At 48.9% G+C, this 243793-nt stretch overlaps 7 protein-coding genes and 1 non-coding gene across 13 annotated transcripts; 2 read left to right on the top strand and 6 right to left on the bottom strand.

Moving 5' to 3' along the window:
• Positions 1–47584: 47584 nt before the first annotated feature.
• Positions 47585–73885, bottom strand: UACA (uveal autoantigen with coiled-coil domains and ankyrin repeats). Of its 2 annotated transcripts, none has more exons than XM_065734119.1 (19): positions 73776–73885; positions 62253–62386; positions 61753–61841; positions 60945–61009; positions 60065–60122; positions 59676–59746; positions 59475–59581; positions 58357–58538; positions 57868–57905; positions 57246–57332; positions 56040–56147; positions 55216–55248; positions 54623–54721; positions 54411–54441; positions 53557–53606; positions 49743–52445; positions 49107–49259; positions 48264–48329; positions 47585–47746 (listed from the first exon to the last, which is right to left on the bottom strand). In XM_065734119.1, the coding sequence occupies exons 1-19, from the start codon at positions 73830–73832 to the stop codon at positions 47675–47677; spliced, it is 4203 nt and encodes a 1400-aa protein (XP_065590191.1). In that variant the 5' UTR covers positions 73833–73885; the 3' UTR covers positions 47585–47674. The 2 variants fall into 2 exon arrangements, with proteins under 2 accessions (XP_065590191.1, XP_065590190.1); XM_065734118.1 differs by having other exon boundaries at positions 57246–57335.
• Positions 73886–85018: 11133 nt separating this feature from the next.
• Positions 85019–106515, bottom strand: MORF4L1 (mortality factor 4 like 1). 3 transcript variants are annotated; one of them, XM_065734131.1, is made up of 13 exons: positions 106394–106515; positions 103516–103562; positions 100756–100823; positions 98469–98555; positions 97705–97785; positions 95242–95304; positions 90253–90278; positions 89565–89653; positions 89169–89270; positions 88104–88192; positions 86585–86757; positions 86222–86306; positions 85019–85376 (listed from the first exon to the last, which is right to left on the bottom strand). In XM_065734131.1, exons 1-13 carry the CDS (start codon positions 106431–106433, stop codon positions 85292–85294), a joined length of 1035 nt encoding a protein of 344 aa, XP_065590203.1. In that variant the 5' UTR covers positions 106434–106515; the 3' UTR covers positions 85019–85291. The 3 variants fall into 3 exon arrangements, with proteins under 3 accessions (XP_065590203.1, XP_065590205.1, XP_065590204.1); XM_065734133.1 differs by lacking the exon at positions 100756–100823; XM_065734132.1 differs by lacking the exon at positions 95242–95304.
• Positions 106516–106703: 188 nt separating this feature from the next.
• Positions 106704–106776, bottom strand: TRNAK-CUU (transfer RNA lysine (anticodon CUU)). The gene has a single exon. It is a non-coding gene; the product is annotated as a tRNA-Lys (tRNA).
• Positions 106777–109934: 3158 nt separating this feature from the next.
• On the top strand, positions 109935–155277 carry ADAMTS7 (ADAM metallopeptidase with thrombospondin type 1 motif 7). Its single transcript, XM_065734128.1, has 24 exons — positions 109935–110016; positions 110645–110997; positions 114710–114881; positions 118316–118512; positions 120188–120271; positions 120971–121095; positions 122191–122340; positions 123425–123568; positions 127644–127788; positions 127957–128049; positions 128528–128673; positions 131373–131542; positions 131866–131999; positions 133374–133494; positions 134168–134412; positions 136917–137058; positions 139500–139626; positions 139750–139963; positions 142703–144502; positions 145254–145406; positions 146012–146185; positions 146493–146639; positions 147096–147255; positions 154848–155277. The coding sequence occupies exons 1-24, from the start codon at positions 109935–109937 to the stop codon at positions 155018–155020; spliced, it is 5451 nt and encodes a 1816-aa protein (XP_065590200.1). The 3' UTR covers positions 155021–155277.
• A 7570-nt stretch (positions 155278–162847) lies between these two features.
• Positions 162848–167420, bottom strand: CIAO2A (cytosolic iron-sulfur assembly component 2A). The gene is made up of 5 exons (XM_065734120.1): positions 167223–167420; positions 166339–166503; positions 165197–165246; positions 164039–164084; positions 162848–163311 (listed from the first exon to the last, which is right to left on the bottom strand). Exons 1-5 carry the CDS (start codon positions 167347–167349, stop codon positions 163214–163216), a joined length of 486 nt encoding a protein of 161 aa, XP_065590192.1. The 5' UTR covers positions 167350–167420; the 3' UTR covers positions 162848–163213.
• Positions 167421–167914: 494 nt separating this feature from the next.
• Positions 167915–195231, top strand: SPG11 (SPG11 vesicle trafficking associated, spatacsin). The gene is given in 40 exon segments (XM_065734136.1): positions 167915–168117; positions 169365–169549; positions 170262–170489; positions 170801–170999; positions 171108–171245; positions 171888–172354; positions 172578–172723; positions 173450–173582; positions 173898–174053; positions 174656–174834; positions 175008–175184; positions 175626–175697; positions 176129–176256; positions 176591–176775; positions 176984–177191; positions 177687–177890; positions 178728–178834; positions 179607–179752; positions 180049–180210; positions 180941–181007; positions 181459–181624; positions 182474–182679; positions 183273–183381; positions 183965–184124; positions 184484–184729; positions 184961–185161; positions 185482–185589; positions 186672–186843; positions 187204–187418; positions 187764–188508; positions 189270–189412; positions 190676–190874; positions 191208–191345; positions 191564–191697; positions 192293–192400; positions 192882–193050; positions 193708–193796; positions 194237–194392; positions 194486–194637; positions 195051–195231. Coding segments are annotated over 40 exon segments (7287 nt in total).
• Positions 195232–196361: 1130 nt separating this feature from the next.
• Positions 196362–202663, bottom strand: EIF3J (eukaryotic translation initiation factor 3 subunit J). Of its 2 annotated transcripts, none has more exons than XM_065734135.1 (8): positions 202579–202663; positions 202393–202496; positions 199277–199334; positions 198994–199085; positions 198482–198596; positions 198135–198293; positions 197209–197282; positions 196362–196589 (listed from the first exon to the last, which is right to left on the bottom strand). In XM_065734135.1, the coding sequence occupies exons 1-8, from the start codon at positions 202601–202603 to the stop codon at positions 196461–196463; spliced, it is 756 nt and encodes a 251-aa protein (XP_065590207.1). In that variant the 5' UTR covers positions 202604–202663; the 3' UTR covers positions 196362–196460. The 2 variants fall into 2 exon arrangements, with proteins under 2 accessions (XP_065590207.1, XP_065590206.1); XM_065734134.1 differs by having other exon boundaries at positions 196362–196592.
• Positions 202664–208203: 5540 nt separating this feature from the next.
• Positions 208204–238883, bottom strand: CTDSPL2 (CTD small phosphatase like 2). Of its 2 annotated transcripts, none has more exons than XM_065734129.1 (13): positions 238696–238883; positions 226022–226230; positions 222801–222939; positions 220854–221003; positions 220206–220421; positions 219489–219567; positions 219105–219216; positions 218441–218527; positions 212482–212544; positions 212302–212381; positions 210312–210438; positions 209426–209521; positions 208204–208978 (listed from the first exon to the last, which is right to left on the bottom strand). In XM_065734129.1, the coding sequence occupies exons 2-13, from the start codon at positions 226211–226213 to the stop codon at positions 208913–208915; spliced, it is 1407 nt and encodes a 468-aa protein (XP_065590201.1). In that variant the 5' UTR covers positions 226214–226230; positions 238696–238883; the 3' UTR covers positions 208204–208912. The 2 variants fall into 2 exon arrangements, with proteins under 2 accessions (XP_065590201.1, XP_065590202.1); XM_065734130.1 differs by lacking the exon at positions 238696–238883 and adding an exon at positions 238149–238166.
• Positions 238884–243793: the final 4910 nt, after the last annotated feature.

A 243793-nucleotide genomic window follows, 5' to 3' on the forward strand; every position in this document is an offset into this window, starting at 1 on the left:
GCTGCTCTCCGTTTCTCCACCTGTGAGAAAGAAAAACCAATAAATTAGGGAAGGGCTTTCTGAAACCCTGCATGGGGAAGTGAGCCTGCTTTGCCCAGTGTGGGGGTTTGGGAGCCCCCACATACACAGGGCTCCACGCCTGTCCCCAGCCCTGTCCCCAGCCCTTTTCCTCTCCCCATCCTTTCCTTCATCCCCATTCTCATCCCCATCCCTATCCCTTTCCCCATCCCTTTTCCCATCCTCACCCTTTCCCCCATCCCCATTCTCATCCCCATCCTTTCTCTCATCCCCATCCCCATCCCCATCCCTATCCCACCCCCTTTGCCTTTGCCACGCTCCCCCAAGACCTAATGTATTTTAGAGCAAAAAATATTGCTGAAAACATTTTCAGCCTTTATTGGGACACCTCCAGGAACTGCTCAAGTCCCTTTAACATCATCCTTCTGTTTTCTCACAAGGCAGTATTTCAGCAGGAGTTTGGGATAGGGAAAATATAGGTGGTAGGTGCACCAGGTCAGACTGGATGATCTTCGAGGTCTTTTCCAACCTTGGCAACTCTTGGATTTTAGGATGGCTGAACCAGCACAGGAGCAGCTCCTTCCTATGGAAATGGAACAAACCAGAGAGAATCAGCTTTCTCTAAGAACCGCTGGTCGAAAAAAACCAACAAGGAATTATCCCTTGCCATTAAAGCCCTCCAGACACCCAGCGGGGCCCTGCATGCGTGGAGCTCAGCCCAGAGCCCGGGTGGATTTGCTCAGTGTAACATCCCCTCCACACGGCCCCAGCAGCACATGCCATCCTTCCCGGGCAGCCTTATCTGCTGCGAGATCGCATTTAGAAACATCTCCCTCCACAAATTATCACACTTCCAATCGATGCAGCACATTGTTTAAGATCCCGCAGTCGGGCAATTAATTGTCAAACATAATTGGAATTACGCGGAGAACAAGCCGGTGCCGCGAGGGTGCATCAGCAAAGCTCTGCATCCCCACATCCCCCTGACAGCGAGGAGAGGTGGGGTGTGCACGTGCATCTCCCACCCCTCGGTCCTGCCTGGTGCTGCTGGGCCCCGTGCTCAGGGTACACGGAGCAGCCCAGGGAGCGGCACAGCCCCGTCACGCGAGCAGACGTGCGTCTTGGTTCTCGTGGTTTAAAATAAATTTAATAGATGCTTCCACACTTCACTGCTGCTATTCTGGGCACGGCGGCTGGAGTCGATACGCGGGCTGCTAATTGACAGATCGGCTCGTGAGCCAAAAACAGAGCGGTGTCTGTGAGAAGACGTGGGTTTCAATTGCTGATCTGCCCCAGCATCATTCAGCAAGCCATGGCCCGGCGCCGTGTCACCTTCCATGTCACCTTCCACGTCACCTTGCCATGTCAAGATGCCATGTCATTGCGCCATGTAGCTTTCCATGTCTCTATGCTGTGACACAATGCCATGTCACCACGCCATGTCACCGTGCCATGCCACCGTGCCACCTTGTGCAGTGGCAGCATCCCCTATGGATGCCCTCTGTGGGTGTCTGAGCACCATGGTGCCGTGCCAGCACTGACTGAGGATATCTTCTGATGCTTTCTGATGGGACAATGCTTCCAGACTTCCCCGTGCTTCCCACCTGGAGAAGAAGGCGTTCAGACAAACGGGGAGAGCAGCTTTTATTTGCATAAGCTTTTGCAGTCAAAAGCAAAAGGCAGTCACATCAGCTTTGGAAAGGGGTTTCCTAAGAGCTGGTATGCTAAAAGAGCTCTGAAGAGCCTGGTTTGCATCCAGCCAGGAACTGCAGTCGTTACTGCTGCAACCAAAATAAATCAATTCCAGTTCTGCAGGATGAGTGCGGGAGGCACGGGCTGCTCCACTCCCGTCTGCAGCAAGGTAGAGCTGGGCTTCACATCGGCTTTGAAGCTCACAAGGCTGAGATAAAAGAGAAATGCTAAAACCTCATGCAAGCGAGGAGAGCTGGATGGTGGGAAAGCTTGGCTGCAGTGCATGTCTGAGAGCTGTCTGTCTGTCCGTCTGTCTGATGTCTTCCGTCGCATCATGAGCAAGTGTAAAGGCGGAAGCAGAACCTCCAGCACAGGGCACTTCAGCTGCACTGCACCCAGCAAAGCAAGGGTGCGTAGGCCACCTTGACTCGGCCAGGTTTGCACGTGCTTCAGAGCAGTGTGGGGCAAAAAGCTGAGAGCCTTTGAAAGAGCATTGCAGCTCTGTATCGGAGCGTGAAGCCAGGAGAGATTCACACGAGCCTGACGGGTTCGGCAGGGGAACGCTGGGAGAAAAGCGAATCCAGATTGACAGAAAGCTCCATTCATCTCAGAGGGGTCCAAGCCACAGAGAAATGGATCTAAATGTCAGACATTCCCAGGTTTTGTGGTATTCAGATCCAGAGGGCTGGGCGAGCCCACTGCACAGATGAAAACCAGGTGCAAAGAGCTGTCGTGAGGTGGGTTTGGATGACGGGCGCAAAGCCTGCGGGTCTCCGGATCGAGGGTTTCATTTCAGAGACATTTAATTCTAAGTAAATCCACATGATTCTAGCCTAAAATACTTCACCACATCCTACAGAGCCGGATTGGCTGCTCACCCCTATCTGGATGGCAGTGAAGTGCTGTGGCTGCCATTAACACGTTGACATTCACCGTACGACTTGCCCGTTCCCATGGCCGCGTTGTGCAGATGCCCTGGGCCGCCAGCTGCCTTCAGTCCAGCAGCAAATACCACTGCTGCCAAAAGTGCCACCCAAACCCAACGCTTCCAGGGGAGCTCCCAGACCCCATGTGGTCCTTTTGCCTATGGGGGTACTTCACAAGCCAGCACTGCACAGCACGCCGAATGCACACACAAGATATCCGTGTCCCTCCACAACCACAGCTTTCTGCAGAGGAAGCTCAGGAGCGGAGGGCCTCCATTCCCCAGCTTTCACCAACACCAAGAGCTGAAAAAGCCATTTTTCAGCCAGTGCTACAAAACAAAGCTGCTGCTTTCCACGGAGGCTCAGCACATGGGGCAGGAACTCTTTGTGAGGCGGTAACTGGAAATAGGAGGAAGGCAAATCCGAGCCTATTTTGGGGAGGAAATGTCCAAAGCAGAGAGGAGATAAGGTAGGATCAATTATTTCCTGACATCAGCTGATGGACGGCCCCTGGGATGCAGTGGCCCTGATCCTTCCCCTGCTCTGCAGGATGGGCTGGGAGAGGAGGATGGGGAAAAAGAGCCTAAAGATGGTGTCTGCTGATCATCACTGCGAGAGAAATGAACTGCTTCCCTGAACCTGAAAAATATCAAACTGCATAAATAAATCTATTTAAATTATTAATAAACGAATTTACATTTGGAGCCTGAGCACGAGAATTAATTTCATTTCTTATGCTAAACTGGCCGGAACGGCTGATGACTCAAGAATTAAAAGATGCAGAAAGGAAGGGAAAATGAAGGTAGGCCAGCTCCATCAGAAAAGCGATGCAAAGAGGGGATTCTGGGGCCAAATAAAGCCAAAAGCAAGAGGACCAAAGCCGATCGGTGAGCCTGAAGCTCCAGGGAAGCCTGAGCCCCCACTCTGCAATCCATGTCTCTGCCAACACCTTGAGGGACACTGGCCCGAGTGCAGAACCCCATTGGGTGGCTGCTCCCGGGGCAGTTAATAAGGAGGTGCTCCCAGCCCTTCGCACTCCTCCTCCTCCATCCCTTCCATTGCAAACTGGCGTTCATGACAGAGTGTGTATGAAAACCCACTGCTAAAACAATCCTCTCCTCATCTGCCCTCTCCCTGAAGCCGGTCTGCAGCCTTCTCCAGGATATATTGTTATTTCATGTGATGAGACATCCCAGAGAACAAAATGAAATAAAAATAGGCATTTGGAGGGGCTTTTGTATTCCTTCTTCGCAGCTCCCCCCACTCTGACTCCTGCGAACGCACTTGTCGGGCTGATCCGCTCGCGCTGCCGCCTCGGCTGTCCTTGTGCCGGAGACACTGCTCTTTTAAATTCGGCTTCTCAGAATTAGAAGAAAAACTTGGCAAAGCAACAATAGGGAAAAGAAATATGAATAATCTCAGAACAGAAATTGCATTATGTGATGTGGTTGCCGCGTGGTTAAGTGTGAGAGAGGATCATGCGAACGCATTGTGGGAAAAAAATGATAACAGGATGAAGAATACGGAGGGTTCGGGTCGGAGGGCTGCGGTGCCCACCCCAAGCTGGTGCGTGGGGCTCAGCACCGGGCAGTGGGGCAGGGATGGGAGCACTGTGCTGCGGCCCACAGCCCCAGGGGTGCTCAGCTCCAGGATGGATGGGCTCTCTCAACAAGCCCCAAAATCTCTCGGGATGTCACACAGCCCATCCCAGCTGCCAGCAGTGAGAGCTGTGCCCCCACCCCCAGCCGTGCTGTGCCCCCACCTGTGCTCTGCTCCATTGGTGACAGTGCCCGCAGCCACCAGCACTGTGGGTCTGTGGCCACGCTGACCCCAAAGCACCGCCCCCACGGTGCTGACTGGGGAGAAACCCTGATTTCGGATACACTGGGATTCAGATGGTTTGGGGGAAGTAATCATGAATGATAAGAGCGAATTTTGCTCCCCCAAACTGTGCGAGCTGCGATCCGTCCCCCGCCCGCTCGCTGTCGTGCTATGGTGGTTTGAGTGGGAGGAAAGTCAGCACTGTCAGCTGAGCGGCAGGAAGCTCAGAAAGCGTGGGGAAGTGCATGCACACACACTGAAAAAGGGGTAAATTCTGTGAAATCGTATCAGTAATGCAAATTCTGCTCTTTTCTTGCTCTGTGGCTCGCTGGCAGCGTGCACGGCTCTGTCAGCCTGGTGCAGCACAGCAGAGGGGATGCCCACGGTGTGTCCCAGTGGGTCCTGACTCCCATCAGCCCCACAAAAATCATGATATGAGAGAAGAGCAGGTGTCCCCGTGCCCTTCCCAGTGTTGTAGCTTTTGGAGGTCCCTAGGACAGGAAGGTTCTGGGGGCTGCACATTCATCCCTGCTGTATGGTGAATTGCTGACACCCTTCTGGGGTGCAGGAGGGGATGGAGTGACTGAGGAGGGGGCTGGAACAGAAGATGGTGTCTGCGCATTGCTGCTGCTGTGCCAGAAGTGCGGAGGGACAACTGGAGAGGAGACGGGGCAGAGGGGAAGGCAGCAGTGGGCCTGGGGCCTGTGGGGACAGGAGGGGACCCTGGACAATATCCAGCGTCAGAGCCCCAGGGACAGCCAAGGCTGAGTGCACGCAATTAGGGAGTGAGAAGGGCAGTGGGACTCCAAATCCAATTTGGCCCGATGAAAGCTTAATGATTGCAGCTTGATGACTGCAGGAATGCCCCAATTTCCTCATTCCAAAGAGCCCTCACTGCCAAGGTTCGGGCGGAGCGGACACGCATGGTGCTGCAGCTCCGAGGGGTGGCAGGAACAGAGCATGGATTTCAATGGCTGGGGCAGCAGATGAGGCAGTAATCTAAAGGAAGGGCGGAATTAGAGTGTTTTAATGAGGGTTTCGGGGCGAGTAGCAACCTGGTGGCATCTCCAGTGACGGAGTGCAGTGATTTGAAGGGAAGCAAAGCAAAAGCTGGGATTATTCAGCTCCAGGTCCCCACCCCCCAAGGTGCCCCTGCCCCGGGTGTGCACCCCCGCACTGCTGCTGTGCGGGGTTTGTGGATGGGAATCACTGAGCAGTGCAGACGTGGAGCAGCCATGCAGGAGGACACTCTGCTCCTCTCCCAGAGCCCACTGTGGTGGCTGCAGAGCCCCATCCCCAGAGGAGACAGGCAGGAATCCAGCTCCCATCTGCACGCAGCTCTGGGCCCCATGAAGCTGTCTGCGTGCGGGGGGAGCGGGGTGGCTGCAGTGTGCACGAGGTGCTCTCGTCATGAAAGCGTCTTTTGATTATGTTATTGCAGCTATCAAAATATTGCAGAGTTCAGAGCATTCCACAGGGATCCCCGCGCTCTTCAAAGACCGGAGGATCACGGCTGGGGAAAAAGAAGCCTTTAATTACGTCGGTTTCCACGCTTGTTTCTGCAGCGGAGCTCCTTTAAAAAATAAAATAAAATAGTTATAATGAGAAGAAACACACATGGCCCCATTGTTCAAACACAGACAGATACGGCTGATGTTTTTTTCAGTAGGCAAACAAGTTCCTTTGGGTCTCCTGGAGCTCACACTGAGGGGCTGTGCACTGAGCAGCCCCAACAGAAGGGCTCTCCGTGGAGCAGAGCAGCTCCATCCCAGCCCCATCCCACCCATCACCCCCTCTGTTCCCATCGTCCTCGTGCAATTCAGCAGTGGGATTTCAGCAAGGCAATCCTCCTCACTCATTTCTCTCAGATGTTCATTTGAATCCAAATGGAAGAGCTCATTTCTTTCCCACAATGTAAATAACAGCACTGCGTATGGCACCGCAGAAAGCACGGGACAGCCCCACATTTTAAAGAACATTTTGAGCATATTCTTCTAATAAATAATCCTATCCACCAAATTTAATTAACAGGCTGCAGTGCGTGGCGCAGCCCGCTGGATAGAGTATCTCCATCTGATCTGCAATGCTTTTAGAAGCTTTAAGTATTAATAAAGAGTGTTTTGTTCAAGAACTCACAGGGGACGATCACAAATCATTGCCACGAAGGGTGTGTGCCTCATTTAAGTGACTGCGTATTAGAAATGGTGAAGGGTTAAAAAGGAATTCATAGCGATGGAGCACAGCAGCAGTGGCTGCCCCTGTTCCCATTGCCATCCCTACAAAGGCTGCTCGGTGGGATTTGGGCTTCCCAGCCCAGGAGCAGAAGGAACTGAGTGGAGGAGTGAAATGGCACAGAGCGCTTTGCTGGGTCTCCTTCTGCTCCATGCTGACATCAGACCTCTGCCCAACATTTAATGGAAATGACAGCAAAGGCATCAGCAGCTGTGATTTACAGCACAGCTGCTGTCATTACATCACGAGAGTGTTCGTCCACCAGGAAGGTGTGAGCAGCAGACAGTGCTCCCATCACCTCTCCACGTGGGGCAGGACGGCCCGTCCCCATCCCCGCACCCACTCGGGCCCCGTGGGGCTCCACTCCTCCATCCTGAAGGCAGTCACAGGTCACCGAGCACAGCACACGCCACGGAAAAGAAAAAGCTGCAGGAAAAAACCCACAGAGCAATCCAAACCTTGAAAACCACATGAAAATTATGGCACCACAAAGAGTTTTCCTGGGAACGTTTCCCCATTTTTCCTGCCTCAGAGCTACAGAGCGGGGTTTCCCCCTCCCCGTCTCCTAGGAATCGGGATCTCCATGCAGGGTATGAGATTTAAAGTGCACGTTCCCTTCCACGATATCAAGTCAAGGAAAAGCCTCCTTTGAAATGACTTCTCGTGGCAGAAGCTCCGTGGATGCCATGTGCACAGCACTGCCATTGGAACGGACGATTTCTTTACACCGCTCGCTTTCCGTGACAATGGGAAAGAAAGGGAAAAGTCAGACTTCCAGCACGCCTTTCTCAGCCTGCAGTCAGCAGGACATGGGCACCGTAGTGCTCAGAGGAGTGCTCTGCCAGGACCCAGCAGCAGAGATCAGAGAGGGGCCTGCTGGTGCCAAAAAGAGGCACATTCAAAGCCGCCATAAAAACCTAATTTTGCTGCGCTGCTCGCAAGCAGATAACGAGTCAGGGGAGCAGCAGCTCTGGCATGGAGGGCAAAGCAGGGCTCAGGAGGGACTGTGCCAATGTCTGGGTTTGGACAGGAAATCCCAGAGCTACTCCTATAAGCCTCCATGCTTGGGGCTGGGGTCTGAGCTCACCACTTGTACCCTTGGGGATGGCACTGCAGGGTCCCTGCCCACACCACCTGCAGCACCCGGGATGGGGGCTGAGAGCACCCTGCCCTTGTGCTCCTGCACCACTGCCTTCAGCCAGCACTGGGGACAGCAGGGTTGGGTTGGGTTGTCCACCCTCGTTTGCTGATCACCAGCTTTGAGAGCTTTTTCCAGCTCTTTGAGAGCGGTGCCCCCTCTGGAGCTGGGAGCAGCTTGGGGCGGAGGCCTGTGATGTATTTGGGGCTGATGAAACCCAGAGCACGAGGCCAGCACAGACCCAGCTCCACTCCCAGGGACGGGCAACAGTGCTGCCAGTGGTGTTCCAGAGCTGGGGATGGGGCACCAGTGCTGGGGAACTGGTACCAGTGCCAGAGTTGGGGTAGCAGTGCCAGGATGGGGTAGCGGTGCTGGGGGCACAGCCCTGAGCAGCCAACTCACCCCAACCTCTCAATCTGGGGAGGGTCCATCGCAGCCCTCCGGAGCTCAGCGCTGTGTGCAGCAAGGAGCTCAGCAGCAGGAGGGAGCTCAGCTCAGCACCCACACGGATCCCCCACCCACAGCCCTCACTCCGTGGGACTGGCAGCAACGATCCCTGCCCGCCGCAGGCGTTGTCATGCCCCCTCATTTTCCATGAGATCCGCACGCAACGCTTCGGCTCCAAACATCTCCTTTTGATTTCATTGGGAAGGAATGCCGTGAACTTCAGTTTAGAGAACCAATTTATTTCACGCAATTTCTCCTCCTCATAGAAGCAGCTCTGTATTCCAAGACGTGGTTCTCCAAAATAAAAGCAGCAGTTAACCATCGGAGCGGAGCGATCCGCCTCCGCCTCGCTTTCCCCATCGCTGCCTTTCAGAGCTCCGCTTAAAAATGGAAAGGGGCACCTTTAAAACTTTAATACCACGTCAACGTTCCAGTCTCGCTGCTGCACCAGATCGTTCAGCAAAGCAGCTAATTAAAAAATGGCTGCTGTGATGACAGACTAGATTAATAGTTTTTGAAGAGCAGCCAGTGCACCAACTGCTCCTGTAGCCATGCTGAAAGCTAATAATGTAGAAAATTCTGCCAATTCTTTTAATTCATGAATATTTAAGCCTGTGAAAAATCTGTCAGATTATAGCACTTTTCTGGTGATTTTCTGCTTAAGTACATTTATGGGCAAATGCCAGTTGCTCGAGAAACTTCAGTGGAACGCGGAGACTTTTATTGTCTGCGTCGCCAGAGCCCTTTTCCTCCTCCTGTCGCCTTCCAGCAGTGCCAGGACCAGGGATGGCTGTGGGCACTGCACTCCCACTGGTGCCCACCGGGATCCCAGGCACGGATGCCCCATCTGCATAGCGAGAGGGATGGGAAGGAACCACAGGTGATTCCTATTAGATACTTCTTCTATATTTATACTTCTGTAGGAGCACAAATCCTGAGCTCTCCAGCTAGGATCACTCCCAGAGCTCCTCAGGGGAGCACCCAGGTCAGGCGGACCACAGCAGAGACTGCAGGCTGTTCCCCAGCCTGCCACAGCAGAGATGCTCTTTTCCATCAAACCAGGAGCACCACGGTGGGATTCGTCTCATGCTCCCAGCAGAATGGATGGGCTGGTTGGCAAGGGGCTGCAGAGCTGTGGCCTCCGCAGTATCCTGCATCCCTGCAGCCCAGCATCCCCACTGAACTGCTGCTCAGCTGCACCCATGCGCAGGAGAACCTCATTCCCAAACGCTTAGGAATGCACCAAGTGTTCTAGGGGCATTGAAACAAACAAAAAAGAGGAAACTCCAGCAGAACTCAGTGCGTACACAGAGCTGAGAAGAGCCTCTCATCCCAACACAGCTGTTAGGGTGGGAAACACAAAACCTGCCCTGGAGCCACGTGCTGGGAAGGTTCGGGTTTTAAACTTCAGCCCCAAACCTCCTTCGTGCTGCCAGGTCACGTCAGCCCCTTGAACCACTCTGAAACACCACCGTGTAATTAAGTGCTTACAGGATTTGTCTCACGGTTGGGAATGGCTCCTCTAAAGCTCTCGGGTTTGGCACATCAGCTCCTCGCACCCAGGGACAGCGCACACCTGGGCTGTGCCAGCACAGCACAGGGAATGATGCAGCAGGAGGCAGCACCCAGCCACGAGCAAAGGGTGGGGGCACAGGGCTGGGGGCCCAGCGGCTTTGGGGGCTGCCCCATTGCAAGCAGAGCAACAGCTCAACTTCCCCTTCTGCTCCCCACCACCTTCAGCCACTCACAACGTCACTCCGGCGGAGCAAGAAGCGATGGTGATTTAATTACCCCGATGCTCTTCAGCAGAACTTTTTGGAGTAACAAGAGCAGCTTTTGTAGCACCTCATTTATCCTTCTCCTCTTCATTGCCCGTATTTGATCCGTGCAGGGCTGCAGCCACGTGGTCCCCTCGTCCCCGTCCCCTCGCAGCACCCAACGGCGCAGGCAGGGCACGACGAGCACTGCTAATTCATAAATATTTAACACCCAGCTCTGCTGCCTCCTGATAGCTTTTTTCCAGAGTTTCTATTCTCATCCGTATTCCACCCCCTTCCCCTCCCTGACGGCCCTCCTCGTTTTTTTTCCCTTCCTTCTCGCCGGGCACTAATCCAAGTGCTGAGATGACTGTTTCACTTCCCCGCTGTCATCAGTTGTTTTTATCTTATCTGGGCCGTGGATGCCAGTCAGCAACCCGTTGCGGTCTTTCCAGTTGAGTCCTGACCTCCGCAATCAGCCTCAAGATGTCCTGTAACGAGCAGATACTGTTACTCAACTTGTCCATCAGCACTTCTGGAGGGGGGAGAAAAAAACAAAAGTACAAACCAGCAAATGCCAGCACCAGGCAGGGCTGCGGGCTGCAGCGGGGCTGGGCTGCTCCCTGCGTGCAGGTGTGCCCGCTCCGGGCCCTCACGTTGGCACTGCATGGCACCGAGAAGCCTCTGCAAGCTGGGAGAGATTTAGGGCTGCCTGTCCTTCCCCCTTGAGGAGCAGCAGGAGGATGTGATGTGGGGCTGGGGTCTGTGCTCCATGGGGGTCACACTCACCCCATTGCCCCCAGGCAGAGCCCAACACCTGGGGGCTGAGTGCTCCGAGCCCACGTGCTGTCCTGCACACACAGGAGTCTGCGTGCTTGGCTCTGTTGTTCAAGGGGAGGGAGGAAAACTCACCCCAGCAAACAGAAGGATGCAGTTCCCCCGTGGTGCCACGCAGCCCTGACCCAGGCAGTGAAGGAGCAGTATGGCAGTGTGCCCAGATGCCTTTTGTAAATCACCTGTCGGACATCCAACCTGAAAAGGGATGCTTTGTTTTTTTCCAGCGTGGGAACAGACGTGGGGACCGAAGATGGGTTTTCTGCAGCTGTCCTGGCCGGACAGCAGGGCACAATTAAAGCACGCTGCTCAGAGCAGAAGCAGCGCTGCATTGAGGTCAGGCTGTGTGCAAGACGAGCAGTGAGCGTGCCATTCACTCCTCCAGAGGACCACATCCCAATCCCAGCACTGCCCAAAGCATCTCCCACATCCCCGAGCACGGTGGTCCATCGGTCCATTTCTTGACACCATGGAGGGCAAAGTGATGCCAGCGCAGAACCAGACCCACTCCATCCCCTTATCACCCAGCATCAAAATGCCCGTTAGGATTTACCCGACACGCGTCCCATCAACGTGCTCGAGCTGTGAAGTAAAAGGGCTTTCAGTTACAGCAGATTGGAGGGGGTGTGGGGAAGGAGAAGGGATGGATTTGGGCTCTGCCAGCAGCTCTGGTTGCTTTTGCATCAACGTCTCTATTTTCTAAGGGAGGATTTAAGACCTCACTGTGTACGAGCAACCGAGACAGGAGAAACTCGAATGGGGAGAACCGTAAAAGGTTGTACTGAAAAATGCTATTAGTCTGCATGAAATAAGATTCTTCCTGGAAACATGACACTGAACATCGAAGGGAGGGGGAGGAAGGGCTGTAAAATGGCTGCAGAAAAAGGGTTACAAATTAAACACGATAAAAAGAATCCTTTTGAATGAGATCTTAATTTAACCTCAACATCATGACTGTATATTTCAGGAAATTAATCCCTCGGCCTACAATAAATCCAAAGGACGGTACGGCCACTTGCGGTTCAGCACTGAGCCATTACCACGGGTTGCAGATCCTGCAAAGCCATCAGGCCGTTAGTGAGGAATGCTCAGAACGACCAGGCTCTGTGCAGTGCACATTCAGCTTCAATCACGGTGGCATCTGGAGATGCGGAGTCACACCTGAGCAGTGATGGAGCACCAGGAGCTGCCCGCGGAGCTCTGCACCTCAACACAGCTCTCAGTGCAGACTGACCACGGACAGAAGCACGAGTGCAAACAGCAGCGCCTCGCAGAGCTCTCTCTGCTCCACCACGTGCTGCCAGCTTGGCACCCAGCTCTTCCACATATGCCCCAAAACGAGGAGAGGAACTTCTAATGAGTCGAGACTGTAACCTTGCTCTGAGAGCAAACATATGCCACCACCGCTCCCTTGGCAGCGGCACTTGGAGCCGGTTGCTGGCACTTCCATCCGGGCTGCAGCCACTTTGGGGCTCTTGATAAGGAGCAGACAGAGCAGGTGAGGAGTGCTGAAGCTTTGCGAGCACCAGAGAGCTGCTGGCAGAGCCTGCTGCAGCCCTGCTGCGTGGCAGAGGTGGCAGGATGCATGAGCAGCTCGACTCCCCCTTGGGGAACATCCCTGTGCACTGCTAGGGATATCGAGGAGTGCTCTGGAGGGTAAAGGGCCATGATCCGCTCTGACTCCACGCACAGCCCTTCTCCAGGCAGCATGAGGCAGCAGAAGTGAGAAGGTGTTGGGATGGGCAGCCCTGAGCAGTTCAAGCTGGGAAATGCCTTTTTGACGCGAGCAAAGTTCCCTACTGAAAAATTCTGTCAATAGTTTTCAAGTTAATAGCAAAAAAAAGAAGAAGAAAAAAAAAAGGAAGAAAAGAAAAGCCAACCCCGACAAGTCCAAGAACAGCCTGGGAAGCGTTGTCAGAGGGAAAAACAAAAAGCCAAAAGTGTGATTTCTGCTGGGGGATGGCGAACAGCAAGGCAGCATCCACAGCACCGTGCCCCACACCAGCCCAGCAGAGGGGACCCCCAGCAGCCAACCCCAGCAGCACGTTCCCTATGGCTGCGGTGGGACCGCAGCGCTGCGGGACGTCCCCACCTGCAACCATGGTGTGCAGAGGGAGGAGGAGTGGGCTGGGAACGAGGGGTGCTCTGCTTTCTCATCAGCCACCGAAGTTCTCGTTTGCTGCGCGGCCCCGTTCCCAGGCTGCTCGTGGGGTTCGTGCTGCAGCGGATGCTGTGGTTTGCTCATCTGAAATAAATTGCTCAACAAACCCAGCCCAGCGCTGAGCAGCATTAGCTACAGCAAAGCAGCTCTAATAGTGCTGGTCCCGTGCGTCCCGCTGGGGGACTTTCAATTGACAGAGTTACAGGAGATGAAATATTCAGTAGGATTAAGAATTTGGAGGAGGTGGAAATCAAAGTGAAAAAGAAAACAAGCAAAAACAGCTTAATCTAGCCTTCTAGCACTAATTGTCATTGGGATTCGGGCTAAAACAAACACAACAAAACGAGCTGCCAATTTGAAAGGGGAAGGAAGAGGGTGAACACGATTCCCACCGCATCGAAAGCAACCTTTTATCTCTCCTCCACCGCAGACGGCAGCACGTGGGGCGTGGGGGCCATGCCTGGGACAGCCCCAGACACACGAGGGGGATCCCAACCTCTCAGTGCTGCCCAGGGCTTCAGCTACAGTGCAAGCACCCACAGCACAGGGGCTCTGCTCTGATGCAACGTTGCCCCAACGTGACATTTCTTCCATGCAATGCTGACCCAATGCAACACTGACCCAATGTATTGCCCCAATGAAACACTGACCCAACAACATTGCCCCCATGCAATGTTGACCAAATGCCACATGACATTGCCCCCGTGCAGCACTGACCCAACCTATTTCTCCAATGCAACGTTACCCCAACATGATTTTGCCCCACTGCAACATTTCCCCAACATGATGTTTCTCCAATGATGTTTCTCCAACGCAAACTGACCCAACATGACATTGCTGCCATGCAATACTGACCCAACATGATATTTCCCCAGTGTATGCCACATTGCCCCCTGCCCGTGGGTGCCCGCAGCCCCACGCAGGAGGAGCTGTGCAGCTCACTACCCACACGCTGTGGGGAAGGCACCAGCGAGGCAGATTAGCTTACAGCCGAAGCGGAGTTATCCAACACTGCAATTTAAGTTGACAATTACATGGTAACCGACTTGCACACAAAGAGAGGCTCTGGAAGTATTCCCAGAACGCAGAAGTCTGACAGTATCCACCCAATTTGTTGCAACAACAAAGAATACTGGAATATGTCCTTTCATTTGGCAGAGTACTGTTTTATTTTATTTTTTTTAGGCTAGGTGGAGAAATTTAGCCTGCTATTTAAGGAGCTTGTTGTGCCTTGAGAGTGACAAGCCAAGAGTTTCACTAGAAAGCCAAACTCAAACACAAATTGCATCCTGCCACCCGTGAGACTCAATTGAATTGAGGGAAGGAATTCACAGGGCCTCATCTGCTGCTGGGGTCTGCTTCCCAGCCCTGCAGAGACATAACTGGGGGCTTTCATTGCTCCCTTATACGTTCCCCCCTCTTTGCACAAAGGAGAGGAACACATTTCAGCAGGCATTTGGACGGGCTTCATCTTTATTTTATGTTTTGAGCATTCTCCCCATGCCAAAGCCATATCGTTTGCAGGCGTTTGTGCCCACAAAAACTAAAAAGGGAGAACTTGTGTGTTACATTTTTACACTCACAGGCTACGAAGACAAAGCCCTTAGGGAAACGTATGGCCCCAATGGGGAAAAGCCAAGGGACCCCTGGAAGCAGGAGATGGAAGTGCATCCCTGCTGGAGCAGGAGGTGAGCAGTGGGCACGGTTGTCACTGAGCCCTCAGCCCCTTCCCAGTGCCCGTGTCAGAAGGTCAATGGCAGAGCCATCTCTTGGGATTTTTTTTTTCTTGTGGCCTCACTTCTGGTGGAAATTAGTCAGCTTTCCAGAGCAGAAACCTCAAGCCATAGCCACACTTCTGAACCAGCTCATCACTGTCACCCTTCCACAAACCACTTCCTTCCCAGTTACCGGCAGTCACCCCCGTGCAATGAAGGGATGGAGCCCTGCACGGGGCCATGGGGAGGGGCTCGGGGAGCTCCTGTGGCATGTGGGCACGGAGCAAGCTGGGAAGCAGAGATGTAAGGTGGTGACAGGGCACAGAGAGGGAGGGGAAGGAGGGGCAGCCAGGTTCATGATGGGGCACAGGGAGTTTGGTCACACCTGGGACAGGTGCAGACCTTCTGTGGCAGTCAGAGCCAGCTGGGCACAACCAGAGTGTCCCGTGCCCTGAGCATGTGGCGATGGCAGCTGAGGGCAGCCCTGTCCCCACCACCTGCTGCCAGCCTGGCTCCCAGCCCTGGTTTTTCCCCCGGCAGCTCAGCCCCTGCACAAACAGCAGTGGTGTTTCACAAACCCCCCCCTGGGCTGTGGGGCAGCACTGCTCCGTGGGGCTCCGCTGCGGTTTGTGAGCTGCCACCGCTGCCTCAATGCCTTCCCCTGCTGCCCCTGTGCTCCAGCTCTGCAAAACCCTTCTGCCTGCCACAGGCCAACAAAATGCAGCACAGCCTCCACAGGAAGACAGGAGGGAAAGCGAGCTGCTTTCCCCCCAGAATAACCACCTCTCACCCTCAGACCTGCGAGGACAGAGGCGGAGCCTGCAGCTCCAGCATGCGGACGCACAGGGCTGCAGGGCAGTGTTTGTTCATTTCTCGGGCAGGATTTATTCATTTCAGCACCAGGCAGCAGAGAGGCCCCAGGCACAATCCCCGGGGTGCAGGGCTGTGTTTGTACCGAGACGAGTTCTCAAATGACTCACCAGAAACCAGCCCTGCTCGGTGAGGCCTCGAGCAGCCGCAGACCCACGCTGCAGACCCCATGTCCTGGGGAAGTGGGACTGCCATCCCCACACCTCCATCCCCATCTCCATTCCAGTCCCGGTCCCTATCCCAACCCCCACCCCCATCAGATCTCCAAACCCATCTACAGCCCCAACTCCATGCCCTCAGCCCAGAGGACCCCCATCCACAGCCACGGTGGGGCAGGAGCAGCTCCAGCACAACCACTGCCACCCCTCGTGCAGAGCAGCGTGGCCCCCCCCAGGCCAGCACCAGGCCACAGAGATTTGTTTTCTTTAGAGAGGATCTCGGTTTGAAGGAAAAATTAAACGAAAAGTAATAATAAAAAAGCCCCCATCAAAAAGAAAAACAGAAAAGGAAAAGAAACCACGGCCACATCCTGCCTTAACTGCCTCTCGTGATGCACGATGTGCCGGCGGTGGCAGCTCTGCTCCCCAAATAACACTTCAGCTCTGACTCAATCGGCTGAAGCCACAAATCCATGTGCTTACGAGCACGAAACCACAGCGACCCACTGTGCTCCTCGGGGCCACACGTGCCAGCACCTGCCTGCACCGAGCTGGGACACGCGGGCAAAGCTGTGCCCCTTCCCAGCACCGCCGCTCCGCAGGGAGGGATGGGCTCCATCGTGGGCTGTGCCAGGGCAGGGGCTGCCACATCCCAGGCACTGCTTCCCCAAGGTGCAGGGTCGGGTGGGAGCAGCAGTGGGAAACCCTCCTGGCACTCGGGGTGCTGAAAGCCACTGCATTTCCCCCGTGGGTTACTGTGCACTCAGTGTGGGTGGCTTGTGACTCACCAGCTCTGCTGCCCAGCGTTACAGGTGATGCTGGCGTGGGGAAAGGCGGTGGCTGGGCACCAGGAGAGGGGGAGAAAACCTCAAATGATTGGAGACTCTGCAGGACGCTGAGCCTGGCTCCCCACAGCTCCCAGCTGCCCCCACACAGCCCCACGTTTGGGGCACAGTGCACTGCTTCGCTGCCAGCCGGGGCTGCACTCTGCGATGAGGGGGAGAAAAACAAGCACACGGGAGGTGAACGTGTGAGAGAAACAGCCCAGGTCTGGGGGGAGGTGTCACCTGCGCAGTGGAGATGCCCTCTGGGGACATCCGATGGGTCCTAAATTGTTTCGCTGTGGCACTGCACCACGAGGGGGGGAAACGCGCGCCAGCAGCAAAGCCACATCCCAGCGCTCAGCTGTGAGCAGGGATGCTCTGTGCTCCCCGGGACAACGCGGGCACCGGGAGCCAAAGACCTCCATCTGGAGACGGGGCCGGGTGACAAAACAGTGACAGTGAGCAGCTACGGCACAGCACGCAGCAACGCAGCAGCTCCAGGCTCCCCCTTGGGGCTGCCCTGCCCCACAGGAGCGCTGCCACCACTGCACAGCAGCGAGTGAACCTGGCTCTGCAGGCAGCCCCGGCAGCTCCTAACTCCGAGCTCCAGCAGCACCTCCCCCAGCCCCCTCCCCCCGCATTAACCTTTTTGGCTCCATCATTAAAGCAGCCCGACAGTTTACGCTCTTATCTTTTTTCCTCCCCTCCTTCCCCTGCGTGGTTCTCGCTGTAATCTGCCCTGAATATTTAACGTGGAATCCCTCGTGAGAGCGAGGAGAGTTTTTATGGGCATTAGAGGCAAACTCGCGCAAAAGAAGAAGTGGTAATGAGTACCCCTGAGTACCCTCTCCCTTTCACAACCGCCTGTGTTTAAAAACGAGCAGGAATTGGGCAAGTGCTGCTCACGGGGGAGCACAGCACACACTCACTCCCAGCAATGCTCTGCGCTCCCATCGCGGCCCAACACCACTCGTTTATTCCAATTGAAGCCGACGCCAGAAGCGCTCCGGACCATCCCGATGAGCTGGAGCATCCTGCTTTATTTCCAGCCCACATTAACGGCACCTCTTTAATGTCTGATGGCCGGTGCGGGGCTGGTTGTGGTGCTGCAGCAGCTCTGTGGCTGCGTGCCTTCCCCCCATGCCTGCTGTCACAGAGCAGCTCTCATCCCAATTACGCAGGACGAGTTGCAGGAAGCTTCTCATCACCCTCGCGCTTCTCTTCCACACCCTGCTCTCCGCTTTAACACAGCAGGCACGCTCCCTCTCCTTTTCAAAGAGAAAATATTCCTTTTCATTTCCAGAGCCCTCTCCATCATAACCCGGAGCAAACTCTGCGCAGGGCTGCGCGGGGATGGAGCGTGGCACCGAGCAGCGCCGGGAGCTCACGGGGCTCAGCCCTGCGTGGCTGCGATGGTTCAGCACCCGAGCTCATCCACAGCCACGACGTGGGGCTGCTCAGCTGCGCAGAGCCACACCGAGGTGCGATGAGCTCAGCGAGGCTTCGTGGGTTGGTTAGCACCGTCCAGAGGGGACAGAGAGCTGCCTGTGCCTGGATATCCCACGCAGCTTCTCCTTCCTTTGCCTCAGGAGGAGCTCACACACAATCCCTCAGCCATGCAACAGCCCCAGCAGCAGCCCCAGTACCTACACAGTCCCACACAGCCACTTTGCAGCCTGGTAGCTTGCATGGCCACTGGCAGGCTCTGGGGGTTTGGGGTGGGAAGGGCTGCAGGTGGGCTCTGAGAGCAGCCCCAGGAACCCAGGGAACAGCTCTGGGTCCCCTGAGCTCACTGCCATCCCCAGCCACTGTGCTGCAGCGGGATCAGAGCACGCTATTAAAATAATGTCATGTTACCTATCAATAATAAATGACCAGAATAAATTCGCTGCTCTGTGCTTAATAACCCGACTGGATTTCCATTTAAATATCTGCACGACGATGGCTTCTCGCTCTGAGATGAATGCAGTGCCACGGATGCAGAGAGCCTGGGAGGAACTGCTCATGTGTTACTGGGAAACAGCTGAGGGAGGAAGAGGAGCCTGAGGTGACGAAGTAAGCCCAATATCAGTGATGTACACCTGCGTGGGTACAACCTGAGCACCTCCACCCTCAGCTCCATGTACTGCTGCAGACCCCATCTGCCACGGCCAAAAGCACCACAGGTTTTCACGCCACGGATGGCTTTGGCCAACAGAAATGAATCAGAACAGCAGTGACACTCATCCTGGGATGCTCCCATGTCACAAGGAGCACCTCAGAGCCCCCAGAGCAAAGGATGGATCGAGCCACCTGCCCCCACCTGATTGCCTGTAGGGAACCTCACCATCTCTGAGCCCACACTGTCCTTGGGGATGCTCTCTTCTTTCCTGGGTGCGTTCCAGCCCAGAGGACTCTGGCCTCTGTGCTAAAGGTGCTGCAGGCCCAAGGGGCCATGGTTTGCAGGTTTGCTCCTGGAGGGAGATGGAGCAGAGTCCCCACAGAAAGGAACATCTCACAGCCACACCTGCATTTCCAGCAGCTTCTTATGGCAGCACTCATATAAAGACAATGCAAAAAGGGTCACCAATGCTGAGCGGGATGCAAAGCCATGAAAAACTCCTCTCCCCAGGAGCTAAAGAAATGGGGCAGGTGCTTTGAATCAGCATCACCCCAAGATTAACCCCTGGCAAGAAATGGGTTCACCCCTGGTGGTGCCTGCTTCTGGCTGATGGAGACCTGCTTTCGGGAGCAACTTTCTCTGCTTGCTATATGCATGAGTGCAGCACGCACCAGGGCAGCCAATGTCCCTGAGCACTCCCTGCACTGCACCCCATCTGTGTGCACTCCCTGCATTGCAGCCCAGCAGCCCGCTGCATGCGTTCTCTTCTGCTTTTCAAACATGTCAAAGCAGACTGCTTCCCATCCATGGCTGTCAGACGTGGTCGCCTTGTTTTAGCCCAAACTTCCCAAACACGGAGTTTCGACCTGAAGCAGACGTTGACCACAGAAAGCTTTCCCCCCTGAGCAACAACAACAACAACAAATGGATTTAATAAAGGGTAATATTCATTATTCTTGTGTTCAGAGCTCTGAAGCAAAACCACCTTGTTGGAACAGACGTCCTCCAGCAGAGCCTGTGCTGGTGTTCACTGACCGTGCACAAGGAGACCGTGCACATTTTCCCCTCGTGTGGGCACAGCCACTTTGCCAACCCCCCATCGTCACCTCCGCTGCGAGCAGAGTTTTAATTTGAAGTGGTCCTCAGCACCTTCGAGCTCTTTGTTCTCCAGGTCTAGAAAGTAATTAAAGGTGGCTGTGGAAAGTTTTCGGATTCCTTTCCTGCTTTTATTGGAAACCACGAGAGAAATACTACGGAGCACAGAAATACAACACAGTGCTGAGCAGTGTAACCATGAGGAAGGAGCCACGCAGGGTTAGACCCGTGCTAAACAACCAGCAACCATCCTGCTCCCCATGGCATGGCCCTAATGCTCACTGACCCAGGCAGTGTCGGGGTCCCATTGGAGGCACTGGGACAGGAGACAGCCCCAGCTCCCAACAGCACATCCCCCAATGGCAGAGCAAGAGGTGAGAAGCACTCAGCCCAGCAGAGGGACGGGCTTACCTGGTGCTTCTGCCCAGGAGACTCCTGTGTCCAGGAGATGCAGTGTGCCTGGGAGATACCCTGTGTCCGGGTGACACCATGTACCCAGGAGACATCACTATTCAGGAGCCATGGTGTGCCCAGGAGACACCATGTGTCCAAGAGGCACCAACTGCACAGCCAGCCCCAGGCTCTCAGCCCAGCAGCCCCAGGACAGTACATTTCCCCCTGTGTTACTCATCTGAAGGGCTGAGCAAACGCATGTCCAGAAAGACAATATTTCTATCACTCCAGAAATCCACTCTGTGAATAACATATCAATCAGCATCACTTCTTTTGGGCTCAACGAGGGCTGTGTGAAGTGCTTAGAAAAACATGATTCACCTCCAGTGTTATTGTCAAAAAACCACGTCGATTTGTTTTTAATAGATATCAAAGAGCTCTGGTGAAGAGCATCAGGAATAAAGTCTTAAAAACATTAATCTGTCTCTCTTTCTAAAGAGTAAGCTGATTTATTGTGCTTTAAGCCTAAAGAATAATTCAGAACGCTTTCCCCATCTCTTCCTTTGGGAGGGATGAGATGTCATCTCTCTGCAGCGCTGGATCTGCTGCCACTCAGCCCCGTGTGTCCCTGTGTGCAGAGCTGGGCATCGCCCCAGCAGCACCTGGTACAGAGCCCTTTAGGGACACAGCCTTTGCATGGCATCTCTCTGCTGCCACGAGGTGTGCTGCCACGGGGCAATGCAAACAGATGCACGCTGCTGCCTCCTGCAGGGAGGGGTGCAGGGAGCACGCTGTGCCCCTGCTGCTCGCTGCAGCAGACCAGCACTTCTACCCACGTGCATCCTGAGTGCCACGGGGTGGTCACACTGTGCACCAACCTGAGAGTCAGCTGAGGATGCACCCCTCAGCCACGTGCTCTCCCAGTTGGCTTGCTTCCCTCAGCTGAGGTTTCTGCAGGAGATTTGCATCAGGTACAGCACCATGGCACGAGGACGCACCCGTGGGCTGCAGCAGGGATGGACCAGGAGCAGCAGGAGGAGACCACCGGGGATTAAAATGACCTGCACGCACAATTAACAGCTGCCTTGTGAGCACCTGCTCAGCTTAATGAGATGGGACTGTCCCAGCAGCCGTGGAGCTGCAGGGGATGGAGTCAGCCACAGCCGTGGGGAGCGTGCAGGAGCTGGGGAGGTGTGGGTGTGGTGGAGGAGCAGCCACGGAGAACTCATTAACCACCCAGATGCACCCCGAGCGTCCAGTGCTGAAGTTTAATTTAATTGCAGGGAAAGCAATAAACCTTTCTGGCCTCGCAATGCAGGCACTCAGTTCTCATTACAGCCTCACGTTGTCCGTGTGAAAAGCAAGAAGGAAAAGCAGCAAGAAGCAGAGGTGGCTGTGGGCCATGGCTAATGGGAGCTTGCATTGCCCTGCCCTCACACCCTGACTGGGGGCTCGCAGGAGCCCCCATTGCTGGGTGCAGGGAGTGAGAGCAGCCCTGCTGTGTGCCACGTGCTGCAGGAAGCTGCTTTGTGACCCTGCTCTGCAGGCACCGGGATCCCCACGGTGCAAATTCAAGTGCAGGTTGAGGCTGTGTCTCAACATCACAGGGAGTTTGTAATTAAAGGCCAAATAATTTGGGAAGCACTCAGGTTAAGGTGGTGCTGAAGTGACTAAACAGCAAGTATGTCAACTTCTTATAGGGCCACTGGGTAACCAGAACAAACAGCCAGCTCCAGAGCAGGGCACGGCGATGCTGGCACCGAGCAGGAGCAGAGCAGCCAAACATGAGTGTCAGAGAGCAGCAAAGGGCCCCAAGCACTGCAAGAAACGTTGCTGCTCCTCTCTTCCCAGCACCCAGCGTGAGACTAAAGGCGAGAAGAGATGTTACTCACTCCTGAGCTCGTGGGTGTAGGCAGGGCTGAGCCTGCTGAGCAGTTCCCAGGTGCTGCTCCTGGAGAAACGAGGCCAGCATCCCTCTTACCTTCAGGTCACTGGAACAAACAACTGCAAGCACACTCCAGCACTGAGCCATGGGGAGAACCCCGGGTCCCCCTGCTCCTCTGCCATCCCCTGGGAGGCTCCCCAAGCATCCTCTGCTGCTGGGTTCTGTGCCCAGCTGGTGGGGAAGGAGCAGAGCTTCGCACCCCAAGGAGAAGCACGTGCCCGTGTGTGCACAGAGGGGCAGAGCTTCACGGCAGCAATGGGGATTCTTGCACTCTCCCTCCCACCCGAGCAGCACCCAGTGCCAAAGCAGATGCCAAACCTGTGTAAAACGCACGCTGAACTCTGGGGAATTAGGAAATTTCCATTTCAATTCAAATACAAATTAAACTCAAAGTTGTCATCAAAGAAAAGAAGAAGATGAGGATCAAAGTGATGCAACACTCTGGGAAAGGAAAAGATTAAAGAAAGTAAATTGAACAAGATTTTAAAGAGATATTAAAAGGTGTTAATGCAAGCTAATGCAGCTAATGAAGAGAAAGGGAGGCTATTCAATTAACATGTGCAGCAAGGAGAGGAGAGCTTTCCACACCTCCGCTAGAACATCAAAGGGTGGATGCTACCTCTTATTAAAAGGGAACATGGAATATTTAAAAGGAAGAATAGATGAAAATAGATTCCAGATAATTATGTCTACCTCCATAATAGCAACAGTTTATCATTATATTCCAAAAACAAATCTAATAATACGTGCCACATACCGCGGTTAGAAACAAGTCTTTGAAGTGCTGCAGAAAAGCAGCAATTAACCCGATACACAGACGGCTCTGCGGGCTGTCTGCGGGCTGCAGCTCCCTGCTGCTCTGCCCAGAGGGACCCGGGGGACCCCAGCAGAGCACGAGGATGAGCCAAGAGCCCTTGGATTGCCCCGCAGGGCTCGGGTGCAGCCGGGATGCTCGGTGCCCAGCCCGGTGCTTCGCACGGTTTGGGGTCTGTGTGCTCAGGAGGTGTCTGCTTGGGTTTAGGTGATAATTAAAGGTAATTCTGGTGTTTGCAAACACTTGCAACTAAATGACGAGGAGCGTGACAGAATCGCCCTGGATCTGGTGGATGTGGTGCAGGTGGATGTGCTCTAAAAGCAGGGACTGATGGTGCAGCAGTGTCCCAGCGAGGGGTTGTGCTGTCACGAAGCAAAAGCAGAAACAGAAGTGGAAAAGCCGTGTCCTGGGAAGTGCCTGAGCGTGGTGCATGGGTGCAGCCAGGGCAAGACTGGAAAACACGGTTGGGAAAAGCTGTTTTCCTGCAGGCACAGTGCTTGCTAGCTGGCTCCAAGCTGGAATCTCACTGAGAGGCCACACGTGCAGCAGATCACTGCTCACAGTGCCTGAAGCAATGCTGTGCCCAGGTCCCTGGTCCCCGTGCCGTCCCTCGGTGCTCCATGGCATTCCCTGCACCCTGCTGGGGTCACAGCTCTGCCTGCAGCCATTGGGGACATCTCCAGGGCTTTCCCAGCTCTGCAACGACCGCAGCCCATCCCTGCAGCATCTCACGAGGCAGAAGCAAACACCAAAGCTTTTTGAAAGTTGTTTTCTTTCTGGTTAAGGGGAAAAAAAGAAAACCAAAAAGCAAGCAGACACGGTGCTAACCCCCAGGCAAGATGTCTGAGGATTAGCATCAATGTATTTTTAATTTCCTCCCAGGGGCTGAGCACCATCCCCAGCTCCAGGAGCTGCCAGCTGCCGCCTGCAGGGCCCTGGGCATGGAGGAGCCCACGATCTGGGCACTGGGAGAGCTGGGCCAAGTGCTGCAGCTGGAGCAGCTGGAGCTGCCACTCGGTGCCCACAGAGCATCGTGGCACTTCTTCAGCTTTGCCCAGAGAGAAACGCTGCAGGAAAGACTCCGCTTTTGGTTTGGTTTGGGTATTTTGGCTCCATCTGATACGGGTGACAGAACACGGGTGGATGCGGAAGCGGAGATGGGGCAGCCAGCAGCAGTGGGTGCTGGAGGGATGCTCTGGTGTGCAGACCCTGCTCTCACAACAGATCTCTGCCAGTGCTCAGCAGCAGCTCGCTGCTCACACTGCAGTGCTGTGCTTTAGGTTTCCCTTCCCAGCTCCCTTGCAGTGCTCTGCGAGGGGCTTCTCCTCTGCCCAAGTGGGTGCTCCTGCAGGTCAGGGCTCTCCAGCAAAGCAAAACCTTCACTCTGCCGTAATTGAGCATCTCCTTGGAACAGAATTAGGTTTCGGAATGCACAAGGAGCAGAGGAAGGCAGCTCGCTGTCAAAGCGAGGGCACAAAAAACACACGGAATTAGCAGAGCTCATTATTTCAAGTGCCAGAGGATTTTGCTGAAGAGCTGCAGCAGCTCAATGGCACAGCGTTGGGCTGCCGACCCGCTCACCTCCACCCCAGCAGCAATCCTCCTGTCTGTGTGGCAGTGCCATGTGCTGTTAATGACACACTGGGGGTGTCCCCTCCTGCACAGCCCCCGCCAGCCCAGCACGGGACCCCCCCAATCTTACTGGAGGGAGCCCCGTGCTGCCGTGTTTTTGCAGGCAAATGTCAGCTCCGAGGAAACATTTTAATTTTCCCATGGGAGACGTCTAAACAAAACATTAACATTTTGACTTAAAATGTCATTTCACTCCGGTTCGGCAATTAAAAACAAAATGACATTTCAAGTCAAAACGTCGATTCAAAACTGAGGGGTTTTTTTTCTTTTCCTCATTCAAACCCTGGCAGCTCGCAGGGTGGCTCAGAGGGCTCGGTGCCTTGCCCACCTGCCCCAGGGCTGGGGCTGAGCCACGTGAACCAGACCCAGAGGAAAAGATGCCCAGCTCCTCCTCGAGGTGTTTGCTTGGCACTCTGCACCGGGATCGTGGTCAGAAGATTTCTGCTCCAGCAGAAACAGAGCCGAACAAAAACTCCCCGAGCAATTTACCGGAGGAATTCAACATCCTCGCCTCGCCTGTTTTGTTCTATATATATAAAATATTATTTTATACGCTACAAAAATACTTTGAAGCCGCTTCACCCGTTAGCAGGACGAGGCCGTTCTCTTCCAGCTGCACAAACATCTCAGCACAGGTTGAGCTTTCCCCGGGAGGGCTGCAGCATCACCGCACCTCGTGGCACACGTGGAGCCGAGGAAGATTGCAGGCTGCGTTACGGGGTCTGAGGGAGTATCCCGTGCTGTAATTTAAACACTGAATAAGCAGTTACCAGAACAAGCAACCGTATGTCAGAACCTGCTGAAGTGTTCACAGGGAACTTGAAACCGTACAGCAATCCCTGGGCTCTGGGCTCAACCCAGGCTCCAGGCCCAGGCTGTATCCACCATGGGATGTGCAGGACCAGCTGCCGAGCGAGCGCAGCGTGTTCCTCCCATCGCTGAACAGAGACTGTGAGAAACTCCACTTTGCAGTGTTTTCACATGAAATGCAGTCACTGTGGTTGAGCTGGCTGGCGGATCCCAGCTGTGCTCCTCTCCTTGCATCCACGTCCCATCTGCACCGCGAGGTTTGGCAGCAGTGCTAGGAAATGAGGGGACGGGACGGGCTCTGGGCGCAGCACCAGCTGCATTCTGGTGCATGGGGAGCTTTGAGATGAGCGAATGTGTCCATGTGGGATGACACAAGGACATGCCATGCAAGCTGAAAGTCCTCAGGGAGAGCAGATAGTGCACCCCTGAGGAATACAGAGGCTCTTGGCTTGGCTAAAGACACCAGGGTGCACAGTGGGATGGGGTTGCCACTGCCCAGCCTGGTTGGGACACCTTCTGTCCCTCCAGCATCGTTCACCCATAATTATCCCATGCACAGGAGCTTGGCAGCAGCTCCAGAGATCCCTTCAGCCTCTGGTCAGTGGGTAACTCACCTCCTGCTCTTCCAGGAGCTGACCCAGAAGGGCTACTGCAGCCCTCCTGGATCTCACTCACCCTGGAGATGACACCTGGGGACACCTCTGCACCCCTGCTCTTCAGCAGTGGGGCTCAGGTCTGCCAGGAAGGATGAGTAACGGGCACCACAGTGCCTGGGGACCACTGCTGCCAGAGACACACACACCTAACAGCTTCTGTGGTCCCACAGGGTTAGATCACACATGGAATAGGACCTCCGTTTCAGGTCTGGTTGCTCACAGAAATAGTAAGGCTGCATTTAGATGCCAAAGTCATTTTGAGGTTGAGCAAATGTGGTTCCACAGAAGCTCAGAGCTCGGCTGTGGATACACGCAGACATGGGTTCGCTCCAGAGAAATCACTTATAAGGCAAGGCTGGCAGCAGAGCAGAAAAAGCAGCCGGGAGCTGCGGAGAGCTTTGCTGGAGGCCGCAGGGAGCTGGTGCCAGGCAGAGAGAGCATCCTGGCCCCAGCTCCCAGCCCAGGCCCAGGCAACAGAACCACATCAGCAGGTGGCCAGCGAGGCAGCGTGGCCAAAGCACAGCCCCAAGCAGCACCCGAGAACAAAAAGATGGGGGAGATCAAACCTGTGCTCACCTCTGTCGTGCCCTATGCTGTCTGAGCAGGGCATGCAGCAGCACGGCTGAGCCCAGCACTCTGCTTCCAGCAACACCATTGGAGGCCAACAGCACCCAACACCCTGCATCCCTGCCAGGACCTCCTGCACTGACCTGCCACTGCCACATTCCCACAGCCCCAGCACCAGGCAGGGCTGGGCAGCACGGGCTGACAGCTTCACCCAGCATCACCTCCACCACGGGTGCTGGCATGGGGAGCTCTGCAGATTTCCTGCCATTACATTGTGTTCCTTCCCCGTGGAGCGAAGTAACTGTCACTTTGTTCTAATTAGCCAATTAGGTCCCTAATTAGCTGATGTAATTACTCAGAGGAAGTGATTTCATTGAAGACAAACCTTGCTCCTGCAGCAGACAGTGCTGTATGGGCTGCGGGGCCGGCGGAAGCGACGTGGGGAACAAACGTGGCGTCACCCCACAGCTCTGAGCTGCACCGCTCCCCATCAGCAGCGTGTTCCTTCAATAGAGATCAGCCCATCTAATCAGCACTGCTCCATCTGTCGAAAAGGACGAGGGGAAAAAATTAATACTGCTTATTTACATTTTTTCCCCTTTCTCAGCGTAACTTCTAGATCTAATCAGCGCCAAGCTGTGCTTTAATTGGAAATACATAGCAGACGCACATTTCCCTACAGCTCATTTGTTTCCTTATCAAAAAAAAAAAAAGAAACCAACGGTGTCAGTCGGGCAGACAGGGCAGCACACGGTGTCCCAGGACATCCCTCCTGCTGGGGGGACACACGGTCCCATGGGGTCTTCTGCCTCCATGGGGCAGCCGTGGGGTTGGGCACCGTGCTCTGCAGTGACAGCCCCACAGAGCATCACAGCACTGTGACTTTGAGTCTGACCCAGAGCCCACGCGCCCCACGGCTGTGGGAGGAGGCTGAGAGCACAGCACCATGCCCACACCGAGAGCTGCTCTCCGCCGAATGCGACTCGACAAGCACAGTATCTTCCCCAGCCCTCCAGCAGCTTTAGCTGTAAAAGTCTATGCAGATATTGTGACCTTTGAAGAAGGCACGGCTCTGCGAAGTTTAAATAGCATGCACAGAGGCTCCCAGGCAGACAACTCGCCCACAGAGCGCTCGCAGAACAGTTTCCAGGTCAGCAGACACTGAGGAAGGACAGTGACCGTCCTCGGGGACGCAGGGTGAGCTGTGACCTCGGACAGATGGCACCGGGGTGCTGCAGCCTGGAAGCAGCATCACTCAGAGGCACACACAGTGCAGTTTGTTACCGACCATCCCGAGCTGCACTTGGCAGCCAAAAGCTGTTAAGCGCTTGAATTCATCCACAGTCATGAGAAAGGGGGGGGATGAGGATGGGGATGAGACACCCAGTCCTCTCCCCAGAGCTCCTATTAGGGCTGTCAGTGCTGCACGAGCACAAGTCGGGTCAGCAGAGGACGGCAGTGTCTGTGCTCCTCCTTTCCCACAGCCCTGCTGCTGGCTGAGCCTCAAAAACCCCCCAGACGGGCAAATGCTAACACATTAAACTGCGGTTTATGTCACCTAGAGCGTTTTGCAAAGTCTCAGTGATCTGCAAATAATTAAAGGAGAAAGCAATCAATCTTGTTGTTCACAACAGTGATTAGGCCGGGAGAAGCCAGCCCGTAATTCCGCAGGCAGCGGGGGGAAGCTGCTGTGCATAATGAGAGCCGCCGGGAGACACAAGTTCAAGGAGCACGGGGGTGTTCTCCCCTTGTGATGGGAATTTCTCATCGCTCTCCGAGGCTGTGTCATCCTGGATTTCACAAGTGCTGTGCCAAAGGAACAGAAAAACAGCTTTGCTGCTTGGCAGGCACGGCCCCGAACGGCTCCTCCGGGAGAGCGGGATGCAGTACTGTATGGGAACTGTAGGATCACGGCCTGAACCACGGATGGATCACCTGAGGTGAGCACTGAGTCAGCCACAGAGCACAGGTGAGGGCAATGCACCTGTGTGAGCAGAAGGGGTGGAGCCTGAGTCCACCTCTCACAGACCCCACTTAAGGGCTGACCACCATGGGGGGAAGGAGCTCTTGTTGGAGACCCCTCCTTTGTGGAGTTTTTCCCTTTGAGCCTCAAGCCTTGAAGACAGGTGACCATTCCTCTTTATATCGTCTCTTTTCCATCCTGACAATCCTTCTGATTGCACCATCTATAAAACACATCAGCTAACGACACCCTTCGGTATTAATCATTTTGTTAACTTCACCCCTTGCAGGTACCCACAATACCACAGTGGGGTGCACACAGCCGCAGTGTACTGCGAGAGCACAGCTGTGCCCTGCCTCGGGCACCAGCCTGCAGAGCAGCACGGGGCAGGAAGCAGCCACCATCCTCCAGCCTCATCCCTCCTGCAGCACCTCAGACCCCGGAGCCAACTCAGCTCTGCTCCTCTTTGAGTGAGAAAGAAACCCCCCCCACACACACATTCAGGAGAGACCAGCATACACACGTACGTGGGTCTGTGTAGCACTTCCTACCCACCTTCTGTTGTGCATTTGGATGTCAGACTTTGCATCTGTGGCTAAAGCAGCCCACAGCGATTCAAAAGTGATTGCACAGCATTTCGTGCTGGGTTAGCTGGAGATTTCCATTTTGTGTATCATTACAGCAAGCAACGGCGGTTGCTCAGGCTCGGATCTAACCTTACCACAAGGCGAAGGGGAAATTGCAATTATTTGTTGATGGTTTTTCAAAGCCCTCATCCAAGCACAGCGTACACACAGCTCCCCTGACACCATCACCACGCAGCCCATAAACTTCCCAGGAGCTGCCAACAGGAGCTCGTTGTCTCCACTCCACCACTCACCCCACCACCTACCTGCTCCTCCCCAGCACAGGGAAGCACTGCTGCCAAGCCACGGCCCAGGAGCTGTGGGAAGACTTGGCTCGAAACAAGATAATATTTCCAAACCGACCTTAAAACCGAAAAATTGGAAAAAGGCAGAAAGCTTTTCCCTCTGTGCCCCCGCAGCTCAGGGAGGGCTTCCCAGGGCAGGTGGGGATTTCTGTGCCCAGAACCAAACTCCAAAGAAATCCTGCAGTATTCCCACCGGCTCCTGTAGGGCAGACACTCTGCCTTCCTCTGTTCCCAGCACACCACCACGCTGCCCCAGGAGCAGTGCCCCATGTGCTGGGGAATACACGGCACCCAGAAGCAGCTTCCCTTCCTACACAGCGAGGCGAGCAGCCTGGGTCAGAACAAGGGCTGTGGTGTGCTGGTGCCCTCCAGGAGGACCTGGCTGGGCAGGACAAGAAGAGACAAAGATTGACCAGAAACCACTGAACACAAGCAGACAAGAAGTGAAGTAGGTGAGTTTTCACTAGAGCACAGTGTCCAGGGCTGCAACCCTGATACGCAGCACACAGACACAGCAGCTCGCCCCGAGCCAACAAGCAATGCAGGAAACCTCTCTGGGGCCGTCGTGCCCTCCTGAGGAAGCTGTGGCACAGACCCAGCTCAGTGCAGAGGTTGGGCTGCAGAGATGACGTGATGGCACCAGTTCACCCATGGGTGCACCCCGTGACTTCCCCACTGGGTGAGCACTTTGCAAACACCCCCAGCCTTGCAGGAAATGCAAGGAGGGATTTGCATATGTGGCTGAAGCTGCTGGGAGCAGAGCTGCTATTTTGCACGGGGCAACGAGAGGGGCTGTCCAAGCAAGCAGGGCCCAGCTGCAGTTAGAAAGACAATTTTCCATCATGTTTTTGTTGGGAGCGTTTCACATGCCGACAGTCTCAAGAGGCAGCATTCATGCCTGTGAGGTTTTGCTTCTCAGCCCATCCCTTTGTGTGATACTTAGTTTAAGCAGTATCTGAAGGAATCAGTCTCTCTTATTATCAAAGCCACAAGCCATCTGGTTCCACTTTCCTAGGGAAAGGGAATAAGGGGAAATCTGGTTTCACTTGGGTTTTCCTTCCCTGGGTTATGGTTTGCTCTATGTTTAATGTTGTTACTGCAATATGATATTTGGGCAGTGGGTGGCCTGTTTCCCCCATTTGAAACTAATTTACAGCTTTGTCTGGCAAAATTGTTGCTTCCAATCAATTAGCACTGACACAGAAATTAAACCATCCTGAGGTCCCGACACATAAGGAAGCAGGTCCTCCTTTGCTGGAAGAAATTCCCTGTCTGGGGGGAGCTGGTGGTTCACCCTCCCTCTACACCAATAGGGATGTTTATTATTAAAGATCCAGAGTGCATTCTTAAAAGAGATTTCATAGGCAAGATTGAGCTCTACCGTGGATGCTATTTTTGTTTTACAGCCGTGACCTCATCAAGGAGATGGACAAACAAAGCCAAAAGTGGAACATTAACAAAGAGAGCCTGAATCCATCACAAACACCCACCAGCATCCCATCCGCTCCTTCTCCCAAAGCAGCTGAGGGCTCCCCAGCATCTCTCCCCTCTCCCATCCCTGCCCCAAACACAAATGCCCTGAGCACCACACACCCAGTTCACTTCCCACGGCTTTGGCTCAGTGCTGCCTGATCACAAGGGGATCCAGCACCAGGGGGCTCATGGTGCCAAAAGACCCTGGCACCAACAGTGAGCCAGAACAGGAGGCAGGTCACAAGAAGAAGAAGCAGTGCTATCATCCATCCAGGTGCGGAGCACACAGGACACTGCTACAAGAGGAGCAGCTCTCCACAGGGGAAAAGGGACAGGAGAAGTTAAATCAGGCCTTGGATGCTGATGGTCAGGTGATGGGCATCACAGGGCAAAGAGCCTGCCCCAAGAGCCCTCAGGATGCAACCACCTACGGGGTATACACCCCAGGACTGGAGAACAAGAGTGTCAAGAGTGCTGAGCCAGAGCCTAAGCTTGGCTAGAGCTTGCACTCAGAAAGCTTAGCTTGCTTCAAAGGCAGCAATCACAGCAAATGAGTGTTTTGGCTCTAGAGATGGAGGATGCAGATTTCCTAGAGAAAAAAGGCTGCCCTCTGATAGAGGGGAGGCTCCACCACATTCCCAGCGCTGGCGAGCTCTGGGCTCATAGTGGGGAAGCACACAGCAGCCCCAGGAGCCAAGCAGGCAGGGCAAGCACCAGGGGGTGCAACAGTTTGCAGGGAGACATCCTGAGCTCCTGGGTCACACACACTGAAGGCCACGGCTGGGGTCAGCCACAAATCCCTGCACTCCGTGCCCAGCAGCAGCAGCGTGCTGGTGACACTGGGCAGTCTCACATCGCTCACCTTCACCCTCTGCACGTGTTCAGACAGCTCCTTGCACAACGCCATGGCAGGGCATCTGGGCAGAACCTGGACTCTCCCCCCAGCAATCCCAGGGGCTCAATACACGGAGCTCACAGCCCAGCCAGGCTGCCTTCCTGCTGGCCCCTGGCACCCACCACCACCGTGCATCATCAGCTCAGCCCCGAGGGCTCTGCTGAACATCAGCCTGGACCTGAGCCCTTCCGACCTCTCAGCTTTCCCTGCGCACAGCCCAGCACATGAGCTATGCACCACTGCTTTGAGACGCTGCCATATGGCACCAGCCCTGCACAGACAACTCCTGCAGGAGCTCAGCAGCAGCATCTCTCTCCTCAGCCCCGGCAGCTGCTACAGAATGGGGTTTCTAAACCTTCCCTGAACACCCAGACCCTCAGCAGTGCTGCAGAAGTGCACATTGTTTAAAACGAAACAGAACAAAACAGCCTAACCTCTCTCCCAACAGGAAGAAAAATATTTTTTAAAGCACTGAAGTTTTTACAGCTGGTGAGAGACAGCAACGGGGAAGGCTGCAGGGCAGTCCCGTCAGCAGATTCCAGCCAAAGGAAAAGCACAGGAGAGTACCGAGCCAGATAGGAACAAAAGATGAAGATGAGATAAAAAGGAGAGAGCTGACAGTGCTGTGCCTATGGAGAAGGGCAGCAGAGCCTCATAGCTGGAGATGCACCAGCTAGAGCTGTGAAAATTCCCTGGCTTTGAAGACCAGGTCTTCCTGGAGACGCACAGCTCTAATCCACACTCCTGAGTAATTCTCTCTTTGGCAACACATCATACCCGCATTGATTCAAACCTCAGGGCAGCTGTACTGGCTTTAATCTAGGCTTTATTTTTGTAAACTACAGTTTCAAGGAGAATGCTCACCAAGTGGATCTGGGGATGGGTGGCAGGGAGCAGAGCCAGAATCGCTAATGTCTGCAGTGGAAACACTTGCGCTTCTTCAAGAACAGGGACCAAATGTGAAAAGCTTTGATCCTAAAAAGCTAACAGCCCTGTCAGGGAGAAAAGGGGTCAAGCTCTTCCACTTTTGCTGGGGCAGCTCCCTCTGCTGTCTTTGCTCACCAGCTGTTACTCAGAGACGCATGTCAGTTCCAGATGGGCCCGCAGCAGTATTTCATCAACATGTGGTCATTAGTCTCCTCCGTAAAGTTATCACCTAGGAAGAAACGAGTCTCCACAGAAACCAAACTTGAAAAGGAAAACGCCATCCCTGCTACCCCATTCGGCAACCAGCTGGGGAGCCCACGGGATGTAAATTACACCCACATCCTATAGCAAAGCCAGACTCAGTCCCAGTCCCCTGAACCGCTATCCCTTTCACATGCTGCCTGATGGGCAAGCAGTCAGCAGAGGAATGTGCATGGTGGGCACGCAGGGCACGGCAGGACAGCTGCCACTGAGCATGCTTTGATTAATAAGGACCAAGCCCACGTGGGCTGGTTGGGTACTGTCAGTGCCCAGCTCACCCAGCACAGCAGCCACCGGGGCCCAGGTTCCTCTGAGCAGCCCCAGACAGCATCGGGAAGGGCTTCTGGTCCTGGGGACACTGGAAGAGGTTTCATCTCTTTCAGAAGAGAAAAACATGCATCCTGACTGTGCAGGCAATGAGACAACACTCCGCTGAGCACATCACTGAAGAGATGAGAAAAAGGCTGAGCACTTCAGCTCTGTGACAGCCACAAACCAAGGCAGAGGAACTGCTGCTCTGGACATCCTTGTTTCCTCGAGAAAACAATTCAGTGAGCCTGCCTGGCTGTTCTCAGCTGTAAGCCAAAGCAGCTGATGCTAGGAACAGCGTAAAATGCTCTCAGAGAAAGAGATGAAAACATCATGGAGGATGTTCAGAGCCAGGGGACACGCTCATAGAGCAACAGAAACTCCAGCCAGGATGGGTAGGCAGCCAGCATTCAACACCTTGCACAAAAGACCCATGGCAGATGCACACCTCCTTCACACAGCTTTCTGCTTCCTTGGCACCCATCAGCTTTTTTCTCTCAGGAAGGGTTCGGGACCCAACTCCAGCAGCACTGCAGCAGACAACACACGAAGGCCATGAAGAACATGCACAACAATTGGAAGCCCTTTCCCCACCTAAGTCTCGTTTTGGACATTTCTCCTGCCTCGAGGTAACATTCTCAACCACCTGAAGCAATGGGTCACCGTAGCAATTTTCCCCAAACAATTTGGCACACGTCTCCCCTCGATTTTCACCAACTTCCCTGTATTATCTCTGCATTACTTCTGAGCTGCTGAGCACAGCACTCCCTCCATCAGTGCCTGCTCCAGCGTGCTCTTGGCCACGGCTCTGGCACCATCTGCAGGCAGCAGTGCCACCCACAGCACGGGGCAGCTGCTCTTGGGGTATGAGCAGAGCTGTGTAAGGACTAGAAGGACCCCGAGCCTCTTTTGTGTAAGCACAGAACAGCACGTGCCTGCTAACTCAGTGCCCAGCCTGTGCTGAAGGATGCTGCAAAACGCAGTGTAATTGCCTCTGCTATTAACATAGAATCACTCCATTGAGCTCATTCAGGGAAGCCAAATAAAACTAATAAAACCATATATATATGAAAAGTGCAGCGTGGTGCTCAGAGATGCCAGCAGAGAGCTATCTCCCGGCATTAGCCAGCCCCCACTCCTATTACATTCAGCATTTCTCAAGCCTCTAGGCTTGTCCATCCTCCCCAGCTCGTGGTACAGCACAGCGGTGTTCTTAGCATCAGCACACAGATGGCAAGCTGATCAAAGAGGGCTCTGGAGACCAAATTACCCCCCCCACTCTCAGTACATCTCAAAAGCTGAGTGTCTCTCCCAGCATCTCTGCTTCCTACAGAGAAAACCTTTGCCATGGGAGAACCAGGACTGATCCTTAAAGCTCCTTCAGCACGAGGCAGCAACCAGGAGCCCCTGACTGCATGGGTTCCAGGCACATGCCCACCTCACAACGGGGTTCAGAAGTGCTCACCAGCCAAAGCAAGCTCAGATGTCCGTGAGCTTCAGCCAGTCCCAGCAGGAGAGAACACATCAACTTCTCAAGCATGAAGTCCCCACATCAAGCTCCACACAAACTTGTTGGTCACAATATCATCTTAGCCTGATGTGTAAATTGCACACTGTCTATACCTGGGCCTGAAGATGACAACTGGGGGAACCATCTGTCCCCTCAGCACACAGCTGCACACCTTACAGCCAAGTCCCTGGGCAGCATCCAGACACAGCACGCTGCTGCTGAGCCCCAGGTCCACTGCTGCCATCCTGCCCCAGTGCAGCCGAGGCTGACCCCCCCCCAGACAAAGCAGGGACAGGCTCTGCAGGGCTGCTGGGAGCACGCAGCCCTCCCTCCGCCAGTGCCTGGCTCAGCCCCTGCTGACAAGACACTTATCAGCACTTATCAGGTCTTGGCTGGAGGTAAGGGAGTTTATTTCCCATTCTTTGGAGGAGTCAGCGGCGATAGTTACAGGGAATAAAGCGTGATGAAAAGGAAACGCTGGCATGGAGACAAAGAATTCAGGAGGTGGGGAGCACTAGAAGCCCCAGATCTGGGCAGCACGGTGGTCAGAGGCAGGGATGGGGTTGCACAGGCACAGCCCCACGCTCACACAGCTGATGGGAAGCCCAGCTCCCAGGCTCCAGGCCAAACCCACTGCGGAGGGCAGATCTTTATTACAGCAGCTCGAGCTCGCTGGGTGGGAGCAGGCAAGGGGAATTCTTCACCTCGCTCTGCGGCATGGCAGCAGCTGCCTTATCTGCCAGCTCAGTGCTGGTTAAACAGCACCTCCCACAAGGCAAAAACAAACAAGCTGACATGCTTCTGAAGAGCTGCTGGCTCCGGTTTTATCACGGAATGCACCGAAGGTTTAACCTTTCTACTTCTGCTTTTCTGAACACCTGTAAGCGTTCCCTCAAGAACCTACTCTGCATACCTTAGTGCTGAGGAAATTCCACATCTGAGACCCGCACCACGCCGTCCTGCTCAACTGGCCCACGTCTCCTCCAGCAAAATGAACATCAGCAGCATTTAAGTCATTTCTCTGATGCCATCTTACAAGAGGCAGAGTGCAAGCAAGGGATGGAAAAAGCCTTCATCGCTCACAGCGCTGCCCAGGAGGTTTTGAAAGCAACATCCATAGCATGATGAGCAGTACTGTGGGACTGGCATGTTTCCTTCCTGAAGATTGAGCAAAATGCACTTTTTCTGCTGTAAAAATCAAAGCCAGACTCGGCATCAAACGATTAAAGGTTAACGAAGACTTCAAACAAGCACCGTGCAACGGGTCGTTCTCCAACAGATTACAGAGCACAAACTAGCCCTCAGTATTAATACCTGCATTTAATTACGGCCGTGTCTGAAGGTGATGAGCAGAAAAACACAGGCTTTGTTACAGATGTGCATTTCACTCTGGAAATTCTCTGGAAAGAAAAATATTGCTGCACCTGTTAGGCACAAAATGCCAACAGTTTCTCAGCACCATGGGGCAAACAGCCACGGCTGGGGTGAAACGAAGCTGGAGTCGTTTTAAAATAAGCAAAAGCGTCTGCTGAAATACAGTGCCTTTTTATTCTATGAGAAACAAGGCCCGCTGGCTTCGGATGTGAGGAGGCAAACACAAACCAGGCTGGAAGAAACCTCGGGGAAGTGCTGCACTGCAGTCGGGTTTCTCCCACAGCTCCTCGAGAAACCTGGCTGCTCAGAAACGAGCGACTGACACAGCACAGGGAAGCAGCACTCCCCATGCTGGAAACCACCATCTGCTTCCAGACACATCCTCTTCACGCATCTCTTCATCCCTCACTAGAGCCTAATCACAGAAGCCTTTTTAATTAAAAGAGGTGGCTCAATGCATCTTTTTCCTATTGATCTGGAGTCAACAAGAAACCATAAACCAAGAAATTAAAATAATAATTTATAGCCTCTGGCCTGACTGCCTGTTAGCTCTGTTTGCCATATTGTACACAATGGTTTCCTGCCTCTGCCAGTATATAAACTCAATACAAGAGCTCCAAAAAGGGAGAGAGGAAAAAAAAAGCCAAACCCCCCACACACACAACCCTATAAGGCTTCCTCTAGAAACCAGCTCTGAGGATGGTTTTCAGCTCACCCTTTGTCTGATCTGGGGCCAACCCTCAGTTCCAATCATAACAGAAAACAGTGAAGATGAAAGGCCAAAACTCCATTTCTTTCCAACTTGAGCCAGGTGTACAGCTGGCACCAGCAGCCTCCGATGGTAACTTGTTCCAGTGAAGACATGTTAAAGCAATAAAAAGAAAATGAGTAACATGTGGCTAAAAACATCTATTCGTTTCACTTATTTTCTATAAATGAATTTTCCCAGGGCAGCGTTCGGGGGTTTCTTTAAACAGTGCTCAGTTCCATAGGCAGTACAGGGTTTCCAAGACAGTGTGATCCCTCTGAGAGGTTTGAAATGCCAGCAAGTATGTCTCTTATAAACTAATAGGCCATTATTTACAATTGTGAGTGGCTCAAATAGCTGATTTAAAACCTTCAAATGACAAAAATTCCTCTGAGGCAAGATGCCAAAGTCGAGCAAACAATTTGTACGGTATGTTAAGTGGAGGGGGAAGCCATAGAGCTTGTAATGAAGTCGTGTCTTGTGTTTCCAATCAGAGGCAGGCAGGACGAAATGCATTATGGCAAGCTACCGAGTGAAACAACAAACCACGGGGGGTGGGGGAGGACGAAGGGGGAAGCAAGGTTGGATTAAAATATAATTTCTGCGGCTTGTTGAACAACATGACGTAGCTAGTCCTTGGTATGCAGAGGATGGGTGCTTGCAAAGAGCACAGAGCCATCTGCTGCTCATCAGATTCCAAAGCAATTACAGAATCCGTGTGTTTTGATTGTTTCTTGTGGGATTTTTCCCCCCCCCCCCTCTATTTCTGTTGCCTGGTCTATATAGCAAAACCCACAAGTGACAGCACGAGACAGAGCACTGAAGTGAGGGCAACCCCCAGCTGACATTTCAGAGGAAGGTTCAAAGAACAGCTGACGTGATGGAGCTAAATGGGAAAGCAGAGGAAGACCTCAGAGACCATCGCCCCGTCAGACTGCAGGAGGCTGCCCACAAGGGCCGTGGGTTTGGGGTTTGGTTTTGGGGGAGGGAAAGGGAGTCATGGTAAGATTTTTGTTTTGAAGTAAGAACACTGATTCCTCCAAAGACAACAGCTGTGCCTCCAGAAGGCAGCTGATGCCTGGCCCTGGGAACAAGCTGTGATGAAGGCAGGCTAAGAGTGGAAGGTGCAGGGAGCGAGCACTGAAGGCACTGTACCAGTTTGCTTCCAGCACACATCGATCCTCCATGGATCAGCGTGGGACTGCTAAGAGATAACACAGGCTGTGAGGAGCACACCCCAAGGAGATGAAGCTGAGTCATTGCCAGAGCCTACGGAGAGCATCACCAGGAGCACAGAGGAATGCAGGCAGGAACAGTGCATCTGCACCGAAGGACAACAATGGTGTGAGACCACAGCAGCTCCGAAGCAGACACAAGCCAGGCCAGAAGCAACAAGCACCAACACCCAGCTCCCAGGAACCTGCCAAAGCAACAGGCACAGCAAGCAGGCCAGGAGCTGCTCTCACAAGCAGCTTCACGTGCTCTCCCCACGCTGGGGCATTTCCCACGAGGCATTCAAGAGAAAAAAAACTGTGCACAGAGCAGGGTCAGGGAGGCTTCCCCAGGGCTTTGAGGAGCTTAGAGAGCAGAGCTCGGGCCTTCAGCCTCCAGCTCCTCCCAGTGCTCTGCAGGGGCCATGGGAGCCCCAAGCCCAGGCTTGGGGAGCATGTCTGAGCATGTACAACTGGGCTGTCAGGGACATGCCAAACATCCACAGCCATCAGCAATCCCAAAGTTCCTTGTTGGCCTCAGCAGCTCTGCTTCTGCTACGTCAGTGCACGACTACCCTCTCTTTTTCCATGAAGTCCAATCATATCTTATCCAAGAATAAGACAAACTATCCTTGAATTAGGGGAAGATATTGCACATAATTCTAAGTATTCAGAAGTCCTTCCTTCTCCTAAATTACGTACAGAAATTCTCATTTCATGCCTATGCATATCTTTTGAAAGAATGCATCTCCCACATCCCCTCCACCTCTCCAAGCCACGCAACGTTTCCATAGCAAGCAGAGTGCTTGAAAGAAGTGCTCACACAAACGCACAGAGGAGAAGCACCTCTTCACAGTGCCTTCTGGCCAGCTGTACAGAACATGCCCTACAGCAGGCATCTTCCTTCCTGTTTAAATGCCTAATAGCATTCACTCATCCTGGACACCTTGCACAGTGTTATTTGTCACTGTTTCAGACACTAAACGGTTCCAGGAGCATGGATGAGTCAGTCTTGCAGACGAGCTGCAGCTGGGCTGGATCTTGGCTTGCATGGGGAGTGACAAAGGGAAGGGTGCTGAGCACACTCACCAGCTCCCCTCTATTGAGTCCCTGGGGATTGTACACTGAGCCCCATTAACTCGAGCACCAGCCTACCTGACAGCTGAAAGCCCTGCATCCCACTACCCAGCTTCAGAGCATTTGTGCGTTCCTATCTCCACACCTATCCCCCTAGAGCACGTTCCCAGAATTACATCTCTGATTCACATTATTCTGCCCTGATGAGGCAAGCCAGCTGGCAGAGACCACATACCTTCTGCAGCCCAAGGAAAACCCATCTGCAGCATTTCTAATCTCTCCCGGGCATCTCTATTTCAACAGAGATTCCAGAGCATCCCCAGTCAGAGACGGGAACGCGCCCGATAACGCTTACCAAGGAATGTGCTTTTGTATCACAGCAGAGCCAGAATCTTCTTGCCAGATTTCCCTCCCTGGGACACTTGCTGCAGTTTACAGCTTGCTGTGTCAGTGCAGAGTATATGCTATCAATTAAGAAAGTCGGCTGGCACAGAAGAACCCGGAGCCACGGGGCAGAGCATCTCTGCCAGAGCCTACAGGCAGAAACTCCTGAGTGCATTTCAATTAGATGTGTTCGAAACTAACAGGAAAGAACACACCTCACATAGATTAATGCCATAAGCAGCTTGACGTGGCACACGAGACGCCTTGCTTCTCCCCAGCAGCCCAGCGGTCACTGGCTGAAGTAGCAGGTTTGCCAGCCAGGATCTCAAGCCCTTCCTGATTCTTTAGCTTGCCTAAAAAACATGAGCCATCCTCGCCTCCTCCTGGGTCCCAGAAAGGATGCCAAGAGCTAGTTTCATTACCATAGGGAAGTCTCATCTGAGTAACCATGTGCCCAAGTGGGCTTTTCTCACATCCTCCAGAAACTGCTCAACTCAGCGGCACTTTTTCCATAAGCAGCAAAGGGGAAAAGCACAGCACCAGACCTCCATAGCAAAAATCATCTCTGAATCTCAGTCAGCCTTGGGAAGTGAGATTCTGCTCTTGAAAGAAGAGAAAAGGAATAAAACCTGCTGGCAACACGACAGTCACCGAAGGCCTTCTTTTAGCAGCACTTCAGTAGTTCAGAACAGATAGTTGAAAGGGACTTTCAAAGACCACCTGAGCCCAACTGCCTGGCCTAATCAAAAGTTCAAGTATGTCATCAACCAAATGTTTCTCAAACACTGGCAGGCACAGAGCACCTCCACCCTTGCCAGGGAGCCCATCCCAGTGCTTGGCACCCCTGTGGCAGAGCAGCCTCTCCCAGTGCCCAGTCTGACCTTCCTCAGCACAGCTGAGCCACTTCCACATGTTCTACCAGGGAGCAGAGCCCAGCATCTCCCTCTGCTCCCCTTGCTCAGGATCCTGCAGCCAGCAGTGAGGCCACCTCTTGGTTGGTTTTCCTTTCTGCAGACTAAAAACACAGGGTAAGTGTGCAGCCCAGATACACTGATCCAGTATGAACTCCCCAGGCCGGTTCAAACACATTCCAGAAGCACTGGCACATTAACTCCATCCTGACAGGCTCTGTGCCCAATCAGGTAACCTCTGTCCTCAGCCTCCCCTTATCCGATTGCAGAGAAGAGGTTATGGCAGAGCAGGCACCATCTGTTACCCACAGCTGGCACAGGAACCACAGCACCAGCCTGAGCTCAGGACTGCCAGTTCCAGCTCGTCTGACAAACACGATGACAGCATCATATTGAGGTAGGCAAATTCACAGTGCCAGGTGATCCGATGGAGCACACACAGGTTGTTAACGATCACTAACTCAGTCAGAAACGCTTGGAACATGGCCCACGGTGCCAGGCTATTGCTGCCAGTCCTGCCAACCCCAGGAGAACATCACCGGTGATCAACGAACGGAAGAGCTCTCTGCCAGCAGACAAGCAGGCTGAGAGCGTGGCTGGATGCAAAAGGTGGGAGATAAAAAGCAGGAGATAAGAGCCCTGACATGAACAACAGCCTCGTGGGCTTCTCCTTCCAGGCTAGCAAGAGCTGCTGCCAGAGCCCAGAACCTGGGGACAACCAACAGCCCAACACAGAGTAACCACAACACCCTCACCCTTGTGACTGTGAGCAGGCTGGCACGGATTAAGACAACTCCCTAAAACACCCTCCACATCACCGAGATCTTTTTTGTTTTCCTCCAAAGGTCAACTCAATTGGAATGAATACAAATATCCTTTTAAAAAGCAGGTAGCCAGCGCCAGTGTTTTCAAAGGCACGAGTACTTTAGAAGCAGATTGGTTTATTTGTTCCACGTAATTTACTTTAGAATGCGTCCCCAGATTCCCCATCAATTGCATCTGAGATATTGCAAAGGTGACCTGGGAAGTTTCTAAATCATATGCTCGATAGGCAGCCACAAGCAAGGCACCAGGCAGAGCTCACTGAGCAGAACGGGGGCACAAGGGCCGTGCTGGTGGGTGCAGAAGGGGCTGTTGTTTCAATAGTCCCACTTCAGCTGCCTAAGGTCACATTTCTGGCAAGGACAGCACCACATGCCTGCACACAGCCTTGTCAGTGTGAGCTTCAGAGAAGCATCTACAAAGCAGAGCAAGAAAGCCATGCAATCTGCAGCTGGTGATCTGCTGAAGCGACGATCATTTTAAAGCTATAAATCACTCTCCTCCTTTATCCCCAGCAGAGTTCTCTGCTCAAGAACAGCTCAAGAGAATAAGCAGATTAAACACTTGGAAATTAATATGCAGCTAAGAGCTCCCATGCAATGTGGCACCCTTGTCCTCTCCCTCAGCCCTAGCCTGCTGTACAGTGACATGCTGCAGCACTCCTCCACCCACACTGAGCTATGGCACAGGGTGACACCTGTCACCAACGTCCCAACACAGCTTTGGGATGCTCCCAGCATGGCAAAGCATTGCTCACCCCTCCAGGAGAGGTGAGCTCATCTTCCCACCTCTCATTCAGAGAGGAGCAGGGATTTCAAGAGCCCTCTTCGGTCCATGGGGCACTGTCCCCTCCTCTCAGCTCATTTTTTACCCTCATTCAGAACAGAGAAGGAGATCTCCTGCCAGGATTCTTCACAGCTGCCCAGACTCATGCAGTTTTGCACTTCTCCCCAAGCCAGCTTGAAAGGATAGGAACCCCATTACCCTTTAATCAGACTCTGCTCCTCCTACTTCGACCCCCTGCAGGTTTTTGCTTTTTACTAAAGAACTCCCTTTATCACAGCTTGCCATTAGTTAAATGCCCCATTGATTTTCTCTATATTTTAGCAGCAGTAGGACGTGACAGACTCTTTAACAACCCAGGGCTAAATGAAGCTGCTGGGATAGGGTTGCCACATTTCTGCCTGAGATTTCTTGTATGAAAATATGCACGAGTGCCAGAGGTCCCATATTTTCTGAGTGCATCACGCCCACTGCTTCCATGTGTGGATAACACAGCACCTCCAGAGAGAGTCCAACAGCTTGAGAGTGTCAGACTTCAGAGCTGAGATACGTACACATACTTGTCAAACTCCCATAAATCCTAATAAGTGACAACTGTGAGCTTCAGATCAGAGCAAGACACGAACAGCCCAAGATGCCTAAAAGATGACAAGGTCAATTTTTTTCCCAAGGCAGAAGAAAACAAATACATCATTTGAAAAACTCCGGCACTACTGCAGTCCTATAGCTCCTGCAGGATCAGCACTACCATCTGTACTTAAAGTCTGCATTCCTACAGCAAAACACTTCCCTGTTGAGAAAGCTTCAAGCCCCCCTTGCATCCAGCAGCAATCACTGCTCTTCCAGATCCCTGCCCCACAGGGGTACGTGAGACAAGCAGGACCCTCTCCCTCAGTATTGCTTTTGCAACACTGCTGCATCTAAAAAGTGCTGAATCTTCCCCATCAGACAAGCTGATGCTGCATCCAATTCTGAGAGATGTAGGATTCCAACTTAAACGCTACTCGACAGATCTCCATCCCCTCCAACCCAATCACCACCACCAGTCTGCACCTTCTGCACCTCCACACGTTCATCTCAGCTGAGGCTGCAGGAAGCAGACGAAGCAGGGAACGCCTGGAAGCTTTTAATTCATTCTTAGGCTAAAATCAGAACTTCTCCAAATGTGATAAAACTCACACGAGCCCACCCCCAGTCAGCTGCCTCCCTGCTGCACGTAGCTCAGACCTGGAGAACATTCTGATTTTAGGCCACAAAGTGCTTTGGTATCACCCCCCACCACTTCTCGTGCATTCCTGCAATAGCTCATCAGCAAGAGCACCCTGCAGTGTCACCACCTAAAGCCGGGCCTGTAATACTTCATGGGGATTTCTTAAATAGAAAAAAAGAGAAAGCAAACCTGTTGTCCATGCTTGCAGCAAGTGCACTACTTGTAATTCTTTGGCTCCCTATGGGGGGACACACAGAGCAGCTCTTGCTCTCTCCCTGAAGCTCCAGCTTTGTCCATAATTCTGAGAGGGTTTTCATATCACTATCCACAGCTAGATATCTTTTCCTAGGGAAATCCTCATTTTTGAGGAAAAGTAATCCATTTCACTTCTCTCAGATCAATCCTTCATCTCTTCTTTCAGAGGAAGAATACAGCAGCGTAGGTCAGAAGAACACCATTTCTCATAGTAATCTGTAATTTAATAATATTTAATTTTTTAATTAAAAAACCCTAAAAACAGACTTTTTGAAGCCCACTGCACAGGTGCTCCAACCACCAAGCCCTCGAGTTTCCTAAAGCTTAAGAGTTGCCTGTTCAAGCCTTCCATGGCCAGAATGCTCTGCAACTTCACAGCAGCTACCAAGTGTCCTCACACCCCCAGATAATTCCTACACAACACTTGACTCCCAGCACAAGGAAGCACTAGGAGCCCTTCTCACTTTGGCATATGCTCACTCAATTATAAATCAGAAATTCACTGCAGGACGTCAAGCTGCAGAAGTCATCGCTACCGCATTCTAAGAGCATAAGCAAAAAAGAGCCAGCACTTAATGAAGTGCAAAACTAATAATAAAGCTACTCAATAAAGGATAGAAATCATTTTCGTGCCCTGTTCTCCTTCACAATGTGTTCCTTTCCCATCATCTAAGATCTCTGTAAACACAGAAGTAAATATTCTTCACAGTGGAGTGCTGGCTCGAGAGCCAAGTCCAACAGTAAAGAGCTTCAATTTAATATGCTTTAAATGCTCAACATCTTTTTTACTTAATGTAAAATCCATCTGATCTAATAGCTGTGATTGAATTGTATGTTTTAAAAGTTAATTTTCTGAGTTGGCAGAGCAATGCAAGCATTAGATTAAGAACGCAGCAATCTCTACAAGCTTTCCAGGATTCAGACGTATTTCCAAGTCAGCTACTCAGAAGTCACTTACCCACTTAAAAAAGGGCTCTATGTAACAGCAACCTTCTGCCAACAATCAATTACAAGCTGCTCGTAACACTGCCTTCCTGTTTCATGCAACAGATCACTATCTCTCGTGAAGTATCCCTCAAACCTCTTTAATGCATTTCATTTACATCTGACATTTGTGACCTCCCATTTTCGCCCATTCATTTATCAACAATGTTTGTCCATGAACATACAAAAAACAGAAAGCTTCCTTCACTGCATCGGTGATACCTCATGCTTGATTATACCAACCACACGGATTCTCACTGCCATGGGAATTTTGCTGATGAGCAGATTGCAGATTTTGTGTTCACCTTCATGATTCAACTGAACCAAAAGCCTCATATACAAGAGACTCGTTCATCCAGTTTGAGCCTACACAGTTGTTCAGTATTTAGGTAATCCACATCTATAAAGCCCCAAACAAGGCTTAGTTTCTTCATTCCTAACATGCTATGATTTTACAGCATCACCAATGCCAAGGTAACCAAGTTTGAGCTAGCACGTACTCATATTACACAGTGCATTGACTTACACTGCCCCCCAAGGACACTGAGTTAACTTTCTCATTTCTAGGTCATTCTTCATCATCTTGCATTCTCTCCTCCCCTGAATCCCTCTCTCCTTCTGAGAGGGGAGGACTTATCCACAGGTAACCCGTGCATCCAAGTGCAGCTCTACATCTGCACACCACCACCAAGCCGGCACAAGCTCCGGGTACCACTCCTGCAGAGGAAGGCCCCTTGCTGATGTGCAACTGAGCTGCTCTACAGAAGGTGCCCCATTTTAATCTCAGCTCCACTAGCTCTTCAGATAGTGGAATAGCAGAAACACTGCTGGAGGAAGCAAGGCAAAGACCAACAGTGACACCACTACAGTTCAGTAAATAAGCACTGAACTCCAGCAGATCAGACGGGGTGCAAAAGGAACAGAGGGCTCTGAAACTCCTGGCACACAGTGAGCAATGGCACACAAGCACTCTGGTTTCTTAGATGCTTTGTTCAGGTGATGACCTGTCCCAAATAGAACAGTGACAAGAAGCTACTAAAGTCTGCACCAAGAACATCTGCTGTAGGGATGCCGTGGCAATTAACACTGAAGACCTTTGAAAATACATGGGGAAAAAAGAAATTGTAGCAGACATGTAAAAACAGATGTGTTAATTAGCATTCAAGAGCATTCAATTTAGTTCAATATCCTCCACTACCCAGACTACTTGGACAAATTATTTGCATTTCTTTGCCTTTTACAGAATTGATCACTACAATAAAAAGAAGAAAACATTTTATTAATAACATAATATAGGAGAAGTTTAGAAAAACCACACAGAACTCCCTCAATAAGGAAACATACAATATCAAAGGATGCCAGAGTTAGTATATCAAAACAATCTCTCACTAATAAGAGTTTCAAGTAATGCAATCATAAAATAATTTGGCTTAAAAGTAGTGTGAATATACTGAGATGTTTTCTGTAACAGCCCTCTAAGAAATTAAAGGAAAGCAGCAGTAGCTCTGTTGTACTACAGACATATTTGGTAAATATATTAAGTGTATTTATATAATAGAACTGTCCAGCACATTCATCACTTTATGTATCCTCCTCTGTGTGGCAGTTGTCTCTTCAACTCTATGTGACTCTGCCCAAAAAGGGACACAAAAAACAAACCTAACACCACTGAAAATGAAGACCTGAGCCAAGGAGATATAGATGATGGGAAGCTCAATTAATGTAAGGCAGAGAATTCAGCTCTCAAAACTTCAGTCTTTATTTTCTCAGAGAACATGGAAAAGGCAGCTTTGTCTTCTCTGCTTCAGGCTGCCAGGTTCTTATTTGCTAGTTATAAACAAGTGCTTTCAGCTGAGTAGCATGAAGTTAACAGAGCTACTGAGAGCACTCACAGTTCCCACCACTAAAACACCAAAAGTGAGCCCAATTATGTATGCTGAATTGCTTTGGGTAGACCCAAATTCTGTATTTTCTCTTGCGAAACTTACCTATGGAAATATCATCCTTCAGTTAAAAAAACAACTTTGTTTTAAAGGTAAATTCCAAGCAAATCAAAACTCCTACTTTATTCATCATACTATTTGCATCTTTCCCCATAAATAATCAGCTTATAGTACATAATTTACAGTTAAGAGGAAAATACCTTAAACTTTCTTGAAATAGGGTTTGAAGATTCAGTAACTGAATTATCTTGTGTACAGCTAACTGCTGCTTGGCCTATACCCATATTACACCTAACAAACAATGAAATTATATTCAAGTAGAATTATCAAATTTAGATCAAGACACTGCTCTACAAACCACGACATTCTAGGTCTACTACTTCAGCCTAGAAAATCAATAATTAGAAAGAATTCAATAAAAGTCTCTTGGGTAGGGGACAAAGGTTAGTGTTTTAATAGAAAACCCAATGTTTAAGTCTTATAAAAAAGCAAAAGACACTACATCTTGAAGTTTATTTAAACAAAGCCTATAACTTGGCCCGCCAAGTTATAGCACATATCTAAATATCTTCCATCTAGCTTTGCAGCTGACTTACCAGGCATGTTGTAATAGTCACAATCAGCTCAAGTTACAAACAAAATACCCACTCTTTCAATTAGGAGTTACACAGCTACAATACTTAGCCAAGCTCATTTGAACACCATTTATTTTCAATCATACTAGGAGAGTTCAAGTTATAGGATCAGCTAGAGTTTCTGGGAATAGGCCTTGTTTTAAGAAGTGGTCAATCAGACATCACAATTATTTAACTACTATGTCATCATTTCGACAGTCAGCTTGTACACCAACTCTGAAGTTCACTCTACATCTTTTATGAATCTACTGAAAGAAGTGTCAGATCTGAGACTTAGTAGCTCTACTTTGCTGTTTTGGAAGAAAATATTTTGGCTTTGTAAGCTATGTTATATAAGGAGTAACATTCAGGAGTTCCAATTATAATATCAAAACAATATAAGTCTCACAAAGGTTATCACTACCGTAATCACAGCACTCCTACAAGCTGCAGCAGCCTTCAAGAGCAATGGCACTAAGCATATCAGCAAACAAGTCCCTGTCTCATTTGAATGATCTGTAGTAAAGCAGCTTGGACATCTTCATCCATGTGACCCTAGAGCAAGCAAACACTTAGTTACAAAGAAAGATAAACAAGTCTCATAAAACATCAATCATACACAGACAACATTAGGAGTTTTGTGTTCTCTGGATGCCACAGATCACTCCTGTAGCAGTCCTAACTTGTGTTTGTATCTGAAACCACAACTGAAATCAGTTGCTCAGCTCTTTGTGCAGTGAGAAGCACTCAATAGGCCTGCATTCAGTTTTCCAGCTTTAATGTGACTTCTCTCCAGCATTTCCTGGGATAATGAAGAATTATACATTCACATCACCTACCACCATGACAGCTCAGAGCAGGTTACAGCTACATGTAGTCACACTGTAGACAGGGCAGCACCATAGGACTGCCATTTTTTTTGCTGGATTGTTCAACTCTAAATTAAGCCCTGAACATGAATGCAATTAAAGCTAACTTCAAGTTTAAGATCTTCCAATAGGACAGACAAATACCTTGAGAATCCATAAATTCAGATGGCACTGAAAACAATCTGAACTTGGGACTATCATACCTGTACAGCACTAAGAAGATGCGTCCGATAAACTGAGACTACCTCTTGATGCTGCCTTTTAGCATCCTGTAAAAAGGAAGACAAGAAAGACGTGAACCTGATGACTTCATATCTAATTCCAAGTTTGTGGATCTGGTTCTGTGCACTTATATACTAGTCAAAGCAAGATTTCAAGGTTATATCTAGCTAAATGCCCTCCATTAATCAAGAAAAGAGATTCCATCTTTCACCTTACATCCTAGTTCTGTACTGATTTACTGATACCTAGCTTTGCTCACATACACAGCTTTAGCTATCAGCTTTATTAAACCACCAAAGCCAGTAACGTGTGCGTGCACAAGATCACAGCACTTAATGTGAAGTGCTCCTCTACTCCTCTACTGCTAGTTCTTCATGATAAGCAACACACTTCTCAAAGTTTGCAGACAAGGGAACACAAAGTTTACCAAATCCATTAATAAGGACCAACTCACTTTCTTTTAGAGTAAGAAAATACATGGTTGGTGGTCTTTGTTCAAAATATTAATCTGGAACTTATATACAGAAATGGCCTTCACACAAACTACAGCAGTATATTTCCCAAGCACAAATTCTGACTGTTTGATCTGGAGGAGTTACTAATGCTGCAACCCTAGCGAAGAGAAGAAAGCAGACAGGTTTACACTCCGAAGCAATTGGTCATAGAAAGAAAAGCATGCTTATGAGCACTCCCATTCCTCCCCAAAGCCTGAGCTCACAACCAGCCCCAGTGCTCTACTGACCATATGCACATTTCCCTCTACACAGAATCACCAAAAGCCATAAGTTATTGTATTTCAGACAACACCTTGCAAAGTTACTTACAGCTAGCTGTTGTTGCAGTGTTTTGACTTGGTTCTGGAGCATTTCTACCTGCTGGTTCTGCCTCTTTGCAGGAATCCCACTGGTGTAAGTAAGCTGAGACAAGCCATTAAGAGCTTGTTTTAATCGTTCCACATCATTAAGCAGCTCTGTTATCTTTAAAAGAAGCACAACTCATTTAAGGAGGCCTCACTTCCTGAAAAAGTGGTACTCTAACATTATTAATTACAATGCATGAAACCAAGGCAAGAATGCTTTCTGTGTTTAAAAGATAGCTATAAAACCAATGGAAGAATGAGTTCATAGAATCACAGGGGTTGGAAGGGACCTCAAGAGATCGAGTCCAACCCCCCTGCCAAAGCAGGTTCCCTACACCAAGTAGGGTTCACACCCCAAAAGTATGCAGGATGGAAGTTACAGTGCTTACCACCTCATACGACACCCAAAACCAACTAGAAATTAGAACAACACAATATAATGCTACAGAAACCTATGGCTTCTGCTTCATGGGTTCGGGCCAGTCCTGGGTGCCTAGTGCCCAGTTCACAGAGTCAAACTTGAACAGCTTAGCAGCTGCATCTGACAGTTCAGTGCTCCTCTGCTGTAGGGGCTCGGCCCATTTAGTGCCTGACAGCCTACCTTGTTATCCTTGGCTTCCACCTGCTTTGCAGACTCCTGTATCCTCTTCTGCAAGTCCATAATTGTTGTCAGTGATTTATCACACCTCTCTTTCTGGTCTTTAATTTCTTGCTCAATGCTGCAGCTCCGTAACTGAAGCAATTCCTTCTCATCTTTTAAAGAGCGCTCGCTCTCTTTAGCTTGCAAAGCCTCCTCACGTGCTTCCTCATACTTTCTATTAACGCTGGACAAATTTTCAGCTATGGTTTTAATTTGGGCCTCCAGAGCACTTTTCATGGAGTTGTATTCTGATACATCAATCACTTCTTTGCTCTTCAGGTCTGTTAGAGATTGCTGACTGAGCTGAATCTCAGCCTGCAACTTCAAGATTTCCTCACTTTTACCTTGGCTTTCTCCTTCCTTCTCTTTCAAACTGTTTTTGGTTGCCAGGATTTCTCTTTCTAACATCTCTTTCATTTCTGTATATTCTACCAAAGGTACCATAGACTTCTTCAGATCCAACAACTCCTGCTGCAGCTCTCCTACTTTCAGAGTCTCATTATCGTAACATTCCTTCTTAGTTCTCAGGGCTTCCTTTAGATCCTCCATAGTGTGTCTAAGAGCATTCTTCAGTGCATCAATCTGCTCCACAGACAGATGCTGGCTGCCCACAGGAGCCTGCACAGCTACAGTCTGCTTGGTGCTCTCTTTCAGCTCATCTTTCTCATCTTTTTTGCCTGTATATTTCTGCAGCATTTCTCTCAACTGCTTATTCAGCTCCTCCATTTTGCCTGCAAACATCTTTTCCATTTCATGGCATTTCTCAGCAAGGACATAGTTCTGTTGCAAGTCATTCTGGATGGACAAAATGCCTTTTTTGAGCTTTTCATTCTCCTCCTTGCACTTCCTAGTTTCCTCCTCACTTTCTTTGCACTTCTGCATCTGTTCCTGCAACTGCGCTTTTAATTCCTTCACCGTGGCTTCAAAGCGTTGTTCTCTGTCTTCAAAAGAGGCAACGGGGGCATATTTTGATTTAATGCATTCCTGAATTGTGTCAAGTTCCTTCTTTTGGGCTTCAATTTCTCCATGTAACTGCAAAATCTCTTCCTGACTCCTCTTGTATTCAGCCGTAATTGCAGCGCTGTTTTCCTGAAGCTCTCGCATACTGTTATTCAAAGTAGTCACTTTAGCTTCGTGATCTTTTAAACTTATACATTCGGTTTCTAATTGGCCCTGTAAAAGTTTCACCTGATCTTTCAAAGCCCCATTTTCTTTATCTACCCTCATAAATTCTTGCTTCCTCTCTTCGTTCTCTTCCCTCAGATCTGACAACTCCTTATTAGTCTTTTCTAGTGCATTATTCAAAACGGTTTTAATCTCTTCATGCACCGTAGCCAAAACATACTGATCCTTCAGAGACTCTCTCATGGCTGTGTTTTCAGAGACTAGTTTGCACATTTTTTCTTGTTCATCACTGTATTTTTTCTGAAGCTCAGCAAGCTGCTTTTCAAGCTCAATACCATTAGATTTTAAAGCTTCCATTTCTTCTCTGTGCTGCTCTGGAGACAGGTACACAGCTTGCAAGTGGCTGATGTTCTCACTTAAGCTGTTCTTCTCTGCCAGCAAATGCTCAGCTTCTGCTTTGCTTTCATTATACTTCTTTGTTATTTCAAAAAGCTTTTTGGTCAGATCACCAACAGTCACATCACTTGTTTTTTTCAGTTCCTCATGAATTTTTAAAGGCACATTCTGGCTTTTAATTTCAGTTTTCAGTACTTGGATTTGTTGCTTAAGCATCTTGTTATCAGTCTGAAATCTTTCAAGTTCCCTCTGCACAGTCTGATTCTTCTGTGACAACTCAGAAATCCTCTTCTCCAGTTCCTCACTTTTTTGCTCAAAGCCACTCCTCATTTGTTCGTGATCTTCTGGCTTTATGTGCTGAGCAAGTTCAGCCTTCTGACTCTCAGATTCCCTTTTTAAAACCCAAATCTCTGCCTGCAGTTTTTCACACTCTCCCTCAATCTCTGCTAACCTCCGTGCTTTCTCATTCACTTCATTTGACAGCGAACTCTTCATGTTCTCAAATCTCTCTGAAGTTACAGAGTGGGCTAACTTTGCGGCTGTTTCTTTGAGCTGCCCTTCTAACTCCACGACACTTCTTTCCCTTTTATCTCGCTCCATCTCCAACTTAACAAGTTCCTTCTGCAACTTTTTATTTTCTTCCACCAGCCTTCCTTCATCTCTCTTAAATTCTGCCACTAGCAATTCATTCTGCTTAATCTGGTTCCTCAGCTTACCCACTTCAGCAGAGGCTCCTTCGTACTTTGCTTTCATTTCCTTCAACTGATCCTTCAGCTCCTCTGCTAGCTTACTGTTTCCCGAAGCAGCTTCATTAGTCAGGTGATCTTTCAGAGCAAGAAAGTGGGTCTGCATTTGCTTAACTTTCCCTTCTGAGTCAAACATTCTCTTCTGTACATCTTTTAAAGCATCTTCCAATTGTTTTATCTGTCCATCAGATTCTTCCTTGGTTCTTTCACACTCTGATGCCAAAGCTTTACATTCAGATACCTTGTGAGACAGTTCTCTCTGCAATTTGCTTATTTCTTCTTTTGCCACACCATAGCAAGTCCTCATGTTGTCAAGCTCTTTCTTTAAAGTTTCTCTCTCTGAACTGGGTGATTGGTGAGGCAGGGACAGCTCCAGGGGTCTCAGCATAGACCTAGACTGGAGATAAATTGGCATAAAAGTGGATGCATGCTTACAAGTGTGACAAGATTTATCCACATGCATTGTCATATTCATAACTACATTAAACCTATGCAGCTGTGAGCATAACATTTTCTCCCTGAAATCTTGTTTCTGTAAAAAAAAAACCAAAGATCCACACTTGCCCATATTACAGACACCAGCAAAAAAAGCTCTGGTTATACTTCCAGTTACTGTTTGCCAACCACCAAACCCCACTGATGTTAAAATGCATGTACAGCACATTCATTTTATTTTCCATTATTATTCACATTTCATCACATCTGCTCAAATACATTTAAATTTACTTTACAAGTCCCTGCCATCAAGAATATGAAAACAATGGTCAAAGGAATTGGAACAGACTGAGTACACCATGATTAACAGGGCCCTCCCCCTGCAATGAGGGAAGAAAACAGGCACTTCATATACAGCCCAGTAAAGAATACCTGAAAGTTATTATAAAGTAAGCAGCTTTGCCATTTTGCTACACGATCTTCAGTACCAACCTTCAACTCTGCTGCCAGCCATTATGGGCACTGCATAGCACTGACTGGCCCAGAAACAGCATCCAATTCCAAGCACTTCCTACTTTCAGGCCACTTCCAGACCTAACAGCTTAAAGCCATTTAATTCTGGCTTGAGATAAGGATAAGGTTCATGTTTCATTGTTTATTTGGTTGGTCGATTTGTAGAGGTAGCTAGCTACCAGCAAACAAAACTAGCAGGAAATTATTATTTAGTAGGCGTGAAAATAAAGTAGTCTAAACTCTAACTGAATTTAAAGCAGGAAAAATGTTAGGGAGATCTAAAAATTGCACTCTACCCTATGACTGCTGCCCCAGGCTTCTGATGGATTCGTTTTTAAGAATGCCCATTACAGACCATTCCACACTGATGCCTCCTCAGCATTTACAGATATGTCACATAAGCAACCCTAGAGGGCACCAGCAGTCAAAAACATGGCAAGGACAGTATTACAGAAACTCCTGTGTTCAGAAACAGTTTAATATGTGCACATTTATAAGCATATTTAGCTTTCCCAAGAATATGCATCTCTGAGTTCTCCCAGAGGTAAAATACTAATTACCTGTGATTCCACAGCAAAAACTTGACCTTGCTTAAGTAAATCTTCTTTTCCTAGAATTTCAAAGCAAACAGCATTTAGTCTGTTGAAAAACAAATCCCAACAACCACATTTTTCCTTCTGAATTTTATTCTTTTTTAATGGGACTGTGCTATGTTGCAGGCTGGTGTTTAATTATTAAAACAACTCCCCTTAAATTGAGTAAGGCAGGAAGCCTAGACAAACTCCTATGAAGGGAAACACACTCCTGCCACCCCAGGCTGGGTGCTGTTTTACAAGAGAGCCCCGAAGGCCACCTACAATTACCTGCATGGCTACAAAAGAATACAACAGAAGTACCCTTTTGCACTCCAGATAAACCCTTCAGGCAACCAAACAGCTCTTGCTGGGGTTCACAACAGATTTAGTAACATTTTAAACCAACTAAACCCAGGTCAGACCTATTAGCAAGTTGGATATGAAAGATTTCAGTTTGTGGAATGGGAATCCCTTCTAACAGGAGTGTAAGTTGAGGTACTGCGTTTAAAGTTGTGTTCAAATCTGCCTGTGCTGAAGCCCTTATGATGACCGTGGCTGCCTTGTCCAGCAGAAGAAATACACAGATGGCAAAAAAAATCTGTGGTGTTTGGGGTGTGAAGAACAGAAAGACTCTTTGAAGCAGAGATCTCACTTGGTTTGTTGTTCACATTGTCAGAAGACATTCCAGACTTCACAGAAACACAGTCCCACATGAGTCTTATCAACGTGTTCTAGCACAGGTACAAATATACTGGACTCAACATCTGTATTATGAGGAAGGAAGCATGGACAGACTGCATCATGCACAGCAAGTTTTATGAGTTAAATACAACACTTACTGAAGTTACTTCCAGATCCCACTGAGTCAACCTACAAGCAAACAATATAAAAAGCTTAAAGTTTACTCTGAGTCTTTATTATACTAAAGCTAGAGATTAAAAGGTAGAGAAAACTAAGTGAGCTAAATCTCAAGACTTTCAATAATTGAAAAATTAAGCGCTGACTGCAGTAAATATCAATTGTTGCATGGCATTTCATATCAGTTACATACTTCATAATACTTGAGCTTAGCTTTCAGAGCTTCAATGGTTCTTAAGCTTTCCTCTTGCTGTTTTTCCTTGGTAGTCAGGATTTTCTTCAATTCATCTTTCTGGAAGAGAATAGGAAGTGCCAAGTAGCAAAAGCCATAAGGACGGCCAGATTCAGAAGATAAGCAGCTTTTAAAAGTTGTTTGAGGAAAGACCTCAATCAAACATCAGTACCGAGAGCATACCTGAATTATTTAAACTAAAATATTCTACAAAACAGCACCTCTACAAGAACAGTCTCAAAGTAGTCAAGGAAATAAGTACTAAAATCACATGCAGTAGTTTCATTAACACAGTGCAAATAAATGAAAGTCACTACTTCAACAGACACTTACAACACTAAGACTGCTTTTAAGGTGAAATAGTGATTACAACATTTGTGTGTAGGAATACAAATACCATACAGCTCTGGGAACTGAACACATATCAGAAGATACTTCATTTAGCATCTATGCATACAGCTTTTCTTTCCTCCATAGCTTTAAATACCATCTCTTAAATCAGTAGTCATTTCCCCTATTTCACAGTTCTATGACACTTTAAAGCGGTATCATACCTCATTTTCAAGATCATCTGCAAACATTTGTTCCTGCAAAAATAACAAAAAATCCCCCCACAAATCATTTTCCAATAATGCTTTAAGGGATTTATACACAGTACATTAGCTCATGATTCTACCCCAGTTCCTAATGCTATGGGCTCCCAATACACTGCCCACCTTGCACTTGCCATCTACCTTCTAGCAAGAGAAAAACAAATAAGGATGTTGACAGAACACTGTCTCTTAAGATGTGGACTAGGAGAATGGAAGATCTTTTTGTATGCCACTGAAGCAGGATAATAGAGTTTCTCAGGAAAAAGAAAGTTGATTTTAGAACATTAACATGAGGTTTCTTTGGGGCTTTTTGAGGGGCAGAAGAGGAAAGTTGGGTATTCTTGTTTGTTTTGAGGGGGAAGAGGCAGGTTACTTCAGGTTTGGTTTTGTAAGAAACAACTTGTGCTTCAGATAATGATCTGAAACTGAAAGCCTTCCCTCCACTTATTTTCCAGCTGAGGAAAGAAAAACCAACAAACTCTTATTTCCACTTTAAGTAACTGCTGGAAAATAAGCAGCAGCTCCGATAAGTTCCAGTGCACATTTAGATAGCAAGTTTACTTTACTTTCTGAATTACAACTGACCAGAATGTCTCATGCTCCCCTATTACATTAGGAAATATAGCCATAAATGCTATTACTCAACTTTATAAGAAGCAGCAGATGAAGGTGTAGCATCTCACATTTTGATTATGACTACAGACTGAACATCTTCACAGCACAAGAAAATGAGAGCAACACCTACAGAAGTTATTTACAGTAACTCTGAAGACTAGTGGTTTTACCTCGTTTAACTGCAGTTGAAGCCCACTGATTCTATCCAGCAACATCCTTTGCTCCTCTTGCACTTCTCTCATTCGATCCTTCAAATCTTGATTTTCTATCTCCAATTCCTAAAAAGAAAAATAACACAGACAAGTAGAATAAACAGACTGCACTCACACAGGGAAACCTCATGAGTTTGTGCCAATTTTAACAGTCATTAAAAGACATCAAGCCTTGCTTAAAAAGCCCCAATGATTTTGTTGCCTTACTTTAGGTCTGCCTCATTCTGAAGTTTACATAAGCCCAAGTTTCAGAGGCTCCAAAGCTTTTTGTCTCTTGATAGCTCCTTCTCACTACATACAGGTTTTGAAAGTAGAAGCACAATAAGATTACATTCAATAGTGAAAGCACTCAAGAGGCTGCCTATTAACATGTAAAAATAGAGTTAAAGCAGTTCCTGAAACCCAGTCACTACAGACAAAGCTGTATTGAAAGGGCTTCACTGGCAAGAAGCATAGCAACTTTTTAAATAGACTTCTGTTCCAGCAACCAGAAGAATCACCCTGGCAATGCACAGTGCATGGAAAGGATAGGTCTTCAGGGCCCCAGTCAGCCCAGTGCTTACATCCAAACAAAGCCTTTTAAGCCATTGCTAGATAATCACCTCCTTAACAGTGGAAACTACTTTAGCTCCAACAGAAGTGCTGCATTCAGAGATTCTTATCCTTTGTAACAAAAAGGATTTTGAAACGAAAACCTCAACTTTTGAGTGGGTTGCTCCCCACAGCTGAAGCGTTACTTACCTTTTCATAAACTGTAATGACACAATAGGAAGATGAGAAAATTAATACCAGTTAATAGAGCAATTAGGATGTCTTTCTAAAAGTAACATGCAAGCATACATCTCTTGAGAACATTAAAACATCTTCATGTTTTGTGGCCCTATGATCTTACTGCAGGTGAAAGTAGTAGTCACCAAAAGTTAAGAGATGGGAAAGGGCAAGTCTCATGTCTTAAAAATATTTATTTTGCAAGAAATTTCTCATAAGCTTACAGCTTATCTACATAATCACTTTATATACTCATGCAATTAAGTTTTAAGTAAACAGCAATGTATGTATGAACCTTCTAAATGAAACTGCTAGCACCTGAAGTCACATCTTGTCTTTAACACCTGGTTCATTATGCATATGGGAATACACAAGTCAGAAGCCCTTCCCATTTACCTGAGCACTATGCTCTTTCTGATACAGCTTGACATTCACCTCTTCCTGTGCATGCAGCCAATTCCACTTCTGAGACATATTGTTCATCTGTTACAGCAACGTTAAAGCATTAGAATGCACCTGGAATAAACTGACAACATCTACCCAGGTCCCATTTCAACATCCAAAGGGGAGTCAGGGCAGGGAAGAAGCAATACTACTGAGCAAATATGCACATCAATTACTTTTTAAACAGAAATACACATGCCACGTAATTACAGAGTTATAAACAAGTTGATTTCATTCCACCCCCCACCACATCCCTTTTTAAAAATACAAGGTGTCCTCAAGCTACTTGAAGAAACCACAGGCTTTTCAAGATTACATCCTACTGAGAAAAAAGCCTCACTCCTTGTTCCACAATAGCTCACTTCCAGCCCAAGACAACATGAAATTTACTGAGAATTAACACACTGACCTCAAGCCAGGCTCAAACATCCCCAAATCATTCTGGACTTCACCCCACATAGCAGGAAAATAAAAGGGAATAAGTGCTACAGAAGAGGGAAGTTTCACCAAGCTATATGTATCCTCCCACACCTCCTTACAAGGCAGCCTTAGGAGATACCACAGGAAGCCTCACCTTTTGTTCAGGCTGCCCTCTCTTCATGCTATCTCTTGCTAGAAAAGCAACACAAAATAGGAATTTAAAGATAAAATCATCCCATTCAAAGTCACACAAAGCATACTTTGCCAATCCACTTCCCTTTCTTAGGGGGACACTTCAAGAAATAGTTCCCCTCCCTCCAAATTCATTGAAGAAGAATAAAGCATTTAACGAGTACAAGTAATGTTGTGCTATAAATAGCATTCAAAAACAACTATGACCAGTACTACAATACCAGTCCAGTAACACTAATACCCTGAACCTCATCCCATCACAGCCTGCTGTAGCTTTAAAAGCTTTAATATAGAGAAGCAAACAAGAAAACAAACCCCCCCCCTTCCCCCCATGCAGGCTGTTTATCAACTTTTTGTTTAAAGGACTGCATCTATCCTCCAAAGAGTGCATTCAGAGAGCACTCACAACCCAAATGACAGTTACAGCAAGCAGTAGCAGCCACGTTCATACCTTTGCTGGAATCCTCAATGGCAGCTTTTATTAAAGCCAAAATGTCAATATTGTCACCAATTCTGGCATAGTAAGCACAGTCATGACCAAGGCCATCAACCAAACTAACATCCGCACCATTTTTGAGCAAGACTTCTACCGCGTCCTTGCAGCCATATTCACAGCCTAACATTAGGGCAGTCCTGAGGGTGGGGAGAAAGACCACACTTAGAAACTCTGGGATCTTAATGCTTTCAGAGGAGCACTCAGAAATAACCTTCTACTTATGCCTAATTATGGAAAGTTGAGTGAAGGAATCTTCCACTTACCAAGAGAGGATACTAAATATTAAAAGGTCATTTAGTAGATAAATATTTGTAAGAAAGCAAAACACTAATAGCAGTACTTCCATAAAACCAGCATAAACCAACCGCCTTTGAGAGCACCACCCAACTGCTTTGAAAACCCTTGTGATTTTTGGCTTACTCTATTTACATACAAACATCAGTAGACACAACAAACACAAGAGGAAGTTTAGACAGAGTTCCAGCAAGTGCTTGGGAGCCCTGGCAATCCCTCCCAAACAAACATTTGCCAGCTTCAGAACACGCAGGGCAGGCACCCATGCTCTGTCTCCCATCAGACCCACAACCATTAACCACCAGGCAGCTGCCCTTCACAAAATAGCCAGCAAAGGTAGCAGGCAGTTAGATGCTCCATCCTACCTGTAGTCCACAGATAGGATAAGAAACATCTCAAGGCCTTCAAGTCCATCATTAGCCCAACGAGACTCAAGTACTTCTTGACAAAGTACCACCTTCGTCATGACATGCTTTACACAACAGTCTCTAAGAGTATAAGTTGTAGCCGTGGACAGACAAACTCTTAAAAGCATCCAACTGCCATTTCTCTGCCTATCTAGACAATTTAAGTACAAGAACAAGCAATAAAAAAGCCAAGTTTGTTTGCATTTCTGAAATGGCACATTATGCCTGGACTAAGCCCAAGGTCAGAGGGTTGGTGTTTTTGTTGGTTTTGTTTGCTTGATGTAACATTCATTCTGTGGCCTGAAAGCCAATGGAGAGCTTTCTACCCTTGAATGGTCAGCAGGCATTCTGAGATCACTCTGCAGGCATTACCTGTTTTGTTTGTCCCTGGCATTAACATCTGCTCCTCTGTCTATGAGCAGCTGACAAACTGTGGGGCGACACATTTGAGTGGCCAGCACCAGTGGTGTCCTCCCATCCTGATGAGGGAAAAAAGGAACAGAAAAGGATGCAGAGAATGCAAGAAGAATACAGTAGGGCTTGTATGGGAGAGAGGTATTAGCAACAACTTACTCCATCCCTTGCATTCACTGAGGCCCCATGGTCACACAGGAGTTGTATGCTTGAGGAGCAATCTGACATAGCTTGCAAGAGAAGAATGAAGAGAAGGTTATACAGCTGAAGTGTTCATGAAACCCCAAATACTTCTCCAGGTGCATCACTGCTCTACATCACTGCTTAATGGTACTTGCCTTAGATATTACTGGTCAATTTACAGGCATCAGAAAAGACTTTTAGATCCAGAACTTCTGCTAAGCCTTTTAACAAGTTTGCTATTAAGAAGCGTCACAGCAACATAAAGCAGGTAAGTTGAAAAAAAACATTAAGTATATCTGAGAATCATGCCATTATTAAATCTAGGATTTCATACTGCTGTTAGGAGAAAAAGCAAAGCCTTTTACCTGCATCATGAAGAGCAGTTCTTCCTTGAAGATCCACATTCTCTGTTGGACAGTTGTACTGTTCAAATAAATAACTTGGGTTATTAATTATCAATCAGATTGCATTTAGAACACTTAAGGTTTTGAGGTTTTAACTAAAGCAACTCAATGAAGATGAAGTGTACCTTTGTAGTTTCTAGGCACACTGACATACAGAAAAAGAGCACCTATGGGTACAAGCACTTCACTGCTTTAAACACACAACAATGAAAAGGTCTAGAAGCAAATTAAGACCATACAAAGCAATCATAATACATCACAGAATTTTCACAAGCTTCCAAATGTTTGTTCACTACAGCTAAGAACCTCACTGCTGTTTGTCATTGCTTCCTTGCTACCAGAATCACTAGAAGCTCTGTCACTCTACACAAAATGTACTGACATTTGTCAAGTAAACTGAAGATGCATCAAAAGCTCATTAAAATTTAAATTAAAATAGATGAAGGAAAAAGCCACACCCCAAAACAATCCCCATACAATACCACTTCATTAAGTAAAGTCTGCTGGACATAACTGCCTATCTTTGGGAGCAAACATTTCTCTTGGGCAGACCTTTCAGCATCATTCCTCCTAAAAGCATGTTGGTTCACAGAAGGAGTACTGGTCTTTAGAAGATGCTCAAGTTCACTTTCTTTAAAAGGTAAAATCTTTGCACTTTCCTGAAGAAGGAAAAGTTCCAGCCCCAAACTTATTTATGAAAAGGTATTTTCTCCACGACTGTCAGGTTTGTTTTTTTAAACCAGAAAGAGTAGATAGTCTTAAATTCAGAAAATGTATTTAAGAGCACCTTTCCACACAAGAATAAAAACCATCACAAAGAACAAGTTCTATTTTTCAGTACCTGCAACAGCTTCTGCAGACATAAAGCATGTCCATACTTAGCAGCTAAGTGCAATGCGTTTCTACCTAGAAAACACCAACATCAGTTCAGGATCTATCATGAACACATTTAGAAACACCTTACAAAAATTCAACATGCTTATGCTGTTTCTTAAAGTCTGTTACACATCATACAACGTTAATTCACAATAAATTAATAACTTGCTCTTCACTGAAGTCATTAGGAGAGTTCATTTCATCTAAACAAAAACCTCTGTCTTCTGCCTTCATAATTCCATGTGCATCATTACTGGCAATGTGCTAGACATATGGCAATATCAAGTTGTATGTATCCCATTAAACTGCTGGGCTTGTTTCATGTCAAGCAACAGCCTAGATCAATACCCAAATCATTTAATGGCTTTCTTTTTTTCAATTCTGACAGTGCTAAAAGTTATGTTTTGATGACACTTTATTTGCTAAACAGAGAATTTTTTACATTATTTTAGAGAAAGTACAACCAAGAATTCATAATGAAACTTATCAAAACACTGCAAATGAGTCCACATAAAATTAAAAAACAAACCTCTTACATGAGCCAGAGTCAAGTCCTGCTGCATGCCAGGAGCATTCACGACTTCTATGACAGGACATGACCAATTCTCCCTCAGTTCAGCCACAATTTTCTTTTCCTTAATTTTTTTTTTTTGCCAACCACATACTACATAAAGGAGGGAGACCTACACCATAAATTAGTTTAATCCCACTCCAAAGCAAAACCCAAGCTAAGAACTTTACCAAGTTGCACTTGAGCATTTGAGGAAGCATACCTGCAGCATCAGTGGCTGTGATATCAACTCCATGAATAAGGATGGTGTTCAAGCAATCCAGATTTCCCTTTGATGCTACAACATGGAATCTAAATAGAAAAAATATGCTTAAGAACAACTGCTCTATACACAGAATATTAACCAAGAAAGTCAAAGCAAATAATTGCACACTGATGCATGCTAAATTGCGTGTTTCAAGTCCATCCTTGCAGCTAGAAGTTTATACTCCCGTGACCAACCCTTAGTTCACATTTCTGTTCAAGGTTTCCTCTTCCCCATTCTCTGCTTCTTCCACTGCAGTGCAGAAGCTAAACAACTTTCTTTGTTCAAATCCTCATTAAAAGCTTGTGTAAGACTGGCTTACACAAGGCAAGAAACTAACATGCTTGTTGCATACATCTCTGTATTTACAAGATAGTTCCAGAGTAGCAGTAAGAACTGGGAATGCAGCGACCCTCCCTACCTTCCCCACCATTGCCAGAGTACTGGAAGTTACTTACGCAGACCTCCCTTCCACATCCAGCTTAGTGGGACTGACTCCTTTCTTGGCAAGGATTGATGAAACCTTTTCCACATCTCCCCTTTCAGCTGCTTTCATTAACCTGTCATCATACTTGTTCCAGTCTGTATTCAGCTGTACAAAAGAGAGAATTAGAAAAGCAAGTGAGCTTGTGGTACGATATTGATCACATAAAGCTGCATTAACAAAACACTGAATCTCATTATTGGGAGGCAGGATTAGAAAAAGATTTTTGTTTACAAATCAAAGTAATTTGTTAAATCATTTGGCTGTTTACATACAATACCATAGCATTACAATTAGGCTGATAGTACTGAACACACTACTCAGGGACAGCCTGGTTAATTCACCCTGATCCTCAAAAGAGGAATTTTGGGGGTATAAAACCACTCAGCTTTTCTTTATCCTGCTGGGTTCCATCTAAGAGGTCTAAAACTAAAATTACACACATTAGCTCCATATGCATTTAAGGAAAACTCAATTTTCAGACAGTTTCATTATCCGTAGATCTAACCCTAGCTCCCCTGAAGCAAAGGCCAGGCAGGACTCACAGTGCAGCCCTTAATTGTCTCCAAGAATGTTTCTCCCAATGCCCCATTATTACATTTTAACCTCTCCTCCCCTGCCTCCTTTCCTGGGGGGGCTTTACATCTCAAAAGCTGCCTCACACCCTTTGGGGAAGGGTCCCTCTCTCACAAGGCAGAGCTCCTCTGGCTAGAGAAAAACTGGGGGGGGGGGGGGGGTCTTGCTCATCTTCATTGTCAAACATTTACTTTGTGATAGCCTAAATAAAGCAGTCAACTGCCCCATTTCTCTGTTAAATATCTGTCCATGTCTCAAAGCTTACAAGACACAACAGGAACAGATAAGCCAGGAATGGCAAGCAACAGCCACTGACTTCACAGCTAACCGCTTCTGTTCTGAGCTGCCATCCTCAGTACAAGCTCTTCAGCATTCACAAAATATGATTTCATAAGGAAGTGGGCAGATAAAATACAGATGCTACAATTTTCCCCCTTTCTATCAGCCCTTATATAGACAAGGTAGAGTGGAGAACAATACAGAGGCATACGTTTTGGGGGACGTTTGAATACAACAATTACGAAGCACATGTAATCAACAGCAGACCTGAGTTTCTGTGAACTCAGCAGTCAGCAACATGAAAAATATGAGCTAAATTTAGCCCTTTCTAAACTAAGTTCACATTTATCAAAACCAGCTGAGCTCCACAGATTTACAAACACTCACACTGCTTCTGTGTCCACTCCATAACAAAAGGAATGACGAAAGAAAATCAGAAATGAAGGCAGGGACCCTGGCATCACCGAGCACTGCTCCAGCCTGTTTCAGGGTGCCTTGCCAGGAGGGAACCCCCAACACCAGCACATGTCACACGGGCAGAGATGTACTGATTCAACTCGCTGCATTTGCTCATTCTTAAAAATAGACCCAGCCAGCTCTGTGATGTCCCCAAGGGCTCTCCAGTTTTAACACCAAACAGATGTGCCAATGACATGCAAACAGAGCTTTTTCTGGCTGCGCAGGATTGTTCGCAGATTTGCAGTTTAGCTGAGGAGGAGATGAACATCTACGAGCTGCGTAAGAAGAAAATTCAAGGTTCAGAGCCTCAGATTACTTGCAAATACCAAAGCCGTGCAGAGAGCAAAGAAAGCACAAGTCAGTCATAAATAGATGGCTGCACCAACGCAGACAGCCGTCACCCCACACTTTATTCCTCATTTACTTTTAATTTAGAACTGGAGATGGCATCCTACCCAGAGCACTACACCTGCTCTGCCATGGCCAGCACGGCCCTCCTGAGATGCTCTGTGGCTCCCAGAAGGTTGTGACAAAGCTCACAGCCAAGCTGGGCACCGAGGCCTCCATAACCAAGAAGATTTTGACAGAAGATCGACATCAGATTATCATATTCAAAAGCTGTGTACCATCTTTCATGTTAAAAAGGAACAGCTGCCTTACTAAGGAAGGCCTGTGCTGCTCCAGGTGCCCAGAGGAGGCTGGAAGAGCCAAGGGGCACCAGCTCACCCCAGGCAGGCTGGGCTGGGAGGGATGAAGCAAGTGCAGAAATGAAAACCTACAGCCACCATCACACAAACTGCACAATGAGTCGTACGACGGTGTTACAACTGCAATTATCTTTATTTCCCATGCTAATTATATATGATTGCAGTGATCATGAGTCTCAGTGATGAATTGCTATAAGTGACACGCAGTAATAGAAACGGACAGCTATCAAAGTCACACCCACGGGTGTTTCCCCACTGAAGTGCAGTACCACTGTCAATCAATTAAGACATTAATTAGTTACAAGGCAATGTATAACCGAGCCCCCACAGAGGGGACACCACTGGTCACAGTAAGAGCTGCAGGCACCTCCAGGGGGGAGAGCAGGGCTCCTCCAAAGGTGACAGAGGCTCCCTGCTACAAGATCCTAGCTGTGCGTGTTGTATTTCAGTTTTAAATACCCCAGAAGCTGCACATCAAACTCTGCCCCCTCTGCATTCGTCCAACACGTTTCACATCCTTACAGGAAAGTGATCACACACTGCACACACGCATCCATGCTGCTGAGTTTCAGACCTGCAGTTTAGACTCAGCAGCACAAACTCAATCAAACACACAGACAACCCATTACTACGTGGCTTCCCATTTCAGTCTTCAGATTGAAAGACTGCATTAATAGAAGCACAGCTTCAGTTATAACATCTATAACCATGTTACATCAGCTTCCTATGAGGTGCTAACTATTACCACCTGAGCATTTCACACAGTGAAAACCCCCACAGGAACAGTCTCTAAAGACTAACATGACCCATTAATTAATAAGGAGTTGAGGATTCTAGCTTTTACATTTCTGCAGCTGTAAGCTGCTGCCATCGATAGGAAACTTAAGATACCTACTGTGTCTTTAGTTGCACAAGAAAACCAACAAGTCATCCTAGAAGGCACAGCTCCTCGCTGCCTGGCGTGCCTCGCATCAAGCCACGAGCAGCTGCAGCTCACCAAGCCGAGCGGGTTCGAAGGGGCTCTCACACGCAGATGCTCTCCCCCACCCCAAGCTCATTTTGCTCCATCCTTCGCTTAGCTGGGATCCCCAGGCACGTTTGCTGCATCCTCAGGATCCTCCTCAGCCTTCATCCCTCCGGGCTGAGCGCAGCTCTCCACCGCAACGCTGCCGTGCTGCAAAGCCCACAGCCAGCTGCCCAGGGACCACTCGTGTGTAAATACCGCCCGACCTGGAGCGTCTTGTCAACAGCATGCAGACAGTCAGCAGCCCAGATCTATTTTCTGATAGCAGAGCGATAGAGAGCAATAGCTATTAATACATTCCCCGCGTGCTCGTGCCGTGAGTAATGTCTTTGGGGTTTAATGTTCACCAACCAGACAAGCACGCACCCAACTCCACTGCCACGTCCTGCTCTGCAGACACACAAACACTCGCTTTAAAATAACAAACACATTAGTCAAATTAACTGCCGGCTGACATTAATGAAGGTCATGCTTCTCACCACGAATAACACAGAAGGACTGAAATACCAGCAGGAGTCATTTTTTCCCCATTCCTCCACAGCACGGAGCCAAAACCAGCCCCGCCATCAGACTTCAGACAACTCCGACTGCAGAGCAGATGGAATGCGTGATCCTATTTTGACAGAAATTTAACCGATTTTAAATTAGAAAACACACATGCCTCCGCTTCAAAAAACCCCCTCCTCCTGCGGCGATGGAAGCCATTCTGAATAGAAGTGGGTTTCAGCTTACTGCTGCTGCCAGTCTGTCTCCCAGGACGTTAAACGAGAGGAGTCACGGAGGCTGTCAAACCATTAAACCGACAGCATCGTGATTAACAGCGGGGAAGCTGGAAGTCTCCTTCCACAAGCTTTGCATTTAACCAGAGATCTCCTGAGCGCTGCATTTAGAGGGCTGGGTCAGCAGTACAAGCAGTGCACTGTTTAGTCTGCAGGGGAGACAAGCACGATGCAAAGCAAGGAAAACCACAAACACGCAACACAGCCCCTGCAGGGGGCTTGGAAGTAACTTCAAATGGCTTTTCTCAGAAGAGCCACCTATTAGAGACAAATCACCCTTCCCCAGTCCTTTCTCAGCTACCCTGTGGTATTTGCTGGGAGCAGCAGCTCTTTGCCTCACAGCACTGCCATGATCCAGAGAGCATTGCAAGGCGTCTCTGCAATTAGTGCTCATGGGACAAAACCGCTCCAAGAACATTCAGTGCCTGTGGGAATGACCACACCATCACAAGTTATCTTCTGAGCAGAACCGAGTCTGTCTCCTCAAGCTAAAAGTGGCATCCTGGAAAAAAATATGTATTTGTCACAAGTGACAGCAACAGCAAGACTACCTACACAACTAGAATCAGTTTGAGAAGCCACGCAGAGGACTGTGCTCCTCAGCTGAGCTCCTTTGTACAGATGAACCCAAATCAAAACACGGTTTGTCCGTGTCAGCCTTCCTGCCTGCTCCCTGTGCTGGTGATGCTCCCTGCAGCCACTGCGCTGCGGATCTTTCCCCAGCAGCTTTGCCCACAGGATCCAGGACTGTCAAACCAAGCCCACCGAGGGCAGCACGGCTGTCGTGGCTCTGGGAACAGCAGCCCAGCTTCAGGCTTGAACCAGTGGAGCTGCTCTCTCAGACAGCTCCATCTCAGAGGGGTCAAAGGGTGGGAAACGATGAAGACCTGACAGTGCCTGTGTGGGTTGTGCTGGACACTGTGAGGTGTACCCCAGGCCACATAAGAACTGAACCAGCGCAGGTGACTTCTCGTAGCCTTCAGTCAACAATTCAAGCTTCCTAGGCCAGAGAGATTCTAATTATTTACCTAATAATTCTCATTTAACTTCTCTATCTAGTTCTTCGTGACGTCCAAGCAAGCTTTTAGCATCCTCGATACCACCCAGGAAGGAACTGCACAACTGCCCTGCACACAGCATGAACCACCACCTACTGTTCTCCATGAACCCCTTTATCTTAAAGATAACAACAAGAAGCAAAGCTGTTTTCCCTTGTGAAGCTACAGCCCTGGTCCCACAGCTCTCAGCACTGCAGCCAGACCTCACTGCTCTGCACACAAACAGCACGGAGAAGTTCAGAGGCAAGATTTGTAGGACTCCATAAGGCTATGACCTTCAGAAATAAGCATGTTCATCACCCCTGTCATTACAATTAAGTATTTAAAGATGAGAAAGCAGTGAGAGCCCAGACAATACCACTAGAGGGATTTGCACTCAGGCACTTGGTACCCAGACAGACACACCACCACTTACAGAGGGGAAGGAAGGACACAGCTGCTGGCAAGGGAAACCCTGAGGTATTATCTGCAATAGCAATTGTGATCAGCTAAGAAAATATTTGTATGCTGCTGACAACCAACAAAGCAATTAGCAAAGTTAATATTTAAAATTTGCTGATTGATAGTGACCTAATCTAGGTGCTCCTGCTCCGGCAGTGGGATTGGACTAGATGATGTTTTGAGGTCCTTTCTAATCCCTGACATTCTCTGCTACTGTGATAGAGATTTTATTACCATTAATTTATCAATTTATTTTCACTCTCCAGAATGAATTCAGTAGTCAGCAGCACACTCACAGGAGTTCCCATGCCAGCAAAATGCCCACAGAAGATTCCTGATCAGCAGTGTGAACACAATGTCATACATCTCCACTTGAGATAACTGAAGCAGGACCTTCCCCCCTCCCTTCCTATACCAGCTGCCATTGACTGACATGGTAAAACAACCAAACAGATGTGATGTAACAGCACTACCCACTCATTCTGAAACGTCACTCTTTACCCCATTTTGAGCACAGGTATAGCTTTTGTCAGTCAGTGTGATGAATGAGAAGTCTCAACACTGAAGTCCAAAAGGATACCCTTAAACCCCACTGAAACGTTTGTCACAACAGACAGTGCAGCTCTTCGTCCCATTCGTGCACAGCAGCATATTACTGTCTTACAATAAAGCTGCACAGCAGCACAAGCTGCCAGCTGCTGGAGGAGATGCACAGCTCAGGCAGCTCCTCCTGGGCTGGGAAGGACTCAGCCCAGCTCTGCTCAGAGCTGCACAGCAGTGCCAGCAAACCGCTCCATTCCATGAAGCACACGCAGCCCTCACTTCAGGAATAACAGTCATAATTCAAAGCCGTCCTTAAACCTTCACCTTCCAGCCTGAAAGCTGCCATAAACCTATGAAAGTGAACACAGCTTCTCATCACCTCTGAGCTGGGAAATAAATCCTATTAATGAAAAAAATAAACGAGGCACATCCTCCCCTAATGCCATTAGGGCTCAACTCAAGCACATAATACACAGAGGAGCAAAGAGTTCCAGCAGCACACTGCCATCAGTGCCTCCAGCAAGCTGTCACCAACACAGGGGTGCTCCTCGATGTCCTCTGGAGGAAGGCACGAGACGATACTTCTATGTGAAGAGCTATAAAACCAAAACCACAGTTTTTTATGTCTGAGAAGGCCATCGTAAATAAGAACGCTTATCAAAGAAGGAAAAAGAAGCACTGATTTTAGGGCCGTCAGTCACAACGCAGTCACTCCTCCAGGGCAGGCTTTCCTGCAGGGAAAAGACAATGCTGGCTGATAGCAGAGCTACCTGAGACATGTGTGCGTCACAGAGCACAGCCAACAGCTCCTGCATTTCACTCTGCTCATGGCAAGGGTCAGAGTACAGCTGTGATTAAACCCAGCATGTGAACAGACACACCCCGGGATCCCACACAGCTCTGAATGGCGGCTGCTTTTGAAGTAGCCCAATTTATTTAAAAGCTGGGCAGGCTGTTTGCAGTCTCAGCAGTGCAGCCTATCCCATCAGCTCTGCCAGATCATTCACCAGGTGAACAGACTCCCTCCACCTAACACCACCCCCATCCCGCAGGCTTCACCCCGCCCATGCTGCCCAGAAGATGCCACAGATACAGGATGGGGAGAGGGGTGGCTCAAGGGGAAACCACAGCACTTTCTATTTTATAAGCACATCCCGCTTATCAGTGGCTCTATGTGCTCACTTACATTTGTTTCAGAGTCCAAAACTGAAGGAGCAAGATGTAGTGTCTGGTGTACACAAGGGAAAAACAGCTCTCGCTCGCCCCAGCAGGTTCCCCCACACAGCAGCACACTTATCACCTTGTTCACAATTCCTCCATCTACAGAAGAATTGCCATACACTACCAAGTGGGTGAGGCTTCATCTGAACAGCCAACAAACCCAAGGCCAGTCCTGAAGCTGCCCCATCTGTGCACTGCTCTCAAAGCGCTCCTGCTGAGAATTCTTACTGTTGTTTGCACGACTTGTTTAAATAACAGCATCCCAGGATTAACGTAAGCCTACCAGAAAATTACAACAAAACAAACAGGAACCACCTTAAAAACTTCACATAAACATTTCTAACCCTGTACCTGATGCTGGCACACCCCATCAAGACCAAACTATTAGGCACCAAACAAACACGTGAGCCTTCTCAATAGATACACAACTTGATCTCTCAGTAAGGGCTGAGTCTGTGTCAAATATCACACTCCTGACACAGTGAGATGTGTGCATGTGACAGCACTGCCAGCTTCCCTCCTCCATAAGATCCCTGGGGTAAGTCAGAGCCCAGCAGCAGCACACAAACTGCAGTGGAAGTGCTGAACTCTGTACACAACTTACAGGGATGATCAAGCTGCAAGAAAAACAGCAAAAAAGTGAATACTATTTGGATTTTATTTTTAAATACAATCTCCTTCACGTCTCATTGACGATGACATATAACCTAAGTGCATGTTATTGATGAGACATCCCCAGCCTCTCAGCCCCAAGGTACAGACCAGGCACTAATAGAAGTGACCTGACCTACCCATGCACTTTGGAAAAAGGCCAGAGCAGTTACAGCTGCATTTGACATCAGAGCCTGTTAGGTACCTCTACAGTGAGGCTGGGGCAAGGAGAGCATCACAGCTTCCACCACAAAACCAATGGAGATGGGAGCCAGGTCAGATGAACTCTGCATAGATTTGTCAGGTGACTGCACAGCCTTTCCTGCCTGCAAACCAGACAGGGACATGAGATGATCACATGCAGGAACTCCCCAAACTTCCAGTTTTTAAGATGTTCTCTAATTGCTATATTCCAAAACAAAGCCTTGATAAATACTCCTTTCTAAAGTTGCCTGAAAATTACAGTGCACCTGCACAGGGCTGCACCACAGAGCTTTGCTGAACCACAAATTGCTGCTCTCAACTCTCCTCATGTTTCTTCACAGGCACCACAAGCATCACACAAACCAGCACACGATTCCATTTAACTGGATGCAAATGAAGCACAAGTGTTTTTCCAAGGAATGCACACACTAGCACAAGCCTTAATAAAGCTCGGAACCCAAACATCCTCGAAGGAACAATGGCATTCAGGCTAGGATTTGACATGCAAATGGTACAGAGCTGATTCCTGGCAGCGGTGCCCGAGGACAGCACTGTGAAGCTGTGCTGGGATGCACACAGAGAAGGGCTGAGCAACTCAGCTGCAGCCAACAGCAGTGGCACGTGGGGTGCTCTGCTGAGCAGGCCTTGCCACCAGCACAGCCAGCAAGGGCTTTGTCTTTGCACAGGGCAGAGCTGTGACCCAGCACCATCAAGGTCTTGTCTGTCCTCACAGCGATGCGTGCCACCAGCAGCAGGGATCTTCTTTCATTAGGAAGCTGAACACAGAAGAGATCCTGACAGCAGTTAAAACTAAGTTCTATTTTTATGTTACGCCTCCAGCTGCTAACACACCTCCCAAGCACCTCAGCACTTGAAGCCCCTTGTTACAAGGCTGTTCTGCTGTACGTATCAAGGAACAGTGTTGCTGACCAGTTGGAAAACCTCAGGCAAGCAGCAGTTCCCCAGTGAAAGGCAGCAGGGGAGCTGGCAGCCCACCCTGCAGGAGGCAGGGCAGCTTGCAGGGACAGACCCAGAGCCCAGCAAAGGGCCCCTCCTCACACAGAGGAAGCCACCCATCCATCCGAAAGCATTATCACAGCCTCAAACAGCTGTCCCTAACTACAGAAGTTGGTCAGATAGTAATTAAATAATCAGAGATCGTCACACCCAGATGAGAGCTCAGATGTCCACCTCTGCTTTTTCCACAACGATTTCCACTAATTACATATGACATCCAGGGTTTATTAATATCATTTTAAATAAATCTAACATTACTTTCCCCCAGAGGAGAAAAAACTGGCAGAAGTTTCTGCGCAGCCTTCCACCCCACTCATCCTCATCACTCGAGGCGCTCCAGGCAGTGCTGCCCATAACTGAAGTGTGCACATTCCTCAGCAGTGAAAGCTGACCAGTAAAGGTCTGAAACAGAACAAGGAACAAACCCTTCTCCAAGCATCTTCTCCAGGAAACCTCAAGAGAAGCCCATTAGCAGGCATTTCTGGAGCTCCTCATGCACACACCTACAGAAGGAATTCCTAACTCTACTGGAAAAACACAGCTCCTAGATGGCAAGCACACACACCTACATCAGCACTCATTTCATCTCAGAACCATTAGCAGCACACGCTGCTGCAGTCACCCGCTATGACTGACTCCATTAATTGCCATTTATCTCATTAGAGCTGGTGAGTGAGCCACCATCTGCAAGGAGCAGCGAGGGCTGTGCAGGGCAGCCTTCATGGGCCACAGGATCTGCTACAAAGCTCCCAGCTCACAATAGCACAAAGGACAAGCATCGTTTGTCTCGCTATTCAGAGCGCTGCCCTTACCGAGCAGGCTGCTCAGATTATTTCCCAAGCACCACCAGCCAGCTGGAGCTGGCAGAACCAGGTTATTCGTTTTTCAGATGTAGCATTCAGGATAATGGTGGAATTGGTAATTACTTCCCATGTTTCATGGCTTTCCTCCTCCATGGGACAGGTAATGAAGCTGTTCCCAAAAGACGACTGTCAGAAAGCATTAAGGCACACGACTGCTGCCTTAACCTGAAGGAAAACGTTCAGAAGCATGATGAAGGGATTAAGTTTCTCTCCGCCCCTCAAGGAAATAGCATGGGTGGGAACAGGAGAAAGGGACGAAGTTTCCGAAACAGACAGCTCTTTTTGCACTACTTTCAAGCAGGATCCACAAAGCTCACCCTGGCAGGATTCCCACCCACTTCCCTCCTGCCCCAGCAGCCAGAAACAGAGTGGGCTTTATCCAAGCACCTCCCTTCAGCCTCACCCTTAACACACAGCCAGATGGAGGAATATTTCCCCCCCAAATAGAAGGGAATCAGTTTGAGAAGTTGATGGAGTGACTGCATAACCAAAAAATGGAATAAACAGATGAAGTGAGTACGTAGTGGGTACAACATCCAGCTTATGAATGACTTCTACTAAGGCAGATTTCCTCCAGGTATTCTAGACTGATTCCAGCTCTTAGCAGTATTGAGGCTGATTAAACCTACTTTGGAAGGAAGGCTTGTCAAGCCTGCTCCCACAGAAGTGAAAAACCCCCATATCTACCCCAAAATTGAACACATGCTGTATCACTTCTCAAGTGTTTGTTGACATTAATTACTGTAGGCATACTTTGAAATAACAAACAGTTCTAAAGTATAGGACCACTGATTATACTATATAATGAAGAGCACAAACCAGCGCCAGCCTACGTGCTACAGATCATCATAGCAGACATCTGAATCACTCCTTTGCACCGTGGAAGTGATGTGCTTACACACAGAGCTGTCATCTCATCCAGGGTGTTGTCAGCAGTTTACAAGCCTGAACACCTGCATAACTTCCAAATGAACTATTATTCTCAAGAAATGCCTTCAAATCTAAGACAAATGAGCCATAGCGTTGTAAAGGAATCTAGTGTCTTAAAAGATGACTGATAAAAGTCAGCGTAGCCTATTAACCCGGCCTTTCCCGCTACTCCAACGCGGCAGCAGCACGTCTAGCAGCCCAGCACGGGAAGGCAGCGATGAGCTGCGGAGCACAGCTCGCTCCCACGGAACCACGCACCGAACGGTCACAATTAAAGGCACTTTGCCACGCCGCTTCCAAATAAAAGCGGTCCTCACTCGCAAGCACTCCTCTCATCAAACTTCTTCTGCGCAGAAGAATAAAAAAGGAAAGCAACGAAGCTGCTCGAAGCCAGGTGACGCTCCGGGAGCCGTAAGGAACCACGGACAGCTGAGTGCCACGAGGGCGCCCAGGGGCCGCAGCATCCCCCGCCCCCACAGGGCGATCAGCAGCGACGGCAGCACGGCGGTGCCGGTACTCCCGAAGCCCTCGGGACGCTCGTTAAGCAAAGCCCGCTGCCGTGCGAGCGGCGGGGAGCAAAGCGGGGAGCGCCGGTTCTCCGGCGGCACAGATCAACACCGCACCCGAACGCGGAGGCAGCGCTCCCGTTTCCCGAGCTCTGCTCCACCGGGGCAGCCCCGAACCACGCCGGGCACAGCGGCCCCGGCTCAGGGCTCAGACCGCCCCCCGCCCCTTTAGGACGCACCGCGCTGCCCGCGATGATGGCTTCGTGCTTCCTGAGGCGGGACTTGAGGCTCTTCATGGCGCGGCCCCGGGCGGGCGCGCGGCACCGTCCGCCCGACGCGCACCCGCCGCCGCCACGGCCGGGACGGCCGTCACCCCGCCCGCCGCGGCGCCTTTAGCCCGCCGCCCCGCCCCCGAAAAGCGTCGCGGCCAATCGCCGCCGGACCGCGCGGGACTTGCGGCCAATAGCCACGCGGCGAGGGGGCGGGACTTCCTCGTGTTAAAGTCCTCCTGAGTGGGCGTGGTGTGGAGGTCCGCTGTACCGCCCGCCCTGCAGGGGGCGCTATGCGCGGGGCAAAAGGCGCGCGGCGGACGGTGACCGCTCGTGCCGCGCGTGGTACCTCAGGGGCACCATAGAGAGGCTGAGCTGGGGGTCCGGGCAGACCCACCCGCCCCGAGGTCTCCCTGCCCCGTGCAGTGTGTCTGCCCGCCTGGGCAAGCGAGCGTGAGGGCGCGGTGTCAGGGTGCTGCTGGCACAGAGCATGCTTACCACAATAGGAAGGCGCAAACCCACTGCTGTCCTTGCAAACATCCTGCGTCCTCCATCAAGGAGTCGCGGATGCGCAAGCTGAGTCGGGACGGCATTTAGAATCAACGTAATTAATTTCCTCCTTTTGCATGAGGAATGTCTGAGGGTGGTGGTTGGCGGCCGTGTGTCACCGGCCCCGGGTTGTTTGGTGTCTCCTTGCTGACACAAAGCGCTGCACCGGGAAGGCTGAGGTCAGGGACGTCGTTGGGACTGTTTAATTATAGCTTGTGGGTTCTGTAAACTCCAAAAACATGCTTATGACAGCAGGATTGGAAGTATTCAATCAATATACGCCTCTCTCGCTGAAATAAACAGAGTGCGAGGTAAACGTCAGTGCTCTTTAATCAGTTCACACAAGCTTTGTGTTCAAATGCTTTGGTTCCTTTCTAGGCAGCCTGTTCCTGGTGTCCCGAATGCACACTGGAGGGCTCAGAGAGGTCAGTCTGGGTTCCCACTGCCAAAAGCCCCACGCGGTCACATCGTGCACATCTGCAACACCAAAACAGCTCCTGAGAGAAAACCTTCCGCAGGCAAGTCACCCCTGGTCTCACCTGAAAGGGATCAGATCCAGGTTTAAATGCTTGGCAGAAAAGGTGCTCATGCTCTGAATGTTCCTGAATGCTTTGAGGGTTCTCTTCCTTCAAGAAATGACTTTTGTGGCAACTTCTGTCCGGTCAGGAGCCACCCCTCGTCTCCGTGTGTTCAAAGAGCAGCTCCTCCTCAGAGAAACCTCTGCCACTGCACACCGCAGCTAGCCAGCATCAGCCCTGCTCCCAAAGACCTTCAGCTACTCTTTGAACCCTGTTTCCAACCTGATATTGTCACTGCTGGCACAGGTAATCTGATCTTGCGTGGCACAACACAGAGTGGCACAGTTGGTAAAATGACAACAGCAGCTGGAAGCTGCAGAGATCAGGATTCCCATGTGATTTTCTAACTGTAGCAATACAAGTAGTGGTTTCCCAGAGCACACCAAGCCACAACACCTCACAGTGGTATCTGCACGGGGATTTTGAGCAAACATGAGCAAGTAGCATTTGTGTTCCCTGACAAACCCGAGCACAAAGCTAAGCCTCAGCATCAGTTTAACCTGTGGCAATCTTAAAAACTATTTGTTTTGCCATTTCATTGCTGAGACACCGCACATAGCATTTTCAAATGCCCAGCCACTTCCAAAGTGATTCCCATCTGCTGATAATCACACGAATGCGTTTGCACCACGCAGCTGGGTCTCTGCTCTTTCAGCATTCACATGTCAGCTGGCTTCCTCCTGCTGCAGTCAGCCATGGGTGAAGCCAGTTGCAGTCTCACCACGTTTCCCAGGTGCTGGCTGTGTGCAGGGTAAAGCAATGAGCCAGAGGAACAGCAGAGCCTACCTGTTGTTTTTTTGTTGTTGTTTTTAATTCCCATCAAAGCAGGAAGTTCCCAATCCGAGCACCATCTTTAAGCCCTAGCACGGCATGTGTCAGCACGAGAACAAGATGTTTCATGTTAAATTACAAGGGATTGACTTGTACATTTGACTGGCGTCCAGGTCGTAGTGCTCCAGGAGGGCACAGTGCATCTCCCAGTCTCAGCAGCACGAAGTGCAGCTCTGTTTGCCTCACACTGCCCCTGCACTGCAGCTGTCTGTGTTCTGGCCCTTCCCCTGACCACAGTGCCAGAACTATTCCTTGTTCTGGACATTCAGACTTCTCACTTTGTTCCCCAGATTAATTAAAGCTGCTGCTGCTAACATTCTTGGCATGTAGCTCTCTGTACATCACTCCCCTCCACAGCCCATCTCTCTGCCTATTAGTTAGATGCATCCTTGCCTGCTCTGCAGTACACTCTCACCGTCACTCTGTTCCTGGTTCTTGGCTTCTGTCACTCCATTCCCTGCTGATCTGGACCGGCTCTCTCCCAGTTCTCTGTTGTGAGATGAGCCAATACAAGCCAATCTGCTCTGCCTTGCATTTGCTTTGCTCAGGCACATCCTAAGAGCGGTGAGACAAGGTCACTTCACTGCTGACAAACAGAGCCCAAATGTAAATTTGCAGTTCCTGCTGAGTATTTGTTCCACTGTCTTCCCAATTCCACTTCATTTATTTCATTCTTTGACTTCACACCACAGGTTTCTTTGCAACAGTGACCGCTGCTGACTGCACGCCTCCTTGTGCGTCGACACACAGCCTGGTGGATGTCCATGACACGCTCACGCATCACTAACGCTGTGTGCCCTGCAGCCTTTGTCCACACTCCGTGCTGCCGTGGGTGCTCAGCTGTGGGGATTGTCAAAGCACGGCAGGGCAGCACACACTGATGCACACTTAGTGCCATTTCAGTAACCACAGCTAAAATCTGATCTCAGCAAACAGCGTATGGAGCTCAGAAGCTATCGTGCTCTGTATCTGTTCAAACATTTCATTTTTGTGGCAATCTCTGCCGACTGCAGCACAACAAAGGGTGTATTTATTCCAACAATGTTTGTGTGATAAGCACTGAGTTAATGGCACACAGGATTTGCTGGCTGGTCTTCCAACAGGCCTGGGATCTAATTAATCTCTGGCAGGTTCCTCTGAAATAGAAGCAGTGTTGGCCTGAGCATCTAGCAGTCAAGACAAACTATTTGGAGCCAAGTTGTACAGTGAGAGAGGAGGAAGGAATAGCTTCACCATGGTGGGGGCTTTTCTGAGGTTACAGTGCCAAAGTCTGCATTTGTGCTCCATTAGAAGAGCAGCATTTACACAATTCTCTCCACCCTCAACCAGAATTCAAAGAGAAATGTTTGAATCAGACACAAACAAGCACAAAGCTTGGTGGTCACACACTCCACAAATGTAGGAAATACCAAATTTATACTGAGTTTATGAGCAGGAGAGACAATAGAGGTGCAGTTTTCCACGTGACTGTTACTCCTGGCCCCAGCCTGCTCTCAGGAGCATCCCCTCCCTGCAGCTACACAGACAGCTCCCAGGGAGCAGCCTCTGAACAGACCACTGCTGGGCAGCGTGTCACCAAAAAGGGACCTCGACAAGCTTCACTTCTCAGCTCTTTTATAAGATAGAAACACAGATCAGTTGGAATACATTACACTTCTCCAGGCACTTGGCTTATCAATCGGTTTGCTTCTGGGACACAAAAATCAAAGCCCAACATGACTGGAGGGGTAATGCACTCCTTGCAGTTTCTGTTTGGGTCATTACATTACCCAGCCACTTCCTGCATCACTTGCTTCCTTAATCATGTGGATAAATTAACCTCCGTGCCAGGCACGCACCCGGAGGAGGATATCATTTTATCTGCCTTTGCTCTTGGACTCACGAAGAGCCACAGTTTTGCCAGAGGCTTTGTTCTGCTGGCCCTTCTTGCACCTTGCATCGTGCCCAGGCTTGCAGCCAGAACACGATGTTCCTAACAGAGGCTGCTGTACCCAAGCCCTCTGGGCTGGGTCTGGTGCCCCTGGCAGCCCCCTCCCCACAGCAGCCTGCAGCCACGGCCACGCAGATCCAGGGCACCCATGCTGGTCACTGCTGGGAAAGGACACACAGCCACAAATGAGCGTCAGCAAGCACTAGGGAATCTTCAACAACACACAGCCAAAGAGATCTAGTGCTGAATCTTTCACTCCTCTCACACTCTTTTCTTCTGGGCTGCAAGAGAAGGAGAAGGGAAGAATCACATCGAGATGGAAACCTCCACGCAGCCGCTATTTAGACGCTGTGCTCCTGAACCTGCCTGGCACAACGCCGTCCTTAGGTAAAAACAAGATCTGTGCCAGCCTCTGGGGAGCTGAATTTAACAAAAGCTCCGCTGCCAGCTTGGCAGCTCTCCCTTCTTCCCAGCAGCTATTTCAGAGCAATGCCTGGCTGTGTCTGGGGCAGGGAACCCAGCACGAGTGTGTGGTGGACGGCTCCGGGTGTGTACCCAGAAAGGAGCAACAGGAATGGAAAAGGCAGGGTATGAGTTTGCAGAGCTGATGTCAGAAGTGAGCGCAGAAAGCAGGTGCTGCCATCTATGACAGCCAACAGAACAGGATGTTGTAACTGTTCTTTACTGCTTAAAACAAATCCCAAAAGAAGATAACACCCAAAGGCAGGGAATCTGTTTTGGTAGTGGAAGCACATGACGTTCAGGCTGTGAGAGAAAGGTGAGGATTTAAGGCTGTTCAAACCTTGCTGAGCACCTCTACCTCTGGCTTACCTGTGTCTTCAGGTAAGTGAAATTGTTCAGATGAAGCAACCGTGCTTGGTTTCAGTGCTTGGCCCAGTGCTTGGCCCAGCTGTGACTGAACTCTGTATAACACACGCTGCTCAGACTCAAGGATGTGACTGCAGCACAGCCAGAATTAGAAACAGAAGTGGGTGTAAGAGAACACTGAAAACTTCTCACCTTCACACCTGCTTTGGAAGATTGTAACCATTAATTAATCTTGTTCCCCATGCTGCAAACAAAAGGCGTTTTCAGCTATAAGAGCAATCAGCAATAGGAGGCAGGAGCTTCAGTCTGATAGCACACCGCCTGCAGCTCAGGAGCTTGTCAGCAGCCTCACGGGCTGCCACAGTGCCCTGGGCCAACCTGCAGGGAGCAAAGCATCAAGCAGAAATGCAGCAATGTGGGAGTTATACGGGGGGCAAATCCATGTGAATGCTGGCAGGGCTGCAGACTTCAGGGAGACAGTGCTCTGTCTGTGGGGAATAGCAGCACGCAGATGCTGCTCTGCTCTAGAGGAAGCTGTTTGCTATTAGCACACCTCTCTCCATCCTCGTGGGATTGGTTTTGCTGGCTGGTGACACTGGAAATGAGCTCCTAGGCAACACAGATCACAGTTTCCAAAGCTGTAGTGGTGGAGTCAGTAGCAGAAGGAAAGTTCTCCCGGGGGAATGAGCATGATGTCCTTGTGGATAGGATGTCTGGGCTTGGACTGCCAACAGCTTGGAGCTTTGTTTAAGCTCAAATGGATGAACAGTGAAACCGGAGCCCCTTGTCTGCCAGTGGCTTCACACTGTGTCCCTTGGGAAGTCCTGGCAGCACCGGTTCATTTTTAGATCGATGGGGAGCAAAGCAAGCAAGGTGTCCGGTTAGCAACCACCCAGGCACGCATTTGCAGTGTAATAATAGCAACTACAAAGCTCCCCACAGCAATCCTAAACAGCAGTGCCTCCTGAAGCCAGAGAAAACAGCACGCAGCTCTCAGCCTCACAAAACAGCTTCATTATCCGTGCCTCTCCCGGCCTGCTCTCCATCTGCTCTGAGCAGCGGGAAACCGAGGAGCTTTGAAATCCTTCTGCTGAGAGAGCAGCGAAGCCTGCAGCAGCAAAACGTGGGCAGCCTGGCAGCAGGAGCCAGGCGTGGGGGGTGGGGTGGCTGCAGTTCCCACGTGCAGACCCCAGGGAGAGCAGGGGGGTTGGGGTGCGGCCAGCAGCTCGTGGGGCCAGGTCCCGTGGCACTTCTGCAAAATACATCCCCTGCTGCATCCGCTGCTCCTCTTGGATGCTGACCCAAGGTGGGCGGGTTCTGAATCTCCCGTGAATGGGATTTCGTTCTGGAGAGGAGTTTTGGCTCGTGCCACACAGCAGTCTGCACACAGACTCAGCCCCAGCCCTTGGAGCAGCCGAGCAGTGTCCCACTGCCACACCTTCCCACCTCGCTGGACAACGCGGCGGAGCGAGGGGCAGCCTGAAATTCCTGCCTGTTGGGTTCTGCAGCCACGAAACTCCAGCTCCCTGCACCGCAGAGCTGGAATGGTAGCTGGGAAGGCTTGGGAAGAAAGCACCAGTATAAACCGAGAATTTAAAAGCATTTAAATCAGGGACTGAGCACAGAATAGCAATCAGTATTAACGAGCTGGGGAGACTGTGCTCTGCTGCAAAACCTTTCCTGTTGCAAACTTTGCACGCCAAAGCAAGTGCCTCCAACTTTCTCAGTGCAATGGGCGGGTGTGTAAGATGTGCTCAGGCCGCACATGTGTGGAAAGAAACCGAGTGCTGCCCCGTTTTGCACACTCAGTTACTGTTCACATAGATCAGGGCTGGAGAAATCCTCACATACTGTCTGAGCTGTGTGAGCAATTCAGGCCGGGCGCTTCCAGTGCAGGGCTGTGCAGCCCCAGGTCTGCAGTGCACTGAGCTCGGTGGGATGCTCACACCCATGAGCTGCTGCTCCTGCCTGCTTGTCACCCAGCCTGGCTGATGAGAGAAAACTCGCCGTGTTTGAAATGAATGCTTAAATCCTGGAGCACAGCACCCCAACCTTGGGGAAGAGTCTGTTGCCCTAAGTACCTTCCTCTGTATTTAGCGTTCCCAATAATGGAATTTGAGCCACACTAATGTGGATTAACACGTACATGTCAGGCAGTCCACGTGAGCTGTTCTCCAGCTGCAGCAGAGAGCAGAAGCCCGTGGCTTGTGGTAGCTCCGTGTCTGATTGCACATGCTGGGCAGAGCCCTTGGTGGCCAGAGCCACTGAGAATGGCCACGTTTAACCCATCCCACTATGGGGCAGTTCCTGAGCACGAGAATGGTGTCTTTTCTCTAGAAACCTCTCCTGGATAACAAGATCTTGAGTGCACGCCGATCCAAGGGTGGGAGAGCCGTGGTGGGCGATTGGTGCAAAGCACGGGCAGCAGAAGTGCCAACACCAATGAACACTCGTGGGGATGGAGCACTGGTAACCGCCGTCCCATAAATAATGCATCTAATTTTACACCTGAACTCATTCTTCAATGCTAGGAATTCCACGCAGATATACCGCCGCCTAAAATTAGAGCAGGTCACAGACATGATCTCTAACATGTTAAAAGTAGAAACGTGTCAGAGGACGCCGTGCTCGCACCACGTGTCTCCAGCTGTGTCCACGTGGAGCTGGGAGGACCACAGCAGACACTGCTCTGTGCATCTCCTGCCCAGTGCAGCTTTTCCACCCTTTGGAGTTCTGTTACATCACTGCAGCACTGAGACAAATTTCCACCACGTGGGAGCCCCGGGAGGATGCGCAGAGGAAGGGCTCTCAAGGTCAGCCTCCTAAGCCTTCATCACCTCTGCCTGATGACACGCCAGCCCCCTTTGCAAAGCTCACATCAGCGGGGAAACGGAGGAGCTGGAGCTGCGTGGCAGTGTGGGGCAGCTGCAGACGTGTGTCCTGCAGTGGGACCGTCGCGTTACTCACCTCGGCACGCAGGTGGATGAGGTTACGGCCGCCACACAGGTCCGGCTGGGGCGAGGAGACACCTCAGACCAAATTATGGAGGAGAGCTCTGAAACTCCCACGAGAAAGAATGAACACGAGAAGCAATTCCCCGGCCGCTCCCGAGGGCTAATTGCTGAGAGTAATGAACTAAGAGACGCGTGGGGAAAGCCCAAACGAGTTATTACCTCTCGGTGGGAGGAGGATGGTGCCCTCCCTGCAGCTGGGTCCAGGCGGGGCCGTGGGGCAGGGGCTGCTGCGTGGCAGCACGGTGACACTCACCCGGGTGTGGTGGAAGTGCCTGCCCTGGGCTGGGCTGGCAGGGGACGCAGCTTCCAGCGGTGGAGCCGAGGTTGGAGCACGTCCTGCCGTGGCACCAGGATGGCCCTGGGGCTCCTGGCGTCCCCGAGGGCTGAAGACAGATTAGGGTACAGCTCCCGAGCAGCTTTGCACAAGGGCAGCAGCAGTACGTGAACCACACGGCACTGCGATGTGTCTGCGGGCAGCTGGGTGCCAAGGGGGTCCCTTAAGGAAAGAGAGGGAAGGAACAGAGGAGAAAGCAACCACCTGAAACAGTCCGTCCACTCAGCTCTGCGTCCCCGAGACACCCAGCAGCCCTGGGGCAGGACACTGTGCAGCCGTCAGGAACCCATCTGACCCCACCGTGCTGGGCTGCTCTGGGGCCCTGGGGCAGGTGGGAGCAGCACTGTGCCACCCAGCAGGGTCTGTGCTGCCGACACAGGGCACGGTGTTTGGGGCGGCTGCTGCTGCTCAGCCCGCTCCAATGGAGAGCACAGCAATAAAGATAAGGCAGACGAGAGGAAGCTTCATCAGTCCCAACTCAGAGAGCCAGGCCAGCCGGCCATAAATCCCTCCTGTTTATACAGAAAGGGGCCACAGGGTTTTCCACTCTCCACCCAATTAAAAAAAAAAAGCTGTGAGCGGAGCAGCTGATAACACAGCCTGGGGTGGTCCATCGCCCCGGGGCCGCTCTGCTGTCACCTCGGGGCCGTTGTATGGCCGTGCTTCAGGCTGTGCCACATCCACCTCAGCAGGGATGGGGTGAAGCCATCGTGGGGCTGGGGCAGGAGGTTTCTGGGGGCCCTGCTCCAGCTCTGCTCCCCGATGAGCTGCAGCACGGAGGTCACAGATCTGACAGCAAGGGGCAGTGGCGTCCAGCAATAACAAATGCGGCAACGGGAGAAATATTCCTGGAACAACAGCGAACTGCTTTGCCAGGAGCCGTCCTCGCTCAGAGAGCAGCTGATGTTTCTCGTGCAGGGTGTGTGGGCAGCACAGTCTGAGCCTCTGGGGCAAGCAGGAGCCACCGCGGGGCTGACAAACCAAGTCTGGCCCAGAGGCAGCACAGGGACCCAACTGAGGAACGGACGCCATTTTAGGGCACGACAGAAGCTTGCTATTCTTCCCTGCCCGCTTTTCATGGACGCCTCATTTGGCCGTAGGGGGACCGCAGGATTTCCTCAGCCGGGTCTGTGTTTGCAGACCATAGCTGTGAGGCTGCAGGGGGGGCAGTCCCCTCCCTGCTCTGTGCCCGGAGCTCTGGTTCCTCGAGCACCCACGGGTCTGGATTGCTGCCATCATCTCTGCGGGGACAGCAGGTGCCCGGCCCCATCCACAGCCCCCACAGCACCAGGAGGGGACAAAAGCCCGAGCGATGGACGCAGGTCGAGGCCCAGATCCCAGCACAAAGTGCTCCTGCCCGCCACAAAAGCTTTTAGCACCGTCACAGGGCAAACAGCCCTTAACAGAAAGGTGTGCACGGGCATGTCTGGGCATCCAGGTGCTTTTATAGCCTGACGAGGCAGATAAATGCCTTTGAGGAGGCCGTTGAGTGGCAGTGGAGGGCACCAGAGTTGAAGCAAGGACAAGCTTCCACCTCTCAGGGATCAGCTCAGCTTCAGTGCAGGTTCAGCACAGCCACAGCCCCATGAGCCACCACGCTGCCATCCCACAGCGGACCCCAGGAGATGAGGAGGAACAGCAGCCACAGCTGGAGACCCCTTCTGCTGACGCAGATCGCAGCCGTGGCTTTGGGGAGGGAAAAGGTTTTATTAAAATGATCTTTGTGCGCAGTGCTCTCGATACAGAGCTCCCTAAAACGCCGGTGCTCCCCACTCTGCCTCTGCTGGGGGGGCTCCCACCAGCATCCCACACCGCATTTACTGCCCGTCCTGAAACGAAAGCACCGCGGGGCCAGCGGGGCTGCTGTCCCCCTCCTGCCTTCACGAGGTGACGCTGTGCTGTCACTGCGGGCCCTGGGAGATGTGCAGGACGGAGGCAGCGCGTTCAGCCTTTCCAGCAGACCTGGCACAACAGTGACATCCTTCCACAACCCCGGCACAAGAAAGCACTTCCACGCTGATTGAGCAGCTCCCGAAAGACGGCTTTAAATAAACTAATTAGCAAGCTGCCTTCATTTCTGGATTTAGCAACCCCTTCGGTGGAAATTAAAGGTGACGAGCAGCATCTGAGCTAAGCCACGGTGAGCCCCCGCTCCTTCCCCGTCACACAGCAGCTGCGGAAATCGCGTTTCCTCGGGCAGGAGCTGCTGTTTGCTGGCAGCGCGGCCCGCAGTGCAGGCAGGGTGAGCAGGGCAGGCTGCAGGAGCACGGAGCAGCTCCTCGGGCTCCCGAAGGGCAGCGGCACTCGGACAACGCGCTCTGCAGACGCTCTCCGCATTTCCATTAGTAGCGATCAGCAAGATAATTAGCGGGAGTGACTGGGGCTACGAATAATCCCTGCGCCGTCATTAGGGCCGTGTAAATCCCAGCGAGGGCCCGCACGCAAAGCCCAGCCGGCCAAGGGCTGTGCACGGCGGCCGATTGACCCCGCGTGGCTGCTCCTGAAAGCCCGAGGAGCCGAGGGGGGCCGCAGGGACACGGAGGGGATCGGACATTCCTCATCCCTGGGGTCCCGTCCAGCCCAGGTCGCTCTGTGATGCACACACCCACCCCCACGAGCAACCAGCACAGCAGCACCACGCTCCCATCCATGCCGAGCACTGCAGCCTTTCCAGGGCAGCATCCACTCAGCGCTGCTCTTTTCCCTTCAGTGAGATTCACACTGCTCCTTTAACACATCACCACAATCGGTGCTCCAGAGCCCCTCCCCAGCAGGCAGACACTGACAGCAGCTCCAGCTGAGTACTGCACGACTCAGTACACAACACAGATCCGTGTGACACTGAGCCGAGGAGAGGGCAGGAACACTTGGAATTAAAAAGTTTATTTGAAGATCGATAAAACAGATCTGTGAAGGACACCACTATAGGATAACACATTCTCCTACTGTCAGGAAATTAAAAACATTACAGCTTGACGGATAAAGCAGACATTTACAGACCAAACGTTTTACTTCCAACACCAAGAAAGTAAATGGGTTTGAGAGTCAGTGAGAGCACCAGCAGGGGGTGGGCAGTCACAGCCCCCCGGGTCCGAGCACCCACATTCCTCAGTGCTGTGACCCACGAGACCCAGAGCACCGAGCAGTTCATCCAGCAGTACCACACCTGCATTCCTTCCACACTGCAGTGACGCCATCAGCAGCGAGCCACAAACACCACAGGGCTCCCAAGGGACTCCAAGCTCCTATTTCAGTACAAGAAAGACCTCAGAACGTACAAACGGCGGCTCCGTATTAAACACAACTTTATTCACTCGATGGTCACAGTCTGTGCAACAGGGACGTGCAATAGAAAGATGTGAAGAACAAGATGGAGTGGATGGGAGCTCAGGGTCCCGCAGTCCTCCCCACGCTGTGCAGTGTTACACTGCTTTCCGGTGGTACTCAGGAGGGGCCACTTCGTAGTCACTGGCACTGAACAGTGCAGAGGAATTCTTTGCTAAGTACCTGGGAAAGACATCGGAGAGGTTAAGCTTCCTGCCCCAAGATGGGATTTAGGACCACCAATGAACAATGAGATATTTACTGTGCGATTCCAGGAGTACAAGCTGACATTTGTTCACTGGGAGGAGTCAGCTGTCCAGAGACCAAGTGAGCACAGGGATGTAAGGATTAACAGGATGCAACAGCACACATCTGAGGCTCCGTCAGCAGCCACAGCAGCAATCAGTGCTGCCAGCAGTGCTGAGATGGGACAGGACAGCTCTGTGCACAGAGATGGTGACAGGAGCCATGGCCACCCACGTGCCACAGCAAGACAAGCACTGCACGTCATCTCTCGTGTGCACTCAGTACCTCTGCTCAGCACACCAACCTCACCCTTCCACCTCTGCAGCCGTCAGTACTGCAGCACTTGCCTTCACTCAGACATCCAAAGAATGAGTGCTAACTCCAGACTTGAGAATTACTCCAGGACGATTCCCCTGGAAGTCAGGCTGACCCATTCCCTGCCTTCCTGATGTGTGTCCTGGAAGTGCTCCCGACAGCGTACCCAGCCACAGAGAGCTGAGTCAACTGGGAATCAGCTCAGCGCCTCCTTACCTCACCAACTCCCAAACCACACTCCGCCAAAACACCATTAAAGCCCCATGAGAAAAGAACAGTTCCTCTCTCCACAACAAAATGGAAGCTTGAGGCTTTGCCAGCATCAGGAAATGCAGCACAGCAAAAGCAGTGTGCTGCACTGACACTGTGAGCTGACACTGTGCACGCAGCTCTTCGCGGAGAGCACGTCACGCTGCCGTACTCGTCTTATTTTGCTTTCTTGCTCAAAGAATTGAGGAAGTACTTACTTCAAGAAGTCATGCAAATAGTTTAACAGCAAAGCCAGACTCTTCTCATCAAGAGGTGTGTAAGCAAGCATAGCTCCAATTCGAACTGTTTCAAAACAAGGAGCACTTCAGTTAGAAAGAACACGTTCAAGTATTACAGTAAGCCTGAAGCTACACGAGCATATATCAAGAGCCCAGGAATCCACTCCCACATACACAAGCTAACCAGAAACAACGTCCATGGATGAATGAACATAAGGCATAAAAACATGTCACAGGGTTTGGAGGTCACCCCTCCAATTTCTGCAGTTCACACTGAGCGTCCAGACAGGAGGAAGCATTCAGATGCTCTCCACCACTCCCACATCCCCAGGTGATACTCACCAAACAGCCTCAGCAGATGTGGGGCACCGTACACTTGAGACATAGGAGCGTCAGGGTGATCTGCTAAGATCTCAGCATACTGGGGCCTCTCAAATTTGTACAGCAGTTGTGTTCCCAGCATGACATTGAAGTATTCTTTAATTCCAGCCACAACTTCGTTGACTGCATACTCCCTGATAAAGAGGAAATAATTCAAGCCTCGTTCTTATGTCTGCCTGGACACAAGGTTACATTGGACAGGTTCACCAAGCCCAAATTCTGAAGGTCACGTACAAACCTTCAGATCTTCCAGGAAATTTGCGTGCAGACCTTGAGATGCAGAATTCCTTGCAGCTCTACACTTCAAGGCCTCCTTTAGGAACTGCTTTTAAGATGGTAATAACTTATGCAAACCAAGCAGCACCTTGCTTTTAGTCACCTGCTCGAGTTAGCTGACTCAGCAGTCGTTCAAAGCAACACTGAACCTTAAGGATGCTTACCAGCTCCTCTGTTTTCAATTAAATTTAATCCCAACTCACATCAGCTTAAAGCTGTGTTGCTTTAAGTAACCAAACTGAACTACCACGTGGCGAAGGAGTCTCCCAGACCTCAGACAACCAGGTCCCTTCAGAATCTCAGTGCCACGCTGCAGTTGGCTGCCAACTTCACAACTGATTGTGATCTTCCACACAGCACTCACTACACGTTTGGTGACCACAGCCTCTGTAAGGGCAGGAGGCTGCAGATACAGCTGCTTTAGTGCAGTTTCACATCACCCAAGAAAGGCAGCAGTACAAACCAGGAATCGTGTGCCCTCCCGAGGAGCAGTGCTCACTGAACTCTCCACGTGGAGAACCCCCCCTCAGCAGCCAGCCCTCACACCAGGCTGGATGGAGTGGCTCCATCCTTCATGGCACAGTGAATTGCTTGCTGCTTCAGGCTGTGACCTCATGGTTCCCAGATACCCTCACTCCACACCCCAAACAAATCCAAAACTGCCACTGCAACAACCAGATAAAGGAATGCTGAAGCGCCCTCACATGTCAGAAACATTCCTCCTCTTGAATGCAAGAGGACAGTTTCACATTTCCAACTGCCCCCTGTGAAACTGGGAAGCTCCACTCAAGAATAATTCTGTTGTCACGGGTGAATGGCTGGAACAATTATTCACAAGGATTTCAGTACCACCTGAGAATAATTAGCTTTGCCCATGCAGTTCTTCCAAAAGCCATCGTCCACCCTCCTCCCTCACCCTGCTACCTCACTGAGGCCTTCCACCAACACAGGAAGACTTCTGCTAAGCTGCCAGGCAGCCTCTGTCATCGGTTCAGCTTACACATACCACACAGCACCTCACTTGCTCCTCCAGTGTAGGAGGAGCTGGAACAGAGCAGGTGGAGAACTACTGAGGTGGCTTCTACCAGCCTCCTTTAGGAGGAAGCCCAGGGCAGGGAGCATGAGAGAAAGCAGAGCCGTGTTCTTGAGTGATGTCCTTTAAGACCTGGATTGACACTCAAGGTCTGAAATGACCACCACTTACTTGTTATCAGTATTTCCTCTGGATTTCTTGTAGTTCGCATAATCCTCTAAAATAGAGTCAACATTCTTCTTGGCAGGAAGATAGAAAAGCTGTGGAAGAAACAAAAACAAAACACGAACAGTCTGCGTGAGCTCAACATCTCTATCTGCAAACTAATCTTAAACTAACACACACAAGGGTACGTCTAGAATAAAATTAACACGTTAAGGTGTCAAGTGTTACTGAAGGAACTCTGACTGGGTCAGTGCTGCATATCAAGCCCCCTAACAGCAGCCACATTTGTGTCCCTATTTCACATCTGTGCCTCTTAAAATCAACCTGAGGAAGAATTGCTGAAGCCAACCCAGGAACCCAAGTACACAGCAAAGCACACAGAGCAGCCTGCACCAGGCCACACACTGTGCCTGGACATCTTCTGCATCCCCAAGTCAGCACCCAGTACCAGTACTGGAAGCAAACAAGCCTGCTGGGAACAACAGCAACAAACAGCTTGCAACAGCACTCAGTAAACCTGCCGAGAACACAAAGTAGTTTCACTTACTAACAAGTTCCTGAGAAAGATTTACACCTCTTACAATGGAAGAGGGTTTGTTTTAGGTAAAATTACTGTATAAGGAGGCTTCACACAGATCCAGCCTGCAGCACAGCTAACCACTACTCTAAGAGGCTGCCTGCTGTCAGATGCTCTCACAGCCAGTGATGTGAAGACAGGGCAGGATGGAGCTGAGCTAAGACACCACCTGCAATGCTCACACAGACCAGTTCTGTCACCTAAGCAACCTTCTCAAGGCATTCCAAAGGCCAAACATGGCTTAGAAGAACATCTCATTTAAAATACCTTTTAGTTTATGCCAAATTATTATAATCTACAAGTTTACATACAGTTCTGCAGCACAGTCCAACCCACAGGAGACCTTCAGGGAAAATCCAATGGCAATGAGAACTGTAAACTGAGGCTTCTGTCAAACTCTGAGGGATTCTGCTGCACTGCACTCAGGTGAAATCTGAAATTCCCAATAACTGTCCTCACCCATACACTGATAGGTTGTTGTTCTGAGAAATTACCTGCTTTTGCCTGGTGATCAGGTCCCAGTCATCTACCAACCATGGTTTCAACTCTTCTGGGATTTTCACCTTCACTTCAACTCTGTTCATAAATGTTTCTTCCTGGAAAGAAAAAAAAAAAGTGGATGCACACCAATTACTTTCAGATAACCACCCAAGATAAGCCACTTACATCCCATCCTTTCTACAAAGGAAATACAGGAGTAAGGAACTGCTGAGTTGGTTCTAGAAGGAGTGGGGAAGTAGCTCAGGTTTTAAGGCCCCTTGGCAGCCCTAACATTTCAAGAAGTCCTAACAGCTCACACTGCTGTACTGCAGGACAAAGTACTGCTGTCTGAGCAAAGCAGCTCTTCTGTTCCCATCAAAAAAATCTATAAGGGAATCATAAGCACATACACTTTCCACTGTTGGATCTACTCGTGCCCTCTTCTTCCTGGGAGGCTGAGGAGTCTCACTGCTGCTGCTCCCTTCTCCAATTCCAGGAGCTGTTCAGAAGAGAGACAGGGTGCTGCATAAGAATGGTAAGGCAGTAAGAAATACCAATAAAAAATGTTTAAAAGGGTTTAAAAGTCATCAGATTTCTCTCAAGTCATCGTTTTACTTGGTTTTGTTCTCAGTGTTAACTGGACATCACACACTTGTAACTGTTCAGACTGCTGTGTTCACATTTATGTGAAGATGGAGATTTCTGCACTAAGAACAAAGCAGCGTGACAGTACCCAGTGTCCTTTGGAAGAAGTCTTTAGGAACCAGCAACTCATCTGTGCAGGCATGTCCCATCTCAGTAAGAACAGAGGTTTGACCTATTGAGAGCTGTTTGCACAGATTTAATGGGGATACCACTCTGCCTTCAATTTGCAAGGAGTTTAAATCCTGACAGACAAACAGTCCACACACAAAGCAGCAGGTTTCACACTCCTGCTCTATTAACTAGTAAATTACACAGAAGAGGCATCTGAAGTCCAGGAGGAGCACTGTGAGGTGACAGGAGCTAAACTCAGTGGGGGAACCTCTGAGGGCTCATTCCAGCTAAGAATCCTTCCCTCAGCGCATCCACGTACACACGAAATAGAGCTGTACTTACTTTTCTGCTTGTTCTTTTTTGTTTTCCTGCAAGAAGAACACAAATTATTGCAAACATAAAGATGAAAGTACTTAACGAATTGAAAGCCAGAAAAAAAGCACAGCAAGTTCAGATCCACACACACTCAGTGGCCTGCAAAGCATTCAGAAAGCAGCAAAGGGAGAGCTGCCAGGGATGGTTCCCACCACAGTGCTGATGCTCCGAGGTTTTCAAAGGGCAACATTCACTTTTTGGGGATTAAAGTCAAATCTACAGAATCTCAGAGGATAGGCCAAGAGTATTTTAAAACACAACCATCCTAAAACACTCCTGGCCATCACTAGCAAGGAACGTCCACAGATGTTTCCTATTCCCCATATGTCTGCAGATGGGCTTTTCCAGAGACCTCTCCAAGACAGAACACAGGAACCATCACACATCTCAGCCCACCATCCCTTTACCACTTCAGCAGCATGACAAAGTTTGAACAGCACCATCAGGATCAGTTGTGTGCATCAAGCTGTGTGAACTGCCTATGACAGCATCCAAGTTCTGGGGAGATCACAGCTAAACCTGCCACTCCTTATAACACTTGGAACAATACATGGTTCCTAATATTTATCTTCTTCTTAAAATTCACTGTACACACTCCAGACTTCCCTCAGTCCTCCACCCTTAGGCTCTATTTCTGACGAACCAACTTCCAAACATCTTAAAGACACCTGAAATATAACGCCCACTATATGCAAACATTCAGATTTGTCAAGACAGTAGGAATAAAAATTAAACTGTCCTAACAGGTTTTCATTATTTGAACTTTGTACATTCACCATTTTCATTCGTTTATTAAGAAAACTGGAGCTAAGAGCATTACTAGCCATGCTCCCATTTGCTCATTATTAATAGGAGTCCAATTAAATCCCTCAAAAAGTAATATATATATATATCTGTGTGCCAGATCCCAGATCATGAGGATCACACTTTTTACCAGTACATTATTATTGCTTTGGAAACTCATCACCATGGCAAGAGCCACTTGTCAGCCTCAGGGCTGGGTTATGTGGGCCAGCAAGCAGGCAGTTTCTACAAAGGGCTGAAGTCAGAGAGTAAAGCTCCAAGTCACAGGCAGTCAGTAGGCTTAAAAAGAACTGCAGGCAGAATAAAGATCCACTCTCTCCAGGAATAAGGAGCAATTGCCACGTCACTGACGATGGACTTGTGCACTGAGGAGAATCTCTCCTTCCAAACCTAGAGTGAGCAGGCAGCTTGAGAATTAGTGCCTGGATAAGAACAGCCTCAGAGCATCAGCCCAGCAGAGCCTCAGTGAACTGCTGGAGAGGGCCATACAAAATGATGTAAGAACTTCTAGTAATTAAGTCAGTGAAGCACAGCTCTGCTGCTGAGTCAGTCCAGCACAAACCCCCTCTGCAGCTGCTTGTACTCTCCCACCTCTTTCCTTATTTCCCATGTCTTTCTATGGGAAAGTATACACCTTTGCATCAAGGCAAAGCAGCCATCTGCCTGCAAAGTCTAAAAGACAGATCTCAGCTAGCAAAAAACCAAAAACCTCAGGTTAGAGACAAAACATCAGCACTTGGCAGACCATCAGCAGCCAGCCCAGATAACTCCCCACCAGGTTAGAGCAGCTGGGAGAGATGAAATGCTTCTGCTGTGCAGAGCAATTTAGGCATGCAGTGCACTCAGTATCCAGGAGAGAGGTGCAGCATTTGCACACAGAGTGCAGACTGGAACCTGCAGGAGCAGCACATCTTAGATAGGAAGACTATGTTAAGCAGACTCATTGAGACACAGCTGAAGAACAACACAGATGTTCCTGTGATGGCAGACAACTATTTCCTGCAAGGGAATTCAAGTCCTGAAGTGACACAAGAAGGAGGAATGCAGCTAGCACAGATTAACACACATTTTGTGCCACTCCACACATTATCAACGAACCCAAGGACAGTCACAGCAGCATCAGATCTCTGACTTCACATACAAAGTACAGCCTGGCTGCAAGTTTAAATAATCTCTTAATGGCATTTCCATACAGAATTAACCGACAAGCAGCAGCCAGAATCTGCCACGGAAGTTCCTGTGCAAAGTTTTAATTAAGACTGATCTGAGAGCTGCCGGGTACTAATGACCTCACAGCTCAAACCTAAAGGAGGCATCCTATGTATTCAGACATCACCCCAGAGCAGCAGGGTCAGCAATCAGAGCTCTGGTCAAGGTAACCCAGCCCTCACTGCAGGGCTTTGATTAAACCAAATGAGGACAGGAACCTGCACCCACAACACCCCAGTATTACTGCTCAAAAGTGACACTGAACCAGAAAGCCAAAAATTAAGTGAAGATGATGACGTTACAAGATCTGAAATTGAGTAGGAACAAAGTGATCAGAAGGAAATGAACACAACTACAGCTTACAGGGCAGCTCAATGCAATGAAGTACTGTAAATAAAGGTGACACTCAGAAGGAAAATTAGTAGTCCACGGCAAAAGAGCATAATGCTGAACTTTCAATTGCAATATCCAAAATGATGATGTTCACAATCAAGTAGTAAGTGAGACTACAGAGAATGCCAGAGAAGAACACATACTGAAAGCCTGGACCTCACCTTTCCAGACATGAGAACCAAGACACTCTAGGTACCTGTCAAACCACTTGGTTACCTCAAGGGGCAGAAGTTTTTGCACAGAAGAGCAGGGATTAGCACTCAGATCTCTAAAACAGTGCCTTCTGGGGTCACGTCAGTAGAAAACAAGAACAGCTTAGAGAATTCAGCACAGAGTAATGACATCAGGAAAAACCACAATGCTGGAAGGTTTGCACACTCCACAAGAGAAAGGACTCTGTGACCATCCAGTTTAAAGTTTTGTGGACAACAGCAAGTGCTTCACTTCCCCCAGATCCTCATGCATTTTCAAAGGCTGTGAAGCCTGTGAGAACCTCCCTACAATAGCTGCTGAGATCCAAGCAGCAGAATGAAGGAGGGTTGCCGTTTGTGTCTCAGGGACTTGAGCTTTAAGGCATTCGTGAATGTCAGGAAAGGACGAATGAGGCACCAGTGTGCCAATAATATTATAATAGCTGTCTAAAACCTTTAAGTCTCTCCTAACGTGAGCTGACCAGCAATAACAGCTTAGATGAAAATAATCTAGTATGAAAAAAAATCTGCTGAAAAGAGTCTGTCAGACTTCCACTGCTCAAAGAGCTCATTCACTGAATTAGCTTCTGAGGAGCAGCACTCCCATCCAAATTCAATTAAAGCATCCAACACTATCAGGAAAAGGACAGATACTGAAGTCAGAATCACGCACATCTTCTGTCACAGACACAAATCTAGAAGAGGTAACGAGAACGAGAGCAGCTGGTAGGTTGGTACTGTAGAACAGCTTTATGCTAGGATAACCACTGGGCAGGAAGAAGAGCAAAAGTATTGTAGAGGTAGTGTTGAAGGATGAAGCTGGAGGAACTAATCACTATTTCCTCAAGAAAGAAGAAATGGACTGCAGAACCCAAGCAGCAGGCACCAAGAAAGATGGAAGAGTCATCCTCCTTCCTCCCCTCCTCAGCACAGCACTGAATTAGGAGAAGCTATCTGCCATAGGATGCTGTGGATGCCAGAAGCCCAAACAGTTTTGAAGTCCTAAGTGTAGAAGAGTGCTAAATCCATCACATGGATACAGCCTCCAGCTCAGAAGCTCTCCAATTACACACTGATAGAAGCAGAAGTGGCACTTTTTGGTAGAAAAGCCTCACAGACTTGGCTCACTTGAGGACTGCCCCTAAGTACACATCACCAGTGACCACCAGGCAGCAGAACAGCGTAGGAAAATGTCCAGCTTGAGCTCACGTCCCATTACAGTGTTGCTACAGCTCCAGACAGCTGGCATGTAGGCAGTGGTAGCAGGCTACGTGGTGCCTAGAGGACTTGAAATTGCTTTTGCAAGAGCTACGAGCCATGCCAGCAATTGTAGAGGATGGCACAGAAGACATGCAGCCAGAGCACCTGCTTTTAAGTAACTCATTCAGCTTAAGAACAAGTCCTCTATTAGAAGAAACCACAATAGCTTCCACGTTTAAGTTGAGATACCATTTTGAAAGCACCTCTGATGAGACTGCATGTAACAGCTTCAGTAAAAAACCCAGAAGCTTTTCTCAGACTCGTTAGTGCCATACCTCCGTGCCTTCACTCCAATATTGAGGTTGCCCTTCTTACTTCCCAAGCACAGGATTACTTGTTTTTACATGATAATCATATTACACTCATCCCAAATAGCACGAACTCTTAGCAGTTGTTACTCAGCAGTGCCATATTTAGACAGAGGAAGCCAGCATCTGGAGTGTTGTACTTCACTTCTCATAACTCACTACAACCACACAAATGTTTACGATTGTTTTCTAGTTAATAGAAAAAAATATATAAGCAATTTCAAAACAACTGTGTACAGACAGCATTTCATGCATATTTCTATGGCATTAAATATTGCTTATTAATAGTCTTAAAAGCTGTTTTCAGCTAGTTGCTGTGGTTACTCTGGACAGACTCGAGCCAATGACAAAAACACAGGTTAAAAAGGCAAGATCAGTCCTCACGTTTTAACACCACTGGTCACCACAGCCCAGCTCTGCAGACTCAGAGAACAGCACAGTTCATATCCACTTCCATGGCTCCAGGCTCCAGTAAGCATGCAGAGCAACTGAAATCTTCTACAGCTATGCAGTTTTAAAACTGACATCAGTTATCTTCCAAATTTCAATTAGTGGATGCTGAATGCATTTGTCTACCCATAGCATGCCCTTCCCCAGCTGAAAAACCAGCAGCCTACGCTGGCTTTAAAAAACAACAACATACGGCAGTACTTAGAATTGTTAACTCAATTGCTACCAAAGCTTACATTATCACAACTGAAGACTTTAAGAGTCTAAAAGAAATCTATGAAAGCAAGGAGGTCTGGATTTCAGGACGAAAATCCTGGTTTGACAATCCATCCTTAACTCACCGCGTCGATATGGTAGGGGTCTCCAAACAGCAAACAGTATGCGCTCCATCTCGTCTGAAAAATCTAGGCACAATGGGGGTTGAGTTAAGGAAAGAATGTCAGACCTAGTGTTCAGCCTTTAAGAGAATCTATTTAAGATTCACAGACGTAGCTTTTTAGCAGTATGTTACAGATTTACTGAGCATTCCTGGAGGATAAGGTGTTCTTACACTATTATTTTCTCTTCACTACTGTTTGGCTGAGGAATAAATTACAGGATGCAGGTTCCCTCCCTCTGTTCAATCCTCCAAGAATGCTACAAAAGGTAACTTCTGAGGCCTAATAGTTTGACACCGTTACCCTTTTAGAATATTTGCTTTATTTGCTTCTCCCCCTCCCCATGAATGGTACTTCACGTATCTGCAAAGACCTTAGAATTACAACAGAATAATCCAGATGTTTTCAAACTGTTTCCAGTCGTTTTGGTTTCAGAAGCCATCTTGCCTTTAGTTGTAAGCAGAACGTGAGCAGCAGCAGTGTGTTCAATAACAGTATCACAGCTCCGCACCACTGCTAGGTTAGGGCAAAGCATTGCCTCTCCCTCAGCCTCCAGACAGGAAGAAAAATAGGAAGACTTTATTGGAAGAACCAGAGGTCTAATTTAGAAGGATGCTGGTAATAGCTAGAGACTAGGAGCAAGATCAGTGCAACAAGCATGAGACCCTGTTCTCTCCCACTGGAAGGCTGCTGTTCCAATGACCAGAGTTTTCCTTCCTCCTCTTTGCTGCATTAATAACCCACCATTCTGAAATTAATTTTTCCACCCACAACAAGTTTCAGAGTTACCTTCCTGCATGTTTGTCTTTCTGGTTTTTGTGGGTTTTTTTATACAAAAGAAACAATCACTCATGCTTAATATAGTGATGATAGCAAAAAGCAAAGCCACTCCCTTAGCCCAACTGGTTTAAACTGGAGAGTAAAGACAGACCTGGTAACATGCTTTTGAGCTTTGGAATTGAACAGAAGTTTAAGATGAAGTCCTTTTTGCTGTGCCAGTCTACCTCAGATATAACGTTATTACATGCTCTTGAGAGAATTAAGACAACTTTGAATTCTACTGCTTTTCAAGTGCGGGTTAGCATTTTCTCAGCTGGAAAGAGCAAGCCAACCCACTGCAATTAGCCTGCACCTCTAGGATGACCAAAGCTGATAGGACAGGGAACCTGGTCCTGAAGATACTGAGACATTCTCTATGAGGTAGAGTTGTGAAAAGCATTTACAATTGAGCCATCAGTACCTGTTTCAAAGTTACAGAATTAACTCTGCTTCCAGTGACATACGAGTGGACTCAAGCACAACAACCTCTCAGGTAGCCCCATTAGTAATTACCACCATTGAGATACTTTAATTAGTTTATAATAATATTCACTAGGAACTCTGTAGAGGCCCATCCCAAGCTGAGAAAGCACACAAAACCAGTGCAGCTAAAGCACCTCGATCTGTAGCAGTAGACCACAAGGGAGTTTGTACGTAGCACTATGACCAGATCCATCTGAAACTCCATTCCAAAGACCAAGAGACAGTTTACAGCCTCGGGCAGGCTCTGGCCAACCCAAAGCTAAATCTACATGCAGGACCTACAGCAACAAAGCCTTTATCCACTGCCGTTGCACTTCTCCAACCAACAAAACATTTCAAAACACAAAGTTGCCCATAAATGTGGCATGAAATGTGAGCCAAATTCTCTTGGGAAGCAATGTCACCTCAGCAGCCTCCTCACAAAGATCAGAATCAGAAATGAAGTTAAGAGTTCAAAACATCACGTTGGCAATGAGTTTCATGGCACACAAGCAAAGCAGAGCTGTACTGACTGAGATCCTACGGCCATACAAGCCTACTCTGAAAAAACAAAAAGGATGGAATGAAAGGAAACTGAAAGTTACATTCTGTACCTTTTCCCCCTAACAATCATCTGAGCTTGCTTCTGGTCTCTTAAGATGCAAAAACATTTTAACAGCATAGGTGTTTAGATTTGGCAAAAAACAGCAAAGCAAAGGCTTCCTAAGTGCAATTTTAGAATTGCACAGTAAGAGGGCAAGGCATTTTGAGGATTTCTTTCTGTATCAGTGCTCCTCAGAAGAACTAAGAAGTTCTGTTCAATTTCACCGAGATTAACAAGTCTTAAGAGAACTCACCACGCTTGAGCATCGGTTCACTAACTTAAGGGCAACAGTAAGCAAAAGAAGAACTATAAAGTGTTAACATCCAACCAATTCAGTGCCTTGATTCAGTATTAAACATCATTCCATCATACAAGATGTTTTTAAAACAGCACTTCAACAAAAGCCTTTCAGATACCACAAAAGTAAACATCTGTATAGGTTGTATCAGGCATAATGGAATGTTCTGGAGGCTAAACTGTAAGAAAAAGTGGAACTTGTAAGCAACAGTTTGATTTTTGTGTTTAAATAAAAAGCTTCTTACACTTCAACATTTTTCTGCTGCAGACCAGATGTCTTCTTGCCTGGAGCAGCACCTCTCATCTTCCCCTCTGCATATTGTTCCCTTTAAAAAGAATAAATTTGGCAATGAGACTAACAGGAAAAGAAGCCTGTTTTCCCTCAAAAGGTAAGCAGTTATACAAAACGTATTGAGAACTGCTAGCAGATGACTCAGGCAGTGTTTGACAAAGAAGGAACAAGTTCAAATAAATAGAAAGATGATTTTAGGCTTATACACATACAAACCCTTCCAGGTATGGACTCCCATCTACACCTGCTCTCACAGTCCTTATTTACTCAGCAACCTGGAAGCAATATGCTAACAACTGCTAAAAAAATAAGATATTCTTAAAAAAAGGCTGCTTAGGACCAAGTCCTGAGGGTCCTAAAGTGCCTCCTAGGAAGACTATCCTCACCACGGGTCATTTCTAGTCTCCTTACCTCCATGCTACAGATTATACCTCCAGTCAGTGTGTCTGGCCCTCTCATCACCCTATTCCTCATTAAAACCTCACAAGTTTCAAAGTGAAGGGGCAGTTACTCTTTAAGTTCTGGAGTACAAAGACCAGAACCCACCTCCCACATCAAAGTTCCTCAAGAATAAAAGGAAAAAAACATTTCTTGAAGGTGTTTGTTGTGAGTTTTTTGTTTTGAACTTACCAACCTCCTCTGATATAGAGCAGTTGGACTGAAACTGTACAGAACAAACGATTCTGCTACGAACAACCTCTCTGCAAAAACACTTACTGATTGGCTTTTTGAAGTTCTTTTTGTTTCTGCAGATTGGTATCCACGTATTTGAGCACTCTGCTTTCTGGAACCCATTCATCCCAGCTGGAAAAAAACAACAGAAATTAATCATTCAAAAACACTACGTAATCACATTCTAAACAACAGAATCAATTAAAAGCTTCACAGAATTTGAGACTGAAGTCTGCTTTTGTGACAAGTCATGGACTGACACAACGGAGCGTAAATTACCAAACACATTCCCCATTGGCTGAAGCTGTAACAGTTTTTCTAGGGAAGTGTAACCCTCAGTAAATTCAGAAGAGTTCCCCAAACTCATAGGATGGGCAATTTGGGAGGGTGGGGATCACCTTTAGTTTAAAAGGATCATTTCAGGAAAAAAGAAAAGCTACACTTACTAAGTTATGGGACATCTGTAGCCATAACTATATCATTCAGTGCGTTTCCTTTATCTATTCCAACATTTTATAGGTTAACAAATTCAGCAATAAGATCTTACTGTAAGAAGAAGTGCTCTGATTTCTGTCTGTGAAGGAAACCAAGATGGCATGAATATTTGAAGAATCTGAAGTGAACGATTTAAGAGAACAGGTGTTGGGGAAATTGCCATTATGAGCAATAATTCCACTTTGACAAAGAGTGGATAATCTGAGCAATCTGACAAATTATTTCAAATAAAAGCACATTAAAAGTGGCCACGTTATTCTGAAAAGCGTAAGTTAAAGCTCACTATAGAAATATTTCCACATCATTTCCATTTTATGGCAGTAGCTGCTACTCTAGGAACATCAGCACCATCAAAGCAATACTACTGCAGGAGTACGAGGCTTTCAGGACCAAAAGAAGCCAAGCCTAGCAACCAAATGTTAGAGAAACAGATCTGCACCTGCACATATTCTGAGGTGACGTTTTTAGGACAGTGCTCTGGTCAGATATGTGAGCCACTCATCTCCTGGCTGTGCAGCCACGAGACTTAGAAAATAAATGCTGTTTAACTGTGGCACACATATTGTATGAGGAAGCTTTCACATCCTGTTGATATTCACAAAACTAATTAAACTGAGCAATTAAATAACAAAGGACCAATATTACGTAAACCAGAACTAAACAATCAGTGCCCTTTTTGTCTAGATAGACCCTGCAGCAATGCCACTTTTAATGTAGTAACCTGGAAGCCTGAAGGCAGGAAAACCTTCAAGCAACGCAAGCATGAAAAGAAAAGCAGGAGTCATGACATCATTTACAGCACCCTTCACCACCAGAGATTAACAAGGACATGAAGTACCACATTTATGCTGCCCCACTGACACAGAGCAGCCAGCTGAAGCAGCAGTCACACTCCCTGTAAACGTTTCACAGTAAGCACTGACAGTTACCTGCCCACTGGCAAGGAGGGGGACAGGTGCATTTAAAGAAAACTGAAGGCATTAGGACATGAAGTTCAGCTTTTAGTGAAGTCAGTGAGATCAAGGTATTAGTGACAGTATTTGCTTGAGAGTCCATAGCATTAAAATGAAACAAAAATCAGAAAAGATCACTGGAGCCTGAAGAGCTGAAGCTTCTAATCACTAAGGAAAAAAATGTTTTTCCTTAAATTGAAAACCCAGTGACAGAACTTGTAGGGAAAAAACAACTACTCAACTGCAGTAACCTTGTGAAATACTCCTCAGTGGGCTGAACTTGATATCACGAAGCCACCTTCAGAAGTCTCTCACCTAGAATCCTGTTAGTTCCACAGAAGGGAAAGGTTTCTCCAATGCTACCTTTGCACGAGAGGCCAGAACTGGAACACAGGCTAACCCTGCTCCTGTGAAGGCCTCGGGCACACAGCCCTCCCTGTCCTCAAGGCTGCCTTCACAACAACACTGCTTTCCAAATGTCTGCTGCCAGAAGCAGTTTCAGAGTGAAATACACTGGTTTTGTGAGAGGAATACTTTGCTCCACTGCAGCAAAGCTTCTCTCTCCTACCAACACACAGCAAAGAAGTTTCCACACTGACTTTTCTGCTGGCAGGGGATTACAGTGACTGCTTTCCAAGCTGACAAACTGGCCTTCCTATTAACCCACAGACACCGTGAGCTGGTTCGTCTACACAGCCAAAGCCCTGCAGGAAGGAAACTGCTAGTCAGGCATCTTTTGTTACTACAAATCACAGGGCCTACATATGAAAAATATTTAGGTTAACTTTAGAAAGTCCTCGAATAACACACAGATGGTAGAGCTTGTTCATCAAGCTAATATTCCAAAAAACAAAGGACTGATTCCATTTTATGCAAATACTTACTTTTTATTCCAACCACTGTAATGAATAAAGTATTTCACTTGCTTGTCCTTTATGGCAACCTTTACACACTGGAACAGAGGAAAGAAGTTCTGTTAGTACCAACGGCAACAAAGATCTTTGAGTTTTGCTTTGTAAGATTTCAGACTGTAAACATGCAGAAACTTCCAGGCATGCAATCGAAATACCTGGCAGCAATTTCTCAGCAGGAACTAAGTTGTCTAACACAAGTTGCTGCCTATTTAAGATCTGGAAGGGCAAAGCCACACTGCTCAGCTATCCGAAGGGACATCTTCAGCCACGAGAAGGATCCAAACCTGCTGAGGAGCACCAGAAGTCGAACCACACGGTCACTTCTCTAGCCCAAGATTAGGCAGAAGCCATTCAGAGCTTGCTCACATGGCCCCTATCTCACTGGCAGGTAAGCTGGCTGAAGCAGAGGAGTCTTCAAAAGCAAAGTAAATAATATGGATCTCTGCAGTCACAGAGAGCACACTGTATGCAGTAGAGAGAACTGCAGGACAGGTGCTTTCTAGATTGAGAATTCACACATGGGGTAAGTAAAAACAGTTATTTCCATCAAAAGATTGGCCTTTGAAGACAGTAACTTCGTCATACACCAAGATTAAGGTGAGACCATTAAGAAAAGGGAACGTACAGGACAAGGTTGCTCCACTTAATCCTCAGTACCACTCCGAAGTTCCCCTCACAGGAACTTTTCTGTCTTAATTTTAAGAACAGCCCTCCCAAGAGCCTGTAAGACATCAGCTCAGCTCATCCAGAGGAAGGCTCTCAGACGACCTGGGACAGCTACACACACTTCTCAGTAGCAGAGTTTTCTCCTGCACCTGCAGTCTGACATCTAAGAGCTCAGCTACCACATCTGCATAGAATGAAAGCTCAGCCAGAGATATACCTCTTCCTGCAAGAACACAGCCCAGAAGACAGACTATACAACCCCTCACAGTTCATCTTCGCACCCATCTACATCTCTAACCTAGCTGTGCCCAATCAAATCCATCAGCTTAGGGCTGGGTAAGGCACTCCACCCAGGAAGGTATGCTCTGGAGATGCTGGGGTTCACATCACCATACTACTCCACAACATCCTCACTTTACTCCACTGTAGAGCCAAAGAGAGTGTTTGCCTTTATCTTTTGGTTCTGTTTTTAGGCTTTTTCTGTTGAAGTGGGAAATTGAGATACATTAAGTCAGAGTGGATATTTCTGTGCTATGCTGCATCACCTCTAAGCATGCCTGACAATCCCACCTTCTGCTGTACAGCATTTTGTCAACATCACTGTCAGGACTCCTCCCCATACCTTCTCAATTTAGAAAAATTATCAGTGCTTAATTATCAACAAAGCAGAACAACATATTCCACTACAGATCTCAACACCACCAGATACAGAACTCAGTCTCACCTAGACCTGCAACCAGGAGTTAAGGACATCCTGACCCTGCTTCACATACCACTGCACTGGTTGCTCATTTCAGCTTGCTAGTTTGCTGCAGACCTGGGGTTAAAGCTGAAGTCAGACTGTAGGCTTAAAAAGCCTCTACCTGTTTTGAGGAATCAAAGTGAGAATGAGTACTTGAATATCTTCCTACACCAAATACTTCCCTTCCTCAGTGAAGAAAGAGAATTACTGCACAACTGTAACAGTACTTCCAGGCAGTCTACAGCTGTTAAAAGCTACCAGTTTTCAGCTAAAAGCATCTTAAGTAAACCTCGTTTAATTTTGTACACTTACTGCATATGGATTGACTGTAGCTTTCCATACTATCCTAGTGCAAACACAAAGGTTTTTCTGATCATCTGCCCGTGGGAAGCCAAGAACACTGTTTGAACAATATTTTAGACAATCACGTACCCTGCCAACGCTCCACAGATTGTTTATAGCTTAAAAAGAGTCATTCTGATGCTATGAGGAAGTAGGTATAAAGGATTGCTAGCCACCTCTCTAACAGCTGCCAGACCAGTTAGCATTTACTGGCACTAAAACACAATGAATTTGAGTCTTAGCTTAATGTATCCCATGAATCCCACTGCACAGCTATAGGAGCCCATTTTTACAACTTCAGAGGAAGCAGAAGCAGGCGATGAAATGTGGAGCTGTACCTTCAGAACAGAGGACACAGCTGTGGCATATGCCTACAGCCCACAAGGAAAGAACGTAGCTGAAAGCATTGCACCACACACCCACAGCGGAAGCAGTAAGGACAGCTCTCCAAGTCATGGATCTGTGATGCGTTGTTTCTGAGGTTAAAAAGCTCAAACTGAGAATGCTGTTTCCTTTGGCAGTGTAATTCAGTATTACTCTCCACAGTACTGTCCCACTTGAAGACCACTGACTGTGCTCAGCCCCCACACTGCTGGGAAAGCTCCAAGTGCAGTTAATTCACCAGTTTGTTCTCTAGCTCCAGCACCAAGTTTGCTGCCCAGTGTTCTGGGAACACATGCACTAGAGATGTTCAAACAAAAGATGCAGCCTTAGTAATGCACTACAACTGCTGTATAGCACTGCTGTGGGTCTTCACTTGGTTTTTGTTGGGGTTTTTTTGAGTGATTTTTTTTTTTGTTTAAAGCTTCTCCATAATACAGAACCATGGGGGTTAAAACTAAAGGGTATATATGAGCACGCCTTCCTTCATCTTGCTTCAGCCACTAATCCCAGATAGGTAAGGCACAGCAAGTTAGCTACAATTCTTCATTTTCCTGAGCAAGTCAAAACCATCTGCAGCAATAAGCAACCACACTTACCTTTGCTTCATAAAGGAGAGGTCCATGAAAACAAAGCACTCGTTCACCTGAAAGACAGCCACAGAAAGCCACGTTAGAACAGAACCAACAGCATTTCCCTAAAGTCAGTTGCAAAGTACAGCACAGAACAAATCCAACATCAACCTAACAAGAAACACAAAGGGATAGTTGTTTGAGAACCATGCTGGTGACTGAAAACTTCATCATATAAGAGGATCAAAGACAATTATTAGAGCCTTGAAGGAAAGATTCCCCAAGGATTTCCCCAAAGAGCACTCATGTAAGGAAAGCTGCACACCAGCTGTACCTAAGCCCCCCACAGTTCTGCAGGACTGGTTTCTTCAGCAAACAGTTGACACCCAAACCTGTACTCCTGCCCACACTTCTTGCCACTGCCAGCTCAAATCCTCCTTCAGAGCCTTAAATGCAGACACATATGAAAACATGTTGGCTTGGTACAAACATGCACTTCAGCAAAAAAAAAAAAGCATTTGGCTGTAAGGGATTCCTAAGTCTCCAGGACATTGCATTTCGACTCAGAGCAGGGAATCAGCTCTCAGTATGAGATGCCACCCCTGTATCTTAAGCTGCTAACAAAAACTTTGCCTTTCCCCACCCCACACACATAACATTAAGTAAACTTTTAACCAGGTGGGTTGTAAAGAATCTCTCTGCAAACTGCTGCAGAAGTGGAATATCCCAATATCCCACACATCAATTTGTTTTGGTGAGGGGTTGAGCAGCTCTCCCATGCATACCAAAGCAGGGCTCTGGCAAGGCCGGGGAGGTTGATTTTGTTTGAACCAGATGAGGATTCACACACCACTTCAACAGAGAGCAGGAGGCAGACACACAGCAGTCCTGAAATGAGCAGAGCTACCAAACTTCACCTAGCACATCAGACAGACAAGAGCACACCCCTAGGTTTAGCATTTAACTCATATGCTGGCTAGGAACAGCACACCCATTTAAAGATGCACCATGTTGGCTGCATGCTCCTCACAGAGCTGAAGCAAGTATTCACAGGGAAGTTCAAGAACATAACTACACCAGAAATGTATTTCGACTTGTAAAAATGCTTCTGTATGTTGGAAAAAGAGCTAGAAAGCTGCTCACGAGTGATCACTGTGGTACTCACTCTCCTACACTGTCACCGCTGCAGCAACACCCACGTCTATTCCTTATCCCAAGACAGGCCTTGTAAGACTGCTGTTCTTCTGCTAAAGCAGCTGGTAGAAAATACCTGCACCTGCTCTGCTCACACTCAAGGACACCAAGGTACACGGAGCAATTGTGCCATGTACCAGCAGCTCCCAGGCCAGCACGCCCTGCTCAGACACAAAGCAGACTGGCATCACTGACTGCGAGGAACAGCTCTGGGAAGTCTCACTTCAGCTGCCCCCTCCTGCAACTGTTACACATGCTGAGTATTTATAGAAACAATAAGCTCTCAAGTTGTGCATGAAGGGCATGACACAGGTCTTCCCTTTGATGTCAGAGCAGAAGCCATCTTGAGAACAGATGCAGAAACAAAGATATCAGCATCATCAGGGAACAGCCCTCCTCTAAGCAAGCCAAAGGTTGAACGTGACATCTGAGAAAGAGTCAGTACTCTCCTTTTTTTTTTTTTTTACACCAGTGAGAAGATGCAAGAAGACCCAAGGAAGCATTAAGTCACATTTGACCAAATCTGATCTCATTTCTGAAGCCTACATAAAAAAATACAATAAAAAGGCAGTTCCTTCATTTAAGGGGTACCCATGCTTCCAGTTCGACATTTGGGTTTTCCAGGCTTTCACAGAAATCCAGCCTCCTCCTCACCCACTCCTTTGCAGGAAGGGCCAATACAGTTTCCGGATCCACCTAACGCTGCTGGCAGTATTTTAGTGACAGCTTTCCAAGCCACACAATTGTATTTGCCATGCTGCAAATGGCCATAATAAAACACTTCAGTTTCAGTGCTTCAGGAAGCTTCATTTGTGGGACATTTCACCAATTAAATGCTAGTGCCGAGCTCACGTTCATATTTAGGGAATAAAGTCCATATTTTAACCTCTGTTCTAGGTTTATATTGCTAGTACTCCTATAGCTATGAACATAATTTCAGCCTGTTATTCTACTCCACTTCCAGCTCAACATATTTTGCATTAACTTGCTTACAACAATGTGAAGCACACGTTGAAGTGCTGATCATCCCAGCGGGGCGGTAACACAGCCGAACACCACACACTGCCGTAGTCACAGCATCAGGACACCCAGAGCAGGCACTGCTCTGCAAAGCCCGCTGCTGAAGACAAAACCTACAGCAAGGACGAGGTACTGGAAAGGGGAATGAGCTTTCATTCACCTGTATTAGCACCAATCGCTAATTTAAACCGACAGCGTATACAAAATAAGCGTCCTAAGCCGCAGAACGCTGCCATTTACACTAAGATCTCTGCTGCTCTCATACAGTACAGCCTCCACCACGAGCAGCAGCCGCAGAGCCCCGCGGCTCCGTGCCCCAACACCACGCAAATCCTACATCGAGGACACGGGAACGGCTTTCAGCGCTCGCAGCTGCACGGAAACGAGCGTTGGCGGGATAACGGGCGGGAAGGGCGCGCCCACGTCCTGCGGGCAGGAGAGCTGCGGGGCGGGAGGACAGGAATCCATCTTCTCCCACTGCTGCAGCTGAGGGGCAAAACCGGAGGCCCTGAGCGGGACCCCCGCGGCAGCACCCCGCACCGCAGCACCGATCCCTTTGTTCCCCCGGGCCCGCCCACCGCCGCGGGGCTCCGTGCGGGAGGAAGGCCCCGCTCCGCTCCCGCCCCGCTCGGCGCTCACCCCCGAGCCCCCACCGCGGCGGCCCGGCCCGCAGACCCCCGCCCGCACTCACCCTCTTGGAATTTGGGCTTGGGGTCCTGCTTGGGCGCCATTTATAAGTGCGTCTCCCTCCTCCCGCCCCCTCCCCGCGGGGGCCTCACCACCTCCGCCGCATTCTGCGCGGCCGTCCCCGAGCCCCGCAGCACAGCGCATGCGCGCCGCTCTGCGCCGCCCCCCGCGGCATGCCGGGATCGGTAGTGCGGGGCGGGGCGGCCGTGGCCCGCGCGGTGTCTGCAGTACCGTCCGTTGGCGGTAAGGGCCGCAGTGCCGCTGAGGAGCGCGAGACGAAAATTAAAAAGGCGAGGAAAAAAACAAAACCGAAGCGCCCAACGTGGGGCTCGAACCCACGACCCTGGGATTAAGAGTCCCATGCTCTACCGACTGAGCTAGCCGGGCTCTTGGATGCTTGTCGCGTACAGTGCTCTCCTCCATAGCACCTGCCGATGTGACTCCCATCTACAAGAACGGCCGAAAGGAAGACCCGGGGAACTACAGGCCTGTCAGCCTGACCTCGGGAAAGTTATGGAGCAGATGATCTTGAGGGAGATCACACGACACGTGCATGGCAATAAAGGGATCAGACCCAGCCAGCACGAGTTCACCAGGGGCAGGTCGTGCTTGTCCAACCTCATCTCCTTCTATGACTGGGTGACCAGACAGGTAGATGAGGGAAAGGCTGTTGATGTAGTCTACCTGGACTTCAGCAAGGCCTTCGACACGGTCTCCCACAGTATTCTCCTGAGGAAACTGGCAGCCCGTGGTGTGGACAGGTTCACTCTTCTCTGGGTGGAGAACTGGCTGGAGGGCCGTGCCCAGAGGGTGGTGGTTAATGGAGTGAAGTCCAGCTGGCGTCCTGTAACGAGTGGTGTCCCCCAAGGGTCAGTTTTGGGGCCCATCTTTATTGATGACCTAGATGAGGGAATTGAGTGTACCCTCAGTAAGTTTGCAGATGACACAAAGCTGGGAGGATGTGTCAAACTGCCTGAGGGTAGGGAGGCCCTTCAGAGGGATCTGGATAGGCTGAACAGCTGGGCTGAGCTCAATGGGATGAGGTTCAATAAGACCAAGTGCCGGGTCCTGCACTTTATAACACAATAACCCCATGTAATGCTATAGGCTTGGGGCAGAATGGCTTGAAGAATGTAGAGAGGAAAAGGGCCTGGGGGTGTTGGTTGATGCTCGGCTTAACATGAGCCGGCAGTGTGCCCAGGTGGCCAAGAAGGCCAACAGCATCCTGGCCTGTATTAGAAATAGTGTAGCCAGCAGGAGCAGGGAGGTGATCATCCCCCTGTACTCAGCTCTGGTACAGCCGCACCTCGAGTACTGTGTTCAGTTTTGGGCCCCTCACTACAAGAAGGACATTGAGGCCCTGGAGCGTGTTCAGAGAAGGGCAACAAAACTGGTGAGGGGTCTGGAGCACAAGTCTTATGAGGAGCGGCTGAGGGAGCTGGGATTGTTTAGTCTGGAGAAGAGGAGGCTCAGAGGAGACCTTATAGCACTCTACCACTTCCTGAAGGGGGGTTGTGGTGAGGAGGGGGTGGGCCTCTTCTCCCTGATAAATAACGACAGGACGAGAGGGAATGGCCACAAGTTGCGCCGGGGAAGATTTAGATTAGACCTGAGGAAACATTTTTTTTCTGAAAGAGTGGTCAGGCACTGGAATGGCCTGCCCAGGGAGGTGGTTGAGGCACCATCCCTGGCGCTGTTCAAGAAGCGTTTAGATGAGGTGCTAAGGGATTTGATTTAGTAGTTGGGTAGGGATAGTGACAGGAGGATGGTTGGACTAGATGATCTTGTAGGTCCTTTCCAACCTTATGAACCTATGAACCTCTAGATTGCGCACTGCGCGCCGCCAGCGTGGGCCGTCCTGGGGGTCCTCCGCGCCGCCGGGGGGCGCTGTGGACGATGCGGCGCGAAGCGGAGCCCGTCCGGCCCTGAGGCGTCCGACTGCGCCTCAGCGGGCCCGCAGCGGCACCGGGGCGCGTTGGAGCGGGCGGGGGGACTGCAAGGTGCCCACCGTAGAGAGCGGCGAGGCCTGCGCTGTGAGGGGCACGCAGCGCTGCGCTCCCTCTGCGGGGCCGTCGTGCGGAGCAGTGCGGCCTCAGCGCGCGCAGAACCGCAGGTGCGCGCTCGTGGACAGCGCAGTAGCTGCCTCGGGGCCTTTCCGCGGCCTTTCCGCGGCCTTTCCGCCGTTAATGAGGCTTGCGGGCCCCGCGCGTTTGAGCAGCAGCGTGCTAGACGCGGCTGAACGTTTGTCAGTGTTTTTTTTCCTGTCAGAATGTTTCTTGTGGACGTTCTGCCCTATCTCTGTTTTCGTGTTTTAACATTATCACTTCAAAAACAAACAAAATATATATATATATATATATCCTGCCCAGACCGACAGCAGGTGTCAGCATCTGGGAAAGCAACAGGGTTTGTCAGTGTGGTCTGGAAATAGGAGCCAGCCTCTGAAATGCCGTGTTTTGGAAGAGAGAAGAAATCTGTATGCAGTTCAGAATGTTGAGGGTAGGGGAGCTTTAGAAATGCACTGCGTACCCGCTCTATGGATAACACAGCGTTTCGTTGTATTATAGGCTCTGACGTTCAGCCCAGACGGGCACAGCACCGAGGGCAGCGCTGCCCGCAGGATGCAGAGGAGCTGGGGAGACGCAGGAACCTTTCCAGCACAGCTGTGTAAGTGCTGTGGGTCAGTGCCCCGACTCTGGAGATACTTACCAAGAGGCAGAAGTGGCCAGGTTCTCTTGTTTCCCCTTGGCAGAGCTGCTGTCAACATCAGCAGTCACTGGGTGAGAGTACTGCCGTGCTGGAATGTGCCCAGGGCCGTTCAAGAGCAATTGTTTTTTAAATATTGGGATGCTTTAAAAAATAATTGCGTTCTTCTCTGTTGCTTGCAGAAGATGCAGAATGCCTGATTTTGGCAAGTCAGACGTGATCGTAGCGGTACATCCACTGAACTGTGTGTGTGTGCCCAGATTGCCACATGAAAGCACGGCAGTGAGGCAGCATCCAGCAAGCACAAAGTGTCAAACACAGACCTGGGTTTTGCCCTGCATAAAATATATCTTAGATAACATATTTCTGTGGTGTTTTACAGTTGAATTAGGCCTAGAAATGCAGACTTCTGACCGGAATTGCTTCATTTAAAAATATCAGCTCCATGTAACCAAAGCTGCAACAGCCTATCATTATAAACCCATTAAACCTCACTCGCAAGTAATCATTCCAATTCTGCTTATCTGAAACTAAACACTCGGGTTTGCCGTCCTTTAAACGTTTCAGCCTTCTGGCTTAAACAGATAGAGCTAGGTGGTGAGGTCCTGACAGGCACGGGGAACAGACGACGTATTGCTTTCCGCTCAGCGGAGGAGCGGGCTGCCCGCGTCGAGCACAGTGTCCCGCACACGGCGGCCGCGCGGGGTCAGTCCCGAGCTGTGCCGGCGGCCGCGGGGCAGCGGCGGGGCCGGGCCGGGAGAGCGGCGGCGGCGGGGCGGCCCCGCGGGCCGGGAGACACTCAGTGCCGTGCCCGGCCCGGTCCGGCCCTGCCCGCACCCATGCCGGCCCCGGGACGGCTCCTGCTCCTCGCCGCCGCGCTGGTCGCGGGCACGCAGCGGAGCGGCGGCACCGAGCAGCCAGGTGAGCGAGGGGATGTGCGCGGGGATGGCCGCGGGTGCGGAGCCGCCCGTAGGAGCTGGAGAGCTGGCCCCGGGGTCCCAAGGTTGCCCAGATCCCCGCAGGGTCTCTTGATGGCCTCGGGCCAGAGCGCAGCAGCAGCTGGCGGTGGGAGCGTTGGGATCCTCTGAGCCCGGGGAGCTGCTTTGCCAGCAGAGATCTCCTGCACGGTTTTCCAGACACCGTTTCAGAACTGCCTTGGTTTGTTTTGTTTTTAGTTTATTTACTCCAACAACTGTAATTAAACAGTGGGAATGTGTGCGTGGAAACTGGGGCTGGCCCCCAGTTGTGCTGTGGAGGTCCTTGGTCAGAGCAGAGCCCCATAACTAATACTTGTAAGATCAGCTACTAGCAGTAGCCCACGGGAGGAGGCGAGGATGCACTGTCAGAGGCAAGGAGAAGCAGCCCAGGCAGTGCAGGTACTTTGCAGATGCTGGGAACTGGCAGCTGCAGTAGGCACTGCCTGCCAGATCCAGCAGGCATCTGTGTAACTGACCCCAGTGAGCTGTCTTGGGAGTTTAGTATCCAGCTCAAGTGGTAGGAGGAAAGATGCTTAATCGTACAGCTAACCACAGAAGCCCTTTCTTTGCAGAGCCTGCACTGTGGTCCTCCAGCAGCGACATTGTTCATCCAGTCAAGGTTGACGAGAGCGGATCCTTCCTGTCCTACGACTTGTCACACCGAGCCCTTCACAGAAGGTCTCTTTCCTCCAAGAACAAGTTCCTTGCTTTCTATGAACTGCATTACAAAGGACAACCCCTGAAATTCAACCTGAGCCTTAACATCAACCTCCTCACCCCTGGGTTTGTCAGTGAGAGGCGCTATGGGGGAATCGCTGATGCCAAGATCCAGTCTCACACTTACAACTCCTGCCATATGATCGGGGAGGTTCAGAGCAGGACGCTGAAGGGAGGCCTGGCTGCACTCAGTACGTGTGATGGGCTGGTAAGTGCCACGGTTCTTAACCAACAGGGAAATAGCAGAAGCTGTGTGAAATCTTTCTTTCTCTGGAAAGCAGTGGCAAAATTCCTCCCGATAGCAGCAGAGTCAAAATCTCATTGTGTAGGTTTGATGCTGCTTCGGATGACCTGACTGTAAATTTCCCATGGATTCCAGTAGTTTGGGAACTCTTGGGACTGTGTTTACTTGTGTTTGTGTCCGAATTCCCAAAGAGCAATTCCCATATCGCTTCTATCTTCAAGTATACAAATATAGGATTATGAGAAACACATCTGAAAGTGTAGTTGTTCAGAGCCTGGAGATGATGAAATATCTCGTGATAATGGAAAACCATCTCATGATAGTGTGGTTCATGTGTAGTGAAATCTCTTTCCACAAAAAGTGAACGTCAGCTGTCTTATTCCATGGCCAGTATCTTCAAAGGCAGTAGTGACATTTAAGAAGGTAAGTTTAGCTGAAAGCCAAAGTCATTATCACTGGTAAGACTGTGGTATAGGCACGTAGGAAGGCGAATTCATGTCTTTAGCATAAATTTTTATGTCTGCAGTAGCTTGCATCTGGCTGGCACAGGTACTGGGTCCCCACAGCGTTTTAAATCTTAGAGATTTGCAGAATCATTATGGTATAGCTTCATAACTTTCATGATGAGCAGACGCTTCTGTTCGCAACAGGGGCAGGGAGATGCCAACAGCACTGTGATGTGAGAGGGTTCTGCTTCATGCAGTGACCCCTGCACAGAGCTGGCTTGCACACAGGGCACAGGGCTGCCGCAGCAGCAAGTAGGAATCAGCAGTAGTCCTCGTGCCCCACTTCTTTGCATTTGCAGGGTTGGTAAATCCTTGCCTCTGTTTCCCACGTGCTTCTGTCCGAGTCCCATCAGGTCCTCAGGCTGCTGACTGCTGCAGGTGGCTTCAGTTCAACTGGGGGCTGTGTTTGTATTTTAAGCTTCCTGTGTTTAAAGAAAAGCAGTGTGTGTCTGTGTGTTGAGTTACCCTGCTCGAGCATAGCAGTTTTTAAATTGGAGGTCCACACAGCCACACAAATCACTGTTCCTTGGACACAAAGCTGTGCCTCTTTACATCATCAGGAGCTCACACCTTCCTCACGATGGGCAGAAGTTGAGGACACATACCTGGGGCTGTTCCCCATGCTGGTTCTGAGACAGGGTTTCAACTTCAAAAGTAGTTGATGCAGTTGGAGCAGGCGTGGTGTGTCCAGAGACCCAGAAGGGTTGTCTCTGACAGCATAATGTGGTGAAGGTTGTGAAAAATACTGGGCACATCCTGGAAGGTGTTGACTTAACCTCGAGGGTGTTCAGCACCTTGTGCTTCATAGCTCACTGAGTTGGTGGGTCAGATCATTTCATTTGCACTTTCATTCTCAGTGCAGCAGCTGGGGTTCTCAGTGAAGCTTGAGATCTGAAGGGAGCCTGCTGAAGGGCTTGATAATAGCTCAGAGCTGGGTACCACAATCTGAGCTCTGATTCTGGTTTTGCATTAACTTCCTCCCTGGCTTTGGGCAGTTTTTCCTTCTGAGAAGCTGGAACTGTAATAACTCCTATCTTCAGGATAATGAATGCTACAGGAACTGGTTAACAGGATTAAACATCTCTTAGTGAATTAACTATGGATGGAAGAGAAAATAATACTCATTAAGTAATTCCTTTTCAGTGTAATGTGTCATCTGGAAACACCTTTTTTATGACAGTTTGGAGAATCACATAATTAAGGCCTGTAAAATGAGTTGGAAATGAACAGTATCATATAAATGCTGTAGGTATGTTTTGTGTTTGCTCACAAAAGGCATCAGCACGATGCTGCCTGCAGCCAGTAAACTGAGTGATGAGAAAACTTCAGCCTTAAGAAGCTTCAGAGCTTCTCTGCTCAGTCTTAAAATAACCAAGGCTTTTTGTCAGAAACTAAACCACAGGAAACTGCACTAACAGTGTGCTGTGTGTCTCACATAATCATTGAGGAAAGCGAAGTGTGTCACTGAGCTTTGTTACAGTGATTACTCACATGCACCTTGTAATTGTGTTAGGTGTTTCAGGGTGTAAATGGGGAACACATTGCTGGTGTGAGAAAATCTAGTTCTGTAGGCCACGGAATTGTATTGGATTTGTACCCAGTGGCAGTACCTTGCATTTCAAGCACAGCACTGCTCTGTTAGAAGCACTCTCCACTTAGGAGCTGTGAAGCACAGATGGGCTGTCCCAAAATTCCTGCTTATGGCAGCCTCAGGTGCTGAAATAAGTCATATTAGCGCCTCAGAGGGTCAAGTCCCTCTCTTGTTTCTCCTGGTGCAGCAGCTGGTCCAGCATTTGTTAGATGTTTAGCATGGGATAATTATTCCTTCTTTAACAACCTTACCTGCCTTTGAGATCCGTTTCTGTGAAAGGCTTCACCTTTCTTAGAAGGCTGTTAGAACATTTGAAACCTCCTGTCAAGGATTCTAAAATGAAGCACAGTGCTGAGAACTGGGCTGTGCTCTCTTGTGCATAACATTGTCAGTGTGGTTTCACCTTCTTCAGGTCTGCCTGCTCCTCTTGTTACAGCACGAGTGTCAGGGAAGCAGGAGCAGGGATGTCAGTGAGGTGCAGTGAGATTAGCAGGTGTGTTTTAAACAGAGCAAACCAGGCCTTCCTGCAGACAGCAAAGCCCTCAGCATTCCCACAGAACCTCCCTGGGGCAGAGTGCAGCCCTTGCAGAGCATCCTGGCCAGGCTTACACAGGGCAGCAATCTCTGCTCCAGCTGCAGACCCCAGCCCAGGAGCTCCCAGTTCCTGGGGATGAAGCTGCCCATTCAAAGAGCTTCCCATGCAGCAAATGGCAGTGCTTTCAGATATCTGTTTGTTCCTCAGATGCAGCTTGGGGCTTTGAGATCCCAGGTAAGTCCATAACAATGTGTTGTAGCTAGACCAGGGCCAGAAGGTTCATAATTAAACAAATGAAGTTTTAGGATCTCATTTCCTGCTGAAGGAGAGATACCAGTGACATATCCTCTTTGTTGCATAAAGCACAGATCTCCTTGGACTGACTTTCCTTGATTTGAGTTCCTGCTGTGATCAAGAGCCCCCATAGGTTCCTCCTCCTTTTCCCTCAAGGTTTTCTGGTATTTGACTGCAGGAAGTCTGTAACCTGGGGGTTCACAGCGGCAGGACTTAGTGCAAAGGTGACTGACTTCATCTTGTGAGGATATCCTTATGAAAACATCTCCACTGCTACTCAAAACACTGGTTCTGAACTGTGACCAAAGCCATGCTTCGGACTGAAATTCTCAGCTCTCCAGAGCTTCTCCATGAAGGTCAGGGAGAGGTGGTGTGAATGTGGAGGAGGAAGCACAGCCCAAGGTCAGGCATACACACATTCCTGGTGTGCTCTGGTTCTGTTTCTCTGGAGAAGGCATTTCTATGTCTCAGCATCCCTGTAGTCCCTGAATTCACTCCTTGGTGTCAGATACTTTTTCAGTTCATCACCTTCTGCACCTTGTGACTGGAATCTCTTTAACTTTTTGCTTTCCTACTCATCAACCCATGCTCACTTCCATTTGTCTGGGAAGTTAGAGCTCAAAATACCCATAAAAGCAATCTTTTTAGAGAAGGCATTTCTAGCTGGTACATTTTGCAAACCTCTCCCCTCCTCAGGTTCATACTAGGTGCGGGTGGCTTCATGATTACATCTCTGTCTCTCTCTTACAGAAAGGTGTGTTTCGGCTCATGAACGAGGACTATTTCATTGAACCAGTAGTCACCAGCTTTCCTGAGGATGCAACAGCACAGCCCCACAGGATATATAGACGCCATGCTCCTGAGCACCTGGGAGAACAAGACAAGAAGCAGCCAGCAGCATGGGCAGCCTGCGGCGTGCAAGGTGTTGTCTCCTTTCTCATACCTCTCACGATGAACTTACTGCAGCTAGATCCTAGAATTATTAATTTGGGTTCTGTAATTTGAAGTACACAGTGAAAAGATAAAGGAATCAGAGCCAATCATTAGTACCCTAAGGTTCCTCAGCAGACACGCTTATCTTAAAATCTAGGAGTGTGCAGCTCCTGTGATAAGATTTCAGCACCCAACTTTTACCTCAAAGGACACTGATGGCTCTAATTTGAGTTTTGGGAGTCATTGTGCTGAAGGTCCCTTTTGCCACTTATCTGGCTGGAAAGAAAATGCTCAGAGCACTGAGACACAACTGACCTGTGGTTTTGTGGTGGTTTCAGTGGGTGGTGGGCAGTGCTGGGCCTGCTTGGTAGGAGCCTGCCAGATGGCCTTGGGCTCCTTGCTGCATGATGGCCAAGTTTCTGAAGGCGTAGGCACTCAGTGGTTTCCACAAGCGTTTTTTACTGTGGGAAGGCTGCCCACTGGTTCAAATTGCAAGTCAAGAAAATTTGCTTGCTTAGCAGCAGGCAGAAGTTTTCTGACATTCATGAGTGGAGCCCACAAGTCACAAGAATCGTGGCAGTTTTTTTTTCTCCTGCCAGTTTTCCTGTGTTTGCTTATGTTTCTCACGTACATGCTGAACCTCAGACCTCTCACTCTCATCTTCTTTACCTAGGCCTGCTGCAAGTATACTGTGATGTGGAGGTGGAGTATTTGGTTTTGATTCCTTGCGAGCATCAGTTTGTGACTGTCCAGAGGATTGGTCTTCTGGAGTAAAACTTGGTTTCCATGAGCTAAAGACCAGAATTCCCATTTATGCCAGTGAATCCATGTTGTCACCATGGCCCTTCTGCCCAACGGAATTATTTTAATGCAAGTTTAATGCTATCTGTATCTGTAGCACTGTGCTTGTATTAGCATCAAGGAACTAATGGTCCATTTCTGCAAAGGCAGCTCTCCCTCCTTTTTGGAGAGGTAGAAAACCAGCAGTTTTTTGCAGCAGGCCACCCCCTCCCACAGGGCATTTGTGTGGGGTCTCTGTTGGTCAGTGGTCTCTTTGCTTTCCTTCTGAGCTCCAGGGAGAGGGCTGGCCCCCAGAAAATGAATGTCCTGGAAAAAGCAGGCAGTGGTGGCTCAGATGAACAGTGCTGAAAGCTGAGAGCAGGTCTGGGAGGTACTGCAGTCTGTGTTTCTTGCAGGGCTTTGACTTTGCTGGAGCAGAGCTCAAAGACTGCATTGCGCAAGCAGAGAATCATGGCCTGCAGTTCTGGCACTGGGAGGGAGAGTGTGTGAGGCTCAGAGAAGGAAGTTCAAAGTCTTTTCCATGATAAAATCCCACAGCTAGTCATAAACTGGTTGACGCTGTTCTCAGTGAAGAAGAACAATCATTGCTTTGGGCAGCCTGGCTGCTGGAGCTTGAACCCATGTCCTGAGGGCCGGTACAGCTGCACTGAGGTCTGTGTTGCCCTTGTTATTTTGGAGCTATTTTAACTGCCTAGTTGAAAACTGAATGTCTGCCTGCAGTCAAATCATGCAGTAAGGAGGTATTTGCCTTAGGAAGAAACCCTGGAGGCAAGAGAAACAGCAAAGGGACATTTCTACCCATTAGTCTGGAGCAGGTCTTGAACTTGAGATGACTCACTTCCCTCAGGAGCTGGGGCAGCATCCCCAGAGCTCAGCAGTACCTGGAGCTGGGAGCAGCCACCACCCATGCTGAGCCAGCAGCTCTGGCCTGGGGTCCCTGCAGCTCTCAGTGCAGAACTGTGTGCAGTGCTGACAGACACAAGACAGGGCTCGGGGAGGGAAGTTGGAAAGACTGGATGCTTTACTTTGCTAGTCTGGATATTTGAAGTTTCACCTTCCAGGCAATGTATCTTGTCTTACTAATTCCATAGAGCTCTCTGCTTCCCCAACCCCCTTTTTTTCTGTAATGTTATCTTTAGGCATTCTTCTTTTAATCTAAATGAATAAACTGATAATAGTAGTAATGCTTCCTTCCTTCTAGACCTTGAAGCCTGTTGACTGTAAATGAATTTCACTGGATATGGTATGGCTAGTGTGTATTGTAGCTGAATCTCTATTTGAATACAGACCAGCAATGTGGACATGATGTATGTGCCCTGGAAAGGAAACTGAAAGTCTACAGAATTTGTATTACCTCAAGTCTTTCATCTTCTACTGATGTATTGCTGGTTTTCTTTGCAAATCATCACATACAGCCAGATGGTGTTAGATCAGCGTGGTATTCACTTTCTGTCAATACCTTGTGATGAATTTTGTGAGCCTGTATGTACAGCTGGGCAAGTGTGTGACAGGGATCTTGAGGGGAAATGCCATTCAACCCCTGCCTGGTAGCCAGGGAGCTGTCTGCACCGCGCTCCACATCCCGCATGGAAGCTGAGCAGCAAAGAACACAATGAAAACAAACTCCAAGGAAGCCGTTGTGATTAAACTGTCACAGTGGTATTAGCAATTCATCAAATTATTCAGATACTTAGGATTTTTCAGGCTGGAGCATAAAATGCTCTTTCACAGCTAACGTACAGGATAGTCCATAAAATGTAAAAGTTCACTGTTAATAAAGTAAGGCAGAGCCCTTAGAAACTGGTCATAAAAGCATTTCCCACTGTGTGTGATGTGGTTTGTAAAGCCTTTACCCAACTTGGGGCTGACCCTGACCTTGATCTTGGAGCAGCGTCACAGGAGAAGTCTCAACATGAGAATTCCCAGTCTGGTGTGCATTAGGAACATCCAAGCCCTCTTTTGACATCGTGTGTCTTTTCAGCCCAGTGAACGTCCATCTTGTTTCTCTGGGGATGAGCAGCACAGAAACCTGGAGTTCAGTCTTCATGTGGCCAGGGAAATCACTGCAGCCCTGTGGGTGTTTCAGTCCTGTCCAGGGCAGCCATGATCTTTGGGATTTGGCTCAGGACATGCAGTTTTCAGGGCATGGAGTTTATTCTGTTGGGTAACTGTCTTTCCCAGCAAAATAGAAGTGTTTGATTATACTCAAAAGTGCTGAGCAAATGGTGTTGTTTCTCTGCAGTGCATAGTCAAGCATCTCTCCATGTTTGCCTGTAAATTAATGTGTTGATATAAAACGGAAGTGCTCTGCTCTGGGAGACTCACAAAATATTTCAGACCATGTTTCAGCTCAGTAACTTATTTCAGAGGAGTTTCTGCTTTCTCATGCATGCTGCTGTACAGCGTGAAGTCACAGTTTTCATCTCTCAGTGAATTTTTTGAGCATGTAGCACAGCAAATATGCAAGTAGGTTTTGGGTCTGATGGGTGTGAGTCCTCCTGATCAACACCAACAGATTCTTTAATTTTTTTTATTTAAAAAAAAGGTGTCTTGGTGGTATTTTGCTAATGCTGCAGACTTTTTACCAAAGAAGAGTCTTTTTTTCTCCCTTTAATCCCTCAGAATCTCAGGAAAGCCTAGAGAAGTCTGAGAAGCGGAGGGAAAGATGGGAACAGAAACAACACAGGAAGAGAAGAATAAAGCAGCGTTCCATCAGCAAGGAGAAGTGGGTGGAAACACTAGTGGTGGCAGACACCAAGATGATAGAATACCATGGGAGTGAGAACATCGAGAAGTACGTGCTGACTGTGATGAACATGGTGAGTCCTGATTTTCTCAGATGCAAAGCTGCCTGTTCCCTGGAGATGCAGCTATGAGACATAAGTGCCACTGGGCTTGCCAGAGCTCATTCCTGATGGGACCTCAGCAAATCTCTTACCAAACAGGCTGTTCCCACCCTCACATTTGCTTTCTGTGTTGTTCAGTCCTCCATCTGCTTCAGGAGGGTGAACTGCTGTGAGCAAGCCCTGGGACAAAGTCTTGGTGCAGATGGGAGCAGCCGTCTCTGCCTACAGCAGTTTCACCTTCCCCATGGGGATCAAGGGCTGTTCCCTTCCCTTTCTCACCGAGGGTGGTTAACATGGCCTGCCAGGTAGATACTGCAAGGGCAGGACTCCTCCTCCTGCACCTACTGCTTTAGGAATGAGAGGGGACAGGTGCTGCCATGGCCACAGCGTTACCACCACTGCTCTCCTCAGTTAGTCAAGCTGGCAGCTTGGGTGGGGAGGTGTAGCTGAAGCCTGTGCTGGGGCCACCCACAGCCCCTGCTTGATAAGGAAGCATTCTCACAGAAAAATACCTGCAGAGATGTGGGAGTTCTGGCTCAGACTCCCTTGAACTCAGTGCTGGCGGTGCCAATAAGAGACACCCACAAAGAGAGTGCTGCAGGGCAGCTGCCATCGTGTATTTCATCTCAGCCCCAAATGCTGCAGAGCCGGTGCCAGCCAGCCTGCCAGTGATGGCTGAGTGCACTAACCTGGATGACAGAAGTGAGAATGGCTTCCCTGGGAAGGTGCCACTGAGGGCAGCTGAGGGGAGGAATAGAGCACAGGTCCAGACTGCAGCTGAGCTGTTTTGCTGGTGCTAAACCATGGGAGTATTTAGTGGTAAGAGTTATAGGCGGTTTTGTAAGATAACTGTAATAATTGCATTGAAATTCCTCAGATTTTCATTCTGCTGCTTAAACTCTGGCTTTCCTGGAGGCATTGAGTCATAACTAGGTGGTACTAGATGTGTTAATGAACTAACCTTTACACATCCAGAGTGCCACTCTCAATTTAGCCTGTAGTCACAGAATCTGACTGGTTTAAGGTGGGAAGGGACCCCTGGAAGTGACCTTGCCCAACTTCTGCTCATGCCAGGCCACCTTGAGCAGGGCCACATCCAGGGTCATGTGTGGAGAGAACATGGTGGTCTTGGAAATCCAGGGAAGTTTTGCTAAAGCCATAAAACAAGCAGATAAGCCAGTGTGAGCTGATAAAGTCTGTTTGGTGTTCAGCTGTTGTGGTGGCATCTGTTTGCATTTCAGAGGAGGTGTGGTTGACGGCCAGAAGAGAGGGTGGGATTGGATAGAAGACCTCAAGGTAACATCCCTGGATTTCCTGGTGTTGGTGAAGGCACTGAGAGTGCTGGCTTTGAGGTGTTTAACACATCTGTTAGGGAGTGAAAGTGGAGGTGGTCCCCCCGGCATTTCTGGTTGAGTTTCAGTATGCTACGTTGATTATATCAGTTTCCATTGTATTATGAATGCTTTAATCTAGGTCTACATCTGGTCTTGTCTTTTACTTCTGGGAATTCCCCAAGATGTTGAGATGTTGTCAACAACCTTCAGTAGCTCCCCTTTAAGCTCATGTTGCCTTGCAAATGTACTCACCAGGAGAACTGTCATAGTGCCAGATGTTTCTTTTGGCCTTTATTGACTTCCGTGCTTTGCAGGTGGCAGGGCTGTTCCACCATGCCAGCATTGGGAACCCCATCAACATTGCCATAGTGCGACTCATCCTGCTGGAGAACGAAGAGGTAAAAAGAAGACAAAGTGACTCACACTTCCATCCTGGCAGCCCAAGTGGGATACACAAAGAGCTGGCCTTGAAAGCCTGTGAGCTCGTTCGTACACAGTTTTTATGGCTGAATTGTGTAAGATTAATACAGATTCCCATGCTTTACTTCCTTGTCTTCTGCATGGGCTGCAGGTCTGGTGAAGTTAGGAGGGTTGTATGTCAGAGGAGCTGTGAATCATGATTCTTATAATATGTAATTTAGCCGCATAGCTCCAAGTCAGTGCTGGGGAAGAAGGGTCCAGTGGTGGCTGTGTAGCTGAAGCTCAGTGCATCCCACAGGAGCATTCCCTGCCAGTAGCACTGGCGGGGGCTGTGAGTTGCTGGTTGTTTGTGTTTCCCAGCTGCAGCAGTCACTCTCAGGGAGCCTGACAGTGCTCAGTCTGGCTGCCCAGCTGCATCCTTCCCTAAAGCACATCAGCCAGGATGGAGTATTTTCCTGCAGCATTTCTTAACCACTGATGTCACGACTTAATGGTTTGGTTGAATCACTGATGGAAAAAAAGAACTGTATTCCCACCTAGCCTACAGCTTAGAAAATACAGAGCAGTAACTCCTACTCTTACTCTGATGGGTCAGAGATCAGATCCTCCCCACTGCATCCTGAAAAACAAACAGATCCAGTAACAAAGTGACAGCTGACTTTTAATTGTGTTGGCAGGAGGATCTGAAAATCTCCCACCATGCAGACAACACCTTGAAAAGCTTTTGCAAATGGCAGAAGAGCATCAATGTGAAAGGAGATTCCCATCCGTTGCATCATGATGTTGCAGTCCTGCTCACAAGGTATTGTGTCCTGATTTATGCTGTAGGTGTTACTCCACCAGCTAGAAACTCCTCCAGTGGCTGCAGGAAGGTGGGACACAGGCAGCTAGTTGCATATTTTAGTGGAAGCTGCTTAAATCTCACTCTCTGTACCTCAGCCCTGTCTGGAAGTCTGCATATACAATATGTAACATGAAATCTGAAAGTGGCCTGGCCCTAGTGGCTGGAACTGATGTCAGACCTCAGTTTTAAACCTGGAAGCTGCTCTCAATTTACCAGAAGTTGAGATTTCCAAACCAGATTTTCACTGTGGCCCTATTGGGAAACCCTAGAATGGGTGTGTCCTCGTGGCAGATGTACACAGGGATTAGCTCTCCATTTTCTCTTGTAGATGTATTCTGGGATTTGCAAAGGAGCCTCAGAGCAGGCTCCTCACCTCCCGTGTAGCTGGGTGGAATTCTTGACTCTGGCCAAGTTTATATACCTTGCAGTCAGAATGTGGTTTGATGGTTTCATGCTGCAGCAGCTTGGATGTTGGCAGTATTGTGGTTGTTTGCATAGTGATTCACAACCCACAACAGTTTCATCTTTAGAACATTTGCTTTGTAGTAGAAATAAGGCACTTAAGGCCATGTACTTCAGTGGCAGGGTTCTTCCTGGGTGGCTGGAGCTCCCCTGTCCTAGACCACAACACCACTGGGATGTACTTCCCCAAGAAATGTATTAATTTCTTAATTATTCCCAGCATCAACTTTATTTATACAATAGAACAAACATAGCCAGTCTGGTTTGCCATTCTCATTAATCAGACTTTCTAATAAGCTGGGGATATTGAGAGAGTAAAGGGGAAAGGACGAGTCATAAATCTTTCTGTGTGGAAAGACATTTAGACATTTGGATGTCTCCATTCTTGCTTCTGTTTGGCCAGTACTTGCTGTGCTTAAAGGCTTCCCATTAGACTGGGACGAGGACACAGTAGGGGCCTGCTCTGAGGCAGCTGTCCTGGGCTGGCCCTGTGGATATTGTGCTCTGCCCACACTCAGTTTCCCATCACTGTTTGGATCTTACTGTCTTCAACCTCCTTTTTGCTGTGTGTGTTGTTTTCAATCACCCAAGGAAGGACATCTGTGCAGCAATGAACAGACCCTGTGAGACCCTGGGTCTGTCCCATGTGGCGGGGATGTGCCAGCCCCACAGGAGCTGCAACATCAATGAGGACACAGGGCTGCCCCTGGCTTTCACCGTGGCCCACGAGCTTGGACACAGGTACCCCTGTTTTCCTTCTTCTCCTCTCTGACCTCTGTCCTCTGTATGGCTCAGCCAAGACTTGATGAGGGACAAATTAAAGTTGGAAGGACATTGCTGAGCAGTTCCCTGAATCTCAGAGAATGCACCCTGAGAAATTCATTTCAGGGTTAGGTTTTTGGTTGCCTAACCAAAGGAACCCTTCACATATTACATGTATATGTACACGTGTATGTTCCTGATACTAAAAGTTGTCAAGAGGATTGTTCATTGAGAGATTTTAAAATAGAGTCTATGTGTAGCATCAGTCACAGAATTCTTCTGATTCCAATTTCAAGTGGAAACTTGAAACTTGAGAAAATCATTTGAACATCATAGTCCATATCTTTGTATGGTAAAAGTCTGTCAGTAAGTTTAATTAAACTGACTTTGTTCAGTATTCTCATTACTTTATTCTTGGTTGAATTGCCAGTAAGAGAGCTAAAGTAAAACTCCTGCATGAAGTATGTATGTTAGGAAAAATTCCATCTAATAATTATACATTATATTTTAATTTCCTAGATCTAGTTGGTTAAATGCTAGCCTCACATGCTCTCTGTATGAGGCACAGTCCACTGGCTTTGTCACTTAAAAATAGTGACAAATAGTCATTTATTTACTCCAGTGCATGGGGACATAAGCTTCTGGGGCTGTTCCCATTGCCTGAGGTGTTGCAGTACAGGGTCTGGACGGAGTCCTGGGCACAGCTGTATTTCCCCAGCTTACCAAGTGGCCTCTTGTGTGCAACTGTTGGCCATGGTCGCTCATCAGGGGCATGGTATCCTCTTAATTGTGAAGCAACAGAATCCCACTTGAGCTCTTACAAGATGCAAACTGAGATGATGCCTGGCTCTCCTGTTCCATAACATATGTGGCAAAGCTTGTGACAGCATCTGTGGTCCCACTGGGATTTCCCAGATAGCTAAGTGCTCCCTGTTAAGTTGCATCTCCATGAAGTTGTAAATGTTTGCAGTGTCTGGTGTAGTGTGTCAGAAAGCAGAGAAGCTGCGTGGTTGTGGCAGGCATGTGTCTCACCTCTCCTTTGTGGGACTGTGCTCTTACACAGTTTTGGGATTCAGCATGATGGAAGCAGCAATGACTGTGAGCCAGTTGGGAAAAGACCTTTCATCATGTCTCCACAGCTCCTGTATGACACGTCCCCACTCACCTGGTCCCGCTGCAGCCGGGAGTACATCACACGATTCCTCGAGTAAGTCCTTGCTTCTTCTTCTCATTCATTTGCATCAGTGCTCACAGCTGAGCTGGCTGCCATGGGTAGGGGCTGGGTTTGAGCTGTGGGGTCTGCAGGATGCTTTCTGGTCCCAGAATTCAACCCTAGGGCACTTGATGGTATTTCTAACTTGCTCACTTGGCTTGGTCCTTGCTGAGAAGGATAAGTATTTGAATGCAAAAGCAACTCTGTGCTGTGGCACAGTGATTGTTGTTTGAGTAATTAAAGCCAGAGCAGTTGTCTTCATTGACTTAGTTGGTGGGATTTCTGAAGCAGAAGTTACCCCAGCAGCAGAATGCTGGAGCTGACTGTGCTCCTCTCTGCCCCAGTGTCAGCCGCACATTGTTTGCACCAGCCCAATGGATGGGTGTGCAGCTGGAAGCACGTTACTGTGTCCAGGCTGCTGAGCTGAAGGAGCAGTTTTCCATAGCACGTGGGATTTGTACCTCTCAGTGCACCCTAGAGAGCATGAGCTTGCTTTCCACTCATCCCAGCAGCAAGGCTGTGCTTGGGGCAAATGTGTGATGTTTGCCTAGGGATGGGAGGCACCATGTGAGGAGATGAGACCAAGCCAAATTCTTTCATGCTTTTGTTTATTTGTAGTGCCCCGTGGCTGATTTTCCAGTCTGTTGTTATTAAATTCTTAGGAACATGGCCCAAAACTTACATTTGTCAGCCAGTCTCTAGCACTGGAGGGATGTTTTTCTTCCTTGCCTGGAGAAGATTAGGAAACAGTGAGAGCATCTTTAAGAAGCAACAACAGAAAAGCTCTGGCTGCAGCCAGTGTGTTTGCAAGGGGCTAGGAGCTTCATGGCAGGAAGACTGGTTGGTGCTGAGCTCCCATTTCTGAATCCCAGCCAGCAGCCTGAAACGTGGGCTTGGCTCCAGATAGGGTGAATTATTGGTGACTTGTGGCTTCCAGTGGAATGAGTCTTTCTTGCATCCACAGAACTCTTGGGCTTTTGTTTTTAACCTTTGTTTTTAGATGTAGCATTTCCTGCTGGCAGTAACCTTGGGCTGCCATTAACTGCAGCAGGGAAGAAGCAGACCATCTGGCTGCCTGTCCAGTGGCGTTTTCATCTCTTTGCTCCACTCCCAGAAGGGGCAGCTCTTCCTTCAGGAGTGGAGCAGAGTTCAGCAGGCATCCCTCAGCATCTGTGACATCCCAGAGGCGAAGGAGCGGCCTGCTGCGAGCACAGACATGAGTGCATTTTAGTAGTGTTGGCAGGAGAATGGAAAGGAATGAGCCAAAAAATGAGACCCTGCTGACCTGGGATTGCTAGATGTGCTTGGAACGGACTTTGTGTTAAAAAAAAACAAAACACAACGCTCTCAGATTATGGTTATTGTTTTACAAGAGAGAGTGAACGCTGTTGAACCTTTAAGCATCAGAAAATGATTTGTGTCCCTGATGGTAGCACAGCTTCAGTGCTGTGGTCCTGCACAGGGCTCTGTGATCCTCAAGGCAGCAGCTTTGGGTGGGAAGAAGCTGTACAACTTCTTTTCTATGCACCCATCAACAGGATGTGAGCTCTTTTAAGCCTAGTTGGTGGAATAAATGTTTAAAAAGGGGTCTGGTATCTCATGATGCTCTGCAGGGACTGTGAATGTGCAGTGGCATGGAGAAGCCTGCCCTCATCTCACAGCTGCTGACTGTCATGTTTCCCTTCAGTCTTTCCTTCTCTAGACCAGACAAGTTGTTTTTCAGCCTATTTTTGCAGAGCTGAAGGTCTTCTTCCATCATCTTCCCATGGGCTCTTTCTAGCTGACCCTCAGCACCTGAAGCCTGGCTTGCCTGCCTGTGCAGCACCCACTGCTGCCCCTGCTCAGCCGCTAGCACCCAGCTCTTCCTACAGCACTGCTCTTCTCCAGTCATTCCAGCTCCTCTGTTTGTGCAGCTGATTCCTCCCAAGTTTAAATCCTCGCCTTTGTTTTTATTGAATTCAGTTCTGGCTTTTTGGACCCTTCTTCCAGTTCTGCAAGAGCTTTTGGAATTTTAATCCTACTTGCAAGCGCATTTGCAGATCCTCCCAGCCTACTCACATATGGGGATTTAATCACCATACCATCTATTCCATCATCCAGCTCTTTAATGAACAGGCTGAAATAGGAAAATGCAGAGCAGACCCCTGTGGATTTTTTACTGTCGTGTGGGTCACTGTATATCCCTTCAAAGCCAGATTAAACTCATGCCAATTCTTGCTGGCTTAGTTAAGTTTTTTGCCAAAATCTGGAAGCCAGTTGAAGATGCCTGTAGGACAGCTGTAAAATGGTTAATGAAGAAATAGATTTTGAACATAACTGTAGAAACCTGAACCATCCCCATACAAGGACTGCAGAGATCTCCTGTGAACTGAGGCAAGACAAAAAGTGTCTTCAGCAGAACAGGGGGCATGGAGGGCTTGGGGCATTTTTGGGGTGGTGTTAGTCCCCCATATGCTGTTGCCAGATTAGATGATTGTGGATTAATACAAAGAAGTAGCAGTTTCATTCATGCAGCTAGAGCAGGAGTCCAGTGCTTAAGCTTTGACTTTCCCAGTAAAGATGTAATCATTTCTAATTTTAGAGAACATATGCTTCTTAAGCATCTTCCTTCAGTGTGTAAAGAAAAACTTCTGGAGGTGCAGTGCAGTGACTTTGCTGTATGCCTGAAACAGGTTTATAGCTTGAGGCTGGACATGGTACTGCGTCCAGCTGCATAATTCACACCTAATTCAGTCCAGCTCAGGCCTGAATCACCCACAGCAATCCTTCTCTCCAGTGGGTTGGAGGGGAGGCAGGATGCTCTCACTGTTAGTGGTCTTGGAAAGAGAGACTTTCCAGCACATGGGCTGCTGAAAGCAGCATGTTTACTGATTTTTTTCAGTGGGGAAGTTGCTTATGAAAACGATGTATGTGGTATATAAAGGAGCTGTGTTCCCACTGGGCTGTTTCCAGCCAAGCTAGGGGCTGGCAGTTGCCCGAAGTGAAGCTCTGCAATGCAGGATGTGAGAGGGGCAGTGGGTGGCTGTTGTGGCAGACGTTGCCCTGCAGCCCTGCCAGCACCCCACAAAGCAGGTGCTCACTGTGACTCCCAGTCCTGTTCATTGCTGCTCCTGAGCTGGGCTGTGCTGCTAGCTTGCATTAGAAAGAAGTCCTGTTTCACATTAATTTAGACCTGTTCCCAACCACGACAAGCTGCAGTAATCTAATCTGTTCAGAAACCCACACTGGAGACTTTGCTTTGCTGGAAACACGTTAGTTTAAATCAACACTGTAAGCTAAGCTAGTGACAATTTCTTGTGTGTTTGGGAAGTATCATAGCAAAACCACTCACAGCAGAGCAAGCCAGCCAGGATCATCCATCTTGGCTTCCCAGCAGCCTGGCAGCAGGCCACGGGCCGTCTTGGCAGAGCTTCACGCTCAGTTTTAATATCTCTTTCTAAAAGCACACTGTCCAGCACAGTCTGAGCACTGTTTGTAGCAGCAGATATGAGAGTGAGTGAGTTTTGCTGCTGACAGTCCACTTTGTTTTTATTAGCAGGGCATTGACACTAGAGCTGGAGCGTCTGCAGGGATGTTTTGGGCTTGGCCTGGTATATGAACACAAGGACAACATCTGCTTCTCAGCAGTGCAATGTTCGTTCAGTGAAACCCTTCACCTTGAGTAGTGAAACTGAGGACTGGACCCTGGGCTGAAGACTTTGCTGATGACTTGGTTGCAACACTAAAATCCAGGGGATTAGTCCCAGGCAGAGCAACAATTCTGGTTTTTGTCATGGAGTGCCAGGACATGTTGGAGTGTCGGGGTGTGTTGGGGATAGGTGGGCTGCAGTTGCAGACACCAGATCACCTGACTCAGAAATTGGATAAGGGCGGGTAGAGACCCACGTGCTGGAGCAGATGCAGGGTTTATTGGAGAGCCATGGTCATTCCAGCTGTAGAATGAATGTCAGGATTTTGGGACGAGACACTGATGAGATGTTTGGTTCCTTTGCTAGCAGCTGCTGGAGTGGTGCATGAAACCTACCTGCACCAGCCAGGCAGTGACTCTGCCCTGACACCTCTCTTTCAGCCGGGGCTGGGGGCTGTGCCTGGATGACCCCCCTGCTCGGGAGGTGCTGGACTTCCCCCTGGTGCCCCCGGGGGTCCTCTATGATGTGAGCCACCAGTGCCGCCTGCAGTATGGTGCCTACTCCACCTTCTGTGACGACATGGATGTAAGCCAGGGTCCCCCTCCCAACATAGCATGGACTCATACAACTCTGAGGGGGTTTTTTGGGGGTGGGGGCTTTGCATGGGACGATCCTCTCCCTGTGAGTAAAACCTCTACCAGTGGGTTGGCTCCTGCAGCAACCACGTCCTGTGTAAATGTTTTTTTTCTGCAGAGTGTCTGCAACACGCTGTGGTGCACGGTGGGGACCACATGCCACTCCAAGCTGGATGCTGCTGTTGATGGGACAACATGTGGAGAGAACAAGGTGAGAGGGAACAGTCTCATTCGCACACGTAGGGATTTTTTGTCCTATATGCAAGAGATGTTTTTTTTGCCAGAAAAGTGCAAAACCTGGAATTTTGCAGACTCCAGCACATGAACACGGATCACCTTGATGCCCTTACTCCAGCCAAATGCTGCTGGCATGGTGTCCCTAGAAAGATGAAACCTGCAGTTTGAATGGAAGCACAAGGCTTGCAGGGTCACATCCAGGGGGCTGTTCCCTCACACAAATCCAAACAGCCCTATATCCCTGAATTTCTCATTGCACAGAGGTGAACTTAGCTCCATCGAAGCTCAGCTCATCGAGACCTCCAGGCTCCCCAGAGTGAGTGTAGCATGGCTTTGCACAAGACAGTATGAGTGCTGGACTTCAGTGCTCCCCCAGGGTCGAGCTCTCCAAGTACAGGTTTATTAGTGCATCATTATCTTGGCTTCTCTTCTTCTAACCTGTCCCTTTGCAGTGGTGCTTCAACGGCGAGTGCGTTCCCGTGGGTTACCGTCCTGATGCCATCGATGGCAGCTGGGGGCCCTGGAGCTCGTGGGCTGCCTGCTCACGGAGCTGCGGTGCAGGCGTGCAGAGCGCCGAGAGGCAGTGTAGCAGCCCCACGTAAGTGTGTGTGTGCTTTCCTGGGTTTGTTCAGCTCATCTGTGCAGGAGAGGAGCCCAAGGCTTCCTAACGGTCCCCTGAAGCAGGGGCCGTTGCCTGGCTGGTCTGGTCCTACCTGTGTCTGCACTGGACAGCAGAGGAGCAGTGCCATTATGCGGTTCTCTTTCTGAACAGCGTGCCTTTGAAACACCACAGACGATTCATTTCATGGGGTTATCCCACCATCTGGGTGATGGCAGGCCCTGGAGGGGCTCTGCTTTCACGCACAACTGCTCCTGCACCAGGCAGAGAGCACTGGAATGTGATTCCAACAAAGGGTAAAGGCTTGTAGCTGTTAAACATATCTGGTGTCTTTTAATGACCAAAAAGAAAAATAGGCTTTCTGTGGTCCTGAATCACTCTCATTTTGAAAACTTCCACTGCTTCTTATCAACTGTTTTCTCCCTGTGGGTGATTTTTGAGCAAACTGAATGAGCTGCAGTGGTGGGGGACGCTCACTGCTCCCCAGCCCAAGGGCCAACCAAGAAGCAGCGTTATCCATGCCATGACCACTGTGCTGACCCATCTGTTCCCAGATGCCTCCCTCCTTACCCAATCCCTATTGTATTGGATTCACACAAAGGCCACCAATAAGCCTGAGTGTCACAGTGTCTTGTAACAGGGAGAGAAAAGGGCTTTGTGAGCAATTTTCCAGTGGCAGTCATTTTTCAATGGCTTAAGAAGATCTGAAAGCTAGGAGGGAATTTCTCTAATGAGCCCAGATGTTCTTTCTGCCTAACTTCTTTGGGTGCATTGTTTTTAACATATACTATTGAACTGTTTAAAGAATAGCTGTGTAATCTCAGTCCTAGGTCAAGAGCTAGGTTTGTGTTTGACATGAGTTTTGTGACAGAAGTGCAATTGTAGTTTATGGAGTGTTCCAAACACAGCTGCAGGCATGTAGGAGAGCAAACATTGTAAAAGCAGCAGAATTTCCCTGGGCAGTTGTTTGCTTTGGCCACGGTAGGTAAATCTTCAGCTTTGCCTTTTGGATGAAGTGAACAAATGTGTGCAGTGGGTATTCCTTCCTCCCGCAGGCGTTTCCTAAGGGAAAGGTATGTAAACACAACTGTAAAATAATAATTAATTTTACTCCTTTCCAGAAGTTGTGCCACTCTTAACTAATCCAGGAGAAAGTAATTTTCATAAGGTCACAAAGATGTGGGATGCAGAAATTGCACGTGACCAAACCAACCTGGTGAAACAGCAAGTGTCAGGAACCAGTGGCAGTTATCTTGAGAGCCTGTAGGCATCTGAGAAAAGTCTGTTGTTGCATTTTAAGTCCCTCTCACTTTAAAAATGTTGGAAAGAATGATTTATTTTTAGAACTACTTTCCAAAATAAGTAAGTATTTATCACCTTGTGTATACAGTGTTTCTGGCTGTTTCTGACCTTTAAGAATCACCAGCATGAAAAATCTAACGCCTGAAGAAATGTGTTTCTTCTCAAGAGATGCCTCAGGAGACTTCTTCATTCTGGGCAAGAGTTCCTATCCACCAGACCCAGAGTTCTTGCCAGGTTGCATTATGCTGTAAAGTAGTTCTGAGGTCATCCAGCACAGAAAGCAAAACCAAGTGGGCCAGGGGAGGTTGTCCTGGATGGAGAAGTTTTCGATGGAGAAGTCCTGGAACCATGGCCACTCACCATTTGGGCCATTCAGCCTGGCTGTCCCTGCTCAGATCACTGAAAAAGTCAAAGTCTGAGTTGGACTTCTTCCAGAGTGAGGCTGAGGTTAGTTGGGAGGTAGTAGAGAAAGGGAGAGGACGTCTGGAAGGTCAATGGGAGGTGTGTTTGGGAAGCACCATCAGAGCATCCCCACAACAAAAGTCTCATAGGTGCTAGCACAGCTACATCTTGCTCAGGAGAAAAACCAAGTCTGATAGTAAAAAGCTGGTTCTTGTACGTAAGGGACACTTCCCAGTGGTGCTTTCGCAGAGATAAAAGCAGCTGAGGTAGCTAAGCACTGCCTTCCAAGTCATGTAACTTCTAGAGTTAAAAGTGATGTTTTAAGCTCATGGGGGAGGGTCCAGCCTGTTTCGTGTCCCATAGCAGTGGTTGCCTTCACACTGTGGGCAAGAGGAGTGGGAGCAGTGCTTGGTCCATTCCCCAACATGTAGGAGTGTCCAGCAGCAGAAGAACTTTGAACACGAACACTACTGGTCACGGCAGTTTTTATAGCTTCGTAAACCAGGCCTATGGAGTTGGCCATGTTTGCAGCATTAAGGAAGGACTGTCAGGAGGGAGAAGATGCTGAAAGGTAGCTGTGGACCTCCAGCATCTTCACAAGAGATGTACAAAAATGGCTGCTTCATGTGTCTCTAGGCACCTCTCCTTGTCCAGGAGAAGTGAAATGGAAAACAACATACAGCAGCTGGACCAAAGGCAGCTATACTTGGAATTCTGTCATCCTCCACCAGCTGGGGAGCTGCTGTCGCCGTATCTTTGTTGTGCATTGCAGCCATACCTTTGCTGCAGTGGCCAAGGCCTTTGTGCAGAGCATGTGTCCTCCATCCAGGAGGGAACTGAAGAGCAAGGCCATGAATAATGCTTTCTGTGCATTTCAGAAGCTTGCTCTGTAGGTTAGGGTTTATTATTATTATAAGGGAGTTTCCCCTCCTTTGCTCTTTGTGTTTATTTCCTCTTTTCCCTCCTTCAAACAGGCCAAAGTATGGGGGCAGGTACTGCCTGGGAGAACGGAAGCGATTCCGGATCTGCAATGTCAAGCCGTGTCCTCCCAACAAGCCATCGTTCCGCCAGGTCCAGTGCAGCCAGTTCAACCCCATGCTCTACAAGGGCAAGCTCTACAAGTGGACACCGGTGCCCAACAACAGTGAGTGTGCACAGCCTGCTGCCAGGCTCCTCCTGCAGCCCTAACGGAGAGCCTGAGACAGATTCTTGCAATGGCTTGATCTTGCTGGAGCTGCCTGTAGAAGTTTTGCCTTCCCTTTCTGCCACACTTGCAGTGTATTTATGCCGTATTTTAAATTATGGCTGGGTTTGCAGGATTAATTTATGTTGTCGGAGGTGGTTACATGGAAAGAAGGTGATCCCTGTCGGTGTGAGCCCAGGGCAACACTGCTGCAGAAAGCAGGAGAATGGAGGCCTGCACACCCCAGCTCCCTGGGTTCAGTTTCTGTCTCTTCGGCTTCCCAGTTAACCCCTGCGAGCTGCACTGCCGGCCCGAGGACGAATACTTCGCAGAGAAGCTGAGGGATGCTGTCATCGATGGGACCCCGTGCTATGAAATGAACTCCAGCCGGGACATGTGCATCAATGGCATCTGCAAGGTACGGCCCTCAGAGGGGGGGCAGCCCTAGGTACAGGAAGAGCAGTTTCACTTGAAAGTAAGGCTGTGGAGGTAGAAAGGGAAGGTGGAGAGGACACCCATCCCAGCCCTGCAGTGCTGGCAGATGCTGACCCACAGCCTGCTGCAGTGGACATGTCTCCCCAGCCCCAGCAGTCTCTCCCGTTCTTGGGGTTTGTTTTTTTCTCCTGGGATTTTCTTATTTCATGGAAGCTCTGTATAAAATAGCTGTGGGCCAGGGAGAGCATCTTTCCTGCAAGGAGCCAGAAGGACCAGGAAGCAGAATGCTTTGTCCAGGGGCTCCTGAGGGCAGCACAGAGATCAGCAGCAAGAAATAATCAGTAAGCAAGTTTCCTTGCATCCTCTTACATAAGAACCATTCATGGATGTTTCCTCCTCTACTTGGCTGTGCTGCTAGCAGCACCAGCCAGAGACCAGTGGCAATTGCTCTGCAGAGCAGGAGGCTCTGAGAAGGTCCTGTTTCCTCCTTTCATAGGCTATAAGTCACTTCAAAGGCTGCAGCACACAAATGCACAGGCACAGGGAGCTCAGGGGTCATGATTTTTACTTGGCACGGAGAAAAGAGTGAGATTCAGTAGTTCTCTGCAGTTGACAGCACATTCACTCAAAGCTAAATGCACGCATGAAATACTCACCGGCTGCAAGCCTGCTGCTGGCTCCATCACCAGAATTAAGCCTGGCTCACTACAAAACACTGCAGTAGCAAAAATTGTGCTCCTTTTCTAGCATGTATATGCAAATGGCTCCTTGGATACATCCTGCTGGAGTTCAGACTGAAGGCTCCTCATTGGCACAGGACCTGGTGGGACCTCTGGGGAGCTGGCTGCAGCTTTTATTGTACAGTGTCAGATGGAATCTCAGTTTGGTCAAGCGATTTGGCAGCAGCCTGGGCCTGAAGTGTGGAGAGCTCCAGCAGGATTTAGGAAAGGTTTTGGGGAAGTGTTTGCAACAGGACTGGCAGGGCCAGGAACCAAGCTTCATGCCTGGCTAGGCATAGGCTGCAGAGCAAGGCAGGGAAAGGTGGCAGCAAGATGTGGATCTGATATTTCATAGCGGTACAAACAGGATGGCAGGGCTGCAGGCAGACACTGTAGCAAGAAACCTGTATTAACAGCTGACCTGAGTGCATCACCATCCATCCTGCAAAAAGACTCCAGCTCACTCCACTCCCCATCCCGTGGTACTTATTGCCATTTAGGAGCAGCATCTGTCCACTGAGGCTGGTCCTCATCACTGTGGTTGTTTTCCACTTTTGACTCCTGGTGTCACAGTGAAACCCTGGGTGGGTTTAAGTGCATGCAGGTGCGGGGCCAAAGCTGATGGGGCTGTGTTGCAGAATGTGGGCTGTGACTATGAGATCGACTCCAACGCAGTGGAAGATCGGTGCGGTGTCTGCCACGGGGACGGCTCCACCTGCCACACTGTCAAGAAGACATTCGAGGACAGCGAGGGGCTGGGTAAGGACACGTGGCACTATCCTTAAAGAAAGACACACCTAAGGGAGAAAGATGAGCAGCATGCTTCTGGCTTTCAGTAGCTGCAGCCTCCCCAGGGACCAAACGTTTAGCTGCAAAGTGGTGGGGTGAGCAGAGCAGGCGTAGGGCCACTGTTCAGCTCCCAGCCTCTGGGGAGGAGAAAAATGGGATGTTGTTTTAAATGGCTTCCTTAAAACAACCTGCCCTAGTCTGCAGGGCTCATTTTTCCCTTGATCAGCAGAGCAGGGTGAAGGGCTGGTTTGCAGACAAGACCCCATAGCTGCAGGGACTTCATGGAAGGCAGCACTCAGAGAAGGGAGATGGCTCTGCAACTGCCATTGCTGCTCCAGTGGAAAGTGCTGTGCAGGAAACCAGGGGACAAGGGGCTTCATTTCTATGTTCAGGTAGAGTGTCACTAAGAGCCAGGCTCACTCATGCTGCTCATTTGCAGTCCTTCATTAATCCAGACTTGCTGATTTCTAGAAGGTCTGAGAAATAGCACGGGGCGATGAGGAGTTGTCTTTCCACTTCTTGCCTCTTCGAAGAAAAACATTCCCTTACTTTTATTTGTGTCTAATGATCTCAAAACAAATGTCTGTGGCACTGTCTCCATGTCCTTGACTCCCCTGGAGCAAATGCTTGTTTGCATTCTCAGGTTATGTTGATATTGGGATTATCCCCATTGGAGCCCGAGAGATCCGTATTGAAGAAGTTGCAGAAGCTGGAAATTTTCTGGCACTGAGGAGCGAGGACCCAGAGAAATATTTCCTGAATGGTGGCTGGACCATCCAGTGGAACGGGGATTACAGGGTGGCAGGAACCACTTTCACCTATGAGAGGACAGGAAACTGGGAGAACCTCACCTCTCCAGGGCCCACTGTGGAGCCTGTGTGGATCCAGGTATGCTCTGGGTTCTGGGCAGTCAGGGTTTGCAGCTGGAAAGGATGGGGGGAAGAGTCAGTAGCTCTGCAGCCTTCCCTTGTGGTGCTGATGTGATTTCATGGCTGTTCCACAGGATGAGGCTGGGTGTCTCCTCCCTGAGTGTGTTTCTCCATCTTAGTCAGCCAAATGTGTGCTGCTGGCCCAAGGAGCACATTTCTGAACTTGGGGTGAGCCTGCTGCTTCCAGCTGAGCCTCATCCAGCTTGCAGCATTCCTCAAAATATTTACAGAGGAAAGAGTATAAAAAGAAGTAGCTGGTTTCCGGAGCCTTTTCTATATCTTATCTAGAGCAAGAGAAGAGCCCATGGTGTTTCTGGCAGGGCTGGGGCAGCCCATGAGTCCGAGTGGGCTCTGGTGTTACTGGAAGGCACTGGGAGCTGTCACATTGCTGCCAGCACTGGGCCCCCATGGACCAGCTGGGATCTGGGTAAGGTCTCACACTCCTTGAGGGGTGCACAGGCAGGTCCAAAGCCTGAGTGATGCCTTCATGGTTGTTGCAGGTCAGGCTCTGCTTCCTCACAAAAGCACTGGAGGGAAAAGGTAAAATCCAAGAGGAACTTTTGAAACCTTCTGAAAAAAAAAACCAAGATTTTTCAAACTTTACACTTTTCATCTATGTGGGAATTTCTGTTCCCAGTTCACACAGGGTGTGTTCTGGGAACACTTGTAACAAAAGCCAGGTGCTGCCCCCCAACTTGGCTAAAGCAGCAGCAGCTCTGGTGCTTAGCTTAACATTGTCTATTTTGAAACAAATCCAATTCTTTTAATTTTTGCCTTATTTCCACTGAAGAGTTGCCTGGGGAGGGTTATACAGTGTACAGTGTGAAGAAAATGCCTTCTTGAAACCAGACTGAACAGGACAAAGGAATGAGTAATGCTTCAACCCTGGAGGTTTGCTTCGTGATCGTGGTTTAACCTTGTTTTTTCCCTTTTAACCACCTTCTGATAAATGAAGGAAGAGATCTCTCATGAGTGCGCTGCCTTAATTAGTGCAGCAGCAGGGGGAAATAAGGGGTTCCCACTGCGTGCTGCAGCCAGGGCTTGCAAAGCTGGGATGCTGGGATGCTGGGAGCCTGGGGCTCATGCTCTGCAGAGCCAGGTTCGTGGCTTATTCTCCTTGTCAGTGGCTTCCTTAGGCAGAGGCAGGGATGGCCCTGGAGGTGTGACCCTGCAGTCCCTGGCTCGCTGTGCAGCCAGGCATGGCTGGAAGACTTTGCCTTTTGCATTTGTGTTTCTGTTTCCAAGCGTTGCTTTACTCTGCTAGTATGAACACTGGCACGTTCAGCACCAGCAAATTGCCGGGACGCTTTCTGGGATTCGTAACCTAATTAAAACCTCTTGACAGAGATGTTTCAATATTCATGAAGAGGTTTTGGAAAGATGCCCTTGCTCCTGCCAAAGCTCCAAGAACAACAGAGCTTTGGCAATAATGGGAGCACTTAGGCTAAAAAAAACACATTTAAACTCACAGCCTTTTGTGAGTGCTGACTGCTGCTGGAGGCACTTTGGGCAGGGGTTGCATTAACTGTAGGAGCAGCCACGTTCGTTTGGAGAGCAGTGAGAGCCACATTTCAAGTGGGGAGAGATTAATGACATTCTTCCCAGTGCCTGTTACCAGCCAGCCATCGAGTGTTTGCTGCCTGTTGGGTTCTTCACTGTTGCCTCCAGCCCTTCCCACAGCACAGCACTTGGGGTGCTGCACCAAGAAGGGGGTGTGACCCCCAGCCACTCTGCATGCTGTGCTGTGCGTGGTGCATACCCGTCTGCAGCCCTGGCATGGTCAAATCACTGACCTGGCAGCAGACTGGAGATGTGAACAGGGGCTGGGCTGGGTACCCACCATCTCAAGCTGTGCTGAGGGCTGCTGCAGCATGGTGGCAGCAAGCAGTGGTGCAGTCCTCGCAGGGAAAAGGTGTTGGTGCACCATGTGCCACGGTGGGCTCAGTGGTGGCATGCAAATGTTCCTCGCTGAGCTCTGCTGGGGCAGACAACAGCAGGGCCGTTCACAGGGAAGGGCCGAGCTATGCTGAGCCTTGAGGAGGTCTTTGGATGCAGCTGCATTTGGCAGTGGGACCAGAGAGGATTAACAGGAGGATCCTTCCAGGCTCTTTGGCAGAGACATAAAACTGAAGCCGCGGTTCTCTTGCTGCTACTTTTTATGATTACCTAACGTTTCCACAAGCCCAGTACTCTCATTGGTGTCAACTGGGGCACTTCCTCTTCTCTTACACACTTTGACCACATGCTAAGTACATTTTCTGGAATGTTCATGTGCTGCTGTTAGCAGCAACCAGAACATCGCTGTCCCTGGCCAACAGAGAGGAGACCAACCCTGCACTGGTACAGAGCTGAACAGAGGGACACCTGCATGGCTGCGCTGAGGGTTCCTATCCTTGAAAACCCCTGCAGCAGCAGTCAGACACTGCACTGACCGTGTCTCTCTCTGCCTGTTGTCTCCCACAGCTGTTGTTCCAGGAAACCAACCCCGGCGTGCGCTACCAGTACACCATCCAGCGGCCAGCTGACAGCGAGAACGAGGTCGAGCAGGCCGAGTTCCTCTGGCGCTTCGGCTCCTGGACCACGTGCACTGCCACGTGTGGCACTGGTGAGTCTGGCACAGCACCCCTGTGCTGCAGGGCACGGCCCGCCGGTCACTGCTGCTTCTTCCATCATCCCTGATCTCCTCTTGGTAGGCAGCGGGATGTTGTGGTGCAGGGAGCCAAAGGGACCCCTGTCCTCATGCCGCACCACGCATCACAGCAGATGTTTGAGAAGGAGTTGGTGGCAAGAACTGCACGTGCTCTGGGCCGCATTCCCCATCACTGCAACATCTGAGCACACTGCTAGCATTTGCCTTAGAAATTCCTGGGTCTTTGGTTTCAGTAGTGCTTGGAGAGAAAAAGAGCCAGCAGCATCTGCTGAGGTTGTAACTCTCGGTGGCCCCCACCGAGCCCGCTCTTTATCAGCACTTTCCTCAGCTCGGTGTCCTATTACTGTGCCGGGTGTTCCTGGGCTGCCAGGTTGGTTGAGACAAAGGATCTTTAGAGAAATCGGAGTGTCAGATGGCTGGCCTGCAGCCTGGCCAGACCTCTGGAGGGGGGGTTATTTCAGGAGCGTTACAGAGAGCACCTCAGGGAGCACTTCAGAGGGTACTTGGTGGGGGCAGAGCATCGTAGCTGTGGCTGTAGCCACCAGCCCCAGGGTGAGCTGGACACTGCATTCTGATGTCCCCTGCTCCCCAGCTTGTCCCAAGCATCCCAGGCCCCATGAGACAGGAAGCTTTCGAGGGATGTGTGTGTGAGCATGTGTGGTCGTTTGGTCTCACGGCACTCCACAGAACTGACAGCGGAGAGTGTTTTCACATTACAATGTAAATAGACATCAGAAGGATCCGATCCCTCTCCCTCTCAGCTTTCTGGCTTTGTCCCCAGCTGAACGTTCCCCTGCAGCAGTGCAGGGCTGAGCACAGCACCCATGGGGTGGGATGGATCCTGCACGTGGTGCAGAGCAAGGCTACGAGCAGCAAGCGCTTCCTCGAGAGCAGCTGCACAGCGGGTCCGGATGAGAGTTAAAGGGCAAAAAAAAGGATCCCTTTGTGTGAAAAGCACAGAGACTTCACAAACACTCATCCATTTTAGGCAGTACTGAGACCCAGGAGATATTTCCTGCCTTCTGCAAGATAGGAGTTGATTCTTGCCTTGAAGCAGCAGAGATGTGGAGCTGCGTGAATTTGCTGGCCTTTGTATGTATTTTTGCTACAGGAGCTCTTTGCTGTGGATGTGTATGGGTGCCCATGACATGCTGCTGTGCAGTCAAAAGAGGGTAGCAGTCAAGGTCACTTTCTTTTATTTAAAACCAGCATTCATTTGCATAGCTTGGGATATGGTTGATAGCTTCCAAAACAGAATGAAAATACAGGAGTAAATGAGGCAGGAGTTGGCTGATGAGGATGCTCACTCCATTGGAGTCATTCCCAGAGCTGAGATATTTGAGATTTGGGAGGGCCCTGCAAGCCTCATGCACGTTCAGAAACCTCCAAGTGCTGGAGCCACAGCACTGGGAGCTTCCCCAGCAGAGCTCAGCAGCCCTGGTGGGCCATCACCACTCAGATGGTCATCGTTATTTACAGCTCTCCCGAGTCACAGGTCAAGTATGTGCTGCAAAAAGCAGGACAAAAGCCGATAGCAAAGCAGCATGGTGGAATGAGGCCATCCTGAAAAATGTCACCTGTGAGTGCTGCAGAACAGGAGCAGGAGGTGTCGGGGTGATTTGACCACGAGCAGCTCTGGGACAGGAGGCTGCCAAAAAGAGCCATGCTGCTGTGAGTTAGCTTCTCCTTGGAAAGCCCCCTGAGCAGCTGTATGTGTGCACATGCATGCACTTGCACACGCATGCAGTGACCAGCAGTCAGTGTGCTCTTGCACATGGTTTTGGCAGCCCCAAAGGTATTTCCTGACATCTTTGTGCCCTGAAAGAGCAGGTAGAATCTGACACCATTTTTTTTTTAAGTGAGCACAAGATTTGCCAAACCTTTCTGCAGCCCGTTTCTAGCGTTCTGCTTGAGCACCCCTGGCCTCAGTCCCAGGGCAGGATCAGTGGTTTGCCTCGTGCCAGACAAGCAGGTCACATCTTCTCAAGCCCTGGGAGGTGCTTTGTCTCGTGTCCTCTGCTCCTCATACCCAGGAGCCTCTGCCCTGGCCACACCAGTGGTGGTAATGTCCATCCAGGCTGCTGGTGCAGCTCCACATTCATTTTCCAGCACAGTTAAGTTTCCTAGCTCTAGTCACGTATGTGTTGTATCACGCATCTGGTGTCTGGCTCTCCTTTTCCCAGCTGGGTGCAATAGGAATGCTGGTGTGGTTGGCAGCACGTGGGGGCCATGAGAAGTGGGCTCTCAAGTGTCGGGTTCAGTTTCAGTGGAGGTTTCATGTTCTTCTGGTTTTGGTGTCTGAGGGCAATGCAGGGCCTCCTGCTGCTTGCTGTTAGAAGATGCTCAGTGCTCTGAATCGAGTTCTGTGCAGAGCCAAGCCTTGTCTGTGTCCCCAGGAGTGCAGAGGCAGATTGTGCACTGTGTGGAAAAGCTGGCTGGCATCGTGGAGGAGCGGTACTGTGACACACTGACACGGCCTGACGACCAGCAAAGGACGTGCAATGAGGAGCCCTGCCCCGCGAGGTCTGTTGTTCTTTGTGTCATTTCTCAACACGTTCTCATTGCTCAAGCAATCCCAGCAGGGCCAGGGGGCAGATCCTGCCTGGTGGGAGCTGGCCCTAGCGTTTCCCCCTTGTCTTCCCCCAGGTGGTGGGTTGGAGAGTGGCAAAAGTGCTCAGCCACGTGTGGAACGTCGGGGCTGATGAAGAGGACAGTGCTCTGCATCCAGAGCGTGGGATTGGATGAGCAGAGAGCCTTGCAGCAAGCGGATTGCCAGCACCTCTCCAAGCCAGAAGCCACTGCTCCCTGCCACCGAGATGTCCCCTGTCCCTCTCAGTGGGCTGTGGGGAACTGGTCAGAGGTGAGACAGATCACACGGGTGGTCGCAGATTCCTGCAGAGCTGGCAGGAGCACAGATGGGGTGCCACCAGGATGTCCTGGAGCGGGCAGGAGCCCTCCTGGCTACAGGGCAAAGTGATTCTGGAGTGTGCATTACAGTACCAGGTCTCAGAAAGGAATTTTGTGTGCACCAGGATGCCTGGCAGTTTCACTGAATTACACTGCTTTCTCCATCAAGAGCAAAGTCATGCACTATGCTTGATGCGAGGAGGGCAGAAGCAGGAGATACTGAAGCCCTGAGCGTGCAAATCTTTCCCCACAAATCTTTCTCCTTGGTTTTGACAGAAGCCTTTAAAAACATTTTGTGCTTGCAGAGGTGCTGCAGGCCAGCCAGGGGTCCAACTGTGCCACGCACGTGCCTGTTGGTGGGTGGACATCTGTTCTGCATTCACGCATGTTGGTGCTGTGGCTGCCTTACCTCTGCTGCCAGGCTGCCCTGGGGAGCTCGTCAGCAATATACTCAAAAAGAGAGAGAAGTATAAAAGCTGCGTTCACTGGACGCCCTGTGAAGCCTTATTTTTGTGGTTGAGCTTTTTAACCAAAGAGGCATAACTCCTAATTTGAGCAGTGGTTTCAGAAAGTGTTCAGTGTGAAGAAGAGTATCAGGAGACAAATCAGAGCCTGGGAACGGAGCCTGTTGCTAAGAAACAAACAGAATAAAAATGTGAACAGAAAATTTGAAGGCTAAATGAGAGCTATTTAGAAATATTTTTCTAGAGGCCCACAAAAGCCACAATAGCACAGTTGAGAAAGAAGGCTGCAATAGTTTAAAGGAGAAGTCTTGCATTCCAAGTTGCCCTGAGGTCTGTGCTATGTATGGAGCCAGCACAGGCTGTCACAGTGCTGCCCTTTGGGTTTGCCATCTTTGCATCTGTGAAACCATGAAAACGTGCTTGAGATTTTAATATGCCTGTAACTTTTCTGTTCTTCTTTCACTTGAAGTGTGAGTTCTCCTTCATTACGATCACCACCAATAAGTAGAGAAATGTGAGGGGCTGGGAAACTTTCCAGAAACGTGATTCATCTACTCATAAAAAGGGACAATAAGAGGGGGGTTCATTGGTTTGTGTATTTGCAGACCCTGGTGCATGCTTGCAGAAACACATCCCTCTAAGCAGCTTGGCACAGTGTTGCCTTCTGCAGTCCTGTGCTAGGGGCTGAACTTTCCTACCATCACTGCTTGTTCCCCCTGTGCTGCTACTAACAGCAGTGGTTTCTTATCTGTGCCTCAGGGGCTCTCTTGATAACTGAGGCTTGGCAAGTAACCCTCTTCCTTTCCCCTATGAGAGCTGTGATTCCTGGAGCTTATCTCCTGGATGGAACTGGAGCCATTTGCTAAGAAGGTTTAGCTCTGTGGTGACCTGTGCTTCCCCTGATTTGGCAGTGCTGTCCAGGTGGGGTGAGGCAGCCTGCTTGCACCCCGCTGCAGAGGCAGACAAGTGGAGATGCTGCATTTCAGCAATGCTGTGCAGTGGGTGGAAGTGCCCTGTGATGGACATGCAACTTTATGAACTCTGCCATGTGCCAGGCACATTCCTCAGGATCACTTCCACTCCTCAGCATTTCTGAGGAGACATATAAATAGGGGAATTTGGCCAGGGGCAGCACCTTGCAGGGCAGCTTAAGGACATGTCCCACAGGATGACACACATCCCACCTAGGAGGACACATCCTACTGTGGGGCTGGAGCCCACCAGCACCAGCACAGGGAGTGCTTTGGGTCCCATCTGGGCACTGGGGCCTTGCAAGGGCTGATCAAACATGAGAAAGGCTCAAAATAGACAAGTATATATTATTTGAGAACCACATCTCCAGGCCAGCCCAGGGCAGATGGTCTCTAGATACCCTGAGGGCTCTCTCTGCCCACCTTGCACTCTTAGCTTCCAGTGCTGGTGGCTGTGCATCAGAGCTCCACCTCAGCCCATCTGTTTTCATCCTGAGAACAGCAATTTTTGCAGAAATCCCCTCTGTTGGATTTGTTTGACTTGGAGATTTGTTCTTGCTGGCTGCGGTGTGCAAGGCACGCTGATGTATGTGACTAATGCTCTGTGCATCTGCTGTAGCAAACTGCTGCACCCATGGCTTGTGCAGCCCACATGTGGTGTTAGTAGTGCTACAGTTTACTTATCTTGCAGAAAATATTGCTGTCTTTCTTTGCAGATTGTGGGTTCTTTCTTATTGAGCAATCTCAAAGGGACTATTGTGGAGGAGGGGGCGTCCTCCACAGAGCTGCTTATTGACCCTTGCTTTTTTCTTTTGCTTAATGGGACAACACCCATGTTATTATTCCCTTCTTAAAAAATTCTCTTCCAGAAGAGATGTCATTCATGGTGATAGGTCACAGAGAAAAGACCTATTAGATCATCTAACACAAAGCTCTTCACAGCATCCAGCTCCAGGGAAGATCATTTCTATCTGGAGTGCAGGTTGAGGATCACCCTGTGCAAAATGCCCTGCCATGTGTGCCCCCCTGAGATGGTGGGGAGACGGTCCCAGTGCTCAACTCAGCCAGCAGCTGTGCTGATGACCCCACGCCGTGATGGGATGTGCAGAATACAGGGTCACAGCAGCAGTCAGGGTACCTGGGTGTGGGTGACAGAGGCAGAGCCCCTCACCCTCTGCGCAGACTTTACTTTTCTCTCACCATCCTACATCTCCCTTGCTCCCGCCTCTGAAATTTTTATTCCTCTTCCTTTCCTAGTGCTCAGCAACATGTGGGAATGGAACACAAAGACGCCCTGTTTACTGCAGCAATAATACTCAAGCAACTTGTGACCCTGCACAAAGACCCAGCTCGGAAACTATTTGCTCCTTGCCACAGTGCCAGAAGAAATTAGACAACGCCAACACTGACTGGTCTGGCAGTGGCTCTTCCAGCAGAGAGATTTTTAATGAAATACATTACATTCCAAATAACCATATCCCTCAATTTAACCCCTTATTTCCAAATATCCCAGAGTCCAATGATGTCAATGTCATCACTGAGGATGACTTCTCGACCAGAAAGGGCAATTTTTTTGTTGACGATTTTTACTATGATTACAATTTTATCAATTTCCATGAGGATCTGTCATATTACCCCTTCACTGAGAAAGAGACCAAAAGAGAAGGCCCAAAACCAGAGCTGAGCAGCAACAATGTGGAGGAGCCTCCTGAGATGCCCCAGAATGTTCTGCACCCCATGAAGCTGGGAGGAGGAGCACAGGAGGAGGATCTGGTGAAGCAAAGCAATGCAAGTGCTTCTGCTCCTGTGCATGGTGAAGAGGAGACAGAGTCAGGAGGTTTGGTCTTTAACAACCTATTTGATGTGTTCCCTGAGCGTGAAGAAACGGGGACAGCTGCTCCCAGTGCTGCTGCTCCTGCTCTCACAAGGGATGAGGGGGAAGAAGTGCCCGTGCCCTGCTCCAAGGATCCACTGCCCACCCAATCTGCAGTGAGTCCTGCCTCCACCAGCAGCCTGCTGCTCCCCAGTCTGTCCCAGGGCACTGCACCAGTGGGCACCAGTCCTGCGTGGCATGCTCCAGCTCACAGCCTTGATTCCTGGGCTCCAGACAGTTCCTCTGCACCACTGCCCATTGACAGGAGCAGTGCTGGTGCAGGCAGTACACCTGATGGTCTGCAGCACGTGGGAGAGCCTGCAAGCAGAATCCAGGACCGTGTGAGCACGGTGGGTCCCGGTAGTGCAGGCAGCACTAAGAACAGCCATGAAAACCCAAGGGAAATGGGAATTGTCATCACTGATGTTAATAATGGCGCTGCCTCCAAGAGTAAAGAGCAGGAAGAGTGGGCAGAAATACCAGAACTGCGGGGGGCTGCACACACACATGCAGCACCAGAGACCGAAGAGCAGCTGCATGTGACAGACACGGTGGCTCCAAACTTCCCCACCACACACAGCCTGCAGCAGGAGATGGGAAGGCATGAAGAAGGTCCCCCTGTGAGCCCCCATCCTGCAGATGCTACCATGGGCCCTGGAGGGGAGGCAGGGCAGCAGCCAGGGTACCACAGCCCCCTGTTTCTGACGTTAGCCCCCTTAGTGGCCACCACAACATTACTGCCACCATTGCCCGTGTCCCCCACCATGCCAGGACCGCACACCCAGCTCACTGCCAGCAGCCTCACCCCAGAAGGTGCCCTGGTGCCAGCGATGCCAGCATTCCCAGCTTACAGCCCTCCCACAGGAGCATCACCCTCCAAGCCCTCAGCAGTGCAGGGGGATGAATGGGGACCGTGGGAAACACAAGTACCACACCACGCAGTGCCAGCATCCCCCCGGACCCACCAGCACTCCGGCATGGCACCAGTCAGCCACGCTGCTCCTGAGGAGCCCTCACCACCTGCAGCCCCAGGGACACTTACTTATGGTGCTGGAGAGCATGAGGGGCCCCAGCCCACCCCCACACCCTCACCACTCTGGGAGGAAGAGGAGGCTTTGCCACTGCCTCCCACCACCAAAGCACCCACTGCAGTGCCCAGCTGGGAGGTCGGCAACTGGAGTGAGGTATGTGTGGGGTCCCACTAAGAGCATAGTGGGGCTGGCTTTAGAAATAGGAGACCCGTGCCTTTCCCAGGAGCACTCTCTATGGTGTTGCCAGCAGCCAGACACAGGAGCAAGCTGCTGCCATAGCAGAGTTATCTTAAAATATCCCACAAAACAGCAGAGGTTTAAATGTCAAAGTTAAGGCGCAGTAAGGTTGCAAATTACCAAAGGGAAGGGGCTGTGCTGAATGTAGTGAATGGGGAATTATAGGTAATTATCAGCTATCATTTTACTGCATAGCTGTATCGTCGCTGCTCTTTGCATAGCACTTGCAGTGACAGACAGATGGCTTCTGCAATTCATGGTAATGGGCTTTTATCAGAAAGCACACAAAAAAAAGAGGCCTTCAGTGGCACGAATCACTGGAGACAGCACTGGGGGACTCTTAAGGAGGCTGCACAAAGGACCCTGTAACTCTGAGGACAATACTTGCTGTCAGTAAGGTACAGTCACACATATGGGCTTTGTGAGAGAGCACCCACCATCCCTGAGCACTCCAGAAAGTGAGGGGTGAATCTGAAGGAGGGGGTGAGGGCAGCACCTTTCAAGTGGGTGAATGGAAGACAAAACTTCACCAGAGTTTGTAGCAGGAAAAAGCAGAGGACAAACAATGCTTGTGAAAGGCATGCAGGGCACGAAACATCTCTTAGAGAGCACTCAAACTGCTGAACAGGTCTTGCCCAGGTGTGTCAGGGCTGCCCGTGTCTTGCAGTGCTCGGCCACGTGTGGTGTGGGTGCAATCTGGCGCAGCGTGCGCTGCAGCAGCGGCACCGAGCAGCACTGCTCTGCTGCCAGCAAACCTGTCCCTGCCCGGAGGTGCTCCCTGAGACCCTGCTCATCCTGGCGTGTGGGGAACTGGAGCAAGGTAAGCAGGCATACACCCGGTCCCTCATTCTCCTTCCACAGCGTTTCCCTTGGTAATGCATGGAGAAGGGAAGTGGCTGGTACCTGCTGTATGGGTACAGAGTTGCCTGCTGCCAGCAGTTTGTGCTTCTTTACCTCTCAGTCACCTTTGTGTTTGCTTGTTCTGCTTTTGGGGTGGCTAAAAAGCCAGAACCACAAAAACTCGTCGAAGAAAGGTTTGAAAGTCTCTGGAAAATGCTGTTGAGAACCTGCAGTAGCGGGACATGTTTGCAGCTAGGCTGGAGGATTTCCCTAAATTAAACAGTAGAGAATGACCCCTGTTGTTCTGGGTGGCCTCAGTCTCTGAGATGCGTGGATGGGAGCTCACTGGTTGTCTAATGCCAGAGGACTTTTTGCTGTTACAACTGGAGGCCAATTGCTTTCACAGGGAAGGTAGTGATGGATTTGGAGCTCTGCAGACTGTTCTCCAGCTTCTGCTAGAGAAAGAGGTGAAAAGAAGTTGAGCATTAACTCAAGCCAGCCCAGGGTGGAGTATGTCTTTAGTCCCTTTTCCAGGAGGACTCCCCCAGCCCTTGCCCCCCCGTGACATTCCTCTTGTTCACCCAGTGCTCCAGGAACTGTGGCGGGGGCACAAAGGTTCGGGACGTGCACTGCGTCGACACCAGAGAGCAGCGGCTGCTGCGGCCCTTCCACTGCCACGCCGTCCTCTACAAACCACCAGCACAGTTGCCCTGCCACAACACACCGTGCCTGGACTGGTACACGTCCTCGTGGAGAGAGGTAGGGCTGCTGGTAGGGCTGAGCAGCAGCGTGGGCAGGGAGGCAGCGGGTCAGGATGACTATTAAAGGTCTTCAGTGCAGGAGTAGGTGCTTGCAGCAGAGCTCCTGCATCCTCCAGGCCCTGCTAGGAAGAAAACCACCTGCTGATACGAGCAGTAGTTGCAAAGTTGTTATTTGACACTGGAGGCAGGATTTGTGTTTGCTTATGTATTGGTAGGGGCATTCTGCAGTTATTTTCCTTAAGAAACCAGGGCACTGAGTGTGCGTGTGGTTGTGTTACTCCATTTGGTGCCTCGTGTCCCTGCAGTGCTCGGAGCCGTGTGGCGGAGGGGAGCAGGAGCGCCTGGTGACATGCCCAGAGCTGGGCCACTGTGATGAGACACTGCGGCCCAACAACACCCGGCCCTGCAACACCCACCCCTGCACCAAGTGGGTGGTGGGCTCCTGGGGACAGGTGAGCAGATTGGGTGGGGACAGACGGTTCTCCTGTGGGCTCTGAGATCAGCATCCTCCTGGCTATGCTGATGCAGCTCCTCAGCAGAGCCCTGGGCTGAGCTGATGCTTTGTGCCCTTGCATGGCATGGTTTCCTTACAAAAGCAATATACGAAAACATTCCTACCACTGAATCATAGAATGGTTGGATTGGAAAGGCCCTTAAAGCACTGCTAGCCCCACACCCTTCTGGTTGTCAGACAGCCCAGGGCCCCATCCATCCTGTCCTTGGGCATCTCCAGGGATGGGGCAGCACAGCTTTTCTGGACAGCAGTGCCAGACCTCGGGCAGAACCCCAGCTCTCCAAACTAAACCAGGGAACACTGCAATAAAGACCTAAAAGATCTCCCCACCCCGGGGACTGATGCAATATGAACACAGAAGCTGCCCGGGGCTGACAGCTGCCTGCTCCTGCAGTGCTCAGTGCCCTGTGGAGGGGGCATCCAGCGGCGCCAGGTGAAGTGCATCGACACGCAGACTGGGCAGGCACAGGAGGACAGCAGCCTCTGTGACCACGAGCCGTGGCCTGAGAGCACACAGAAGTGCAACCTGCAGAACTGCGAAGGCACCGAGGCAGGTGAGTGAGCGATGCCCCGCAGGGCTTTCTGTCCTTCCTGGTAACCAGATGTTTTCTCTTTGATGTGGTGGTGCTCCCCAAGAGCTCATTGAGCTGCCTGGTGCAGGTGCTTTGCTCTGGGAACCTGGCTGTGAGTGCTGTAAAACCTGTGCCAGCAGGTTAAGGTGATGTCTTGAGTCCTCCCATCACTGGTCCCTGCCTTTTTCAAGGTGAAACATCCCACCAGCTTCAACAGAATAAGAATCAAATCCTCCCTTTAATGAGTTTCTCTGGCTCCAGTGGTGTCTGCTAATTGATATTAATTACCTAACACTTACCAGACAGACACACAGACACTGCCAATCTGCCTTCCAGGCAGTCTTCACCAAATAGTCCCTTTTGAGTCAAAGAAAAGTGTAAATTGCCTTCATACCACACCTCAGTGTGTGTCTGGGTTGGGCTGCGGTGCCTCAGTGCTCCGGATTGAGGCTGGGGTTGATGTTTTACTGTACACAGGACTGGTAGAAATAGTAATGGAGAAAGACAAGAGAGTTACAGGAGATACCCGTGCACCGCAAGACTTGAGAGCTCTTAAAAGGAAAAGCAGTGCAATGAGGGGATTAGATGTCACTGATATTGGCACGTTAATCAGCCTTATCTTTTGAATTTGTCTGGAGAGAAGAGCTTTTGTCTGCCCAGCAAGAAACATTTGACATGCTGAGCTCTCTTGCATGCCTGGGCAGGGCAGGGCAGCGCGCTTGCAGCTCTGTCCAGCATCCAGGCAGCCCTTAGCCATTAGGTTTGGTCAAGAAATGATGTGTAGTTCCGGCTGTTTTTGTCAAGGGAAAATTCCCATCACTTGGGCTTGGTGATGAGAGCTGTGTAGATGCTCGGAGTAGTCAAGGTTGTACCAGAATAACCACTTAGATGTGTAGGAAGCACACAAATAAATGTTACAGTTCTGGATTAAAAATGACATACATGCTCTGGCCATGGCCCAGGGCAGGAAACGCCTCTTGGAAATACAAACATTTCCTGCCAAACTATGAGGAGGAACAAAACTTTCACATGGCAGGAAATCACAGATGTGTAAATCCACAGGCAGAGGCTCCCAGAAAAGGCATGAACGTACGCTCTGGCCCTTTCCTGTGCTTTAGAGGATCTTTGCTGCACAAGATTAATGAAGGCTGCAGTGATTCATGTGTACGTTAGAAGGATGAGGAGCCTCTGTCTCCTGTAACTCGGCGTGTGCTGGTACCAGCAGCATCATGCACTCAGCATTGGGAACAATTATGTTCTCGTTAGAAGATGGAATAACCCCAGCAGAGTTGAAATGTTAAAAACATGATCAGATGAATTTTTAAAGGAGGTGGAACAGACGTAAACAAACATCTCACCAGCAATCATCCCTCTTCAATTAAAGGAGGTCGGAATTAATTAAAACCAGAATCCCGTTTTGTCACTAGGTTATAAATTAATTGATGATAACACAGAAGTTATTTTTAAATGTTCTTGCAGTTTGACAGCTGCATCCAGCTGTGAGTGCAGAAGATAAGGTTGGCTGTGTCCTCGGATGGCTCCCAGGCTCATCTGAGCCCACCAGGCCCTCAGGTCTGGCCCCACAAAGTCCAGGCAAAGCTGGGGAAAGCCTTCTTACTCTGTTCAGAGACAAGGAACTCAAAAACCTGTTTGCAGGAGGAATGGGGCATCATGGAGCTTGAGGAGGAACCAAAACCACGGGCAATCACCCTGTGCCTGGGAGACAACCTGGGGAAGCAGGATGGGGGACCCTATGGGAGAGCCATCAGGGGGTGAGTGGGAATGGACATTGTCCCCCAGTGGGGTCCTGGCCCAGCACAGGGCCCGGAGCTGTGTGGGGTCTGCTGGTGCTTTCCTGGGCTTTGCTTCTGCATGTGGCAGCCAGGAGAGCCCTGCTGCTCCTTGTTCTGGAGCATAGCTCTCTGCTCCTGGCAGCACTTTCTAGAAGATAAGAGCAGGAGCAGATTTGCTGGACTGCAGACACGGCTGCCAGTGAGATAAGAGCAGTGCTTGTCTCAGGAAAGCTTGTTGCACTCTGATTTCCATCCGTGCCTACGCGCTGACCCCAAGCTTCTACACCCACATCAGCCACGCCTGTTACCAAAGCATTTGATCACTTCTTGCAGCTCAGAAAGCAGGGAAAAAAACACCACAGTGACTGCCTTTGCAAAGAACATCAGGAGAGAAGGGCAGCAGGCAGCAGGGCGGGGAGCCACAGCTGGGATGTGTGTGCTCCGCCATCCTGCTGGGGGACAAGGAACAGAGCACCTCGCTCGCTGTTAGCACGCCTTGTCCATCAGGACATCAGCAGACACAGGCCCCCATTAGGGGACCGTGAGCTGCTGGGACTGTTTCTCTTCCCCAGCAACCATTGCCTATTTGCTGGGAACGGATGATGCAGAGGCAGTGCTGCCGAGACATGTTAGCAGGGCAATTGTTCCCCAGAAGTATCTCAGATTGTAAATACCAGAGGGGAAAAGGGATTAAGGCAAGGAGTACAGCTGGCCGTGAGCAGGCTGCACAAGGCAGTCATGGCTGTGGATTCTACAGGAGCTGAGCAGAGGTTTCCTCCCAGCAGAAGGGGTGCACTCTGCCTGTGCTCCAGGAGCAGCCCACGGGACGGGCAGACCCGTGTCTGCTCTCACCCTGCTGCTGCCTGTGCTCCAGGCTCATTATCCGGTGCTTGGCTGTATTTCCAGTCACCTCAAGATTAATTGGCAATTAAACATCCTATTCCTTCTTGCTTTGGATAGGGAAATGAAATCATTCATGGTTCTGCATGCAGCTAAGTTTGTCCACAAGGGATACACGCTAGAATTAATGGCAGCAAATTCCAATTTTTTGTCATTTGAGCATGTAAGTCTGTATCCTGGGGGCAAGAGAGGGAGGTGCTGCTGACTGAGCCATTAAGTGCCCTTTATTTATTGCTAATTAACAGCAGCAGTCAATGGAGAATCGAGCTTGGGAAAGCGTTCTCACTCTTTATGAATAACCTTGAGCTGAGCAGCAGAGAGGACGAAGCTTCTCCTCCCTCCTCCTTGGCCATCTCCAAGTAGATTGAAGGTTTTGAAAGCATAAGTTCCAATGGACTTCAGTGTCCAGAGCAAGCAGGAGGGTAAAAGTACCTGCTCATCTCCAGCACCGGGAGCTGCACAGTGACAGCAAAAGGCTTTGGGCTGTGCTAAAACCAGGGAAATGAGGGCAGAAATGGAGGAGTGCTCCCCCACGGCCACAGGATCAGTGCACTCAGCCGTGCATTACCTCTCCCATTTGCCCCCTGTGCTTGCCCCCAGCTTCTGCTTCCTTCATCAGCCCAGCACCATTACTCTGCCTAATCCCCTTGCAAACAAAAAGGAAAGAGAAGCAATCGGTGAGTCCGTAGCTGTGAGATGGCTGTGTGTTCCTGCCTGCCTTGCCAATTGTGTGTTATAAGTGGCTTCAGCTTTTGGAGAGGAAGCTGGGGGTCATGTACAGAGATGTGTTTAAGTAGAGTTGGCTTTTTCTCCTCCTCCCCTTACTGCTGAGAATGAAGTGAAAGACAGCGCAGTTGTTTTCCATGAGTGTAGGGAAAATCCTCCAGTCTTGGCTCTTTATCAGCGCTTGGGAAATGAGAATTCCTCCCTGTCGGATCCAGGCTGACAAATGGCTCATTGCTCCTCGCCCCTCCGTGAGCACGGCTGTTGGCTCAGTCCTGCCCATGATCCCCAGGCCGGGTGCTGGTGATCCTTGCACGGTAATGCAGGCCTGAGCACCAGCACCTGAATAATGGGTGCTTTCTGCTTTCCCCTCCCCATTTTCCAAGCTTTTACAGTTCTATGGACTCTGGCATGAATGGCCAGAGCCAGGTGGGGCTGCAGGTGATGGCAGCGGTGCAGGTTTGCTTTGCAGGAGCAGAGGCTGAGCACATACTGTAGCAGCAGGGGTTTAGTGTTGTATCTCATGCATAAATGGGTGACTTGTTCTCCTGACACTGGTGCAGTTCCCAGCACTGCAGAAACACCGTGCTGCCCATTGAGGCTTTGAATGCGGGGACTGTGCCATTATGTGCAGGGAAATGAGGCTGCCAGCTGAGGGTCCGCAGCTCTGGGATCAGGAGCCAAGATGTGATAGAGCTTGTTAAATTGGGACCTGGCTCCAAGTGCATCCCATAGGCCAGAGGTCAGAGGCTCATCGCTTTCATCCTGCTGGCTCAGCGCTGAGCCCAACCTTGCCTTGTTTTTACAACATCTGTACCAGGAAGTTTGTTTTACCCCAGCATAAAAGTAAGTGCTTAGCTCTGTATGGCAGAAGCTTAAATGAAATGTAAAGTGACTTCCACACCAACTTAAAAAAGCAGCCAAAAATTTGTGGGTTTTCAGTTTCTAATGTGCTGACTTGGCCTGGATTTGAAAAGCTCTGCTTTAAGCTATTTCTTTAGAGTAAAATTTGGCATCAGCTTGAAGATTGGAGTGCGTTCTTAGATGAAGTGTTAGGATCATTAAAAAAAAAAGTTAATAGAAAAAAATAACAGTAAAAGGATTAAATGAAAATTGAGTCAAATCTATAGGGACCTTCTCTGAAGAGCTGAAAAATGAAGAGCTGGCTACAGCTTGCCTTGTCCAGGGAGGAATCATGGCTCAGCCAAGTTGTTCCACACTGAGTTTGACCCTCTGTGCTGGGACACTGTGCTGGGCCCGAGCAGTCAACACTCAGCAACGCCCCACAACTTCATTTTATAAAACTCTTTTGACAACTATAGCCCCTCCGACGTGAGGTCAAAGGAAGGAACAGCAGCTCATTCCCACTGCAAGCCCATCCTGGACTGTGTCCTGCCACAGGATCTGCTCTGCAGTTAACTCAGCTTACCCAGGGAATCCTCGCCTGGTGGGGCTGCTGGTCTTCTGCCTGTGCACAGATGCAGTGTTGGGAATTTCCATTCCCGTGCCAGGGCACTGACCTGTTGGAAAGCAATCAAATGACAGCCCTGGGAGGCTGCCCTGCAGCCAGAAGCTCCAGCAGCAAAACCTTCACAGCTCTTGCAAGGGCAGGCAGGAGGCAGCTTGGTTGCAATCCATAAATAACTTTCTAGGAAGGCTGTTTGGGTGAGCTTGTGAACAGCAACAAGCACAGCAAGGCATGCAGCTGCCTGCTGACATTCCCAGTGCTCCACAGGGCCATCCCAGCCCAGCAGCACTCCCACTGCAGGACTGAGCCTCAGGGTCACAGCAGAGCTAACTGAGTTCTTGTAAGCCCCTTGGAGTTTTAACTGGGGTAGCATTTGCTCTGATAGATGCAGCAAATAGCCAACCCCATGGAGCATGCCATCTTGTCCACACCTGCCTGAGCCATAGCTGATGTCTCCACCTCTCCTGCTCACCATTGCTTTCCAAGCCAGCAACCCAACACGCCAGGTTGGTGAATGCTGCAGGAAGCTCGTGCCATGCTGCCAGAGCCATGCTGCAGCTGATGGTCAGTGATCACCGAGTCCTAGTGCAGGGTTTTCACTCTGAGACGGCTGAGGCTGTGTGCTGCTCTGCAGCTCGGCTGGCAGCCATGTGCCCACACTATTTCCAGCACAAAGCTTTGGGGGCAGGAGGGGTTTCTGGAAGCAGAAACGCACTGAGGCTCCCGTCTCCCACCAGAAATGCTGAAAGTGTTTTTGGATCACCGCTCAGTGCGGCTGTGACCTGCAGCACATGCACACAGGGCTGTAGACCACTTCGTGTTTTCAACTGCCTCATAGTAAAAGGGATTCTGGGGTGCAGGGATGCTTGTGACTGACACCAAGGGGGCATCACTTGAGCAGGCCGTTCCCCTCTGCTGAATGTCTCCAGTGCTCTTGGTTTTGTTCTCGAGGTGGGGCTGGGGTTGTGCTCCGCCCTGTGCCACAGCCGCTCTGGGCTTTCCTGCAATTCCTCATCAGCTCTGCTCTGCCAGAAAACGTGCAGCATGCTCTGCAGGTGGGACCCAAACCCCAGGCAGGGAGCACAGCACGGCACCAGCTCTGGTGCTGGCTCTGGTTGGTGGCAGCCACTGGAGCTGGCAGCACCGGCAGGCAGCATCAGCACTGAGTGACTTCTTCAGGGCACAGGGACACTGCTGCCGTGCAGAAGTAGCTGTTGTTAGAGAGGAAGAGAGGAAATACCTCTACTGAAATAGAAAATTAATTTTAGAACAGGATAGTGACCTCCCTGCTGGCAGGCTGAAGGCTGTGATTGAAGTCCAAAATCAGGGGAGCACTATTCTGCATCTGCTGTGTGCCTTGCTCTCACCACCGAGGACCAGATTGTCCCTGGTGGGAATGGGAACATTGGCCTTTCCCTGAACAAAGCCCTTTGTTCAGCAAAGGGAGACAGCATAGGGCAGTGCTCGGGGAGCTGCCTGGCTCTGTCCCCAGCGCTGGCATTTCCCTGCCAAAGAGTTCCTGGGGAGGGAGAAAAGACCCTTTAGTGGGGCCATCCCATGGCTGTCCACATGTGCAGGGCAGGAGGTGCTCCGGGAGCTGTGTGCAGCCACTCTGCCCTTATCCACAGGAGGGCTGTCGTTGCATTTAATCCCTCCTACAGGAGGTGACATAAGAACAGATGTAATTTAAATGCTTCACGCAGCTGTGAGAGATGCTAGAGGCTCAGTGGTGTTCAGTGTTTGTTTTTATACAAACTGGAAAAGGTGGAAATTAAGAATAGAAGCAAACTCAGCGATTCATGCTTATAAACACGGCGTGCTTGGAGTTGGGTCTGTCCCAAGCTGCACCCACCAGAGCCCGGTCCAAGGCTGATTCCTGCCACTTCCACAGGGTGCTCAGCACTGGGACTTGCATGCAAAGTGTGAGGGTGTTTTTAGGGAGCAAAGTCTCTTTGGGGCCGAAGCCAAGGAGCTGGATGAAGCACCCGGCTGCGTCACTCCACCATCGGTGCTCCCTGGCTGCTGGCAGAGGAAGCCTGGCGTGATGCAGCTCCCACTGCAGCTGGCTGGGGAGCAGCCCATCCACAGAACAGCATGGGTGCCGTGGGGGGGGTGTGAGACACCTGCAGGAAGTGAAGGCCACATGAAACAACCTAAGCACAATGCAGAAATGAATTGTCGCCTTCCGCTGCCTGTTCTGAGGGAGGGGTTTGGGGCACTGGTGGGACACCAAGCCCTTCGTGGGGGGTTTTTGCCCAGGAAAGCTTGCAGAGCTGCATTCAGCCACTGCAGTCGGCAGCATCGGGCCCTGGCACGGCACCAAAAACGTTTGCAGTTTCACCGTTGCATCTGCTGGCCGCAAACGGAGTCTGAACCGGGGTACAGGATCAGATGGGATGTACGCCCAGCTCCAGGGCTGCTGCTGTGTGCAGCACAGTGGTGACGAGCCCCAGGCTCAGCCCACCTGCTGTATGGTTTCTCTGCTCTGGAAAGATGCCGCAGGCTGTAGATAGCAGTGCAGATTTCATTTCTGCTGGCAATTAGAAATGAGGACCAACAGCTGCTCGGTGCTAAGGTGACTGCGGTTTTTGAAGTCTCTACTAAGTGCATGCTGATTTTCTTATCAAACATCTGCCAACGTTAGCAGTGGGACTGCAGTAACGCTGTCCTTGTCCTCTCACATCCCCTAGGCTTCGTTTGTGAGCGTGACCGCTTGACCTTCAGCTTCTGCCAGACCCTGCGGGTGCTGGGAAGGTGCCACCTCCCAACAGTCCACATGCAGTGCTGCCAAAGCTGCCGCCAGCAGGGGCACCACGGGGCTCCAGACCAGGACCGTGGGGACGAGCGGGCCTCCAGGAGGTGACAGGACCATCCCGAGCCCACAGAGCACCCGGACCCGTGGCAGCTCTGGGAGCAGCCCTGCGGCACAGCATGAGCTGGGGACCAGCTGGCCGTGCTGCTCTGTCACTGCATGGGGCCGTGCAGCCCAAGATCCGCACGGTGCTCTTGCAAAACACAGGGAAGGCATGATTTCTTTCATTTGTGCTACACTGATGGTGCTCAAACAGTCCCTCTGAGAAATAGTGTGTGGTTGGGCCGGGCTGTGTGCTCACCGTGTGCAGCTCTGTTAGGGTCACAGCCATCACCGAGCGGTCACTGAAAGCATGTTAGGGAAGGGAAACTTCCAGCAGCAGTGATGTGGGGAGACTTCTCAGAAATGCTCATGGTGCTATCATTTGACATGTTCAGCCTCTTGGTCGTGTTGGCAGGCCAGCACAGAACTCTTGACTTTTGTTGTTATTTTTCTATATATAAATGGAGTATCATTCCACCAGTACAGCTGACCGTTTGGGTTTTTTTTCCCCCTTAAGGGACTGGAAGTTGGCAACCCATTTCTGTAATTTTCGTTGAATCGTTTATGCACTGAAGCTAAATAACCATAATTTAAGGAATGGAGAGAGATCAGAGGAAGAAAGCTTTCGGGTTTAGTTACCACCAGAAGCCCTGGGCTTGCAGTGCACACACGGGCTGTGCCCTCTTTGTCCCAGCAGCTCCATCTGCAAGAGCCCCCAGCCGTGTGCAGAGCAGAGGGGCTGGCTGGGGACACCAAGGCATGAGTGAAAGGAGAGAGTGCTTTGGAGTCATACAGTGTAGGCCCTTGTGTGGATCAGTGAAAGAGATGGAAAGCTGTTCTAGCCCCAGCTGTGAGCAGTGCACGTGCATGGCATACGTTGCTCTTATTTGGCCACATCCTTCCTTGTGAAAGCCCAGATGGCAAAGTGAGTTGTACTTACACAGCTGGATTTCAGCATGCAGTTATGGTGTAGAACTTTAATGGTTGGTTAAGGTGTTTTTCTGTGCTCTTACCAAGCTAAAATCCTTTCTGCTTATATAGATGTACTTCTGTTAAAGTTAGTTGGTTCTTTAACTATGGTATGTGCTATTGTCTGAGGGGCACCCTGGCAGCTGGTCCAGCAGTGCTCGTATTAATCCTCAGGGCCTTAGCTTGGATGTGCTGATGGCTCCTGGAGGCGGGCGGGTGCGTCCTGCTGGCACGTCCTCTCTGTATTACTCTGCAGGCTGAGAAACTGGGAGACCACAAACACAGCACTGCTTGTGCTGAGCTCAGTGGAAAAAGGACAGAGCCCAGCATCACTGCCCTGTGGTGAGCAGTGCGGCCGCGCAGTCCTGCGTGGATGGATGCTTTCCTTAAGCTGTGCTGTCTGGAACAAGGGGAATTCCTGTCTCTGACTTGTATGTAAAACACAAGCCATGACTTCACCATTTGTGTTGTATTCTGTTGTATTGTGTGGTGTAAATCTGCACATTTTAAGAGCCTGTGTTGGTTCCTGTTTTCTTTCGGGTTGGCACCATCCGTCCCTTGCTTCTGTCAGTGCTCCTAGGTTTTGCTAAGGAATAGCTCTAAGCGTGTTGGGTTTTAATGGCTGTCAGCCACAAGTGTGTTAAATTAAACAGTTATTGAAGGAAATTGAAGGGTTTCATATTTTCTCTTCCCCTTGGGGAATTCTAAAGGGCTTTTCACTGAAAACTCGGTGAAGCGGAGGCAGTTTAGGTACTGGCAGCAGCAGGGGTTTGATTGCTCTCATCTCAGCTGCAGCAATCAGTTTGCATCTGAAAATCATTTAAGGCTGCCCATAGAAACTGGGATTTGTGTGATTACGATCTGAGCTCTGTAGATCTGGGGTAAAGCACTGGCACTCACAGAGCTAAAGGCTTCAGGCCCTGCTTTGTGGTGCTGCTTACTCCAGATTTACAAATTCATTTCAATGCTAACCGTGACAATGGAGCAAAGCCAGTGGTGCTGTGTGTGTGACACTGCAGGCAGCCCGGGCAGCATACACTGAAATGCAGGTGTTCATTGAAAGAATTGTGTAAATTCTCCATGAATCACATGCATTTCAGCACACTGTAGGGGAAGCATTTACGTGTGAGGTAGCTGGTCCAGCTCTCCACTGTGATCACTGAGCTGCCCTCTCTCTCACCCAGCCCTGTGCTGTTCGGGGGCTGCGGCTGCACCGGGCATCATTTCTTCCCAGAGCTCACCCCAGTTCTCTGGAATCACAGCTCTCTTTTCTCCTTAGCACATCTGACAATGCTTACTCACTCTCCTGGCACTGTTTGTGCCCTGGTGCCACCAGGAAAGGTGCGGCCTCTTGGTTTCCATCGCTGTGCTTCCTGAGCTTGGTGGCTGACTGGGTTCTGCTCCATCACTGCAGCACAGAGCATGGCACTCACACCACCAGCATCGTGCCACTGACCGCATGTGGGCCTTGGTCCAGGCAGCATTTCCCTCCCAAAGAGCCCTTGTTATTAATAGCCTGTGCACAAGGGAAGCCCTAAGCAATGCTTTTTGTTGCAGATACAGGATATGTGGTTACCAGGATGCGTTCAATTTGTCATTCTAAGATACTTATGGTTCATTACTTCAGAAAGACCCCATTGAAGACCAGCTGTGCAAAACACGTATGCTTCATTTGCCACACAGTAAAGGAGGGTTTCCCACTAATTGTGAACCTTCCCAACGTGGGACTCTTAAGTCCTGCTGACCTTTGTCTGCTCAGTTTTACTTGCCCCATGTGAAAAACATTTGATTTCTCTGCTGAGCTGTCAGGGGCTGCAGGGGATCGTGTCCTTGCAGCCAGTTTGCCTCCCCACGCCGGGTTAATTTAATGGGTGCTGCAGGCTGGGTTTAGGGCAGGAATGCACATCTGTACAAATCCAGGCAAGCTTAATCACAGCAGCAACCAGTACAGGGGCAGTGCAGAGCTGGCAAATGTCCCCTGCTCCAAATGGATCGGTCTTAGTGGTTGGAGCTGTTGAGGACTTCAGTGTGTGTGGGGTAGACAATGCCATCCTGTGCCTGCAGCGTGGGCTGACTGCAGGCTGCTGCCAGCTCTGCTCGTGTGCACCCATTCCCATCTGTGTGCAGACACGCAGGGACTCACATACAGACACACATCGCTCTGCCCTGCACAGCTGCAGCCCTCCCCAGCAGCAGGATGAGCCCAACACCCGATGTGGGCTCAGGGCACACACTCCTAAGTAGTTTTTTCCTATATTTTCCACAGAGGAAATAGAACAAATGATATATATATTTTTAAAGAGGGTTTCGGCAAAGCTTCCTGACACGTATTGTAAACATCAGCTGCTAATTACTGAGCAGGGAAAGAATTGCTCATGGGTTTTACTTGCTGTTTTTTGGAATAATGCATCCTGAGCTCCCAGGAGGACCTGGAACAAAGGAAAAGCATCACATCACAAGCTTCGTTCTTGAGAATCTGTTGATGAAATGAACTTGAGAAGTGGTTCTGTCCTGCAGGCACTGCCCTGGAGCACAGCCTTGAAATAGTTTGCTCGGGACACATCTCATGTTCAGTGCAAAGCTCCTTGGCCAGGCCGCTCCTCCCACCGAGTAGTGGTTAAACCTTGCCTGGTGTTTTCATTATGATTACAGAAACACAGGCTTAAATGACATTTTTCCTCCCAGATTTCACTATTCCCCATCCATTCTGCAGTTGCAGTCCCTCTTTAAACAGCCCCGGTACCCACAGCACTGAATGTCCTTAATGCCAAAGGACTTTGCTTCCTTTTTTCAGGGCCAGTGGTAAATACAAAACCGGTTTCTCTGCAGACTTTCTGTTTGTGGCTATGAAGAACTTTACTTCTGAACAGCCAGTCTCACTGTGTGCAAAGTGCTGCCACCTGGGCACTGCCACAGCTGCAGGGAAAGATGGCCAGGCTGAAACCCTGCTCTGCTCGTGTTTTGCTGTTGCTTCTATTTATTCATTGGGATCTCCTGAAGCCTCTCTGAGAAAAGCCAGAGGTTCTTGGCTTCAGATTGGATGTCATTTCTTGTGTCCCCCCCTGGTAACCTCCAGACGTTTCCAGAGCTGGAGACAGGAAGGAACTGAAAGCTCGTTAATTGGGAAGCAGCAGGAATCTATGGAGCAAGTTCTTTGTCGTTTATTAACAATAACACTTAAACAGTTCCGCATCTCAGGGAGGCGTCACATTGTCCTGTCAGTGCACCTGTGTTCTGCAGGCTTTCAGTTCCCCCCCAGCTTCTTCTGTCCAGACCAGATGATCTCAGCTGCAGCATTTCAATCCCCAGATGGGCAGGAGGTCACCGGCCCGGCCCAGCACCAGCCAGCGAGGCCGTCCCGTGGGTGACTGAGCACAGGAGGAGGCCAAGCAGAAGGCAGCCAGGCCTGGATGGGGCAGGAGCAGCTCACTGCGTTGTTTTTTCTCACTCTCGTTCTGCTGCGATTTCACTACTTGAGCAGAGGTGTATTACTCCAGTTTTCTAAGGCCCTGTTTGTAAGAGCTTACTGCTTCCTTTCCTACAGTCCCAGCAGGCCTTGCCCATGTCCTTGTCCCCAGTCCCCAGGGCAGCACCCGACACACAGCAGCGTGGGTCTGTGCTGCTGTGTGGCCAAGTCCTGCAAAGCTGCTCAGAAAAATGGCACTACTGAATGGACATTTTGCCACAGATGTGCTTGCTACCCTCAGCCAGCACACGTTAACACCAATGAACTCCACTGCTAAGGCTTTGGAAACAGCTGGTGCTCAGCTCTGAAGAGCCCCCCCCCCCGGCAGGAGCTTTGTCCTCTGCTCAAGTGAAGGTGTTCAGAAAAAATCAGCTCCCAAACTGCATCAGTCCGTGTGGCTGTGCAGCCGAAGCAGCAGGAGGTTCCTGCTCCTGTGGGTCACTGAAACCAGGTCAGCTCCGCCAGGGAAGCTTTGCTGGACCCCCCCAGGGGCACACAGCAGCAGGGCAGGCGGGGTGTTACGCTCTGAACTGTTTTGTCCTTCTCTGGCTTGTTCCCATCCGCAGCTGCAGGCCGAGCTGGGTGCCAAGCTGTGTGCAGGGAGACGTGGTGCAGCAGCACTTCACCTGCTGCCCTCAGGCTCTCAGTGCCATTTATGTGCAAATCTCACACTTTCATCTGATTACGGTCCAGAAGCTGTTGGTTTAAATTAAAGGTTATTTGAAACAGGTTGGGACTCTGAAACCATGATCTGGAGCATTTTTGCATTGGACCAGGAAATGAAGTAAGATAACCCTCTTGGGGTTGAATTTCTGGAGAAATAAAGCAAATCATTGCCATGTTCCTCCCTGGGAAAAGCTTTTTCCTCTTCCCAGGGTGTTTCGGGGCTTTCTCATGGATACACTTACACTGTGAAGGATATGCTTACATTTAAATCAGCATGAAGCTGGTGAAATTGCAGCGGAAACGATTGAAGCCCATTGAGTGTTGGAGGCAGTTGACAGCCCCCAGTGTGCACACTGTAGCTGTGCAGTGCAAACTGCTCTGGGTGCGGGCAGAGCTCTCCTCCTCACCCACTGAAAATCTGTTTAGCAGAGGCTTCTCCTGGGACACATCATCCACATCAGCACCGACCTATCAAACAGCCACCTCTGGACGTCTGTCTTCAAGCTCACTGCTCTCAGGTGCCTCACTCAACATTTTAGAGATTATAGGTGTATTTTTTTTTCTTTATTCATTTTTATCTTGAGTGTCACACAAGGGAAGGTGTCCTCTTCCATCCAGCTCCCGGGAAGGAGCTGAGCTGGGGTTTTGGTGTGGCAGGAGACAGAGAAAACGCCATGTGTGCTATTCTGGGATGTTGGGTGGCAACAAGTGAGCATCCTCCAGGGACAGAGGTTTTCTGAGAAAGTTTCTACTTAAAGGCAAGAAACGTCAAACGTGCAATTAGAAGATAAAGAGCAGTTTCTGAGGGACAGCTCCCCTCTCTCTAACAGCTGCTTTAAACCAGCGTAACCTGGGAGTCCGATAAAGAAAATTATCTTTGGCCACACGTACTTCCATATGGGGCCGGGTAAAGCAGCCCACGGAAAGCAGAGACAAACAGCATCCTCCCAGCCCTGGCTCTTCTTACCAAGAAATACATGAAAGCAGAATCACAGGGGACACTGCAAACACTTTCCATCGTGGTTTAACAGTCCTGAAACTCCTGGAGGAAGCGCTCAGCTGCTGCTGCAGGCAATTAACTCAGCCGAATACATCCTTCATTGATTAAAGGCCGTTAACGGTTTTGCTTCACTTTCTGTCTGTGACACGTGGTATGGTTTACTGAGCCGTGGTGCTGCTCTCCCTTCCCAGGGCATCCTGACTGATGTAGGAGTTCTGAAATGGCAGATTGCCCCCTACTGTCCTTTCCTAGGAGCCTCAGTCTCAGCAGGAGCCTTCAGGCAGTCACACCAAACCCGGTAACAAACCTGCTTCCCTTCTCGTCAGCTCTTACTGCAGGTTCTCAAAGCAAGCTGTAGGAGCTGCAGTAACTCTTGCTGAGCTCACCATAGGCTATCAGCTGCTCTGTTTATAAGGCTGCTTTCGGAGTGGTACTGACTAAATCTAAAACTGTGATGTACCAGTTCTCAGTGAATAAACACCCTATTTCCAAAAAGGCTTCTGGAGGAAACAGAATCCATTCTCGTGGCACCCAGGTGCTGCAGAACAAAGTGCCTTTCCTTCACGGCCATTTGCTGAGACAGCATTTCATCATCTCACCACGTCAGAGGAAGCCTCAGACCTGAGAGAATCACAGCACACACTACAAATGCAATTCGTTCACAGGAAAACATCTCCCTCTGCTCTTCATCCCTGAGCTTAATTCACAGGAGCTGTTGGCATTTCATGAGCCTGCTGGAATAAAGACCTCGTGGATCACACCCTTTAGGACTCGCTGTGGCAGACTGTTCCAGCTGAAGGCTGAATGCACAGATGGTTGATTTTGACCGAAGTGGGACTCTGGTGCTGGAAGCAGGGGGGACTGCAGGCTCTTGTTGGCACAGCTGTGACATTGGTCAGAATGTAGCTCTACAAAGACAACGTTTTCCCCACCGTTTCTAACACGCAGCCTGGCTGGGACCCATCCCATCATTCACGCCTTCAGGAGAGCTTTATGGGGCTTATTATTAAAATGGTTACAAATCCCTGAGCTCCAGGGACTGCTCGCTCTTTAACCAAACACAAATCCGCTCCAGTAATCACAGTTCCACTTGGGAAAGGCTCCAAGCACTGCTGGGCACGGCTGCTTTGCACTGCTCAGCTCCAGGACCCAGCAATGCCCTGCAGGTGCCCACGGCTGCAGCCCCTTGCTGCACACACACTCAGCACTGGGGCACTCCTGAACGGCACTTCTCAGAGAGCACAGCTGAGTGAGGAAGTAAATTCAGCATCAAATCCACAGCTGCAGCAGGAAATGAACCCAAGGGAACTCCACCAGAGAGAAAACGTGACAGCTGATGACACTATGGATGGCCCAGGTCAGAGCAGCCAGGACACAACAGCAGGGACCACAGGGTGCAGGATGCTCTGACCTCCCGCGCTGCAGGTGAGCTGCAAGAACCAGCAGCACAAACTGCCACCACACTGCCCACAGCAACACTTCACCCTCGAGGTAAGTGTAAATCAGAGCCTCCAGAATCAGAAACATGGACTTATGGAAATAAAAAATACAGGTATTCAGCAGCAGTGGCACCTCAGTGAAGATGGATCTCGCTGCAGTCCAAGCACTTCACTCCCAATTCACTTTCTGAACTCACTGGACACAAAGAAGTCGAATAGATGTTAACTTCTCTAACAGAAATCTAAACCTGAGCTCAAGAAAAAAAAAGAAAGAAGTTGCTGAACTCGAAGCAGAATTTCAGTACAAGAATCTCTTTTATTTTTACAGCGCAGTGATTGAATCCATAGAAATGTAACCTGCAAAACTGTGTTTGTATCACAATGGCTATCAGAAGGCAATACATACGGTGCTGTTTCCTTTTCTAATGAGATAAAATACTTCTCTGGACACCAGATATTACAAACCCTTAACACTATACACTTCATTGTATTTTAGAGACCAATTTTTCATAATTTAAGTCTATCTTATAAACAATTTTTTTTAAAAAACATACGGAAGATAAAAAGAACTCAAGTATGAAACTGAAGGCCTTGATTCCTCTTTTTTAAACAAAGATATTTTAAGAAAGGTATCAAAATGATAACTGTGTGTATCACAGCTACTAGTCAGGCTCCGTAACGCACTGCTCCACGATCTCACGCAGGTTTGGATTCTCCATGGCAGCTGCCACTCTCTCTTTATCGTTGATTTGTTTGTTGACTGCAAAACACCAAATGAAAAGTAAAGTCAGCAGCAGTTTTCAGCGGTGCCCATGCATACCATGAGTGCAACAAATGCAGGGTGGGGTTTGTCCAAGCCTAGTGAACAGCCGCCTCCCAGAGGGAGAAGATGCTGCCTCACAGTAACAGTACATTCTGTCCATCTTCACTGCAAATTCCTCTTCAGGAAGAGGATTGAAATGTGCATAATAACCCAAAGTGAAGTGCGTGCACTAAGTACTGTGCAGGCAGACATCTGGGTCGTGCAGCCTGGGGCAAAAGCCAAGGAGCTGAAAGGAGAGGGTAATAGGAAACTGTAAGAAAGGGCAAGCGAGCACTCAGTCACAAAAACACATCCATCAAAAACCAATTTGCTTCTCTGATTCCATGTCTTAAACTGAAGTCTGAAGCCTGTGACAAATGAGCAACCCACGTTCTCCAGGTTCAGTGTCATTTAATGGAAAGAACTGGTGTTCCCCTGCACAAAGATTTCTGATGGTTATGAACCAGCGCAGGCTGGGGCACTGCCTCAGCAAAGGCTTTAGCAGCTGTCTGAGATGCTGATTAAATGCAGCTCTGGAAGAATGTCAGTGTCCTCCAAGTTTTGTTTTAAACATACACAGAGAAACGACGTTGTGATAGTGACATCAACCAGGCAGTTCTTCCTGCTCATAACTGAGCCACACAACAGCAGCTCCCCAAAGAACAGAGTGTAAAGCACTACTTACTGTCTTCTTCAGTGGAATGTGTACCTTCAGATATGTAGATTTCCAGCTAGAGGAAAGATCATTTATGTTAGATGCAAACATCGACTGTTACATATATTCAGTACTAAAAGAAAAAGCTCTCTCACATACAACACATGTAACCCAAACCTTTTAAAACATTCCTAGACAATGGAAGGGAACCTTTGACAGTAACAGATCTCAGTCCTGTGACTGTGTTGCAATAGATCTATCTCCATTCAAAGAGGCCCCAGTACTCCTTCAAAACTGTGGCAGCATTCATGTCTCACTGATATCAATGGCTCATGTGAGAAATCCACTGCAGCTGCACCACTTGAAACAGAGTGCAGAAGTGGCATTTCCTTCCTAGCAAGTTCTCAGCTGGTCACAGTTCAAGGACCATTTGTTTGAAAGCCACCACAACTGCAAGAGTCACTTTCTCAAGCTAAGAACTCTTGGAAAGACATCCTTAGGAACAGATCTGTAAAAAGATATTCCCTGTAAGTCTTTCTCAGTGATAAGAAACACATGTTCTGTTTGAAATGGTGGTGTAATACGGTGTCTGGTTTCTGCCTGGGGACACACTGTAAGACTAAATGCTAAACACCCAAATCGACTTCATGCATTTAGCTGAACAGGCCTGGGAAAAATGCAAACAAACCAACAGCTTCTCACACAAGGAACCACAAGGAAACCTCACAAAACTGCTGTACCAATGGAAAAGCAAGTAAACAAGTTCAGTGCATCTTATCTTATCTCACTGAAGCAAAACCTACTTGTTACCACAGGTCCGGTGTAACAGATCAGCAGCTGCTAATGATCTAGAAATACAAGCCTCACTTTACACTGCCTAGCTGGAAAGATGAAGCTAGCAGCTGCAAAAACTAAACAAAAGACTTCAAAAAGTGACTCTGTATGACAAGCTAGACTTGGTAAAGGAAAGGAATCACCACGTTTATTCAGAGAGCCCTTCTGGTAATCCCCTGTCCTGCAGCACTCCCTCCCTCCCTCTGCAGGCAGACTATGCTTTTTGAAAGACCCCATCCTTTATCGCAGTTTGCAAGTCACTAAATCCTGCAGCACATCCTTTCTTAAAGAGAACTCTGCCTTGGAACTACTTACTCTTGTAGTTTAAAGCAAGTTTCAGAACAGATAGCTTACCTTATGTCTAAAAGGCAAGCATCTCTGAAGTTTTATTCTTAAACAAAGGCCTGTTAAACAGAACAGATTCAGAGACATTGCCGTCAAATTCAGGGTTTGAGGTGCATTTTCAGAGAACACCTATTTAACAATCAGACCCACCACTACACTTGGTAACCTCCTCCTTCTGCATTCTGAGCAGCACAGCCACACAGGAGAGCAGATCACACTGCTGGCCCTTCTCAGCAGTCTCTCATTGAGCTCATAACTCCCTTACAAGCTCAGGAGGTTTTGCTTCTGAGAAACACTGATTACACACAAATTCCACCATTTGCAGCCTTCTGCATTTCTGCTAGAGCTTTCTGGCCATCGCTGGGGCTGCATCTGTGCTGAGAATGCTTGCTTTGTTTTTGTTAAAAATCCACAACAAAATGTTGGAGGAATACGGGCCTGAACCAATTTGGATCTCAAGTTCATAACTTCACTCTTTCAGATGTATAATGTGCAGAAGTGGAAACTAATTGAAATTAGCACAGAAAACATTTCACCCGTGGCCAAACAACTCTACCAAGATATAAGCTGCTGCAATAAGAGAAAAGCTGGGCATCAACAATCAGCATTCCAATTCTGCTCAAAAAGTATACAGGTATGGATTTGTACATAGCATGTAGCAGTGCTGGAAAAGCCTCCAAGTGACGGAGCAGAGGAGTACTGCAGTTTGTCCTGGAGGGGAAGACCCCAGCCAGGGGACAGCCCTACAGCTGCACGCTGCCCCACGGGAGAGCTCTCTGGCTCTGCAGAGCTGCACATGGACAGGCACAGCCATGCTGCTGTCCTGCTTCGTGCTCAGCTGAGCCAGTGCACTCCCATCAGCAGCAGCCAACGCACCCAAAGGACACTGCACTTCAGAGTACTCTGTGCAGGTGAGGATGTTTGGGAAGAAAGAACAAAACCAAGAAAACAACTGTTTACTGCCTCCATTCTTACAGTGCCCAACATTTCAAATAGTTACCATAACCCTTTCCTGTAACAGAATGGGGAACTGTGCCTCAGAGGTCACGCAGCGCTGGCAACGACTGCACGATCCCCCAGGAACATTACTCAGACAACCCATAATTAACTTTACACTCATCGCTAAAGAGTTAATGAAACAGAAACCTTACCAATGAGAGTAGCCAAAGAGCAATGAGGTACTGTTGGTGTAAACCTGATGACAACCAGATACTCTTCTTCACCGATCTCATTTACTTTGACACAGTTTTCCGTCACCACTTCCAGTTCTTCTAAAGTATTGGGTTTCTCCGGGTCCCGGATGGTTCGGATTATGTCTATGGCAGAAGACAAGCCAACAACAACAGTCACTTTCCGACACTCAATACTTCTAATTAAAGGCATCTTCCCAGCACTGTTTCCTTTGAACCTGTTCAGGGGAGGCACAGCTGTGATCAGTGATGTACGACGTGCGAGCTGCCCCAGAGCCGGGCAGGCTGAACACTGCACACACAGCTCCCACACTGCGCTTCCACGTTCAGTATTGCTTTCACAATCCCATTTTATTGAGTAGGAATGGAGGCACACGTATTAGAGGGTAGCTAACACTCAGAAGTGCAGGTGATTTAAGATGAGCCCATCCCGACGAGGAGCACTGCTGCAGCATTTCACAAGAATTGCCTTCCATGTTTTCCAAGACAGAACTGCCGAGCACGGCAGGACGATCGCCCTTCCCACCTCTGCCCTCCACTTCTCAGCTCAGGCTCTGGGGGAAACATGTGGAAAGCACCTGAAGCGAAGCCCACACAGAAGCAGTGCTCAGCTCCACTCGCACCCGTATCAGTGTCCTTAGGGAAACGCGGGGATCCGCGCGGCCTAACGCACCCGTACAGAAAGCAGCAGCACCGCGCCCAGCCACCAGGGGGCGCACTCACCCGTTTCCCTCCGCGCACCCTTTGCACCGCGGCCACGTGACCACGGCCACGCCCACCCCGCGGCCCCGCGCTCCCCCTCCCCCCCGCACGACCCTTGACCCGAGCGGCTGCGCGACAGTCACCGTAAACCTCGAGCGCCTTTTCCTGCTCCATGGCCCCGCGGCGCGGCGCATGGCAGCCCCTACGCAGCCCGGAGTACCGCAGCACCGTGCTCAGCGTGTGCGACAGCAGCCCCAGCACCAGCGACATCCTCCCGCTCCGCCATGGGAGAGCGCGAAACGACCCCGCGCGGACACCGTCCGCTGCCGGCGGGAACGGCCTCCCGGGGCGGGGCGATGGGTCCGGCGGGGGCGGGGCGGGGGCACGGGGCGGGGCTCCCGGCGCTGGGTGGGGCGGGGTCGTGACGTTGTCCGTAGAAACCGCGGAGCCGTGCGGTTTGCGGGCTGAAAAAGCCCTTGTTCCGCATAACGGCAGCGGCCGAGCTGCTCGGGGACGGAGTAGCGCTGACGCTGTCCCAGCTGCAGCTGAAAGGCGGCCGCGGTGGCTCCACCCAGTGACCAACGGCGGCCCAAGGGTCGACCGCCGCTCTCCGCTTCCCCCTCCTCCCGCCTCCGGCGCGGAGCGCTCCCGGCCCTCACGGAGACTACGAGTCCCGGCGCGCTCCGCGGTTCCCGGCGCGCTCGAGGTGCGGCGCGGAGCAGCGCTGCATGCCGGGAGTTGTAGTGCGGGCGCGGCGCTGTCAGCTGACCGGAAGTCGGGGCGTCCCCCTCCCTAAGATGGCGGCCTGAGGCGCGGGCGGCTGCTGCTGAGGGGCATGGCGGGGCCGAGGCGGGAGCTGCGCGTGCTGCTGGCGGCCGGCACGGCCCGGGAGCGGGGCTCTGTGCGGGATGTGGCGCGGGCCCGGCTGAGCGCGGGGCAGGACGCCCTGGGCTGCCTGCTGCCCCGGGACGGCATCTGCCTGCAGTCCCTGGGGCCGGGAGGAGTGCGGGGCAGCGTCCTGCAGGGAGCCTGGGACGAGTAAGTGGCGGGGAGCGAGCGGGGCCCGCAGCGCTGCTGTGCTGAAGCACCGGGTGGGCCTGTGCCAGGGAGGGGAGCGGGAGAAAAAGCCCGGAGCTGACCTTGGGGAGGTGGCATTCGCATAATTGTAGGGGCTGGGAGAGACCTCCAGAGATCACGGAGTCTAATCCTCTGCCAAAGCAGCTCCCAGCCCAGGTTGCGCAGCTCGGTGTCCAGGTGTGTCTGGAATGTTTCCAGAGAAGGAGATCCACCACCTCTGTGTGCAGCTCCAGTGCTCCGTCACTGCACTGGGAAGAAGTTCCCACACACGTTTGTGCAGAACTTCCTGTGCTTCAGTTTGTGGCCGTTTCCCCTCGCCCCATCACCACGCACCGTGAGCAGAGTCCAGCCTCATCCCTCTGCCTCCCACTCCTCAGATATTTGTAGATGTGGATCAGATCCCCTCTGAGTCTTCTTTTCTCAAGGCTGAACGGTCCCAGCCGCTCAGCCTTTCCCCAGCGAGATGCTCCAGGCCCTTTATCATCTTCATGGCTCTCCACCAAACTCCTTCCAGGAGATCCCTGTCTTTTGGTGCTGCTGTAGAACTGAGCACTGAGGTTTGCTGTCGGGTGATCGGAGCAGACTGACATGAGAAGTTCCACAGTCTCAGGGCATCTTTTCTGTGCTGTGGCAATTCTCAGTGTGGGGGTGAGAGCTGTGGCTGCGTTGCAGCACTGACCGAGCATGGTGCCAGGCAGTGCCTGTGCTGTGCTGCTCTTATTCCGTGTGCTGTGTGCACTGCTCTGTGTGTCTGTATAGAATCCTTACGGCTGGAAACAACCCCTAAGCTGTGTAGCCCAGCACCAGCATGCTGTCAGGCTGTGCCCTCCTGCCCTGTGCCCTCAGCATACGACAGCAGCATGGAGGCAAGCTGTAGGGAAGTGGGCTGCGTGCTCCCTTCTCCCTGACAGTGCTGCTCCTCCTGAAGGAAGTCCTGAAGCACTGTCTCAGTGTCACACACATCACATGCCATGGGTAACCACAGGGGAGAGGCAGACTAGAAGAGAAAAACACAGTGCTGTGGAAAAGAAAGTAGGGATTCCCCCAGGTACTGCCTTGCGTTATGGTTTTCACTGCAGATGGAACACGTTATAGTTTAGGAAAATAGAATTACACTGTTCACCATGAGCAGGCTTCCAGAACTTCTTAATGTATGACATGTGCAAAGAGAATCAGGTCAGTAAGCATACTGATCATTGCATCTTCAGCTTCGTGTGGGAGAACACAGAAGAGTATGATCTGCAAGCAAACAAGACAAAAATACTGGCTGTCAGTGAAAGTCATGAACTGTTTGTCTATGAATTCACTAGAGAAGATGGAAAATGCAGCCCTGTTTCCCTGCACAGTTGTAAAGAAGAAGCTCTGAAAAAGCTCCTTGAGGCTAACAATATCAGTGAGTAAATTTCCATGCCTGTTTCATATTCAGTTGTTACAGGTCCCGTTCTGCTTCACGTGGTAAAACAATTGCAGGTGGAGTGCCAGGGAGGGGTACATCCTTTGCACTCATTAAAGTGATCAGTGGCAATATTGATGGTCTTGAAAAATAATAGGGGTGTTTCTGTATTCAAATACCATATCTCTGGAGGGAGTTTCCCTGTGACAGGGTAAGATGTCTGGGTGACAGTCTGAGATAAAAGCAGCATTGCTGCCACACGTTTTCCTTTTAGCTTTAGAGCACATGGAAAGAAAACACAGATGGGACTCCTCACCAATCCTGCAAAAACTAACTGTGTGTGTAACCTTGTGCTTGGTGATTAGCAGTGGTAGTGTACGGTATCATTCTCTGCAGGCCCTGCAGCTTTGGTGTTACACGTGTTCTCAGGCTGTCTCCCTTGCTGGAGTACCTTTGTTTCCAAAGACAAGCTTTCAGCGCTGACTGAAATACAGTTCTGTGATGGGTCAGGTTTTTTTTGGCACTCTTTGCAGTAGTATTCATCTGAAAACTTTGTTTTTGGAAACTTGTAAAATTAATGCTTCCAGCAAAAGCATTTAAATGCAGTGAGCCCCACATCACTGCTTCAGTTAACGTGGTGGATGTGGTGTGCTTGAGATACCTTTACAAAGTACCAGGTCACTGTAATCGTAAGCTGTCTTTTAATTTACAGGTCTTTCTTCGATTTTGTCTTTGAGGATACTGTCTTTTAAAGACAACAAATGCATACTTCTGCTCAACAACTTTATTGTTATGCACCTTGCCTTTCCTGGAGAATGTTCACAGTTAGAGACGTGTGACTGCTTTACCCTTGATTTGCCTCCACCAGTTTTGGAAAGGGTAACAGATACAAACTTTTGCAGGGGGATTCTGTTTTTCTTAGACAGCTCTGGCTGGATTTGTATCCTTTGCAGGAGCCACGGGGTCTTGCTGTAAATGGTCTGGTAGAACAAGGCTTTCTTTTTTTGTCAGAATGAGACTTCTAAGTATAAATTAACCCTTTTGAGATGGCACGAGTTGTGTTTGTACAGCACCTGTAGCACTGTTCACTTCTGGGCTTAGAAGCTCTCATGAAACAAGCAGTTCTGAATGTTCTGCTGTGCGAAGGTCGGCTTGGGCCACAGAGTTAACAGGAATTCACCGTGTTCCTCTTCTGTCTCATTTCTTGTTGGGCAACCTGAAGCCTGGCATTTTCTTTGACACCTTTTAAAGATGTATTTGATTCCTTTGATGGTGCACATCTAGCAAATATTGACGTGGCACTCTGCTGGGGAGGTGTGCAGGATGGGGACAGGACTTCCACCGTCCCATCACCGCTCACTGCAGTAAAAGTGTCGTATGATCTCAGTGTTGCTGTGATCATCAGTTCTTCCAACAGTGCCTGTTCTGTGGATCTAAACACGTACTTCAGGTATGTTTGCTGCAGAATTCCTAAAGGAAGGTTTTGAGTACAACTGATATTAAAAGAAGTTTAAATGATCCATCTGGGAGGCAAAATGTAATACCAGTCTCCTTTCAGACAGTTCCCGGGGCATCTGATTTGTAAAACAGATCCCTCAAGTGTTCCACTGAAGCCACCTGAAGGAGTTGATGAGGATGACCTTGCCAGTTCTGACTACAGCATGGAGCTGCTGTCCTCACCTTTCCGCACTGACAGGTACGTGATGAGAACAGTCCTGGGTTTTGCCTCCTGTGGAACACTGGTCAGAAAGCTGCTGGCTTCACGTGTGTCACTGAGCAGCTTCCATGGTGATCCCTGCTTGTAGCATTGTGTTAGCTTTGAGTGGGTACTGACAGCTGCCCCGAGTGCCTTACGGTTTGTTTTCTGCTTAATGCAGGTGAGTACTTGAGGACTTCACAGTGCTTTGTGTTCAGAGAAGAAAATTAACTCTCTTGTGACCCTCAGGAGTGGGATAATTAACACTGATGTTGCATTAGTTATATTATGATATACTATACATAATATAATTATGTCTCGGTGTGCATAAGGTTTTATTATGATTCTGTGAATTCATTTCCTTCTCCTGATTTTTAATTAATGAGGGTATGCTTTGTGATATAAAGAAAAATTTTCCTGTAGGAATTGTCACCTTTGTGACTGTGGCCAAGCAATGCAGGTGTGGTTATGCAGCTTGGTGCAAGCAGTGTTTAGATGGAAGTGGTCAGGATGTGGTATGGCTAAAATGTAAAAAGATGGATCTGATCAGTAAATTGACTGAGGGAGTGTTAAAGGTTGGTTGGTCTGCATGGCACCTGCCATAGTACGTTATATTACTGATAAGTGCTTTCTTCACCCCAGGTCATGGAAGGCACACTTATCCTCACTGAGCAGCTCAATAAGGAAAAGGAGATCACGTTCCCCACATCTGATGTATGATGTGAACTTACCTTGGTATCAGTATTTCACCCATCTTGAAGATCACGATCCCTCCATCTATGAAACCTCTGAGAGGACGCTGGCCGTCGCTCCGAAGGCTTTTCCATGCGTCCTTTCCAAACCATTGCAGAGCACTGCTGCAAAGCCCAGTGACATGGGGCAGCAGTGGAAACAAATCCCCCCCGTGCAATTATCACACGAAGTGGTGAAACTGGAGTGTAAATGTGTGACTGGAGCTAAGGCCGTGTTCGTGCTGCTGACGGATGACGGAGCTCTGACCCTTGCCCTGTGGGATTTCGAGTCCCACGATGTGATGTATTACCAGTTTGGCAAGAGCAGCGTTTATGTGGATTGCAATGAAGAGGTGCCTCTGTGTCTGCTCCTGACAGGTGACATTGTTTTGTGTAATTGTTCTGCTGTAGTCTTCTGATAAGAGCATTGTTTTGTCTGTAGTGCTCTCCTTCCCTGTTGGCTGACTCATATGTTCTTGCTGAGCTCTAATCCAAGTGGAGCCTCTGCAGCTTTACCTTATTTTGGAGGAGAGGCAGTGGATGTAAATCTTGCTAAGTAGCATCTTGTTGACATGTTTTTAATTGTGATTCTTTTATTCAGAGCGTGGCCTCTCCTTAGTTCTGTTTGGTTTAACTCAAGAAGAGTTTTTGAATAGACTGATGATGTATGGCAGTGCTGGAGTCGTGGATTCTGTCTGTCACCTCAATGGATGGGGGCGGTGTTCGATTCCAGTGCATGCACTAGAGGTAAACAAGTCTGGTGTCCTGCAGATAACAGAAACACTGCTTTAAAGTAATGAATGGAAGGTAGCAGTGTTAGTGCTATTTGCAGGCTAAAAAACCCATGACTGAGCAGAGTTCAGAACCTCTCAGTTGAACCCTGAACCACAAACCAACTCTCCTTGCATTTCCAGGTTTCCTGTGCTCTAATTCTACTTTTGTAAGTGTCAGAGATCCTTGTTTAAAAAAAGCTGTTGATCCAGGAGTCTGGGACTCCACAACAGTCTGTGCACAGTGTGACTGAGTGCACTGTTGGTGGCTGCAGGCAGGGAGCTCAGGAGGAGACACGTGGTGGGGTTCTGGTTCTGTGTGAAGGGTGTGATAGAAGGGGAACTGATCCAGGAAGGGGGAAGGTTGGCAGCAATTCCCAGTTGCTGTAAGCTTATTTGAAGTCCTGATTCTCACAGTACTTTTTTATATCTACCATTAAACTTTAATAAATAGCCTAATTAGCATTTTGTCTCTAAGCATACAGGGTCAGGGTTCCTGCAAAACCTATTGAAAGGGCGTGGCAGGTACTCAGCAAGTCACCTTGCTATTTCAGACCACAATCATTGCACATGGTGTTTAAATTTCTTCTTTATTTTTCTGCATGCAGACTATGACACTGAATATGAAGTAAAAAATACTACTAATAAATGTGCAATAAATGTAATAATACCTGCATAACAGTGGTGCTGTCTGTCTGCCTAGGCTGGCCTGGAAAATCGTCAGCTAGACACGGTGGACTTATTTCTAAAAAGCAAAGAAAGTCTTTTCAATCTTTCTACGCTCTGCTCCGAACCAGAGCACTCTGCTGATGGTGCATCCCAGGCTTTTCTGAACAGTAAGTGGAAGCTTGAAGCTGAATCGCCTTGCAGTTGATGGCTGTGTGTGTGTAAAGTCACACTGTACTGTCTTTGTCTTGTATGCTGGGGTGATGTGATGTTGCAGACTCTCTTCTTCTGAGGAATGAAAGAAATGGATAAAATGGGGCTTTTGTGGGTGGTGTTCAGAGCTTTTGATGTGAAAGCAAAGCACCTTACATATATTGTTTGACATCCCTTAAAATAATATAGCACCATACCTTTATTCTCATTTAAGTTTTATGCGATCAGCCGTGTAACAGAATGCAGATTAACTTCCAATGTAATTTCTGCAGATCTGCAGGAGCTGAGACCAGCTTTAAACTTGCTTTCCTCAGCAATCAGGGAGAATGACATGGAGCCTCAGAGTAAACACTTTTCAGAGCAGCTGCTGAACCTCACCCTGACTTTCCTTAGCAAGCAGCTTGAGGAAATTTTTGTCCACACAGAGGGTAAGGTTGCTTGTTTTGAATCATACGCAGTGATATAATTTGCCATTGTTTAGGTGAGAACAATTTGGTTTTGGGGTTAAAACCTACAACTAACACCACAAAAAAAAGAAGCTTGCTCTAGTGTTAAGCAAATGAAAGAGGGGAAATTTGAGAAATTGGTGTGAATACAGCAGCTGTCACATCAGACAGGATGCTGCCACTGGGTCAGTTGAGCAGGAATGGCAGAGCCAGGTGTGAAGGTGATTTGGATGGCAGTGCAGTGAAGTGGGTTGACTTTAGCCCTCGGCTGCTCATTCTGTTCTCAGTGCTGCCTCTTGAGTTGTGCTGGCACAAATCTTCCCCTGGCTGTGGTATAGACTAGTCAAAGAAACAGAGCTGAGGAAATAGCCTACCAGGTTATGCTTTTGTGTGGAAAGCTTCTGTTTGTTTTACCGTGTGGCAGCACAGTCACGCATGCTGGTGTAAACACAAGGGCTGGTACAGAAGCAAGAGCAAGTGTGTTTTGCTTATTGAGCTCAGGAGGATGCATTCAGCATCCATAAGCACTAGAAGTCCTGTACTGTTGATTTCTATCCAGCTGATGTTTTGGTTGTTCTTGGCAGAGCCTGATGAGTACCTGCAGAAGGCTGCAGAAATTTTAACTGATTACATTATTGAACTTAGGACGTTTATGAAGAACTATCCTCGATCACAAGTAGATATCACAAATGTAGGAAGTGACTCTGATGAAGACCTACCAGCAATAGAAGAAAGCCAGATGTGGGAAAAACTGACACCTGAGGTAAAAGCACACACTAAAGTTTTGACTATCGTTACTCAGTATATTCAAGGGAATTACTGATAGGGAAAGATCTTCAAACTGTAAGGAAAAAAAGTGTACATAGGAATCACAAATTTAGTAACGCTGGAGATGAGTGGGATCAGTTTGCTCCAGGTGTTATTTTTCCCTTTTAGGAAGTCACTGCTGATGCCATCTTAAGCAACAAAATGCCAGAGGCACAGATCTTCTTCCGAGGGCGTCAGCATCCTGCTCAGAGCCTTCAGGAGCTTATTCAGACAGGTCTGGATCTGGTGTATGACCGTCTGCTGAAGGGCAATGCCACAGAGGCCTCAGCACTTCTGAGGAACATGGTGAGAGGTGTTCAGTAAGCCTGCTGATAACTTTAAACTCTTCTTTGTGACTAATGAAATAAATCGACGCTCAGAGTATGAGGAGGAGCTCACCTGTCACGTGGAGGCAGCCACTCCACCACATCCGTTTCTTAAGGTTAAACTAAACACGTTTAAAAGAGCTGCTTTGATCACTGGCATACCTTCAGAATGCTGAGGGAGCTCAGCGTCAAACACGTGTGGGCTGATGTCATGCTCAGTAAAGTGTACAGGGGGATCTGGAAAGAGTGAGGAGGTAGAAAAGGGGCCACTGAGTTACTGCAGTGTGTAGTGTAGCTGGTGAGGTGGGTACCCCATGCATTCCTGTACAGGACTGTGTGTGGGAGGAAAACCAGTGCATTCATTCTGTCAGTGTATGTCTGTGTTTGCACAGTTAGCATACAATGAGTATCTTTTTTTTAGGGTTTTGATGTGAAGCAGCAGTTGCATAAGATATGTTTCTACACGGTTGATAAACATGTCCGAGATGTGCTGGTAAGTGCAGGAAAGGATTCTGTGGGGGTCTAGCTGATGTTCTCAGCTCTAAAGACCGAGATGTGTTGATGCTGAGAGAAAGCATTGTACTATTGAACATGCTTTTGAAATGGGAAACGTTTTTGTCCCTGCACCCTTGCAGCCTGGTTACTGATGCACGGCTTTGACATGCCTGTGGGCTTTTGCATTTGCAACTAAAGTAAAAATTGGTTAAAATGTAATTTCTTTGTTCTGGTATTGGTCCACTTTTCATCTGTTTGCACACAGGATGAGCTCCTGGCTCTCTTGAAAAAGTCCATTTATCTCAGTGCAACCAGGGCTTTTTCCTACAGCTGGTTAACTCCTTGCACCTGCAGGATCAGTTACAACTTAGATATATAATAAGCAGAGAAAAATTATAATTGGAGGTAATACTTTAATTTGAATTAAAGGTGAAAGTTTTACAAGAAGAAAACTATCTTTCTGAAAAAGAGAAGAAAATGATAGACTTTGTGCATCAGGTTGAAAGCTTGTACTCTGAGTCCTTCCAAGAAAATGAAGAGATGCAGTCTCTTTCCAGGTAATGTGGGTTATCAGCTTTAATTAGTAATTAATACTGTTAAAGGGATTATATCCCTTTCATCTTAGAATGAAATAATTGCAAAATGTTTGAGTACTCGTTATTTGCTATGCTAGTTTTGAAAAAAAAAAATAGTTAAAATAGTGAATTCTTTGCCTGTTGCTCCTCAGACTTTCAGCTGTGTGTCCTGCTGCCATTGTACAGCTGTCTTCAGAAGTCAACTAGTAACATTTCTTGATGGTTTTTGATCCTCCCATCATCTCCTATTTGTCAGATTGTGTACTGTGTTTTAAGAGCGTTCCAGAAGATGTGCTGACACAAAACTTCATTGCAGTGTAAAGAAGTGGAGAAAGGAACAAGACTTTGCCCAACATTCAGCTGCTCTGGAGTCACTGTTGGGTGATGAGAGGTGTGGTGTTCCCAGCAGGGAGGTCAGAGTGATGTTTAACTGGGCTCAGTGGTGGGACGAGCTCGCTCGGGACATGATTCTTCTCCCCAGAAAAAAGTGCCAAGGCAAGTGTTCTGGAGCTGAGATTTGATGGAAATGCTGTCCTTTGCTGTGGTGTGCAAAGCTTATTACACTGCAACAGTTATCTCAGCACTGTGTTGCAAAAAGAGATACCTATTCATTAAACATACGTACACATATAAAGAAATGTCAGTACTTTGCTCAACAGTCTTTGAATTTGTTGGTGTCATTGCTCTGTTTCTTGGTTTTTAAATTCAGAACTTGCCACGTGTAATCCTGAGGCTCTTTGGATGCACCTGACAGCCCGGCACGATTGGCTTAATATCAGTTCATGGATTGAAGAATTTGAGCCCAGCCACACTCTGCGTGGGCAAACGAGGTGGCCGCCCCTGACTGCAAGCATTGCTGACCAGAGCATGTTGTGTAGTGGCTACATGAGGAATGATATACTGAACAAGCTGGCTAGGTGTGTGCCTTCAATGTGCTACACTAGCTTTCTGCCTTTCTGGAGCCAAAATCAGATAGACAGAGAAGTACAATCAAATCTGTGATGTGTATTCATGTTTATATTGTGCTTGGTGCTGTTGTTCAGAACAGCGTGCATCCGTTGGTGCATTTGGATCTAGTGTTGTTCTGGCACTGTCAGTGCTCTGAGAGCAGTAGGAACGTGGGAGGGCAGAGCTCATCTGCCAGCACTGAGGGTTCAGAACAGTTACACTTCTGCAAGGGAGAAAATTCCACTCCTCATTGTTTGCAATGGACTGCAGTCACCAAAACACTGTTGAAGCGCTATCAGCAGTATTCTGGTGCATTGTTTTGTGCTTTGTTAATGAAATGACTCCTTAGAAGGGAAGTTCTGTTCTGTAATGGTGGGAACTCCCCCGAGCTTCTTAAAGGCACAGCTGTCTAATCAGTGCATCGTTTTCTTTTTTCTCTCTTTTTTTTTAATTCGTTTTTAAAGAAAAGGGATTTTTGTCCTTTCTGAATTGGAAGATTTTGAACTTCTGCTCCAAAGATTGGTTCACCTGGGAGGAGTACTGCAGAGTCCTCACCCTGTTCCAAAGTACAGCACTGCCAGTGGCTTGGACTTCCATGCTCGTTTTGTCCTTCACTGCTTAGAACATAATTTGCAATATATGTTATACACATACCTCGATTACTACAGGTATGAGTGTGCTTTCATTCACTGGATTACATGCAGATTTAAGTAATGAAAGACAACTGCAGAGTTGGCAGTAAGAGTTTGGGTTCTGGCCATTTCCTGTGTCACAGCAGCATTTTTTGAAGGTAGAACTGTGAGGCAGTGTGTTAGGATTCATGCTGCATTTCAGAGCTCTGTTCAGGTTGTAATGTCATGATTGTCAGCTAATGAAGCAGTTATGGTTGTAATAATGGGAGCAGGGCAGTCTGAAATGAGCCAGAACAACTTGTTAATAACTATGAGAGCAGGTACAAGTTTGTTCTTTTTACATCGATTAATTAAAAAATTGTTTGTGTCTAATTTAGTGCTATTGGAATTCAAAAGAGAAATGCTGACTGCTGGAACTATGAGCACTTTCCTACATATGAATACATTGCAATCAGAATTTATTATCTGCAAGTCCAATGTAACAGTGTAATTAAGAGGGTAGAGGGGACTAGAAGGAAGTTAGGAAGCATTTTGTTCAGTTTGTATAATCCATGTTATTAATCACATGAAACACTTGGGCTGTGGAGAATGGTGTTTGTGAATCAGGTCCCTTCTTTGGGAAGTGTTTGGGGTTGTCACTCCTGCAAGCTGCTGTTTTGATTTGCAGAAGTAAGTAGATGGAATCTTAAAGGAACTGCCAGAGAAGTCCTGTCAGCTGCAGGGTACATCTTGGTGGCAGCAGTGCTGTGATGGTAACAGATGACAGATCACTGACACCAAATCATTTCTTAATTCTTACTCAGTTCTGTGTTGGGGCAGAGGACGGTTACAAATGGCATGTGTTCACTGTGCTGCTGCTGTTGTTGTTTCCAGTTTAACTCCTTCCAGCTGCCCTATTTTGGATGACAAGGAATTGCATGAAGCCCACCCCTGGTTTGAGTTTCTCGTGCAGTGTCGAGGGGCTGCCAGTAACCCACGAGGTAGGAGCCTGGCCTCACTCAGCAGGTGCTCTGAGGGTGAGGCTGATAGGCAAGTATTTGGGACAGCTGGGTTTCCTTCCCTGCTCTGCTGCTGGCTTTTCTTGGCCACAGCAAATCATTCACACGTGTGCATCAGTTCCACGTCTCTAAAACATGGATTGTAATTCCTATTTAAAATCCATATGAGGATCTGGAGGTCTGTCAGAATTGTCCTGTATGTGATCGTCGCTGCATCTAATTAGGTTGTGTTCCTAGAAGTTTGAGCAGAAGGGGAATAGGTAAGAAAGTGCACGTACCATCAAAATTAAAGCTTTGTGTAGTTCTTGTGATGCATTCTGACTTTGCTGTCCTTTGGTTTATGTGCTTCCCTGGGCCAAGACTTTTCTTAGTCATTGTCATTGGAAGTCGGTAGAGTTTGTGTCCTTAACTCCTTTCACTTTTTTAACCTTTAATCTTTTGTAGAGGCACATATTAAAAAACAATAAAAATAACACTCAGGTGAAGGTTGCATTTTTTTTCAGGGAAAAAAGATAAGGAATTGAACTAATATGATGTAAAGGTGTGTGACTTGATCCAAACAAATAGGTAAAAGTGAAGCGTAAAATCAGGGATGGTTTAGTGAAAATGAGGCCTTACACTCACAAGTGAGCTGTGTGAAAGTCACTATTACCCTTTTTCTTACTTGTAGAATTGTTACAATGCACAATTTAATTACTGTGTTTTTATACAAAACTGTTTATACATTAAATTATGTCTCTCGTTTTCTTCCTAGATCCAAAGATGATTTTTCAGGCTAGTCTAGCAAATGCTCAGATCTTGATTCCTAGTAATCAAGCCAGTGTGAGTAGCATGCTGCTGGAAGGACGTACGCTCTTAGCACTCGCTACCACCATGTATGCTCCTGGAGGTATTGATCAGGTACTGCTGCAACAGATGGTCAGTATGTTTTGGGAGGAATTCTCACGTGGTGCTGGAAACTCAGAGGAAAGAATTGATAAGAATAAACACACTAACACCATCGTGGGCCTTGCCATATGAAAGCCTGGTTTTGGTGTTGATTGTTCTTCAACAGGAAGAAGTGGTGCTTTCTGTGATGTTGTTGTATGTCAAATCCCCATGACTTAGATTGTTGGGTGCATTCAAAGACTGTTTTATTACAGTTTTAATACAATTTCTTCTTCCTATTTAAATAATTCTGCTTCCTTTCAATGCAGGTTCTTCAGAATGAAGATACGGAGAAACCACTAAAGAAAGTTGATCCACAGCTCTTAAAAATGGCATTGACTCCTTACCCCAAACTCAGAGCTGCTCTCTTTCCCCCGTGTACCTCTCATGGAACTTTGCCACCTGACATCTCTCTGTATCATCTTGTTCAGGTATGCAGAATGATTCTTGTTAGAGCTGTTTGGTAAAACAGAAGTAAACTCAGTTGGGTCCATTTTCATTGAGAGCCTGGAGGATAGAGACCACGTGTTGTTGGGTTGTCTCTTTTTTTTTTTCTGTTTAATCCTTAATTTAGAGCTTCATTTCAAAACTTTTTAAAATGGTATTGAACGTACTGAATCTGCCTCAGTTTTAGCCTCTTTTTGTGTGAAGTATTTGTATTCAGAAGAGGCTGTTGTGGCAGTGCTGGAATGTCAGAAAAGTACTTTTCTTGCTGCATTCAGTAGATTGGTTGTTCAGTACTACAAAGAAGAATTACAGCTGAGTGTCTCATGGAGTGCCATGACATAGTTCTGGGCAGATACCTTTTATTTTGCATCTATAACATGAAATAAACTGCAGCTGGAAGAAATGCCACAGAATATTCATTATTAGGAAAGTGGTAGCTTTGCTAAGATCACACTTGAGCAAAATACTTAAATGTGTGTATACCCTATTTCCTTAGGACAGGATCAGAGCATTTCCATGCACTTGTTTGCACCTTCATCTACAGAGTACCTAAAATGTACCTTTGAGGGAGAGCTGCACAGGATCCATCGCTGCTTGATTGCAGCACAGGCAATTCCTGAGCATCTGCTGCTGCTGGTCCCTAAAATATTCTCTGATCTGAGCAGATGAGGAAGTCTTAAACTGTCTTAATATATCCTGTGTCTCATCTTTTAGTCCTTAGTGCCCTTTGATCCCAGTAAATTATTTGGCTGGCAGTCAACAAACACCCTTGCTGTATCAGGTAAGTTAATCCCAGATTTTTTATGGCCTTTTAGACCATGATTATAGGATCTCCTTCCTGTGGAATGACTGGGCAGGAAAATATAATAAAAAGACCACTCCTTTTACCAAAAAATGACATATTTCACTAAAACCTTGTTTGAAGTGAAACAATCTTTGGCTGGGTGGCTTCTTTTTTCCACTATGCTCTTCATAGGCTTTTTTAATTATTATTGTGAAATAGAAAAGCAGTGTTTTGTTTTAAAAAGAAGTTGAAATCCTATGAAGAAGTGATCTGTCAGAGCTGTTACAAAATGCTACTGCTGTGGTTCTGATGTGACAGTAAGAATGGGAATTTCAGTGGGATCTGGGTGTGCTGTGTTGGGTTGTCACCACGTTCAGTTGTGGAAAGCCATTGTCCCAGTTGATTTGAACTGCTTATCAGCTCGTAAAGGAGATAATATTCTTTCCAGATGCATCAAGTGACTTTCCTCACTTTTCATCCCCTGAACTGGTGAACAAATATGCTGTAATGGAACGACTGGATTTTTTGTACTATCTGCGCCACGGACGTCCATCGTTTGCCTTTGGAACCTTTCTGGTCCAGCAGTTAGTAAAGAGCAAAAGCCCCAAACAGCTGTAAGTTTTCTTAGAAGTGCTGGTAGCCTTTCCTGCTGGGGGACTGAGCCTGCGTGCCCCTTTGTTGGAAAAAAAGGTGCCCCTTTACATCAGTGTTTCCAAAGGATTACATTTCTGCAGCTCAGTAAGAAGAGGAATAAACCAGAAGGAGTTAAAGTCTCTTTCTGAAGAGTCAGTCATGCGTTCAAAAGAATACAGTCAGATTTCACATGCTCCAGAATTACTGTAGGAGTGACATCAGAAGTTGCCATTCGTTTCTTGAATGTCTTGTTTATATCTTAGTCACTGTATGCTGCTTGTCTTCACTTCTGTACAAACCAGTATAGCACATGAGCAGCTGAGTTTGGGCAGAAGGGAGCAGAGCTTGGTGTGGGCTGAGGGACTGAGTGTCTTAGTTTAAGATTGGAGCACACGTGAGCCTTTCAGTTGCTCTGATGGAAGTTTTCCAGTGTCCACTGAGCCACTGCTGCTGACCTTTGCAGATCATTTCCATGTTCTGGAGGCTGCAGTGCCTGTGTTGTAAACTACAGTGGGACATTCTGTAGTTTAAAAACTGCTGACAGACAATTTTTTATTAAATTTAATGTGAATTGCACTGGTCTTACTTTTTTTAAAAAAAGTTTCTTAGGTTATAAACTCTGTTTATTTTTTGACCCTTTATCATACATGGGACTTCATTCTCATACCTTGATATTTTTCTGAATGCTGAACTTGGTTTATAAACGTTTCTCATGCTGATGAAGTTGTGTGTGTGGCAGTCCACGTTGGGTACATGATTACATGGGGAATATTTGTGTTTGAAGATCAGTTCCAAGTCATGTTTATTGAATGGTGCTCTTTTTGTTTCAGGATTCAGCAAGCAGGAAATGAAGCTTATCTTTTAGGCCTTTCCTTCTTCAGTGTCCCTTCAGTAGCAGCTGCCTGTGTGTGTTTCCTGGAGCTGCTTGGGCTCAGCAGCCTCAAACTGAGAGTTGATATTAAGGTTGCAAACATGATATTCAATTACAAAACCAGAAAGGAAGAATCTCAGCACAGTCAAATAAGAGACTCTTTGGGTACGTGTGTTTGTTACTCGCTTTAGCCTAGCATGCTTTGTCTTCATTGGAAAGAGAAGCAGTGATCAGCTGAAAGGTGGTGCTGCCATCTCAGGAGCACATTGAGTGTTTGAATAGTTTAACTTTGAGGAGTTAAAGCTTTTGCTGTTCGTATGCTCCTGCTTCTCAGCAATCTGGAGGTGCTTTTTGAAACCCAGCATACCAAATGAGGCAGCAGGCTGCAAGGTGACGTGCTGTCCCAATAGCAGTTGCTATCAAACAGCAGCCTAAGGCTTACTAACTCCTTAGTAAGGTTCCACCTCGTGTAGTACAGCTAGAGGACTAAACAAAGGTTTTCTCCTTTGTGCTTGGAAAGTTGTCTTGCAGCCACAATGCAGGCAGATGTTCGAGGCTGTAAAGAAATCAAACTTATTGTAGGAATAACTGGAAAGTTGGATTACTGAGTGGACATCTGCAGCTGGCTGTTGTCCTAACTGCTCTCTGTTACTGAAGTGTTTGCTTTAATAGGATTTTTACTTCTTGTCAGTCCTGATACTTTTGAAAATACCACGTTGCTCTGGTCTCAGCAGTAGTAATGTGTTCTTTTTAAACAGTTGAGCAGTTAATGAGGTTGGCTGATGGTGAAAAAGCAGCGACAGAAGAAGTTCTTATCTCCTTAGAAGAAGCCTTTTGGGATTCAATTGAGCATCAAGGAATAAAGAAGTAAGGAAAATGACCCTGAAGGATTATGATGCCAAATTGAAACGGAGTGTTGAATTTTATCATTTGTATATTCAGACACTGTTGAAGAGATCTGAGTGTGTTTTATTGTAGTAAACTAAATAACAGTATTTGAATTTAGCATGCAGTTTCGAGTTCAAGTAGCAGAGGCAATAAAGGCACACTGGCAGGAATAACAAAGTCCTGGCAGCACATTTGACTTACTGCCCCAACCTGGGAGCGTTGGCTGCTGGGTTATTCTCAGAGCCTCTGCTGGCAGGGTGGGGGCTTTGGTGGGAATGTGGGCAGACTGTGGAAGTGTGGAAGCTCCCACAGCTGAGATGTGGCTGTGTGAGGTCAGTGGCACGTGCTGGTGTTGCCATTTGCAGGCAGTGGATCTCGGGCTGTACGCTGAGCTTATACATGGGTAACATCAGATAGGAACATTGACTTGTAAGCAGAAGCTTAAAGGTTTCCTCTTGTGCATTTTTCCTTTTTTAATTTCTTTTTCATTTCTGCCTCTAGATGCAGTACATGAAGGCAAAACCAGAAATGGTGATTTAAAGCTATTTTAAATTCTGTGCAGGACATCTAGTGACTCCAGACAGCAGTGGTCTTTGGTGATGCAGTTCTGCAAACTCCACAGCACCAAACTGAGCACCTCGTACCTGAAGGAGTGTGCTGAATGCAGTGACTGGCTGCAGTTCATCATCCAAACCCAGCTGTACAGCTACAGGCCAGATGAGGTGAGCTGTCTGTATGGTTTTAAATGAAGACAGAGGTTTTCATGAACGCTCACTCTGATGTTCTCCAAAAAAAAAACAAAGAAGGAAGAGAGAAGAGTTTTTGTAGTGTTCTTTTTTTACTGAAGAGATGGTTACCATATGTTCCACAGAAGTTAAACCAAAAGAAGTTAGAGTCTTAAGTGTCATTTAAAATTAATAAAATATTGCCAGTAGGTAAAAAAAAAATGCAATTTAGAAAAGATAATGAGAAGGAGCTCACTGGAAGCACACTTAGTGCACACTTAGTGCTTCAGGCAGCCTTCCCTGTCCTTCTCCATGGGCCTTGCTCTGCATGGGTGCCTGTGATTGTGTTTTCCTAGGTCACTGCAGTGCTTGAAGGTTTCTCTCCCATTTTACAAGATCACTTGATGCTGGCACTGGAGAGGTCCCCGTTTGTGCATGCTGCTGAGGGCAGTGCTGCCCACGTGCTCAGGAGCAGATATGCAGACAGTCTCTTCCAGATCCTTTTCCAGAGTCAGGAGAGCTCCAGTGCTTCGTGCCACCTTTTGGCTGAAGGTCTGAGAAAGCATGCTCCTGTTCTGAGTGTTCTAGCAGCGTGTTTCCCAGTGAGTATTGGTCAAGTTATTTATCTCTTAGAGGAATAAATAATCAGCAGTTGGGACACTTTTATTGTGCAGTCACTTCAAACAGCAGATATGTGGGTTGCACTCATCAATTGTTTTCTCAATTTTTGTGGTAATTGTTGTCATTGTGTAACACGTTTGGCCAACTTGTATGGCATGAAGTGATGTTTTTCTTCTGGTCATTATAAACCCATCGTGGTTTGTATTCGACAGGACGCCGACATGATTCACTGTCTTTGTGTCTGGATCATTACAAGTGTGGATAACGTTACCAGATCTGAAGTGACAGAACATATTCAGAGCTCAGTAGAAAATCACAGGTGGGATCTTCATGACCTGTCGCTCATCTGGAAAGCATTTCTAAGGAAGCAGAAATGTAAAACACTCATCAGGGGATTCCAGCTCTTTTTAAAGGTGAGGTCGTGTCATTTAGTGAGCGTAAGTACTTGGGCACATCTCGGATCTTCTTGGAGAGAAAAATGCCTCAGGATTCCCCTCTGTCTCGCTCCTTGTGCTCTAGATAGCCTGGATGTGATAGATTGAAGAGCACAGCCAAGGAAGAAAATCTTTGATTGGAAGTTCTTCCAACTACCACAGACTTGAAGATCACATACCAAGCTTGTGTACAATTGTAATAAATGAGAATGTTATTGTTCTGGTACTGAGGAATACAAATGCTTCCTTTACTGATGTACTTTTAGGAAAGAGTTAAAATCTGTTTTTGTGTCTTAAAGGATTCCCCTTTACTGCTTATCCTGGAGATGTACGATCTGTGCATGAACTGTAAGAAATACAGTGAAGCTAAAGCCAAACTGGATGAGTTTCAGAAACGTCTCACAAATGTAAGAGTTCATCATCTGGAAATGTCTTTGCAGTGCTTTCCCCCTTGTTAGAATGTGATAGCTATCTGATGTCTTACATTGCAGTAATGAAAGCGATGCTTAGAGTGATCCAGCAGCTGATTTTTGAGGGAATGGTTTGCAGCAGATTCTTTTCCTTGCTGGTTGGTGATGGAAGAAAGTATCTGGGAATTTGTTCCAGACCTGCAGTGTGTTTTCCTAGGTCATGTTGTTCTGAGGTGGTTCATCAGGCTGAAGTGCAATTGTAGCTTTCTCCCATGAGCATTTCATTATTTGAGAGTTCACACTGACTCAGGGAGGACCACTGCTGGGAAACTGAATTATCTGCGGTCACTAAATGTGTGGTGCTCTCTGCTGTGCTGATAAAGCAGTGGCTTACTGAGGCCACCTATTGGAGAGAGCTGTTCTTAAGCATGCCCTGAGGTTTCTGAGAGAATCTGTGATGTGCTTTGGTTCTGGTGGCTGTTAGCAGCTGTACAGACACCTCTGAAAACGACTCAGTGAAGTGAACTGCTGTTCTGCAGTCTGTTTGGAACCCCAATGGAGCAGTCAGTTCTCAGAGGATCAGTGTTGTTTCATTCCGTGTTCCTTGTTTGTCACATAAACATTTTCGTATTAACTTCAGTGCTCTCCTTCCCACCCTGACTTTCTGGTCCCATGGATGTCTTTGTAATCAGCACTGCATGCCATTAGTGCTTCACTGTTTTCCTTCCTGCAATTCAAGCTAATGCTGATCAGTTTCCTTTTCTTACTCACCACTCACATAGTGAATATGCCTACGAAGTGTACAGGAGTCTGCCAAGCTGTGGTCTGACATTGATTTTAGTGACCTGTTCATCCTTGGTGCACTTCTGTCTCCTCCTTGGCTATCAGCAGTCCGTTGGCAGTGGTCCTATAGCAAAACTTCCTGCAAATAGAAGTCCAACATACACAGGGGGCATCGCTGACTGGGGGTGGCCCTTGGTTGTCTCCTGGAGGAGTTTGGTGTGGGGCACAACTGCTGTGGTTCTCAGCAGTGTGCAGAATATAAGCCATGGACTTACCAGACCTTTCTGCATACACAGCTTAAAGCCACCACTGGAGCAGCAGCTTCGTGTGTCCCTGCCGTGCCCGTGCAGTGGTTGGAATCACAAGCACTGTTTCTTCTTGAATTGATGATGCAGCAGTGCAGGACAGAGTACGAATTAGGAAAGCTCTTACAGATGTTTGCTGCAACAGATCATCTTCTGCTTGATGGTAAGTGCAGCTGCTTCTGTGGGGTGGTGCCACGCGTTGCTCTGAAGACCACGTGCAGTGTTTCTGGAGTGGCTGAACGTGATTACTCAAAGTGCATTTGGGATATTTCATTCTCGTGTGAGGACTTAACATAACCAGAACTGGTTCTGTGTGCAAGTCTGGTTGGGAGCACAGGTAGGAGCAGGGCTGTGTTGGTGAGAAGCACATGTTATCTACAGGTAACGTATTTCAGTTCTGCGTTTGGAATACGCTTTTAGTCCCATGTGAGCTTTAAAGTCTGTGCTCCATCCCTGGCAGGCTGCACGCTGGCTTCAGCAGCAGTTTGAAGCCAACTGCTGTGTGTGTGCTCCTTTGACACAGGCCCTTACGTGAAGAAGCTCTGCACGCTCAGTGAGATCCTGAAGGACTCCTCCGTATCCATCCATCGCTCCATCCTCACCACTTACACCACAGAAACGTTTCAGGAGGAGTGCAGATCCATCCTGGAGCAGCTCCAGGAGAAAGGAATGTTCTCGTTGGCACGGGAGGTGGCAGAACTGGCCGAGCTGCCTGCAGACAGCGTGGTGACCCGAGAGGTACGGTGTAGGTCAGCACTGGCATCACCTCTTAGTGCTTCTCTGGTTGGCAGGACTGAGAATACAGCTTCCCAGCTTTCCTGAGACATGGGGCTTTTGGTTTTTTCTTCGCATCACTTCGTCTTAAATGCAAGTACTCCAAACAAGTTGGCTGCAAGTGCTGTGCTGGAAAGGAGAGTGCATCTTTCCTTATTCTCTCGTTGGTTTTTATGATCAGATTCATTTGGTGGGGAAAAAAAGATGGATTTGTTATAGACTCAGATGAACCTTCATTTAGTTTTTCAGCTGTTCAGTGTGGTTTTCTTGTGTGTTTTGAAAGCTTTGTAAAATCTCTGAATTTTTCAGATTCTAAGAGACCTACATCTTCTGAGAGACACAGGAGAGTGGCATCAGAATCACATAAGGCTTAAATTCTGGAAAAAATGTAATGACAGCTTCACGAAGAATTCCATCTCCAGCAAAGCTGCATCGGATTTCTTTTTGGATCAGGCAAATACAGTGTTTGAATCCTCCATTCATGACAAGACGAACAGCATTGCAGAGAGACATTTGCTGCTTACCTTGGCTGGCCATTGGCTAGCCAAGGATGTCTCGGTGGCTCTGGACAAGTTAGAAGAAATAGAGAAACAGATCTGGATTTGTCGCATCACACAACAGACACTGTGCACAGAGGAGGGGTCGAGCAAACCGAGACGCTGCTCCTGTGCCGCAGTGAACGCGGATTTTACTTTTGATAACTTGGCTGAGGAGTTTTCTTTTTCAAAGCTACCTGCTCTGAACACACCGAACTACTTAAATGTGGAGGGTCTGGAATTCAGGGAGTCCCAGCAGACCTTGGCTGCTGACGAGTTGGAATCACTCAGGTTTCTGCTTGGATGTCTCCTCGACGAAGGCAGCGTGCATGAGGCCAGCCGTGTCTGTCGGTACTTCCATTTCTACAGCAGAGATGTTTCTCTGGTGCTGCACTGCAGAGCCCTGGCCTCGGGGGAGGCTGATCTGCACAGACTGCACACAGACATCCGGGCTCTTCTTGTAGCAATGGAGGAGACACAGGAAAACAGTGCATCTCAGCACGGCAGAGTCCCGAGCAGTAAGTAACACTGCTTCAGCCACCTGGCGGCTAATAAAATTCCCCTTCTAAAGGGCTCTTCCTTTAGTTTCTGTTTCCCCCAAGGTTCCTGCAGGTTATTTATTTGGTTCCTAAGAATTTGAGGTCCTGTAGTGCCCACAGATCTCATGTGCTTCAGAGTCCCTTTTTTTCTGGTTCACAGTGCAGTTCAGGTAAAGCATCACTGAGATCTGTGTTCCTGCTTCTGGAACACACACATCACTGCATCTCAAGTGCATCTGTGGGGCTGATGTGTGGAACTACTTTAAGGAATGTATTTATCTGAATTCTTGGTGCATCATAACGGCTTTAGTGTTTCTTATTAGTAATTAGGCTAACAGCACTTGTATATATGATACTGTGTGTGTATTTATGAAAAGATGAGCAAGCTGTCAGCTGGAAGATTACTTACCAGTACTAAGATATATAAGGCTTAGTCAGAACAGGACAGGATAAATGAAGCCTAAGCCACCAGAAACGCTGCTGGACCCATTTCCTTGCTCTCTTCTGCTTAGGAATTGTACATCTGAGATATTGTAGATATTTCCGATCATTTGTGTTCTGCCACACTGTGTGCACCCTAACACTTAGAATAATAATAAATCACTGGCACCAAGAGTTCAGTTTTCCAGGACTGAGAAAGTGTGATGGATTTGCTGCAGCCTTCTGAGTCCTGCTGCAGGCGTGAGGCTTCTTGCTGCCCATCTGTGTGGGGCAGGAATTCGTAGTGTTTCTGTTTCCAGCATCAAGCTCAGAGGACTGGACACACATCACAGCTCCATCTCCGGATGATCGGATCGTTGTCACTCTGAAGGCTCTCACAGATGAGTGTGTCCATGGGAGGAACTACTGCAGACAGGTTCTCTGCCTGTATGAACTGTCTAAGGTATGGCTCTGGTAACGTTATTAAAGGAACAAGTGGTTTGCGTCAGGCTGTGCTGTGGAGGTCTGTGTGGAGGAGGAGGAGTGATGAAAGTACTTGTTAGGTGCCAGAAATGAGTTGCAGAGAGTGGTGCTTCCAGCCTTGGTGTGGAGACATGGCCAGATGCTTCCTAGGCACAGAGTGTTGAGGTGATCTCAGCTCCCAGGCCCCTACCTTACTCCAGTAAGCCTGATCTCAGCCTGTGTCTCTTTTGATGTGCATTTTTAATAATCTCTTAAGCCATATGTTGTTCATCTGGCACTTTGAGGAGGGCTTTGTGGTGGCATGCCTTCGTCATCCGCACCAGCCCAGAAGTGGGCAAAGAGAAAGCAGCTGTGTTGGAAGGGGCAGCTCAGAAGTCTGCAGACTCCACACAGCAGCAGCTCCTGACCTGGAGGCTGCTCAGAGCCGTGCACGCCCCTTGCCAGCGATGTGGGCAGGCAGTGAGAGGAGCAGCAGGCTGAGCTCTTAGCTGCCTGTCCGCTCCGTGGCTTTCATGATGGCCAGCAGCTCTGCTTCTTTGCCAGAGGCAGCTGCTGAGCACTTCTGTCAGGGTACCTTGGGTGTTTGTCCTGTTGAGCTTGGAAGGAAGCACCTGCATGACTGGCTTCTTCCCTTTTATACCACCCGTGTGCTTCTTCCTCAGGTCGGATCTGTGTACCTCTGAATTAGCAGCTTGCAAGGTCGATCTTTGTGTCTATGAAGTATGTTTTCAGATTCGTTTGTGAAGTTGTAACGTCAGAGCAGACTCTTTAAAGAGCCTCAGCAGCTCCTCTTCACTGTAGCAAAAGCAGAAGCCAGGGTATTTCATGCACTGAGGGTCAGTGGTTTGCAAAGATGAGGAAAAGTCACCCCATATATAGAACTTATGCAGGAAAATGCAATTCTGGGAGGAAACGAGGAGTCCTGTCTTGCTTGTGGCTATTTTCAGGGTTAAGGGTTTTGTTTGGTTCTGGAAAGCATCTCTGTCTTTAGCAGCAGCTCCACATTAACCTCAAATGGAGTTTCTGCATGGCACCCTGATCTGGAGAACATGAGTGCTGAACATACACAGGTGAAGGATTTGTGAAGTGACATGAGGTTACGTTTAAATATTCTGCAACAGTTTTGTCTCCTGCAGCACTTCCCCCTTGCACTGTCTAATTAACATATTGATTGGCAGCACCTCATCTTCTGTTCTGGATTTTTTTTCTTGTGTACCTTCTTAACTTCATGTACTTCTCTTAGGAACTGAACTGCTCCTACAGTGAGATGTCGGCCCTTGACCCTGAAAAAGTGCTTCGAGCAATCCTGTCATCCCAGCAGGCAGACAGGTGCAGGAGGGCTCAGGCCTTCATCACCACGCAGGGCCTGCAGCCTGAAACCGTGGCAGAGCTGGTGGCCAAAGAGGTCGTGCAGGAGCTGCTGGCATCTTCAGAAGGAAAAGGTGGTGAAGGGACTCAGTGGGTTTTCTTTTGAGTCTGTGAGTTGAACTGATTCATGGAAGAGGATGGGTCAGAGGAGCTGCAAGGGATGGGTTTGGAAACGCCTTCAGCTTGCAGGATGTGTGGAAGTGTAGATGTGTGTCATTGCAGTGCAGATGTTCAGAAGGACTGAATTTCCAAAGTAGTCGTACCCCATTCCCAAACCTGAGCACTGAGATAGAAAGCACCTTGAGAGCTGCAGCTCCCAGTCCTGGCTCGCTCAGATGAGGTTTTGTTGCTGCTTTTTCTGACTGGTGGCAGTAGCTCTCGGGGTGTAACTCTGTGTGTGTGTGCAGGACAGAAGCACGTTTCCAACCCTGCAGCTGAGAGTCAGGCGTTCCTGCAGCTCGCCAAGCTGTGCCAGGATCACACACTGGTTGGCATGAGGTTGCTGGATAAAATTTCCTCTGTACCACGTGGGGAGCTGTCCTGCAGTAAGTACCAAACAGTGGTGAGTGCCTCACCAGGCGTGGCACCACCACGCAGAGAACAAAAGCAGTGCTGACAAAGGCTTCTATTATTTATCTCAAATTTGATGGTAATAAATCCGAATAAAGGTATTGCTTAAGCATTGCACGAATGTACTTCCCAAACAAAACCCTTTTTGTGTGAGTGCTGATGGCTGAAATACCTGAGTTCCTGTGTTCTTCAGTTACAGAGCTGCTGATTTTGGCCCACAACTGCTTCAGTCTGACTTGCCACATGGAAGGAATCACCAGGGTCCTCCAGGCAGCACGGCTTCTCACGGATGAACATTTGGCACCTAACGATGAGTATGGACTCATGGTGCGTGTGGTGGCTGCTGTGCTTGTTTGTCTGCAGCCCTGGCTGTGCTGAGCAGTGCGTGGCGGGTCGGGGTGCAGCACAGTGGAGTCCTCCAGCTCTGCTGGCAGGGCTGTGCTGCCGACCCCGGGAGCTGAGGGCGGTGTTTGGTGCCTCGCGCAGGCCCTCACGGGCAGGATTTTGTCACAGGAGCTGTGACAGGAGTTTGCTTTAAGCTACAGGTGGAGGCAGTGGAAGGGAGAGATGGCAAGTGTAGGAAATGAGACTGGGAATTTCAGCTGGTAGTGAGGTGAGCATCGCTGTGCCTTGAAAGGACTCCTCCATCCCGAGGTGCTGATGTTGTGCTCAGAGTGCAGGAGGGGATGCACTGGTGGCCACAGGAAGTCCTCTGTGTTTGTACCTGCTAAAACTACCCCCAGCCTCAATAAAAACGGTGCAGCACGTTGGTTTGAAAATAAACCTCCTGGCTCTGAGAGCATCCCCTGCCGACCCACGGCACATGGCCAGGGGCACAGCCCTGTCCCCACCCAGCACTGCTGCTCTGAGACAGAGGCTTTTCTGTTCTGGGAGCTGTGTGCTCACACTGCTGCTCCCTCAGGTCCGTCTCCTCACCGGGATTGGCAGATACAATGAGATGACCTACATATTCGAGCTGCTGCACGAGAAGCATTACTTCGAAGTGCTCATGAGAAAGAAGTTAGACCCGGTAGGTGGTGGGAAATGAAATGTCTACATCAGAAACTGAATTTACACAGCAAGGTGGAATGGGCTGGGGATCCCAGCTGCTGGAGTGTGGGAAGCATTGCTCTTTTTCCCTGGTGATCAATGAATTGTGGGTTTTATTCTGCTTTCAGTTGCAGGGTTTGCTGTGAGCAGTTCAGTGCTGCAGTGAGAACAGCACTGAAACGTCCAACTTGTGAAGGGCACTTTGAGCTTTCACGCTCTGTTTTGGTTTTTATTCCAGTTTACTTTGGGGTTGAACAGTTATTTGTAAATGAGGGCATCGCTGTGTGGTTTCCTTCCTTGGCACTGCCCAGGTGCAGTGCTGCCAGCACGTTTTACAACAGCACAGATACCCCAAAGAGAAATACATTTATGGAGAACCGTGTGGGAACAGATCTGCCTGTAGTAGATTGAGTCAGAAATTAGCTCTTAAACCTGAATGTGATAATCCTTGCACTGAGCAGAGTGGGACACTGAAGACAGCTCTGCTGGATTACATCAAGCGCTGCCGCCCCGGGGACAGTGAGAAGCACAACATGATCGCCCTCTGCTTCAACATGTGCCGGGAGATCGGCGAGAATCACGAGGCTGCTGCTTGCATACAACTCAAACTCATTGAGTCTCAGCCGTGGGGTGAGTGCCAGCTGCAAAACCAAGAAAGGGGAGTGTGTGTGCACTGCTGTAGCACGTCAAGGTCCTTAACGCTGCGTGTGCTTGTGTGTGAGGAAGGGAGATGTGCAGGTGAATGAATGCAGCTGTGGCTGCCTGTGTTTGTAACACACACTGCTGTTCCCTGGGCTGGAGGAGCAGTCTGTGTGCTGCTGTGCATGAGGAGCTCAGGACACAGACATTTCCCCCCCTTTGTCACAGAGGTGATACAGGGTGGGGATTTTTGGTCTGCTTTATAGGAAGCATCCACACAAAGCTCTGTCCTCTGTGTGTGTGTGTGTGTGTGTGTGTGTGTGTGTGTGTGTGTGTGAGATGCCCTCCAGATGTCTGAGCTCAGGGGATGCTCTGATCCCATGCAGAGCAGTGCCCACACCCAGCAGTGCTCACACCCCCTCCAGCCGTGGGCTTTGGGTGCCTTGGCAGTTCCTGCAGTAGTTTGGCTCATAACCAAACAGCTCTGACAGCCTCACCATTTCCCCAAGCTTCATTTTTTTACAGATGTGAGAGACTTTTTTGCTGTTTTCTGCTAGGAGTGCACGCAGGGCTGGGACCAGGAGGTATTTCTGATCTGACTTTGTCACCAGTGCCAATAATTAATGGTTTCCTTTTCCCCCCTTCCAGAGGAGTCTCTTCAGGATGTGGCAAACTTAAAGAAGCTGCTGATGAAAGCGCTGACTCTCTTCATTGATGCAGCAGAAAGTTACTCCAAGGTAAAACAACACAGTCGTGTGGCTTCTGTGTGGGACGTGAGCTAACTGTGAGCACAGAGCCCCGACCCCTAAAACATCAGCACTGGGACCTCGTGCTTCCTCAGCTCTGCTGTCACAGCACTGAGCACTGCTCAGCGTTCAGACTTTGTGTCCAGGATTACAGGGAGGTTCTGCAGTGGAGGAGTGACTGTGAGCATAAGTGCTTTATGCTCAGGGCAAGTGAGGATAAAACAGTACAAAGAGCGTTTAAAAACGAGTGTGGTGACGCCGTGAACGTGGCACTTGCAGGGAGCAGGATGTCATGTACAACGAATGGAGCTAACCAGTGGTAAAACTGCACTGATGGAGGAGGCAGAGCAGCAGCTGGCTCTGAATTCGGTGTTTGCCAGCGGTGTTTGTTGTCCTCTGGACGGACTGCAGCAGTGTTTGTGTGTTCCCAGGACTCGTGTGTGCGCCAGGCCCTGCGCTGCAGCCGCCTCACAAAGCTCATCACGCTGCAGCTGCATTTCCTGAGCACGGGGCAGAGCACGATGCTCATTAACCGCACCAGGCAGACCCTGATGGAGTGCATCGTGTCCCTGCCGAGGTTCTACCAGGTGAGCTGTGCTCCCACTGCTGCTCACGGGAGGTGCTGCACACGTTTGGGGTCAGCTCTTCCTGCCCTGTACCCGTTCCTCTTCTCACTGCAGGCAGCTGTTGTGGCCGAGGCCTACGAGTTCGCTCCCGATTGGGCTGAAGTTCTGTACCAGCAGGTGATCGTGAAGGGAGACTTCAATTACCTGGAAGAATTTAAACAGCAGAGACTGCTGCAGCCTGCCATGTTTGAGGAGATTGCCAAGAAGTAAGTCATGCTGGGGGCTGCCTCACGGGCAGAAGGAGCTGTGCATTTAATGGGGTGCGAGCCCTGGTGTTGTCAAGTGAGAAAATACAGACTTAGGGACCTGGGTGTGCAGCTCCTGAGTCACAAATCATAGGGGTTGGAGGGGACCTCGAGAGAGCACCGAGTCCACCCCCCTGCCAAAGCAGTTCCTACACCAGGTAAAGCTGCATAGTGTGGAAATAGCAGCAGACCCATTCCTGCTTTTAGTGCACAGGACAAACCCTCACTGCGGTCACAGTGAACCTTTTAAAATGGATCGCAGCAGCAGCAGCCGAGGGAGGGGAACACACACATTGAGCACCACCTCTTTGAGAAACACCTTGAGCGACAGCAGAGTGCCTCTGAACCTCAGTGTGGTGCACTGCTCCTTCCAGGTGTAAGCAGCACCCGCCCGGCGACGCTGCCCTGAGGAACCTGAAGAAGCTGCTGGCTCAGTGCGAGGACATCTGCACGCAGTACCGCCTGGCCTACGACAGCAAGTTCTACGATGTGGCCAACGTGCTGCTGCGGGATGCACAGACAGGCTGCTGCCTCAGCGACCTGCTGTCCACCTAGAGCCCCCCACCTGGAGCCCCCCACCTGGAGCCCTGCTGTGCTGCCTCCTCTTCTGCCACTTAGTGACTCGCTGCCGTGGAGTGGTTGTCGTATTTGAAATGCTGATGGTGCTCTGTACAATAAATCCTGCTGTTAATGACAAGCAGGGGCTGATGGCACCGCAGGGATCCGGCACAGCATCACGAGGGGTCACCAGAACTGCATGTGAACCAACAGAAGGGGCAGCAGTACATCCCGTACACTGCCAAGGAAACAAGCAGAACCAATGGGCTCCGGGGGAAATTCACACCATAGCCAACCCACAACTGCACCGTGATCAGCTGCTTTCCTCCTTGCAATGCTCCTGAGTACAGAACAGGTCCAAAGGCAGCCAGGTGAATCCTCACAATAGTGATTTTTATTAAATTAGTTGCTTTATAAAACATTGCAGATGTCATCGTTGTTAACGTAACAATTTGCCCCGCTGGAGGAACTGCTGCAGTTTGCTAAGCAAGTTGTTTTTAAATGAAAGAAAAGAGCCAAGTCATGAAGAGCTCCTGCAGCCCCGGGGAGAACGAAATCTGTTTGGTTTTCTACACCGAAATCAGGCAATGAATTGTTAAGAACACCAACCCATACAGCTGCATTAGTAGGAATCAGATGAACAGAAACTAACCTTGACACTCACGAGTTTTTGCTTTGCTTTCCCAGATGAAGAGCTCTTCCCTGTTCTGAGCCCAGCAGAGCTGCGTGTGCAGGTGGGGCTGTGGAGCCCCTCCACGTTCTGCACTGCACCATACACTGAAAGCCTCGGCTCTAACTTCAGACAAAGCAGTTGTGATGCTAAGTGCACACCCATGCCCCCGCTGCAAGCTGCTTTTGTTCATCAAACTCACTCAGGGAGGTACAGTTAAGGCCGTGTGTAGGACTGTGCTGGTAATAATACTTCACCTCTTTGAGATCCAATTCAGTGGCTGCCACTGTAAACCCAAATAGCAATGATTACTGTTACAGAATTCCCTGGTTTTGCTTTGTTGGTTTTTTTGGTTGTTTTTTTTTCTTCCTGTAATGTAGGGAGCTTCTGAGCTGCTGCCTCCCACCACCACGGGAGCCCCAGTGCTCCTTACCCCACCAGCACAGAGATACTGCAGTTTTGATAATAGCATTTGGCAGAATTTAAAGAAAGAGTTGTGCTACATGTTTAAGGGATTATGGGCAACAGAAAGACAACAGAAGGGGGGGGATAAATGTCACATGAAGTCTTCAAACTCTTGTACGTATTCTCCATCATAGCCTCCGTAATCAGCCAGGTCATCTTTCATCGTAGCCTTCAAACCACCTCCAGGCACAACGCCTTTTTTCTTCTTTTTGGCTTTACTCTGCTTAAATAGGGAGGAGAGCAACATTCACTCACACATCCGCAGCGATCTGTGGTCCTTCTCCTGGTGCAGCCTCAGAGCAATGACTGCCAGCATCACCTGCTCACACCAAGTGCTCTGCAGTGCCCCCGAGCAAGCAGACAGCCACAGCTGGAGCTCTGCTTTGTAAAACAATCAAATGAAGGAACTCCACGTGGTTCTGAGCACTGCTGTGGCTGGGATATATACACTGCAAGGAGAAGTCCTAGATAAACTTAAGTGAACAGGGCTGGATAAACCTCTGCCTTGCTGAGCTGGTGCAGGTGTGAGAGGTTGGCCAAACTCATTTACAGGAGAAGTCAGGAGAGAAGGGAGTATGAGAACAGAAAATACACAAACTTTGAATGAGGTTCAGTACATCTCAGGCCTCTCTCCACAGTGCAGTTCAGCACACTTATCAAGTTACCAACCTCAGCTCAACGCAGTAACACTGCACATGAAGTCTGATCTGTGCTGCAGTGTGTGTTCCTGCAGCACTGCAGTGGCCCAGCAGGAAGCAGCTGCCTGCAGCTCAGGTCAGCACTGGACCCGTTCTGTGCCTGCAGTGCTGCTGTGCACAGCCCTGTGGCAGCAGTCTTACCTTCTCCTGTTTCTGTTTTTCACTGCATAGTACCGTCAACGAATTTGTGATCTTTTTCAAATCATCAATTTCCACTGCAGTGGGGAAAAAAACAAAGATTCCTCATCAGCGCTGTGCTTACATATCCAGGCATCAGAACTCTCTCCTAACTGCGCAGGCAGGCATTAGCACCGAGGAGACCCTGGCACTTGCTCCAATTAAAGCAGCAGAGTGGTTAATCCTGGTCCCTGGGACCACCGTGTGTCCTTCACACAGTCCCCCATAACGCAGCTGAACAGGGGGAAGGGAAGGGCTGCAAACTGAAGGAGAGCTGGTGAGCACGGGAGTCCTAATGGAGGCACCTGAACAAATGGAGCAATTCCATTATGGATGTAAAGCACCCGTTTTTGGCACACAAAAAGGAGCAGTGCAGTGTCAGAGCAGCACGGGCTCCTGTGTGTGCTCTGCCCCCAGCAGCACTGAGCGGCCACGTGGCTGAGGGGCAGCGAGAGCAAGGCACAGGAGCTCGAGTCCACCAACTGCAGGGAAAGGACTTCACCCAGCTGCACCTCCCTGCAGCCACGTGCTGAATGCCAGCACAACTAATCCTGCAGCCTCGGAGTTACAGATCTCACTTTTAAAACAGTCTCCTCCCAGCGGAGCTACGGACGTTACCTGGCTCAGAGAAACACTTATGTTCCAGAAACTGCTTCAAGAGATGGGTGAGATCTACAGCAGCACGAAAACCTGCACTTCTGGTGACTGCATTAAAGCGACTGCAGAAGGACCCACAGCTGCTCCAGCACCCACTCCACAGGAGCACTGCGCTCCGCGGCACTGAAACCCTCCTTAGAACCAACTGCACAGATCAGCCCCGATCCCACAGCCCACGAGGCCAACCCTGCTGCACCCCACGCAGAGCTCCAGGAGCCCTTCCCCATACTTACATGAAATACATACGTCTCGAACTAAAGCCTCCAAAAAGCTGGCGTAGTGTAGGGACTTTTCATACTGTGTGATTTTCTCTTTTAGTAGTTTGCCAAATTCCGTAAAGTCATCTTTTGAAGAGGGATTCATGGCATCTATTCCACAAGCATTATTTACACCTGCAGGGAAAGGCAGTGTTAGAAGACATCGCTGTCTGTGGACTCTAAAGGATGGCACTGGAGAAAAAGACACACACTCAGCCCTCAGCAGAGCACACTTCCAGCAGCACAGACTGCAGGCGTTGCTGACTGCACACAGCCTGGACGTGCTCCCACAGTGGGATGCTCTGCGTGGCACACGCACTCACCAAACGTTTCTTTTGCTAACTCAAGGTCTGACTCCTCTTGCAATTTCTTTAGCCGTAGTTTGTCCGCTAACTGTTCTTCTGGGGTAAGCTCTTTCTGTTCCTCTGGTGCCTCTAACTGCATTGAAAACAAAAAGAAAACAAACCCACGTGTGCAGGGAACGCTCCACTGAGGAAGCTGTGTTCTATCCAGTGCCATCCGAACTGCTGACTTCTGTGTGAACTCAGAACACCTCCAACACGTACAAACCCCCAGACCATCCCACTTAATAACAATGCTGACCTTAACTTCTCTGTAATTTAATTAGGTTATGGAAATAGCACATCCCGTCCTTTTGGGGGCAGCTCACAGCGTGCCTTCCCCCTCCCACAGACAGACAGGTCCTTAATGCTAACAGCCCCAGGCTACTCTGTGTGAGCAGCCTCGATCTGCACAGATCTGTTCAGCCCCCAGAAACAACCCCCAACCAACAAACCCCCCCGCATTCCTGAGCCCAGGAAGGAAAAGGAATTACCCTTTTTTTAAGCTCCTCTTGTTTTTTCTTCTGTTGCTTTTCTTTTTCTTTTATCTTTTCTGCTATTTTCTTTTTTTCTGAAACTTTGGGTTCTGTAAGACAAAAAGCAATGTGGCGCTCGAGGTCCCCTGGTGCTTTTTGGAAGAAGCTGACCCAGTGGGCAGCAGCAGATTGGAGGCTTTTAAAGGACCCAAACCCATGTGCAGAGTGCTTTACACTCCCCAGCAGACAGGAAACAAAAGCAGTGCTGCACACAGTGAACTGTACTCCTTTTCACTCTCACCTTGTTTCACCTCCGCCTCCTTTACTTCCTCCTCTTCCTCCTCATCATCCCAGTTATCCTACAAAAGAAGGAAGTTCTCACTGAGATAAATGTTCATAAGACGCTTTTGTATTATTTCTAGTTTAGGCAAACACGAAGCACAGGAGCTTACATACAGCCTCTTTAACTGCTCCCAAATCCATTCATACGACGTACGTGAGCCAGGCAGCCGAGCTGCAGCTCTGCCCTCAGCTTCCCGGGCCCTTCTCTCAGCACCCCAACCCCTCGTGCCCCACACACTCACACCCCACACACAGCACGGTGCAGGTGAAGCTGGAGGAAGCACGCCTTCCTGCAGAACTGCTTACGTCACCTGCAGGTTTGCCAGCAGCAGCTCTGCAGGCCCTCCCCAGCAGCCAGCTGGGTATGATTTATGGGGACACATGTTCCTGCCCTGGTACCCCTCCAGATTCTGCTAATGCCCTCCAGATGGAAATCAGCACTCTAAAACTGACCCGAAGGTGACGCCTGGCACCACACGACGTATTCTCCTGAACCTGAAGCCAAGAAATCACACACGATCCTAATTTTAGTCACCCGCATCAATGGAGCCCGCAAGCTTAAGAGATTAGCTCTGGCAAGGCTTGGCTCACACAGAAGTCGCACAGGCCGTGGTCACGTCACGATGGTACGCTCAGCAACCACGACCCCTGCGCCCTGAGCTGCTGAGCTCCACCTCAGCGGAGCCACGAGCAGTGAGTGCAGGCTGGCGCGGCGTCCCCACGGCCCTTCCCAGGTAATGACACCTGCAGGACAGCCAGCTTCCCTTCCACATTCCACAGGGCTGACTTCAGTGTGCAGCAGCACTCGTTTAGGTCGTAGCTAATTAAGTCTGTTACACCCAGTTATTAAATAGCCATTTTCACCCCTGCTGTGCTCGCTGCCTTGGCCCAGCCTTCACAGAGAGGGGTTTAAAACCAAATGTGGCGTGGCTCAACGCCCGCAAGGAAAGGAGGGCAGCACTGACCCACGGGGCTGCAGGGAGCACTCCACCTCCTCCCCACACCTGCAGCCCTCCCCAGCACCCAGGCCCCGCAGCAGCTGCTCCCACTCCCAGGCACCTGCGTTAGCAGCACAGCAGGAGCAGGTCAGAGACGCTTCTGTGTCTGAGCTGGAGCGGGAGGACACGCAGTTCCACCCCTCCCTCAGTTTCATGCAGCAGAGACCCACAGCAACACCCCTAACTCCTGCAGGACACCTCCACTGCACAGCGTAACTTGGGGGTCCCCCACGGTTCCCTTTCACACACACTTCACTAAACAAAGCCACTGGAATCGCCCTCCACTGCAGAGCAGTGCTGGTGAGAGCAGCACTCCGGGTTTCACACCCACCCCGAGCACAGCACAGCACTCATCCCCCCCAGAACCATTGGGCACAGCTGGGAGCAGCAGCACTCCCTCCCCGAGCCCCAACTGCACCCGAGTGCTCCTCCACGAGCACACAGCAGGCACACAACCTCCCACTTGAGCTCTGTGGGACTGAGGACTGCCCAGCAGAAAACAGGAGCCCCCCAGCACAAGGCGGATCTGGGAATCAGCCCAGAGCAGCTGTGTTACCAGTGAAGATCCTTTTCAACCTGGGGAAGTCAATGTTTCCTGAACTCAGGAGTTACTCTGAATTCTTTCTCAAAACAATTGCAAAATAAACTACAGAACCCGAATACGAAGCAAACAGGAAAAAGAAGGAACGCTAAGGCACACCACCCAGTGCTCAGACCTTAGGCTGCTTTTAATTCTACCTGCACTTGAAGGCTGACCCTGGCAAAAAGGCGTTCAGAGCTTAAGTAACAACCTTCCAGAACCAGTTCTGAGCTCTTCAGCATTTGAACGGTAAGAGCAGATGGGAATAAAACACCTCGATTTGCCAGACAGGTCCTCCAGCTGCAGCTCCAGTACTAAAACTGTGACACCTGAGAAAGAGGGAGGAAGCCAAACTCTGGGCACTCGTGGAAAGCTCTGTTCCTTTCCTACAGCAGCCACACAAAGCAGAGGTCTCTGTGGGAGCGACGCTTCACAGACCAGTTCTCCCAGACAGGTATCATTACCAGAAAGGTTTCTCTCTTTCAAAGGAAGAAAAGCAAACTCCACAAATACACGGTGTGTAATACATGTGCGTGTACATACCTGCACAAACACAGAGTGTAAGGACCACGTGTTACACACGTGCATTTAGTCACGCTCTGACCACGCTCAATACAAACAGCAGCCACTGCTCACCTTGCCTGCTGTGACAGCAGTGATAACCACAGGGTGTGGGCGTCAGTCCGTTTCAGAAGCAAAACAGACAGCTTGTAACTTACAGAGATATTTATACACATAAAGAGAACACTTGCTCATACTGCTTACAGAAGCAGTACCACCCTGAGCTCCAGGGGTGTCTCCTAAAGCACAGCTCAAACAGCTGGAGCAGTGAGCCCTCACCTGGCACGCGGTGCTCCTGTGCTTCAGAGGGCTCCAGAGCTGTGAGCTGTGATCCCGAGCCTCCAGCACGCTGCCCGGCTCAGAGCAGAGAGCTGCTTTGCTGCTCACGCCTTTTCACAGCACACACAATCACAGAATCGTAGGGGTTGGAAGGGACCTCCCGAGGTCATGGAGTCCAACCCCGTGCCAAAGCAGCTCCCTGCAGCAGGTCGCACACGTCCAGGCGGGTCCTGAGCACCTCCAGAGGAGGAGACCCCACAACCCCCCGCCCCCGGCAGCCCGTGCCAGTGCCCCGTCACTCTCACCGAAGTTTCCCCGCGTGCTGCCCCCACACGCGGCTGAAATGAGTCCGGCCGCGCCCCTTTGCCCCCCACACCTCACATATCTATCGGCCTGGCTCAGGTCCGCTCGCCGCTCCGCTCCGCCCGAGCACGCCGAGCTCCGCCGGCCCCGCCCCGGGGGCACCGGGAAGGAAGCGGCCGGGAACGAGGGCCCACTCACGGCTGCGGGAAGGGCGGCAGCGCCGACCCCACGCACACGCGGCCGGAGCGGCGCGGGCGGAAGGGCCGATCCCCGCCGGGCTCCGCTCCACGCGGCCTACGGAGCCGCTCCCGCACGGCGATCCCACGCCCGCTGAGCGGGGCCCGCCCCGCGCACCTTCACGTCGTCCTCCTCGTCCTCGCCGGCCCAGCGGTCGCCGGTCACCCCGGGCGGCACCAGGCGCTTCGCCACCGGCTCCGCCACCTCGAAGCTGTCGGCGTCTGTGGGGGGAGAGCAGAGCAGAGCGGGTGAGGGCGGCGCGGGGCGGAGGCCGAGGCCCGCGCGGCGCGGGCGGACACCTACCCCACGAATCCGCCTCCGCCGCCATCTTCCCGCGGGAGCGCGCCCGGCCGCGCGGGCACGGTGAGTCAGCCGCGAGCAGCGGGCGCGGCGCGCGCCGCGCGGAGCATCACGGGACCCCGCCCCCTCGGGCCGCGAGCGCGGGCTATTCCCGCCCTGACGGGAGGGAGGGGGCGGACGGGACGGCCGCGCCGCCATCTTGGGAGGGTCTCGGCCGCCGCCGTCTGACGGGCGCGGGGTGACCTCCCCCGGAACGCCCGGCCCCGACGCGGCGGTCCGAGAGGGTGAAAGGCGCGCGGTCGTTGAGCGGACGTCAAACGGACGGGAACGATCCCGGGAGAACGCGGAGGAAGAGCTGCGTCCGCGGGCAGCGCGGCACCGGCGGCGCGGAGTCACGTGACCGCACGCGGCGCTGCCCACACGGGCGGCGGGGCCTCCGCAGCGCGGGAGCGGCTCGGCGCGTGTGCGTGCGCTCCGGGCCCTCAGCGCCGAGGTGCGGCCGCGGGGCGGAGCCGGGAGCGGTACAGCCGTGCTCGACCCCGGGCCGCAGCTCCGCCGCCCCTCTGCAGCGCGGGCACTGCGAATGGGCAACGGCTCCACGCTGCGCCGGGGGGGTTCAGGCTGAGATGTCGGGAATTAAGCTGGGACGGGCCGCGCGGGGAGCGGGCGGAGCCGCCGAGCCCGGAGGTGACCAAGGAGCGTTTACATGTCGTGCTGAGGAACGTGCTTGAGAGAGAATGATGGCGATGGGAGGACGGTCGGGCTGGGTGGTCCTGGAGGGCTTTCCCAGCCTTGGGGGTTCTGTGATTCTGCCATCCGGGACCGGCTGTGATGTCTGCGTGCATCCCGGCAGGGCCGAGCAGCAGAGCCCGACATGTACACTGAACGTCGTACATTGAACAGCGCAGTCAGTGACACGCTGGCGTGAAACCGCCGGGGACTGCGCAGTGGCCGGGAATGTTAACTCTGAACATAACCACGTATTGACACAGTGCATTTAAATTTAAGCAGTGTGATTAAAACAGTCGAGTTTCGATCTGAATTGTGCAGATGAGGAAATGAGGGCGCAGCTGAGAGCTGGGGGCACTGCCTGGTGCCACTGCAGGCAGCCCCGACCTCCCCGGCACTGCTCAGCATCCCCAGACGGACGCGTACCGAAACCGGGACCGAAGTGAGCCCTCCCCACAGGAACCTGCTGTTCACTCCCCAACCCAACCGCCTCACTCTTGGTCTCCGGTAGCTTTCCAAACGCACAGACAGTGCTTATTTCCCTTCAGTTTTAAAGGCTGAAAACTGCCCTGGGAAACATTCTTGCTCTGCAGAAAAACCCGAACCTCCAGCGCAGGACTGCTGATAGCTAAAAGTCATAAAAACAGTACCCGGAGTATAAATATTTAATAGAAATCTTTATGATTCTATATACTAGAAATGATAGCAGAAAAAAACACAGATCTGTAGAACATTGGTTCTCTTCCAATTGTATTTTACAAGGTTCAGCCTATCAGTACAATGACATCTTTGCAAGTATAAAAAAAATAAAGCAAAACAGTATTACATTACACAGTCAAGACAACCAAAATAGTGATGTGCTTAACAGAACCTATACAAGTCGATCCTTAGCAAGCCTTCCCTGCTCGCTTCCAAACAAAGAAGTTGCTGTCTTTTTTTGTCGTTTCTTTTTATATTTATATATATATATATAACTTTTTAATTTTTTTTTAATTTTTTTTACAAAATGATGACTACTAGCTAAGAAAACAATGCATCTATGCTACTTCTCATCAGCCATTAATCAACTTGTTAACGATCTTATTTAAGCATCAAAAATCCAGGCTGCAGATCTGCAGTGAGGCGGTTTGGGCCGAATCAGATCTTTGAGGACAGTCCTTTCACGTCTCCAAAGCACATCAGTAACGCTGTTCTCCAGCTGAAGGACTCCAACGCGATGGAAAAACCATCTTCCCTCGAGCCCTCCTTCGGCTTGCGCCGCTCAGCAGCTGGGACCCACCTCGCTCAGCGCTGCGTCCCGTGGCCCAGCTCCTGCTCAGGCCCAGCAGCGGCCCGCAGGCAGAAGGCAGTGGGAAACAAACGTCCCCAGGGAGAGAAGGGACACGGGAAAGCCTTGGGAAGCAGCCAGCAGCTCCTGGCTGCGCTGCGGGGGCACCACCCGACATTTCGAAGCGGCGTGATGGGGCGGATGAGCCACGTGCCTGCTTGGCTGCGGACCCACACCAAGTCCTTCCCCCAGAAACGTCACAGTACTGAACTTGGAATTCTACTTACGGCGGAAGACGTTATTTCAATGCAACGGCCATCAGTTTCTGGTTGCACTTAGTGGAACAAACCTGACAGCGGTGCTGGTACCACACTGGGGGGTGGTTGGGCTTTTCTTTCAATTAACAGTGCGTTGCAACAGTTTGCTTTTTGGCCTTGACTTCCTGAAGCCCACGACGTTTAGCTACACATACTAATGTCAACAACGCAAATATCCATTTCGCACTGGAATTTTAGCTTTGTTAAGGTGTGCTCTCCACGTCCTTCCAGCGGAAGGTAACGGGAGCACAGGATGGAGAGGAGGCAAAGAAGGCACAGACATCTTTCCTAATTCCCAGGTTCAGCTGTGCTCGGTGCTAATCCAGTCCCCGCTCAGAAGAACCCGCGAGGGACGCACGAGTTCTGCGGCCGCAGTGCTCTGCCACGAGCACCCCGCACCAGCAGGGCTGTCCTTTCACATCAGTGAAGTTCTGAATGCCATCGTCTACCTTAGCGTACATACTGACAGGATGGGGCTGATTCAGGTTGATTCAGACACAAGAAAGGTAATGATCTGCAATGCAATGCTATAAGGAAGTCAGAACCGGAGGGAAAAAAGGCAAGGCATTCACTTGGATGGCAACGCCGTGCTGCTGGGCAGCACCCAGCCCAGCTGTACCACTGCAGGCTGCTGCCGGGGGCAGGCTGATGGGGTCTGCACCCACTCTGCCCCTTCCCAGTCCCTCTCCTCACCAGGGCTCGATGCTTTTTCAGTTGTGCCAATCCAACCGACGCCTACCCAGGGTGTCTGAAAGAGTCTGGGAGGGGAGAAGGTGTGGGATGAAAAGGACCCTTTCTTCCAGCAGTGAGAGCAAGCAGTTGTGCATTACACATCTGGCTACTTTTAATGGCACGCTTCAGTGCCCAGTTCCAAGCAGTACCTCCTTACAGCGCGCGCTCAGCTGATGCAGCTCTCCTTCGGGGGGGTCTGACCAGCTCTTGAAACATTCAGGCTTTCAGACACGTTTGAATAATAACGAAAAAAATATTTCTCTATAGGGATGGAGTGAAATGAATCAAAGGTGGAAAAGCAGCCAGTAATGGAAGTATGAAATACTGTTCTGCTGTCCAAACGAAAAGCACCCAAGCCTAGAACAGAATACATACGAACACGTACAGTTAGCGAACCGCTGCCGTAACTGAGTCAAAGACCACGAATGAAACTGCAGACAGAAACAAAATCATTCAGAACTTTGGAAATACGATGTTGTGTTTTCTTAACGTACATAAAATGAGAATAGATGATACAGCTGCAAGATTAACTGCTTAAAGTAGCACAGTTCTACATTCAAACTCCAGTAACAGAGGTGGCTGAGGCTCCCTCGTTGCCACCATTGGTTTTGGCATGCACAATTGGATCCAGACTGAAGTCAGAGAACAGTTAAGCCTCAGCCCCGACACTGACCGGCGAAAACAAAACGCAACGGAACAGAACTGCTCCACACAGAGACTGCTTTGGTGCCAGAAGCGTTTCTCACTTTTAGGAACTTACATTTTGAAGCAGGTAGGCTCCTTCTGCAAAGGGAGGTCAGGGTGGTAAGCACCAGACTGGCAGCACGTTAAATAGCAGTATCTCACGTTTCCTAAGCAGTCTCTGTGATTTCTGTTGTGCATCTATGCGGAACAAAGCCTCCAATTTACACTTCCGTTTCCCTCGCTGATCTGACAATCACAACACAGGTATAGCTGTAAAGTGCAATGTATGCTTTGGTTTCCTTAACTAAAGAAAGCACTTTCATAATGGTTTCAGCCCGAGACAGGGTGCACGTGTTGAAGGGCGTGATCTGAGCAGGCGACCTCTTCTGCCAGTCAGAAGCAGCCAGGAGCTGCGGCACCGAGCCGCGTCCCTCATTCCCACGGCCCTACTGTGCCAGCTGTACCACGGCAGACAAGGATTCACCGTTAGGACCAACTAAAAATCTTAGGTTGAGATTTACATTTTAACCAACAGCTAAAAAACAGCTGGCAAACCGTGCAGCAGTTCGAACACAAGCTGACCATTTTCAGAACCTATAAATATTTCCAGAACCATCTCATCAACATAAAACCAGGAACAGGGATGGTTGCAGGTCCACACGTCTGCGCCAAAGCATATATAAAGGTAATGTTATGTACATTTTATTTCAATAAAGACATAAGACAAACAGTGTAAAGATGCCCGGATGCCCTAAAGATAAATACATTTAAAAGATTCTCATTAAAATGAATCTGTAGTATTTCTTTCCTGCAAGCAAAATACCTTTCTTTAAATACAAAAAAAAAATCAGTATTCTGAATTGCAAATGTTTTCACTTTTTTTTTTTTTGCAGAAAATCTGCCATGATTCTTTTTCTTTTTTTAATGAATAAGGATTCTCCACAAAACAGGCTTGCTCTACATGCTAATCTCTTTAAACAGTTCAGTGACACCATGTGCTAGCTACATACACAACAGATAATATAGTAAGAAAACACTCAACCTGATGAAAAGTTAAAATCTTCATTAATACACTGGAAAAAGTTGACATAACTCATGCCTTTTAAAATCAAAAATACAAAAATTAAATGTTTTCCTAAAAAGATTTTCCTTACTTTAAGGACTCATTTGAAAATGAAGCTGCATGTAATTTGTACAATAAAATTGTACAAGTAAACAGGTAATATACATAAAAAATTAATTGACATACTTCTCAATTATCAGTTGTCCACCTTTAATTTCCAATACTGTACTTTCTTAACAAGCATACAAAATATCAAACTTCTCTTTAGAAAAAGTGCCGTTCTGTGACATCTTTTACACAAAAACAGTCTGAGCCTGTGGCATGATAATGCAGTCGAGAGGCAAGCATCCTTTTACAAATTATACCTTCCATAAAAAGCCTCCTGAACAGGAGAGTACACGCCATTATAAAAATATCCACCTCTTGCAGTAGCTGCATTAGGGAGCCCAGGCTTAGAGACTATTCCCACATCGCACAGAAAGCCGCTGTGAGAGCAGACGGACTGCACGGGGGCTGCTGCTGCCCTCGCTGTCCGAACCACGGACCAGGCCACGCGCCGTGGGCCGAGGGCAGCAGAGCTCCACGGCAGCAAACCTGCCCGCAGCAAGCCAGGCCTCCCTCAGGGACTCGCCTGCACGGTGCAGTCTGAGGTATTCCTTGTCCATCGCTTGTTTGTGCCACTGCAAGATATCGTCTGTCCAGAGTGCATGCCATCACAATGGTTTAAAGTGTTCTGGATATTAGCAGTTCTTACGTTCTCATCTAGCCAGTCTCTCCGTTTTTGAAAAGATTTCCACTACAGTAGCGTATTACAGAAACGAAAGATAAATGCGGGGTTTTTCTTTCTAAATGAAACTTACATGGATTAAAACTAGAGAATACTTTTAAACAAATATACAGTATGCAGGCAGACGAAGCAGGAAAACGGCCACTCAACTGCATAATAAAAAACTAAGAAAATTTGGCTACTCCCAGGAAAACTATGAAGCGCCTCAACTAAAAGGAATGCATAATGAAACTCTAGTCTAATACAGGTCAAAAGTGTAAAAAGGTTATAAACCTTAACAGGAAAAATAAAAACAACTTTTACTGGCCATTCCTGTTGAAATGAGAATCTCTAAAGTAACAGAAAAGTGGCTACAAACCCACTTAGAGCACCAAACAGAGAGAAAAGAAGAGTCTTTTTTTCAATCTCTGTTATATCATAAAATCCTGTGTTTCTACAGGTCAAACTGCTGGTGGCAGAAACAGAATTCTTTATAAACTGCAGATGTCCTGTACATAAAAAAATCTCATCGGAGTCGCACTAGTTCTAAAGACTTTTCTGCTCTAGCCTACCCACTGCGTTGTACTGTATTGTACTGTTCGTGTTCAATCTCAGATGTACAAAGTCTCTTTCTGTAACCCTTGATTATTGTTGGGCACCAAAGATAAGAAAAGCAAGACGGGGTACAAAAATGCAAAATTTCAACAGTAATGGCAATGTTTTGTTTCAGTCCAAAAGGTTCCTGCATTTTCTCCCCCTCCAGTAATTAGACCGAAGGCTTAATCTGGGGGTAGCAAGTCATGCAAGCGAAATCTGTCCCTGATGTGAGGTCGGACATCTTCATTCTGCAGGGAAAACACAAGTGCAGAGTGAGAAGAACGAACACATCCACAGACCGGGTCACAGCAGGGCCCAGCTCCTAACGCCTGCAACGAACTACAGGAGCCCCACAGAAACAACTGCAGACCATTCCCAGCAATTTTGCAATCCGATTATTTGCACTTTAAGAGTAAAGGTGGCAGCGGGCACTGCTTAGCCTGGATGTCCACAGATTCTCCGTTTCCTTACAATTCGTTTTTCAGCTTCTGATTGAGAGCGCAGCTGGAATCGACACTGCCTCGTGCTATGTGAGTAAGTCCCTGTACCAACTCTCCATCACTGCCTGAAGCAGCACTTTCCAAGAGGCACCCACGACTTCCAGCACTCAGAACCTTCACGTACGTGGTGCTGTTAAAACAACAACCCAATGCACGGGGCTGGGAGCGTGACAAGTAAGGGAGACACACACTTACCAGCTCTACAAGTTTCTCCAGAAATGGAATCAATTTTAGGAGTTCATTGTCATTTTTATCCATGAACCAGCTTTCTATAGGAATCCCATTTGAAAGCTAAAGTGAAAAAAACCATCAACACGTGACTCACACTTAATTCACCCAAAAATGTGACTCGTGAAACAGCATTGCTGGAAAAAACATTTCCAAGCTTGAGTTAATGTGCATTTTTCCTCTAAAGTTTGTCCTAAAAATCGCTCCTGAAATGAATCCCATAAATCACTGCCAAAATTTCCACATCAAAGCTGAAACAGAAGCAGCTGCAGAAGTTCTGGTGCTGGTGCCTCGGGCAGGCTGTGTCTGCACTGCACACGGACACAGCCGTGCACTGGCTGCCGTCGGTGCGAAGGAGGTGACACCAAACTGGCTGCCGTGTTTGGGCTCTGCACCCAACACCGGAGATCACACCCGCACTCCTTGAGCTCTGCAACAGTTACAGTGCCATGCACCTGGAAATCTGTGCCCCTGAGTGCAGCTATAGCACTTACTGTAGGTAATTCTCTGAGTGGGAACCCAACCAGCCCTCTGCTTTAAATGATTGCATTAGCATTACAGAACTAATCCTGCAGAAGCATCCCAGTGGCAGCCTTAGCAGACCTGGCAGTCTCTTGTGAAGCACAACAGGCCGGTGACAGAGTGAGCTCCTTCCACAAGGGGCTCTGCTTACACCTGACTGATTCTCCACAAGGAGCAAGGAAACCTGAGCGACTGGGCTGCTCAACTTAAACTGAAGTTTGCTTTATAAGCTTAAATACAAAGTTAAGCATAAAGCGTAGGTCGAGTTTCACTGTCTTCCTCCGGACAGCTTTTCCCACACCCAAAGCTCTGCTGACGGCAGCACACTCACCTGATAGGCAAAGGCTTGCGGTGAATTGTCAATTATGATCGTTTTTGAAAGATCTCTACCAAGAATGTTTAAATCCTTTATGTAATTTCCTTGTACACAGACACAATGCTCACGGAAAAGTCGATGCCTGTGATTAAATCAGAATACTCATTAATGAGACAGACTGCAACATCCACAGTGCATAGGGAAAAAGAAAAGTTACCGCTGCCCAACGTTACCCATTTTTTCCCCTTCTGAGCACATTTTTAAGGACTGTTCCACACTTTGAGCTTTCTACTGGTAAGACTGCTAGTTAACTTCATTTTATACTGATCTAGTTCTACGGGCAATTGTTTTGTATTTAAGCAGGAAAGCTCAGCTCAGATGCAGCGGACGCCTGTCACTGTGTCTTACTTTCTACCCCTTCGTGCAGATGAACTGACAGAGGGCCCCAAGATACTGAAGCTGTTTTGCACGGCCCAGGAGTCAGCAGTGAGATCTGTGCTCAGAGCACTCCACACCGCGGGAAGCGTCCGAGCGGGCGCTCTCACTGACACTCCCTGTTCCAATTAACCCATTTTCAGTTTTTAGAGCTTGAAAAAAGCCTCCAGGCCAAAACATTCCATCAACTTCTCCCTTTCCAATTAGCATATTCTCTTTTATTACTAATTAACTAATTAGTAAATGGATTGGTAGAATAAAAGAACTCGTTAAGGTAAGCAGGAATAAAACAATTTCATGAAATATTTTTTAACTGCGATGATACGGATCAGCTGCGAACTGGACAGATTTCAGATTCCACAATGAAATATTACAGTGCAGTTTCTTTAAGGCTGCTTGTATATTTAAGTGGAGTTTTTAGAAGCTGTACACAGCATGCTTACTACTTTCATGAAGGGGCTGAGCTCCTCATGTTGCTAAGGAAGAAAATAAGCTGATGCCTCAGCAGCAAATGAATTTATATATAGATTCTGAGTCACACGTGTGGAGTGCCTGGCAAATCACCGTCCAGCTCATGTCAGAGCTCATCGTGTCCTGATGTCAGCTTCTCAGAGCTACAATCGTGCACCACACAAACCTCAGAGAACTCCTGAACATCCTTAGCACACTGCCTGGCTGCCTGGTTGGTTACCTTTCCTGTTCACACCAGTTAAAACTGCAGTCCTCAATCCTAAGTATCAGATCCTTGGAGGAAAAAACGCCACGTTACGGATGCACACGGACTCCTTCTCTGTATGCACCAATGCTGTACTTGTTTGTACATCCTGTGGCTGTGCTTCAAGCAGGCTCAGGTATTGCAAAGATATGACATCGCAGTACTGAAGTTATACAGCCCTAACTACAGACAAGTGCAGTTCTTCGTGCCCTAATGGGAATACCCTATTTAGAATAAATTCCTGAGAGATCCTCTCTCCACTTTCCCTTGAAGCACTCTGCCCTGCAGATGAGGATGACAAAGAAATTCGTGGAGTGAGATTCCTCATGTCTTAAGGCCCTGCTCTTGAGAAACGTTCATCTCTTCCAATCAAAGCTCAGTATTAACAATAGAGATGAAAAATCAAAATAACTTCACTACAAAACTCAAATTCCCTTGTGCTTGAGAATAAGAAATAACATTTGTAAAGAACACTATGTAATTCAGAATTATAAATAATGAATCAAACCTGAACAGTTCATTTTTTATTACGACGTGTATTCCAACGCAGCTAACGCACGTCTTTCATACGTGAAATGCCATTTTCAGTGAGAAGCTCTACCACTGCACTGAGAACAAACAGGTTTGCTTTCTGGCACAAATAAAGACGCCTGCCTCAGTCTCATCACCGAGGCAGAAACTCAACTGCTCCATTTCATTTCTCACTCACTCTCAGACAAGCTGCACATTAGCACCAAGAGTCAGTGCAGTGAGACACAGTGCAACACAGACAGTGTCAGAATCCCTTCCTCACGTCTGCTGGGAAAGAAGGGCTTGTGAGCCTACAACAGGTATGCTTGCCATTTGGGATTTTACCTGACCAGCTGCTTTTTAGGGTCTAGGATATTCAGTAATTTGTCTGCATACACCTTCTTAGAAGCAGTAAAAAGAATGATCTACGGACAAGAGGAGAAAAAAATCATTAGTTTAGATATAACTTAAACTTAGAACATAACTTAAAAATAAAATTCAAAGGCAACACTGAGTTATTTTTACCTCATAAATCTGAGACATACGTTCCAGGAATTCTCGGAAGAACGGCCTTAACCGGACATAAACCTGAAGCAGAGAAGGACTTCATTAAAAGGTCCAAAACATTTCAGCTATCACCTGCACTGTAACATCAACTTGTACTGATTACGTCGAGATGAGTACTATGGATTCAGGAAAAAGCAATACTAATTTCCCACAGAACAATAATTTAATGAAATCGGATTTAAGTCAGCTTGGAGCCTAAGCAGCTGAAAAAGAAAGCATAACGTGGCAAACTTAGGCTGAACCACTTCACTGAAGAATTTGATGATTTAAAAATAAATGCGTTATTTACAATATAAAAGTTAGACAACTTCTCAAGAAAACTGAAACCAGTTGCTTTGACTACACATATGAAACCAGCTTCCAGCAGCTGGGCAGCATCAGCTCAATTACTAGATAATGTGAGCCAGAATAACAATCATCTCCCTAATAACCTCCTGCTACCAAGAGTGAGACACTGAACGAGGAGGTGTCAGAAGTGGTGAAAAAAAAAACCCCAAACAACTGGCTTCAGCTATTTCCAAAGCTCTGTTAGTTCACACACCACCAACAAAGAGCTGTACATACACTCCAATTTATTCCCTGTGAAAAAACAGACTCTGGATACGAGACAGGAAGACAGGGGATGCTGGCACCTCTTCACACTATCACTGAATTCAGAGTACAAGAGCTATGCTGCATGGAGGCTCCTGCGTGGATCCGTGGCTTCAGGGCAGCACCACAGCACGTGTGAGGGCACACCTGGAGCACCCCAGTGAGGGCACGTACTGAAGGGTGAAAATGATAACCTTATTATCACCTTACCTGTCTTTCTGATTCAGACTGCCCACAGACAGATTTGCACGGTTTTGAAAAACATTTCATTAAGGTATTCAGAAAGAAAAGGAAGTGTACAGGGCTTGTAGATAAACCAAGTTAATTTCAGCCTTACCAACTATTTTTTAACAGTCAGTTAGGAATCAGCTTAAATTTCCCTTCAAAAGTTAATGTCCAAAAAGGATCTGCGTTAATTGCACCGAACTATCAAATTTATACAGAGACAGAAGGAAAGAAAGGAGGAGTGGTTTAAATAAATACATATCATTAGCACATGTGGCAACAGATCCTGCTCCTTCAAAGAAAGCATGTATTTCTAGAGCAGTGAAAATGCCATTATTTAGCTTAAAACTGAACACGGCTTTGATTACACTCTTGAAGCATCTGAATTTCCGACTCAAGTTTGCAGAATGAGATTACTGCAGTAACAACAACTGCATTTTGTTCCACACACGGAGCACGTAGCCCTGTCACACGTGGTCACAGCACACAGACACATGCTCTGGTGCAGCCAGCACCTGCTCCCCCCCGCAGCACTGTCAGGGCGCAGGTCTCCCCGGCCTGCCTGGCAGAGCAGCCAGAGGCACAGCCTGTGCTCCATGGGTTTCTGGGCTGCACGTAGCCAGGGCGCTCCCGAAAAGCCAAGTGTCTGCATGCAGAGCTGACAGGCATGTCTTCACACCATATGTCTCCTGAGGCGCTGAAATCTTTGTGAAAATGACATCTCTTTCAGCTCTATTAAGGTAGTGGGGCTTCGCTCAGTCTAGATGAGAGACTTCTCTTACCACCAAGACAAATCTGATGAATTAACTCGCAGTCTCCAGGTGAACCAATGCTAAATAATGTCCAAATCATCTGTGGTTGCAAATTAAGTTGTTTGTTCTGAACACTCTTCCTATATGCAGCGAGGTAGCACAGCCAGCATCTTCTGTAGCTGAACCTCGAGTTTAGAGAAAGCAAGTTCTTTGTTGCAGGTGCAAAGGGACTGTTCTACTTTGTGATTTTCCTGAGCAAACATTTATTATATTGGGACCTACACCTTACTCTTGAAAAGTGGAAGTAAGTCACAGGTCGCTAATGTTTTCACTGCACATGAGGCAGTAGCTGCAAACAGTGGCAGGCAGGGAGGATGATATCTGGTAGGAAGTTTTCTTCAGGAGCTTGATTTCAAGCTGACAAGCCTGTTCTCTGATGGAAGAAATGCAGCTGTCATTCAGAAACAGGCTCTCAAACGTCTCTTCTGCAGACTCTCCTAGCAACGGCAGCAGTAAGCCCTGTGTCAGGATTTCAGCTGCCACTACTACAGAAGCATCCAGCATCTAACTCACTGCTCATTTTAAGCCTGGACTGCGTTCTGTTTGTAACAATGGCCAGCTGAATGACTTCTGAAATCACTCCATTACATCAAAGACCGGTTATGATTGCTCAGGTTCCTCGAGTGTGCACGTTTTCTCTCTTTTTCAGCTTGTTTAGTCTGTGGATTATTACTGCATCTTTTGATGTCTTCTGTTTTAGATTGGTGACACACCCTGGTAAGCATTTATCTATCTTAACACAATGGCTGCCTTAATATCTAAGAAGTTCAGGTATGAACACAAACAAGGAACCCAGGGAAAAGCATTTCATTTTAGATGATGCGTTTCTAAGTCACACTTCATACACACAGGTAATGGCACAGATGGCAAATTCACTGCTCTGCTTTTAGTGGTGTGTGACAGTCTGGCAGAGCAGAAAGGGATGGCATCACCACCTCCAGCCAGAACAGGCTGCAAGAACACAAGTAACCAGAGCAGAATCAAGTGACTAAAGTGACAAGACACATCCAGCACTTCCCCTTTTCTCCTTCAGCTTCTTTTCCTTCGGCATATTCCCCATGTCTTCCCATAAAGTACGACACCTGAGGTTCGAAGCATTCCTGACCTAAGCCCAGACTGCTCTGTGGATGCTGCCCAAGACACCAAAGCCTTTCAGATCCAAAGCAGAGGGCTCTGCAGTTAGTTCAGAGAAACAAAGAGTTCATTAGAAAGGAGAGCCAGAATTCACCAGCACCATCTGCCCCAATCCACTACAGTAACGAAGCGACGAAGTGTCCTTTAGTGACAGCAAGATGGAACACAGTAACCTGCAGTTAACTGCATTCAACTCGCCTGTGTACTTCCAGAACATCCCTGAAGGATCGAAGTGAATCACTCTGTGACAGATCGGAGAGGGTGCATTTAAACTGAAGAACTGAGTGAAACCATCTGCCTTCCATAGGGGCCCAGTGCACGCAAGGCATGCTCCCAGCGTGCTGAGGGACCCCAGGGCCCCACCTGGTGCCCCCCAACGGCAGAAACAAAACACAGCAAGAACCTCCTCACCAAGAAGGAAAACACCAACGAGCAGACACGTTTCTTACTCAGGTAAGCTGCCTGCTGTAAAAAAAGCTAGTTTCCTGTTGGAGAGCAGAAAATTCACTTTTCACAGTCAGATGTGAGGTAGTGCTTCACAGATTTGTTATTTATATAAACTTCAGTTCTGCAAATACTGTATTTTCACTAAGCCCCAAACACAAGCACGGTATAACCTAGAGACTTTTCAACTGAGGAAACTCAGACAAATTTTACAGATCTTTTTTCTTTTTACATGGAAATCAGTGACTTCATGCAACTCACACAGAGATTAAGAAAACCCAGCACATCAGTGCTGGAACTGCACTGTAACTTCTAAGTTAGAAGAACGCTGCTCTACGCTCATGTGAAATGTTCTGTGCACCCCATGGTGAGGGCTGAGAGACAGCTTACAGTCAAGCCCTTCTTTTCAAAACCTTTTCTTAAAAATAGGCTATCACATACAGCCACTGAAATAAGCAGCAACAGAGCTGAGTTCCTCACTGCTCAACTCAAGGCTGGCAAAGTTTAGCTGTGTGTTATAACAGGCCTTCTAAAACACAGTCTGACTCTGCTGCCTCACCCTGCAGTGACTGGTTCTGGAGCCCCTTCTTGAGGAAATACCTGGTTTATCATCAACAAATACTGCAAGAGTACTGCACTGATGCCTTCAGATGGGTAAGAATATCAAAATGATACAAGCTCAGGTTTACTTTGGCATTATTAGTCAGTCTCACTGCAAGGAAAACAAGCCATTCAGACAGAAAAAAGCATACTGAGACAGGTTTTATTCTATCCTAAAAAAGCAGTAATACTTCTGGAAAAACTAATACTTCTGGAAAACCTACATGAAAGTGGCAGGTATTTTGACACTAATGGAAGTATCCTCTGAAATGCATCTTTCACACTAGCAATTGTTTTCAGCTGGCTTATACATAGCAGCCTGCTGACTTAACTTTGCTGAGACCACTTAGCACCTGCTTCTTTGTTGGCAGCTGGAATCACTTCCAAAATGAAGCACAGAGATGGAATTCATACGGTACTATACAGGAGGCAATGGCCAAATTGCTGAAAAAAGACACTGTAAAAGCTGATAAATGGGCACTCACTGACTAGAAGGTCTAAAAAGGGTTCATAACATCAACAAACCTCAACCTGCCCTGCAGGAAGATCATTTGTCTTTCTGCGTATTACACTCTAGTGAAACATGAATTTGATTGTATCTTTAAGATACCTGTCTTGCTTATTATCCGTTACCTAGCAAGAGGTGAATGTTTTCTAAGTTGTCCAGAGTGATATAAAACCAGCTGAACAGAATAATGGACCAGGAGTGTGCTCACAGCCAATGTCTGACTTGCTCAGACCTGCAAGAAGCTACTGTCCCTTTGTAATTCCAAGCTAGGCTCTAGAGAAAGCTCAGACAAAACTTATCCAGGTCCTGCACAGCGCCTGTACCGTACCCGTGTCTGGACACCCCTTGATACAGCACTGTTAAATGAGCATTTAATAATACCACTGTCACTCTTTCCGTTGACTTCAATTTCTTACAGACAATATCCTGCTTCAAGTTCACTCTAATTCAAACATATAAGCACTAAAAAGACTGCAGTTTGGAAAGAAAATACTCAAAATCATACCAAGATCCCTTGAGAGAGAGAAGGGAAAAAAACGAAGCTTTAGTCTTCCTAATCCTGTCAGCAATGTCAAGAACCTCTAAAGAGTTCATCCTAAGGCTCTTTCCAAGCTCAGTCTGAAGCAATCTAAGCATGGCTGTCACCAAATAAGAGATAAGAAATCCATGTTTAAAAATTATTTCAGCTTTTCAGGTTCCAAGGGTTTTTATAAGCAACAGAGAAGAAAAACATTTTTAAAATCAGGAAAAATACCTGGACAAGTGTCCTTTTAAGGTGCCTGATGACTGGCTCACTCTCCAAAGATACTACAGTGGGGTCCAATATCGTGCGAACTACATGGTGGGGAAGCTGATGCTACTCCCAGGTACACCACACAAAAGGACCTGAGAACAACAGCCTGGGTCAGTGCAGCATCTTTTGTAGTTGCTGGAAGAGAGTTCCTCCTTCTCATTCTTGTTCCTCTGGTACGTCAATGTAAAACACACGTAACTAACAATACCTCCTAAAGCAGAACGAAAAACTAAATCTAGCAGTCTTCACAAGACAATCAAAGTCACTCTAAGCACCACGCAGACTCTAGGAGCAAAGAGGTAGACTGGTGAAGGGGACAGTGAGACTAATGATCTAGACAGAAGCTAGTTAATCAGGCTTGGAAGATGTCTTCTTTATAGAAAGAAATGATCAGCCAATGAGAGCTGGTTTTCCATACGAAGGGAAGAAAATTAACAGTCTATGAGAAGCTGCACCCAGAAAATAACACTGGCTAAACTTTCAGTGTTCCTGCCTCCACCTGCTGGCAAGGAGAAATGCTGCTGCTGAAGATTGCTGCTACAAAGACTGTTTACCTTTCTTAGCAATGACTGTTTACAACTGGAATCAGTGACCAACATTACCACATTGTGGCATTAAACAGAGCTCCACAGTATTTCTAACAGAGGATAATCCACCCTGCTGAATTTGACACCTGCAGTTTATAACCCAGAAAGCTGTTAAGTGCCATACGATTACTTATCTCTTCAGACAGGACCATAACAAAGATACACAGCAAGAATGTATATGTTAAATAAAATGAAAGGGTACATACGTAGGTATGCTAATTACCTGGTAAATGACATCTTGAAAAAGAACTGGAAAAGTGAGTGCAGCATCTTCTAACTCATTTAGACTACAGTGCACTAATGTTTCATCCTAGAAAAAAATAGAAGACAGTTCAAAAGTAAGAAAAAATTATGAGAACAACACTGAAAACAAGAGCAGTTGTTTAGATATTCCTTTTAAGGTTTAGCCTGGAAAATGTTCGTGTCAGTGCTGTCCAGACCGAATAAAGAGTTCTTTCATCATTCTTGCATTTTTTTAAACTGTTCTCTTAGAATTGTGCAGTAGTGGTGTAGTTGAAGAAGGCCTTGTATCTTTGCAGTTTATCCTGCTACTCAGTTCAAACACACCACTATCACTCTGAATCAGCTGTACAGTGGTTTGGCCACTAGAGGACACACCAACTGACATCGCTCACGTTAGTGCTCCTGACATCATTAACGGTGTCTGAAAAACATTCCAAAACAGAGACTTAAAGACATTATTCTAAAGACAAATTTATTTTCTATGAGCGTTTTAAAAAGTGGCCAAACAATAACGTAATAATTAAAAGATTCATTCCTGCTCCATTTTGATGCAAAGCATGTGAAGCTGAATTTTCCTATTTACTAAAACAGAAATCAGCTGCTACTTATCTCCTGCTTTGCTCTGCGTTTCTAAAGATACTCACCAAGTCTAAAACTAATGAAAATTCTGGTGTGCTTCTGGTTTTCAGTGGAAGAGCTGGCTTCCTGTTAAGCTGTTCTTCTGTTAGAGGTGGAACATGCTTGATGAAATAGTATCTGGAAAGAACACAGATTTTGTTGTGGAAATGCATACACGTTATTAAACCGGTGTTGTGTCAGCCCAAATAAATACTTCAAAACACTTAAGGCCACACAAGAAATAATTTAAACAAAAAACCACGAATGTATCAATACGTAGCTGCTTTAAGTTCAAAGATTTTGGAATTCATTACCATAAAAGAAAAAATGGAGCAACTCAAATAATAATTTATTAATCCAATATCCCACGTGATCGTTTTTATACTTCAAGTACAAATATCAGCACTTACGGATCAAAGACTTCCCAGTCTTCTTCGTAGGTGGCTTCTGCATGAGCTGATGAGTAGCCACTGTCTGGAGATACTGGTGCTAAAATTCAATGAAAATGTCCAAAACAAAAATAAAACAAACAAAAAAATAACACAAGAGCTAGTCTTATTAGTGAAGTTTTTAAAAGGGAGAATTTGCATTTTATACACGAGTGCTTCAAACAGTGCTACCAGCATTGTCAGGATCTAGCAAAGATTTAGGTAACTGTGAAGTATTTGATGTGGGCCCTGAATTCTATGGACACCATTTTTGCCCAAAAAGATGTCTTCTGAAGAAAGCGTGGATGATTAATATGGGATGTTTATGTTCTTATTCATCCCAAGATATTACTCTAGTGTAAGATACTAAAATGTCACAATTCGTGATCAGCAAGTCTAGGGTATCGTTTTTAATGTGTGCGTGAAGGGGAGCAAGCAGTAATAAAAGTGTCCTTCAGTGCCTGTTTTCATTCGAAGAAGTGTTATGAAGTTAACTAAGTTATGCTGCAAACAGATGAGATTTGCAAAAGCTGTGTCTCTGATGCATCAAAATGTTCTGCCTGCTGAACATAAACACTGCTAATACTGTTTATGAGCTCCAAGCAAATGTGAAATATTCATATATAGAAAACACAGGAACTAGGGCTCCCCTAAGGATGCTAATTACCTACAGCTCCAAAACAAGCATGCTTTTCTTACCTGTAAGTGGTGGCAGGTCACGATCATTTGTTTCTTCTACTTCTTCTAAACCATTGTTGACAGCAGATCTGACCTGCACTGCTTGGCTAGTGTAAGCTGCTCCATTGGTTGATGTTGCAGTACTCGTAGTAATCTCATCTACCTGCTCCATATCAAGCTGTTTGACGATTTCTTCGGCCTCAACAGCTTGTCCTGGAGAATCCGATCCTGACGTTCCTGAATTAAGATTTCAGCACACACAGTCATTATCTTCATGCTGAGGTACCTAACAGAATACTGACCACCATTATTAAACACCAAAGAAGTGCTTTGGAGTAGAAGATAGCTTTATCTGATTCAGTTTCCAAAAATAAGAACCGGAAGAACCACGACAAATGCCTGTTTCAGACAAAGAGCTTAGTATATTATTTTATTCTTCCAATAAGAAGTACAGAATAAATGTTCTAATGAATATTAACTTACTCTTTCTTTTATTAATAATAACCCTTCTAAGAATTGGGAAGGAGGTCTTTTCCAATAGCAGTAACTTTTGGTTTGTAAATCAGAATGAAAGTGTACTGCCACTAAAAGCAACATTTTCTTATTAAAAAAAAAAACAACCAACATCATTCTGAGCTTTAACACTTTGGGCTTTCAAAGAAGGCTTACCATTTTTATTTGCTGGTGAAAAAAAATTGAAGACGGGGGAAAATATGGTTCCCAGTAAAGTAGTTCGTGGGGGACTGCCAGTGGCAGGATTATCTTCCAATTTCCCATTTTGCTTTACGTGTTGGTTCGTCATTTCGTAACTTCCAGCTTCTGTAAAACAAAAGTTATGAAGTACCACGCTGCTGTTCTTCAGTTACAGCCTTCCTTATACTGCTATTATTTCCACTACAGGAAAAACAAAAGGCCATCTTTCAAAATCATCTTATTCTTCACATTTCAAATAAGGAAGTAGTAATTATTCTTACGAATTATCTTTTGGGTGAAGCATGAATAGAAGCCTTACACGTGCTTGATAATGGCAGACAGTTTCTAAAATGCAGCACGCCCATCACAACAAATGCACACAAATGCAATTATAAAGTAAAATAATTCTTAGCTGTTATCAAAGACAACAAAAAAGTCAGAATTAAATAAATCCTCTTGTTACAACAACACACCACATAACAAGGTTTTCTAGAAATGTGCACGTGAAGTACATCCTGCAACTAAGAACTGCTGTCTCATGGATGAGATCCAAGACATGATTCCGAGCCCGAAACAAAAGAGAAGCTGTTTACTTTGCAGTAACAAGTCTTTGAGATGTCTGTCCATATGGACACAACCAAACGCATTTTGTGCACATGAGCTGAGAACTCAGCTAAGCCTGATGGAGCTGCACAAGTACTTCACACTTCTTGTCGTTTTTACATAAAACGTAGGGTGTGTGAGCAGCAACTGAGCGCTCTGCTGGTGCTGAATGTCTCCACTAAGAACTTCATATGGTTACGATAGTAACATGCACTCAGCTCTACGTGCATAGCTCACACTGAGGCACTCAAGGAAACAGATCCTCTCCCACCTTTAAGCAGTCTGCGTCACACTGCGAGTGAGAACACACCCATTATCACTCAGACAAAAAAAAAATTGATTAGCACCAGTAAATACTCCTACAGTCATCTTACACAGACATCTGACAAATAACTGAGCAGGTAACTCTCACCCTGTAACCCTCCCATCGCTGAAGGCACTCATTTGGAGCTACTGATTTTAAAAACCTTGTTGGAGTATGAAATTGGCAGACAGCAGACAATGGATTCCAAAGTTGTTGGAACACTGACAGGCAGCACAAACACATGAAGATTTGTTTCCTTAGGAAAAGAAGTCTAAAAAATGTGGTGTTGGGGGCTTGCTTTTTTCTTTTAGCCGGATCTGGAACCGCAGCTGACACTTCAATTTTCATTGAATATTTTATCTAACAGAAGTATCTCAGCCTGTCATCATCAGAGGTACTAAAAAGACAATTTTCACAGTGAGGCAATGAAAACTGCGACAGGGGAACCTCCACCCTTTGATATAATCAGGACCAGGCTCTGAGGAACCTTCTGGAACTTCCATCAGGGCTCTCCTCAATCTGACGGACCTTGCTGGGACAGAAGCAGGAGGACTGGTGCTGACAGCCTTCAGCTGCATTCTGATATGGTTCCATAAGAGAAGCCTGTCTACATGTCTGACAAGTGCTTTAGATCTCCAAGGAATCCTGGCTACCTCGGCAAAGGTCCTGAGTTGGGAAATATTTCACTATTTGTGAGAAAACGGAAGAGCTAAATCACATAATTACTAATGGCTCTTCTTTTAGAAAATAAATAAAGAGCTCCCAACCAGCTGAGCATTACTGTACAGTGACAGAGTGCCCACAGAGATCACATTTCTACCAGGTACATCCATCTTAAGTTGCACTTACAGTCACAGAAATCTTATTTTGCTACTGTAAGTTCAGCCTTGCTACTGCTGAGGTCGCTCACAAAATTCTTTGTAGCCTTCACCAACAAAGAAGTGTCCTGCACCAGCAGCTGAAGACCAGGGGGTCACCACACACACGCAACAGTGAACGTTACAGTATTTACAAACCTCCATTCACTTGACCTTTCCGTCTTACTCGAGAGATCTGTTTGTTAGGCTTGTCTCCTGTTTGAGGTGTGGATGTGATCAAGTTGTTATCTATATCCCGTTCAATTCTACTTCTTTTTGCAGGATTTTCTCTTTCTTCCTTAAAACAGAAAAAGGGGAAAAGAAACATACTGAGCAGTGCCTCTTCTCTCCACTGAACGCTACGGAATACTGTTAGGGAAAGTTCCACAGAAGATGCATTTGTTGCCCCACATCCCGAAGCAGAGCACACAAGGTGGATCTGGCCAGCTGGAGTTTTAAACTCATTTAAACTGGTACAGCTCAAGGTGGGAGGGAAAACTGCACCTGGAATTTTTGTTGCACAAAAATTGTCTTTATATACTATTTTACAGTTGACAAATTTACAGTTATTTAAGTGCTGTGGAGTTAGGGAAGTGAAGAAAGAAGAAAATAAAATGGTAAGGAAATTGATTTCCCTAAGCAGTTTGTACGTAAACTGCCCACTAATATCCAGCATAACATTTTCCACCATGCCTCTGCAGAAAGTGGTTTGCAAAACAACATACCAGTATGTACCTGGTGAGTACTGCATTTGTGCCATAGCACGTGGCAAAACATAGCTGTTACAGATAGTACAGGAAAGGGATACGACCCAACAATTCTTTTTACCTTTAAGTAAACTGTTGTTCTCCTCTGGGACACTTTGGTGGTAGAGAATGAGCCATTTCTGCATGTTTCCTGTGCATCAGTGTAGGTGTAGGCACAGGTAGTGAAGACAGGTTTCTTCCCCTTGTTCCCCCAAAGCACCCACTGCACCTTAATTAAGTAGCAATCTAAAATCTAAAGCGTGGCCATAGAGACTACATCGAAATGTAAGGTGTGAGACGAAGCAAAATAAATGGAATTAAATATCAAAATAATAATGAGGCCATTGAGCATATAAGAGTGAATTAAAGTTTCAATTTTAGAATTACAGTATTACCTTTCTCGGAGCAGCAGTTTCATATCTTTAAAAAGAAAAGAGAAAAGCAGTTTGCTTGCTCCAAAACAAAGAATTAAATTGATCCCTTAGGAAAATTGGTCCATGCTCAGATTGCAGCACTTAAAAGAAATACTGTCAGCCATGGAAATGCACGGAGCTCTGCATCAGGAGACAGCAGACGTGAACACTGACTCTGAGAGCTTCCCACTGGCAGTATCTTCTTGACCAAAAATCCTTGGTGAGAGCAGTCAAATTACTACCATGCACAATTAATGATGGCATGTACAACATAAATTCATATAATCAGAGGAAACAGACGGCTCCCTGAACAGACAGAAGAGCAGCAAAGCATCTCATCCTCTAGGTCATTTGTACAAATTCAACACAGGAAAAAAACCTGGAGAAATGAATTAAGTTCTCAAAGCAATCCACTGCCCTCCACACCACGCCTAGCACAAAGGTACCACCCAAAGCGCAGAGAAAAGGAGCAGGACTGTGCCACAGAGAAGGGTAGAGGGAAAACACAACAATAAACAAGCCCTGAAGCACTAATAAACACCGATGTAACATGAGCATAAATCAGTAGACAAGGAGAGCCTGACACTATCACAAACAACACTGCCAGAGTTCAAGTGGTTTGTTGCTAGAATTTAGAGATGAAATGACACACAAGGTTGTAATTCCACTTGGTTCACACAGTGAACACATGCAGCCAATGCCATTTATGACACTGCTAGAACTCCCAAAATCAAACTCCACAGCATTCCAGATTCTGAAAGTTCACCATCTGAATGGCTCTTCCTGTACACACACACTTAGTGGCTTTCCTGGTGTATGCCACCGGTCTCGTTGTAGATAAACACTATTTCATACTCCACAGCTATGACTGCTGTCCGTGGGGGCTGTGCTTTGGAAGACCCCAGCAGCACACCCTTCGCATCCCAGCGGCCGCACGTCAGCCCCGTACCCCCAGTGACAGCATTACCATTATTTCAGTTTTGTTTGCTTAATGGATATTCCCAAAAAGCCACGATCACTGCTCCAGGCAGATGAGTTACAACCATCATCAGCATCGTCAGGACACGCTAGCCATGAACACGTGGCCACAAACCCCTATCATCTCTGTGGAGACTGAGATTTTAACGTGCCCATACTGCTATGCGGGTTGCACACATGCACCATCTCAAGAGTCATAATGTTTCCATGGCAGCCAGAAGACTACTTTGTTAAGTCATTAGCACTTTGGAAGATAGCCCGGCAGTATCAATATCGTGCCGTGCTAATGCCACTGGAGCCACTCCAAGTTCTGCTACAGACACAGGAGAGGACATGAAAGGGAACAGAAGAAAACGTGGACATTTTATATTGAAAAAGAATTGTCAACAGAAGAATGAAATGCAATTCAATAGTATGGGAGAGAGAAGCCAGTCTTAAAGACAAAGAAAAGGAAAACACGACATATTTCTCTTATCTTAAAATTCCTATGCAAAATGTTTTGCTTAGATTTCAGCTTTTTATTGCAATGGTTTTGCAGTCAAAATGTTGTACAGCCGTGCTGTGTAGATGCTAAATGTAAAATGGATTCGTTACCCTGGTCTAATGAAAAAGGAAATGAAAATGGCTTCAGCAAGTCAAGTTTTTACTGGGGTATTTTTGTCAGCACCTCAGTGTTTCCATAGGTAATTAACATATTAAAGATTAAATTTCACAATATTTTGGACAATTTAAGTATATATTGTTATGTTAATTAAACTTATTTCAACTTCACCTTGTTACGAAGTTATCCTTTCAACACAGTTCAAAAAACAGATTCAAATTCAGAATCCTTTTCTGTTTTGTTTGGTTTTTAAACCATATCGCTTATGATACCTTTTCTGACGTTTATGACTTCTGGTTTTTTCCAATTTAAAGGTACATGATTTCCAAACTGGATTGCTGGCACTGAATGAAGGCCTTTTTGGCTGGCCTCTCCTTATAGAATAAAGCAGGTTTTTTAAGCTATTACAAGGTTATTCAGCCGATCAAACTGACACACAGCTCTCCCTCAATAATTCCTTTCAGCACGTTTGAACACGTGAAGATTAGCAAGCACAGGTCTCTGTCTGGACCAAGACAGACGAGATTAAGTGGTTTAGCCCTGACTTCACCTTTCCAATTACTTATTTTTATTTATTCTTAATAGAAACATTCTTAGAATAGGACACAATTCGCAAACAGAAGGAAGGCGCTGACGCCGTACCTTGGGTGTGCTTCCCTTGATGAACTTTTTGATTGAGGACAGCAGGCCCGTCTCATTTTTCTGTGGCTTTCCTCCACCAACAGGCAGGCTCTCTTCCACCTCCGAGTGTTTCCTCTTGGCCCTCTGAGCACGCTGTGTGTGGATGGGATGTGACTGCTGAGAAGCCTTCCGCGTTCTCAGCCTCATTTTCATGTGTACCACATGTAAAGCTACAAAGGGAAAAGCAAGTGCACTTAGTCACTGAGGAAACGTATCAGGCTTCAGATCATGAACTGAAGTGATGCAACACTGACAGCGTTCTGATGCACCAAGCTTTTACCCCCATACGTACACAGCCTCATTTAAATGAAAGAAGAGCTATTTAAGCTGGAGCACAACGCTGGCAGAAGAACAGATGAATATAATCTGGCTGCAAACACATCTAACCATCAGATCGATGAGGGCTGTGCATAACCCCTGAGTAGTGGGAACAAAAAATTCTGGGTTTAAGATGGAGAGGATCTGACGGTGCCTGGGGTCTTCAGCTTCCAGCAACCAAATGCAACGACCTGGGCAGAGCTTTCCAGCCCCACACCCCTATAAAACATCCTTTTAAGCCTCCACATTAAAGCTGAGATGAAGCATAAACCTAAATTCACATCAGGAGCTCACAGAAGGAATTATAAGTGAGACTTATGAAGCACAGGTGAGGATACAGCACTTCCACAAAGGAACCTGAGAGCAATCTTGAATACAGCTGTACTTGGGAACGAGACTCAACCACAGGAAGGTTCATGCAAAGGCAGTATTCATTAGAGCAGAGCAACAGGCTGCTTCAGAAAACATGCCACACTGATCTCCAGCCCTCAGCTGCTCTGCTGGCACAGTTAAACGTGTGCACAAATACGATGGCTTTCCTGGGCCACACACAACCTGCTTCTGCAGACCGAAGCTCATGCCCTGGATGACCTGAATGGGACTCATGTGCTTGGAATTATTCCCTTGCTGGACCTGGAGCAGAGAAAAGGAGCAGCAAGAAACCCATCTGAAGTATGACATGCTGAAATACCGATAGGAGTAATGTCCTAGCTGAAGTCACAACACAAGGCTATTTCTTCTTCTTCAAGAAGCACATACTTTTATCACAACCGGAATCAGAATCTATCTTCATTTGGCATGTGCCTTGTTGCTGAATAGATAAAGTGTGTATAATCATAAAATATGGGTAATGGAGCAACAACTGCTTTCTTGTCCAGGAAAAGGCAGTGGTGGCACGGGTGCTGCACACAGACAGAACAGTGCAGCCGTTGGTGTCAGTTCCAGTCACATCCCAGCCTGAAATGAAAGTGCTCCAGCCAGTGCAGAACACACAGCTACAGACGTTTCTGAGAAGGCAGAGAGTGCTGAATGGGCACGGCCAGGAGTTAGGTGTGACCCTGTGCTAAGTGCAGAATGACTGCTGTAACGATGGCAGGGGCAGCCTGATATTCCAGGTGTGTGGAAAGAACAGGAACAGTCTAAATGGATGAGAATTGGCTAGCTGTAACCCTGGGCCCTGCAGTAACAGAGCCATTAAGACTCACAGCCCATGTGAGTATAGCTCCATTGCTAATGTTTGCAATAGAATTTGCATTTAGTTTAAGAGATTCAACCATATGCAGAAAACTGATGTGGGGAGAAAACCAAACGCATCCGCATGGATTTCAATCCAGATTTCTGTTCCTACTCCTTATGACTAGAAAGAGAGTTCATGTTCTGATGCAAAAAGTAAAATGAACGTGCTACCAAAACGTGCATCTCGACTCTGCTGCCTTGCAAGCTGCTGCCAGATGTTTTTTGGGTCTGATCTATGCTGGGAAGAACCCACACCCACAGACATTCAACTCCTGTTGAGTTTCTGCACAAACCAGGAGGACCTCATTAAGAAACTGAATGAATTACCTAACACCAGTGGACAGAATGGTCTGAGGATACCTTAAAAACCAAAATACTCTGAAATTTTTACTCTGGAAGCCTTCAGAAGAGCATTATTTTTCAGCAAGTCCTCCTTGACCAAGTGACATGAGTTAACCACGCCAGCTTCACAGGTGGCTGAAAAACATTCCCAAATACAGTCCAAATTTCTCAGCTGTCCTGGACTTGGAAGTACTACCTCAGTCCTAACAGCAATTACAGCCTGAGACACAAAATGCCCATTAAACTTTTAAACCAAGGAGTCTAAATATATCAGTGTTCAAACTCAACAGTTAGCAATGTGTTGGAATGGAGTTAGAGAAAAACAATGCTGCTTTGCCACGTTCAAAACATTCTTCCAACTCTCCCAGGAGCTCCAGCCCCTCCACGCTCTGAGAAGGGAAGTTCATGTGCTGCCCTATCAGCCTGCTCAGGAATTCATTTCTTTCTGCTCTTTCCTGAGAGCAGCCTCTCGTTTGGGTTAGCTGTACCAGCAGTTCTTCACCTGCACTGCAGGCTCGAGTCGCTTCGGGCGCTGCTCACAGCTCTCTGCCCGTGAGCAGTGCCATCACCCCGCACACACACGAGGTGCCCACGGGAGAGAGATCCCTGCGGGCAAATCGCATCTCTGAGCGAGAGCCCATCCCCATGCAACGCTCAGTGGGTGATGGCTTGTTTTCCCACCATGTCTGGCACTACAGTTTTATCTACTTTTCTAAAAAAACACTGAAAGAAAATCAGGTACGGCACACGTAATTACAGGTTTATGGTTTTCTGAGGCAGGTTTAAGATGGTAAGAGAACAATAGCGATCAACAGTAGGAAGATACAAGTGACAAGAACATCCAAAGGCACAGCGTTCAGTGACTGAGCACTCACTGCAGTGCTCGGCAGCGGCACCGAGCTGCCAGGGCTGCGAAGGACAGCATGGGAAGTGCTGGGAGGGCCCTCAGCTGAGCTCCGGGAGCACACAGCAGCAGGTTTCCCGTGCCAGCAGCCATGCAGCACCAGCACACCACGGAGCCCCAGGGCTGTGCTGCTGTGCTGGGACCCGCTGTGCTTCGTAGTGGCTTCTGCTGCCGTGGGTGACAGCAGCCTCCTCTTGTGGACGCACCATAGGGTGATGGAGTGCTGTTCCTCATGCCCAAGCACAGCTGTATTCCGAGTGGCAAAAGCAACTGACGAGCTGCTCTCTTCTCTCTGAGGGACTGCACCCACAGAATAACTTTATCCATCACGGAGATGATGGCCGTTAAGTATGACAAATTCATCCTGCAACACAGACTGCTGAGAAGCGCGGTACACACCTGACTGCAACAAGCACAGTATTCTCCCCGCACTGCTTGCACAACGTCACACAGAGCGTTCTCATGCAAAGCCAGGAGGCACTACAACTGCTTTACCCCTCAGATTCGAAGCACCAACGCCAACTCACGCAGCCCGTGTTGCAGATACTGACAGACACGGGATCGGAGCACACAGAGCTGAGCTGTTATCAAACATAGCACCTTTCTGCCACTGGGTTTAGAGTGGGGAACTGACAAGAAGCCTCAGAGCCACCAGTTCAGGTGGTTCAGAGCTCTGCTGAAAAATCACATCTCTTTCAGCCAAATAATCCCTGCCGCACAAGCTGGAGCACAGCAGGCAGGTCCACAGCAAGAGGAACTGCGAAGAACGGTCACTCCAATCTCCTTTTAAACAAATAATACCAGTTGTATTTCAACAGCACATTTCACTGCTGCGACGTGACCCAGATTTCAAGTAGGGAGGAACACCTCAACGAGGAGACGTGCTGATGAGGGGCTGAAGTCCATCCACATGGCACTAGGGATGCTCTCAAGAAATGCTTGACCTCACAGCAGAGCGCACAGAAGCCTGAGTCACCATGGGAAACCCAGGGGAACTGAAATCACGTCAGCATGTGCCTGGTGAGGAGGGAGAACTACGGGACAGCTATGGTGAGCATGGTGGCAGCCCTGCCCGCACCCACAGCACGGCCAAGGAAATCACTCAGATGTGATCCCTCCATCAGCCCGGGGCTCACTCGTGTGGCTCTGCTCTCCCAAAGTTTAAGTGTTTCCCCAGAAAAATCACTGTTCTGATCAAGATTCTGCCAGACGAGGGTGAAGAGGGCTTTTTATAATGGGCCCTAAAAGAAAATAAATGTTCTGTTACCGTATTTTGCTGCCCTCACAATCCTATTTCTAGGCACTGTTGTTTTGCCACTGCTGCACTAGCAAGGCTTTGTTTTCATTACACTGTGTGCATTTGGAACTGAAAGTTTATTCCCTCCCGGCCAAGATATTTTTCTTTTTGTGACTGCGGGTACACACTTGTCATTAATTCAGCCTTCTCAGCTCAGGTCAGGCTCCAACCAACAAAGAGAAACGGAGAGCCGAGTTAATTGTAGAACAGCTAATCTCAGAACACAGCCCAAATCTGTTGCAGCAGAAAGACGTTATTTACAGTCTCTGATGCTGCCAAGACAAGAATTTTACATTAGTCATCTCTGGATATTGTGGAGCTCACCAATAGCTGAGATGTTTTGAAATCAAAGTGTGCAGTGCTGGAGCTTGAAGCAGCAGTGACGGATCGCAGCCGAAGCAGCGCTGCTCCGGAGGGGCTCCTTCCACTGCAGCTGTCCAGGCCGTCCTGCGGACATTTAATCCCCGCTGCCAGGCACACAGGAGCCTATTTTTGGAAGTGGTGTCCCTCTCCAGGCCTGCTACTGACAGGTCGCCCCATGCCTCCTGAGCAGCCCGGCCGGGGTGTTGTCAGACACTGCCGCACAAAGCTCCAGCAGTTACCGGCGGTGCTGGTGTGAGCTCGCTTTTCCAGCTGGAACAAAACACACACACACACACCTGAGCTTAGCAGGAACCAGCAGAGGGACCCTCCTGACACCACGACAACTAACTACTTTGTGTTTCCTCTTTCACTAAGGTTTTTTTTCCCCCCAGGTGAACATCACTGGCTGCTCAGTGGAAAGCTGTCTGAGTTTTCTAAACAATACTCCAACTATGCAAAGTGTAAGAACTACAATTCAGCAACAGCAGCCAAGTTCTGTAAGCTAAAGCCACACTCAAACATCCCGTAACGGTCACACTCTGCTTCTACCCTGCGCTTCATTTCACAATGGAATTACCTCTGGTTTGGTCTAACCTCTTTGTGGCACTTCAAAACGTGACATGAGGAAACAGTATCTTCAGAGCTGCAGAGCAGCACAGGGTCCTGCACACAACCACGGACTGCTGTGCTGTCAGAGAACACCCCCTTCCTTTGGAAAGCTGGTGTTTGAAAGCAGAGCTACAAACTAACACTACTGCTGTTGTCACTCCATCCAGTAGTGCTTACACACAAAACCGCCCGGTGTCAGGATGCCTGGCAACCTGGGAGATTTTCTGAGTCACAGAAAAGGGAAACACGCGTCTTTATTGCAGGGTACAGATCCAGAGGCAACACCAGCAGAGCACCGTGGAGCAGCCAGCTGAGGCCCCCCCAGCTCTACACCTGTCCCATAAATCCACACTATGAGCTTTAAAATAGAGAAATCTGCAAGGAGAAGCATCGATATGAACCTGAGCTCCACCACTGCTGGATCTTCCTCAGATCATCCTGCAGCACCAGGAGCGTGCAGATCAGGAATCCAAGCACCACAAGCCCTTCCAGCAGAGGTTATCCCATTATGACGCAGTTACATTACATCATCAGCTGGGAGAATTCTTCTGACAATGAGACCTAACTTAAACACCAAATTAGCATAAATTACCTCGTGCCTTCTCTACTCGTGACACAGCACTTGTCAGCGGATTCCCCACCCTTACAGCTGCTTTAGTGGAAACAAAAGGAACACTTTCTCATTTCCATACCTCCTTCCTCCCCATCCCCCCCATCTCACGAGGCGCTCCTGTACCCTGCAATCCAACCGAAGGTGGGTGAGGAGTAAGGGCAGCAGTAGCTCAGCATCCCCCCCAGCACAGTGCTGTTTTCCCCGGGCTGCCCATGCATTCCCCGCGGCCGTGCTGCTGGCTGCCCTTCAGCACGTGGCTGCAGGTGGTGCTTTGCAGAGCCCCAGCTCACACCATGTGCTGCAGCCCCACGATGCTGAGCCCATCTCGCTGCTCCCGCAGCAGCGCTGGCACTCACGGTCCCTCCAGCCAGCCGTATTTTCAGGCCAGCTTGATAAACTGAAACGCTTCCACATGCAAACAGGGATCAGAATGAAAGCACACAGCCCCCAGCAGGGGACGAGACAGCCACAGCAGTATGCTAGCAAGCCTGGGGTTAAACGGGGTTGAAGCAGCGTGCCACCATCACCTACCTATAGCCACAGAGCTCAGCACAGCTGCTCAGCTGGCAGCGTGCTCCTGGGCACGGCTATGGGGCTATCAGCAGCACAGCACTCTGGATGCTCAAGGGAACACAGGGGCAAGGGCCGCTCCTAGCAGCAGGATGAAATGGGGCCCTGCTATGGGGCAGCACTCAGCTGTGGGGCACGGTGTGGGACACAAGTCCTGCCCCACTTCACTCCTGGTGTGAGCACAGGCAGCAGGGATCGAAGCAGTGCATGACTGCACTGAGCTGCTGGGGACACAGCCCGCTGCCGCGCTGCGGTGGTGTGGTCACTAACACCACTTGGGTTTAAAACGGCCCTTGAACGAGCTGGCAAGTTATTTTAACAGAGATTATTCAGTCATAAATTTATAAAGCAACAGTATTTTATGTCAGGGTTTCATTTGCTCACTGCACGCTTTGAAGAGCTGTATTGTTTAGCAAAAACATTGCTAAGCTGTTCCTAATACACTTGTTGACTCTTTTACAGCCTGGCTTCCAGGGAAAACATGGCCCATCCCATCACCCTGCCCTGGTCACTGCAGAACTGCTCACCAGCACCAACCCAATCCAGCAGAGGGGGAGAAGTCTCCAATGCACCAAGATCCTGCAGGCTTCCTGAACATCAGCAGTGCGAGGCCACGGGGAGCCAGGCCTTACACACTCTGCTGTTCAAGCAGACAGACTGATTATTTTGGGCTTGCAATTATCTTCTCAAGCAAACTCCTCATTTCTGGCACAATCTGACAACAAAATAACTCAGGGAGAGAGCCTGGGAGGATAAAATGCTGGGCACACCTCATACAAAAGGTTGGCATCTTCTGTCCCAAACACTGCAAAGGACCAAAGCTCTTATGCAGTCATATTTAAAAACACTCTGCTTTGAAACAGAGAAAAAGGTACTTTACCCCGTCCTTATCAGCTATTTCATAAAACAAAACTGGGGTTTTTAAACTTCCTTTGAATGCAGAGGACAAACACAGTGGCACAGATGAGCTCCAACACACACCTGTGCAAGCAGAGCTAATTCAGCAGGCTGCACAGAGCACCCAGCAGCACACAGCCAGGAGCAGCACTGTGCCGTGCAACCCAGGCAGCACATGTTTATTTCCTAACCTTAAGCCAGTTTATGACTTGGAATCGTACTGTGCTAACTGACTTAGGATATTTTCTCACTATTAATCTTTGAGATTGAACACAAACACTTTCTGGATATACGATAAACCAATCTACAATCACAAGAGAATTACTTTCAAATGAATCCAACAGAGTCATTACTCACAACAATCAAGCAGGGCACCTCTTCACCTGAAACCATATCCATACAGCCCATTTTCCAGCTGAGCTCTCAAACGCCTTTCCTTAAGCGTGCTCCTAAGTCTTCTAGTCCCTAAGCAACACAGAGCTAAGGAGCTCTAAATACAGCAACGACAGCCATCTAAGAACATCACTTCAGCCACGTTCAACTCTTCAAGAAAAGTTTCTTCCAAATCCACATTTTAAGAGCATAAATTTACAGCACTGAGATCCCACTGACTTGCTTTTCTTCTTTAACATTCATAGATTCTGTCTTGATAGCAAAATAAACAAGACCTCCCAATCATCTTTAAATTGATTTAATTACAACTCCTTGGTTTTGAGTGTAAGAAGGTGTCAAATTATTGAGCTGCACAATTCAATCAGATACGGTATATTTAAATGTAGCTTACACAACGCCTCTAAGTACCGTTAGCATCATATAGATGTTTCTGCTATTTACAGATTGCCTCCTTTCCTTCTCAGGACAAGCCTTAACACTTCAGGCTACGCTACACCTCTCACTGGCAAAGCATGAACAGCCTGACTGCTGCACGGCACAGGCAGTGGATGCAGCAGTGCCACGCAGCAGTGGATGCCCTCTGCAGCCCTCCTGAGCCAGGTACACAGCCCAAAGGTGTTCAGCCACTGCAGCTCCTGTACCCCATGGAGCTCCATCAGGCACAGAACAAGGGAAGGTCGCAGCAAAGGGCGAAAAGGGACAGTGTTAGTGTGAGCAGGGTACTGGAAAACAGAGAGCACAAAGGAAAACCCAGACACCAGCTCTGTTACCTCGTCAGCCCACTCCTTCCTGAATCAGTGAACACAACACCACTGGCTCTGAGTGGTGAACGACAGAAGAGAAAGAGCAAGGCTGGAGGAAACTGCTGGGGGTGAGGCAGGACCCCACCACACACAGTGAGACGTACACACGCTCACGTTCAGTGCTCTGCAGACACAGGGACCGCAAAGCCCTGGCCACACCAAGGACACCTGCCCTCTGTGCCCAGCCACGAGCCCAAGCAGGGCTGTTCTTGCTGGCAGGAATGGAAAAGCCAGGGGAAAATAGTGATTTTCTGTAATCAAACACAGCTAAAGCTACAAGCCTCCTAGTGAGCGCGAATGCAAGTTGTGCTGGCACAGGGAACCCCTTTGTGCAGGGTGTTACCGCTAACGAGGCTGCTATCACTGTGCCAGCACAGCCCTTGTGGTACAGCCTAAGCCTTAGATTGAATTACCTGCCCTCCTCTAATTAGCACCGCCTAAAATACGGGGTGAATGAAAGCAGTCGTATTTTAGAATGGCCTAAAGTAAACTGAGTTAGGACTTTGAATCAGCACAGCTAAAGCCAAACTGCTCCGATGCGACCTGAGCTCCTGTTAAGTTTCTAACCTAGCTGAGCTGGTCTTAACACAGCCTAAATCCAGGCAGGCTCCTTCTCCTTCTCAGGAGGCTTCAGAAATGCTCACATGCCCTACAGTACCGCTTTCCTTGCCTTACTCTGCTGATAATGACACACGTGCTGTGCTGCTGCTGTATGTTTGTGTACAGAGGTGTATGTATTTGCATACATAGGTAAATCCCAATCCAAATGTTTCAGTTGTGTAACTCTTCTACACACACCGTGTGTAGGACATTTATTTCAGCCCTGTACTACTGTATGTAAGCACACAAAGCTTCATTTCTAGATGCTGTGTAGGTAACAGCTCCTTCCAGTTAAGCCCATTTCCATCACAACCCTTCTCTTGAAGTTACATTGATACTGTAAGCCATATTAAAAGCCATAAAGTGCTTTGCACCCTCTGACTGGATTGCTCACCTAACAGAAGAGATCTGAATTCAGAAGGGAGTTTGGACCACCTGGGACAACTTTCCTTTCTGCTGTCCCCTACAAGGAACTGGCACACCCCTCCCGTGGTGCAGGGTGCCCAGGGAAGCAGCAGAGGTGCCTTCCAGATGCCAGCTGTCAGGTTATTTTCACCCAGACACACACCAATCCAGCGGATGGGGCTGAATGCTCACCCAACTTTTCCCATGGGGAGAATGCTTCTGGTCACAGTGCAGCTCAGATCAATGCGGCCACAGTTAGTTCTGCCCACGACAGCTGTGTGTTTGCTTCCCACCACTCACCCCGGGCTCAGCAGCACACGGGCACCAGGCAGGGGAGCTGGGGCAGCTGAGGACACGTGCCTGGCGACGCGTCCAGCCGTGCTGCTGGAGGTGGAAACGCACTTCAGGCTTCCCAACACTCAGCTCACTGTTCTCCTGCAGCGGACCGTCCTGACGAGCACTCCCCCTGGATCATCAGGTGAGATGAAACAACTTCATTTTCCACAGCTAAGAGGACTTTAATCGAAGTAATTATTGAAACTGATCTGATTAGGAAGTCATCTATTTACAAAAAGTTAAGATTGCCAACTGGGAAACAGCTACCCACCCTGTGACTGCTTCAGGTGGGGATGATTTCACACTTAATTTTTCAAGTGTTACTGAATATGTCATCGATGAATGTAAAATATTTATTTTTCTGAACTAATAAATAATCACTACCTCAGCACGTGATGCTGGCTGCCTCTCAAGCACCGGTGTGTGGGGTTCTCATCCGAGCAGCGATGCACCGCGCCGGGCACCACGCACACTTGCACTTCCTGAAGACTTATCTGGGATGCGTAAACATCAAATGATGTTTCACACACAAAAGATGAAAAACAATCTTCCACTTAAAATTTGCAAGGGATCGGTGCCAACGCTGTAGTGGTAACGCACTAACGAAGTGCTAACAAATGAAAGGCTCTCACTCCGGGTTGGCTCTTCAGCCTCCAGGCTCACAGGAGTAACAATCACTGCGTGTGATCCGCACACAGACGGAACCAAACAGCACTTGTTTGAGAGCAGTGCTCCTGGGAAGCAGGGAACGGGCCCTGTGCTGCTGACAGCCACGTCCTGGCCCCCAAAATCAAAAACACACTCTACAGTGACAGAAGGACAAGAGCCACAAAGTCCTATACTGGAAAAGGCATCTTCAGTTTCATAGCTAAAATCCCCTTGAAGATGCTCTGGAACCTCCAGCTGTCCTTTCCAGAGGGAGAGGAGTCTCAAGCTTCTGTCAGAGCACACAGATGCCTGGAAATGCACACGAATTTCCAGTTTCTGCCAAATTCCCATCCTGCTTGATGCATGCTGTTTTGCCTCTTCTTGAGGGCTCCTGCCAAAATAACTCGACTTCCAGTGCTAGCAAAAACCTGCACAGACTCCAAGCCATTGCTGCACTTACACCTATGGAAAGGTTTCACACACAGGAACGAGATATTTGCATAGAAAACTGTGAGAAGAGGGGAAAGCGATTCTCAGTCTTCTGCAAATGGTACTTTTGTTGGCGTCAACCTCAGCAACATCACCAGTGATGAAAGGAAATGAATGCCAATGCCCTGTGGAGAAGCTCGGTAAGATGGAGCAGCCTTCCTCTGCAGGGCAGGACTCCTCTTCATCGTGTAACGCAGCTCAGCTCGCACCGTGTCACAGCGGGGCGCTGGGAATGGCGCCGTGGAAGGAGCGCTCGGAGTGGAAGGCTCAAGTTGGAAAATTACCTTTACATTATGAAAATGCACGCACAGTTCCAACGGGAGCGGAATGTTTACATCCCGAGAAAGAAATGATCTCACTAGCGTGAAATCTGGGGGACAGAATGACAACAGAGTTTTTCTTTAATGAAGGAGCTTTGCAGATGAAACAGGAATGTCAGCTTCAGCGCGTGCTCCGCTGACTGGAACACGATCAAGTCTTAACTAAGTTCCACATAATGTTTTCAGGGGAAAAGTGGAGAATGTTTTATGGAATTCAAGTCTGGATTTGGCTTGCGTCCTAGAACATACATCTTGTTATGAAAACTGTTGAAACGCTTTTAAGTGGGCAAGCCACAAGTGTCCTTGGAGCCACCCATTCACCTGGAAGTCCCACAGGCAAAGGGAAGGCAGAAGAGCTCCAGTTTGGGGCAACTCGGGGCAGCAGAGGGAGAGGAGATGGTTTTGGAAGGACCTCTTGTATGGAGCTGCTCACTTGTGCCTACAGCATGAAGCAGTTATGACTTGTTTTCTGTTATTGTCACAGATCCAATACGTTACTCCAGCTACATCATAATCTCTTCCTGCCTCAGTTCATCCATGTGTAAACCTGATTCACTAACTCTTACCTTAATGTGTCATGGGGCTTAATTAATAACACTTAGGTCTTTTAAGCCTTCTACAAACATTAACTACTTCTTGTAACAACTCTCGGAGGTATTATTATCCCTTTTTACCGATGGAGACACGGTAAAAGAGGCCGCAGCTCTCCCAAGGCAACAGAGCAACGGTTATGCCTAGAGATCCCCTTTGTGGGCTGCCGTATTGTAACCGTGGAAACTTATCAAGAAAGGCAAAGTCAATGCGTACCGCCTCAAAATCACTTTCAGAAGTGCACCACAGCCAACCGGGGCACCGAAAGGAACACGACCAGCAGCAACAGACTCAGGAGCGGATCACGAGCCACAAAAACACCACCGCGAAGCACAACGCCGGGGCAGAACCCACCCGAACAGCCACGAAGCACCGAGCCCCGTCCTCTCACGTGCCGCTGCGCAACCATCGCTCCGAGCAGTAGCGAGCGGAGAACCGAGCTTCGAGCGGCACGCCGAGCACCGCGCTGACCCCGTGCCCGCCGGGACGGAGCGGCCGTTCCCTGCGGGAGGAGCCCCGCACGCCCCGCCGGCCCCGCGCTGCTAGCAACAGGCTCGCGGCACGGCATCGGCCCGAGCGGAGCGGGGACCGCCGCCCGCCCCCGGAGCCGGCCCGGCCGGGACGCGCCTTCCCCGCCGCCCCCCAGCGCAGGGCCCGGGGCGCCCCGCAGGCCTCGGCCCGGGGGAGGGGTGGGAGGGGATGGCGGCGCGGGGTGACAGGCGCGGGCCCGCTCCGCACGGCGCGGGCTGAGGGCTGAGGGCTGAGCCCGCTCCCGGCAGCGCCGCGGGACGCGCGGTTTCCTCGCGCAGGGCCCGGAGGAGGATCCGCCGCGCACTCCGGAACGGCCGCCCCGCGCCGCCCACCTGATCCCGGGCTGGGACCCCTCCGCCGCGTCACTCACCTGCGGTGCGGGGTGCCGGGCGGGCGGGCCCCGGTGGCCGAGTCCCCGGCGGGCGGGCGCTGCGGGCCGGGCCGGGCCGCGCCGTGCGGGCGGTGCTGTGTTTACACCGCCGCCGGGGCTCGGCGCTCCGCCGCCGCTCAGCAGCCAGTCGCCATTTCCCGCCTACCGACCTGCTACACCGCACGGAGGGACCCGGATGGGGACAGGGGCCGCCGCGCAGGCGCAGCACGGCCGGGGGAGGGGGGCCCGGGCACGGCGGCGGCGGGGCAGGGCGGGAAGGAGGAGCGGCGCCCTGAGGCGGCGGGGCTGAGCGAGCGGGGCCGGGCCGGGCCGGGCCGCCGCCTGCCGCTCCTCCTCCTCCTCTTCCCCGGGCCGGGAGCGGCACGCAGCGCCTCGGGGCTGAGGGGCCTCGCGCGGAGGAGGGGAAGGAGAAGGAGGCGGCGACCGTCGCACCGCGCCCTGAGGTGAGCTGAGCTGAGCTGAGGCGGGAAGGGGCGAGCGGGGAGGGGGGGTTCTGTGGTGTGCGATGGGACCGCTCCGCTCCGCTCGCTTCTCGGCCGCTGCCGGGCTGCGGGCTCGGACTCCCGGCCCGTGATCGCCGCTGCGGGATGGGGCCGCCGGCACGGAGCCCGGGGAGCTGCGGCCCTGCTGCTCCGGGACGGCTGCGGAGCCCGGCGGGAGCGTCTGTTCCCGCTTTATTTAAAACCTTGTAGTTTTTGGCAGCCCCTGGTGTGCGGTACCCTGCCCGGCCCGTGGCGGGGTGCTGGGTTTGGCTTGGTGACTTTCATCCTGCTGAGCTGCCGGCCTCATTTTTGTCTCCTGTTAGTGAGTGCTTCATAAACACAAACCCTCGGTTATCACAGAACTTTCGCTTTCCTAGGAGAAGACATTGTTAAACTCATTTTACCTTTGTTTCTCAAGGAAAGAGGGAGTAGGATGGAAGCGGTGTGGTTCTGCAGAGCAGGCCCCATTCCTTCAGAGCAGTAAAGTATTTCTAAACACGCACAGTAAGCGGAGTCCTTGGAATGCTTGGGCACAATCAGCTGTGGAAAAGGTTAGCTTGGACATGTTAGGACTTAATTAAGACTGGTTGTCAGTCCATTAAGGGGAGCTAGTACGGCAGGATACCTTTGTGATGTCTCATAGCACAAACCCAGGAGGACACGCAGCGATCCTTACAAAGTGGGAGTTTGGAGGAACGGTTGGTGGAAAGGCTGTTCCAAGTGTGTCACTGTAACGAAGCCTGCTGCCAGAGGAAATCATTCGGCAGGATCCAGAGCACGCAGATATTTGTGTGAGCTCAAAAACCATCTACTGCATTCACAACAAAAGCTGAGAAAACATTATAAAGATGCTAAAGCACGTGACTCGGGGTTCAGAGCAATCCGCAGGGGATAAGGACTGTTATTTCCATATCCACAGGGCCAGGGGGTGCTGTTGGACCAGAAGGGCTGTGAGCTCTGTCACAAGTCAGGTGAGAAGACAGAAAGTCGTAGTGCTGCTGTGAAAGGTCCACCTGCTGGGACTTGGTCCTGCAGTGTGCAGCGCAGCGTGGGGGAGCGTTGGCTGTGTGTGCCATGGAGGAGCACACAGCAGCACGTGGGACGTGTCCTCGCTTCAGAGCAGGCTCCGTGCTGGCAGCAGCACGTCCTTCCCTTGACAGCCCATCCCAGGGGCTGCCAGACTGACATATTCCAGGTGTGTTTTCTTCGCTTTACGGAGAAGCTGAAGGAAAACAAGCTGTCGTTGCTGGCAGTGCTGCACCCTCCTGAAGCGTTGTGCTGTGCTCATGTTCTTTTCAAAGGCCAGTCTTTGTGACTTCCTTCCAGCTCTGTTTTCTCCTGCTCTCAAGTCCTGCTGACCTGCTGTCTTTGTGCTCACTGAGGGCTGTTGGAGTGACTTGGTTTGTTATAGAGGTTCCGTGTGTGTGAGCCCACCTCCTGCCTTTAGGTGCTCTGCTTTGGTACCAGGATAGTGTCTGTGACTGTGAGGAGAGGCTGCTTGAACAAAACAATTCTCGTTTGGGTTAAAATATTTTAAAATAATCTATTTCTAGTTTTTGTTATTTCTCTTGCTTATCTGAAGGGAACACGCTTTGTTCAGTAGGTGAGCAACCATGGAGCAGCAGTTAGCAGGCCCTGCTCGCTCTGCCGAGTCTGTCATGCAGTCTGTCTGTCCAGGAGCTGCACTGCTCTGACTGCACTTCACGGGGCAGCCAGAACTCGTACACTGCTGTGTCCCTCTTCAGACACAAAGACAGACGCGAGCTTAAACCAACTGAAGTGTGTGTTTGATTTGGCACAGAACGTCTTTGAGGAGTCCACAGCCGTGGAGCTGTCCTCCAGGGATGAGAGCACACACCTGCAAGCAGTCAGTCCAACTGTAGGAGCTGAAACTGGAGTGCCCGTACCAGCGAGCCCGCCATCACTACATGGGAAGAGTTTGGCATAGGTGGAGGGGCTGGGAGCGCTCTTGTTTCTGTACTGCGTGGAGTTTGTGCACGAGTATCATAACCCTGCTTCTGTGTGCCTGAAAATTCCAGTGTAATCCAGGAAATGGGTGTCTGTGCCCCCACTTCTCCTTCAAACCGGCGCCGGATTAGAGAAACATGGCGTCCTTGGTGTGCAGTCAGCCAGCAAGCCCCAGCTGCTGAACTGCTCCTGCACGGCGGTGCAAGCTTTGGAGGCACTCAGTCTTCCTCTACTTGGGAAGGAGTGAGCTTGAGGGTGGCGGTGAGTTCTCCACATACCACAAGTACACACACACGTATTTGTTCAGGCAAATGTGCCCTGCTCTGAAGTGAGCAGTAAGTGGCTGTGTGTGGAGGAGTGCAGCGAGCGCCAGCTTCTGTAGCAGCACCAGCACATGGCAGAGGAAGAGCTGGCTCCTCTTCCTGCTTTGGTGTTGGCTTCGTCTGGAGCAGCTTGTCCAGCAAGCAGCACAGCAGAGCCGTGCTCCAGCCTTCTGTAGCAGGGCTGTCAGGGTTTGAGAGCTGGTGCAGAGAGTGCTGCAGATGTAATCGAACTGAAGCAGAAGTGCATGACAAGCTGTATGCAGCCCGGCCCACCCTGCGTGTTTCCAGGCACATCATGCTGTGAACCACAGAAAATGTGTAATCTGCTGGGGGCTGCTTGCTTACAAGAGTTCTTCTGTGCAGAAGGCTTTGTATTTTTCACTGTTTATGATTTTGTCAATATGAGAATGTGAACTGATAACATTTAATAAAATACGTAACTTGTTAGTTATTTAGTGTCCGTTCTCATCTTGTCACTTCAGCCTGAAAATAATTGAAGCAGAGTGCTCTTTGCAGCCAGGACAGCTCTGAAAAATGTGGTTATGTTTGGTCCAGTGAAACCTGTTGGTTAGAGGCAGTTGGGTTCAGCAGCAAGTTGTCGCTTCCGTGGGATCTGTGTTGCTTAGAGGTGTTGGGAAAACCCTGCAGAAAACCTGTGGGTGGAACTGGGTAGTGGGAACCAGCCAGAATAAATGCAGCTCTTCTTTGACCGTTGGCTGTGGCTGCTTGGATTGGGCTGAAAAGGACCTCGGATACCACCTCGTTCCAACCCCTCTGCCGTGGGCAGGGCTGCCCAGGGCCACGTCCAGCCCTCCTCGAGTGCCTCCTAACACCACTCCCATTTCATGCTTAGCAGATATGAAAACTGAATTAAATAATGTTAAGAGGAAAACTTAACTTCTTCTCCAGCCCTTTTTTGGGGGTGGGGGAGGAGAGGAAGAAAGGAAAACAGCGATGGCAGAATGAACATGAGGTGGCTCCTGGTGGCTGTAGTTTTTCCTCATTGAATTCTACCAGCTTCGTGATCCACGTGTGTCTCTGAGTATAACAGCACTCATACTTTAAGCTGAAGCACAGACATTTGTTTCTCTGATTTTTAAGGAAATTGCTTTGAGCTGTTTGCAATGCAGTAGCAGTCACACGAGCTCTGGATGTTCCTGTCCCATGTGCTGATGTCTGTGTCAGATCTCATTGGGGCTGAGCACAAAACCAAGTGCTGCAATAATGGCTTGCTGAGCAGAGATGACTTAGGAATGTGTGTTTTCTGACTGTAACCTTGAGCAAAATGTTTTTGGCATCAGAGCGTTCATTTCCAAGGACCTGTGAGTGCTTTTCAAGCACAGCCTTTTATAATTGGGCTTTTACAACTTCGCTTATTTATGCAAAGTGGACGGGTGCTTTGTTCCTTCCTAACTTTGCATTTGAAACCTTTAGGAAGTGGGAGCTGCCGGAGTCCGCTTGGTCCCTGGTGTGCCATCAACTCTGGGTGCTCGAGGGATTCTTCACCTGATCGTTGCACGTTAATTAGTTTATATCTGTGCTGTGCTTTGAAGCTGTGAAGTGCTGTGGCTCTTAACCAAGGACTGGCAGAGCTCCCTGTGTCTGACGGACGTTCACGAGCACTGCGCTGCCGCTGCCCCTTCCCCTGCTGGATGCCATTGCAGAAGGATGGCACCCAGTGCCTGTCCTCCCCACTGTGACCTGGAGGCCGTAGCAGTGGTTACTGCCTCGTGCTGTGAAATGGAGAGCAGAGCAGAGAAGGGCTGAACTGTGAGAGCTGCAGGTAAGTGCGCGGTTCGGAACCAGCTTGTTTCTCATATGCTGTTGGAGACTTTTATAACCATTTCTCTGCTTTTTGCCAGGCGAGGTTTCCAAGCTTTATTTCTGTAACAGCTGTTTTAATTCCTATCCCCCACCTGGATGAAGGAATCCACATTGCACAAAGCAGAAGGAGTGGTCCGCAGTGCTGCAGTGTGGGTCGGGGACCCTCTGCTGCTCCGTACCCGCAGTGTCCTCAGTCGGGAAATGCTGAGTGCAGGGGGGAGGAAGAATTAGAGGCAGAGGCACTTTTTCCTCCAAATATCATGTCCCCTTCAGCTGTGAAATTTAAATGTTTTTCACCTTTTAAAATCTGGGATATCTGCAATAAGGAACGAAACAGCTGGCCGCCAGCGTGCCACCAGTTAATACAGGCTGTGCAGAGGTAGCCCGGGGCGAAACATGGATGTTCCTCATTGCGTTTGAATAAAGCTTTCTCCCTCAGATCTCAAATCCGTAGGAGACCCATTTTTCAGTGAGTGAAGG

The sequence above is a fragment of the Cyrtonyx montezumae genome, unplaced genomic scaffold, assembly GCF_038088225.1.
Source record: "Cyrtonyx montezumae isolate F1298 unplaced genomic scaffold, pur_monq_1.0 scaffold_17, whole genome shotgun sequence".
NCBI lineage: Eukaryota > Metazoa > Chordata > Aves > Galliformes > Odontophoridae > Cyrtonyx > Cyrtonyx montezumae.

Bases quoted from the DNA above. Each gene is read 5' to 3' on its own strand.
- UACA (XM_065734118.1), bottom strand. From the start codon at position 73,832: ATGAAGAGCCTCAAGTCCCGCCTCAGGAAGCACGAAGCCATCATCGCG. The intron at 54,722-55,215 runs GTATGATACCGC...ATTCTCTTCCAG, and splicing joins CAGATGATCTTGAAAATGAG to AAAGATGAATTGAAGAAAAT. The intron at 47,747-48,263 runs GTATGATAGTCC...TGCTTGCTCTAG, and splicing joins ATCTTCTTAGTGCTGTACAG to GGTCACATGGATGAAGATGT.
- MORF4L1 (XM_065734131.1), bottom strand. From the start codon at position 106,433: ATGGCGCCCAAGCAGGACCCCAAGCCCAAATTCCAAGAGG. The intron at 100,824-103,515 runs GTAAGTGTGGTT...CCTCTGTTCCAG, and splicing joins CTCTCCTTTATGAAGCAAAG to TGTGTAAAGGTTGCCATAAA. The intron at 86,307-86,584 runs GTGAGTATCACC...GTTTTGAAACAG, and splicing joins ACATCTGCTGAGGCTGTTTG to TTCGAATTGGAGCTATGCTT.
- ADAMTS7 (XM_065734128.1), top strand. From the start codon at position 109,935: ATGCCGGCCCCGGGACGGCTCCTGCTCCTCGCCGCCGCGCTGGTCGCG. The intron at 120,272-120,970 runs GTAAAAAGAAGA...TTGTGTTGGCAG, and splicing joins TCCTGCTGGAGAACGAAGAG to GAGGATCTGAAAATCTCCCA. The intron at 127,789-127,956 runs GTAAGCCAGGGT...TTTTTTCTGCAG, and splicing joins CCTTCTGTGACGACATGGAT to AGTGTCTGCAACACGCTGTG.
- CIAO2A (XM_065734120.1), bottom strand. From the start codon at position 167,349: ATGTCGCTGGTGCTGGGGCTGCTGTCGCACACGCTGAGCACGGTGCTG. The intron at 166,504-167,222 runs GTGACTGTCGCG...CTTCTGCCATAG, and splicing joins AAAGGCGCTCGAGGTTTACG to ACATAATCCGAACCATCCGG. The intron at 165,247-166,338 runs GTAAGGTTTCTG...TCTGTTTAACAG, and splicing joins CTCTTTGGCTACTCTCATTG to GCCTTTGTTTAAGAATAAAA.
- EIF3J (XM_065734134.1), bottom strand. From the start codon at position 202,603: ATGGCGGCGGAGGCGGATTCGTGGG. The intron at 197,283-198,134 runs GTAAGTATGGGG...TCCCCACTGCAG, and splicing joins TCGAGACGTATGTATTTCAT to TGGAAATTGATGATTTGAAA. The intron at 196,593-197,208 runs GTAAGACTGCTG...TCCCTATTTAAG, and splicing joins AAAAACAGAAACAGGAGAAG to CAGAGTAAAGCCAAAAAGAA.
- CTDSPL2 (XM_065734129.1), bottom strand. From the start codon at position 226,213: ATGAAAATGAGGCTGAGAACGCGGAAGGCTTCTCAGCAGTCACATCCC. The intron at 222,940-226,021 runs GTACGGCGTCAG...TTCTGTTTTAAG, and splicing joins TCAAGGGAAGCACACCCAAG to GAAGAAAGAGAAAATCCTGC. The intron at 210,439-212,301 runs GTAAAATCCCAA...ATTTAATCACAG, and splicing joins CCTAAAAAGCAGCTGGTCAG to GCATCGACTTTTCCGTGAGC.